The 288358-nt window shown below is 43.1% G+C and overlaps 8 protein-coding genes and 1 pseudogene across 14 annotated transcripts; 3 read left to right on the top strand and 6 right to left on the bottom strand.

Moving 5' to 3' along the window:
- Positions 1 to 2482: 2482 nt before the first annotated feature.
- Positions 2483 to 17334, top strand: ALDH5A1 (aldehyde dehydrogenase 5 family member A1). The gene is made up of 10 exons (XM_060244133.1): positions 2483 to 2835; positions 5031 to 5114; positions 5358 to 5528; positions 6066 to 6182; positions 7109 to 7252; positions 8912 to 9055; positions 9941 to 10099; positions 10641 to 10810; positions 13329 to 13387; positions 14141 to 17334. Exons 1-10 carry the CDS (start codon positions 2500 to 2502, stop codon positions 14347 to 14349), a joined length of 1593 nt encoding a protein of 530 aa, XP_060100116.1. The 5' UTR covers positions 2483 to 2499; the 3' UTR covers positions 14350 to 17334.
- Positions 17335 to 18560: 1226 nt separating this feature from the next.
- Positions 18561 to 50139, bottom strand: KIAA0319 (KIAA0319 ortholog). 3 transcript variants are annotated; one of them, XM_060244130.1, is made up of 20 exons: positions 50013 to 50139; positions 47385 to 48124; positions 46469 to 46661; positions 45087 to 45185; positions 42471 to 42568; positions 40262 to 40349; positions 39071 to 39163; positions 38840 to 38972; positions 37298 to 37526; positions 35781 to 35904; positions 33331 to 33460; positions 32535 to 32683; positions 28957 to 29108; positions 27995 to 28133; positions 25306 to 25465; positions 22743 to 22885; positions 21188 to 21310; positions 20733 to 20823; positions 20038 to 20129; positions 18561 to 19140 (listed from the first exon to the last, which is right to left on the bottom strand). In XM_060244130.1, exons 1-20 carry the CDS (start codon positions 50059 to 50061, stop codon positions 18974 to 18976), a joined length of 3192 nt encoding a protein of 1063 aa, XP_060100113.1. In that variant the 5' UTR covers positions 50062 to 50139; the 3' UTR covers positions 18561 to 18973. The 3 variants fall into 3 exon arrangements, with proteins under 3 accessions (XP_060100113.1, XP_060100114.1, XP_060100115.1); XM_060244131.1 differs by having other exon boundaries at positions 20038 to 20126; XM_060244132.1 differs by lacking the exons at positions 18561 to 19140; positions 20038 to 20129; positions 20733 to 20823 and having other exon boundaries at positions 22743 to 22880.
- Positions 50140 to 63667: 13528 nt separating this feature from the next.
- On the bottom strand, positions 63668 to 71454 carry TDP2 (tyrosyl-DNA phosphodiesterase 2). The gene is made up of 7 exons (XM_060244135.1): positions 70721 to 71454; positions 70544 to 70629; positions 69585 to 69758; positions 67852 to 67943; positions 67274 to 67392; positions 65670 to 65840; positions 63668 to 64303 (listed from the first exon to the last, which is right to left on the bottom strand). Exons 1-7 carry the CDS (start codon positions 70928 to 70930, stop codon positions 64022 to 64024), a joined length of 1134 nt encoding a protein of 377 aa, XP_060100118.1. The 5' UTR covers positions 70931 to 71454; the 3' UTR covers positions 63668 to 64021.
- On the top strand, positions 70837 to 76694 carry ACOT13 (acyl-CoA thioesterase 13). Its single transcript, XM_060244141.1, has 4 exons — positions 70837 to 71482; positions 74256 to 74440; positions 75573 to 75758; positions 76013 to 76694. Exons 1-3 carry the CDS (start codon positions 71399 to 71401, stop codon positions 75730 to 75732), a joined length of 429 nt encoding a protein of 142 aa, XP_060100124.1. The 5' UTR covers positions 70837 to 71398; the 3' UTR covers positions 75733 to 75758; positions 76013 to 76694.
- Positions 76695 to 82802: 6108 nt separating this feature from the next.
- Positions 82803 to 89538, bottom strand: C7H6orf62 (chromosome 7 C6orf62 homolog). Its single transcript, XM_060244129.1, has 5 exons — positions 87368 to 89538; positions 86670 to 86846; positions 85740 to 85865; positions 85088 to 85222; positions 82803 to 84067 (listed from the first exon to the last, which is right to left on the bottom strand). Exons 1-5 carry the CDS (start codon positions 87494 to 87496, stop codon positions 83942 to 83944), a joined length of 693 nt encoding a protein of 230 aa, XP_060100112.1. The 5' UTR covers positions 87497 to 89538; the 3' UTR covers positions 82803 to 83941.
- A 9763-nt stretch (positions 89539 to 99301) lies between these two features.
- On the top strand, positions 99302 to 113299 carry GMNN (geminin DNA replication inhibitor). 5 transcript variants are annotated; one of them, XM_060244139.1, is made up of 7 exons: positions 99302 to 99444; positions 104411 to 104501; positions 108690 to 108785; positions 109078 to 109210; positions 111732 to 111814; positions 111894 to 112004; positions 112829 to 113299. In XM_060244139.1, the coding sequence occupies exons 2-7, from the start codon at positions 104448 to 104450 to the stop codon at positions 113009 to 113011; spliced, it is 660 nt and encodes a 219-aa protein (XP_060100122.1). In that variant the 5' UTR covers positions 99302 to 99444; positions 104411 to 104447; the 3' UTR covers positions 113012 to 113299. The 5 variants fall into 5 exon arrangements, with proteins under 5 accessions (XP_060100122.1, XP_060100120.1, XP_060100121.1 ...); XM_060244137.1 differs by having other exon boundaries at positions 109075 to 109210; XM_060244138.1 differs by having other exon boundaries at positions 99327 to 99444; positions 109075 to 109210; positions 112832 to 113299.
- Positions 113300 to 116975: 3676 nt separating this feature from the next.
- Positions 116976 to 119401, bottom strand: ARMH2 (armadillo like helical domain containing 2). Its single transcript, XM_060244357.1, has 2 exons — positions 119191 to 119401; positions 116976 to 117427 (listed from the first exon to the last, which is right to left on the bottom strand). The coding sequence occupies exons 1-2, from the start codon at positions 119399 to 119401 to the stop codon at positions 116976 to 116978; spliced, it is 663 nt and encodes a 220-aa protein (XP_060100340.1).
- Positions 119402 to 123400: 3999 nt separating this feature from the next.
- RIPOR2 (RHO family interacting cell polarization regulator 2) lies at positions 123401 to 286170 on the bottom strand. Its single transcript, XM_060244128.1, has 22 exons — positions 285865 to 286170; positions 174415 to 174541; positions 171687 to 171842; positions 169874 to 169952; positions 168262 to 168285; positions 167474 to 167527; positions 162443 to 162592; positions 160586 to 160649; positions 153899 to 153942; positions 152264 to 152389; positions 149549 to 149697; positions 147156 to 147285; positions 144925 to 145608; positions 140857 to 141044; positions 138541 to 138709; positions 137221 to 137356; positions 135738 to 135902; positions 132975 to 133133; positions 131819 to 132024; positions 129365 to 129448; positions 127731 to 127821; positions 123401 to 124764 (listed from the first exon to the last, which is right to left on the bottom strand). Exons 1-22 carry the CDS (start codon positions 286097 to 286099, stop codon positions 124664 to 124666), a joined length of 3321 nt encoding a protein of 1106 aa, XP_060100111.1. The 5' UTR covers positions 286100 to 286170; the 3' UTR covers positions 123401 to 124663.
- Positions 129349 to 129567, bottom strand: LOC132575589 (U2 spliceosomal RNA; annotated as a pseudogene).
- Positions 286171 to 288358: the final 2188 nt, after the last annotated feature.

Genomic DNA, 288358 nt, shown 5'->3' with positions numbered 1-288358 from the left:
GGGGGAACACACCTGATGTGTGATATCATTGCACTCTCTGAATCACTTTACCTTGCAGCTGTGGTATCCCAGTCCAATGACATACTGTAATGCATGGTCCCTCCAGGTTGTGAAACAAATTATTATGGGCTACATGTCTAAATCAAAACATGCAAACATAAGCACCCACAAAAAAAGGAAACCAATCCTGTACAGGAAAGGTAACCAAAAAGGTTGAGACAAAAAGAATAATCAAATATGGCTAAACATGCAGTGCTTTTTAAAAAAAAAACTGTTTATTTAAATCATTCAATAAGTATAACATTACTATAACTAATTACTACAGAGTAAAAGAGTTACAACTGTTAAACAAAGTATAATTAACAAGTTCTAGGGGTCATATACTTATTTATGAATACATATAGATAGTAATTAATATAAGTATTAAATCTCTCCTTTCTAATCAATAAAACATAAAAATATTTTTCAATATATTTGAAGAAAGAAAACCAACGCTCTATAAAAGTGTTTTTGCATAGTGGAACTTCTTGTTGGATGATCTGAGAAGCTAATTTATCAATCACTAGTATATTCCAGATTTTCAGGAGCCATTGTGACTAAGTAGGTTTAGAAGGGGTTTTCCATTTTGAAGCTATCAATAATTTGGCAGCCATTATGAGTAAACAGGCCAGATTCCTTTTTATCCTGAGCAAACTTAAAATTTGAACAGTCATTTAGTAGAACAAACTCAGGGGTTTTTTGAATAGTAATTTCAAGTATCTCATCAATAACAGATAACACATTGTCCCAAAACTGTTGGATTACTGGGCAACTCCACCAGCAATGGTAAAAAAAAGCAATCTGCTTACATTCCTTCCAACAAAGAGGATCCAATTTGTGTTTAGAATGGAATAGTCTAAGAGGTGTAAGGTACCATCTAGTCCATAATTTAAATTGTAATAGCCTCAAATTATTGGCTGGGGTTCGAAAAAGAGTACCTGTCCATATACTGGCCCATTGTTCTTCTGAGATATCCCTCAGACAATTGTTCTTCCAAGCACTTTGTTGGGAAGAAGTTTGTTGCCAGTACTTAAAATTTAAGGTTTTATAAATAATAGATATTCCCCTTTTTGCTGTTGAATAATATTCAAAAGGGGAATAATATCCCCTTTATGAATAATATTTTCAAAAGCTATTAGGGGTCTGTCTAGCCGTGTGTTCAAAGAGTTGCTATATAGAAGATGGTTTAGTTGTTGCAACTGCATCCACTGGACTTGTGTGTTAAGTTTTTGGGAAAGGGTTTCTTTGGAACATAGTTCCCCTTTATCAGATATGTCAGACATGCAGTGCTAATATAAAAATATACACTATATTTTAATTATGCAACTATGGTTCCTATAAGTAGCTATACCTATTTATTTATTTATTTTTTATTTATCTGAGATTTATATCCCGCCCTTCCCACCAGGTGGGACAAATGTCAGAATATATAAATACAGGTTAAAAGGTACAAAAATGTATCCAAAGGTTCAAAAAATGTATCCAAATATAAGAACCAAACAGGTTTTGGCCAAAAAGTCTTCTTCGGTGGTAAAATACAAGCTAAGAACTCCATAAGCTAAACATCAATATATTTCAAACTCATCATATACAGAATGGTCCTAAAAATCAACAATGTAGACTGTAACTCACACAGAGATGTTCGGCCATGGAAGAAGTAAGAATAAATATTCTCAAGATGCAACATCACTGGTCCATATGTGCTTAATTTCATATGCCCATGGATCTGTTTACGCCCAATCTGCAATACTCAAAATCCAGATAAGAGTGTTCAGCTACAATGTTAAAAGGGCTCATCAATTATTTTATAATTGTCGATGTATAGGTCCATTCTGTAGATGACAAGCTTAAAACACATGGAGTTAACCATATGACAATGTGATCCCACCTTCTTTTGAAGTTTGATTATTACAGTTCCATAAATGCAAGCGTCATAAGGTGGAATCACACCGTCATAGAGATGAACAATGTTCTCTCTAAACTGTGGAGTTTTGTGTGCGAAAATTCTACTTTGTAAGCTACTGACATTAAAGTTGTGAGCTACTGCATTAAATTAGCTTGCTCTAAGATCATTTTTTCCTGAGCTGAGACAAAAATGTGTGAGTCAGAGACTAAAAAAAAATTGTGAGCTAGCTCACAGTAACTCAGCCTAGAGAGAACATTGGAGGTGACTCCATCAGTTCGTCAATAATAATAAAAAATTTACTTGATATTGCTGCTTCGATTAAACAGCAGTTATACACACGAGAAGACACACGCCCAGGATCGCTGCACATGACTTTGGAGAAGGAAGCATCGGCCCCTGAGCTCCGTCTCTCTGGTGTTGGAAAGTCACTCCCCCGCAATAATGCTGGCGACGCTGAGCGGGTTAAACAGCCCGGGAGGCTTCCTGGAGCGACTTGGCGGATCTTCCGTAACTACCCGCCCCGCGCTCCACCCCTGTCCCCCGGCAGCGCGGCCATGGCCGCTTGCCTCACATCGCGGAGCTTTGGAGCCTTGCAAAGCCTCTCCTGCCGCCGCCCTCCGTCGCTACTGCAGCCGCTTGTGGCCAGGCTTGGCGCGGCCCACATGAACTCCAGCGCAGGCCTCGGCCGCGCAATGTCAGCCGCGTCCCTGGTCCGCTCCGAAGGCTTCGTAGGAGGCCGCTGGGTGAAGGCGGCAACGGCTTTCCCCGTAAGGGACCCGGCCACCGGCGCAGAGCTGGCTCAGGTAGCTGACTGCGGGTTGGCGGAAGCTCAGGCCGCCGTGAGGGCCGCCTACGAAGCCGGCGCCGCCTGGAGCGCCGTCCCTGCTAAGGTGAGACACACGGCGGCCTCTTTCCTTCCGAGGACGGGAAATGAATGTGAACGGGGAGAGTCTTTGGGGGTCCGCCTCCGCTGTCCCTTGTGTCGTGTGAGAGGAGGAAGATAGGTTTTGGGCCACATCTATGGGAGGGAGGGAGAGAGACGCTACCGTCGTGCCTCAGAGCCCTTGGTTCATGAACATATGAAGCTGCCTTATACTGAATCAGACCCTTGGTCCATCAAAGTCAGTATTGTCTTCTCAGATTGGCAGCGGCTCTCCAGGGTCTCAAGCTGAGGTTTTCCACACCTATTTGCCTGGACCCTTTTTTTGGAGATGGCAGGGATTGAACCTGGGACCTTCTGCTTCCCAAGCAGATGCTCTACCACTGAGCCACCGTCCCTCCCTAAGGCTACTCTGAGAAAACTCGGCCAGAGATAACGTTTTCAACTGGTGAGGCAGTTAATGTAGCCACCCCTTGACTGCCGCAATTAGCAGCGTAGTGTGTTGTGTACAATAAAATGAAATGCGGCACTTGGCTGAGTTTTCCATGTCAGGAAACCTCAGGAACCTCTCAGGGAAGAAGTGTTCCAGTCATTTAACAGCCCGAAGTTAGTTGGAGGCATCTACTATTTGTGACAGGTGAGTAGACACCTGCATCCAAGGGAGACTAAGCTAGCCCACGGTTTAGCCCCAGTATCTGTTGCAAGGATGTAAACCAATTCTGGAACTCAATAAGAGTGTGTCTGTACATAAATTCCAGAGGGGCAGCTACATTTACCTGTAACAATAAGGTGAAACTAGTCCAGTAGCACATGGAAAGGAAAGGTCCCCTGTGCAAGCACCAGTCGTTTCTGACTCTGGGGTGACGCTGCTTTCACAACATTTTCACGGCAGACCTTTTTATGGGGTGGTTTGCCATTGCCTTCCCCAGTCATTACACTTTCCCCCCAGCAAGATGGGTACTCATTTTACCGACCTGGAAGGCTGAGTCAACCTTGAGCCGGCTACCTGAAGCAACTTCTGCTGGAATCGAACTCAGGTCGTGCTACAAGACCCTGTGTATGTACAGTGTGCTTTCTTCTAACTAGCAGATTATCACAGACTATTTTCAGATAACTGGGATTCGGAGGCAAACTTGGGGAGGGGGCGGTGATGGGAGTGTGTGTTCTAGGCAGAGTTGCATGTCAGCATATTTGAGAAATTACCTACTGGATGGTAGTCCAAGGAAGTCAGAGTCACTACACAGAGGCAGGCAATATCCAGTTCTCAACTTCCTGGCAAATATTTACAATCTAATCTGTGTATTGAAAATAAAGGAAATGCTCTACTGGCAAAAGAGGAGGGGGAGATTTTTTCATTGGCAGATAATCCCTCCTCCCCCCCCCCCCCAAGGTACAGAACTTGTGGGGTTTACCAAAGACAAGGAGGAGAAATATGTGTTGCTTATGAATTTCTATTATTAGGGCAAAAAGAGATTAGTTAGCCATGGCTCCATCACTAGCAATGCCTCCCCACCCCCTCGGTATATTCTTAGGCCTTGTGTTTTCTGCTGTGGGACTGCTATATTGAGTGATCTGTAGTTCCATGGATAATACTAGACTTGCATCTGGAAACTTAGGTCCATGTTAAGTTGCAACAATAGCTGAGAGCAAAAGAAATCTGGGGTTAAAGGCTATAACACATTTTGCATTAGTATTCTATAAGGAAATATTTATTCAACAAATAATTAAATTGAGGAATTCACTGCCAGTGGACATAGTGATAGCCACAAGTACAGATGACTTTAAAAGGAAGTTAGACAGATTCATGGAGAATATATTCATCAGTGACTAGTAGCCATGGTGAGTGAAGGGAGTCCTCATATTCAGAGGCAGTAAATTTCTGAAACCAAGAATTAGGAAGTAGCATCAAAAGGGGGTCTTGCTGTTTGTTGGCTTTCCAGGGCAACCGCTTGGCCACCGTGAAACAGAATACTGGACTCAGTGGACCACTGGTCGGATCCAGCAGGGCTCTTATTATTTAGGTTTTTGTGTTTATTTTACAAAATTTATATTTTGTGGCTCACAAGGGCCACAAAGGCAGCTAACAAATTAAAGCCTACATAATATAATCATAATAAAATGTTCTTGTGTTGAGATTTAAGTGATAGTGACATTAAATTGGGGACAGTTTTTATTAACCCTGCTGAAATATTGTTTCTTTTTCAGGAAAGAAGTGCTTTGCTTCGTAAATGGTACAATTTAATGATAGAGAATAAAGATGACCTTGCAAAGTTAATTACAGCAGAGAATGTAAGTATGCACAAGAGGAAACTTGTGGGGCTGTGATTGTTTCTTAAAAGGTGGGTTGAATCAGCCAGTGGGTACAGTTCAGTTGTTCTTGCATATTACTTTGTATCGTAATAGATATACTATAAAATCTTCCACATGCTTATTCAAACTTTTTTGTAGAATTGTTTCTTCCAATTCCAATATATATATTTTTAAAAATTAATGGTTTACTGTGTGTTTTTTTTCATTTTGAAACTATCACAGGGGAAACCACTCAAAGAAGCTCAAGGTGAAATTCTCTACTCTGCTTCCTTCTTGGAATGGTTTGCTGAGGAAGCTCGGCGGATTTACGGTGACATCATTCCATCTTCTGCAAAAGATAGAAGAATTGTAGTACTGAAGCAGCCAGTGGGAGTTGCTGCCATCATTACTCCTGTGAGTCCAGCTGGTTGCTCAAATTCAAACTTTGCTCTTTGTATTTTGAACCAGCTACAATGTTGTGTTCTGTAATATTAAAATGCAATGCAATGAAAACTCAGATTTTGATCATAAAATGTTCTGAATAGGTAAATACAACTTAATGTGCATAGTTGTGGTTAGACTCTTCTGCATCTCAAACTGCAATATTTGTTCCATGAGTCAGTTTTGAATGAAGAGGTAAACATTTCAGTAGTACAGAAGCACCACTTTAATGACCCCTGAAAGTCTTACTCAGAATTCTTTTTGGTGCCTGAGCTTACAGCTTGGCACAGGCTTCAATATGAAGTTGTACCTGTTCAGAATATTGACTGGATGACATTTTTAAGTGTGTTCTTGAGCTTCTCAGATGAACCCCTGAGATTGGTTGATCTCAATGCTGTTAAAACTTGCTGTATTGTTCTGCATATTAATTTCAACCAGGAATTTCTGAACTTGCCAGCTATTTGGCATGGACTCTATGGACTTTAATTGCATACATTCTTTTCAATGTAGTGGAATTTCCCGAGTGCTATGATTACACGGAAAGTGGGTGCTGCTCTGGCAGCTGGCTGTACAGTGGTAGTGAAACCAGCGGAAGATACACCCTTATCTGCTTTAGCACTTGCTGAGGTAAGATTTGAGTACTGATGAGTGAGGGAGAATCTTTTGCAATAGGATTCTAAAGGGTGGGCAGTTAAGTGGCCTTCACATATATAACTCTTTACCAACACTACCAAGTTAAATGCCCTGCTAGTTAAAGTATTAAAAACAAAATACTCAACTCATAATACTTTTGACCCTTATTAGAAGCATCCCTCAAAGTCAGTGGACACTAATAACCTTTCACAGTACAAATTGCTTCAGTGTTTCATCTGTTAATAACATCTGTTTGGAGAGGGCCACAATGGAGGAGCAGATGTTCTGCTTAAGGGAAAGTCCAGGTGCAGCCCCAGCCATTTCCATTTAAAATGCTATTGGGTATGATGGGAAAAGCCTCTAGTCAGACATTTGGCAAGTCACTAGCAGTTGGAGGAAACAGTACAAGGTTAGATGGACCGGTGGTCTGGTTTAGTATAAGGCATTGATGACTCCTGCTTTGACAAGGCTACTCTGATCTCACCAGATCTTGGAAGCTAAGCAGGGTTGACCCTGGTTAGTATTTGGGCAGGAGACCTTCAAGGAAGTCAGAGGAGCTATGCAGAGGCAGGCAATGGCAAACCACCTCTAAACGTCTCTTGCCTTGAAAACCTAATAGAGCTGCTATAAGTTGGCTGGAACTTGACAGCACTTGCCACCACCAGTTGTGACCCCCAACCCTACCACTAACAGAACATGTCTCATACTCATGAGCGTAGATAGGTCAGGCATTCACGGGTTTGTCCACTGTCATGACTCCTTTATTTATAGCTAGATAGTGGCTGACCTAACTGGTTTGTGTATTTAACTTCAATTCAGTCTCAGTCAGCAGGGAAGAACAAAACGAGTTAACTTTCATTCAGGATGTTTGAGTTAACTTCTGTTTTCTGATGTTACACATTTACTGTTTGTCACTGCAGCTTGCGAATCAGGCTGGGATTCCTGCAGGAGTATACAATGTTGTTCCATGTTCTAGGCAACAGGCACCAGCAGTTGGGGAACTTCTGTGCACTGATCCCTTAGTAGCCAAAATCTCTTTTACTGGATCAACAGCTACAGGAAAGGTACTCTTTTGTGTCTCAAGAACTGTACACTTGACTCTTAAATCTTCACTAAGTTATAGGTTTGATAGTTCTCCGAGGTATTTTGGAATAAAGGAAATAGTCTTTAACATATGGTTGGAAGGCACAGATGTGATACAGCAACCTGGCCAAAACTAAAACAATCTGGTTCAGGTCAGAGCCTGAATTGAAGACCTCCTAGGTACACCATCTGTGCTGTCTTGAGTAGGGATGGGAATGAACCGAGCCACAAATTGAAATTTCTCATGAATTTTGTTGTTTGTGGTCTATGAACTGAGGTTTATGATGAGTCTGGCATCACCAACATCCACAAACAAAAGGAGTTTGAGGTGGTTTGTGGATGGAGCAGAAAGCCGTGGTTGAAAGAGACAAAAAACCAACAACAAATAAAAATTCAAAGGGATTACAAAAGACAGCCCGAAACAACTGAACGGTGGGGACCAAGCTGCTCCCTGTCACTCAGCTATCTTTTGGGTTTTTTGCAGACCCTGTTGAAAGGGTCTAGAGATGGGGACAAACTAGGGCTGGGGACAAACCAGGAAAATACAGTTCATAGTTGAACCATGAACTGAAGCGAATCAGAATGTTTGCTTGCAAACCAAACCAGTTTGTGGCCCCACAGGGTTTCAACAGGGTTTGTGGGGCCACAAATTGGTTTGGTTTGTGAGCAAACATCCTGATTCGCTTCAGTTCATGGTTCAACCGTGAACTGTATTTTCCTGGTTTGTCCCCAGCCCTAGTTTGGAGTTCCATGGTGGAAAAAAAGCAGGATATAAACGCAGTTGAGAACTGCATAGTTGCTTTAACTTTTTGGACAAGAAAGAAAGGAAACGTGCAACGTTCTTATTATCACTACCATGTATTGAAATTATGCCTTTTCTCTAAGAACAGGTGTTTTTTTTCTGTTATTCTACTTGAAACAATTTTAGCCCATTGAAGTGTGCACAGTTTCACAAAAGATTACAGTGCTTTGAGACAGTAGACAATGACACTGTAGAAAAAAACTTGAACAAAATAATTATGGACTGAATGTCCTTGATCAAGGAACTCCACTGATTTCTGAAAGTGCTGTTAAGTGGATTGGTTCTCAATACATTTAAAGTTTGCTGCTAAAGATTGCAGCTACACTCATGTACTCTGCACTTGTTCCATTGAATTTAATGGAGCTGCCTGGAGAAAGCAGTTTGTAATTTGCAGTGTACATGGAAAATACAACGGGGGAGAGGCCTGAAAGGATTTCTGAATCTGTCTTACAGGTGGACTTTGCTTTCTTCTTGAATTACTGTCCAAAGCTCATTGAGATAGTATTTTTTTCCACTTACGTGGTATATTGGATCTTAACATGAGTGGTTATATGCATAGTTGTCCTGAAATAGATAGAATTAGTCCAAGTACTTTTAGGATTGCATTCAGTGTCCAAGAGAAACAAAGTAGTAAATATGTGAAAGTCAGAAATAATTGGATCAGTTCTGAAAAAGCTCGGAAGAAGCCCTGAAATGTTTGAGAGAGGGATTTGCTTATGAAGATTAGTGGATGGATTTGTAGAATACCTGTTAAGCTCCATCTGCAACAGATTTCTGGTTTTAGGAAGTAATTGATTATTTATCTTGGCAAATGCTCAGAAATCTTGTGTTCTTATAGATATTGCTGCGCCATGCTGCTGGCACTGTGAAGAGGGTCTCCATGGAGCTTGGAGGACATGCTCCCTTCATCGTGTTTGACAGCGCTGATGTAGACAAAGCAGTTGCAGGAGCTTTAGCTTCTAAATACAGAAACTCTGGCCAGGTGAGAGCAACTGTCTTATGTCATTTAATCTTAAAATATGTGTATTTTTTTCTATACTTGTTGATAAATTTGAGCATTTTCCTTTTATAATTCCGATCTGTGTCTTGCACTTAAAAAAATAAACTCAAACCATCATTCACAACATGGGGGTAAAGTGTAAATGACTGGGGAAGGCAATGGCAAACCACCCTGTAAAAAGTCTGCCATGAAAATGTTGCGAAAGCAACATCACCCCAAAGTCAGAAACAGCTGGTGCTTGCACAGGGGATTACCTTTACCTTTGTTGTTGGTTCATTTGCACAAATTAGTAATATTCAAGTGGAGTCCAGAACTTCTTTTATTTCAGTGGGGAAGTTAGCCTAATTCTATAAACTTGTCTAATAGAGTAAGCTTAGTTACTAATGTTTATATATCCATGAAAGCTAGATGGATGTTTCAGATGGAAGAAAGTACTATACAACCAGAGGATAAGTCTAGTCCAGGGGTGGCCAAACTGCAGCTTGGGAGCCACATGCGGCTCTTTCACAGATATTATGTGACTCTTGAAACCCCCACCACTCCGTCGGCTGGCTTGGAGAAGGCATTTCTCTCCTTAAATTATTTCTCCAAGTGCATTGGAGAATACATTTAAAGTTAAAGTTGCTTTCTTTCCACCTCTCCCCCCCATCTATCTTCCTGCCTGCCTGTCTTGCAACTTTCAAACATCTGATGTTTACTCTGTGTAGCTCTTATGTTAAGCAAGTTTGGCCACCCCTGGTCTAGTCTAACGAAGGCACAAAAGAGAAAGAGCAGCCTTATCACAGTTGAAATAGCAACAAGCTTTGCTGTGAATAGTGTACTATTAATAGAGCGTTAACAGAAAAAAGTTTTTGCTTTTGTCATCAGACCTGTGTATGTACAAACCGATTCTTGGTGCAAAAAGGGATCCATGATGCATTTGTGGAAAAGTTTGCACAAGCCATTAAGAAAGAGCTGTGTGTTGGCAATGGATTTGAAGAAGGGACTACCCAGGGACCCCTAATTAATGAAAAAGCTGTGGAAAAGGTAAACATTAGCTTTACTTTGTGTGTTATGGAGATGTATTAGCATATTCCGATCATGTTTTCATGACTATTTGCAAGCATGTACTGAGTTTGATTCTGTTACCTGTTAAGTGGAAAAATCTGGGATCTTTCCTGCTTTCCCTCTCCCAGCAGTCTCATCTGACCCCAGAAAAGTTGATGACTGGGTTTTCAGACCTGTGTGGATTAACAGTTACATCAGTGGAAGAGCCAGTCAAATGGTCCTCTCCTCCTTCTGTCATTGTAGCTCAGATGAAGGAAGAGGAAGGAAAAATGATTTTGCCTTTTCCCACTCCCCACTATACCCATGAAATATGTGTTTGTCAGGTGATGCAACCCCAGAATCAGTGTTTCCATTATTAAGGGGGAAAAGGAATGCAGGAAAGTTCCAAAACTGTCAGCACTTCCTGCTGATAAATCATAGGATCCAGCCTGTTGTCTGTGCCTGCTTAATGCCATGGAATTCAAAAGAAAAGTCATTCAACAGATGCTGTTTTAAGTCACATTTGCTGTGCTTCTCTTAGGTAGAGAGACACATTGATGACGCAGTTTCCCAAGGAGCATCCATAGTTATAGGAGGAAAAAGACACAGTTATGGAAAAAACTTTTTTGAGCCAACTCTACTCAGCAATGTCACAACAGACATGCTGTGTACACAAGAAGAGACTTTTGGTCCTTTGGCACCAGTTATCAAGTAAGATGTTTTTGACCGGTCAGATTTAATGTAATAATTGCAGTGTATTAAACTACTCTGAAGAATACAAAGAACTCAGGGTGGAATAAAAATCAAATCCATTTATGAACAGCATTTTTATTGTCTTTTCTTTTAAATATTGTTGGTTTGTATCCAGAGATGACCTTCTGCTCATGAAAGAATCTTCCTATTTATACAAGGACTGCTTCTTTGAGCAGAAGGTCTACTCATATTATTTTTAGTTAACTCAGAATACTTCTTGTCTTCCAGAAGGGTGGACAAATGATGCCTCTCATGCATTCTGTGTCAGCAGCTGCCTCTGGCACTGTCTTTTATAGGCAAGGACCGGAGATACACTGCATCCATTTGTCTTGGGAAAAGCAGAGGGCCAATACTCTGTCTCTTTGGGTTATGGAGTTATAAGGGGAAATGTGCATCATGACATCTGCTGTGAGTCGGGTCAGGTTCCCTAGCATTCTCCAGCACTCTGGGGCCTTTGGACTGCAGCATTTGGGAGGAGAGTATTCTGCTATTTTCCTGAAGTGAAATGGCCACTGGAAGGCCTGTTTGCCCCACTGTGGGGCTCCTCGTGGCTGCAGTGAGTGCATATGAAACCCCACAGTAGGGCACAGAGATGGAAAGATAATGCAGAGGAGGATCAGTCGAATCAGGCCCTGGAGCACTGGGGAGATGTCATATCTAGTTTGGTCCAGAGTTCTAGGCTGTTTTCACATGGAGATGATTCTCTGTGTAGCTCTTAATGCTGCTGCCAGTACAGGCGCATTCACTGTGGTAATGGAGCATCTACACATCAATGTCCTTTAAACTTTCCTTGCCCTTGTGGCTGCCATTGTTTACCAGTGTGGGTGTTTTTAAATCAGGATTTGCTAGATTGCTATAATGACAATGGTGAAGTGGTTAGAGCAGGGGTGGGGAACAGTGGCTCTCCAGATTTTTTTTGCTTACAACTCCCATCAGCCCCAGCCATAGGCTATGCTGGCTGGGGCTGATGGGAGTTGTAGGCAAAAAAACATCTGGAGAGCCACTGTTCCCCACCCCTGGGTTAGAGTATTAGTCTAGGATGTGGGAATCTAGGTTCAAATTCCCATTGTGCCATAGAAGTTCACTGTGGCATTGACCAAGCCACTTTCTCTCAGCCTGACCTGCCTCACAGAGTTGTTGCTACAATGATAAAATAGAGGAGGGGGAGACTGATATTATTAGCCACTTTGGGTCCCTGCTGGATAGAAAAGTAGGGTATAGCTTTCTAAATAGATAAAGATAAACAAGCATTATGGCATGCTAACAATCTATGACTGTAGTCTACTAATTCCTACTCCATTTCTCTGTCCCTTTGGGTTACGGAGTTATAAGGGGAAATGTGCATCATGAACCTTTCCCCTTCTCTATTTAAAAAGGTTAGATACTTTGTTTTTAAAAAACAAATACTGGAAACTGTTAGATCATAGATTGCTATAATGCAAAAATGTTATAACAGTCTTATTTTTTAGAGAAGCTCTCTGGGGAGGGAGATAGCAGCTATGGAGCCTGAGACACAAATGTTGCAACCTAGATAGAACCAGGAAGAATCCAGACTTTCCTGTCCACACAGAAGCCACCCTGGTTTCGCTATGATCTTTCTCAAAAGAAAAATTGCAGCAAAGCAAGAGAAAACATGGAAGTAGAATGAGTAGAGGACAATGACATGAATGTTCCTGAAAACACTGCAGTTGCAAGGAAGACAGGGTGGAGCAAAACATCTGTGTGGACACAACCCTGGAGAGCTGAAGTTTAATTTAATTTTTAGATTTATATCCTGCCCTATCCTGCAAGCGGGCTCAGGGTGGCTTACAACAATAAAACAACAAGAGTGAAAATAATATCATAAAAACAGACATTACGAAACAGGAGCAGCACAGTAAACAGTCTTACAGACATAGGTGGTAAACAGCATGTGGCTGATGGCTAACAGCATAACATAATACCATAATGGTGAAATGCTGGGGGAAATGATGACAAGTTTTGCAAATCTTTATTTGGAGAGATAACTTCTCTGGAAAATTCCCAAAGTGAAACTGGGGTGGGGAGAGAACTGGACACTCTCGAGCCTTCCATGATGTTTCACACTTGATGGAGTAATTGGGATTTAAATGTATCTGTATTGAAGCCAATTTTTTTCCTCTCTCCTCTATCCTGCCCTGCAGTATTTATTGGCCTTATGAGAAAGTCCTTAGCATTTACTAACGTTCCCTAGATGTGTGGGAAATGTGTGCTGCTTTAAAACTCATGCATGTTTTACTGATGCTTGAAAGCAGAGAGTGTGTGACTATTATACTGGATAAATTTACAGGAAGTTATGGAAATTTCTCTCACGAGAAAGCATATGCATAACATTATGCACATTCTGTTGATGAGTTCTCTAACTGCATCTTATTTGCACTAAAACCCTTTCAGTATCCAAAAAAGTCAGTAGTCATTTTTCTTGTACCCTGTTAATACAATTTCTCTTTATTTCCAGGTTTAATACAGAGGAAGAAGCTCTTGCCATAGCAAATTCAGTCAATGTGGGCTTAGCAGGTATGCATATCCTTCATGGTACCCATTTGAAGTAATAAGAGAAGTCTATACGTGACTAATTTGAGCTCTTAAGTTTTAAGCACTTACATGAGAACTGAACCAATCTCGCTTTTAACTCATGATTATTTTAAGAGGGATAAAAGTTTTTCTCTTAGAGCTTTAAAAAAATGTAGTCTATTCCCAAGAGATGAGACATTTGTTGGCACACTTTAACACAGCAGCTAGGATTCTTCTGGCACAAAGATGGAAGTCTCAGGAGACTCCCACAAAAATAGACGTAGTGGGAAAGGTTTTGGAAACAGCAGAGCTGGACTTTTTATCTCAGCTGTTAACTGGGAAATCTAAAGAAGAAGCAAGAAAATATTGGAATAAATGTTATGCCTGGCTAGATAATCAGGACTTCTAAGATTCTCTGATGTGAACTTATCTTTCTTTTTTCCTGTACTTTATAGTATAAAATTTTCAAATTTAGTAAAATTTAACAAAAAGAATATATTATAAAATGTAAAATGGAATTGGTGCAGTTGCGATAAAAATAACAGAGGATAAGCTATGATAAAAAGTTAATGTAGAATTACAAGTTTTGAAAGAATTTCTGTTTAAAATAACAACGGAATGTATGGTGTCTTTTATCTCCAAAATCCCAATCCCCTACTCCTATCTTGTCTTTCTTTCTGAAACTAATAAAACTTCTTGAAGACAAAAAATGTAGTCTAGTCTTAACTGTGTTCTGTTTAATGACCCAATTTGCAGGTTATTTCTACTCTCGGGACCCTGCTCAAATTTGGAGAGTAGCAGAGTGCTTGGAGGTTGGAATGGTTGGCATTAATGAAGGGATTGTGTCTTCTGTTGAGTGCCCTTTTGGCGGCGTAAAACAATCTGGACTTGGAAGAGAAGGATCAAAATATGGTATTGACGAATATTTGGAAATAAAGTATGTTTGCTTTGGAGGCTTACAATAGCCATTATGACTATGAAACCAAGGTACAACTAGAAAATATTTTGGAACGTTTACAAATAATACACATAAACGCTGAGTTTCCCCCACTAAAATGAAGGAATTTGGTTTTGTGGAGAGATGTTTATACTTAGAATTATGGCAGTATATCACAACACAAAGTATTTGTGTCTGGAAGTTTATAAAAATATAGACTTACTTTCAGAACTATCTTTATCAGTATGCAGGCAAGACTAGCAATTCTTTTACTGATCTTAACTCTGAAGAATGTGGAGATTTTTTACTAATGTAGGTAGGTTTTGGAGGAGTTAGAGAAGCAAAAAGATGCTTTTCTATCTTTCTCTTTATATGTGGAACAATTAGGAAGCTAGCAGTGCTTATATAAATAGTGCCAAAATCAGAATTTCTTTTTAAAAAATGCTAGACTTCTTTCTGATTGCCTGCCTTAAGAGGCTACTAGGAGAAAAATTGATGCTCACAGCAAAGGAAATCTCATCAGTATCATTGTGTGATGTCTGAAACTAAATGTCCTTGTAAATATAGAATCTTCCCGTTTATAACCATTCTTGTTCCTGAGCATTTTTAGGGAGAAACCTGTGATTTGTGTTTATTAGCCGAGCTTTGAGACCAAATGTTGTATTTTTATTACAATCGCACAAGGATATGAACCTCAACTGTTGTGTAAGAAGTTCCTGTTGCAATTTATTTGGCTTGGTGTCTTCCCAAAGAAGAAAGTTCCCTTAGATTCGCCAGAGATTTCCCACGTGGCACAAAAGGGGTCTTTGGAAGTTGACAGAGAGAATGGTTATGTAGATGAGCACAGAGTACCCATATGCACAAGTGATTTTTGTCCTGTGCCCACAAAAGAAGTTGGTATTCAGTTTGAATGCCAAAATACAAGGGCTCTTCCCTCCCTAAACCCCCTTCCTCTTGCATTACTGTACTGAATATTATTACTGCCCTTAAAGGTTTGACATAATTCACTGTCAAGTAATATTTGCTATTTGGAAGCTGTTCTGCCCTCTGGGATCTTGCTGCTCATTCTACAGATACCTTGAAGGCCAGGAACATGTACCTGAATCTCAGCAAGGCAAAAACTTCCAAAGAACAAGAGTAAAAGAGATGAAGGACTTCGTACAGATTATAAAAAGATTATAACTTCCTACAGATTATAAGAGTTGCACTGCAGTATATATTTAGAATCCTATTCAAGATGTTATGTGGTTCAAGCTCTTGATGCAACATCCACATTAGGCTAATTCTTGTGATCAAGTCCTCTTTGTATTAGTAGCTACTTCTTTAGATGGAAAAACTTAGTAGAAATGTGGCTTCTTACCACTGTTGCATTAAATTGAGCAGGTATTTCATTTACCTAGCAAAACTTCATTAGAAGTTCTTCCTTTTTTTGCTTTGTATCATATCTTGGGGTTCCTTTAATGAATCATGTTCACATCCTTTTTTTAAAAAAAATTCAGACATTTATCAATCTCCTTTTGAGACTTTCCTAGATTTCTAAAATAATTAATAATGCAGCATGTGGAGCTGTTCTTTGGAAGCACTTGTCTGAACCTAGGTTTGTTACTTTTTGGATCTTTTCTTGTCAAATTTGGAAAATTTTTATCTAAATCAGCCTGCACAACAACCTGGTATTTCTTCTGCTAGAGATAAAAAGCTAGCTTTTTCCTCATTTTCACTGTCTTCACTGATTCCCTTCAATACAGCCCTTCCTATATGGTTTTTTTTGTCCAGAGAGGTCCCATGATATTCAGCAGAATGTTTTTGGTGGTCAAAAGCAACACTTGTCTCCTCCCTTTTTAACCTGCTGAAAAGGTGGTTGGATCCAACCCTTACACTGTTGTATTCAACAGACTTCTGAAAAGCACTCATATCACTAATTGCTTTTTAGAGAAAAAAAATATGGCATATCTGAAGCTTGATCTAGTGCCAACAATATGAGGGGCTTATTGCGTTAAATAAGACTGAGTTGTGAATGTTTACGATTTCTTTTTCGTGTGTGGATCGGTGTGTTCTTGCAATCGTGCCAACAAGGACTGATGTAGCTGAAAATAAACATGGGCTAGCTTTGTCATCACAGCTTTTTTGTAGCAGGAACCCCTTTGCATATTAGGCCACGCCCCCCCCCCGATGTAGCCAATCCTGGAATCTACAGTAGGCTCTGTACTAAAAGCCCTGTAAGCTCTTGGAGGATTGACTACATCAGGGGTGTGTGGCCTAATATGCAAAGGAGTTTCTGCTACCAAAAACCCCCGTTTTGTTATCCAGATGCTGTATTATTAGAGTATGTCGAAGTCAGTGGTGCTCTTGATGCTATTTCCTGCCCATGTTTAGAGCAGTGCTTAAGGGAGACAGAAGAGAAGCCGACACAGCAACAAAATAAACTGTTTTCTTATGAGAGCAGAAAGCTACAAAATACAATTTGAAAGGTTAATTCAGAATACTTGCACTCTGGGCCCTGTTGGGCTGATCTATAAGTACTGTTGGGGAAAAAAACCTATAAATGGTGCCAGCTATTTCAAACCAGCATGTGAAGGTAAATTTAGATGGCCAGGTGATGTTCACATTTGCCATACATGTATGTGGTGTCGGTAAACCTCAGATTATTCTCCCCTTTGTGGCAACTGACATGTAAAAATACGATTTTCAAAAATTATGGATAGAATATGCTCGGATCTTGTCAATGGACTTTTTTGGGGGGGAAGAATGCAGTTAAATAACTGAGAAGCACAAATTGTTGACTTTGTGTAAATCCTAGTCATTCATTCTAAGTTTGTTTATGATTGGAAAAACCTGGTTTTAATATATTTCTGTATGTATGTCTACATAAAAATGTGTTACTATTTGAGTGTTGTACACTGTGATTCCTTAGCTGAAGGAGCTACTTGAATTCTGACACTTCCCCCCAGCAATGTTTAGTATGTATTGTAAATATAGAGAATTTAACAAACAATAAAATAAATATCTAACTTTCTTTGGCATCTGGACATCTGCATTTATTCAAGTTAACTAGTTGTGTTTTCAGTTAAAGTTATTAGGTTTGTATGAACTTTACTTATGCACAAAATGGACAAGGCATTGTCTTCTGTCAGCCTGAGTTCTCTTGGTGAAGGCAAATGGAATCATTCCTATCACACAGAATTTTTTAGCAGATTTGAGGCCAAGATAGCTAATACTGAAGTAAACTTCAAAAATTAGTTACCTTACAAAATATACCTTTGGTTACTTCATATTATAGAGGATGCTGTAATTGTTTTACTTTAAAGATTACATATGGATCAACAATTCAGATTATTGCAGTGCATGTTAGAGTTCTACAGCCTGTTATCTTACGTACAACAGCACATATCAGCACAGCATGTCTTTTACAGAAGTTATACAGATTTTTGTTCAGGCATGTGAATAAATATAGATGACCCCATCATATCTAATTCAGCCTTCATACTTTCACTGTAGAATAATGTGAAAAATGCTGCAACCAATTAACACATTGGATTTACTTTGACTTGAATTATACATACGTCCAGCCCAATAGGAGGGCAAACCCCACCCCCTCCCCGCACCCAAGCCATGTTGGGTTGGGAAAATGGCAGGAGGAAGGCTGAAGACCTTTCTACTCCTGTGCCCTGGTCCCAATCCAAATCAGTGCCCCACACACTTGGGAAATGAATTCCCTTGCTGCTGACATGTGACTATGAGTCAAAGGTCATGAAACCTAGACACTGCATTGAACAATATAATGTTGTTCAGACCTTAGTGGATGTAAACGTAAAAGAAACAAGCTGGAGACTCACAGAGGAAAGAAATTCTTTCTCCATCCAGTCTTACAGTGGCAATCTTCATAAAGAGAAGCTCCATGTAGCAAAGAGGTATGTGCCTTTAAAAAGGCTGGTTTCACACATATAATGGTCAGAAATGTTTGAACAAGCTAGAGGATAGCTGTCGGGGTTATATAAATAAAAAAATGGTTTGAACTGCAATGCCATACAAAAGCTGAGTTCAGCAGCACAAACTGTCTCAAACAAATGGACACACCCTCCCTGACAAGTGTATTTAAAATGTCTAGTTAAGGTTCATTTTAAGCAATTAAAGTTAAGCATCCCTGCTCCTCTTTAATAGAAGCTGTTACTAAATGTATATATTTCAAAAAAATGGAAAAAGGGACAAATAAAAACTGGATGGATGAAGACAACTGAGGCCATTAGCTACACATTGCTTTTAATAACTTAGGTTAATTTGCATACTGAGTTTAAAGTGAGATGCATGGTCACAGCTTGCTCTGGGAAATAAGCTCATAAGCAAACTTTCAAATGTGACCCTCATAATGCAACAGTCTTGGCTAGGACTTCAGTGATAGCTGTCCATGAGATATTACATGAATACCATTGGCAGTCATTTAGGCTTTAAAACCATTCCACATAACCCATGTGGCGAGTTAAAGTGCTTTTCTCTTTATTCTTTCAGCAAACATGCATGTCCGTTGAGTCCATTTTCCCTTCTTCCATTGAGGAAGTTTACTGCTCCATCAGCCACTTAGAGCGTTTTAGGGAAATACAGAGGGAGGATAAGCACTTCCTTAGCTGGCTAGGTCAACATGTCCTTTCATTGCATGGTTATTTATCTGCCCTTGAGCTGTAGCTGAAGGCAACGCCATTTTTAATGGAACCGTTTGTGAGATTCCTCGGGTTCTCTCTGCTGAAGATAGTGTCCTGGTCGCTGTCAAATTCAGACTCGGACACCATCAGGCTGGAATTGTGCTCTGTACTTCTGTGTTTTATACCTGAGATGAGAAGATCAGCAAAAGACCTGTTCACTGTTTGATTCAGCAACATCTCATTCACAACATCAAGTTCAGAAAGTCATGTCTTGTCCACCATCATAAATACCAAAGTGTCACAGGGCTTTGATCTGCCACAAAACTCTACCTGAAAGATAAATACACTCCCCTCCACGTAGGCATCTTGTCCATCAGACAAGGACAGTTCTAAAACTAGTCATTAAAAGGGAGCAAGAGAGGAAAGGGTGAGAGCCTGCCTGTCTCCCCACACTGAGTCTACCGTCAAGGAAAACCAACCACATAGAAACACCAACTCCTGAAGCCATTAATTTACATTTATAAGTGGATCTGGGCAAAATTCAGAGTGGGGGAGAGAGAGAGGCTCTATCGTACAGGTAGTGACAGCTGTATCAAGCTAGACCCTATTAACTTGCTCCATCCTGCATGGGAAATCAACATCATGATGCAAACGATATTCAGGCTTCATGTGAACCAGGACCAATTTTGGCCCAGGGAGTGTGTGTGGTTCATATGGTTACTGAGATTTTACCAGCCAAATCACAATAATTTCAGGCACAGCAGAATCCTATTAAAACTGAAATATAATATTTTAAATGGTTTTGTTTTCCTAAAGGAAACGCAAGAGGTTCTGTAGCACATTAGGAGCGAAGTGATTTATTTTTTTACTTTGGGATTTCCATCCCGCCCTACCCCACAAGCAGGAACCTTTGCTGACAGCTCAATCAGATCTTGTTCTCCTTTCAAGCGTTAAGTCACCAGATAGGAGCAAAGGGAAATCACATTAATTACAACAAAATAAACATACACATATGAGTTATAAATAGTTCCTTGATTATAGCCACTGAGCTTGGAATAATAATAATAATAAAAAAGCAATACCATATTTGGGCCTAAGCTCCATTCTCTCCTGGTCGTCAATGTTATCCAAAATTGTGTATTTTGTTTTCTTTCTTATTTTGGTCCTCTTTCTGCTGAGAAATTTTTTAAAAAAGAAATGTAAATAGTTGTCCATGCACAACTGGTAAATTGAATGTCCAGTTTAGATCTTGGATTTGTTTGCTTTTCTTTTTGGCATTTATATATTTATGCATGTGTGTGTGTTTGTGTGTATGCATGTGTGTGTGTGTGTGCACCTGGAAGTCATGATTGGTGCAGTGAGCCTCCCAGCTGACTGGAGATTTGAATATGAGCCTCCCAGATGTGAGAGTGGCACCCTAACCACCACACTACACTGACTGTTTTGCTGTGTGCTCCGTGGCACAGAGTGGTAAAGCTACAGCACTGCAGTCCGAACTTTCTGCTCACGACCTGAGTTCGATCCCAGTGGAAGCTGGGTTCAGGTAGCCGGCTCAAGGTTGACTCAGCCTTCCATCCTTCCGAGGCCGGTAAAATGAGTACCCAGCTTGCTGGGGGGAAAGTTTAGATGACTGGGGAGGGCAATGGCAAACCACCCCGTAAAAAGGCTGTGAAAACGTTGTGATGCAACGTCACCCCAGAGTCAGAAATGACTGGTGCTTGCACAGGGGACTACCTTTTTTTTTTTTACTTGTTATCCACATGGTTAGTATAATTACCTTTTGCAGCAACAGACACAGATCCAGACGGAAGCCACCATTATCACCATGAAAATGAAAGTAGACACCATTACATAGAGTATACTCCATTCTAGGGGAAATAAAACAATTTTGAAATAGGCTATTTTAGTTCACATACATTCAAGACAGCATGATGTACAGATCTGCTCTGTTCCACATCCATTCCCTGAGCAGAGGTCCATCAGTAGCTATTAGGCACAGCTTATCATTGGAACTCTCTGTCTGCAACAGTGATGCTCTGTATTCTTGGTGCTTGGGGGGGGGGTGCACTTGGAGGGCTTCTAGAGTCCTGGCCCCACTGATGGAGCTCCTGATGGCACCTGGTTTTTTTGGCCACTGTGTGACACAGAGTGTTGGACTGAATGGGCTATTGGCCTGATCCAACATGGCTTCTCTTATGCTCTTAAGGCTTCATCCACCCCCTACTAACTCACCACAATTACTTTCTCCATCATTCAGGTACCACTGTATCAGATTTTCCATCCAGAGTTGATAGCAAATGCAGCGCTTAGTGATGGGGTCACAGTGTCCATGTCCAGAGCATTTTAGAAGGCAAGCTGTAACAACAAAATGTGTAACTGTAAATACTGCATTGGTGTTTGGGATTCAGACAACAACATTCTGCTTTTGCACTTGCAAACTCAATGCCAAGGTAAACCTTTGCAATACAATGTGGATACTCCAACCAGTCATTCATAGGAAGCCTAAATCTAAGCTACTGTCAAGCATCTTGTTTCTTTATTGGTATGCCTGTATTGCTGACTGTATTTCTAATGTGTTGCACATCAAAGCCATGTAACCTCTTCCTTAGTTCTCACTAGTAGCAAATGCAGGAATGTCCTCTTTGAAGATAAGGCCTCCAGGAACACTTTCTCAGGCTCAGGTCTGAACCCAGGATGTTGCTAAACCGCAGTAATAGATAAAGTAGCAAGTGTGTGAATTTCACACGCCTGAGTAGAAATTCCTAAGGTATCTTTGATGTGCCCCCTTAAAGCTAGTATTCTTGAGTTACATTGTATCACTTCCAATCTGGTGCCTATCTGAGCACAATAGATTATCAAGAACTGGTTATTCAAAATCAAGAACTGGTTATTTTGAGATCTAATGCTTGACAGCTACTTTCTCATCTTGAATCCTTCATTTATTCATTCATAAACAGCTGCTTTAATAACCATCAAATCATTGGTTTGTTTAGGCGAATCCTATCTATTCTGGCAGGCACCGGCTCTCTGGGGTACTGAACCTTTCCCCCAACCTGTTGTTAGTCTGAAAAATACGTGCTCCTACCAGAGGTGGCCGAAGTTGTTTAACAGAGGAGCCACATAGAATAAATGTCAGAAGTTTGAGAACCTCAATACATGAATGTCAGATGTTTGAGAGCCGGAGCGGGGGAAGGAAGGAAGGAAAACAGATCAGGGTAGGAGAGGTGGAAAGAAATCAACTTTAAATGCATTTTCCAAGCCACTGGCTGGCTTGGCTTAGAGAAGTGATTTAAAGAGAGAAATATGGTGTGGGCTCTGAGAGCCACATAATTATGTGTGAAAGAGCCACATGTGGCTCCTGAGCCACAGTTTGGCCACCCCTGGCTCTACCACTGTACTACAGAAGTATTTTTTTTATTATTATAAACTAATGAGACTCATTGTGGGTGGAACTAGAGATGTCCTAGAGGTGATTCATTTTAACCAGGCTAGTCTGTAATTCAACCTCCAGGGTAGAATGTGTGACAACAATCCCATTGGCAATGGTCTACAATAAACTTTAATTAACTGGAACATTTGGCAGTGGCACACATGATTCCCGAGTTCCTTCTTGTATGGCTCAAACCATCCTATTAAACAGTAAAACTTAGGAACGTCACCACAAACCTTAAATTACAAGAGGAAATATATCTAAATACACAAGTAGCACCTAAATACACACACAAATATACACTGTGTCGCTGTCTTAGTACTAACACAGACCACTGGAAGTAGCACAAAGACATACCAGCCGTGTCAACACGAAGCACCTTAAAAAGCAGGAAGTCTGGCTTTTCTTTCGAGAGCTGCAAACGGAGCATCTGTGCCACATCTGAAGCCTTTATTACTCTGACAGGATACCCCTTCTGCACGTAGAACACAATAGCTGTGCTGGAGAGAGGAAGAGCGGGATAAAATTATGGAGCTGTGATGGCAGCTGTCATATAAGCCATGTAGTAAGACCAGGGTTCTATTCTCTATAAAATCCAGATACTTTGCCCCAATAGGCTAATGTCTGTACAACAAATCTACCTGATGAGTAAAAAGGCACAGTTACAACATATTATAAGGTTTCTCTTGTTCTAGAGCAGGGATGTCAAACATGTGGCCCAGGGGCCGAATCAGGCCCCTGGAGGGCTCCTATCAGGCCCCCGAGCAACTGGCTGTCATCTGCTTCCTTCTCCCTATCTCTTGTTTCCTTCTGCATCTCAGCTTGCTTTGCAAGGCTTGCTCAACTGCACAGGAGCTACAGAGCAAAACCTCTATTTTCTCCATTGGCTGAGGCTCCCCCTTGGGGAGGAAGGGAGGGAAGGCAGAGCTTGTTTTTCCAGGCTTTCTCAATCACACAGCACAGCTACTGAGCCAAGCCTCTCTTCCTCCTATTGGCTAAGGCTCCTCCCCCACCAGTCCCCTGGGGAAGAAAGGAAAGAGCCATATTTGCCCAGTTCCCTGGATCCCATGGGAGAAATACAAAGAAAGCATCTTTAAGACCAATTAGTGCTAATGTTTTAAGTATGGTTTTAAAAAATATTTAATGGTGTTTGTCTGTGTCCTGTATAGTTTTTATCTCTGCTACCTAATCTTAAATAGGTACACCCATGGCCTGACCCAATATGGCCCAGCTCAACCCAACATGGCATGGCCCAACAAGTTCTCATTTATGTCAGATCCAGCCCTCATAACAAATGAGTTCGACACCCCTGAGAAGCTGCAACACTGCATTTGCACACAGGAAAAAAAAAAACCTGGATTATTTTTACCTTTTGTTGGTTTAGGACAGCCTAAGCCCTGCTTCTGGTCGAGCACATTCATCTGGCATTGTCAGGCGCTGTTCAACTCATTGAAATACACTGGCTTTGTATGAGTGGAAGGCACCTCACATCATGAATACCCCTGATAGGTGAGAGAAAGACCACCTCTGCAAGCAGAAGCAAAACTTAGGGTCCAAACCATAATCTTGGTCAGAAAATGAAGCTTTCCCCAGTGACTAGGCCGCTCTCACATTTATAAAGCTGTGGGTATTCCAAGCATCCCTCTCACTGAAGTGCAGGCTGGCTGAAAAGTCATTCAAAAAAGTATTCTTAACAATCCCTCATAAACAACAGCTTCCACTTTAGCAGTGACTAGAAGAATTTTAAAAAAAAAAAAAAACAATTGCTACCTTCGTGTTTTGCACCTGTCAGGGGTACACACGAAGCCATTATGCCTGTCCACTACCACCACTTCTCGCACACATCACCAAACTGAATTTCATGGCTTCCAGGCCAAAGCCAAGAGGGGAGGGCACAGCTACACGCTTGAAAGCACTCGCTGCCACAAGCCTTCATCCAGCCAGTCTATGGGAGTATGGGAGTGTGCATGTATCATGCATTTATGTGCGTAACAGCGCTTGGCAGGGCAGGGAGGGAATTCTTGCCTCTGTGTGTGCATCCAGATGCTACCGCCTAAAAACAGGGAGTGGGGTGAAGTCCTGAAATTGTCACAGCACATTATGTAATGTGTAGTTCCACTCCTATGCAAACTGCCATGAGGAAGTTGTGAGCTGGTGACTTCAGCAAACACTCTGCTCTTCGCAAAGTTCTTCAACAAGCAAACCCCAATTAACAGAGTACAGTACTTGTAACCTTAACAATTTATGGCAAACTTTTCAAAATCATAGCTTGGTTTGTCATGTCAGGCCATGCTTTTACGTGCCTTATAAATGATACAATTCATTCTTGCACATGTGGGCAAACTGATATTCACCTAGTTCCCATAACCACAATACTCATCACAAGAGCTTGTTTTTGTAGAAAAAGCCCAGCAGGAACTCGTTTGCATATCAGGCCACACCCCCTGATGCCAAGTCAGCTAGAACTGCGTTCCTGTGTGTTCCAGCTCAAAAAAGCCCTGCTCATCACTAAAATGAAGCTTATTGGGTTGGAGCCAACCAACTTTTCCTCTCTGTCTCAGTCAACCCCCCTGTTTAAGTCAGGTCCTGTCACACATAGCTTTTGTCCATGGAGGTCCTATGATCCTCTGAGCAGCCTTTGGAGGTATAAGGGGACCCCTCCCTTCATTGTCACCAGCAATGGGATCCAACCCTCTAGTCTGTAGTAATTTGGGATATTTTTATCTATCACAATTTCTCTCCAAGGAGTTCAGGGCTCATGGGGCCCTCTTCCTCCATTTTATCCTCACAGAACCTAGTGAGGCAGGCCATGCTGAGAAGAATGCATGGCCCACAATCACCTAGAAAGAGTCAAACTCGGGTCTCAAAAGTCTGAGATTCTAGCCCCTACATTACATTGGCTCTCCATATGACTTTGTACCTGATATCAGAATAGGCATGTATCTTCTGAACTTTAATGTCTGACTCTAAGACATTCAGCAGCACTGCAAGCTGTCGCACAAGCGTGCCTTTCTGTTGCTCAGTCAGCTGGCCAGCTCCCACTTGCAATATCAGTTCCACCAGGCCATTTTTCTTAGGGTCTGAAAAAGCAGAAAATGGCAGACTTCTTTCAGATCATGGCAACATTCTCTTCATAACATTTCCTGTGACTGCCAGAAGCAGGAAATAATAATTTAAAAACAAGGAAAATGCACATTCTGTGCATAAATGCATCATGTATTGAATAATAATTGTACTCTCAGATACAGCATGTTCTGGCAAAGAGATCTTCCCCCAGAAACTCTACGGCTTCACTCCTCCTTGCAAATGTACATGGAAAATATTGGTTAAGCTACACTTAATGATCCAATTCATCAAGAAGAAAGGAACTAAAGGAGCAAGGAAGGGGAGAAACAGAGGATAGGGGAGCAAGAAACAGAGGATAATAAAATTCAAGGTCAGACTGGCAGACTATTCAAATGCATACTTTGTACTGGACAGAGAACATAGTCAACAAGGGACTCTTCATTCTGTTGCTTCTGCAAACCTGAGGCTAATTTATAAAGGCAGGCTGAGCAGGCACAACCAAAAACCTTCTGACGAAAGAGCTCAATGAGCTGCTGTTATGTTTAAATGGTGCTTCTGGTTTCTGCACATGTAGTGTTAGCATGTCAGGTATCAGCAGTCATGCTGGCCTTCTAATGATGCCAACCATGTGGAAACTCACACCAATAAAAGTGTGCTGCTTGTGTTTAAACACCCAACATCACTTTTAAATGAGGCCTACCGTTCAAAGGACTAAGATGGACAAAGTCCCGGTCATCACAGCTCACTAACGAACAGGAATGCTAATTGACCAACTAAGCAGCCCAGGGAAATACTGTTCACCACTTTGGGGTCAGGCAGCAATTTTTCTCCAGCCCAGTTTGGCCAGAGATGCCGGAGTGGGTTTTTTGCCATCTTCTGGGTGTGGAGCAAATGTCACTGGGGGTGTTGGGGGAAGATATTTGTGAATTTCCTGCATTGTGCAGGGGGTTGGACTAGATGGCCCAGGAGGTCCCTTCCAACTCTATAATTATAAGAAAACAGCATACAATGGAATAAAATAATAAAAAACAGAACAACTTCCAAACAAGCCACAATTTGAACATTTTCACATTGTTAGTAACATAAAGACAGGAAGCAGGCCTTGTTCCTATTCCTTTATGCTTATTAAGATGATGTGTACCCTCTGGGGCCCTTGGGTAGCAAGCCATTATTCTACCTACACCAGCTGCACCACAGCCATTCCCAATTCCTGCTATTCCCAGTGGCCACCATCTCCACAGTTTTATTCAACAATGTTATGACACAACTCATACAATTTGCCAAGAAAACATGGCAGCCAGAAAGCTTCTGCTACCAGCATAGTGTAGTGGTTATGAGTGGTAGACTCTAATCTGGAGAACCGGGTTTGACTCCTCACTCTTCCTCCCCATGAAGCCTGGGTGACCTGGGACCAGTCACAGTTCTCTCAGAACTCTCTCAGCCCCATCTAGTTCACAAGGTGCCTGTTGTGGGAAGAGGAAAGGAAGGCAATGTTAAGCTGCTTGGAGACTCCTTTGGGTGGAGAAGAGCAGGGTATAAAACCCAACTCATCTTTTTTTACCATGAGAGCATTGAAAAGCTCAACTTGTGGTAATTCCATTTTATCTATCGAACGCCTCCAAGAAGTTTAGGGGGATGTACAGGATTCTCCCTTCTCTTCCATTTTATCCTCAACCACCTGAGAGGCAAGCTCAGGTGAGAGAAAGCGACTGGTCCATCATGCTGGTAGCAGAAGCTTCACAACTAAATGAGGATCTGGACCCAGGTCTCCCCAGTACTAGATCACCACCAACTACTACACCACCACCACAATGCCAGGAGCATGTTAAGAGGAGAAAGCAGACTTTTAGCTGGGGAGTGAGAGAGAGGGTTTGACTTTTTCTGCAGGCTCCTGTTAGAGTCACCCCTTGCAAAGAGGTTTCATGCAGTATCATCACTCCCTCAGGGACCTGAAAATCCAGAGAAGACACCAAGGCTTCTGAGAGTACTACACATCTGCTCTTGATGCCTGCCTTGAGTAGTAATGGAGATTCAAACTTGAGTGAAACAATCATCAACTTTGGAATCAATGGGAAATCCCACCCCACCCCCAACACACACACATGCACAGAAGCATGGAGCTAAGACTGCACAGACAACAGCATCCTAGCCTAACAAGACCTTTGTCATATTGCCTATAAGAGAGAAGAAACTGGGTAGAATGCAGAGTGTAAGCTATAAATGCCCTTTTACAACAACAAACACAAGCCTTCATTGGCATACATCCGATTACGAACAAGGCAAAAAAGAGATACAAAAATAACAAAACAAACCAGTCATATGCAGCTATACATTAGACAATCGATCCTGGATTACCATACTAAAGAATAAAGCAATCTTTTCAGTTATTTCAGATGACAAATCATTCAGAAGATGGCATACCTTTGCAGCATCTGAGCAACATGTCATATTGAGCAGAATTGGGTCTAGAAACCTAAGACGTACAGTATCATATTGGGAACAGTAAAGAAGAATGAGACAAAATGCTCTTTTAAAGATCATACCAGGCTGCACTTCCACTACAGCGGTGTCAGTGTCTGAATCTCCTCTGCCATCGGTGACTTTCAAGTGAAACGTATAGATCCCTTCCACAAGATTGGTGACCTGCAATACTGCTTCGTGGTTTGAACCATGTATCACATCCTGCAAGAGTCAAGCTTCAAATTCATTTGAACTCAAGAGCAATCATTTTACAGCTGCCTCTAATCTTTTACGGTACTTTCCCACACCACAAAACAGCTGCTCATCTCTTCCTCAAATCCAATTGACCTTACTAGATTCAAACATGCGTATCAATGCAAATAAGGGGTAAAATATTTGAAAAGATTAATTTAATAAGTGGCAATATGAAAAGAAGGAGCCCCATGGCGCAGAGTGGTCAACTGCAGTCCAAGCTCTGCTCACGACCTGAATTCAATCCTGGCAAAAACTGGGTTTCAGGTAGCTGGCTGCAGGTTGACTCAGCCTTCTATCCTTCCGAGGTCACTGAAATGAGTACCCAGCTTGCTGGGGGTAAAGGCAATGGCAAACCACCCCTTTAAAAGTCTGCAGTGAAAATGTCATGATGCGATGTCACCTCAGAGTCGGAAATATCTGCTGCTTGCACAGGGAACTACCTTTACCTTTAATGTGAAAAGAAGGAGCCTTGTGGCGCAGAGTGGTAAGCTGCAGTACTGCAGTCCAAGCTCTGCTTACAACCTGAGTTCGATCCCAGCAGAAGCTGGGTTCGGGTAGCCGGCTAACGGCTGACTCAGTCTTCCATCCTTCCGAGGTCGGTAAAATGAATACCCAGCTTGCTGGGGGTAAAGTGCAGACGACTGGGAAAGGCAATGGCAAACCATCCCGTAAAAAGTCTGCCGTGAAAATGTCGTGATGCCACTTCACCCCAGAGTCAGAAACAACTAGTGCTTGTACAGTCTTTACCATGAAAATATCCCTTTAAGAGTTCAGCTCTAAATAGACTTACTCCTGCAGCTGGACTCTGACCATCCCGAGTCCAGAGATAGGAAACAATTCCTTGGTCATCCGTAGACTGTGAACCATCCAAAACAATAGTGTTATTGGGAAGAACAAGAACATGCTTGCCTCCTGCATAAGCTTGTGGTGGGCGGTTGCTTTCTAAACAACAAGACAGTAAGAAAGGGAGAGTTTCATTCTTTGAGAAAAAATAAAAACAAAATGAAAATTATAAATTACCCCCAAATGTTTTGCTCCGTATAACTCCAGATATAAAAAGCGTAAGGGAGACATCAAAACAAACACTGAAATAGTTTCTGTTGAAAACAGATGGCTATGGGCCACTGAGCAACATCCATCACAGGAAGCTAAACCATGACTCACAAGAGTCTCCTCTTAGGCCTGACCTAGTTAGCCCAGGCAAGCCCAATTGTGTCAGATCTTGGAATTTAAGTAGGGTCAACTCTGGCAAGTACATGGATGGCAGACCTCCATGGAATATCAGCAGTCAGGAGGACAGAGGCAGGCCTTATTCAGCTACATCTCTGAATATTCTCCAGGCCCACTGGTAGGAGTCAATAATCAGAAGTCGCCATGACTTCCAGGTGCAGACATGCACACACTATTTTTTTTAAAGTCTCCTCTTAGAACCAAGGCAGACAGAACACAGGCCATGATCCACCACCTGGCCAGTGATCAATTTCAGGCAGAACACATAGTGCTGGAATTCTTACAAAGAGGTCTGGGCCAGATGATATTTTCATGTTCTTAAACAAAAATGCATACACAAGATTGCTTACAGCCTATATACTTTAACTATGTTCTTGTGCACACGCTCTAGCTTTGTAAGTTTCAAAAATGTCTGCACAGGATTGCTTATTGCCTATACTTTAACTATGAAGAGTTATTGTGCACACACTCCAGCTTTGTAAGTTTTATGCATAATCGGGGGACTAAAGGAAATTGTATTTTTTTAAAGTAGACCACAGAAGACTCCAGGCAGCCCATTCCTCTACATATGCCCGCTGCTGACCCAGGAAGTTTCTATTCCAACTTTCACAGCCAAAGCTGGCAGAAATACAGAGACTCCTTATCACCTCATTATCTCTAGAGCAATCCACAATAGCTGTACAACAGATGATGTCAGACTAAAGAACTTGCTAATTGGAATCCTCTCTTTCTTGCCTTCTTGGTATGCTGCCAAAAAGATGGTAGAGCCAATGGACAAACTGACTCTGTTTAATCTGCCTTGAGTCCTAGTGAGAAAGGCAGACTACAAATAATGTAAATAAATACTGATACAAAGGAGCCTGGGACAGTGCTGCCATATAACGGTCAAATGAAGGCAACTGTGATATGTAATAACTGGGGCAAAAAAAAAAAAAGGAGACAAGCACAGCCAGGGTGGAAAGCAACACTGTAGGTCAAGGAGCAAAAAAATGTACTTCACAATGTAAGCATTCTTCCAGAGGGCGTAACAGAAGAAAACAAAGAGAACAAGAGGCTATACTCCAAGGAGAATAGAATGCTAATTCCTGAAAATGCTGCAGCACACAGGCTGGGAGGCAACGTACTATATCCCATGGATCTATTTTGCTAATGGTCAATCTTTTATGCTGTGTAAGGTGCCTTCCTCCACCACATTTGAGCCTCCTGATCAGGGAAGGATCCTTGAAAGGGGAGGAGGGCCACCACCACTAATGGAATGGAAATGCAGGTGGGAAAAAGAAATGCAACAAAAATAGAGATTCTGATAGCAAGAAAAACAGAAACTGGCATGGCACATAATTTTATTTTGAACCTGCATATTATACAATTTTAACACACAACTTAAAAAAAACATTAAGAACTACATTACACCAACAGCAGGAGGTTAAAATATTGTAATAGGATTGGGAAGACCTAGGTCCAAATCCCTACTCTTCCACAACCTGAAGCAAGTCACTATGTTGGATCCCAAAGATCTGTTCCACTAGCAATGGTGCTTTTCTCAGGCACAAGGCACTCATTTCCTTGACCCAAGGGGCAACTTGATAAGAAAAGCTTGTTGCATCAAGGAAAGGCTCTTTGTGCTGGGGAAAAGCACCACTAGTAGCAGCATGCAGCCCTGTGGCGCAGAGTGGTAAACTGCAGTACTGCAGTTGAAGCTCTCTGCTCATGACCTGAGTTCAATCCCGGAGGAAGCTGGGTTCAGGTAGCTGGCTCAAGGTTGACTTAGCCTTCCATCGTCAGTAAAATGAGTACCCAGCTGGCTGGAGGGAAACTGTGGATGACTGGGGAAGGCAATGGCAAACCACCCTGTAAAAAGTCTGCCGTGAAAACATCGTGATGCAACCGACGTCACCCCAGAGTCAGAAATGACTGGCGCTTGCACAGGGGACTACCTTTGCCTTTTACCTTTTTTAGTAGCGGAATGGATCTGGGGAATCCAGTCCATCATCTCTCAGATTAGCCTGCTTCACAAGCTGCTGTGAGAGCAGAATGGGATGGGGGAGAACACTCTGTATCAGGAGTCCCCAACCTTTTGACCCTGCGGGTACCTTTGAAATTCTCCCACATCGTGGTGGGCACAGCCACAAAATGGCTGCTGCAGCTTACTTCAGTCACACAGTGAAGGTCCTTGTGCCATGATGACAGCTGCTACCAAAGCAAACATTTAAAAATCTGCACAGCCCATCAGAAGCCTGGCTGAAGAAATGCCCCATCTGGCCCCAGCCACTTTCTAAAAGCACTTGGTGAGCATCATTATGCCCACAAGCACCACAGTGGGGACTCCTGTCTGTAGACTATCCTGAGCTCTTTGGAGAACAATTTATTATTCCATCCTAATAAATACATGACAAGATTAAAAACATGCAAACAAAAAATCAACATACTATAACATAGTGGGTTCAACGTATGGAAGAGACAAGGTAGCAGTGATCATAGCTCTTTATTCAGTTACAGCATGGTAACATCTGAACTATAAGACTGGTAAACTGGGGGCAACTATATACAGTCCTGGGTTCCTGCACTAGGATGCCATTGGATTGTTTGAACCAGCAGGGGGCTTATGGTTGGACGAGGGCAGCAGGGATTTGGATCCTGCTGCCCATTGTTCCAGAGTCCCCAAGCTTAGTCCTTAAGGTTCCAATGAGCCAGACAGGAACACTGGTAAAGAACATGACATCCACATCCACAACACATACCATCTAGCCTGAAAAACTTTGTTCAAAAGAAGACACTTCTGGCTAGCCTCTGAAAAGTACAAGGAAGTCCTAAGTTGACGAGTAAGACACTTATTAGCAGGGCGTTTTTTTGAGGAATGCAGTTCCGGCTGGCTTGGCAGCAGAAGGTGTGGCCTAATATGCAAATGAGTTCCTGCTGGGCTTTTCTCACAAAAAAGCCCTGTGAAACAATGGAGACATCAGGAGGTATAGCCTAATATGCAAATGAATTCCTGCTGGGCTTTTTCTACAAAAAAGCCCTGCTGATTAGTAATAGGAGCAGCAGAAGGGCAGATCAATGTCAATTACATGTATTTCATTCCTACATCAGGATTCAGCCACAAGCCCTAAATCCTTCACATGATGAGGTTACTGGGTTTACCTTCCTGTACAGTCACAAAAAGCGTCGTGCTGCTGCTGAGTCCTTGACTGTCTTTGACTGTCAGTCTGAAGCGATATGTTCCAGCCTGGAGACCTGAAATGGTTGCAACTGCGCTGTTGACATTCTCCATTTGCAAAGAGGTTGGCCCGCTTCAAGAGAGCAAAAAAAAGAAAAGAAAAAAAGCCATAAACCCAGATTCTGATTGAACTCATTCAGATTCTTATGCAAAGTTAAAACAGAATGTTTTAGCCTAATGCACCCTTGCATGCTCCTGAATGTCTCCTCCAAGGCTTTTTCTTCCAGAGCCCACAGGAGGGGAACTCCACCTGGGCTGGCCAGGGCTCCGGCTGGTCCAACCCACCATACGGCAGTCACATGCTCCCAGGCCAGGTGGTGTGGCCTAATATGCAAATGAGCTCCTGCTGGGCTTTTTCTACCAAAAAAACCCACTGGCCCCCTTCCTCCCAGGAACGGTGGAGGGGGGGAGGCAGATCTCAGGCTCCTGTGGACAAGGTCAATGGGAAAATCTCACTCCATGGGCAGAAGTTTTTCACCCATGGAAATGTTATTCTGGATTGAACCTATAGCCACTTTTTAAAAAGCAATCAATTAGTTTGAAAGATCTGTTAAAATCAAATTGTACTTGATTTGCTCTGTATGAACTCACTACAAACAGACCTCTCCTGATCCCATATGCAGGCTTTCAAGTTCCTTCCCTTGGGTTTAAGTTGCTAATCCATTACCATGTGCACACGCCGCTGAGTACATTCAGAGACAAAAGCCTCCAATTAAATACCTGATATTCTCCCAGTGATAATAAACAATGCCTAGATCATCAGTACTCTGGCTTCCATCAAGAATAGTGCTTTGGACAGGAAGTGTTAACTCTTTATCTGGACCAGCCACAGCTCTTGGAGGGCTATTTTCTGTAATGAAAAACATCCAAAAGAAAACGACATTCCCTAGTCAGTCAGTTGCTGGCAAAGGTAATCAATCACTAAGCAAGATGAGGTTTAGAGTTTAGCACTGTATGCTTACATGTTGCCACTGGTTTTTCACAGTGCAAAACATATATATATGACAAAGCAGAGATTGTCTGTTCAAATGCTGTATTAAGAGGACTGGGGAAAGAACTGGATATTTTAAAAGAGGATGCAATACAATCAACAGAGCACAATTTTCCTTTCAGCAGGACCAAAGCCATTTCACAGGGCAGTGGGTATACATGTGAGGAAGAGGTATTAAAAACATGTACTGTCTTTGACTATTGTGAAGACTTGGGGTGGAAGGAGCAGACACTAATATATTTTTGGCAGCAAAAGCCCCCATTCAGCCTAGAGCCATTGTTTTCATGACAGTAGCATGAATTGATTTTGGGATTAATAGAAGACCACTGGCCATACCACACTTCCTTGTCACACCACAAAAGCACAACTGTGAAAGAGGCCAAAGTAATATTTATTTACTGGTCTGTCAGTGCTTGGCACTATTGAAAACTAGCCACTACTGAGGTAAATTTTGATGGTGTTCCTCAGGGATCTTCACCCTTTCTTGGTAAAAGCCAGTATAACCTTTTCTGTCCTTAATACCAAGAATAGAAACTGAACGTAACAAAAGTAAAGCTTATTTTACAGCTGGATGCACAGGATCACTTTTAAAGAAATGTAACCTATTGTGAGATAGAGAAATGGAGATATGCTCTCTATTGTGTCAAAATGGAGATAATGCCAATAACTGCCAGACCTCGCAACAAGGAATCTCTCACAGAGAGAATGAGACATGTGCTGTGATAGCTCCATCCCACTGCTTACTCTGTCCTGTAGGAAACTCTGGATGTCCAGGCAAGCAAGCCTTTGAATATGAGTTCTTTCATAGTGAGAAGATGGGGATGGAGTACAGCAACTAATCAGTTAAACCCTTCTTACCTGCTATCACTGAATGCAACAGCACTATCAGCTGCTCTATGGCAACCAGGCTGCCTTGCAACCAGGAAAAGAAGCTACCAAAGACATCCATGCTAGGCAAAAACAAAGGGAGGAGAGGGTCTTTTTACAGTTATGACCCCTCTCATAGGGCTCCAAGATAGACTTAGGTACTGTGAGTATTACAAACTATTTCACAGCAAGGACAGAGATGAGCTTGGCACTAGGTTATCCCAGTGAGAGAGGAGACAGAAGATTGCCTTCTTGAGGTGGCTCAGAAAAGTGGTGATAATAGTCTGTGCCTACCACTATTTGTCCTGGTTGCTGAGAGAAAGCAGTTCAGACTCCTGCTCTAATTGCTGCAAGGAAATTTGGGCTGAAACCAGGACAGGTAGCAAATGGTAGGTCCACAAGGGGCCCCGGGGGGCAAGAGAACAGCTGCACATTGCCAGTCCTCCCTGACATACAGTCATCATCATTTTATTTATTTTTCTATTCATACGTTGCTTTTTTGGCCAGTCTCCTCAAGTGATTCTCAACGTTAATAAAGTACAACAATTTCATTAAAAAGCAGTACAAACCACAACAAAAATGTAACCACAGAGAGCAATGGGCAAGGTAAAAGAAAAACAGAATTTAGATCATGAATATCCAAAACAAATCCTCTCACACAGGAAGGCCAGCTTGGTTCCTCTTAGCAGTAGGGAAGGGGGGAACTGAAGGGGTGATCTAGGAAATGGACTTCTTCTGCCTTCCTTCCTTGGCTCTTGCATACAGGTCAGTAGGCAACAGAACCACTGCAGTGGCTGACAGGCCAGTCTGCATATCCAGGGTCCAGGTATATGTGGGTGACTTTGGTTCCCTCCCTTCTTTCCACAGCTCTCTCACACAAGATGATTCATTTAACTTGGCCACAGAAGTGGCACATGCAGTATGAGCAGGGGTCATTTTGTTGCAGGAGCTCCTTTGCATATTAGACCACACACCCCTGATGTAGCCAGTCCTCTATGAGCTTACAAAAAAGAGCCCTGTAAGCTCTTGGAGGATTGGCTACATCAGGGGTGTGTGGCCTAATATGCAAAGGAGCTCCTGCTACAAAATGACCCCTGAGTATACATCTTCAGACCATTAGGCTGGCCTCAGTGCTCAACAACAGCTGAATCCACTGAAGGTGTATGTCTGGCTGGTGGGTTACCTCTCCATTCTATCCTGCACCCCTGTCACCCAGGAGGATTAAAGGACCAATGAAACTTGTTAACTTATATACATAGCTCCTTAATGTATGGATTTTCTGTGAAGTCAAACAAGCTTCAGATTTGCCTACCTGGCCTCACAATCACCTTGACTTCAGCTGTGGACCGCTGTTCCGCAGAATCAGTAACAGTCAGCTGGAACATGTAATTTCCTTCTTGCATTGCAGACAACTGGAGGTACGGAGTCTGCATTCCCTATGTAATCATGGAGGGGAGGAGAGAGAAAAGGAAACCAAGAAATAAGAAAAGTGTTAAGAGTAAAACATTATCCTTAAACAGAAAACTGAAAACAAACACAACTTTTAAATCATCCTAATAAAGGACTATTGTGGACCATTTAGTTCTAACAAATGAATATCTAATCTAAAAATGGGTCTAAAAGAAAAGTCATAATTCCTATTTGTTGTTCCAAAACAATTTTAGAATAATAATGTGCACCAATATGCAACTCAACTTTAAGAGAGTTAATCAGTAAAACTCCTGCTAAGGCATGCCAAATCTCAGTCCTCTTGGAACATTCCCCAGTATTTCAGTGTGGTTCACTCTGCCATGACTGGTGAAAGACATGCATGGCACATACTGTTTTTCTGGGGGCACTTTGGGGACAGAGATATAGAAAATCAATTCAAGATAGGGGAACAAGGAGCCACATACTTCACTTAGCCTGAGATCTAGGAATAGGACACCTTTTTGTCTTTTGCCATAATTATTTCTCTGTGTACTAATTTTATAATTATTTCGCAATCACATTAATATGCCTGTAAATATTCAGCAAAACCACGAATGCTCTGGATTGGGGGTGTCAAACTCATTTGTTATGAGGGCTGGATCTGACATAAATGAGACTTTGATGGGCCGGGCCAGACCATGTTGGGTCAGGCCAGGCCAAGCCGTGTTGGGCCGGGCCATGTGTGTACCTATTTAAGATGAGGTAGCAGAGATATAAACTTTTTAAAGGACGAAGACAAACACAACTAAAGCTTTATTTAAAAAAAATAAAATAAAACATGCTTAAACCATTAGCACTTGTTGGTCTTAAAGATGCTTTCTTTGTATTTCTCCCATGGGATCCAGGGAACTGGGCAAAGGAAGCTCTGGCTCTTTCTCTCTCTCCCCAGGGGACCAGGAGGGGGAGGAGCCTCAACCAATGGAGAAAATCGAGCTTTTGCACTGTAGCTCTGCTATGCGATTGAGCGAGCCTTGCAGAGCAAGCTGAGATGCAGAAGGAAGGAGAGAGAGAGAGAAGGAAGCAGATAAGAGCTAGTTGTTCGAGAGCCTGATAGCAGCCTTCTGGGGGATTATTTGGCCCCTAGGACACATGTTCGACAGCCCTGCTCTGGATCAACATATAGGAAGCAAATGTGGTCAAAATGCTCAGATTTACTGGTTTCCTTTGGTAGGAAAAGAGTTTGCTTAAATACAAAGGGGTTTTTTTAAGTCATGATAAAAAGGTAAGCCCCTATAACCCCTCAAACACTTCTGATTTCAACACAAGGCTTTGGCCCACTGCCAGAAGACATCAGAAAATTCTGGCTGCAAAAAAAATCAGAAAAAATGGTCTGATATAAACAAGATCCTCCCCACTCACCTGCATTGCCACCTCTTTGCCTTTACTTTTAGGGCTCAGGGACCACTCGTAGCTCACAATCTCATGATCATCGTAGCTCTGGTTCCCACTTAGTATGACAGAGTTTTGAGGCAAACTGATTACTTGGTTGGGTCCTGCACTGGCAACAGGTGGGTGATCTACCGGCTTGCTGACTATCAAAGCAGCCGTAGTGGAGTTTGCCGCTCCATCAGAGTCTACGACTGTCAGCCTAAAGAAGGAAAAGGATATGGGGAATCTATATATTTTGATGTGGGTTTTCTCTCCTATGCCCAAAAGTTCAACAATACCAAATTCTTCTACCTTAAGCATGGTTCTGACATAGGATTGGTTTACTAGCAGTTGGGAGGGCATACTTGGCCATTAATAAGTTGGTCTGCGCTATCATATCTTAGTCACTTATAAAGAAGAAGTAGATTTGCCAGGGCTTTTTTTTGTAGCATATCCTTTGCATATTAAGCCACACCCCATGGATGTAGCCAATCCTCCAAGAAGTTCTTAGTACAGGGCCTACTGTAAGCTCCAGGAGGATAGGCTACATTAGGAGGGTGTGACCTAATATGCAAAGGAGTTCCTGCTACAAAAAAAGTCCTGGATTTGTCTCACTTACTGTGAATCTTCCTTCTTGATGGGCCCGGGGTGAGGCAGTCTCAGTTTCTGGAAGATGCTCATCCCTATAAGTAAGCAGGGTGGCCAATGATTATGTGATTCCTGGAGGGGAGGGGCTTCTTTCTCAGATCCCAGACTGGTCCTGAAGCAGTACAACTCCATTTCCCAAACATTTATACATAACCAAGAAAAGACCTCCAACCAACAGTCCAAAGAAGAGGCCAGGAATCACAGCACTCAATAAAAGCACAGCCAGTGACCTCTATCTGCTTTGACGGCAAAGCCAAAAACTGGAATCCAAGAGAGAAGCTTCTCCCCTCCAGAAACCATACAAAGATCTGCAACCCTGCCTGCTTATAGGGAGGATCTCTGCCCAGAAGTTGAGACCACCCGACCAGGGAACAAGCAATTATGCCATGGACTTTCCAGAAGAACAAAATGCTCCTGGCCAGTCCACCTCACAAAAAGAATTTTGGGATTCCCACTCATTCCTTTCTGTCTCTTCAGGAAGCTGAGGGCAGCATATATGGTTATCTCCACCATCATCTCTGTGAGATAGGTTAGGCTGAGAGGGAATGACTGGCTCAAAGTGACCAGTAAATTTTTCACAGTAAGCTGAAATTTGAACCTGGAAGTCTCTAGTCCTAGTCTAACAGTGCCATCCTAAGCAAAATTACACCCTTCAGTCTCCATGACTTCAATGTAACACTCTGTTTAGGACTGCAACTACTACAGCATACTATCTAAGCACTTGTGTTCTGTAAATGAAACCCTTATTGGGAAGCTATCTGGGAAGGAGGCAGATCCACATCCTGTACCAGTGTCTGCAGAACAGAGTAATTCTGGGGAAATGTGTAATCCCTCATTTGTTATGGCTTGCTGAGGCAAATGCAGAAAACAAGGTGGTTTGCTCACCTGAAGGTGTAATTGCCAGGAACAAGGTCAGACAGATGTAAAACTGCTGTATCAGCAGATACTTTCTGTTTTCTCAGAGGACCTTCAACTTCCTCCCAGTGATAACTTACTATTTTGGTGTCATCCACACTTTCTACATTCAAGGGAAACACCAGGTTGAGAAATTAATAAGCCAGTATCACTCTGAGCAATTTTATTTACATGGAAAACCAGCACTAATCTGGTACTTACGATTCCCATCAATAAAAGCAGACGTTGTGGGGAAAACAATTTCCTGCGCTCTGGGAGATACAACAGCAACAGGGGGCTGATTTATTTTGATGGCTGTGCAAAGATGAGAAACAGAACGTGGTGGTTCATGACACGAAGTTCTCTCATGAAACACAATCATATTGAGATGGCGGTGTGGTTCTCCTACAACCCCCCTCCCCACAACCCCCCACAACCCTTTAGCTATTGGACAAGATGATTAATCCTTAAGCGGTAAGTTTAAAAAGAAAGATTTGAATGAAATCACATAGAAAAACTGATACACTGCAGCCAGTAGATATACCCTTTCAACAGAATACAGTCCAAATGAGAACAACTGTACAGTAGAAAAGGGGCCAGAATGTAAACATTAAAATTGAAAGGACAGGAAAGGGAAGGACTTAGTTCTTTTTAAAACGGTGAGTATGCTCACACACACCGGTGCACATTCTCATTTTAGAAGGAGGTCCAAGATAGAAGGGATGGATGGGCCTTGTATGTTGTTATGTAAGGAAGAGCTTTTCCACCAATGCTTCCTCTGAACTGTGGAGTCTTGTGAGCAATAATTCTACTTCATGACCTGCTGGCATTAAAATTGTGAGTGAGTGATTTGGCTACTGCATAAATTAGTTTGCTCTGGGGCCATCCTTCCTGCGCTAAGACAAAAATGCGTGAATCAGAGGCTAAAAAACTGTGAGCTAGTTCAGACTAACTCAGCTTAAAGGGAACACTGCTTCCCGCCCTGCTTGCCTGTGTGGGTATTTTGAGGAGAACTCAAAATACCCACACAGCCAGTGTTTAACTCTGGTGAGAAGAGCGAGTAACCACCAAGTATGGCACTGTGAAGGCTGAGTGTGTAGAGAGAGAGAGAGCACAGAAGAGCAAGTTCTATGTGGGGATAACATAATGTGCAACTCAAGAGTTCACCTGCAGACAACTGCTCCACCTCCCCTGCAAGTAGCAAATTATACAGCTGGGTTCCCCTAGATTACATCCACTACCTCAGCTTTCCTCAAAACAAAACAGAAAAGGAATCTAAATACCTGCTACAAATATCTGATTGTCCCCCGTTATCCGATATCATTCAAGAATAATGAAAGTCTCATGTACTGAACTGGTGCACAGGTATGAAAAAGCAGGAGGTTAGTTCAATTGAATGGAATGTTGATTTACCTGGCTGGACGGTGACATTTACAAATCCTTCTCCAAATGCATTTTCAGAAGAAACGGTCACTTTGAAGACATAGACACCTACTGGCAGCTGAAACAGAGGGGTTGCTTTGTTCTAAATACCCAATTACATGCAGAATCTCATAACAGCAGAACATGAATTTTCCAAGATGTTGCATCTAGAATCACACTTGTCAAGATCGAAATATAGAATAAATGTATGAGCATCCTGGCAGTCAAAGAAGGAATGGCTGGAGGGTGGGAAAGGAGTGGGAATCAGAAAATTACAGCTATACAGAGCTCTTAGAAGAAAACTTAATATATCTAGGGAGCACTGGATGCACATAACAGAAAGACAGCAAGGAGTCTTGTCAAAAAAAGACCAAAAACACATTTGCAGCAATGATCTGTCTATTTCTTTCTTTTATTTTTTTTTTGCTGCCTGTAATATTCTTTTGGACATCTGGCTACATTTGCCTTCAGAGACAGAGCTAAGCTTAAAACCACCTTTAGTTTCTCCTATCATGGCAATTCTTCTTGTGTCCTAAGAAGGCCTGATATGTACAATTGAAATGAGATGAATGGCAGAAAAAGCTACTTTTGTCTCTAACAAAAGCCACCTTCTTTTAAATAAAGCCAAATGCATTTGTTCAGCTCTGTGACAAAAGAAGAAGAAGATGGAGAAGATGAAGATGATTATATTGGATTTATATCCCGCCCTATACTCTGAATCTCAGAGTGGTCACAATCTTCTTTACCTTCTCCCCCCTACCTTGTGAGGTAGGTGGGGCTGAGAGAGCTCTTACAGCAGCTGCCCTTTCAAGGACAACTCTTACGAGAGCCTATGGCTGACCCAAGGCCATTCCAGCAAGTGCAAGTGGAGAAGTGGGGAATCAAACCTGGTTCCCCCAGATAAGAGTCCATCCGCTTAACCACTACACCAAACTAGCTCTCACTACACTACCCCTACACTAAGGCCCAAACTACACATAACTTTTGACATGGGATCACCACGGGACTTGTAGCCATATTCAGCAGTTGTGCATTCCGACTCAAAACTCAATATGGAAACTCTGCAAGGAACAAATTTGGACTAAGACTGTAGCGAGGGGGAAGAGGGGCTCCTGCCTCCCAGCAATGTTAACCAAGTCACTATAGGCATGAAGTGTCCCTTTGTTAGCATGGAACAAACATGCATATTTCAGGGGATTAAATATATACTGGAGATCTTAGCCTGATGTATATCACGGTCCAGATTCAGACCAACTTTTTTTTTGTTGTTAAGGAGGAAATAAGCTTTCTTAAACAGAAAAAAAAAACTGTTTTCCCTAACCAAAACAGCCATGGGGGTTATTAGTCCCATGCACTGGATGCTTGCATGTGTGCCCTCCTCATGGGGCAATCATTGCCCTCTCAGGGCCATTACAAACCAGTAAAATGGCGCAGAGGAAAAATGCACACATGCACACACACACAACACACACTCAGGGTTACCAGCCTCCAGATGGGACCTGGAGATCTCCTGCTTTTACAACCGATCTCCAGCTGCCAGAGATCAGCTCCCCCCCCCCCCCGGAGAAAATGGCTGCTTCGAAGGGTGGGCTCTATGGCATTGGACCATGCTGAGGCCCCTCCCCTCCCCAAACCCCACCCTCTCCCAGCTCCACCCCCAAAGTCTCCAGGGTATTTTCCAACACAGACTTGTGGCAGCCCTATACTGCATGCTTCTACACTGAGTTGCCTTGGGAAATTTGTAGCTGGCACCCTGCTGCAAATCCTTGCTGGGACTACACAATAAAAATGTGTAGCTGGGTCCAGGAATGGCAGCCCTGAACCTCTGATACTGCAGCTGAATTGTGTTGACAGGCTCATAAATTATGGGTAAGTGCTAAATATGTAACATTTAAAAGAGCCTTTGGAAGCTTGTTCAATTGGCTTCAACTTGGCATTGAAATTGACTACATCAAGGTTGTAAGCAAATGCTGGAGTCATTTCAAGTTCTCAGGCTTCCAACAGCTATATTTTCAGGAGCCTGGCATTTTTCCAGACACTGCCCTGATTTTAACAGGGATGTGTCGGTGGACTCCAACATATACAACAGCCTTTCCAAAGAACAATTCTTAAAAATTCAAAGTGCATTATCCATAGCAGGCAGATATTTCCAAAGGCCTTGCTCTGATTAAGAGTCAAACGTGATGATGCACTCACTCACTTGAGAAATTTTCACGGTCTGTGTATGCCTGCCCTCCATTTCACCGTCATAGTCATCAGGATGACTGATCAAGCTCCACTCGTAACTGTAGGATGCTTCTGGAATGAGAGAAAATGGTACTAGATTAGTACCAGATTAATGCACTGTATTCTTGGTGCCTGGGGTGAAGGAGTGGGAAGGTTTCTGAAATTCTGGCACTGCTGGAGAATCTCCTGATGGAACCTGGTTTTTAGCCACTGTGTGACATAGAGTGTTGGACTGGATGGGTCATTGGCCTGATCCAACTTGGCTTCTCTTATGTTCTTATAGTTGGTTTTGTTGTTGTTCAGTCACACAGTCAAGTCTGACTCTTTGTGACCCCATGGACAAAGTCATGCCAGGCCCTTTTGTCTTCCACCATCCTCTGAAGTCTGCTCAAATGTGTGTTAGTTATATCAGTAATGCTGTCCAGCCATCTCATCTTTTGCTGTCCCCTTCTTCTTTTGCCTTCTGTCTTTTCCAGCATCAGGGTCTTCTCATTTGGTGGCCAAAGTATTTGAGCTTCAGCTTCAGCATCTGACCTTCCAGGGAACAGTCAGAGTTGATTTCCCTTAGGACTGACTGATTTGATCTTCTTACAGTCCAAGAGACTCTCAAGATTCTTCTCCAGCACCACAACTCAAAAGCATCTATTCTTCTGCACTCTGCCTTCCTTATGGTCCAGCTCTCACAGCCATACATTACTACTGGGAATACCATTGCTTTGACTACACGGACTTCTGTTGGCAGGGTGATGTCTCTACTTTTTATTATACCGCCTAGGTTCGCCATAGCTCCTCCCAAAATGGAACTTGCATCGCTCCCTCCTCCCACTATAGCCCACTGATCTCCATGCAATACTGCTTCTGGGGAACAGAGGACTCCAAGGAACATCATATGGGGAGTCTACAGTGGGAAGGGGGAACTGATGTAAATTAGCAATTTAGTCTAAATCCAACCCAGGATGTGCTACTCCTTCATTTGTGTTGGCCATGCAAATATCCCTAATGGAAATCAGTCAAATAGAATTATGGAACATGCACACATGGCTTACAAAGAACAGGGCAGGGCTAGTTTAATATGTTTTGCCATTCAGGCAAGGCAACCCACATTTCCTTGTCCAGCTGCTTGGGCTCAGCTGGGTCTCAGAGGTACCCTGCACCACCCAAAGACAGGAGCAATATGAATGCCTGCAGAGTGTTGGCACCTTTCTCAAGGTGCTTTCCCAAGCACTTGCTTGCAGCTTGGTTGGAAAACTGGCCCTGGAGAGGGGGAGGGGTAGCAACATAACAGTCCTTGTTTCTGAAAACTTTGCTTATTTCTACTGGATTCATCATGAATAAGAAAAAAATACTTCCATTAACAGATTGCATGGATGGTCAGACCTTGGGAATCAGCTCACACACGTTAAGTTATAAGGTGAACCATGTCTAGACTTTCTAATTCAAAATTTGCGTGATTATATATAAAAAACTTTATCCATACTAGTCCCAATTATTCCTCCAGAGTCTTTTTTATCCTTTCTTTTCTTGCAGGGAATGTGAATAAAGCAACGATCATTCATATTTATATTCAAAATAACCAAAACTTCTGTGCCAAAGAAATTCAAACGCTACATTCAAAAATAAGCTGTGCCAATCAACAATAGCTATGCAGATTTCCTTACTTTCTGTGAACTTTGTGACTATAAATACTCTAATTTAAATTTAAAATATGCATAACTTTGAATGTTCCAGAAAGGAACAGAGTGATAACAGGAAGTGAGATAGGGTTGCCAGGTCTGACTCAAGAAATATCTGGGGAATTCAGGGGTGGAGCCAGGAGACTTTGCAGTGGAGCCAGGAGCAAGGTTGTGACAAGCATGACCAAACTTCAAAGGGAGTTCTAGTTATCACATTTAAAGGGATTGTGCACCTTTTAAATGCCTTCCCTCCATTTGGAAATAATAAAGGATGGGGGCACTTTCTTATGGGACTCATAAAATTGGATCTTCTGGTCCAATCTTTTTGAAACTTGGGGGAGGTGTTTTCAGAAGAGGCACCAAATGCTATGCTGAAAATTTGGTACTTCTGCCTCAAAAAATAGCCCCACTCCCCAAGCCCCTTATACCCACAGATCAATTCTTCATTTCTCCATAGGGTATAATGGAGTGCCAAGCAGACATTCCCCCCTTCCACTTTCTGATGACCCTGAAGCAGGGTGAGGGCCTCCCAACTGGGGGATTCTTTGCCCCCAACAGGGAATTGGAAACCCAAAAGTGAGATATGAATAGTGGGGTGGATCCAACCATGGGATTACTTTGACTCTCCCCCATCCCAGTGAAGCTCCTTATGCTGTGCAAATCTGGAGGGGGGCTCAGTGGAGGGCAGTCCTGCTTCGTGAGGTTCTCAGATGGTCAGGTACACCCCACGGGCAGCAAGAAAGAATGAGCGACAGCAGAGTGGGAGACCATGAGAAATGCTGCCATGTCGGGTACAAGATCTTATCTACGAAAGGTGATGCCATTGCCAGATGCTTCTTCATTGCTTTCTAACATATCTGTGCAATCATGAAGGTTACAAACTTATTTTTGCCATCCCATTCCTATTAAGAACTCACCTGGAAGTGACGGTGTAACTACAGAGGCATGCAGTTCAACTTCCTTTTCTGGTAAAGTTACTTGTAGATTATCTCCAGCTGACACCACCAGTTCTTTTACTGAGCATAAATTAGGAGGGAAATTAAATTGTTTGAAAATCAGAGTAAAAACTGCATCCATGATACCTGGGAACCTGCACCTGTCAACTGACTGAATACAAGTCTGCCAGCCCCTTCTGTTGCTGAAAAGCTGTATGCATCACAGTGGTGAGGTACTGCTGTTTCTCACCAAAACTTGGAAAATCACCCCTCTGACAGTGCAAACTGTAAATAGGCAGCATGACTTTTCATCATGCTAGACACCTTAGTTTACAGTGCTATGCAGGCAGGTATTCCCTACAGGTACATGTCTATATCTCTTGCAGGTATTTGCATCCTGAGCTATGGATTCTATGAATTAAAAGTTAATGGTTTGGACCCACTGGAGAGTGTTCACATGTGGGAGAGATTCTGAACCATTTCCCTCTCTTCCCACTCCCTCCAGATGCTGTTCCTAGGGGATCCCCTGTTCAGCATTTTGGGTTGCAGTGGGAGGGAGAGAAGTTGTACTCCATGGATGGAAATCAATTCTGGAAGAAGAAGACTGCAGATTTATACCCCACCCTTCTCTCTGAATCAGAGACTCAGAACAGCTTACAATCTCCTATATCTTCTCCCCTCACATCCTGTGAGGTAGGTGGGGCTGAGAGGGCTCTCACAACAGCTGCCCTTTCAAGGACAACTTCTGAGATAGCTATGGCTAACCCAATGCCATTCCAGCAGCTGTAAGTGCAGGAGTGGGAAATCAAACCGGGTTCTTCCAGATAAGAGTCCGCACACTTATACCAAACTGGACTCAGAAACTTTCCAGCGGATCCAAGCCTGCGGTTTAAATTTAACATCTGTTCACTTTAGTACTAAAAAAAAGTTACCCACCATCAACAAATTTTAACCGTGCCCTCATGTAAAGTATAGCAGCCTTTTGTGGTCTTAAAAAATAAATACCAGCTGGGCATGATTTTTTCTTATCGCAGGTAACCAGCTGAGTGATTAATTACAAGTCTGATTTGAGCAACAGCTTAAAATGTAAAAGTGTTGGTCTTTTCAGGCCACAACAAAGCCTAATTTACTATATATATCTCAGTCAATCTACTGCATATTTCACACACCTTTGCTCCAGTTGCCCAGGAGAGTATACATGGTTCTTCCTTCCTCCATTTTATTTTCACAATTACAATGCAAATTAAGTTTAAAAGGAAAGTCATTGCAGAGCAGGGACTTGAACCCAGGCATACCCAAACCTAGACTGCTGTTCTAACACTATACATATTAGCAAAACATCAGCCATGAAGTATTTACATTACCTGCTTTTGCAGCAGTAGTGAGAATTGGTCCTTGACCTGTGGCAGAAGGCTCAGTGGTGAGAATGCTGGTGGGCAGTGATGAGATTTCGTCTTCTATGTGACTACTGATGTCTAATGTCTGTGTCTGTGTTGCAGGTGTGGAGACAGATCTGATGATGTCTGAAGGAGGAGGATTATGGGAAGGTGTTAGAACCTATAAGATGAATTTCAGGAATACATCATTACTATGAATACTTTTCTTACCATTTAGAATCACAATTAAAAACCCACACACAAAATTCCATCACAGACAGAATCAATGAGAGGTGGAAATCATGGTAGATTTCTGAGCTCTACTATTAAAAAATTGAGGTATCTGTGATTTTTCCCACTGTGCGGTATCTATGAAAAGTCATGCTGCTTATTCACAATTTGCACTGTCAAATGAAAGATTTTTTGTAAGAACTGCTGTTATTTCTTAGTTAAAACGTTTTATGTCAACTTTCCACAAAATCAATACTACAAGGCAGTGAAGATAAAAACATTTAAATAATTAAAAATACAGTTAAAATTATAATTATAAAATTCTATTAAAACATGAATGCATATTCCACTATTAGGAGTAGTAGGTGGAGAAGGAAAAAATTCCATTCCACAGTTCCCCAGCAGGATGCATAGGGTTGCCAGGTCCGGGCAAGGAAATACTGGGATATTTTGGGGGTGGAGCCTGAGGAGGGTGGGGTTTGAGCAGGGGAGGGACCAACAGGGAATAATACCATACAGTCCACCTTTCTAAGTGGCCATTTTCTCCAGGTGAACTGATCTCTGTTGCCTGGAGATCAGTTGTAATAGCGGGAGATTTCCAGCCACTATCTGGAGGTTGGCATCCCTAAACCCAGCCCCACCCACCTTGGTTCCACAACATGTTAACACTTACCTTTTCCTGCCAGGAGCTATTAGCTTCTTTAGGTGGCTGAAAATCCAAATCCAAAGCTGCTTTCTTCACTGGGTCCAACGTTACTTCAGGCAACTCTTGGGGATATTCAGTGACAGATTTCACCTCAGATATAACTTTATTTGTGGGACTTTTCAAATGAACTTTCTCCCCGTCATTTCCCCCCAGCGTTTCATGCTGGCCTCCTGAAGAATTGAAGCCATTTTCTGCTGTGACCATTAGACCCCAGTCAGCATAGTCAACATTCTCCTTCTTGATGTTCAGCCGAAAGGGATTCTGTTCCATATCCCCATATTCATCAGTGTAATCAGGTACCTCTTCAAGGCTATGCTCTTTGCTCAGGAAAGACAATTCCTTTAGGCTACGTACTTCCTCTGACGGGTCATCCTGCACTGACGTAGAGGGAAGCAAATCTGATGGTATCTGCTGAAACCCCAGCAACGCTGCTGGCCTCTGCAAAGGCCTCAACACAAAGGTCAAATAAGACTTCACCTTCTCCATTTTCTTGGGCTCACAGTTTCCTTTATGTTGACAATTGACAATATAGCAGTGCTGTTCAAACATCCAGGACAAGTCACAGTCGGAAAGATTGCAACAGGCTGCTGTGCAGTCTGCCATTGACACAGCATGGGGGACCCGCATGATTTTAGTTGTTTCTAAACTGGGAGATATTATTGCATCTGAGTACTTGGCCCCTTCCCTGCATTGTTGGCAGAAACACCCTGAAATGATAGGCACTCATGTCAGGAAGATACGATTAACATCCCACAGCTGCCCCCCAAAAATCATTATTTTAAGGAAACTGCCTCTATCAATTAACGTATTTGTTCAATTTAAAAATCGCTTGAATATGCACTGTATTTAAATGAAATAACTTAAATAATTTACAGAAATCACTAAAGTGAAACTAATACAAGGATCCCAAGTATATTTATGTATACTTAAAGCCACATGCTCACAAGATGGCCAGTCATGCCCACACACATACTCACTCCCCTCTCTATGCATGTTGATAAAAAATGTAGGTGGAATGTGTGTACCGGAATGCAGCTTCATGTGTTTGACAGATTACAGAGAAGTGCAGGGAACAGAAGTGAGAGTCAGTTATGCTTCTCCTTTCTCAGTCTGTGCTGTAATATTCAAAGCAGAATACATTAATCTCACCCACAGGGCAGTGAGTGGTCATCTGGAGATCTCATCAAGGGTGAGATTCACAAGCCTTTGCTTTGAATGGTCCAGACCAAAAGGAAAGCAGGAGTACGGGATATTATCCCCATTGCTCTGAAAGACCTAACTAGCACACTTAGCCTAGGGATTTTCCGCACTGGCACTAATTTCTCACTAGCAGTTGCTCTGCCCCCAGGCTTCTGCTTTCCCTGGCTCAAGTGATCAATTCCCCACCAGTTGCTGCGGGGGGGGGGAGCATTTTGACCCTTGGCTCCCTCCAATTTCAACCGCAGCTTCCTGCTCTTGTTTTTTAAAGATCCAAAAGCTGCGAGGGAAATGGGAGGAAGCTGCAGATCAAAATACACCCACACAGCAACTGGTGGGGAGTTGATCACTTGAGCTGGGGAAAGCAGAAGCCTAGGAGTGGAACAACTGCTAGTGAGGAATCAGTCTCCAGCTTAGTTGCAAAACTGCATCAGTTTTCCCCCTTTCTTACACACAGAATCATTTGCTGGTTATCCTATCCTGGTTCTTCGTTGAATTTTTCCTGTTTTCTTTTTTTCAGAACACTACTGCATAAAAAATAGAAGGGAGACACAGAAGGTCAACAAGTGGTGAACATGATACTGTATGTTAGGGAGGGAGAAAACTGATGCAGTTAAGAAGCCAATCTGGAGCAAAAACTCAGTGTGGAAAAGCCCCTCAAGAACATATCCAGTAATCCAAGAGTTTCTACTACAGAGAATGATCACAGATGTATACACTTCAGTGAGGTAAGTGGGGGGGATTTATAAACTAAATGCTGACAAAATCATACCTCCAACAATATTTGCTTGGTTTTGGGAACATCTTCAAACCAAAAATGACAGAAATGTATCAAAAATCTACAGAAATGTATCAGAAATCTTTTCAATCCTCTGTACACAATGGATATAGTTTCATTCTCTCTAAGAACTTCTTTCCTGTAATTAAGATTTTCATCCTCCCTGGAATACTGCAGACCTTTTAAAAACTTCTACTTCAGGAAGAGCAGAATGACTTTTTTTTTCAAAATTCAGATTGAACAGGTAGGTGTGGAGGAATTTGTAGTGCAAAAATACTGAGTGCAATGAAAATGTGTTTAGTGAAGGACTCAACCCAACTTTTATAGTACCTCAGGAAACATTAAATGCTTATAATGACTTTGATCTTACCTCCAGTGAGATACCCCAGTTAATTTTAGGATATTAGCTGGCTAAGTTCTATCACTGTGTTGATTTTGTAACCCATGTGGGTTTCTGTTTTGGGTAAGTTAAAAAAAAATATCAACTTCCAAAAGTTGTACTTTGTATTTTAAGGGTTTGGTGCACCATGAAGACTCATGGCCCTAAAGCCCCCTTTTTTTCTGCCTGATGTTAGAACGAAGTTAGTCATCTGTTATGAATCAACAATACAGGAGTGTACCTGTTAAAGTCTTCAAGAGCAAGCAGAGGAATCCTAATCCAAAGGCCATTCTTTCTTAATCAGGCAATGCCAACTTCACTTTCAATCAATCACTTCTGGAGACTCCACAACCTTCACTGCAAGTTTCTTCAGATACTCTCTGATATCCAATCAGCAGCCTCCTACAATCAGATGAAGGGGGGGTGGGACCAAGGAGATCTGGCATGAATGTTAACTAGAATGTCACAGAGCAAGCAACAGGAGAGAAGGAATATGTGATCATCCCTGATTGCAGTAAACAGGACACGAGAGAGGGGATAAAAATGAAAAATGGCAAAACTGGGCATTAGGTCTGTCATTCTTTAAGTGAAGGTGCTGTCCCTGTCTCAGCCTCCAGACTGCCTGGCAACAAGAGAGTAGATAGCTAGATAGTCACACTGACCTTCCCTTCCTGTGTTTACTCTTCTGCCACTATCCCCTTTGAAATGTAGACGTGCGTTCTCAGGGACATCTTCCTTCCATTCACTCTCTCAAACGAAGCTCTCCCTTCTGCCTGCACACACCAAGAGGGACAACATATTGTCCTCTCTTGACATTATGAGGCAAATGGTCCTCTTGACATCTGCTTCCATTCTTAGCTGGTAAATTAGTACTCTAACCTGTCTCTGCTCTTTCCTGTCAAAACTGTACTTCTCAAATAAAGAGAGAAGCATTTCTCTCTCAGACCTGCAATGTGGCTCTGTGTAGTTCCGTAAACTGAGTAACCTGGTAAAGTTACTCTCCTGTGTTTGTAGCTTTATTTAAGCACTCTGCTAAATAGTGGAAACTGGACTAACTATACCAGTTAATCCCAACATGTTAAAGCCCTGGTAGGGGAAAGTGTCATCAAGTCATAGCTGCCTTATCGTGACCCTTTTTCAAGGAAAGAGACATTCAGAGGTCTTTTGCCATTGACTGTCTCTTCTTGGTAACTTGGGACTTCCTCTCTAGTCTTCCATCTAAGAATTAACCAGGGTCAAGCCTGCTTAGCGTCCAAGATAGGGCTGGCCTGGGCCATTTCAGCCTCAGAAGAGTCCTATGCAATGTGACTTTTGTATGAAATCACCAGTATACAAAAAAATAACGAAAACATAAGAACATTTGCAGACAAAAATGAATAAAATATTCTCTCTTTGCAGAAAGGTTACCTTATTTGTGGTAATTTAAATTCACATCTGTCCATAGGCAGCTTAAACTTGGACTCTATCATTTATAAAATATAGCACTTTTAGCGCTGCAGGTACTATTGGAAACGCCCGTAACAGAGGGTCACATCTCCTCATTTTGTAATATTCCCTTTCAATCACTCTTATTAGGCATGAAATCATATGGGGGTACATTCATGAAACTGTTTCAGTTACCATGTACAAGTCCACATTCCAATACAAGAGTTGCTTAAGAAGCACAATTCCATATATCTTGAGGATCACTTTTAAATAAATGGCCTCTTTCAAATAAATGGTTCTCTGTTTACGTCTGACTAAAAGGGAAACCCTACGTTAATGTTGACAAATCTAGAAGACAGATCCACAGCTTTGAACTGCTACAGTCGGTTATACCTCATGTTCCTCTCTTACAGCCACTTTGCACATTCTGTGGGGAAGCTTTTTCTGGACTTCACCCTGAAATGGGGAATTAGGTGGCTGAATACCACTCCATAACCTTGCTCCACCATTCCTGCACAAAGAAAACTAACACAACAGGGAAAGGGTTCGCTAGCTAAAAATGTTATGTTTCTACAAGTAGAAAAACTTATTTTTTTAAACGAAGAAGCATTCAAATATACAGCAGCCTGCTTGCATCTAGAAATTGTACAGTATAAACAAAGCTTTGCCATTTTATCCTACTCTACTTATACTTTATTCAGGCTTAACGGCCCACAAGCCATATATCAAATATACATATATATTCCACTTGCAGGATGGAGGGTATAAGTGAAATAAAATAAATATAATAAAAAATGTTGACAACTATTTCCCATTTGATTCTACTAAATATCTGAGCTGGCCATAAACCTCCACTAACAATTACAGAAGATATATCTGACATATAAGGAGAATCCAGCATAAATGTGAAATAATGGTATATGAAGTTATTGCTAAAGCCAGCATTGTGTACTGAGTGGTGAGACAGTCGGCTGAGCTCTAACCCTGAACTAAGTCTTCAGACTGCCTTGAAGTTCACAGGGCAACCTCTCTCTCAGTTCACAGGTTTACTGTGAGTACACAACAGGGAGAAGTTATGTGATTATAGTTTTATTAACACCTGGAAGGAGGGGGGAGTGTAAATACTTCTATAACAGATTTACATTCTTCCACACATATAACTGTAGAATATTTCTATCCAAATACACTCAACACACAGAATCACACAGCACAATACTTATAGGACACTATGGCACTAACTGGGTGGGAAAGGAAAGCAGGAAAAACCCTTTGGCCTGGTGAGGCATGCATATAAATAATAGACCCCTGGCCCACACACAGGGTTGCCAGCTCTGGGTTGGGAAACACCTGGAGATTTTGGGGGTGGAGCCTCAAGAGGATGTGGCTTGGAGAGAAGCAGGACCTCCGCAATGTATAATGCCACAGAGCCCACTTTCTAAAGCAACCATTTTCTCCAGGGAAATTGATTTTGTCTGGAGATCTATTGTAATAGCAGATCTCCAGTTGCCACCTGGAAGTTGGCAACCCTACAGCCACACAGATTTTCTGTTCCAAGACACTTCAGAACCAGCTTCAATCTGTTTTACACAGGACTTACAATGCAATCCTAAAAATACCTTCCTGAGAGTAAACCCCATTGAATAGACTTGAGAGGAATTCTAAGTAGACCTGTTTGGCACTGCTATCTTATAGTGGAAACCCTAAACCAGGGGTGTCAAACATACTGCCTGAGGGTCAGATCAGGCCCCCAGAGGGCTCTTATCAGACTCGCAATCAACTCACTGTCATCTGCTTCCTTCTCCCTTTCTTGCTTCCTTCTGTATTACAGCTTGCTTTGCCAGGCGTTCTCAATTGCACAGGAGCTACAGAGCAAAGCCTCTATTTTCTCCATTGGCTGACCAGCACATGAGGCAAGTTATATACAAAAGCTTACAATGGCCAGCCATGTCACATTTTTCTCTGGGTCTTAGGCTCAGAGCATTGATCATGAGATTTCTGTAATGAATGTCAATAAATCAAAAATAGGTTTTGAAACTTACAGATGCACACCTGAACAACACCTGAACAGCATAACCAAGATTGCTATAGCACAGACATTGTCTAGAGTTTGATGCAATAATTCAGAGCAAGAGGTGTCAGTTATCAAAGACTGTTAACAGAACAAAGTTGGCATCCAGTAGCACCTTGAAGACCAACAAAGTTTTATTCAGAATGTAAGCTTTTGTGTGCATGCACGCATCATATTGCAAGAGTGCTAATCTTTTAAGCATATTTAATTCAAAATCTTCCATTGTGTTTGTCTGTGTCATTAAAAATATATATCCCCACTACCTGGCATTACATTTTATGACACACATGGCCCAGCCAGACAAAGTCGTATTTATCAGATCCAGCACTCATAACAAATGAGTTTGACACCCCTGTCCTAAACAGAGGAAAACTCTTCTAAGACAATTGGCTTCAATCATCTTGGAAGACTATATAACTTTGATTGCAAGCGGAACACTTTCCTGGAAGTAAGTCCCATTAAATAAATAAAATTGAAGTTACTTCTGAGTCAACCTGTTTAGGATTCCTCCCTTTGTTTAGGATTCTACTGCCAGACTTTGCTGCTGCCAAGAATACCTCTCGGCTATGATAGGAATGTTCTATAACTTTTCAGATTCTCAAATGTCCTATTGGGGAACACTGGATGTCTTTATCTCATGTTCGTGCTTAGTTTCAGTAAACGCCACCAGCGAAACAGAACAGATAGAAATAGTTCTTGGGCAAAAATAAAACCAAAGAAACAAACTACTCAACTAAAATGATTCTTAATTGTATTGTATTCTACATGGACTCCCAGTCATTCTCCATTGCCAGGTAATGCAAACAAACAAGAAAAGGGCACTTTGGGGCAGCAGATATGACAGCCATCTATACATAACAAATGAGGGGGTTAACACATGCTGAAGCTACCTTGAATATCATGGAAGATCTGTAGAAAGGTTCCAAAGGGGGTAGGCAGTACACTAAGAGCCAAGCACACTAAAAGCCAATGAACAACGTAATTGCTCAGCTGAGACATTAAAGGAAAGGAAAGGTCTCCTGTGCAAGCACCAGTCGTTTCCGACTCTGGGGTGACGTTGCTTTCACAATGTTTTCACGGCAGACTTTTTACAGGGTAGTTTGCCATTGCCTTCCCCAGTCTTTTACACTTTCCCCCCAGCAAGCTGGGTACTCATTTTACTGACCTCGGAAGGATGGAAGACTGAGTCAACCTTGGGCCAGCTACCCGAACCCAGCTTCCACCGGAATCAAAATCAGGTCGTGAGCAGAGAGTTCAGACCACAGTACTGCAGTACTGCTGCTTTGCCACGGGGCCACATTGAGACATTAAAATGCTGCTATTAAAAAGATTTATATTGTTTTTCATGGTAAGTGGAATCTAGACCCCGTTATTAAAAACAACCTGCTGCTTCAGAGGCAGCCCAACCTGAAATGTCTCAGAGTAATTTAACACAGGCAGCAACAGACAGCTGGTCACAGAACAAGGCCAAACATCAAAAACAATAACTCAAGTTCAGAAACTGCTAAAAACATTCTTGACATATGGTTTGCAGAAAGTCTTGGAAGTCGGAGAAAATCCCATTTTTATGTACTGGTGGGCAAACTCCTTTTAGCTTGGCTCAGAATTAAACTCAGGAACCAGAGCTTCTTTTTAAGGTAAATCAGAAAGCAGCTTTCCACCCCTCCCCTCCAGCCCTAATTTCAGAATTCGGAACATTGTCCAGATGACATCCTGATGACAAGGCCTGAATTGCTGCCTCCCCAACTCTCCCCCTGTGCAATTACGATATGGATTATGCTCTCAGCTAGAGAAAACCTGGGAGGAGGGTCGTTTTGGAAAACAATTAAGCATTACATGATACACAGATTCATATTCTGAACCAGCTAATGAGTAATTTGGGCAATATCACTCATCTTAATTGACAGATTATTTCTGAAAGCAGCAGGAATGTCAGCTTCTTACATTTTTATTTTCTCCTGGAGATAATAGATTACAACCCTTTTCAAACTGTATTCTGTTCTAGTAATTGGTTGAGCCAGTTTGGTGTAGTGGTTGAGTGCATGGACTCTTATCTGGGAGAACCGGGTTTGATTCCCCACTCCTCCACTTGCAGCTGCTGAAATGGCCTTGGGTCAGCCATAGCTCTCCTAGGAGTTGTCCTTGAAAGGGCAGCTGCTGTGAGAGCCCTCTTAGCTCCACCTACATCACAGGTGTTTGTTGTGGGGGAGGAAGATAGAGGAGATTGTGAGCCGCTCTGAGACTCTGATTCAGAGTGGAGGGCGGAATATAAATCCAATGTCGTTGTCATTGCTAATGGATTTTTTCTGTCATTTCAGCCAGACCCATTTTAGTAACCAGCTGTTAGTGGTTCATCTGTTCATACAAACCTGCTTGTATCAGGTTAGCAAAGCAGGGTTGAGCTGCTTTTGAGGGAAGCTGTGTGATTGGCCTAAGGTTACTCAGCCAACATCTGTGGAAGAGTGGGAGATTCATACCTGGGTCTCCCAGATCCTTGTCTAACACCCTAAGCACTATACCACACTGGATCTTGTATAAAGACCACTTGCCTTGACTCGCCACGTTCATTTGCCATCTTATAGTACAATAAAGGTAAAAGTAGTCCCCTGCACAAGCACTGAGTTATTACCAACCCATGGGGTGACATCACATCACGTTTTCTTGGCAAATTTTTTATTATGAGGTGGTTTCCCATTGCCTTCCCCAGTCCTCTACACTTTACCCCCAGCAAGCTGGGTACTCATCTTACTGACTTCAGAAGAATGGAAGGCTGAACCAATCTTGAGCCGGCTACCTGAACCCAGCTTCTGCCAGGATCAAACTCAGATTGTAAGCAGAACTTGGAGTACAGTTCTGCAGCTTACCACTCTGTGCCACAGGGCTCCTAATTATATCTATCTGCGGGACTGCCTTGTCCCACATGTTCCCCAGAAAGCACTTGGATCAAAACGATCACTTCTCAAAATCTTTTGGTTGTCCCTGGGCTAAAAGAGGCTAGGCTAAATTTCACCAAAGCAAGAGCCTTCTCAGTGGCAGCCCCAATAATCCAGAACATCCTCCCAGAAGCCATCAGGGCCCAGTGGGACTTATCGCAGTTCTGCAGGGCCTGCAAGACTGAATTGTTTTGGATGGCATATGACATCTAAGTGGGAGAGGGCTGCCACCTCATCTGGATGTATCGCACATTAGTACCAACTGCCTAGGATCTGACCGCTTTGGAGAAAGGAAAATACTATATGATCCTGCCTGAATAGATGAAGTAGCATCATTGCGATTTTATCTAATTGTTTTACTGTTTTAATATTGTTTATTTTATGTTGCTACCTGCCTTGAGTCTTCATAGAATGGGCGGGATATAAATCTAACATGATAAAAAAATAAATAGTACAATAGCATCATATGAACATATAAAGCTGCCTTATACTGAATCAGATCCTCGGTCCATCGAAGTCAGTACCGTCTACTCATACTGGCAGCGGCTCTCCAGGGTCTCAAGCTAAGGTTTTTTATGCCTATTTGCCTGGATCCTTTTTAGTTGAAGATGCCGGGGATTGAACCTGAGACTTTCTGCTTACCAAGCAGATGCTCTATCACTGAGCCACCATCCCTCCACATCATTTAAAAGAACCTTTAAACAATGAAACATTAACAGAAGCAGGTGAGAAATAGTATTCCAGTCCACTTCCAACTAAACAAACCTGTGCAAAACTCTAGGCACCTGAACTCTAGGCATCTGAAAGAATAATATACTTGAGCATATATAGATCTTGCAGACAGAAGTTGATCGCTGCTACTCTGCAATCTAATACACTGCAGGTGAATATGTCTATATATAATGTGAGCCAAGGGGCTGCCATAAGTCTTATTAAGCATATGTTTGAAACATGGCTAAGGTCACATTGTGTTCTTGATCACTGAGGCAGCTGCAGAGATAGTAAGGGTGGGACTTAATATGGAGCCATCCAATCAAAAGTAGGGCAAGGAAATAAAAAGCAGCTGAAAAGAACAGACTGAAATGCTAGAAAACGCCAACAACGGAGTACCAGCCCAGTCTGAGTTGCGGGCTGCAATACAAATTAAATTCACACCCATATAGTGTTTAGCCAGCTCAAGAAACCAGATCCACTGGAGGGAAAGCCAAGCCATTTTGAGTAATGACAGATTGCTGTTTTTTTATCACTCCAAGCAACAACAACATCAACAACAAAAATAACAACAGAAACCAAACTGTAAGGAGAGAAGAGTGCAATTATTTATGGTGACTAAAAATTATATCACCTTTGGTGTCCATAATTAGAAAAGTGCTTAATGCTCACCAAACCCAACATAGTAACATTAGAAACAGTAGTGTTAGAACTTCCGATCCACAGGTCATAATTAAATCTGATAATCCACATGGAGCTCTTGTTCACATTCACTTCAATGGAAGGAACAGTACTTTTGCATATCAAGGAGCTGACACCCCAAAGAGAAACCTCATAGGCAGATAAGCTCTAGGAGCCATCGGAATCCTACCACCAACAGAGAACTAATGGACTGGACTGAAAGCCTTACTTTTGCTTCAACACACACTTTTGATCTGCCATTGTTCACTTAAATATGAGGGACTCCTTTTATAGAATATGGGTCATTGTAATTCAATCCCCACCACCAGCGCCTTGTATATGTAGCAATGCTTCAAAAGTGATGCTCAAAATACTTTGTAGTGCAGATGTAATACAAACAGCCAGCCAGTTTGGTGTAGTAGTTAAGCGTGTGGACTCTTATCTGGAAGAACCGGATTTGATTCCCCACTCCTCCTTTTGCACCTGCTGGAATGGCCTTGGGTTAGCCATAGCTATTGCAGGAGTTGTCCTTGAAAGGGCAGCTGCTGTGAGAGCCCTCTCAGCCCCACCCACCTCACAGAGTGTCTGTTCTGGGGGGAAAAGATATAGGAGATTGTAAGTCACTCTGAGTCAGAGTCTCTGATTCAGAAAGAAGGGCAGAGTATAAATCTACGGTCTTCTTTTAATACAGTATGCAAACCTGAACAGAGCAGTTTTAAAAGCCAATATACATCACACCCAATAGAGGTTTTTCGTTCACATTTCAACTACAAAAAAAACAATTTAAGCATTCCTGCTATCCATTGCAAATCAGCACCTACACAAAACCACCTGAAGGAAATGCATACATGATATTCTAGAGTAGGGGTGGCCAAACTTGCTTAACGTAAGAGCCACACAGAATAAACATCAGATGTTTGAGAGCCACATGACATAAACGTCAGATGTTCAAGAGAAGGCAGGAAGGAAGGGGGGAGGGGGAAAGAAAGCAACTTTAACCTTAAATGCATTCTCCAAGCAGCCAGTTAGCTTGGTTTGGAGAAGTGATTTAAAAGAGAAATGTCTTCTCCAAGCCATCAGATGGGGCAGTAGGGGCTTTGAGAGCCACAGAATATGTGTGAAAGAGCCTCAGTTTGGCCACCCTTGGCTCTAGAGTATTTGTAGCATAATTCCATTCAATTTAATCTGTAACTGGAATGTTACCAATATTGGCAGGCTGGGATTCTAACCCAGTGCTGCCCACAAGTATCCTGAACCAAGTAAAAAATTGGGAGAGGAGGATGATCTGCAAACAAGAAATCCTTTGCTACTGAAAGAGCCCCTGAGCCAGCAGGCTGCAAAATACCCAGGGGAAATGACACTCACTGCTCCCATCCTTTCCAAAGACGTATTTTAATGAAACAAGCTGGCGACCAGCATTTCTAACCGATCTTTTTGTAACTTCTGGATCACGTCCTTAAGCGGGAGAGGGAACAAGGTAGAGGAGGGCTGCTTGTCACACTCTGGCAGGAGGAAAACACAACAGGCAATGACTCTTCGCTATTACACGCCCCCCCCCCCCATCGTCAACAGAGATGTCGGCGAGAGGGGAAGATACAGCACACATATAGGGGTTCTGTCGAGCCTCTCAGCGAAAGCGTTTTGCAAATTGCCCCTCCAGCTATGCATGCAAAGAAGAAATGCACCTGCCCCACCCCCACACACACCTAAAAAACAAACGCATTTTTTTTAAAAAGGCAGGGGGTAAAAGACTTGCTCGTTTCCAATTTTTTTTAAAAAAACAAACCGCTTCGAGGGTTGGTCTAACGTTTAAGCCGGATTTTACTCGCATTAACACAAGGCACAGGCTACAGCAGACGGATCCAGAACCAACAAAAAGAGAAATCAAACGCCTCTTCACCCAAATCGCCAGCGATTGCTGGATCCATCACAACCCCTCCCCCACCCCCTCCCTTTCTAGCATCAAGCATCAGCTCGCTTTCACCGCATGCATCAGAAAGTCGTCAGCAGCGCCGACGGGAGAGAGGGGACAGCCCCGGTTTTCCTTACCTGACGATTGCTGATGGGGGGGGGGGGGGAATAGAAATCAGGCGGCTTCAGAAGAAAGGACAGGTGACGTTTCCCCGGGGACGACACAGCCGCCTCCTTCCTAGCCCCATCTGCTTCCCCCCAACGACTTACAGGATGGAGGGAACCTTTTGTCAAGGCTCAAAAGTGGGTGTGGGCTGGCGAAGGCGAGCGGCGCCTGGCAATCTCGCTCTTGCTGCTTCCCAGAAAGGGGAGGGGGGGAAACAGAGCACGCGCTTTTTTTTTCCCGCCTTGTTTGCATCTAAGGACGGCCACCAGCCCGCATTCCCGGCTGTTAGATAGATGCCTCCCTGCGCTAAATCCAAACCCCGCCGCTAGGGGGCGATGGCCGAGCAGCAACCCACTCCCTTAGGGGAGGAATAATTGCAAAATACACAAAAGGGGAAATTGGGGACTGGGGGAGGAAGGATAGCTTTGAAGGACTGGCTTAATTAAAAATGGGAAAAGGATAGATCTGTGAGCTGGGAAATACCTGGAGATTTGTAGGGTGTAGAGCTTGGGGAGGGCAGGGTTTGGGGAGGGGAGGGACCTTAGCAGGTTATAATGCCATAGATGCCATCCTCCGAAGCAGTCATTTTCTCCAGGGGGAACTTTTGTTTGGAGAACAATGGTAATAGCAGGAGTTGGGAGACCTCCAGATACCACCTGAAGGTTGGCAACCGTAAGAGGTGGGATCTAGACAGTGTCAGATTGGTTCACTGAAATCAGAGGCTTAGGATGGCACTGTGAAATACAGGTGTCTTGAATGTTAAGATAATTGTGATACTTAAATCAGACTTCTATTGTTACCTAGAAGCACAGTAGAAATGCAGTAAGGCATAGTGCAAGTTATTTTTCTGTTATGGATAAGACTGGGATGTTAGTAACTCTTCTGTCTTTTCTTCTTCTCAGTCAGGCCTAGCTGTGTGTTAACACTTCAGGATGTTATTTGAGCATGTTTGTGGCCTTCCCAACTAAAGCTGTGTCCCACAACTCTACCTTATACTCAAGCCACCTAGCTCAGTATTGTCTATGCAAGTGGTCCTCAACATAGCACCCACTGACACCTTTTCTGGTGCCTATGTCCTCTGGCAGCCATTTTGTGCCTGCGTCCACCACCCCATGGCAGAATTCCAAATGTGCCCACAGGTTGGGGTTGCCAGCAGTGGGTTAGATCATTAGGAAATACTTGGGAGATTTGAGGGGGTAGAGCCTGAGAAGGACGGGGTTTGGGAAGGGAAGGGACTTTGATAAGGTGTAATGCCATATAGCAGGGGTGGCCAAACTGTGGCTCTTTCATACATATTGTGTGGCTCTCAAAGCCCCCACCGCCCCGTCAGCCGGCTTGGAAACGGCATTTGTCTCTTTAAGCCAAGCCAGCCAGCAGCTTGGGGAATACATTTAAAGTTGTTTTCTTTCAACCTCTCATCCCTCCTCCCTCCCCCCATCCTATTTGCCTGCTTGCCTTCCTTCCTTCTTGCAGCTCTCAAACATCTCACATTCATTCAATGTGGCTCTTATATTAAGCTAGTTCAGCCACCCCTGCCATATAGTCCATCTTCCAAAGCAGCCATTTTAGAATCACTTGGAATAGTGGAAGATCTCCAGCCACCATCTGGAGGTTGGCAACCCTACCTGAGGCTGAAAAACAAGACTCGTAAGGACATTTTCAATGGCCATTATTTAGCCTGCTTCGACATGGAAGGCAGGATATAAATCCAATAAATAAAGTAATAATGGCAAAAGCTGTGATGCAATAGCTGGCCTCACAGAGCCTTGAGATGGATGATGGGGACAGAGAGACTCTGCTTTGTAGAGTGGGGCAATTTCTAAGGCAGGTGGAGCTGGCCACTTTCATAGACGGGACCAGGGCTTTTTTTCTTTTTCTTTTTTAGCAGGAATGCACAGGAACACAGTTCTGGCTGGCTTGGTGCCAGGGGATATGGCCAGGGGATATACAAGTGAGTTCCTGCTGGGCTTTTCTACAAAAAAAGCCCTGGACAGGACATAATGCTAGAAGTAGATATTCCTTTCTGAGCCCATTGACTTCAGTTGATTTAAAAGGCTATATGTCTGGTTAGGATTGTACTTTTAAGTGAGCTGTTATATGACCAGACAAGTTGCTATCCAATGTTAATAAAAAAATTGTTTTTTTTAAAAAAAAAGATGTTGCCATCCAAAACATGGATGATAATAAACTACAACTGAACTATTGGCATTTACTGCTATGTAAAGAAGAAATGATGGGAGGTGCTGGGGGTTTTCTAAGGGGGAAAAAAAGATGCATTTTGATTCATATTTTGAACTTTTTCTCATTATTAGGAATAAACCGGTCTATGACTATATCAGAGTCGATGGTATTTACAAAGAAAACCAATTGAGGGGATGTAAAATAAATAACTACAGTATTTAACATTTTAATATATTTTAAACTGTGATAGATGACCCATGGTTTTCAGTTTGCAAGAATAACTAATTCACGGGGGTTTTATCTCCTCTATTCAGGACTAGTGATGAAACAACTACGGTTTCATTATATAATTAAATATTATGAAATGGGATTAAAATTCCATACAGAAACAAAATGCCCAACAGAAACTAACATACGTTTAGTCCTTCTCTAAATATTTTAGTTAATTTATATTCCACCCTTTCCCGAAACGGGCTCAGGGCAGATGACAACATAGATAAAACAATGATTAAAACTTATAATTAAAATCAAATCAATATGAGGCAGTACAGTAAAACAATAAGTAATTTATAGACCTTTCCTCTGACTGTTTTTATCACAGCCTCCATTCGTGCTCCTTTACCCAAGAGAACCTCCTCTACCAGGCCTGAGGCAGATCAGCTCCCAAACTTCTCCTCTCTTGCTTTGGTAGCAATTCCATCAATAAACCCCATCTCGCATATCTAATCCCTTAAATCCCAGCCAGTCCTACAACAGTACAAATCCTTCAAGGATTGTAAGGACTCTGTGAGGGTTGACTGGCTTGGACTCCAAGAATGTTCATACTTATGAAAATGTACTTTGGAAGAGATGGAGGGTGAGGTAGTTTTTATCCTGCCTTCTAATCATATCTTTGTTAGCATACATAATACTGGATAAATGAACAATGTGAAAATCCTGGGCTTGTGAGAGAGAAACTATTTGCACAGGCACAGTGAAACCTAAAGACCTTTCATTATCATGAAGGATACGGCTTATATTAACACAGGTTTGCTTGGAATACTACCAAGCCAGAGTCTGTGAGGCAGTATGCTATTCAGCAACAACCCCAAATATCCCAGTGTAGGGAGCAAGTGTTGAGTTTCACAAAATATATTGTGAAGTGCAAGTCTGCAAATTAAAATCTTATAATGGAGCTGATGCCTTCTCCGACCCCCTTATCACCCGACTGCCTCTGATGTTTCTGAGATACTCTAGTTAAGTTTTTATTACTGCTGGGCAAATCCTTTATAAGAATTAAAAGTTCTCAGGACTGAAAATGCTAGCACAAGTCATGTTGTTCAGAATCACTTCAACTTTCACAGGTCCTAGACCTCCACATAGCACAGGCAGTAACAAGTTCTTGTTGCCTTGCAGCCTCCCAAAATGCATAGTCAAACTATAAATATTTTTGCAGCCCCAGCCCATCATTCCATATTTTTTTGTTGTTTTGCTTAAAATATGAAGTAGGAAAAATTCTAGAGAACCCCCAAAACACAATGACCGCTTTGGCTGGTCCTAACTAAGACAGAACACAATATGACAGAATAGGGAGAAACTGAATGGTTTCCACTGCAGCAACTGTTTGGGAAAGCATTCTTAGCTACCTCCTCCATTTGAAAGTCCAGGAACAGCATAGGAGTAAATATCTCCAAGACTGCTAGCCAAAGAAACAAGAGGCGACCTATCACTGACCAGTGAATGTTCATGTCCCAGGGTCAGAACACACCCAGTAGTTCTACAACTACCAGCTTGTTTGAAGAATGAGTTGCAGTTTTTATATATCAGCTAAAGTCATTATAAAGAATCTTACAACCAGTATTTATTAAGCATTTTATACAATTATTTAAGACACAGAGATTCAGTGAACTATTCTGATTTTAGGAGAATTGTATAAAAATATTCTAAATGGCTTTTGCATTTCTACATTCACAGGCATTATTTTTTTTAAAAGTACATAAACAAAGTAAGAATATATAGTAGGGTGACTTTTTTCACCCTTTTAAACAGACACTCCAACAAATGTTCAAAGAGTATGTTAATGACTGCGCAAAATCAACAACAAAAAATCCCAATGCCAGTGTGGTTAAAATCAAGATGAGTCAGAGCAGTGTCCTTAAAAAGCAACTTTCAGTTGTCCTTCCAAAGGCTTTTTCTTATAGTACCACATCGAAATTGCAAAACAGACCCCAGTGGTCACTAGGAAATTTGCCACAATCTAGCTTCTCCAGCCCAATTAAATCCAAACTCTGGGGAATGATCTGCCCACCAGTAGAAGCAGCTCGAAGAAGCAGGCGATCAAACCGTAACTTGCACTTGTAGGGTGCATCCAAGTTAGTGTTTTGGCTTGTGTCCCATGTGTAGTGACAATGTTCTGGCTTGCCCAAGAATTCCCAGACATCCAGAATGTTGGTAGGTAGGCCACCTAGTTTGGCAACCTGATGAAGAGAGAAGCAGAAAGCATTAATAATGATTTTTTAAAAAAAATACATTGCCAACAGTAGTGATTAACAATAACAAATAGTCTGAAGACACATCACGTAGCAACCTCACTGAAGCAACGCAGGTCTGAATCTGAGCAGTGGTTCACTGGTAGACTGCCAAAGACTTCTTTGACAAACCAACGGAAGAAAGGGTGGCTATAAAAGTAAATGATATTCATTTTGCCACTTCTTTTATGGCTAGACTGCAAGGTGGTATTCAGGTGGTTCCCATGAGATGTCTTCTCCAAGCACCAACCAGAGCTGCTTAGCTGCAGTAAGCTGGGTGTGTCTGTCTCATGCCTTCCAATCATACACGGGTTACAAAATTCCTGCCACTCAACAAATCAGCCTGAATGTGAAAACTGTGAGGTAGAAGTTGGCCCTTTCTTTCAGCATGTCTACCCCATAAAACCATGTTACTTTTGCATTGAACTAAATGTGTCTGGCTTTAGTTTGCTAGTGCAAGAACACTGTTGATGTTATAAGTTTCAGTGGCATTATCTTAACTCTAAGGAGCCACCCCTCCACAGTGACCAGCTGCACAGCTAAAGACAGTTTTCTTTTCCTCCAAATGCTGCTCTCACATCCCTCCTGATTTCCAGCTACCCCATGCAAAGATAATTCTCTATGTTCTTAAAGAGGCTGCCAGTTCCACAGTTTAAATGCATCTGGAATGTATTAATTTTGGATCAGAGAAGCTTCTGCTGCAATTCATTATAAAAACAGTATTGGAAAATGAATGCCACAAGCCATGAATTGCTTTACCCAATTTGCCCACCTGATGACTCCAGTAAGGTACGGGGAGACATAAAAATATCACCATGTCATCTTGTACTGTTCATGCTCAGGGCTCAATAAGCTTGTTCCTGTTTATCTAGCCAAGAATCTCTGCTGTGCTCCTAGGCAGTTAAGCCTCCTGAGCACATAGGTATGTGAGCAGGAGGAAGCCAGAGTGGTGTGAAGGTAATAGTGTGAGGCCAGATCCAGGTGCAAATCCTCACTCCTAGTGAATAACTCATTGGGCCAGTCATTCTTTCTAACCTACTTCTCAGTGCTGTGAGAACAAAATGAACTAGATGCTACCTTGAGCTCCTGAGCTGAAGGGCAGGATAAAAATATGCTAAATAAGTATTATTTAGCCCTGGAACTCATAGTACTACAGGGAAGAGGCGTGAATTACCCCAACTGTTTACCACTCTCTCCATGATTATTTATGGGTTCTCAACTTCTTTATTCAATCAATTAAACAACTCATCACTTATATAGGAATAAAAACAAAATAATGTTTTATATATTAAAAAGGTAATTTGCTGCAGTTCACCTCTTTGTCTCTCAGATTTGTATCTCCTCCAAATATCACTGTAGTGGACGCTGGTGTCTCACTCATTTTCTTCAGAACCAGCTTCAACTGGTTTAAGCGCTCTTCAGCATGAGTCTTGGTGCTCTCCAGATGGGAAGTCATAAAGCAAATCTCATTGCCAGAAACAGTTGCCTATTATGCACAGAGTGAAGCTACATTACTTGGACAAAGCTGTGCCAGAGCACTCTCATCTCTCCCTCTGGTCTAACTGAATTATCTCTTCTTCATCAAGCTCTACCCTGCACCTTAACCTTTCTGCTATCCAAGTCCCTTAGACTGCAAACTCTTCAGTCCACACCAGGTTAGAGCTGGATCTTCCTTATCATGCTTAGCCCATCACAATTAATGTTAATGTTAAAATAAAAAGATATATTTGCAAAATGGAATTAGTTTAACAGGAGATTAATCAATGAACAGATCAGCTAACGAATTCAGGATCCATTTTTTAAATCTGTTTTGAAAAGCTATTTTGGTTTGTGAGAATTACTAAAATAGGGACCAAAAAGAAAATATTGGTAATGAGCTAATGTATCTTAAGCTAAATTGCTTTACAGGACAGTTGAGGAAATAAAACAGAAAACAGAAGAATGATATATGCTGCCTTGAGCTCCTTGGAAGGCAAAGATAAAAGTACATTAAAGAGACACATTTACTTAAATATGGAGCTCAGAGTTCTCATGTGATGGCGGGGGGTGTAGGGAAGGCCCGTGGCTCAGTGGTAGAACATCTGCTTGGCATGCAGAAGGTTCCAGGTTCAATACCAGGCATCTCCAGTTACAAGGATCAGTTAGTTAAGTGATGTTAAAGATCTCTGCCTGAAACCATGGAAAACTGCTGCTAGTCTGAGTAGACAATACTGATCTTGTTAGACGAATGGCTTGATTCAGTTTAAGGCATCTTCATGTGTTCATGTGTGTGTTCACCCAAAGGTTTTTTACCGTCCTAGCTATTTTTCAGGTTTGTAAAAAGATCTGTCTTGTCTATTCACAGCCGTAATCTCCAGTTTTAATTATCTACAGATTATGCCATGTTGATAATTAGATATACAAAGTCATAGAGTTGAAAGGGACCTCTGGGGCCATCTAGTCCAATCACCTGCACAATGCAGGAAATTCATAAATACCTCCCCCTAAGTTCACATTGAAGATTGCAAGTTCTCTCTTTCTTCAGCATCCCCCAAAATCCTACATTAGAGTTCTAACAGCATACAAATCTATCAGTTAAGAGCAGAACAAGCAATTGTTTAACACACTGGCAGATCTAATTAGAGATATTTATCCCCACCAGTGTTTCCAATAAGCCACTTTCCCCTTTCATACTAGTAGACAGGGCTTCTTTTGAGAAAGAATGCACAGGAACACAGTTCCAGCTAACTTGGCATCAGGGGGTGTGGCCTAATATGCAAATGAGTTCCTGCTGGGCTTTTTCTACAAAGTTCCTGCTGGGCTTGCTAGTAGACAAAGAAATGCATACTATTTCAAATTATGAGACATAAGTTATATAATTTTTAATAGCAAATTAATTTTTCTGTGAATTAGATAGACAACATTCAACAGCTCACTCACATGCACTGCTAATAAATTTCGCATCATAGAGGTTGTTGGAAAAGGTATTATTTCATGTTTTAGAACTCTTACTCTTGATTTTTTTAGCATTATGGCAGTAAAATACCCTTCAGTGTTACCTAGAGAGACACACATACATGGGGGAAAAATGTCAGCAATAGTTCCATTCAGAAATTACACATAATAGAAGGAAGCCTTATTTTATTTAATGTATTTTAAAACATTCAAATACTTTATTTTCTATCTACTTAAGACAGTTAGGGCCCAAGCCACCAGGCTTCTCTCAAAGCTCATCTTGTGGAGAGAGAGAAGGTTCCTCTTACCAACTAAAAAAATAAAAAGTTCAAGGTTTCCAAAGTGTTTGAATGATATTCAGTACAGGGATTAATAGTTAAGGCTGAGATAGAGAGTGATTGCCCAAGGTCCCCAAGTGAGTTTCCTCAGGTCTCCCAGGTCCTCCTCCAATTGCAACACCACACAGCGATGCAAGAAGGTAGTGTTTTAATTATTACAACTGTATCAGCACAGATATGGGACCCCCAGTGAGAACTTATAAAAATCAGTCTAACTTATTTTACCTGGAATAATTGTGTAACTAACAGCTCTCTTCTGTAGATAGTTGAGATATGGAGGAACAACTTCTTGTAAGAATACTACATCTGGCCTGTACCTAAATGAGAAGAAGTTTAGAAATGCAACCCAAGTAATATACTGTAACATTAAGCAGTGACTTTGACCACTTACAGTGAGATAGTCCCAAGGAGTGGGACCAACTGAACTAACAGTGCAAGAGTTAGGGCCTTCTAAGTGAAGTCAATGGACTTCAAAGATTGTAAATCCACTCAGGATTGTACTCCGAGGAATGTTTTAATAAAGCAACAGCAGATTTCTGCAGCTTTGAAATAATCAGTGGGCTATTCATGCACTCATAAATTACTAGCCACAGAAGTTCTCTTCTCGATTTGATTTTTGTAAAACAAAAATCCTTGTTTCAGCCATTCCAAACACAGTTGTGTCAGACATCTCAGACCAGCTGTCTCCCTTTAAAAATTACTAAAACATTTTAAACCTGCCCTTCCACCAAATTAAATCTTCAGGATACCTTAACGCATAAATCCCAAAGCAATAAGAAAACTGCAAGTAACAAAATACACAATGTAAACAGTAGCAACAAGCATCACAATAAAGAAACAAGACCCAATTTTTAAAAGTTTAATATATTTTTTAAATAAAGTTTAAATCAGCACTTTCAGAAAAGAAACAGTTGAAAGAGGTATTATAGATCAATGCATGGCTGGCCAGGTGAGTTAACTGGAGGTAAAGTGTGCAAGAATGTACTATAACCATGGGTGGAATTCTAGCAGAAGCTCCTCTGCATAGTAGGCCAGACCCCCTGATGTAGCCAATCCTCCAAGAGCTTACAAGGCTCCTTTTTGTAAGCTCTTGGAGGATTGGCTACATCAGGGGTGTGTGGCCTAATATGCAAAGGAGCTCCAGCTAGAATTCCACCCCTGAATAACCCTAAACAGCATTTCAGAGCTATTCAGTTTGAACAAGAGAAAGTGGGGCCACACCACATATATACACATTTTATCAATAATGTAAGCTGATCCTACTCCATTACTTTCAGTTTTGTTGCATTTTAAAAGTATCACAGCAAATTACTGACTGATGGTAAAATGATACAATATTCTCTAAGAAGGAAAAGGAGGAAGATCCTGCTGGTTTGTTGCAACACACAAGCAGCAGCTGCTAAGGCCCAACTAGGCTGACTTACCCTCTCCTATACCTACAAGTATTTAACCTGAACAAGGCCAGAGGAGGAAGGGCTTCTGACTCTTAGGCTGGGGCTTGCCACCTGGAATCTGTGAAGCTCAGTTGGCCAGACATAGATCACTTTTGTGTGTGTATGTTTTTGAAAATTTTTGTTTAAGCTGCTTTGAGACTCTCCATAAAGAAATCCAATCTAAAATGGCTCAAACCAAACAAATGAATATTATTTGTCTAACAAAATTGAACTACCAACAAAAATGTGGCAGAGGAACAAGGGTAATAACATCTAATTAGCATCTTGTTTCAGATTCAAATCTTAACAAGGTTACAATTTCTTTCTAGAGGTACTGCATAATTATTCTTGAAAAATCCTCATCTAACAATTACTTAGCACAAGATTTGGTAGTCATATCCTATGCTTGGTCTTTAAAGAAAGCACACAGCCTATTATGAAGCATGTTTATCATTAAGAATCTCAGTAATTTTTAACAGAAGCAGCCTAGTATGTCTTCATAGAACAGGTGGTGGAGGTACTTACAAGGCTATATAGGAGCAGACTCCTCGTGCCCTTTCTTGCAGATTGCTCAGCTGCAGGCCATCTATGTTCCAAGTAATTAAAGAAAGTGTGCTGTCATCCTCTTGCAGGCTAAGCCCTGCCTCTTTCACAGGGGCTGCTGCACTACTGCCACTCGGGCTCTCAGTCAGGTCAATGCTAGAAAACACATACAAGAAAAAGACTTTGAGAAAATTTGCTGGTCAAATAGATGTTCATCTTCTAATGAAAAAATGTATGATAAATGACAAAAAATGATGAGCCCAAGCCAATACAAGTCACTGTATCAGCACTCACTAAGCTGACACCATGGGAGGGGGTTGTTTTTGAAAGTCAAAGGAACAGGTCACAGCAGTTGCCCCATTCCCTGGAGACTTTGCCTCATTTGCTTCTTTGGATAATTCTGGGCAAGAAACAGAAAGTGCAAGCAATATGAGAACTCTGTGTGTCAGCATATAAGGAAAATTCACTGTAGGTTCAAGACAAAGGAAAGCAGACAACACTGATTGCAATCTACCAAAGAGAATGAACAAAAAGAGAGGATTAGGTGTATGAGGCTGCACTGCCTATGAAAATAATGGTTAAGATGACAGGCTGGCTATGATGATTCCCTTCTGTTAAGCCCATGAAAAGAAACATGGGAAATCCAAGAGAACATGGGGAGAAGACTACCAGGAAGAGGCAAATACTGGTATTTGGAAGACAAAGTATGGCATGTTTCCTTGAGAGTTTTACCACACATCCCCCTCCCCATATACTGAGAGTACAGAAAAAAACAAGGTATTAACCTAATATATCTTCGTTCCAATCAACAAACACTTGCATTTCTGCATACCTACACTGGTATCAAGGTAATGGATCTGTATACATCAACATCAGAACTGATTTTTTAACCATGTTCTTTTCCAGAGCTATAGACTAGGGACGACACAAAAACGACTTACACGGCCGCAGTTCCTGGAAGCACCTGGGGCACCGTGTCCACAGACTGCTCATCTAAGGGTGGTTCAAAATACGAATTCAGCGCCCTCTGAAAAGCAAAGGCAAAAACAAGATGGGATCGTGCTGAAGCCCCAGGGACCCTGCAATCATCTTCCACAATTCATCACGTCAGAACATACTTGCATATCCCACTCATTCTCTGCCAGGTAGCACTGAGCCACAGCCGCGTCACTGCTGGTGATAGAGGCAAACTCCGTGCAGAGGAGATGCCGGCGCTTTTCCAGCTTTTGTTCTTCTCCCTCCTCCTCTTCCTCCTCCTTCTGAGGTGAGCACTGCTGCTCCTTCAGGGGCTCCTGCTCTGCCCCCGAAGCGACGCCGCTCACTTCCATCTCTCTAGCAGGAAACAGGCGGATCGCAAGGACCAGCCCAGCTCCGCCGCCGAGGGGGAGGGAAGGGGCGGCGCCCTTGTTGGAAGGCGCCACCGCTGACAGCAAAATCACAGCACGGCGCACCTGGAACTGGCACGGCGCGATACAAGCCCGCAGCGTTCCCACGCGCGCAGCTTCGTTAGCACGCTATATTCCGCGCCAGCGCTTGATGTCATCACCTTCCGCCGCTACGGCTCTTCGTCCCTTAGTAACTTTGTGCGCCTGCGCAGTAGAGTAGCCGTGACCTCTCTGGATAGCCTCCTGAGTGTCCGGGCACGGCCCTCCGGCGCTGCCCAGCGGTGCTTGCTGGGACCTCTTGAAGGCGGCTGCTGTTTGGCTTTGTTGCTGCTAAGCGAAAAGGGGCTTCGCTGTTCGTGGGCGGTGCTCGGCAATTGTCTTGTCCTTGTCTAGCTGCCCAGAGCCACGGTCATGAGCCAGCTAACGATGCAGTCCCTCCGCCAGATGATGAAATTCCTTCTGGACTCGCCAGGCTTTGATCGGGTGCTAAACAAGGTAATAAAGACGGGGAACTAATTGGCATGCCAATATGACCTTGACCTGGCTTAAACATTAATGTTGTTAATTAACTCCCTGCTTGAGAGGAGATGAGTGGAGCGTAACTAAGGATGCTTTTACACATTCCTTTCCTATTTAAACATATCTATTGCTTGGCTGTCTCCTCAATTAAATCCAAACAAATGGTGACCCTAGGAACTTAGCTTGTTATTGCTGTTTGGCCTTTGCATAGGTCAAAACATCTTAAGTTGTGTGCTAATTTGCTGGTCACTTATGTAGAAGCATCTGTCTCTATAGATGCACTGTTAACCTCCATTCCAGTGTGTCTGAGGAAGTGTGTGTGCATATGGAAAGTCACACCTTGAATAAAACTTTGTTGGTCTTAAAGGTGCCACTGGACTCAAAATTTGTTCTACCAAGACTAAAGTGATGGTCTTTAGGAAAAGGCCTTGTAAGTTTAAGCGGACCATAGATGGAATCCCGTAAATCAATGCAGCACCTTCAGATATCTAGGGATAACCTTCAGCAAAACTTTATCCTGGAGAGTTCACTTGGCAATAACCAGATCTACAGTTTTAAGATCAATAGGTGCTATTCTGAAATTGTATTACACAAAAGGAGGTTTTCTAATAGATCCAGCTTTGAAACTGTATGAAAGTCAGGCTGCCCCTCAACTCCTATATGGTGTAGAGGGCAGAGCTTGAAAATATTGTCTCATAACAACATTGGAATCTATTTAAAAAAAAAAATTAAAGGAGAATTCTAGCTTTTCCTTGAGGTACCACTGCAACTTTGATGCAAACAGAACTTGGTTTGCTTTCAATAGGGCCTGTGTGCATGTAGCCTGGATAAGATTTTGGAGAAAGCAAAGCAATAACACCACCAGTTTACTTCACAGGCAGTGTTATGAAATGATGTTGCAAAATGATGCTGCCCAGGTAGCCTGCTGTAATAACAGCCTCCATTGTTACTCCATATCAGACGACACTCAGGGTGTATCAGGGTTACTCCATAACAGACGACACTCAGGGTGAACCCGTAGCTGGTTTCAGTATTTGTGACTCGATGTTTAAATGTGATGCTGCAACAGTCAGTTTCCAAGTCCAAAGTCTCTCAGTGGTTCAAACTGATTCAAAGAGACCATGTTTGAGCTTTATGCCTGGCTAATATTTCCACCCATAACCTCAGAATAGCCTTTACTTCAATTTGGTTTTAAACTATGTCAACAGCTTTGCGAGCTGGACGTTACTCCCAAATACTGCTGGCTTTACATCCTTGCATTTGTGGCGCTCCAGAGGAGCCATCATACTACATTTTATCCTGTCCTCTCTATAGAGAGCCCAGAACCAAATTTCTCACAGCACTTTTAATGGACTTAATTTTTTCTTCGGACTCAGAGAAGCTGCTTTTTCTTCTCTCAGATGCTGATTCATTGGTCTCCTATGTCACTCTTTTTTTCAGCAGCCAAAAAAATATGGGCTAAAGCAGCATCTAAAGAGGGGCAGTGCTTTTATTTAATTCTACTTTTTGGTTAGATTGTTTTAAAGCTGAAGTTTGTAATTATGTTATTATACGTGTCAGATTGTAATGACCTTTGGGCATAAATAAAATTTATCTTAGCTTATACTTTTACTGTGAATTGCTTTGTACATAGCAGGGAAGTGGCATATCATTTTTAAAAATAAAAATAGATACAAATAAATACCTTGACTAGAATGTATATCCTGCTGTTTTTTTCCCCTAAGTGTTAGAATCACTGCTGCTTTCAATGAAAATTTGTTTGGTTTTTGTTATGGGTTGTGTATAAGTATCAAAGCCATCAGTGCTATACTGTAGGTGTTCTGTTATATTAATGTATCATTACTGTACCCTTCTTCCAAGGAGCTCAGGTCAGTACACATACACTCCTCCTCCTCTACTTCCCAGTTTTATAATGCCAACAATTCTGTTAGTAAGGGTATCTTGCAAAAGAGCAATTGGTCCAAGATGATCTAGTGAGCATTGTGACTGAACAGGGATTTGAATTAGTGTGATGTAGTTGGTTAGGAGCACGATGATCCTGGTTCTGGTTTCCACTCTGTCAGGAAGTGCACTGAGTGACCTTGGACCAATCATTACCACTCAATTTAACAGAGTTACCCTGAGCTCCTTGGATAAAGGGTGGGATTAAAAAAAAGTAAATAGGTCCAACAGTATACTGGTATATTTCAGTGTCTTTTTGAGCATCTTTAGTGAGATGCAGGACCAAAGCACTTCCAAACACTTTAAAATACCTTTTTCTTTTTTTTCTTTTGGCTTTAGTATTCTAAAGAATTTGGGAATAAATTATTTTTTCTCCTTTCCTATATCCTTTAATCATTTGTTCTTTCAACTTTGTTGTTGTCGAAGGGCAGCCTTTTTACCAATTTACTGCAGCTTGGTATTTGCTTTCTTTACCAAAAGGGAATTCAAATTTATGTTAATAGCTGAAATTTGAAATATGCATGAAGCTCTGCTTCCCTAACTAATGTATTTCCAGTGCATATCTGTGAGCTCTACAGCATATTAACAATAAATGCTAAGTTTTACTACTGTTAAATGTTGTGTTTGTAAGTTTGTGTTTTTTTAAAAAAATCTTTGCTTCCTTGGAGTCCTGTTACAAGGCAGCAAAGAGGCAAATAAATATTTTGAATTAATAAGTGAGATTTGAAATTTCAGTCAGATGATATACAGAAAACCACCTTAGGCTTGACAGAGAGTAATTTCTGTTCTCTTCTGTCCTTGCTGCCAGATGACTGTTCTTTCTGCCAGCCCTGGGAAAGTTGTATGTGAAATGAAAGTTGAAGAAGAGCACACCAACCGAGCAGGAACTCTGCATGGAGGGTTGACAGCGACTCTTGTAGATGTTGTGTCAACAGCTGCTTTGATGTACACTGAAAGACAAGTACCTGGGGTCAGTGTGGATATGAACATTAGGTATGTATCTAAGAAGCAATATTGATTTCAGCACTGGCTTTCATGTAACAGAGCGCTGATTTTACAGTTTTGTTTCTGGAGTGTTGCCACATATAAAAAAGAAATATTTGTTTTTACTAGTGGCAACTATATTTTTGAAAAGATTGTTCCTGATCCTAAGGCGTCAAAGCTTGTGGTAAATCTACTTTTATACCTGTTGTCTGAGAACCGGTGACTGATCTGTTTGCCTTTTTGGTGCAATCCTATGCAAAGTTATTTCAGTTATAAAAATAATAGGCATAGGATGGTACTGCCATTGTTCCCTCTAAGCTGAGTTAGTTCTTTTGCCCCCAGCTCACACATTTTTGTCTTAGCACAGGAAAAATGGCCCCAGAGAAAACTAATTTATGCAGTAGCTCACAACTTTAATGCCAGTAGCTCACAAAGTAGAATTTTTGCTCACATGAATCCACAGCTTAGAGGAAACAATGGGTACTGCTGATAGTTTTTGGTTACATTCAAGCTTGAAGCATTTAATTTTTTTTTTTAAAGATAGAATTACTTCTCTTACTGCTGCTTTGTCTCAGTATCTTGGGATTTTGGTCATTATTATTATTCTCCATTGCAAGTCAGCAGCCAAGTCAAAAAGTGGTTTGCTCAAGACTGCCCTGTACAAACGGTGACCAGAATATTGTTTCCCACATCCTCCATTCCACCTGGCATAAGTTTTCATGAGGCGGCACCAACTGCAACATTCAGTTGGGAGGGAAATGTGTTTGCAGAAGCTTTGTTCGTATGACTATAGAGGCCTTATTTAGCTGCATCATACTAACATACCACTCTAGAATCTGTTATGGAAGGCACTTTCTATCAGTATTTATTGCAAGGAGATAAACTGCAAGGAGATTATTGATATTTATTGTAATGAGATATATTGCAAGAAGTTGGCATCTATGACTTGCTCCTCAAACTTAGGCTGAGAATAGCTGATCCAGCAGTTGCTCAGTGACCTGTGTGGCTGAATGGGGATTTGAACTCTGGTCTGCATGCTGTCCTCAGTCATATGTACCACGCTACCTCTTCTTTGTGAATTTAATGTGCAACATCTTTTTTTTTTTAATTCTTTCCTCCCCCACTCCCCTTGCACTTCAAGCTATATGTCAGCAGCTAAAATTGGAGATGAAATCCTGATCACTGCAGAGGTTCTAAAGCAAGGTAGAACCTTGTCATTTGCCAATGTGGATTTAATAAGCAAGACAACCGGAAAGTTGATAGCCCAAGGAAGGCATACAAAGTTCCTAGGACCCATCTAGAAGGAAGTGATCACTTTGAGAAAAAGGTATGGAGTAACATAAACACAGGGAAAAAAGAGGGGAAAGTGGTATAAAGTGTTACTGCCTGGCTCCTGTTTTATGTCTGATCCCAGTTTATTTATTTTATCAGATTTATATCCCGCCCTCCCCTAAACGGGCTCAGGGCAGCTAACAACAGTTCCAGTTTATCATTGTAATGTGTTTTGTTATAAACAAGGGTGGGCTTTTAGATGGTGTAGATGTAATCAAGCTGTTTTTATTTAAGAAATGTCTCTTACAGTTGACATGAATTTGAATCTTGAAGCACTTCAGGACAGAAGAGGAGTTGACAGCAAAGGGATGGAAGCATTCCTGCCTGGCCTGGAGACAATCCTCAGCTGTGGAAAAGGGCGAACTGGTGGTGGCTTTGAACTGTTCTTCTAGTAATTGCTCCTGGAAACATTGTGTGCATACAACTTCTTCATAGAGATTTTTTTCCTACTCTGAAACAAATGTTTAAAATGCAGCAGACTCTCTTCTCTGACTTGAAGCTTACTGAGTAGTATTGAACATTGTGGAGTTAATAGTTATTACGAGGGTATCGTCCTTTACTTCAAAATGGTGAGGATAGTTCATGGGTGTCTCAATAAATAGACCTGAGGCCCTGAGTAGGATGCTCTGGGGCTGTCCATTCATGTTTACACATAGGGCAAGTACTTGCCTCATCACTGGCTTATTCATATACGTAGAGGCTCAGAGACCAAGCCTCCTGGCTCCAAAGCCTCATAGAAGGCTCCCATTTCCTCATTGCAGCTTCCTCATTGGTGCCCCAGTGTCTCTTGCAGTCCACCCAGATTTACATAAACCATTGTCAGAAGTCCTGCAATAAGAGAGTGCGTCACATGTTGAATCTGTTGTGCTGAAGGAACTTCAGTGTGGAAAGAAAACCAGCCAATTTTCAATAAAATGTGGTATTTATAAGAGCTGCATTTACTGTGCATTATTTACTTTTCAGATATATTTTTATCCTTTTAATTAAGGTGGAAATAGGGGGAGGAGACATCTGTTTATTCACTTCCCTGTAAGTTTGTTTAAATTCATTTTTTTTAGGCCCTAGTATATAAAAAATACCCACATGGTTGCTTTGTAGCTCACTCATCTCCTGGAAGTATATCAAAGAATGTATTCCTTCTTTTATGGAGTATGGCTAAAATACCTTTTGGTCCTGTCTGCCAATTGAGATCGTTAGTCACATCGTTGGTCCAGATGCTATCAAAACAGGAAATGGGCTTTGTTCAGATGTGGAGCATGGTCCTATTAATGGTGGAATTCCATTGGAAGGGCGAGGCTGACTTAAGTATGCCACTGCAGACCTTCAGAACTGAATTGTTGGTATTCTGTTATGTTAGTGAGGGTACAGTCAAGAATCTGGGAGAACCAGGTTCATATCCTCATTCCACCATGGAAGCTTGCAGGGTGACCTTTGGTCAGTCACACTCTGTCTCATCCTCTCACACTACAAAGAGAAATTTTGAAATGTCTGTTAACTGTGTTCCAGCTGATTCTGCCTGGTCTTAAACTGGTTGCATAAATGTACATTTATTTTTAAGGATATGAATGAGCATGGTTTCTCTTAAGTGAGAGACAATTTGCAGCATAGTACATTAGGTGTCTTTACATACTTTTTCAGTTTCGGAATCCACAATATATATTTCATGCGGGGTGCATAAGGGGCAGCAATGAAATCCCACGTGACTGTGGCACTCCCCTATTAGGAACTTAAGCAGTCTAATAGCATAGAGCAATAAGAGTACTTTCTCCTCGTGATGTAGGGCAGCGGTCCCCAACCTTTTTGGCATCAGGGACTGGTTTTGTAGACTATTTTTCCACGGACCGGGTGGGGGAGCATGGTTTCGGGATGATACAATTGTCCACTTTATTTTGGTGTGGTGGTTCAGTGTATAGACTTTTATGTGGGAGAACCAGGTTTGATTCCCCACTCCTCCACTTGCAGCTGCTGGAATGGCCTTAGGTCAGCCATAGCTCTTGCAGAGTTGTCCTTGAAAGGGCAGCTTTTGTGAAAGTTCTTTCAGCCCCACCCACCTCACAGGGCTTCCGTTGTGGGAGAGAAAGATAAAGGAGATTGTTAGCCACTCTGAGATTCGGAGTGGAGGGCAGGATATAAATCCAACGTCGTCGTCTTATTATTATTACTACATTGTAATATATAATGAAATAATTATACAACGTTCGGCCTGGTTGCTAACAGACCATGGACCGGGGGTTGGAGGCCCCTGCTGTAGGGGACAGGTGGAAAGGGACTGAAGAATGCACACTTCATAGCACACATCTTCAAACTCAAATTGTAGAACTCCATTCTACCATGCTGTAAACTCCTAAGCATTCATCCCCTTCATGGGGAGGGGTCACAATAAATATTAAATAAAAGAGGAATGAGAAATTAAAACTTGAGCTGCTTTAGGGGACATACTATTTGTGGTTTAGAGAAGGCAGAGCTAATGTGACGTAGGGGCTAGGAAGTCAGATTAGGATCTGGGAGACCCAGGTTTAAATCCCTTCCCCACTCATGCCATGGAAGTTTTCAGTTTGTCCTTGGGCCAGTCACACACTCTCAGCCTAACCTACATCACAGGGTTGTTGTGAGAATAAATGGAAAACAACATTGTAAGCCATTTGCAGTCCTCATTGGGGAGAAAGGCGAGTTATAAATGAAGAAAATAAAAATATGTTACTTACCAAAGATGAATGCATTGGGGAAATTTTCCCAATATTAATTCTGTGTTCCTCTTAATGGGAATAGTAATAAGAATTTTGCACTAGAATGGTCAAACAGTCACTAGAAGAAGAATTGCAGATTTATACCCTGCCCTTCTCTTTGACTCAGAGCGGCTTACAATCTCCTATATCTTCTCCCCCCACAACAGACGCCCTATGAGGTGGGTGGGGCTGAGAGGGCTCTCACAGCAGCTACCCTTTCAAGAACAACTCCTGCGATAGCTATGGCTAACCCAAGGCCATTCCAGCAAGTGGAGGAGTGGGGAATCAAGCCCGGTTCTCCCAGATAAGAGTCCATGCACTTAACCACTACACCAAACTGGCTCTTAATCCAAACAATCCAAATTGACACTGCGGGGGGCAGTGTCTTGTTCTTTTTGTGATGAGCAGAGAAACTTTACCAATGCATAGATACAGAATTTTGGGGAAGTTTACATGACAGAACTTTTAGAATCACAAGGAGTCGTGGCAGGAATAAAATCTGGCACTTGTAGTTCTGCAATAAGTCAAAGACAGAGGTTGCCAGCTAAAGTGGTTTCAGTCTGATTGGACTGCATTTGCATCATCTCTGAAATGTAGCCTTCAAAAGTTTAGGCTTAGTGAATAGTTTCAGAATTAGACCATTTCAGTCTGTTGCATGAGATATGCTGAAGCTCATAAAAAAAAAGTAGCAATCTTAGGGTACATTAGCATTGGAAGCACAAACTTTTTAAAAAACCAGCATGGCATCCTGTCCTCACATTTGGCTGTTACATTGTTGGTATCAGTCCCAAATTCAGATCTCAGTAAAGGGCAAAGAGATTTAAGTAAGCTAAGAGGGAAGATTATCTTCAAGGTCTCTATATAGTCACGAACAGAGAAAAAGCAGGAAGATGATTTCATTTTCATAAATGTATTTAAGTACTTACACACTGCTTTTATTCCTGTAGAAACTCAAAGCAGCTTACAACAATGGAAATAGCCATTTATAAACAAACCTATAAACCAGAATTGTGTCTTGAGCTGGTCCTGGACCAACTGGCAGCTCATCCAAATGCATGGGCCAAGGGCCTTTTGACCCATGCTGACATAATCTGGAAAGCTTTAGGTATAGTCTGAGGGCAATTAATACATTTCTCTACTCAAGCAAATGGGCAGGAGCATTTTTCCTTCTCACCCACTGACTTGTCTCACTGCATAATGCCCAGCAGCCAATTGTATAAATAGTGAGCAAACTTATCTAGTAAAAAGTGTACTATTAAACCTTTTTTTAAAAAAAGCCTTATCAAGTGTTAGTTTCAGTGTGTTATGGAGGTTATTTTTCATGTTTATTTTGCACAGCCCTATGGGAGGTGTAGATCCTCTCCTTTAATTACCTGTCCCATCAATGACTCAGGAAGAATCAATTTCATCTGTTGTGTAGAAGCATCTGAAAAGGAAATGGACCTCACAATGAAACAAAATGCCACTGTCACAGCCACAAAGTTGTTGGACTCTTGACATCAACCAGGCAGATCCAAGGCTCAGGTCACAGGTGACTGCATTGTGGCATCTCTAGTACTATACCACCTGTCCCAAAACAGGGCACGAAAACAAGACAAAGTTTTGTCGCCTCAATGTCATATTTCTTTTATGATAGTATCAGTTATTATATATAAATAAAAGCCCAACCGTGGTGGCAATTCTGAGGATTTTCATTCATTAGATGTGGCTTGCACAGGATTGGCTCACACTGTCTCTGCTGTGCCAGTGGCTGATTCTGCTCTCCCTGACCCACCACCAGCCCCATCAGGCAAGAACCCCAGCAGAAGGCAACTAACCTTTGATGGAGACAGTTCTCTGCTGACAGGGAGCTTACTGAGGACTGCTCCTCAGGACTGTTGTAGGAACAGTCAGGACTGTTCCTACAACCTCAGGACTGTTGTAGGAAGTCCAACATAGTCTGTCTGAGAGCAGGCAAGGAGGTGAAAGGGGGTAAAATGGGAAATATTTGTGGTGCCTGGTCCCTCAGCCCACCCCCACCCCTGCTATGTGTTCATGAGAAAACAGTAGGGTTCCTTCTCTTCAACTGAGGCAAAAGGAATGTTCATTCACAGCAGGGAGGGGCGCTTTCTGCCTCCCAATACTCTTCACTCTTTCTATTCCAATTAGGCTACAGTGAGCTCATATGACAGAATGGACTCTGAGGGAGAGGCCTTTCCTTCTGGAGAACCACTGTTGCCAATCTCCAGGTGAGGGCTGTAGAAGCTGACTGGGTGATTTCAAACCAGCCTAAATTGCCTCACAGGGTTGTTGTTCAGATAAAAGGGGAGAGGGGAGGGGAGGGGAATGCTGGAAGCTGATGTAATGACTGACGACTCCTCCCTATTAAACAGTTTGTCAGAAATAGTCTGTTGGACTGAAAGGTCTCACTACGGGCCTCTGAGGCAGAACTCACTGGACCTAGTGCTGACTACGGCTGCCAGTTCCAGGCTGGTGAGAAATTCCTGGAGATTCTGTGGTGGACTTTTTTATTCCTGAATCTGATAAACATCTTCATTATGTTGCATGCTAATTTACTGCTCACCCTCTGCCAGTATGTATAGACTGGTATACTGTTTCGTTATATCTGAGGAAGTGTGCGCACGCACAAAAGCTAATACCTTGAATAAAAGGTTGTTTGTCTTAAAGGTGCTGTAGTACTCAAACTTTGTTCTGCTGCTTCAGAGCACTCGAATCCTAGAACACAACACAGCTTTTAGCAGCACAGAAGTACAATGTACAGTAGACTGGTTCAGCTCAAGAAGAGCAGGACTTCTGGAAAGAGGCAATGGTGCTGCTCAGAATTAAGAGCTTGTGAGAATAGATGGCTGCTCTTAATAGTGGAAGCTTGATGCTATTTGTATGAATTGCATGTATTGTCGATATGCAGTTGGATCACGATGTTTCCTGCTGGTATAAAGCACTTCCCCCACTGGAAAGAACAAACTTCATCAGTTGCCTCCTCTGCCTGCCAACTCCCACACTGCCTACCAGGGTTCCTCTGCCCCCAAGATGCAGCACTCTGGTTGGGGAAAGAAGGGAAGTTCTGTTCAGCTAGCAGAGCTAATAGTGTTGCAGATCAAAGCCATAGTTTCCATGTGTTTGACAATTTTATTAAAGCTTTTGATACCCCCAAAAAATCAATATATGTCATGTTTAGGATTTCTGCTCAGATGTATGCAAGAAAAGAGAGCTGACAATTTTACTGTACTTTAGCACTTGATGTGTCATAGAATTATCTGCCATTTGGCAGATTGACACATATGACCAAGCAGCCTCAGAATGACAATTCATCCATACGCAACCAGTCTTTAGTTTGTTATTTACCATTTTATGAATTCGGAGTAATTAGCTGCATCATAATTGCAAAGAAATACTGCTTCATACCTGATTCACTTTTGTGACATGGGCCTCAGTTGAAGGAACAGCTTGTAATTATAAGGTAAAGGTAGTCCTTTACCTGTGCCAGCACCAGTCATTTTCAACTCGGATGATGTTGCTTTCACGTTTTCACGGCAGACTTTTTACAGGGTGGTTTGCCATTGCCTTCCCCAGTCATCTACACTTTCCCCCCAGCAAGCTGGGTACTCATTTTACCGACCTCAGAAGGATGGAAGGCCGAGTCAACCGGGAACTGGCTACCTGAACCAACTTCCGCTGGGATTGAACTCAGGTAGTGCAGTACTGCAGCTTTACCACTCTGCGCCATGGGGCTCTTTATAAACAGGACCATTAAAGAGAACACAAAATCAAAAAGGGCAGGATCTTCAATTGCTTTCAAGACATATAATCTGATGTTAAGTGAACCTTAACCATCAGACTTTCAGTACATGGAATCAGGGCTGACCACATCGTAACTCCCATTTCTTGAGCACAAGGTTTGAAAGAAATAAAGAGCTTTAGATAGGTTGTTTCACTACACGTATACTTCTCTTATAAAGCCCAATTTAACAGGCAGTTGTGCTTGCAGGTGCTAATTAACCCTGTTTTTAAATCTTCCTGCTAAGATTCTCTGGTTTAACACATGTGTTTTATGACAGGCATTGTTATTTTGAATAGCTACTGTCACTACGCATGACAAAATAAATAAATGTAAGCATGTTCTGGTCACTTGCATGACTGAGAGTTTCCAGTTAAAAGAACACAATAAAATCATAGCCTTTACATTTCAATCAGTGGTTTATATTATGTATTTTCTCTCTTATTTTGACATTATTGCAAACCACTTCCTTTTTGTAGAATGAAATAAGCATTCTAAATAAAATGATCTTTATAAATAAGCATTGCAGTCGCTGTTCACCTAATTTGTTTATTTCCAATTTTCCCCAATTCCAAATAAAAGCTAAATACAAATTTTTAAACAGATAAGCACTAGTTTTACCCAAAGGGAGTAGGCTTATACAGATTTACTTCAGTAAATTACTCAATCCTTAAGCAAAGCATTCTTTGCCAAAACTATACAGTAGTCTTCCTTATGTTCATTGCACAATCTTTAACAAAATATGTTGTCAAAACCAATTTTTGACACTCCAAATAATATTTTACAATTAAATCCACAACTGCTTTAGAGCATCTTACTCCACCCCTCCCCCACCCCAAGAACCTCAGAGGGTTTTCCATAAGAAATGTTTTGGAAACCAGAATTTCCTACACCAGCAAGTTTACAAGTCAACTCTCAGGAAAAAAAATCCTCTGCCAACAGAGATTCTGCAGCTGCTATTTTAAATTTAGCTGCTTTAGGCTACTTCAGACTCCAGGTCTGTAAAAATGTATTCAACTCAACAGAACACTCTACACTTAGTTATAACAGCAAACTGGGGAAAGAGATCCAAAATGAGAATGCCGGTAAACTCAAACATGGCCAAGCAAAATAAAAGAGGCAGTTAATGCCGACATCAAATGAGATGCTTTTTTTTTCTTTGTAAGATTTCTCTCCCATGTTTAGCCTTCTACTGCAACAGCCATAGAACTATTATCAGAATGAATCTGACAGAGTTCCGAAACAATCATGTTAACAGCAAAGCTATAAGGCTTCTGCACCATTATGTTCACTTCTCACCCTATGAATACTGATACTGGGGGGCGTGACCAGCACAAATGGGAACACCACCATAAATGATCACTTTGTGCTCTCAGATACATTCCTTTCAGTGTATAACAGTCCCTTCATTTCACATTTTGGTAGGATGCCCATGCAATGCAGAAATATGCAGAGCATTCTCTTTCACAAAGTCCATGCAGAAAACATCTAAAAAAAATTTAAAGTTCTGAGATACAAATGATAAAAGAAAATAATCCAGGATGATCAAGTTCCACGATGGATAGTGTTCTGAACATGTGTCCATTTTCTTCTATTCCGAAAGAACAAATGGTGAGAAAGGTGAAAACTGCACTCCTGCATTCTGTGATCTTTCCCATTTTGCTGGCCAGTACCCTATTCTGGCATGTAAGGACGGAGGTGATCCTCTATGGTACCAACCGCCCAGTGGGTGAGCTGCTCCTGTGGCAGATACAGACAGATGCTGCATAACTTGAAGATTGTAGCTTTGTTTTTTGGAGTCTGGAAAGAAATGCATAAATCTATTTCAGAACCAAGGTGCTTTATGAACAACACTGTCCACTCATCTTTTCAGAAGTAAAGAAACATGCAACTAAAGGATGCAGCCAATAGTAAATCACAGCTGAGAGGCTGTACCTACTGCCTTTTCTGAATGCACACATAAGGACTTTTTATTTTAATTAAGATTTTCATATATAATAAAATTGAGGAGGGAAATACAGGAAAAATAGGAAGAAAAAGAAAAAAGAATCAGAGGAACATATCCATAATGAACTTACAAAATTTTCTCCATGACAAAGCCAAATACAATCTCTTAATATTGAATGTAAAATTTAAACATAACTGCATGCTCTAATAAGCAATACAGCAAATCATATATTCTTCTCTTTTAAAATTCTCCTTACTCATCCAAACCACAAATCATTTTTTTCATTTGCATGCAGAAAGTCAAAAAGAAGCTTCCAACTAACAAAAGCAGATAATGTGTTTTCTTTAATCAAAGAAGTAACCTTGGCCATTTCCACAAGTTCTGACATCTTTAACTACTATTCTTCTATTGTAGGTGTTTTTGTAGATTTCACGTTCTGTGCATAAAGTAACCTCACTGCTGTAATCATATACAAAAACAAAATTCCATAACTATTTTCAGGATGACTGTCCATCAATAAGGTCTTCCCTACTCTTTAATTATATACCAATCGGGGATAAATCTGATTGAAACATTTCACTGCACTCACAAAAACAGAGAAAGCAAAAACACCCATGTTACTTATCACCATATTCTACAACATTAACCGTTCCTGTTACATACTTCACATTATGTTATAAAAAGAACCCAAATATGCGAGCTATTTCAGTGTTCTGCCATGGCAAATGGCTTTATTCAGATTAATTTGTATCTGCTTTTTAAAAAGCCAAATGTCAAAGATAGTGATGTCAGCTTTAGCTAAAGTGACTGCTGTGAAAGCAAGACAAAAAAAAATTAAGAGAACAATTATTCATTGGAATAAGCCTTTTTACCTGCAAGTGCTGTCTGTCAATGAAGAGAAACACTGACTGGTTAGGGTTGTTGATAACAATTCCAGTCTTGTCCTTTCGGCTCAGTACATGCAGAAACTGTTTTTCATAGTCCCCATGATGAAATTCAAACCTGGCCTATAGGAAGAATATTAGTTTTTTAAAAAGAGATATAAGTTTAAGCATCTTCCAGATTAACTCCATTCACTTATAAAATAGATCAGCTCAAAATTATAGCTGTTAAAAGAAATGTCAAAATTCATGGGACATCATTGTAAATGCATCTCCCTCTCCCTCCAATTCTATCAGAACAGATTGGATCGAAAGAATCATAAACAGAAAGAAAGTAGTCACAAGCGTTCTGTGTGCTAGGGTCATGTTTCTGAATTACTGTGATAGTTTTTATGCTACCATTTGCACTTGGGTCAGCTATCACAAGTAATCTTTTCTTCTGTAACATTTTATCATATGAAGTAAAGCAGTCCTTCCATGAGCAGAATACACTTTATATTTATACTAACATTTAAACAGAAAAAAGGGGAAGGAGTCAGAATGGTTCAAAACTAACTTTAAGACCAATAAGGTAGGATTTTATGATGTGTTAGTTGCTTACTCAGGACTAATTGTGGTAGATCGTCCCACACATACATCATACCTGAACAGGCCTAAAGGGCTCATCATCAGATCCCTTCCACCTAGAAAAAAGAAGACAGACTATCTTCTCAATATCATTCCGAGGCCAAAGTATGAAGTCCATCTCCTGTGTACAGCCAATCACATCCTACATGGAAGGAAAAATTGCAGTTGCTGAAATAAAATCACTTTCAACAGTATGAGAACATACACTCAATGAATGCTGAGAAGTAGTAATAGCCACATTTCAAACTGCACGTATAATTTTCATAAAAGGGCAACAGTATATATTCTGCACGTCCCCTCCCGAAAGCCCACTTGCCCAGACCTAAGGATACAACTCCTAATTAGTACTTCCTATTCTGCTCCTTGAAAACTGCCATGAAACGTCATGATGTGACATCACCCCAGAGTCAGAAACGACTGGTGCTTGCCTTTACCTTTATTCTGCTCCTAAAATCCTCCCTCAAAATTTTATCCTCTTGATTTTTTACATGCTTTGCTACAGTCTTTCAAGGAGTATGTTGTTTGATCACATTTACCTAAATAACTAACCCCATGTTATGAGTCAGAACTGGTTTCTTTTAGAAAAGCAGAATGAAAACATGAATATATTTTAAGAGATCTTTTCCAACTTCTTTCAGTATTAAAATATCTATCCTCAATATTTTATCAAGTTGGCATACATTAGATGTCAGATGATAAATTTAAAAAGATTAAGGGCAATGATTTTCCCCTCTAGAGACATGACCCAAAATACATTTTCAAAAATGAGTTATCTTTTCTATGCTGCACTGCAAACCCTTTATAAATCAGATGAGTTGTCAGATCAGTTTGCAATAAACTGGAAGTCTAGTTCTTTGATATAGAAACCACAATTTAGAACAAGAATAAACACTGCCAAGATTTCTGACCAATGAGAGCAAATGAATAGTACAAGAATTTCTTTTACCCTGCGCATGGACTGATAGCGGGGTGCATGCAGCTGTACTACATCCTTTTGTAGAAGCTCTATGGAACTTTCCAAGGAATAGCTGGAATCCCGCACACCTTTCAGGATATTTTCTTCATAATTATTGGTCATGACTGGTATCACTTCAGACACTTCAAAGAGCGCTGACTTTTTCCTCTACCAAAAAAAGAAAGAAAAAAAGTCAAGTAAGCATATTGTGTTTCATAAATAGCTAAATGATCTGCAATTGCAATGCCCAACATTTTAAACAATGTAAGGTGGAATATAATCCATTTCCCACACAAAAAATGGAGAACTTAAAGAACTGAATTTAAATACAAATCAAGCCGTAGTTTCATTGACTTCAATGGGAGATGCTAAAGCAAGTGACTAAGTATCTCCCATTAAATCAACAAGAAAGAAAAAAAGGACTGCACTTCAGTTGCGATCTTCCTCTGAATTCCATTAAGGATATGTCTAGATTTGTGCTCAGCCACAGTACATTACATCGTGCTCTACATTAACTCTCACCATCTCAAAGTTTCTGTTGTTCAGAATTCATAAATATCAAAAAACCAAGTTAAACTAATTTTTCTTATGGGTTTTTTTTGAGGGGGGGGGTTAGCCCCAGATCCAGAGAGAATGCTAACAGACAGCTAAGCTGAAACACAAAGACTGTATAGAATGAGAAATGTTACCTTGTCTTTGAATACAAAGGCAATATACATCTTGAAATCAAACTGGTCAGCTAGAGATTCTTTTTTCTTTTTAAGCTGAGCACGAAGTCTGTTCAGAGCTTGCTTCTTCCGGGAGTTTGGGTCCCCCATTTTGTAATACAGATGGAACGAAAGCCTTTGGAAACCGTCACTAAACTATGGGCCCTTTTTCACAAGACTCAAGTACAACAGAAACAAGTCATTTTATTCCTGCTAATACCACTGAATCGATAAAACATGGGCATAACCCAAAAAATACACCTCAGGCAACTGTTTTATGAGACTGTCTTATTAGAGGGGTCATAAAACAAAATAAGTAGTCCAACCATGGTTGGACAAGGAGACCTTGCACAGTATTATCAAAAACCCAAACAAATCTGAAGAAAATGCACTGATATACACAGTTTAAACCACAGGAGAAAGTGGGCAAGAATGGCGAAAAAATCTTATCACAATTTGCGTGTATAACAAAAAACAATAATGGGCACAGACCCAATCCATTTGGGCATGTGTGTTTTTTGCCACAAAAAACCCAAACAGCAAAAACAAAAACAAATTAAAGACAGTGTCCTACCCCACCCAGATTCATGACTCTGCTGATTATTCTCAAGATTTTTTTTTTTTTTGCTATTGCTATACTGCCTGGCTTTTATTGTTAAGAATTATTACACTTGGTAGAAAACAAAGGAGGGAATGCAGAAGAGGAGTGGATGTCCCGGGAGGTAATAAGTTTCCCTACCAACAACAACATCATCAACCACAGACAACAGGGTGCTGGTTCGCAGAGAAGCAAGGAGTCTGGAAAACAGAGTCATTTCTAACTTCATCCTACTCATCATCAGGCACAAGGTCGCCCTGAGGCCGTGTCTGTTAGAGAGAAGAGGAATCATGATGGCCATTGATAAGAAAGGGGAGAGAAGCCAAGGGGCAGTCTGTGGCCTAAAGGCTCTGCACAAGAGGTGATCTCTAGATCTAGCGCTCCCCTAGCAAGGAGAGCGAGCTACATCCCCCAATAGCCTGCCTTTCTGTTCTCTATCCCACCGACAAGGGCCAAATTCGTTCTCCTCCTTCCGCCGCTGGGCCCCGGCCTCACAAGGAGCGCGGTTTAACTGGGGCTGGGCATGGCTGAGGCGCTCGGCTTCCGGGGAAGGGGTTTGTTCTCGGCCTTGCTCAATCCGCGGAAGAGGCGGGCCTGTGCTCAGCGCAGCGGGGGCTCGATCGACAGCGCGCAATTCACTACCTTGCATTCATGGTGAAGAAAAAGGTGTGCGTGGTAGGAGGGATTGTTTTCCCAATTAAATTTTTAAAAAAGCAAAACACTCCAACGAATTTTTGTTGGGGGGGGAAAAGTTGACAAGTTTGCAAAAGTTTTTTTTTTCCCTATTGCAAACTTGACTTTCTCAAATTTGATTAAAAAAAAAAACTAGATTTTTTTTTGTGGGGTGGGGGGGACAAGCCCTTCGGATTTTAAAAAAAAAATACGGTGAAGCCGCCTTTCCCCCCTGGAGCGGTGTCTGGCTACGGCGCAGTTGTTCCCACACGCACCCGCGCTCTCCCTTCAGCCTTCTCCAAGCAAAAAAGGCAGCGGCGGCTCTTCTTCCCCCCGTCCTTTCCGCTCAGGCGGCGAGAGCAACCCGGAGACCGTGTGGCGCGGAGACTGGCTCGCTACCCGCAGCCGGCGGGCGCGGGCGGAGCAGTGGAGGCTGCGGTGGCGGCGCTGCTAGCAGCACAGGCAGGAGCCATGTCAAGAGAAGGCCACCAAGAAGCCGCCGAGCTCCCCCATCCCCGCTGCGCTCTTCACGACGACCGGGCCGCCCGCTCTGCCGCTGCTCAGCCCCAGCAGCCTGGTCCCCATAGCCTAAGCTCGGCGCCCCGGAGCCGCCGGGGGTGGGCAAATGGCGGCGGCGGAAGAAGGAGGAGGAAGACAAGAGGCGGCGGCAGCGGCGAGGCCGGGCGGTCCCTGCGCTACGAGGCTCCTCTCGCGAAGGGCAGGAGGCAAGAGAGCGACCGCAGCCCCCCTCCCGTCCCCTCAGGCGAAGGGTGGCACAGCCGACGAGTCTCTCGGGCCGGACGACGCGGAAGGAAGCCGAACGACACCCGCGGCGAAAACCCCCCTCAAAATGGCAGCCGACGCCTCTCTTGCTCGCCTGAGTCACACACGACAGGCTCCGCCCGTGACCCGCTGCGCAAGCGCGTTGGGGTCGACAGTACTATCTCTGTCCTAGAAAGGGGGGGGGGACAAAATTCGAGTCCAATCTGGCGCCTTTAAGACCAACGGAGTTGCATTCAAGGTAGAAGCTTTCGCTTGCACGGACGCTTGTCCGTGAAACTGAAATTAAAGTTTATATATATATACAAAGAGAGAGAGAGAGGAGCAAATTAGAATAAGCATAATACTTGGAAATTAGAATAAACATAAACCAGAGTGAAATAACAAGCTTCGTTTACATAGTCACCATTTATTTGGGTTTAATTCCTGGGTAGGGGGGAAACAGAAGGAAATAAATATATAAGAATTGGAGATTTATGTGCAAATGTACCCTTCTTAAGTGTGGGATGCTGAGAGTTATTAATTGAGACCCTGTTGTTAAGCTCCATCCGTCTCTCCTTTCAAACATAGTTTCGTCCTTGCATCTATTAAACAACCTTTATTATGCTGCATGCTCCTCACCCTCTATATGTATGTATGTATGCAGTGGGAACGTCCGTTTCAGGGTATCCGAAGTGCGCGTGCACACGAAAGCTTTTAACCAGATCCCCTCGTCAGAAGAAATGTGTTTTTAGCACACGAAGGCTTGCGTTCTGAATAAAACTTAGTTGGCCTTAAAGGTACTACTTGACTCCTGCTTTGTTACCCTGATCTACCCACCGGGATCCATCTACAACGAAGGGAGGAAGGAATATAAAATGTAAAAGGGGTAAATAGTACTGATATAGCTCTATCGGGTCTGTGGCTCGTCGTGGATAAATTTGTTGTGCCGGACAGAATAAGCCACTGGTCAGGCTCCACCAAAACTCTTTTTTTCCCTTCTTTTTTGTCCCCCCCCCTTTTTTTTTTGCTGCCGGAAAAGTGCGCCATCAGGGACCGCCGCCTTGCAGCTCGAAGTTATGCAAGTTCTAAGCTTCCCCCGCCCGTCGTCATTCACTGCTGGTTTCATATGTCTGCTTTTTAAATTATTGTATTGAAGGGTTGTTGTTTTTTTTTAAGTATAGTGGTCCCTGATTGCATTGATGTTGCGTGAGTCACTCCCGAGTTTACATTGTTCGAAAGGCGGGGCGAGTGCTTTAAATAAACACAGGGCGGGAAGAAAGAATTTTGTTTTTAATGTTAAGAGATGGGACGGGAGGGAAACGAAGATCGATCTCTTCGTGCTCTTTATGGATCCCCGGAAGCTCCGGATCCCCGGAGCGCGTCTGCGCTCACTGCATTGTGGATGCTCACTATTTGTCTTGAGAGAAGTCGAAAACATTGCATGTGCCTTCCCTCGCTTCAAAACCTGTTTGCTGTAGCTTGGCGAAAACCAAACGCATCTATCGCCTGGCTCACAAGGCAGGAAAGCGCCACCCTCCTTCCCATCCAGTCCTGGGGAAACAGCCGAAGCTTTTCCTTTCTTGCTTCCTCACCTCTGCCCAGGTGTCAAATAGTTCCAAGCAACAACCCCCATGGTTTAGTCACAATACATTCATTCCAGAGTCAGAGGAGGCTTTGTGTTTGTTTCCTGCAGACAACAACAGTAACAGTTGGGGCACCTCCATGTATCTTAACGATGCGGGCACCCGCTTTCCAAAGCATAAGCCGGAACAGCGCCCTTAACCTTTCTAGGTGGCTGGAGCTCACACTAAAGAATGTGTTTTGCAGCTGTTTTTTTTACTGTGTAAGAATAACAAAAAAACCCAGTTGCAAAAGACATTCTTTAGTGGTTTGGCAGCAGCAGATTACCAGGCGCTCCCTCTCTCAGCATTTTGTACTACGTTATCCGTGTAGAAAAGAGCAAGAGTCCAGGAACACCTTAAAAGCCTAAGAAAATCTGCAAGAGGAGATGAGGTTCCGTGCTTCACCGCCCACTTCAAATATATATTATACATGGTGATTAATGTCACTTGCCCTAACCTACTTCCCCCATCATCCTGGCAGAAGTCCGTGCTTTTCTGAGGACTGTCCAAAACGCCGCCGCACCTGTTGAATTTCCATCCTGTAGGTGTCACATGGGGGAGAACGGGGGGGGGGGTGTGTGTGATACAACGCTGTGTGGTTTGGACAATCCCACGGGAAAAAGTTCACGCAGCTGGAACAACCCCGGGATCCTTCCTTCCACTGCCGGAGCGAATTTCCGGCCCCTCGCATAACTACGCACAAGCCACTGCTTATCTCGTCCCCTTTCTCCTCGCCTCTTTTTCCCTGCAAGAAAGCAGACGCGCTCGCAACACAAAGAACTGCGCATGCGTCTTTCTGAAACTTTGCCGGAAAGCCGCCGATTTCTGCCCAGAGACAGACTTGATTTCCCTAGTCCCGCATTCTCCACCTCACTCTGACGTCACTCTCTTAAGATCCCGGGAAAAGGATGAGCGTGCTCGGGGGTGTCGCGTGGGGTGAGAACAGCGTTTCCTTGTTATTGTCATTCCTGCTGAAACAAACCTACAAAGAGGGTGGCGATCTGACAACCCGACTTACATACTAAGATATAATAATAAAACAGCCAGTTCCAAGCGGGCAGCGTGTTGGTCTGAAGCAGTTGATCAAAGCAGGAGTCAAGTTGCACCTTTAAGACCAACCAATTTTTATTTAGAAGGTAAGCTTTCGTGTGCTCTTAAGCACACTTCATCAGACGAGGAATCCAGCACAGCGAGCAAAGCCATACCTAGCTGAGCAGAACCATACATAGCTGGTAGGCAGTGGCCCAGAATGCAACATGGTACAGATTTAAGAACCAATGACATGGTACAGATTTAAGAACCGCACATGTTCATGGTGATTTCCAAAATTTAAAATGACAAAACTAATAAAAAGCATGATATAAACAATAAATCTGTCAAAATTATGATGTGAACAATACTTGATTTTGCTAGGGTTACAGAATAGGAACATCCACTATAAGCAGAACGGATCCCCCCACAAGAACCTGTATGTATGTATGTATGTACGTACCTAGGTTAAAGCTAACAATATTTATACATTAATGTTATATTGCCATCTAGTGGAAATAGAAAGATTACCAGCCAGTGGTATAGGTAATTTCCTCATTTCAAAAATTCAACTTTCCAAACAAGCAGAGAAAGTCATTATACCTGCTGATTTCAGAGCCGGGGTGGAAGGTCCAAAATGAGCATGACCCAAAAGTTCCTCCCAACACTTCAGTGTAGCTAGTATATAATATCTTAAGGGAGCAACCTAAGTAGGTCTGCTTTACAAAATGACAGAAGGGCAGTTCTAATAAGGGTTTCCCTTGAATGTTCAAAGTTCAAATTCTGTGAACTATACGGTTGCCAATCCCCAGGTGCGGGCAGCGGATCCCCCGCTTTGGAGGTCCTCCCCCCGCTTCCTGGTCATCAGAAAGCCGGGGGGGGGGGGAATGGCTGCTGGGCACTCAATTATTCCCCATGGAGAACAATTCCCATAGGGTATAATGGAGAATTTGGTATCTGGGGCTCTTGGGGGGGCTGTTTTTTGAGGTAGAGGCACCAAATTTTCAATGTAGCATCCAGTGCCTCTCCCCAAAATACCTTGCAAGTTTCAAAAAGACTGGGCCAGGGGTCTAATTCTATGAGCCCCAAAATAAGGTGCCCCTATCCTTCATTATTTCCAATGGAAGGAAGGCATTTAAAAGCTGTGCAGTCCCTTTAAATGTGATGGCCAGAGCTCCCTTTGTAGTTAAACTATGCTTGTCACAACCTTGCTCCTGGCTCCACCCCCAAAGTCTCCTCGCTCAACCTCCAAAATCCCCAGATATTTCTTGAATTGGACCTGGCAACCCTAGTGAACTAACATCCAACATTAGCCACCATGCCAGTTAAACTGTGCTACCTCCACTTGCACACAAGCACACATAAACTAATTTTTGCCTTTGATTTAAACATAGGAAAAGAACATGTAAGCTCAGTTTATGGGTTCTGTGAGGCAGAACTTGTGATGAATCTTGCAATAATTAAAAGAGAATAAAACATTTTTATTTTTCACTTGACATCATTTCATGTACTAAAACACAACAGTAAGGCTCCAGGTTGACTCAGCCTTCCATCCTTCCGAGGTCGGTAAAATGAGTACCCAGCTTGCTGGGGGGAAAGTGTAATGACTGGGGAAGGCAGCGGCAAACCACCCTGTGAAAAGTCTGCCGTGAAAACGTTGTGAAAGCAACGTCACCTCAGAGTCGAAAACGACTGGTGCTTGCACAGGGGACTACCTTTACCTTTTTAACATAACAGAACTGCAATCTTTTAAAGTCCAAACCATTAACTTTTCCCTCCTCCACAGCTTGCCACTACCAAAGTCCATCTTTTCCCTCTTATTAGTGGGCCAAGAAGTCTCCTGCTAAACACTCTGTGCACCAGCTTCCAAAATGAGGGCCCCAAACGAACACCGCCCACCCCCCCAGATAACACAGCTCTGAAATAATAAAATCTCCCTCCCTCAAGTGGTTAAGAGCCTATGATTAAGATTTATGTTCCCCAGTAGGGCAGTCTTGCTTCCCTCATCTGATTTTCACTTATTCTGCACTCTTCTGCATCTAGAGGCTCCACTTTTTCCAGGCTCATGCAATTCCTAGTTAGGGGTTGCAGTCTGACACAGATATAGGGTTGCCAATCCCCCAGTTGGAGGAAGGGGAACCCGATTTGGAGGCTCTCTCCCCTTGTGTGTGGGGGGGTTTAAATGTCCGCTGAGCACTCCATTTTATCCTATGGAGAACAGCCCCCGTAGGGTATAATTCAGAATCGATCTGTGGGTATCTGGAGCGGGGGGAGGGCTGGTTCTTGAGGTAGAGGCACCAAATTTTCAGCATAGTAACTGGTGCCTCTCCTCAAACCCCCCCCTCCCGTTTCAAAAAGATTGCACCAGGGAGTCCAGTTCTATGATCCCCAAAATGTGCCCCCATCCTGCATTATTTCCAGTGAAGGGGAGGCATTTAAAAGGAGTGCAGTCCCTATGAATGTGATGGCCAGAACACTCTTCAAAGTTCAATTATGCTTGTCACAATCTTGCTCCTGGCTCCACCCCCAATGTTCCTGAGTCAGACCTGGCAGTGGCAACCCTATTCTGTTATCACAATAAGTATAATGCCTATAGACTCAGACTTTTGTTTTCACAATCCCAATGCAGAAGGTCATATGAACATACGAAGCTGCCTTATACTGAATCAGACCTTTGGTCCATCAAAGTCAGTATTGTCTTCTCGGACTGGCAGCGGCTCTCCAGGGTCTCAAGCTGAGGTTTTTCACACCTATTTGCCTGGACCCTTTTTTGGAGATGCCAGGGATTGAACCTGGGACCTTCTGCTTCCCTAGCAGATGCTCTACCACTGAGCCCCCGTCCCTCCCCTCTCCAGTCCCATGCATATGGCAAACCAGAGGAGGATATCTGCTTCATCATTGTTTAGCCACTCAGATTGTCATTGCACTTAAAGGAGAAAGACTGCACACTGGACAAGAAAGAAGGGGTAAGGGAGAGCAGATTCAGCTTTCATGGCTATGTTTGGTGCCAGTTTGGTGTAGTGGTTAAGTGTGTGGACTCTAATCTGGGAGAACCGGGTTTGATTCCACACTTCTCCACTTGCAGCTGCTGGAATGGCCTTGGGTCAGCCATAGCTCTCGCAGGAGTTGTCCTTGAAAGGGCAGCTTCTGGGAGAGCCCTCTCAGCCCCAGCCACCTCACAGGGTGTCTTTTGTGGGGGGAAAAGATATAAGAGATTGTAAGCCTCTGAGTCTCTGATTCAGAGAGAAGGGCGAGGTATAAATCTGCACTCTTCTTCTATGTCTGTTTCCCCCCTCCCCTTTTGCTGATTATAGGCAATAACATAATCCATCTTTCCTAGTTCAGGAAGTAGGACTCATATTTTGACTTTGACAATGCAAAGTCAAAGTTTGCAATAATTTACAATTCTGTCCTCATATCCTGGATTCCTCTCATTCTACCTCATACTGCTTCTTAACTGCTTAGTTTTAAGCCAATTACTAAAATGTAGAAAAAGCTAGACCCCATCTGAGTGGCTGTGAAAATCTATCACAGATGCATAAAATTTCACAACTAAAAGAGCTATTGGTCTGCTGTTATCTTCTAATAAAACCACTATCTCTGTATGATCTATATTTTGGAGCAAGGGAAGAATGAAAAGATTTCTAGGCTCAGAAAAATGATTGCATTTAGAGGTCACATGATACAGGGTGTCTACACTACATTTAGGGTGCAAGATTTGCCTGACCTAGCCACCCCCCATCTGGATTTAATGCTTGTAATCACACACGCACATCTCTCCCCTCCCCCCAGTCCTGCCTGTACTTACATCACCTTAGGACAGGCTGTGACTAGATTAAATAGCTACCTGGAACTTCCCAGTAGCAAACCTCTAAAATGTATGTAGGGTCTGCTTCCCAGCTATCTGAATGGCTGGGCACGCGCTGCACCCACCCTGCATGTGCATGAGCAGTCTGAATGCTCTTCTTGCGCATGCGTGGCCCATGCCTCTCCCACATTAGGGCAGAAGCTGTGTGAATGCTGCAGCACAGATCAAAGAGAACTGGCTTTTTTAGAGCCAGGATACTGCCGCACCAAGTCTCTTGTGTGATCCCACCCTTAGTAAACCTGGCTGAACTCAATGAGAAACCTAACTTTGTGTCCAAGTCTCTACTGAAGTGCAAACAGTCAGAACTCCAGATGTACAGATTTGTTTTGAAACGCACCAAGAATCTGAAACCCATCCCGATATACAGAACTAGAGAAAAAGCAATGCGGAGATTGGCAAAGTGTTTAAGAGAAGCCAAATGTCACAACATGTTTTTTTTTATACACATCAAACCTTTTGTGTTCAGCAGGGTGTAACGTGAAGCTTTTTCATTGGACTTCTGGTATTAATTATATGGCGGTTTTCATAAATGAGTTTCTAAATGACAGAAGGGAAATTATTTCGGATTAAAGTGAGGGATTCTTTACAATTCCTCCCAACCTGAAGAACTTAACAAGAACAGCTGAAGTATAATAGTGCACAACGGTAAACCCTTTCCATTAAGTTAAGGAGTGGTTCCATTATTAGGAACACCTGGCCAGACAGCAGCAGCTTAAAGGAAAACAGAAATTCAGGTTTATTACAAAACAGAACTTTACATTAAAGTGATCGTGTTACTTTAGTTCTAGAACAGAGCAACAGTCCAGTAGCACCATAAAGACTAACAAACTTTGTGGCAGGGTATGAGTCAATGCACACATCTTCAGATACTTCAGTTCTGAAAGCCTACTCTGCAGATTTCAGCTAAGTGACCCTGGAACTCACATGAATACAACCAGGCCTCAAATTCAGCAGGAGCTCACAGGAGCACAGCTCCTGAACCTTTCTGAGGGTTCCCCCTCTTCCTCCCCACCTACCTTTTCCATTGAATAGTAGGTGCAGCTGCATAACAATCCCTGGATCAGGAGAGCGGGCAGCCAGCCAGCCACCAGGGGCTTTGCCATTAACCCCTGAAGCCCTCACTACCCTTTCTCCACTTCTTATGTGATTTTGGGCAGTGAGTAGCTTGCTGGCCTTTTGACTGGGGGGGGGGGGAAGACTAGGAGAGCCCCAGGCGAGCAAGGCCTGCTTGGGCTGGCTGGATCTCTAGCCAGCCCAAGCAGACCTCGCCCACCCGGAGCTCTCCTTTCTTGCATCCAGTTGTTTTTGGTTGCGGGGTGGGGGGGCATATGCTAATGAGCTCTGCCACCTATTTTTCTACAAAATGACCCCTGAATACAATTGTTCCCAACAATGCACCTGAGGCAGCTTTTCTGTTCTGAGATCTGAAATGCAAATCTGTGTAGACTTCAGTCCTAGGCCTAGTTTTATTTATTCATTACAGGCTGTCTTTCTCCTATTACCAGCTTACGCCAAATGAAGAGGTGAAACACCACTCCCGGCCTGTACCATGTCAGTATTATTTATTTATTTATTACTTTAATTTATATCCCGCCCTCTTCGCAAGCGGACTCAGGGCGGCTAACAGTCAATTTCATGTGAAGGCTTGTTTGATTGAATGGCCCTTCATATAAAGAAACATAACTGTACAGAAACATAACTGTTCAGGACTCCAGCTTGCAGTTAGGATCTCGTGTGCGCCCTCCTTTTTATTATTATTATTTTGCTTATTTATATTTCGACCATTCCCCCATTTGGGGGCTCCGAGCCCTTCCTTTTCATGCAAAGGATGATTAAGGGACCCTCCTTAGAAACTGTCTCCAGCCATCCATGATGTACAAATGAAGATGGACAGGTCAACCACAGCTGGTTATTTCCCCCAACAAATCTGGATTAACTGCGGGTTTAGAATCCTGCTCTGTTGGCTGAAACCTACCTCTTAGTAATCCAGCCTCCAGGTGGGATCACCCCTGGTAATGTAGTATATCAGGAAATGATTTACTTTTAGAATACTTCAGATATGCTGTATTTCTTTTACTCTATTCATTCTACACACACTGTATATCTGTACTACTTTGAACTGTCTGTTTTTAAAAATTAATAAAAACTTTAAATTGGATAAAAAAAATCAACCCATATGCCCACTGCCTTTGTGCATTATAATACACATTTTTAAAAGGTAAAGGTAGTCCCCTGTGCAAGCACCAGTCGTTTCTGTCTCTGGGGTGATGTCACATCATGACATTTTCACAGCAGACTTTTTACGGGGTGGTTTGCCATTGCCTTCCCTGGTCATCTACATGTTACTCCCAGCAAGCTGGGTACTCATTTTACCAACCTTGGAATGATGGATGGCTGAGTCAACCTTGAGCCAGCTACCTGAACCCAGCTTCCACCGGGATCAAACTCAGGGCATGAGTAGGGAGCTTGGACTGCAGTACTGCAGCTTTACCACTCTGCACCACGGGGCTCCTGTTATAGATACACATAAAGACCATTTATTTCATTTATCCTTATAACAACTCTTTAAGGCAGGGCTGGCCAAACTGTGGCTCATGAGTCACATGTGGCTCTTTCACACATATTGTGTGGCTCTTGAAACCCTCATCACTCGGCTTGGAGAAGGCATTTGTCTCTAAATCACTTATCCAAGCCAAGCCAGCTGGCAGCTTGGAGAATGTATTTAGAGCTGCTTTATTTCTACCTCTCCTCCTTCCCTACAGCTTTCAAATATCTGACGTTTATTCTATGTGGCTCTTACCTTAAGCAAGTTTGGCCATCCCTACTTTAAGGTAACTTAGGTAAGTAAGGTTGCCAAGTCCACTCTGACTGCTAGCAGAGGATGAGAGGGGGATACGGTTGCCAGATCCTGGCTGGGAAACTCCTGGACATTCGGGAATGGAATAGTGCCGGGGGAGGACAGAGACTTCAGTGGGGTCCAGTGCAATAGAGTCCACCCGCCAAAGCATCCATTTTCTCCTGGGGAACTGATCTCTGTAGTCTGGAGGCGAGCTGTAATTCCGGGGGATCCCCAGGTCCCACCTGGAGGCTGGCATCCCAGGTAAGTGAGGCTGGACAGAAAGACCGCCCTGAAGTCACCCAGCAGGTTCCGGCAGCAGAGCGGGAATTCTAACGGAGGTCTCCGAGATCTCGCTCTCCCATCCCGCCCCTACTTTCCGCCAGCAACCAATCAAGAGTTATATTGCGGGAAGACGTCACTATGGAACGCGGAAAGGCGGAGCCGGGAGAACCTGGACGCGGCCTTCTCCATAGCGGTCTGCGATTGGCTGGATGTTTTTTGACTGGCGAATGGGTGGCTGCGGAGAGGGCGTTTCTGTCCGCGCCCCGCCCACTGACGCGTGTGGTATTTATGGCTGCGCGCGAAAGACTTCCTTGTTCAAGCGAGCGAGCGGGAACGGCGGGTGGTGTCGCGTGGAGAGGAATCCGCGGCTCGCTTCTTGTTGGCTTGGTGAGTTCGCGCGAGGAAGCGTTGCTGGGAGAACGGGCCGTGCTGCGGAGAGACCGGCGTTGATTTCCAGCGGGTCTTTATGGAAACACGCTGCTTGCTACCTTGAGGCTTTGCGGCTGGTTCGCGTTGCTTAAAGCCGTTTGCGGAAGATGGAGGTGGGAGTACAGGGGACATTCTTTGGGTGGCGGAGGCTTTTCTCCTTACCCCCTTCCATCGTGTTGTTTTATGCAGTTGGCACCGTTTGTGCATTCCTGTATTCTGGTTGTGCTGCTTGGCTCCATTGCGAAGCACTCGGCTTGAGAGGGTGAGGTCCGTTTGGGGGAGCCGGTTCAACTGAGCAACATACACGTGTTTATGGCGCAGTCCTGTGCAGAGTAGGCTAAACCTGTGGTCTTCAGTAGGCTTGGACTGCAGGAGCTCTGCAGCTGGCTGCACTGCTAGCATCTAAAGGAAGGGTGGCCAAACTTGCGTAACATAAGAGCCACATAGAATAAACAGATGTTTGAGAACCGCAAGACATGGACTTCAGATTTTTGAGAGCTGCAGAACAAAACCGGAGGAAAGTAGATGGAGGGAGAGGTGGAAAGAAAGCAATGTTAACTTTAAATGTTTTCTCCAAGCTGCTGGGCAGTGGGGGCTTGAGATCCACACAATACGTGTAAAAGATCCACATGTGGCTCCTGAACCACAGTTTGGCCACCCATTGTCCCAAGGAAGGGTCTTGAGGGCGCTGTGGAGTACTTAGAAGTGGCAAAACCATATCCCTGTGTGTCCGTGTGGGTGCCTTGCGAAGGCTTAAGTACATCTTGTTGCTTCCCTTATATCTGGTCTTGAAAAATGTATTTTGGAGCTGACTGTAGTGTGTGCTTAAGAGCCTGCTGGATGTAGTCATGGCAGTCTAGATAGGAGCATGTCTCACATTATCTCTGCCATTTTGGGTGGTTGAGGGCTGCTCTCATGGCAGGGTGTGGGAGAGGCAATTGTAAGAATTCCTCTCCATTTCATAAAACAATGTGGTTCTGGCCTTCTGTTTAAACTAACACACACACACAATGCATCTTTTTTGGGTCTCCAGAAATGTATATGTGTAGCTCTGAGAAATACCTGATTAGGAATATACCGTAGTAGAAACTTCTGTTTCTAGTATAGGGGTGGCCAGCTGTGTTACAAGGAGTTACTTCATTATCTAGATACATGTTTATTCTAGTTCCTGCAGCATTGAGATATGAACTCTGCCACGTGGGAGATAAGGCTCCAAAATAAAGCTAGTTTCATGATATGGAGTGATGTCAGTGTATGTGATGGTGGGTTCATATAGTTATTAAGCATAAGAACATAAGAGAAGCCATGCTGAATCAGGCCAATGGCCCATCTAATCCAACATTCTGTATTACACAGTGGCCAAACCCAGGTGCCATCAGGAGGATCACCAGCAGGGCAGAACTGCAAGAATCCTCCCACTGTTGCCTCCCAAGCTCTAAGAATACAGAGCATCATTGTCCCAGACAAAGTGTTCCATCTATACCTTGTGGCTAACAGCCTCTCATGGACTGTTGCTCCATATGTATATCCAGTCTCCTCTTGAAGCTGTCTGGTGGTAGCTGCCACCACTACATGTGACAATAAATTCCACATGTTAATTACTCTTTGGGTGCAGAAGGGCCTTTATCTGTTCTAAACCTACTATTCATTAATTTGAGTGCCTATGAGTTCTTGTATTGTGAGAAAGGGAGAAAAGTACTACTTTCTCTGCCTTCATACGAAAGCTTACATTCTGAATAAAACTTAGTTGGTCTTAAAGGTAGGCTTGTCTATTGCTTTGTTTGGTAAACCTATACCATATTACCCTTCAGTTGTTTTCCCAAACTCAAGAGCCCTAAACTCTTTAACCTTTCTTCATAAGAAAAGTGTTCCATCCCCTCAAAATATTTAGTTGTCCTTTCTGTACTTTTTCCAATGCTAGAATATATTTTTTCGATGCAGTTACCAATACTGTACACAGTATTTCAAATGAGGCCACACCATCAGTTTATACGAGGGCATTATGGTAATGTCTGATTTGTCTTTAGTCTCTTTTGTAATAATCCCCAGCGTACCTTTTCCCTTTTATTGCATCACACATTGAGTTGACATTTTCAAGGAGTTATCTACAACAACTCTTAAGATCTCTCTCTTGGTCAGCTCCACCAGTTCAGCCCCCACAAATGTAAACTTATACTTAGGATTTTTTTGCTACAATGTGCATTACTTCACGTTTTCTCACATTGGACCTCATTTGCCACATTAATGCCCATTTGCCCAGCCTTGGCCGATCCCTTTGGAGTACCTCACGGACCTCCCTGGTTTTCACCACCCTGAATAAATTAGTGCCTTTTGCAAATTTAGTCACTTCACTGCTTAATCCCAACACCAAATCATTAATGAACAAGTTGAAAAGCACCAAACCTAGAACTGAGCCCGGCAGTACTCCACTGCTTACAACCTTCCACTGTATACTCACCTTCCATTTATACTCACTCTCCATTTCTTGTTAAATAACCAGTTTTTAATCCACAAGAGGACTTGTCCTTTCATTCCATGATTGCTGAGCTTACTTAGGTGCTTTTAATGAGCAACTTTATGAAAAGCTTTCTGGAAGTCTAGGAGAACAACCATCTGCTGAGTTGCCCTAGTCCACATCTTTGTTCACTCCTTCGAAGAACTGTGAAGGTTAGTGAGACAAGATCTTCCCTTACAGAATCCATGCTGATTCTTCTTCAGTAGCTTTTGTTCATCAATGTGCCTACTAATCCTGTTTTTAATAACAGATTCTACCAATTTACCCAGCATCTGTGTTAGACTGACTAGCCTGTAATTTTCTGGATCTCCTGTGGAAGCTTTTTTTAAAAAAAAAATTGGTGTTAACATCAGCTACCTTCCATTCATCAGAAATGGTGACAGATTTTAGTGACAGATTGCAGATTTCTGTCAGGAGATCCGCAAGTTCGCACTTGAGTTCTTTCAGAACTCTTAGATATATGCCAGGGGTGGCCAACGGTAGCTCTCCAGATGTTTTTTTGCCTACAACTCCCATCAGCCCCAGCCAGCATGGTCAGTGGCTGGGGCTGATGGGAGTTGTAGGCAAAAAACATCTGGAGAGCTACCGTTGGCCACCCCTGATATGCCATTTGGGCCTGGTGATTTATTAACTTTTAATTTGTCATAGGATTTGTCAGCTTTTAATTTGTCATAGGACACCCTCTCTCTTCACCTCAATGCAACTTGGGTCTTTCAACACCCCTCCTGAAATTGGTGAATCGAGTGGGCAAGCATCTCCTATCTTCCATAGTAAAAGCAGAGGCAAAAATTGTATTTGGCTTCTCTGCCATTTCCCTGTCATCTTTTAGTAATCCTTTTACTTCTTGCTTATCCAGGGGCCCCACTGCTTCTCTGGATGGTTTTTCCTGCTTCTAATGTATTTGAAGACATTTTTATTGCTGGTCTTTGCTTTTTTGCAATATGTTCTTCATGCAATATGTTCTTTTTTGCTTGTCTGATCACTGACTTGCATTTTATTTGCCAAAGCCTGTGCTCCCTTTTATTTACCTCACTCGGACTAGCTTTCCATCACTTAAAGAACTCCTTCTTACCTTTTGTTACTTCTGTTACTTTGTTATGTCATGCAGGTCTTTTAAAAAATGCCTGTTTGCACCTTTCATAATCTGTGGTATACATTGTATCTGAGCTTCCAGGATTGTAGTTTTAAATAGTCTCCAAGTTTCCAGAAGAGATTTGGCCCTTCTTTCCTTTCATTTGAGAGATGTTTCTAAAGTTAAATGTGGTTGTGTTGTGTTTTTTTTAGCAAATCCTTTTTTACCTAAATCCTAAACTTAAGCATTATGGTCACTGTTCCCAGTTGGTGCTGTCGCATTTACATCTCTCACCAGGTCTTGAGCATTACTTAGGACCAAGTCCAAGTTCACTTTCATGACTCTTAAACAGTAGACAAAATACTCTTTTGGAATTAAAATGTGAAACCAGGGCTGCTTGGCAGGGTTAGATCTAGGATGCCAGTTCACCTTAAAGAATCAATGGGATATATTCAGTACCATTTATTGAAGACTTCTTGACCTTTGCTATACATCAGTCATTCAGGCAGATGCTAAAGATGATAACTTGGTTGTTTGCCCCCCCCCCCTGACTTTTACTGCATGCTCACAGGTGCAGTAGTAAAATCACACAAGTATAGTTGGTCGTTAGGTGACTTTGAGTGAAGAGGTGAGGAGAAAGCACAGGAGAAGAAAGAGTTGAACGAGGAACTTGACAATTGTGTGAATGGCTTATTCATGGCACTTGTAAAAAGTCCCCAATAGTCATTTGGGATTGATTAGAATCCAAGGACTACTCTGCTTCATATAGCAAAAGATTGTTCCCTGTGTTTCCATAATAGGCTGGATTTGCCTCTTAGGTGTTCAGAGGATGTTTGCATTAGTAAGTCATGCTTTTGTAAACATGTTTTTGTGAGTGTTTTTAGATGTTATTTATATCTTCTGAAAAAAGATCAGTCCATTTGGAATAGAAATGGAGGGGTCTGCTGTAATGTAAAAAGTAGCCTTAATTCTCTGTGACTTGTGACCCTGATCTAACTAGTTAGGAATAGAAGTGTGAGGCTGTGCTCTTAGAACTCATACAGATTTTGCCATCAAGTAACGGGCTACAAGATAATTCGTCAAACTGATCTAAGGAAAAAAGTGGTAAAAGGACAAAGGGGAGAGTCTTGCTGTTCTATATCAAAATTGTCAAAGAGCAGTCTAGAGGGGCTTCAAAAAGGTGTGTGGATTTCAAAGCATCTTACCTTAAATGTTCAGGGTCTTCCATCCCAGGGTGAGAAACTAATGTCTTGAGGAGAGGGATGAAGTTCTAGTATGTGAACTTTATTGCACTGTTGTGATTGTAGTTAAATAGAATAATTTTTTATGTATTCTAGAATATTTTGTGTAAATAAGACTGCTCAAAGTAGGCGAATGAATTCCAGGCTGAAGCAGAAGGCTGAAGCAGAGAAATCTTTGGCTGCAAAGGTAACAACCCTTCACTGCATAACTTACCTTCTCACTCTGTGTATGTATGTGCATCGGGAGTTGTCTGTTAAATCTTAGCAAATAAAATCAGACTTAATTTTCATATGAATTGGGCTCAGAGATACTAAGTATAATTTGATTAACTGCTGCTCACAACACTTTGCTAACTTCACATGTGTGTAGTTGCTTTGCAATGGGAAGCAACTTAATTACTGCATAGTAATTCTTAGCCTTCAGGGCATGTGAGTGCTTCAAGTTACCAAAGTAAGAAGCACTTTAAAAGTTTTAATAAGCGAATTGTTTAACTGCTGAAACATGAACTTGAGACAATTGATAGTACTCTGGCAGAAGGATTTGGAGAATCTTATAGCGATAGGAAATGTTGAAAAATTATCACTTCTACATGATGTACTTGTTCTACTGTTTTTAGTAGTGCTGTGCTTGAGCAGTACTATGAAGTTGGCAAAATGCCAGAGGGGCCATGTCAGTATTCCAAAAGAGGGTTGCATAGCAAAAGAGGGAGATTGGCAAAATTGTTTCCTTCCTTGGAGTCCTGGGCATTTTCTAGTAAAGTCTGCAGAAAGATGATTATAAAATCATATATTTTCTCTATAGAGTACAAGCTACTTCCTGACTGCTTAACCATATGCTAGTTTTGAGGATGCCTCAGGTAAGGCAAGCACCCCGTAGCGCAGAGTGGTAAAGCTGCAGTACTGCAGTCCTAAGCTCTGGTCACAACCTGAGCTCGATCCTGGCGGAAGCTGGGTTCAGGTAGCTGACTCAAAGTTGACTTAGCCTTCCATCTTTTCAAGGTTGATAAAATGAGTACCCAGCTTGCTGGGGGGAAAGTGTAGATGACTGGGGAAGGCAATGGCAAACCACTCTGTAAAAAGTCTGCCATGAAAACGTCGTGATACGACGTCACCCTAGAGTCAGAAACGACTGGTGTTTGCACAGGGGACTACCTTTACCAGGTAGGGGATATCTAGCTCCTTTCCTTATGAGCGTTCTTAGCTTTTTTTGTATAGACATTAATGAATGTATTCTTGAAGGGTTTCTTTCCTTCCAGGTCTGTGTATTGGTCCCTCTAGCTCTGTCATCTGCAATGGCTAGCAAGTAGTTCTGTGTCCCAATCTTGTTATAGATGTATCTGACGTATCTGACTTTGCAGTTTTGTACCACTAGTTTACAAGGCTCTTCCCTTATGCCTTTGTGGCCAAATGTATGCTAATCTTGGCCACAAGATGGCCTGGCTGCCGTTCTGTTGTAAAACTCTTGCTCTATCTAGTGTTCAGCTAGGGCAAGCCACCCCAGCCTCCTCTGGTTCACTTAGAAAGCACAAATTCATAGTCCTCATGTCTGCTGCAGAAAGTTAAAAGATTGGCAGGTTGCCACCTGAGCCATAACCATTGTCATGGGTTGACCAGATATTGGGTTGTCCAAGCAATGAAAAAATTGATGGTACCACTCAACCGCTTGGGCTGGTAGCATAAATCAGAGCCAGTATTGGAAGCAGGGAACATTTACTCCCTCCAAATGCTAGAATGCAAGGCTTAGAGTGCCTTGTTATGCTAGCTTTTATTGCCTAGCAAATGAGAAGGTGACATTCACTGTGGCTATTAAATTTATGGGCTCATGTCAGAGGACCATATCACTTTTAGAAGGACAAAAGCAGTTGGAGAGATGGTCTTAGAGCCCCATAAATGTTAAAATAAGGCTGTGAAATATCTTTGCTATCTGTTAATTCTCAGACCTGCTGGGCCTCCGATCTAGATTTCCAAATGACTAAATTTATACTTGCTGCCTAGGTGCTACTTGGTTGAACATAAAATATGAAGAGTAATAGATTAACTCAAGTAAGTAGTGGCCAGTGAATACCTCTAACAACTGTAGCCTAATTCAGCAGCAGTGAGTGTAATGTGAAATGTACTACAGTGCTGGTTCCCACAGAAGTTGGCATTTGTCCTGCAGTTCAATAGCACGTTAATTGGCAGCAGAAACTTTACCGTGGGAAAGGTGAGCTCTTGTCATGTGAATCGCCAACTTTCTCACGCTAGTATGACATTATGTTCCTGTTATCCCTATTTGATTATCTACCATTGTTTGCTATCTCATGGTGCAGTGTAATGATTTCTCCCCCCTGAAAGACTTAATGCAGGAAATAAGTGTTTACATATGACAAGGAAGGTAATAGATGTACCGTTCTTCCAAACACAATACTCTTGCTGGATCAGTGTGTTATGCCCCAAGCAGGGCAGCTAGATATCTGCCACAAATAAAAGGAAACTGGTACCCTGTAGAGTTACTTGAAAATTAAAATTAACTTACTGCCTTGTGTGCTGTCTTTGAAGTAGGTGCAACGGCATGAAGCAAAACAATTGAAATTCAGCCTCTACTTTTGGTACAATGCAAATATGCCCAAGTTGGTGATACAGGAGATGTTTAAACAACTAAACCTGGGGATCCAGTTACAGTGCAAAAATGACCTGATTTGTGTATTTCATCTGATTTGGACTCTAACTGTTCATGTGTGGCTATTAGTTTAGTTTAGTTTATTTGTGATTTATATCCCGCCCTTCCCACCAGGTGGCTCAGGGCGGCTTACAGCATATAAAATCTAACATAAGAATATAAAAATTTAAACATTTTACACAGTTAAAACATTAAAAACATACAGCAGTCTTATAAAAACTACACTCAGTTTCAAGTGCCGGTTAGTTGTAAGCCAGCCAGAAGAGGACTGTCTTACAGGCCCTGCGGAATTGAGCGAGATCCCGCAGGGCCCTTACCTCTTCCGGCAGCTGGTTCCACCAGGAAGGGGCCATTACGGAGAAGGCCCTATCCCTAGTAGATTTCAAACGGGCTTCCTTTGGCCCAGGGACAACGAGGAGGTTTTGAGTTCCCGATCTCAGTACTCTCTCAGTACTCTCTGGGGAACATGTGGGGAGAGACGGTCCCTCAGGTAGGCAGGTCCTAGGCCATATAGGGCTTTAAAGGTAATGACCAGCACCTTGTACCGAACTCGATAAAGTATTGGCAGCCAGTGCAGAACCCGAAGCCCTGGCTGAATGTGCTCCCGTCTTGGGAGCCCCAATAACAACCGGGCGGTGGCATTCTGCACTAACTGCAATTTCCGGGTTCGGCACAGGGGCAGCCCCATGTAGAGGGCATTGCAGTAGTCCAACCTCGAGGTGACCGTTGCATGGATCACCATTACTAGATCGTCACGCTCCAGGAAGGGAGCCAGCTGCCTTGCCCACCTAAGATGGAAAAATGCGGACTTGGCAGTGGCTGCTATCTGAGCCTCCATTATTAAGGAAGGCTCCAGTAGTACCCCCAAGCTCTTGACCCTATGCATCGCTATCAGCGGCGTACCGTCAAAAACTGGCAAGGGGATTTCCCTTCCCGGACCCCGACGACCCAAGCAAAGGACCTCTGTCTTCGCCGGATTTAGCCTCAGGTCAGATATGGAATAGCAAGCATGTCTGCGGCTTTAGAGGGATGTCTAATTCTGGCTGATCTCGCAAACACTGAGCTGGTTGTTGGCCTCATCCCATGGTGGTTTGCATTAAAGAGATCTTATCATAGTCTTTCTGATAAAGTTATTTTGCTGTACTTTTCTAAAGGTGATTAAAATACACAATACTCAAATATTGGTGGTTAAAATATACAACATTCAGAAATATTTATCTACACAGTACAACATTCCTTAAATATCTAATGTACAACTTACAAGGATTCATTTCCCTAATGAAAGAATATCAGATCTACTAGAAATTTTCTAGCATTGCCATGGCGTTTATTAAATTTTACATTTAGCCATTTTAACATTCCAACTTATTAACGGTCGCAGTACAGAAGAAATTATTGACTGATACAAATAATGGCCATTGTGGGGGAAGTTTTCAAGGAAGCCCACGTGATGTAGGAATACTCTGTGATCAAACAATATGAGAAAAGAGTTGCAGCAGGGCATGAGTGCATTGTTGACCAACTAAATATCATTTTTGGCCTGGCAGTGTATGTTACCTGATGAATACACTTTCCTGAGATCTAGAATCTTTTTGACAAAATACATATGCTACAGTGTACTTTAGCGTTCTGTAGCTTGCATTAATGCTAAATGTATTTCAGACTGTAGGAACATGATCTAAATCTAAGTGTATTATATTTTCTTTTTCAAAACAGGCTCCTGGAGGTAGTTCAAATGGCCCATTCCAGAGACAAACCCTTAAGATGATACAGCCATCTATTACAGGGTGTCTTGTTGGCAGGGCAGATAAGGTATGTACTGCTACTAAAAAACACTGATTGGAAGCTAATAATTTGCTGTATAAGCTGCAGTTTGCCTTCAGTGTTGAGTGTAAAACTGAATTGCTACCATATACAGCATATAGACTTAAGAAGGGGTGGAGTTGGTTGTTAACTGGAAAGCACATCAAATAATGCATATTCAGTTAATACTGTTCAAGGAAATAAAGTTTCAAGTTTTATCAAGCAGATTAGAGGGTGAGAGGAAAGGTTCATTGGAGAATGTACCCATTTCTGAGAGTTTTCCCATTAAAACTTATAGCAGGTCCAGCTGTCAATCAAGGGGAAAATCTGGAGTGAGCCATCTATGCCAAACGTGTCCAAACCTGTTTCTGCAACATCATCAGAACACAGAAATGCAAAAGGTGCCATCCAAGCTTCTGACCTCATGGTAAAAGGTATGTAGCCTTTTCAAAAGAAAAGCAGCTACCAAAATCTCATGTGAAGACATGCAGCTACTGGATCCAAGATCTGTATAAACTGGTATTCATCTTTTGTCTTCTCCTGCAGCCCCACATTGGGATTGTGTTTGTGCAGGCTGGCCACAGACATTTTGTTTCTAGTTTAAAAACTTCGAAGAGGGAGCACCCTGCCCCCTTTTGGAGCCAGCACATGCATGGGATTTCCGCCCCACGCATCACATACTCCAACGGCAGGTGCTCCCTTCCCTTAGTTCCTTTTTGCTGCCACTATTTCTCCTTGAAATAATTGTTTTTCATGCCTTTGGGAGAGTTTTTAAGCTAGAAAGAAAACGTCGGTGGCGAGTCTGCACAGGCAGAGTCCCATTGTGTGTCTGCATAGAAGACAACAGCTCATTCAGCTTCGGCTGAAAAATGGGTAAATAATGTAGGCATGACATACTGCAAAACACATGCTGCTGAAAGGGATAGTGTGTCCAAAGTTGCTTGTACTCTGCCAATTCAAGGAAAGGACTTAGTTTTGAATCATGTTGGCCTTTTTGCCCTCCCTCACAGGAATTTGCTTTATATTGTTCTTAGCTGAGCAGCCCATTTTCCTTTCTCTGGCTGCCCCTCCTTGTCGTTTGAATGCACATTGGCAAATTCTGAGCCAACCTAAGGAAATGAGGGGAGAGACTCAAATCCATCTTGTGCCTTGTTTTAAATTGGCACATGAAATAATGTACACTAAAAATCGAGTTTACAGTTTTAGAGGGTCCTTCCCATACCACTTACAGGTTGTGCTTTCTCCAAGGTTTCAAAACAAAGACTTGGGTCTCCTAGCTTAAAGATTCTCTCTGGCCTCGGCAGCGAACCAAGTCTTTTGTTTTTACTGAGCTTGGTGTACGTTTTCTGAGGCAGCAGCTCTCAGTTCCTGAAGATTCTTTTGTAGCTCCTAAAGATAGCTGACTACATCTTTGCTTTTGATGTTCTTTATTCCTGTCCATGCTTCCTTGAGGATGTCCATTAGTCCTCTCGTATGGCACCTGAACAGTAGTTCAAAGGGACTAAATCCAGAACTTTATTGTGGCATTTCTCAATATCCAAATAAAAGATGCTGAAATCTTTGATCCCAGCCATCAGGGTGCTTCACTAGATATATTCTCATGTGATTCAGAGTGGCATTGAATCTTTTATTCAGTCCATTTGCTTGTGGATTCTAAGCTGTGGTGGTGAGATGTTTAAGGTCACAAGCTCGCATCAGCTCCTTCATTACCTGGGACATGAATATGGTTCCCATATCTGTGAACATTTCTTGTGGAAAGCTTAGCCTAGGGAACACAGTCAACAAGGCATCTGCTGCTGCTGTTTTAGTTTCAGTGTCCTTTAAAGGGATGGCTTTTGGGAATGTGGTTGAATAATCCACAATTGTTGATATGTGTTTATTCCAATGACGGGTTTCTCTAGTGACTAGTCTTACAATATCCACACCTATCTTTAAGAGCTCTTCAGTCACAAGAGGAACAGGTTGTAAGTGTCCTTTTGTTCTGTCCTGAACTTTGCCCACCAGCTGATATGCTTGGCAAAGCTCCCATATTGGGCCAATAAAATCATGCTTGCAACCCGTCTCTAGTTTTGTTAATTTTTAAATGTCCATGCATGAGTGTTTCATGGGCATGATGTAGAAGCTGCAATCTATTTTCTTGGGATAACCAACTATTTATACCTCTTCCATATAGCAGCACATTTTTGCCTCATATAAACACTCTATAAAGTCTCTGGTCTGTGACCTTAAACAAAGATTCTCTGCCATTACTACTTGGGAAGATGTCTCAGCTTGTCGCCAGAATTTCTGTAAAGAATCATCTTGCCTTTGCTCAGTCAGAAATTGTACAGCCTGGATGCTCTGTGCCAGAGCTGCAGGTTCACTCACCATTACTTTGCCTGGGTCTCTTCTGCTGAGTTGGTACATTCTGTTTCTAGCAACCACTAGCTTCTGGCCTAATAGGCAATTTGAAGCCTGACTTTGAGGCCTTATTCCTGGTCACTACATTAACTGATCTGGCTTGTGAGGCTGTGTCATTCCTCAGGAATATAGGGACTTCCAGTTTCCCCCACACTCCCACTATCCACTTACCCTGGAATCCCTTTGTATTCAATTGTAATTTCTGCCAAGTCCACATCTAATTCTGGGCCACTGATTTCCTTGATTTTATGTTTTTCAAGGTAGGTATTGGTCTTTCTTTACCCAGTGTGGAGCTAATGTAATTTCTATCCATTAAATCATAACAAATGGCATAAATACAATCCTTAGATTGATGTCGGATTTTTGATAACTTGATGGTATCATAAACATTAGGTCTCACCCAGTGGTGCTCTTACCTTCCTCAGCATTCTAGTTGTGTAATTAGAACCATTTTTATACATAGTATTTCCATTTAGTTATCAAAGTAAATGTGCTTAATCAAAATCAAGGCAACATCTGCTCTTGAATATTTTAATAGTCTTCACTCTTTTGCAGGCAATCCTTCATCTGTGTACTGGAAAGAGCTGGCTGAAGAGAGGAGGAAAGCTCTATATGAGGTGTTACAAGAAAATGAAAAGGTAACGGTGGTATTTAATGGGGGGGAAAGTAAGTGTTTTTGATGAATGCCCTTGTTTAATGTCTGTCTACTTTTTCCAGCTGCACAAAGAAATTGAATTCAAAGATGCTGAAATCGCTTGTCTAAAGAAAGAGAATGAAGAGCTTGCAGAGCTGGCAAGCCATGTACAATATATGGCAAACATGATTGAGGTAAATAGTACTTCAGACTCTTATCAGATCCTAGATGTCCCTCTTAAGGTTGCCATGGAGGGAGCTTCATAATTGCTTCGTAATTGCAGAAGAGGTCTTACTAGCATCCTCAAACAGCTTCTGAAATGCTAAATGGAAGATCCAAGCTTACACATTCTGAACTCGGTCTCTTGTTTTATGTGAAGAAAAGGGTTCTTCCTCTTGACAATCTCAATGGCCCTTCTTGCCTGTTTGTATTAGAAGGCAGGAGGAATGGATATGTGGGAGAAGATGTTAATTTTTCTGATCCATTTCAGAAAATAAGGGATATAAAAACTGATATTCAGGGACATATTTGACCTGTCTGCACCAGCTGTACTTCTCACTGCTCGATATTAAGTGATATTTTATCAGCATATTACAGTAAAGTTGATGCAAAGGCCTTGTTTTCAGTTCTGAAACTTTTAATGTACAACCTTTGCTAATTATAACAATCTGCCATTTGTTTGCATGAAAAGTAGAACTCCAGGTGCAAATCCTGTTGTGTTCTACCTACTACTTAATACAAGCACCAGGTTTCCAAGATAAATCCGATTTTTTTTTGGCTTGTTTTTGTATTCAGCAAACTTTTCTGAGTTGTGTAGATTTTAGTACCTCAAACATTTCACACGCCAGCTACTTGAATCAAAATATGTTAGCTGTGAATCTGGGAACAAAGTAACTTGATTGACACTGACTGCACTATATTACCTCTAAAAAAGACCAAGCTGTTAATTACTGGTGTAAGAGTTTAATATTTATCTGCAAATATTAACATCTAGTGGTACTTTGTAATGTCTCTCTAGCAGCTAACTGAACAAGCACCAGAAAGCTTTGAGACACTGAAAAATCTAGACCTGGAGGAAAGTGTACATGAAGATTCTTCTGCAGAAGAGAATTTGGATGATGACTCTGAGCCAGAATGCACACAGATCTCTTCTACAGAGAATGTTACAGATCTACATACACGTGAAACCAGTAATCCTTAATACTGAGGCTGCTCATATCCGATCAGTGCTTTAGGGGAGAATAAACTACCAGAGATGACTTGGGTAGGGCAGGAATGAAATCTTCTGGAAACTGGTAATATAAGAGCAAAAGTATAAATTGTGGCAAATAATTTGTACAAATGCTAGTAAGTGTATCTATAAACTATTAACTGCATCTGGCTGCTTGTGTAAGATGGAAATACTGTGTATTTCACCATGTAAATAGTTTTATCCATGTATAGTATGTTTCATATAACTGCCAAATAAACTTAATTATGTCACTTGTAACACCCTTCCAACTCTACGATCTGGTGAATTAGTATCTTTAATGAGAGTGCTACCTGCTTTAGGTCTGATTGGAAAGTGAAAGATAGTAGATGCATGTGAAAGTCACCTTGAAGACAGGTGGACAGTGTTCCTTCTAAGCTGAGTTAGCGTGAGTTAGCTCAGTTTTTTAGCCTCCAGCTCACACATTTTTGTCTTAACTCAGGAAGGATGGCCCCAGAGCAAACTATATTAGGCAGGAGCCAAGTTGCTCACTCACAACTTTAATGCCAATACCTCACAAAGTAGAATTTTTGCTGACAAGACTCCACAGCTTAGAGGAAGCATTGCAGGTAGGTAGCTTAGATTCTGAGTGGAGAATTGGACAGTGGCAGAGCCTAATCTCTTGGATAGGTCAGCGCAATGCCAGTTGTGAACTACATGTGGAAGCCTTTAAATCTTGATTGTGTTCAACTTCATGTTCCTGATGTAGCTTCTTTATATATGTGCAGAATGGAATTCTGAAACGTAAATAGAAGTGCATTTTATCAGTGAACCAGGCTGAGGTATATAGCCATTAGTAAGGCTTCTGTTAAACCTTGAGCAGTTTCTGGACAATTCAGACTAGCATCTAGTACTTCTCCCTTACGCTGGATGTTGCCTAATTAGACATGTGTAACAGAAATGCAACTGGCACACATCTAATGTTTTAATTGATGCAGTTTGACCAGTAGGGGAAGTAACTGGTGGCAGAAACTTAATTTACTACTAGGTTGGAAGTGAGATTTGGTTAACAGTTGATGTTGAACAAGCAGGGATGGAATTGTATGTTATCCCTCTGAAAAATATTGGGACTATCCTCACTACTGGTTTTGCAGGGCTGCCATCTGAGAAGTGTATGTGTTATCAAAGCCAATTATCTCAGTGACTCTGGGGGAATTGTTCCTTTAGAATGCTGGTTGTTTCCTTCTTTCCCCACCCCCAAGAAAAACCCCAAGATGTAATACCCCACCCCACCCCAAAAAACCCAGGGAAAGATAGCTGAAACTTCATTCTGTATTCTAAAGTGACTTCAGTCCTCTTCAGGTTTCTCTGCTGGAAACTGAGGGGAGATTCATCCATTCTGAATAGTTGCAGCTGACCCACATGTGCAATGTAGGCCAGTATCTTACTTCTGAACAGGCACTAGTCTGATACCAGAATCAGGCAAAAGCATAAGTTTAAGTGTAGATACATCACCCTGCCAACAAAAGTCTGTGTAGTCAAAGTGATGGTATTCCCAGTAGTAATGTATGGCTGTGAAAGCTGGACCATAAGAAAGGCCGAGCATAGAAGAATAGATACTTTCGAGCTGGGATGCTGGAGAAGACTCTTGAGAGTCCCTTGGACTGCAAGAAGATCAAATCAGTCAGTCCTAAGGGAAATCAACCCAGACTGTTCCCTGGAAGGTCAGAAGCTGAAGCCGAAATCCTGTGGCCACCAAATGAAAAGTGATCACTCCCTGGAGAAGATCCTGATGCTAGGAAAGACAGAAGGCAAAAGAAGAAGGGGATGGCAAAAGATGAGATGGCTGGACAGTGTTACTGATGTAACAAACATGAATTTGAGCAGACTTCGGAGGATGGTGGAAGAAAGGAGTGCCTGGCATGACTTTGTCCATGGCGTCACAAGGAGTCTGACTGGACTGTGCAACTGAACAATAAAAAGTGTTACATAGGTGTAGAACATAACCAGTTGGGGGTGGGGGGAGAGAAAGTATCTTGCACTATCACACAGGGGTATGATCTGTGTGTGCCAACTCTTTTTTCCCAAGCAGAGGACCATTTGTTAGCCAATATCTAGAGCAGGGGTGTCAAATGTGGCCCAGGGGCCAAATCAGACCCTTGGAGGACTCCTATCAGGCCCCCAAGCAACTGGCTGTCATCTGCTTCCTTCTCCCGCTTGCTTCCTTCTGCATAACAGCCTACTTTGCAAGACTTGCTCGATCACACAGGAACTACAGAGTAAAACCTCTATTTTCTCCATTGGCTGAGGCTCCTCATTTGGGGAGGAAGGGGAAGACATGCTTTGCCAAGCTCTCAATTGCACAGGAGAGCTACTAAGCCAAGCCCCTCTTCCTTCTATTGGGTGAGGCCCCTCCCCTGGGGAAGGAAGGAAAGAGCCAGAGCTTTCTTTGCCCAGTTCCCTTGATCCCATGGAAAAGCTACAAAGAAAGCACCTTTAAGACCAATGAGTGCTAATGGGTTTTTTTTAAAACCTTTGTGTTTGTGTTCTTTATAAACTTTGTCTCTGCTACTTAATCTTAAAAAGGTACACACATGGCCCAGCAAGGTCTAATTTATGTCAGATTTGGCCCTCATAACAATTGAGTTTGACACCCCTGATCTAGAGTCCAGTGTTGCCCCCAGACTCACTCTACAGCAATATACTACAGCTACATTATTATGGCAGCTTTGTCAGGCCTGTTATCTGTACAGATTAAAGACCTAAGACAGGCTGGAGAAAATGAATGCTCTTTATACATATGAGTTTCAGCTGTACAAGTATGAAGTTAAACTATTACTGGAGAGGGAGGCCACCATCTCCTAAAAGTCAATCGGTCAACATACAATTCACAGTAATTTATAAGCATATTCAAGTTAGACTAAACTGCTCTGATGCATGGGATTCTGAAGCTTCCAACAGAAGATGGAAGTTGAGAACAGTATTGTGTAATATAATACACTTGGGAGGCATTTGGGAAAGGAAAGGTCCCCTGTGCAAGCACCAGTCGTTTCCAACTCTGGGGTGACGTTGCTTTCACGACGTTTTCACGGCAGACTTTTTACGGGGTGGTTTGCCATTGTGGAAGGCATTTGGGGGACTATATTTGCTTTTTAAAAGAATTGACAATATTGGACAATTAAGTGTTTTACATATAGGCAGAGGCATATATATAAACTCCGATATATCACTTTAAAAAAACGTATTTCTATAAAACGTTTTCCTGTTTTGAGCATGCTGACTTGAAGTTAGTTTTACTTCTTGTTGGAATAGACAATGTCTGATGTACAAAGACGACAACCCTGAAGAGGGCAGCAAGAAGACAGGATAGTGAGGTCAGAATCTTCTCTCCTTTTAAATGTCATTCCTTGCCTCTTCAAATTTCCACTCGAGGCAATATCCTGCTTCTTCTCAGAAGTTCCACTCTTATTCTCTCCCCACTAGAGCTATAGTTAGGAACCTATCTCTGTCTCTCCTCTTTACTATCAAGTATGTTAATTCCTAAATAAATCTTTATCAACTGTTTAATCAGGTTGTGCACAGTTGCTATGTTAATCATTCTGCCAATACTTTCAAGAACTCTTCTAGGAGGAAATTAAAACAGGACTTAATGCTAACTAGATTGCTTAGGGTTTCCCCTTTAGTGAATTCTGTGGTATGTAATACCTGGAGGACTTAGTAATAAGGTTGAAAGGTATATGAATTAGGACAAAGGTAGGTGGATAGCTGTGTTTGTCGTAGCTAAAATAAATCGAGAGGAGATGAACAACTGCTTTTTTGCATTATTGGACTTTTATTTAGGAAATATTTAATACTAATAGTAAAGGACAAGAAAGGTATATATGCAATGGTTAGTTAATTTCATATAGGTAGTGTATTTACGGAATTTGAGACCCGTTTGAGGCAGCTGACTTGTTAAAATGCCATAAAAACAGGTCTAGTCTAGATGTACATGCTGATATCCCAGGAGTGAAAGCATTACTTCTGCATAGTTTGCCGGCCAGCCAAACCATTCCATGCTGGAGAGGGATTCCAGCCTGTTCTCTAGCATTTCCCCACCTGTTTCCTGAAATAATTTAAGATAAGGGATGTTGTTACAGCAGACAACAGTCATAAGATAGCAGACCCAGAACTTCACAATGATTATATCCTGGTCATCACCACTGGAATCTTCATCATCTTCGTCCTCGTCCTCATCCAAAAAGGCAAGAAGAATGTCAGGGAGATGGAGCTCTTTGGCATGGGTTTGGTTGTTGTAGTTTAAGTAGCATAAGCCACATAACCCTTTCAGCAAGGCAATCTTCACCTTCCTGGAAGTATCTGCCATGATCAACATATCAGTCATGTCCTGAATATATTCTGATGCAGGCGCTCTGCTGACGACACCACCTGCAAAGAGAAGCATTTGTCTTCAGCCCGAAGAAGCAGTTTACTATTATGTGGAAACTCTGAATGCTCCCTTCTGCTTGAAGAGAAGCTGTTGGTTTTAACAGTCTAGCCCAGGAGTGTCAAATGTGTGGCCCGCGGGCTGTTAAGGCCCTCTGAGCAACTGGTTGTTGTCTGCTTCCTTCTCCCTCTCTTGCTTCCTTCTGTATCACAGCTTGTTTTGCCAGGCTTGCTCAATCGCACAGGAGCTACAGAGCAAAGCCTCTGTTTTCTCCATTGGTGAGGAAACGGGGGGGGGTGGGGGGGAATAACCTGCTTCGCCAGGCTCTCTCAATTACACAGCAGAGCTACTAAGCCAAGCCTCTCTTTCTTCTATTGGCTGAGGTTCCTCCCCCTCCTGGTCCCCTGGGGAAGAAAGAAAAGAGCCAGAGCTTCCTTTGGCCAGTTCTCTTGATCACATTGGAGAGATACAAAGAAAGCACCTTTAAGAATGCTGATTTTTAAAGCATGTTTTAAGTTTTTAAAAATCTTTTGTGTTTGTCTGTGCCCTTTAGTTGACATCTCTGCTATCTGACATTACATTTTATGGCACACATGGCCCGGCCCGACAGCCTCATTTATGTCACATCCTGCCCTTCATAACAAATAGTTCATTTATACCCTGCCTTTCTCCCCAGTGGGAACCCAAAGCAGTTTACATCATTCTCTCTTCTTCCATTTTATCCACCCAAAAACCCTGTGAGTAGGTCAGGCTGAGAGACTGTGACTGACCCAAGGTCACCCAGTAAACTTCCATGACATAGGATTTGAACCTGGGTCTTCTAGATTCTAGCCTAGATTCTAGAGCCAGTTTGGTGTAGTGGTTAAGTGTGCGGACTCTTATCTGGGAGAGCCAGGTTTGATTCCCCACTCCTCCACTTGCACCTGCTAGCATGGCCTTGGGTCAGCCATAGCTCTGGTAGGGGTTGTCCTTGAAAGGGCAGCTGCTGTGAGAGCCCTCTCCAGCCCCACCCACCTCACAGGGTGTCTGTTGTGGGGGAGGAAGGTAAAGGAGATTGTGAGCCGCTCTGAGACTCTTCGGAGTGGAGGGCGGGATATAAATCCAGTATCATCTTCTTCTAGCCTGAGTATATCTTATCTTAACAGCTAATTTAATTGCTGTGTGTCAGTTATATGAAGAATTTTAGATAACTAGATTACGTTGGCCTGTGTCTGACCACACATTTGGAAGGTTTATGGCACTTCAGAAAACAATGGGGATGGAGACTTCCTCCCGCCTGTTGCAGCTTCTTGAGCTCTCTGAAATTTTGTTCCGGGAGGGGGGCGGGTTAGCCAACTCAGGAAGAGCAAAGGGGCGGGGTTATTCCTATAAATCACTGTCTCTTAAGTACCCATATTTAACCACACATTCTGAAGACATAAGAGTCCGTAAGAGAACTTGAGTCCTTCATCTTGCTGATTACTTGAACTGCCACAGAATGGGGGAAGCCTCCTTTTTAATCAATCACATTTTTAAGACTGATGATATCTTAGTGACATTCAAATTTCTTATCAGTGAGTGCTAGAATCACACAGCCCCAATCTCAGGTTTCTTTTTCAGTACAACCTTTCTTTAAAAAGCTTTTCAAGGGAGGCCTTTCAGTGAGTCCTGAACTATAGATCTTTAAAATACTTTAAAGTTTTATGTTGATGTGATTAAACAGGCTGCCCTACTTCTGCCTCAGACCTCACTCGTACCTGTTCTATCCCATTCTCTCAATGCCTACCTGTATAAGCCAGCAGTCCGATATAGTGTGCAGCTTTGGCCCTTTCATCTATGGGTAGCTCTGTATTTCTCAGGATATCTCCATATCTTCTTATTTTGTCAACATGAAAGTTTGTGTCTATTGGCACAACAGGTTCTTCCTCCTCTTGAGGAAAATGGAACTTCATATATTTTTCATACCAGTTGTGTAGCTTATTTAATACGTTTCCCATATTTCTTCAAGGGGTCTTCCGGGATGGGGGTGGGGGGTGGGGAATCTTTTGCATTTCTTTATAAAGCTGCTACTTTCCCTGATACAAATAGGAAACTACTCCAAATCCAACTAGTAGGTAGCTAGGCAACAGTTTGGAACATTGTAAATGGAATGGAAAATGGAATTGAGTGGAATATTGAGTCATGCCAGCACTGGCTCAAGGATTATGGTAAACTAAAGTATTTACATTTGAAAAATAGTAAAATTAATCTTTCTGTCTTTTGGATCTACATATTCTACATTACCTTTATGAAATTCATTCCTTCCCTGCCTAATTCCAAATCCTCGTTTTCCCATTCAAGGGATTCTTCACTTTTCCAAATCCCATACTAATTATTAGAGAGTGAAGTGAAAATGAACCAACCATTATGATCATGCCTTTGCATTAATCTAATATGTGGATACTTTTGCATTACTGGGAGCAGTCCCCATCTCAATAATACAACTGCAGAAAGTGGATCAAAGGGCAACCAAAATGATTAGGGGTGTTGAAGCTCCTCCCTTAGCAGAAAGAGCAAAATGATTAGGGAAGCTTTTTTTGTTTAGAAAGTAAGATGACTGAAGGAAGGGATACAAGGTCTGAGCCTAATAGACCAAAAAGATTTTTAGGGTATAGAATCATAGAGCTGGAAGGGACCTCAAGGGTCATCTAGTCCATCCCCCTGCACAATGCAGGAAACTCACAAACACTTCCCCCTAAATTTACAGGATCTTCATTGTTGTCAGATGGCCATCTAGCCTCTGTTTAAAAACCTCCAAGGAAGGAGAGCGCACCACCTCCCGAGGAAACCTGTTCCACTGAGGAATCACTCTAACAGTCAGGAAGTTCTTCCTAATATTGAGCTGGAAACTCTTTTGATTTAATTTCAACCCATTGGTTCTGGTCCTACCTTCCGGGACCACAGAAAACAATTCCACACCATCCTCTATATGACAGCCCTTCAAGCACTTGAAGATGGTGATCATATCACCTCTCAGCCTTCTCCTCTCCAGGCTAGGACTTGGTCTCCAGACCCCTCACCATCTTTGTCACCCTCCACTGGACCCGTTCCAGCTTATCTACATCTTTCTTAAATTGTGGTGCCCAAAACTTAACACAATACTCCAGGTGAGGTCTTGCCAGAGCAAAGCGATACCATCACATCATGTGATCTGGACACTATACTTCTGTTGAAACAGCCCAAAATTGCATTTGCCTTTTTAGCCACCGCATCACATTGTTGACTCATGTTCAGCATATGATCTACTAAGACCCCTAGATCCTTTTCGCACAGACTACTGCTAAGACAAGTCTCCCCCATCCTATAACCATGCATTAGATTTTTCCTACCTAAATGCAGAACTTTACATTTATCCCTGTTAAAATTCATTTTATTGATTTTAACCCAGTTTTCCAGCCTGTCAAGGTCATCCTGTATCCTGTTTCTGTCTTCTTCTGTGTTTGCAACCCCTCCCAATTTAGTATCATCTGCAAATTTAATAAGCATTCCTTCTATTCCTTCATCCAAATCATTTATAAAGATGTTTAACAATACAGGTCCCAGAACAGATCCTTGAGGCACTCCACTTATCACTCCTCTCCAAGAGGATGAGGAACCATTCACAAAGCACTCTTTGGGGTGCAATCTGTCAACCAGTTACAGATCCACCTAACGGTAACAGGATCCAAACCACATTTTACCAACTTGTCAACAAGGATAGTATGTGGAACTTTATCAAAAGCCTTACTGAAATCAAGATAAACAATGTCTACAGCATTCCCCTGATCCAGCAAGGTATCACTTTTTCAAAAAAAGAGATCAGATTAGTCTGACATGACTTGTTCTTGAGAAAACCATGCTGGCTCTTAGTAATCACATCCATTCTTAGTAATCACATCCATTTCTAAATGTTCCAGGACCGACTGATGATTTGTTCTAAAACTTTTCCAGGTATAGACGTCAAGCTGATGGGTCAGTAGTTACCCGGATCATCTTTTTTCCCCTTCTTGAAGATGGTGACAACATTCGTCCGCCTCCAATCTTACAGCACCTCTCCTGTTCTCCAAGAATTCTCAAAAATAATAGCTAGAGGCTCAGAAATTACATCCGCAAGCTCTTTTAGAACCCTTGGATACAATTCATCTGGTCATGAGGACTTAGTTTTATTTAAAGAAACTAGGTGTTTATGTACTACCCCTATGCTGATCCTAGGTTGGAACTTCATACCCTCCTTATATGTTCTGTTTTTGCCATGTTGAGCATCGTTTCTCTCAGAAGACAAGACTGAGGAAAAGTAGGAACTGAGCAGTTCTGCCCTCTCTTCATTACCTGTTACAATTTCACTTTCTTGCCCTCACAATGGACCTACCATGTCCTTATTCTTTTTCTTACTCTGAACATAAGAAAAGAACTTTTTGTTGTTTTTAGCATCCTTTTAGCATCATACTGAGCGTTAGCTTTCCTAACTTTTTCTCTACAAGCACTGATGATCTGTTTATATTCATCCTTGGTTATAAGGCCCTCCTTCCAATTCCTAAAGGAGTCTTTTTTATTTCTCAAGTCTTTAGAGAGCTGTTTATGGAGCCACTTCGGCTTCTTTAGACTTCTTCCATTTTTTCTTCTCATAGGAATAGTCTGTGATTGCGCTTTCAGTATTTCGCTTTTAAGAAACTCCCACCCCTCCTGAACCCCCTTCCTCCTAAGTATCTCTGGCCATGGGATTTTACCCAGCATAGTTCTAAGTTTATCATAGTTTGTCTTTCTGAAGTCCAACCTATAAGTCTGACTATGTATAGCTTTTCCCTTCCCTAAGACTGTAAATTCCAAAATCACATGGTCACTACTGCCCAGGGTGCCCACTATTTCCACTTCTTCAATCAATTCTTTCTTGTTGGTGAGCCTCAAATCCAAGATAGCAGATCCCCTTGTTTCCGTCTTCACTTTCTGGAAAAGGAAGTTGTCAGCAAGACGAGTCAGGAATCTATTTGACTTTTCATTTTTGGCAGAGTTAGACTTCCAATAGATGTCTGGGTAATTGAAATCTCCCATGATCACTGTATCCCTTCTCTTGGAGAACTTTGCAATCTGCTGTAGAAGTATCTCATCCAAGTCCTCTGACTGACTTGGTGGTCTATAGCAGACCCCCACAATAATATCACTCTTATTTCTTACTCCTTTTATTTTTATCCAGAGACTCTCAACTGAGCTGTCATGCTCTGATTCACATATTTCCTCACAAGTATATACCTCCTTCACATATACTGCTATGCCTCCACCCTTTCTCATCTGCCTGTCCCTTTTAAATAAGTTGTACCCCTGAATCCTAATATTCCATAGGTTGTGTATACATAGGTTGTGTGTGTGTGTGTGTGTGTGTGTATTAAAAAACCTTCCTCATCTATTGAGGCTGATAAATGCAAGCAACCATCTTCCTGTCACCACCTCCCCAACCAAAGGCAGAAGCCGGCAGTTCTTCAGAATGACCCCTTGTGGCCCCTCTAGGCACTACCCTTTGGCAACTGGATACAGGTAGCTGCTCGCTTTTTGCCAGATACTGTCTGGCCCTTTTCAAATGGCCATTCAGCGAGACGCCAGTGGTGCTGATTTCCTACCACCAAAAGGGCCCATTTGCCATCCTCTTCTTTTTATGGACAAACAGAATGTTTATGTACTGGTGTGAGTAATGTCATTATCTCCCTGCAACTAGCAAAAATGGCAATGAAGACTCTGTCAGACGACAGCTGAAGTCCAGTCCGCTGTACTTTCGACAAAACGCATTACAGGCAGCCTTTGAGACTGGAGGGGGGGGAGGGGGCATTTGCCAATTAAGCAAGCAAACCAAAACAAACCCTGGCATACTTAACACTATTTTAGTCACTTAACTGTCACAGTGAATATGAGAAGTACAAATATCACAAAAGCTAGAAGGCAAAAAAGCCAGTACAAAAAAAGACAATGAAAGGCTCTTGGGAGACATATGCTGTAAAAACCAAATTATAATTATTCCATGTGTTGTCAAGAGACTGTTTCCTTCAGTAAAATGCTTAAGTTTAGCTGTACAAACGTAGCTTTTAATCAGAGAATATATATAACTTATAAATATACAGGAATATATATACACAAGTTTTTCACATTCATAATCAAAAATACTGTTTTGCCAATGTATTTGGCAAAGGGGGTGGTGGCTCTATTGGACATTTTAAAAAGAGTCTTCAATATCTGCATTTTTCAAATGATGACTAACCGCCCCCCCCCCCATGGTTGTACAGAAACTACCAGCATTTAGGCTGTATCATCAACAATGCAAAGGGCTTCAGTGAAAATATTGTCACATAACACAGATCCTTAATGTTGCAAGGAAGAAGGATTCTGCAGATCCTATTTCTAAACAGTCCCCAAGAACTCTGCAACCTTTCTCGGTTACGCTGAAATCAATATAACAGACTAACATATTTATGCATAATGCTTTTCTCTGTTTTTGGAATCTTGGAGGTGGGAAAAGGAGCCAGGGATTTTAATGCTTAAAAAAAAAAAGATACTGCATATATTTGCTCTTTTTTGGGGAAAAGTAATACTTCCATTTGTGGTTTCCAGCCCACACACGCATGCTTGACAACAAAAGAAAATCTCTGGCTTAATGAGAGTTCATTATCGGAGGGTGGGGAAAAGCACAGAAGGAAATCTAAAATGAGTCAGTGAACTGACAGCTCCCAGCGTTTGCATCCAACTGTTTCCAGAGGCAGACACATCCTCTGATGTTTGTTTCTCTTAAACTTTTCTTCTGTAATAAATCCAGGTGAGCGATACTGAAAGGGAACAGAGGCTCTTCGCAGGTGACAATAAGAGCTGCCTACTTCGCTCCTCTCTGCTCACTGTTTCAGGAGGGGAATCAAATGTTTCAAGCAGATGCAATAACACCCACAAAGCAAACACCAAATTCTGTAAAAATGCCTCAAAAGCTGTTTTCATCTCATGTTTGCTGAGACTGATGCACAGCAATCACACAGTTTCACTCAGAAGCAATTAAAATAATCACTAGCTTGGACAGATCCACTGTTTCATAATAGACATCAAAGACAATGGGAACCCAAATCAAGATTCTTCATACACTAGTAATCTTCAAAAGTCCGTGAGTTTCAGAACATCCCATCAAAAGGTTTTCTTTTTGCAGTTGAGCTTCAGCACCATTGAGGTTAATACAAGCAGCCACTGAGACTCTTGCTAGATGTCTATTAGGCAGATTAGAAGGCTGTGGCTACCTCAGTCCCACGACGTCCACCAACTTTAATGAAGTCACGGGGGAATTTATCTAGTTGCTCATATGCCAGCCGTCCGTCCTCTCCTGAAAACAAAAACAAGAGCAAATGTTTCATTCTTGGGGCCTGTGGCTCTCAGATAAGAGAGTCTTTTTCACGCCAGCCACAAAGGACAAGGCAGGAGTTCTTCCCTGCTTTCTCTCTCCCTACTCCCAACTTCCTCCTGTAAACAGTAGTCATGTGTGTCCACTACAGGAAAATTACAAGGTTTTAGCTGTTGGTTTCTAAAAAGTCAACTGCTGTCCAATGTTCCCCCTAAGCTGCAGAGTTTTGTGAACAACAATTCTACTTTGTGAGCTACTGGTATTAATGTTGTAAGCCACTGGCATTAAAGTTGTGAGCTACTGAATAAATTATTGTGCTCTGGGGTCATCCTTCCTGAACTAAGACAAAAATGTGTGAGCTGGAGGCTAAAAATCGGTGAGCTAGCTCATGCTAACTCAGCTTAGAGGGAATGCTGCTGCTGTCCACAAACCAGGTTGTCTGTGCTGGTGTGAGCAACTCAGCATGCCTGGACATTGAGGGATGCTACAGTGAGAAGAATAGATGCTTTTGAGATGTGGTGCTGGAGAAGACTCTTGAGAGTCCCTTGGACTGCAAGAAGATCAAATCAAGTCAGTCAGTTACTGATGTAACAAACACAAATTTGAGCAGACTTCGGAGGATGGTGGAAGACAGGAGGGCCTGGCATGACTTTGTCCATGGAGTCGCAAAGAGTCGGACTCGACTGTGTGACTGAACAACAACAAAAACATCACTCTAAGCGCGTATAAGTGTTATTTTCTTGAATGGGATGTCTCTCATTGCCTTAACCTGGGAGCTGCCCTTTGACCCCTCCTCTCTCTGCGTGTCCTTTGTTCTTCCCCATTCTCCAGTCTGATGTCTCTAAAGGTTTCTCTGGTAGAAAACAATGCCCACATACTTCCACATACACAATGTCAGATTTGGCTGGCCACTTGTGATAAGGAAAGTAGTCTTTTGATTCGGCTTCTCTGTCTCCTTTTTACTGCAACCTGAATATGAACAGAATCGGCTTGAATAAATACAAGTTTTGCTTCTGCAATATACTTCTTGGGAGATCTATTTTCTGGTGAAAGAAAACATATCCATCCTAAGATTAAGGGGCTCAGCCAGGGGCATTCAAAAGCATTCCTGGGGCCAACCCTGGGCCCCCCAACTCAGGCCCACCCAGGAGAGAGAGAAGTGGTAGTTCTTCCTGCTCTCACAGCTGGCTGGTTGCGAAAGCTGGAAGGTCCAGCCTGCTGGCCCTGCCCTCCTCTCCCCTCCTGCTCAGCCAAGCAGGACGGGAGACCAAGATGTGGCAGCTCTTTTTCCAGAAGCCAGCTTTGAAGCTGGCTGTAAAAGCAGGAAGACCCAGCCTGGAGAGGCCACCTCTCAGGGGAGTAAGGCAGGATTTTTTTAGGTTGGGGGGCTTTTACAAAATTTAAGTGTCCCCTGGATTTTTAGAAAGCCCCCCAACTTAACAAAATCCTGGCATTTTTCCTGGCCACATCTGCTATTTGAGTCACAGGCAGCCATGACTGAGAGATGAGAACAGACAACAATTAAGGAAGATGGCTTTCCTGTTTTCCTTGCTGAAGTGAGAGAATTGTTCTTCCTTGGAAATCCCACTAGCCACCCTTCCTGCTGTCAGCCTTGGGACCCATCCCTATATTACCAGAGCAGCCTGTTCCATGGGGTTGGCTCCCCTGCTACTCTGGTATCATTTGGATCTGTGAAATCATGTGAGAAGTGCTCCAGTGGGCCACAAGGGAAGAGCAGAGTTGTCATCAAGCTTTCCATTTAATTCCAGATGTCCAACATTACTTTCAGCCATGGGAGAGGGATGCTCTAGATTTAAAAGCAAGTCTTTTATTATCCTTGAACACATTAAAAACTTCCATGCCCTTTGCCCAAAGCGATGCTTTCTTTCTGTATATTGTACTTAGAAGAATGCATTTTGGATTTGTATGCATATTTCCAGAGAATTCTGACAGTGTCAGTGAAAGAAGACTCAGAGTCTTCCTTTACAATGATATGCTCAATGTTAACACACCACTTCATATGTTCATGCGTATGCATCTAATATTGGCACGGACATTCAAGTCAGGAAGGTTAAGCTGTTCTTCCTGAATAGTTTCAAATGCAGAACAAAACTGGAATCCAGTGACACCTGTAAGGCCAACAAAGTTTTATTCAAAGTATGACCTATTGTGTGCACGCACACCTTCAAATACCAATGAAATGGACATTATCAGCTTCAAATGCAGTTTTGCTGCTTTGCTTGCCTTCTTAAATATGCAGGACCAGGTGATACATCTCCATCTTTGCTTATTAGGGTGCAGAAATATATCTAGCTTCCCTAGTTACTTGCCCCAGCGCTGACACCACAGAATGCCCACATGGAAATCTAAAATTTAAAGTCATGTAAAATCCAACACCCAGATCACATGGCTGATTCCTGGATTTTGTCTGGGAAATCAACCACGCATGCTTTATCTATTTATGTTATTTGTAATTCTCCATTCTCATTGAGACGAAAGGCAGATTACAAAATTAGAAAATGGAATTTAAAATGGTATGAAACTGAATTACTAGATACAGAACGCAGCAAAAACAATAAACTACAACCCATTCCCTTCATAAAAGTACCTTCCTGAGCAATGCCATTTCACTATAATCCTATTTCTTTTATGAAAATGCCCTCCTGAACAATTTTGTTTTACAAATTCTGTGCATACACATATTCAATGGCATGCACATAGCACTGTCTTAAGACCTCTGCATGGATGGGAAGGCACACTGGGTGCACAAAGAAGTATGATCTCACTCTAGCTCCCCCCCTCCAGATGGGGGAGTGATTGGGGACTGTATCATCTGATCCAGACCATGGCATGTCCATCAGTGTTCCTCATTTTTCACCAATGTTTCCATTAGCCCCGGGCGATAAAAGATAATTTATAGAGATATAGAAATAGGGCAGTCAACTTACCAAGAGAGAGCAGGGTTTCAGAGGCCACATTTCTGATTTCTTCATTATCAGACTGGCAAAGCGTGACAAGCATTTTAATACTTTCTGTTGCCTGTGTATACATAAAAAACCATTGCTAATTAATTATATATTTCAAATTTCCCATTATGTACTGACTTATTCTCAGCTTCTTGCCCAGTTTATCAACATATGCTTTATGGTGCACTAGCAGAGCTTCCATTTATTTGGTTTGTTGCGTTAATTCCAGTGGCTATGCCAGAGTCACATGGATGAAGGATGTGTACATCCAACAACAGCCCCTAGAGCACTTTGCTTGTGTTTGTGAGGTAAAGCTGTTTGTGTGAAAAAGAAAAGGAACTGCTCTCTTTTGAATATTTTGCGATATTAGCCTTTGAAATTCAAGCCTTGGTGACATTCAAATTTGACTGCTCTTAATACATTCTGACTGTTTTCACACTAACCTTACTCCGATGTTGCTCCACGCCAGGCTTCTGTTTCTCTCCGGAGCAAGCTAGTGATTTTGCATCAGCTGCTCCACGGCGCCATTTTGCGCTGGGGCAACCTGCGATTTGCCATGCAGCAATGTAAACCTGTTTTTTCAGGTTTACACTGCCACATGGCAAATCACAGGTTGCCTTGGTGCAAAATGGTGGCATGGAGCAGCTGGTGTAAAATCACTAGCTTGCTCTGGAGAGAAACAGAAGCCTGGCGTGGAGCAACGTCGGAGTAAGGTTAGTGCGAAGACAGTCATTTTGTGTATTACGGGACTGTTTTTAAGAGTTCTGGGAACTACAAATAGTTCAGCCACAAGGGTTGGATGCGTGGAATTCAAGACGCCATTTTTAATAACTTTACCGGCTCCCAGTCGCTGGGCCCAGTTCAAATATCTGGTTTTGTCTAAACTTTATTATGCATCAAGAGTGTTGCGGATGGACACACAATTCTATAGTGTCATTCGGAGCTTAGTTTGGAGTAGAAATATATATTAATATGTGAAAACTCTATGTTATTGGTGTTTTCATTCTAATTATTATCTTTCTAGTACAGGCCTGGAAAGCATGTGCTACATTCCAATGCATTTTAACTGCAGATACAACTATATTTATGGTACTTAGTCATATAGACTGAAATGGTGTTAGACCTTACAAGTGACTGCATCAGCAACAGAGTCTGTATTTTTCCTCTGTACATGTAAAGCCACAAATTACTGCAGTAATTGAAGATCCCTGTCTGAGGGGGAATACAAAAGCAGCCACTATTGTTACTATTGCTACACTGTCAGACCCTCCTGACCCTCCCCCCTCAAAGTTTTTGCAATCTAGAAGACCTGTTTTTGCCTTGCTTTGCTATACAAACATTAATTTTAAAACTAAAAATTAGTCATACCACATCTCTCAATATCACAATCTTAATATTGCAGTCTAAAGTGAGAGAGGCCTCATGGACAGTTGATCCTCATATTGGAGCTATTTCAAGGTCCTAAATTACTCATTTAAAGAACAAACACCCACATAGTAGTGGTGGCAAATGCAAAAGAACAAGGCCCTTGTTGTTACTCTGGAAGCGCTACTGAAATCCTTGTTGCTGCCAGACCTTCTGTTGTGCGTGTGAACACAAAGATGGTAGAGTTTTACCTGGAGGCATTTGAGAGCCAGGCAAGCTGCTTTCTGAAGGTGGAGGTTGGATTGTGCAAGCGTTTCACAGTAATAAATTAAAGCCTGGAGCAAAAAACAGAGAAGGACCATGAGGAACAATCTGCCATGCTATATCACAAAAAAGATGTTCCAGCACCTGGTGAATACTACACTTGATCTTAGCCAAAAGGCAGAGAAGTGATATCTGATGAATAATGAATTGATGCAGTAATTTGGAAGATGTGCTCTATGGGCCATTCCAAACGATCAGTTTATAATACCGAGAACAGACATCTGTTACTCATTTGCTGCAGAGACTCTGGAGGCCTTTCATTATAGCAACAACTCTTCTGCCAACTGTACTGCATTTCCTGAGCTCTGCAATGATAATATTTTATCACTGGGGAGAGGAGAAAGAGATTTGGGGTTTGCTTTTTGTTTTGTTTTGTTTTAACTGAAAGATTGTAAACTGGCTTGAACCACAAGCAAAGGCAGGGTGTGTTTTAATAAAGTAACAAAATAAATTTTAAAAATGCAGTGCCCCTCTCCTGCCAGCTAGTTTATGCTAAATGAAATGTAAGTTGCATGAGTGTTATAGTCATTTATGGAACAGCACTTGTGATATCAGCAGTGTGTGTGATACAATCCTAACTTGTTTCCACTGTTTTATGATTATTTCAGAATTTTAAATATTTGATTATTTCTGAGGCTGTGCGCATCCCTTGTGCAAGTATAGAAATGTTCACAAAACAATGGTGATGTCAGGGGGTGTGGCCTAATATACAAATGAGTTCCTGCTGGGCTTTTTCTACCAAAAAAGCCCTGGTTCCTACAAAAAACACATGCAAATGCCAGTTAAGACTAACTGGATAATTCCAACAAATGTTATGCTAATTGTCTGGTCTTCTCCCATCTCCCTGTGGCATTCTTCTATGAGATATTCAATGTGCTATCCTGGACAGCTACTTTCACATCTAGTGGGGATGCTGTCACTATCTCTCCCCATTAGTTTGTTTAATTTTTAAAAATATACTGTATTCCATGTGTCAGCAATATAATTATAATGCCTAACAGGATTGCATGAGTCAGCACATTTCAAGTGGCAAATTTTTGGACATCACTAAAGTCCAGTTATTTTACTATTAGTATTATTTATCACTATGTTTAGGGTGTGTTTGTCTGTGTGCTGTAGTGGCGGGGGAGTGTGCCTTTTGGGTTTTCTCTTTGCCAGCAAAACGAGTTAGTCTCTGGTGCTTGATATAACTCCCTCCACTGTTTGAATCTGTGACTCTCTTCTGCTAAATCTTCATTCAGTAGGTAGATCCAGGTGGGTAGCCATGTGGGTCTGAAACAATAGAATAAAATTAGAGTCCAGGGGCACCTTTGAGACCAACAACGTTTTATTCAAGGTATGAGCTTTTGCGTGCAAGTACACTTCTTCAGATAAAATGCAATGGAAGAAAACCATTCAAATTTATAGACAGGACTGAAAAGCAGATTAGTATATAATACGATGAGGACATTTTGAGATGAAACAGGATCAACAAGTCAAGTGTACAGGGTCAACCGCTGTATGGATCCAATTAAAGGGGAACAATGGTTAAAGCAATAAATATGTCAAAGCAAGAAATAAGTGTATAAGATAATCTTTTCGAATTGTGGGAAGTTAACTGAGATTCCTTAACGATGCCCCTTTCATCTCCCCTCATTGCTGCTTGTTACCATCACGCTTCAGAGGAGACAAATGGGGCGTTGTAAAGGAATCTCAGTTAACTTCCCACAATTCGAAAAAATTATTTTACACACTTATCTCCTGTTTTGACATTTATTGCTTTAACCATTGTTCCCCCTTAACTGGATCCATACAGCTGGTTGTTCCTGCTTTGTCTCAAAATGTCCTCATTGTATTAGATGCTAATTTGCTTTTCATCCTGTCTATAAATTTGAACGGTTTTCTCCCATTGCATTTTGTCTGAAGAAGTGTGCTTGAACACAAAAGCTCATACCTTGAAGAAAACTTTGTTGGCCTAAAAGGTGCCCCTGGACTCTAACTTTATTCATTCAATAGGGAAAGACTTTTTTGTGATGGAAGAAACTCTTCCTTTGTTGAAGCCCTTTTGTTGTTGTTGTTGAAAGAAGACCTTGCAGAAGAAATCCAACCCATAGTAACCAATTAAATACGCTCTTGAGATTGCACTAAGTAACATAGCTGTGATGATTGTCCTAAGCTGCTAAAAAAAACTCTTCTGAAAAGGAAAGAAAAGCTGGCAATACTTTCAGCTCTGGTAAGCCTTCTTAGGGAAAGTGCTCTATAATTCTCCATCTACTGGAGCTTGGAACTGGAGCTGCATACACTGCAGGGTTCCTCCTCATCAAGAAATAATAATACTGTAGAAGTGTCCTAGCTGAAATCTAGCACTCCTAGTTGTGGCTGCAATGTCACACCTTACTTGCCTTTTCCCTGAAGTGCTTGTCTTCTGCAGCTGCTAACAAGATTGATGCGACAGCTTCGCATGTTTCTTTTTTATTCTCATTTAGAAGAAGGACAGCCAAAGATTTCAGTACTTCTTGCTGAGGTGGAAGGCTGATGGCAGTTAATGGGATCACATTCTGCAAGCACTTTTCATCTCTCAAGGACTGCAGAGTCTGAACTGTTGAAGCTGAAATGAAAAGGAGTGTCAGTGATGTGTATGGGAAGCCTACTTACTTATAAAGGGAAGTCTACTTGAAGGCCCTTTGAAATAGGCTTTGAAATAGCATGCAGCCTTTTGTAGAGTGGTATGGTCTCTGTGTTGATTGCCCCCCGGGTACACGGTTTCCATACCACCACCCATTGCCATCAGGTATGTCTGGCAGTATCTCATCAATGTTGTGATACACTTTTGGGAATTAAAGCCATCACATGAAGGAGCCAATCTGGAAGGGAGGGCACATGCCACCAGGCCTTGAATTTAGCAGGAGCTCACAGGAGCATAGCTCCTGAACCTTTCTGAGGGTTCCCCCTCCTCCTCCCCACCTACCTACCTTGTCCCTTGAATAGTAGGAACAGCTGCATAACAATCCCTGGATTAGGAAAGGAGGCAGTCAGCCAGCCAGCCACCAGGAGCTTTGCCATGCCCCCAGCAGCCCTCATTAACCCCTGGAGAAGCCTGCACCACCCTTTCTCCACTTCTTATGTGATTTTGGGCAGCGAGTGGCTTGCTGGCCTTTTGACTATGAAGGGGGCAGCCCAGGTGAGCCCCAGGTGAGCAAGGCCTGCTTGGCCTGGCTGGATCTCTAGCCAGCCCAAGCAGGCCTCTCTCGCGCGGGGATCTCCTTTCTTGCATTGGGTTGCTTTTGGCTGGTGGAGGCGGTGGCATATGCTAAAAAATTATGCTAATGAGCTCCAACACCTATTTTTCTACAAAATGACCCCTGTGTGTCACATACAAAATTGCCCCATGGCCCCTTATCACAGGGCTGATCAGACCCCTAAGGAAGGGGCTCTGGGCTTGATAGTTCCTGGACATAGAACATTCTCCTGCCTTCTTTGTGCAAAATGAATTCTTTCATACTCTCCTCTGAAATGGTGTGATATTTCCCTCCTCAAGAATAAGGTTATCATCCTTACCTTCTTTTGCAAGCTGAAGCAAGTAGCTTCCCAGGTCAGTAACACTTTTGCTCGCCAAATAGTTGTAGTACTGAAAGACTGTTACGATTTCCAAAGATAGGTTAGAAGAGAGGATAGGCTCTTCTCGGTCCAAGATATGAGACACCAAAGTTTTGAATACTGTAAGTGAGAAGACAAAATAATTTTGTTGAATATAAATTAATAAAACAAACTGAAATTACTGGAACACCTGCATTCGGATCTTTTAACAATTTGCTTCCATGTATTAACTTTTAGAAATGTCTTCCCCATCCTATAACCATGCATTGAATTTTTCTTACCTAAATGCAGAAATTTACATTTGTCCCTGTTAAAATTTACTTTATTGGTTTTAGCCTAGTTTTCCAGCCTGTCAAGATCATCCTGTATCCTGTTCCTGTCTTCTACTGTATTTGTGACCCCTCCCAATTTAATATCATCTGCAAATTTAATAATAATAAAAAGAAAACTGCAGATTTTTACCCCGCTCTTCTCTCTGAATCAGAGTCTCAGAGTGGCTTACAATCTCCTATATCTTCTCCCCCCACAACATACACCCTGTGAGGCCTCTCACAGCAGCTGCCCTTTCAAGAACATCTCCTATAATAGCTATGGCTAACCCAAGGCCATTCCAGCAGCTATAAGTGGAGGAGTGGGGAAACAAACCCGGTTCTCTCAGATAAGAGTCCGCACACTTAACCACTACACCAAACTGGCATTCCCTCTATTCAAGCTGAAATCCAAATCATTTATAAAGATGTTGAACAAAACAAGCCCCAGAACAGATCCTTGAGGCTCAGCTGTACACATATTACACTAAGATGGTACCAGGGAGAAGCCTGGTCTACCAGTATAAACAGACATCAATGGAACTTATGCAAGATGCTTAGGTTTGGATGCACTGAACCCAGGGTTACCAGCTCCTGTGATACAGCATAGGTATCTAGGAGAACACTCCGTGAGAGCTTCAACTAATATATATTGAAAACAATATTTTAAACAATATTTTAAATCACAATATTTCCACATTAATTTGAAATTACTTCACAGTTCATTTTGCAATATACAATGTTTTTCTTCACTTGTAGGACTTCCTGAAATCCAGTTCACCAATGCAGGTGCGATTGTAGTTCCCAAACTGGTGTGGCTGCAACTGGGCTGCTGCTTCTGCCCACTTTCAGAGAATCCTCCTTCAGGCAGCTCACTAAGGGATACAGTTTCAATTTGGCTCTGCTTATCTCCAGGGATCAAGCACGGCTCCACATTTATCTTTGTCCTTAGCTTCCTTTGAAAGGGCAGCTTCTTCCTCATGGTCCTTCAGCGCTGGTGGAGGGCGGCAGCTTCCAGTTAAACCCTTGCCTGGCTCATGTGGTGGTGGGGGGAAGTACTGGGTGAGAGGGGGACTTTCTATGGATGCTAGTGCTACCTCCTAGCCCAGACATCCCTGGCACTGAGTGCCCTTTGTTTCTAGCCTCCCTCTTCTTTCCTTCCTGGCAGCTAGGAGAAGGAAGAGATGGAAGAAGGGGATGAAGGCAGTGGTGGCAGGACTTACTCAATACCCTGGTTTCCATCCTCTTTCCCTCTTAGTAGTGAGGAGGTCGGAGGGGAGGCTATGCATTCAGTACGTGGCTTCCACTGCCTTCATTCCCTTCTTCCATGCCTTCCTTCTCCAGACTGGTTAAGTAGACAAGCAAAGAGTGGGAAAGCAGTGGGGAGAGACAGAAACAGTCACCGACTCTGGACACCGCGAGAGTCACAAACAAAGGTGGCAGCGCTGCAAGTGAGCGGATTAGCTGGTGAGTGGTCGGCTGGCCAGGTGAAGGGGACGGATGGGGTTCTCCACCCCTGTGAGTATCATGAGTCCCCCGTGTTAATCATAGACCAATGCTCAAAGAAAATTTTGGGTTTCAAATACAACACATTTTTATTGGTATTTAGAATGTAGGGCAACATATTTCAACATGATAATGTTCACGAACATTTCAGGGGTGTCAAACATGTGGCCCGGGGGCCAAATCAAGCCTCAGAGGGCTCCTATCAGGCCCTCGAGCAACTGGCTGTCATCTGTTGCCTTCTCCCTCTTACTTCCTTCTGCATAACAGCTTGCTTTGCAAAGCTTGCTCAACTGCACAAAGCCTCTATTTTCTCCATTGGCTGAGGTTCCTCCCTTGGGGAGGAAGGAGGAGAGGGATAGCTTGCTTTGCCAGGCTCTCTCAATTGCACAGCAGAGCTACTGAGCCAAGCCTCTCTTCCTTCTATAGGCTGAGGTTCCTCCCCCTCCTGGGGAAGGAAGGAAAGAGCCAGAGCTTCCTTTGCCCAGTTCCCTGGATCCCATGGGAGAGATACAAAAAAAGCACCTTTAAGACCAATGAGTGCTAACGTTTTAAGTATGTTTTATTTTAAGGTGTTGTTTTTTAAAAAAAAATTAATTGTGTTTGTCTGTGTCCTTTATAAAGTTTTTATGTAAAAATGTAAAAAAAAAAAATAAAAAAATGTTTATGTCCCTGCTACCTAATCTTAAATAGGTACACACACGGCCCGGCCCGACATGGCTCAGTCCAACAAGGTCTCATTATGTCAGATCCGGCCCTCATAGCAAATGAGTTCAACACCCCTGATCTGTTTCCCAGGTGATTTCAGTCAAGATGTAAGTGATCTAACAGACGATGGCTGCAATTACAGAACCCATCCATCAAAGAGGTGCCTCCTGCATTGCTAATTCAAAAACACATTCAAGAACTGCACCTGTTTCTGCAAGCCCCGGATATTCCTCATTCACGGCCGCAGCAAATGTGATGTCCAGTTGTTTGATCAGCCTGTCTGCGGAGATGTGGTACATCCCAGAAGAATGGGATGTACATTTATTCCAGAAGGACAGGAGGGAGATCCTTTTTTGAAATTCTGGGATTGCTGATAGGGAAAGAAAACCAAGAAAGGAGTTTATTTATTGAAAGCATTTATTAGCTGCCTTGCTTCCTTCCTCAACACAGCTTACAATATACATAAAATACATAGAGTACATAAATTACATAAAACAGAAATTTAAAATCACAAATTAGGACAGATTGAATCATATGCAGTCCTAAATAAAACCATTTTCAACTGCCATCTAAAGATCAAAAATATGGAAGCCAAGTGCACCTCCCTGGGGAGGTAATTCCACAATCAAGGGGCTGCCACAAAAAGGCCCCCTCTTGTGCACCCACCAAACAAATTTCTTTGATTGACTGGATAGTTAGGATGCCCTCTCCCTGTGATCTGAATTCCTGGGCAGGACCATATAAGAGAAGACAGCCCTGGTCCCAAGCTATGGAGAGCTTTAAAGGTCAAAATCAATACCTTTAACACGGCTTGAGTAGACTGGTAGCCAGTAGATATCCTATAGTACAGGAGTCACGTACTCTCAATAACTGGGCCTGGCCAGCAGTCCAGCCGCAGGGTTCTGCAGCATCTGTACAATAGCTGTAGCATCTGGATAGTCTTCAAGGATAGCCCCAAGCAGCACATGTTGCAGTAGTCTAGTCTAGATGATCCAGGAATGGGTGCAGCAGACACACCAGCAGAAGCTGGGTGAAAGCACTATGGACCACTGCAGCCACCTGGTTTCTAGGGTGACTGCTGTGTCAAATAGCAGGCTCAAGCTGCAAATCGCATGCCCAAGCTGCAAAACCTGGCATCTAGGACTGGAGAGATCTGAAGTCCCTGGTCTCCCTAGACAGAGGGTAACCCAGACCCTTGGTCTAATCAGGATCAAGTTGATGCTGCCAGAAATCCAGATTCATAGTATTCTAACTATTGCTGAGCCACATGCTTTACACCAACTTCCTTTGAGAGTTTTAAGGAGTTACATTTGCTTTTAAAAATAAAAATGACAAAAGGCATGAAATCCATGGGACATAACCTACTTATAAATTTGGTGTGCTTATGTCCTATAAATGCTTGTAATGGACGTCTACACAACACTATTTCTGCATGTCCATGTTATACAGTCTATGATTTGGATTCTTGAGAATTTCATGTTTTAAAAAACAAAATAATCTTCTAGCCCTCAGTGTTGCAGAGAAATTGATAGATTTAAAATGCATAGGACATGTTAGTTAAATGCTGTCTTTCATTTTCAAAATGTATGCTTTAAGAGCATATTTTAATACAGCATTTAACAGGGAAATGGTTAAGGAACATTTAAATATAGAACCATATTTTCCATGGAAATTATGCCATTTCTTACCTTCAGTTATAGGTCTGATGTTCCCCATGTTCTCATCACTGATCTCTGCAAGACACTCAATCACTAGAATCTGTTGGGATAGTTTATCTAGGAGGTTTCTTGTTACAAACTGAGTTTTGCTGGAAAACACAATTTGCTAAAAAAAAAAAAAATAGTTGAGAAAATTAAATTACATATACACATGCAACATACGCAAACAAACATATGGGGAGAGCATAGGTGATATAATAACATTATCAATAAATCTGCTAAAAAGCATGAATATGGGGAAAAAACAAAATTTAAGCAAATAAGAGCTGGTTTACTGGTTAGAAGTGATGGACTAGGATCAAACAGACCAGGTTCAAATCCTCAATCTTCCCTGGAGCTTACTGGTTAGCCTTGGTCACTTCTTTTTCTCAGCCTAATTCACCTCACAGGATTGCTGTGGGGATTAAATAGGGGGGGACATAACTATGTATGCTACCCTACTGGCCTGGAGCAAGGATGGGATAAGAACAGAGGTGTGTGTCCAACCACACAGTTCCAAGGATTTAAGGGCCCAAGTCTTCAGAAGATGGGTTGGTGATTTCCACTGATTCTTCTCCCACTGCCTATTTATTTATTTATTGCTTTTCTGCCCAGTCAGGGCTACCAAGACAGGTTTCCCCTCTGTGCTGTTCCAGACAGTCTACTGACCTCTAGGACTAAAATTCCAGGGGCTCAGGGCACTGCAAAGAGAGGGAGAAGTAGGAAAACCCTGCTCCGTGAGGTTTATGGATCATTAGATGTATGCCAATATATTTTATAATGAGTAACTTGAGAGTTCTCTCCATTTGCACAAATCCACTTTCCATTAAGTGGATTAAAGTAGAGTACGTAGATTTAAGAAAACTTAATCCCTTTGGATTTAGTGTGGTTTATACTCAGCTTGCTGGGGGTAAAGTGTAGATGACTAGGGAAGGCAATGGCAAACCACCCCATAAAAAGTCTGCCATGAAAACATAGTGATGCGACATCACCCCAGAGTCGGAAATGACTGGTGCTTGCACAGGGGACTACCTTTACCTTTTTATGGCTCAAACCCACCTAGATAGTGTAAAGGCTTTTCTATATTTGTTTACATCAAGGCGTGTTAGATATGCAATTGGGACTGAACAATATCTAATTTGATTAGGCACTCTGAATTTGGGATATCTACCAAGATCTGCTTGTCTCACTATGCAGAACAAATAAGGATAATTTAAATGTGATAAAAAGAAAAGACAAAATCCCTTGTTTTGGATACAAACATGTGTTCAGTAGCAATCTGTTAAATACAAATCTAGACAAGGGCATTACCTGAATAAGCTGTGTGCAATACTGCAAGTGCTTGACTATAGAAAGATCAAGGCTTTCATTCCCTGTGGTCAATGGAAGAGGGCTTCCAGCTACGCTGGTCCCAACTCCTGTGTCTTCTGTCAACGCTTCACTGAGATGCCCTCTGGCTTCTGGGTGTTCTGACCTGTAACTGTTCATGCCGGGAGGTAAGTGAGCAACTTGATTTTCTTTTCATGTAGGCTCAACATGACTAACATCATGCAAAAGAGGAACTGTTGAAAGCACCGATTTGTAACCAAACAGCCCTTGGTAGGCTAGAAACCTTTTAATGAATGCATCATATCTCAAATTGGCAGTGGGCTAAAGGAGCAGAAGCCAAAGAAGTGTCTGCATTTAAAGAATATATTGCTTCCACAGTGGCCTACTTGTTTCTCTGAAACAATACCTCTTTTGTGTAGAGTTCTCACTAAGAAGTCTTTGAAAATCAGACTTCATTAGAACTCGTTTTCTAACTCACCCCCCCCACCTCCCAAGGAAATCTTGGCCTGTTGACAAAATGCTTTGCCAAACTGTTTTGGATTTAACTGAATTATAGATCTGTGGTTTCAGAAGTTATACAATTAAGACCTAATCTGTCAGTGCTTTACCAGCCCTTGATTAATAACCAGCCAAGGAATCAAAAGGGGAAGCTGTGGGAGCAGAAGAGATGATGATTTCTTTGAATGTTTAAGACATACCAAGAACACAAACACAAGTTTAATTTTTCTTTTTTTTATATACAACAATGCAAATCTCACTGTTTAAATAAATTAGTTCAATGTTTACAGTGAAATACGGGTTGCAGAACATTTGAGAAGAGCATCTGTGCTTGTAACTAACAGATGTTACAATGTAATAGTTTTGAACACTTCAAATCAGCAGCAGGGATTTTATTAAACTCTCAGGATCTTTATTATCAGAACAAAACCAAGTTGCTTAATCATTAGACGCCAGGTCTCTTACTGTTTCTGCTAAGGGGTTTTCACCAGGCTTGACTGCGTTGATCAGAATAAATGCTGATAAGTTTTCTAGATGCAAGATCACACCTCTATTAGTAACTTCAGGAGCAATAATTACACAAAAAAGCTGGGACGTTGTGTTGATATAATAGTACTTATATTATACTTGGTATTAAGATGCAGGGCAGGGGTCTTTAGTGTTCTTTACCCTGCAGGCACCTTTGGAGTTCTTCTGACATACCACGATGGGGGCAAAGCCACAAAATGCCTGCCCCACGAGGTAGAGCCGGTCACAAAACAGCTTTAACAGCCTATTTTCAGTCACACAGAGATGATTCCTGTGCTGAGGTGGCAGCTGCTGTGAAAGCAATGTTTTTAAATATCTGCACAGCCAATCAATTCTTGATTGGTCAATCGGAAGTGTTACTGGGCAGAGACCCCACTTGGCTCCACCTGCTTTCTAAAAACCCCTGGCGTGCACCAAGAAAGGTGTTGGCAGGTGCCATAAGGCTCATGGGCACTACATTGTAGAGGCAGTAGCTCCTATATACGAACAACTGGAGTGTTACCCCCATCAGTAACCTGCCTTTGCAATCCAGGGCTTGAGTGAGATGTTCAGACTTTTATTCCATCCCTCCTATAAGGGAGTCAGGACAGTTCTCCCTTTCACCATTTTGACCTCACAACAACCCTGTGAGGGAAATTAGACTGAGAAAGAATGGCTGTCCCACGGTCATGCAGTGAGATTCATGGCACAGTGGGGATTTCAGCCTGAGCCTCCCTGTCCAGCATTCTCATCATGGCATCCAGGGCTTTTTTTGTAGCATAACTCCTTTGCATATTAGGCCACACACCCCTAATGTAACCAATCCTCCAAGAGCTTACAGGGCTCTTCTTACAGGGTCTACTGTAAGCTCCAGGAGGATTGGCTACATCAGGGGTGTGTGGCCTAATATGCAAAGGAGTTCCTGCTATAAAGAGAGCCCTGACGGCATCACAAGGCTCCTCTCACCATCTCAAGAGTTTTAAAGAGAGAGGCACTTTCTCCAGTTCATGACCGAGAAATCACACCTGGTGGCAGTTCACTTTTTTATTTTGAAGCCTGACTGAGAGATTTCTTGGCAATGCAGCAGAGAATATTCAGGCAGTGTCAATTAATTCTCAGTCTCCAGTATGAAAACCTGTCCCAAACCCTGAGATTCCAGTAAAATATACGTCCCGCTCCTGGTCCTGATACCTAATTATATCATTATTCTTTGAGCAATGAGTGTTTATCTGGATTTCTGATGACTAGTTCAGGAGCCTGCCCTAAAGAGTGGAAAATATTAGACCTTCTTACCTGTTTTTCTCAATCTCCGAGTCTGAGAAGACAGAGTCATTCCTTTGACCATTGCCACTGCAGAGCTCATCTGTGCCCCCCTCATCCTCATCGAAATCAGAGGTGTTCAGGAAGTCAAAGCTTTCCAAAGCACTTTCAACAGTTAGGCTTAAACTGGAGGACCTGCTGTGGTTCACTGCTGGTCTGCACTGTAATACCAAAAACAAAATGAATGGGAAACCAAGAACAGGGGTAACCATTAAGTGTTTTTGGGGTAAGTAAAAACTTCTCAACTTAACTTTTTTTCCAGAACTTCATATTAATCAATCAATCAATATTTATTATAGTCAAAGACCAGTACAGCAATAAAGGAAGACAATAAAGTACAGCAATCAAGACTCTCTCAAATATTTCCTCTTACAAATTACAATGTAACAAAACTTTGCTACCGCCTGAGTTACTGAGCTTCTGTGTATCTTCCAATAAAAATTTCTGAAGTACCTCAGTTCTAAAATTTATATAAAACTCCAAGGGTTTGAATTTAGATAAAAGTGGGGTAATTAGTCGCAATTTTACCACTTGATAAAGCTCACAGTGCAGGAGGATATGCGAGACCATTTCAACTACTCTTTCTGAGCAAAGACAACATCGTTTCTGCATTGGTAGATGGGAGAACCTACCAGCTAATAATGCAGATCTTCCAATTAATAAGAAATAGGTGGACAACTAGAATTAATTAGCTGTGTTTGCCTGAATTGCTGAGGTTCACATGCAAGTTTATTTTCAAGATTTTAGGGATTCCTCCATCAGCGATTAGAATTCTTATTGCCATCCTTTTATTGTACTAAATTATGTATTTGTTTTAATTTTATGTATTTTTTTTATGTGCATCGCCCAGAGCCTGGCCTGGCCAGGATAGGGTGATTAATCAAATCAAAATGTATGATGATGATGATTTTACTTTAGATGCTGTGACTTATGTGGCATTATTTGTGGAGAGCAATAGGTAAGAGCTGCAGTGAAACTTCAGAGATATTATCTAATATAAATTAGTTAGGAATGACGCCTCACTACTGAAAGACTTGCCCAGCTCTATCTGTTTTTTAAAGCATCAAAGACAAGACTTTTGAGCTTAGTTCTGACCAGTTTTTGATAGCAGCTTTCAGACATGAGCTCAGATAAGCAGTGAGAGAGGAGAACTAGTGAAAAACATCTCCGATTTTGCTGGGGAAAATGACCTTTAGATTTAACCTACTGCTCTTTGGGGTATGGGGGGGGGGAGGAATCTTAATTTTTTAAACAGTCATGCCATGAGCATAAAACACTTTCATAGGGAAAAGCTCCAAATAAACCCCAGTTTAAAATTTCATGTTTTAAATCTGCGATTAATATTACCAATTTATTGTCTTTGCAAGCAAATATGGTGAGGGAAGGTAAGAAGGTCAAAGCCAGTAAGTGAAATATATATAAAAATAACAATCATTCAAACCACTCATTTTCTGTTCAAATTAAAGCACACATTTAACTGTACACTGCAGAGTTACTGAAACATCCAATTGTCACTCATTCTCGGTTTGACAGTAATTTGCAGGTAAATTTCAGAGCCATTATTACAAACATCAAGTTCTAACAAATGTATCTCTAAATGTTGCTCTAATGAGTTACTATACAGCCCGCAAGTACCTTACAGCAGGGGTCCCCAACCCCCGGGCTTCAGACCAGTACCACTTCATGGCCTGTTAGCAACCAGGCTGTGGAGCAAGGCAGAGGTGCTGCACCATCTCTTTCCCGCCCCCCGGGACCCAGGCAGGTGAAAGAGGCAGCACAGCCTCACTCTGAAGCACCACCTCTTTCATCCACTCAGGTCCCAGGTGGGTGGAAGGGGTAGCGTGGCAGTGACCTTCTCCTACCCTTCATTTAAAGACCCCCATGGGGTCAGGGACAGGGTGTGAGGGGGGGGGCAGCCTGGAGCAGCAAATACCCCAGCACCATACATCAGTCCATGGAAAAACTGTCTTCCACGAAACTGGTCCCTGGTGCCAGAAAGGTTGGGAGCCACTGCCTCACTGCACTATTCCAAGAAGAGTTACACCCTGGTAAGTCCATTGACTTCAATCAAGTTAGAAGGGTATAACTCTGCTTAAGATGACTCTATCGGTGTCAACAAGCTAACAGTCGAACTTGGGACAGCTGGTGGATTAAAAACTGCCCTGTGCCAGTTCTCAAAGCAATAAAGCCCAGAGCCTACTGAATTTGTTAATGATAACTCAAACATATAACAATCAAAGATATATCTTCCAAGTTTTTAAAAAACACATCAGACTATTTTATTTTTTAAAACTAGCAGATACCTTAACATTCAGGAATCGTGAGTCTATCAATACTTGCCCCTACGGTGCAATTGACTAAAGAAATACACAAGATCACATTTTGAACCCCAGAGTAACATGCCTGGAGTAATTACCACCTTATGATCCGCAGCCATTGATCCAGTGCTCTATGCACATCCTAACCTGCATACAGAGCCTCCAGCATGAGCAGGTTTATGCGTTCATTTTAGTGGAGGAAACCGTTCTGTATACATGTCTCTTACTGGTGTATGATCAAACTAGAGTACTGTGATCACATATGAATGGTTACCATGCAAAGCAGATTTGAATTGCTTCATGTGAGCTGTGTGCAAGCCTATTTTTGTCTGCGGTGCCACTGAGAAATGGCCCTTGGTACAGCAAGCTGCTGCACATGATTAACTTGTCCCTGTTACCATGTAAAGTTACTGACGGAACTTTTTACTGATATACCTCTACATACACTCCAGGAACTAAAGCATGGGTAAAGTACAGTGTCATGAATGCAGATGGTGTGAGCTTCTGCCAGTCTTCAGGGGTTAGGTAGTACCGAAGAAGGGAGGAAAAACAGTGATATAGATCTGGTCTCAACTAGGTGCAACACTCCCACTGGTAACCTTGCTCCCAATGAGTTCATCTTATGATGTTGTTGAGGCAGAACCAAACAGAGCAGGAGGTGTCATCTTTCTGTGACGTGCCTCCTCCGTTCCTGGCATGTCATTTCCTCAAATGGAGGTTGAAGGATCCAGACCAACCCTCTCAGCTTCTGGATGTCTCCCATTTTCTTATTTGGGCCTACACCAAGAGTTTTCCATCGTATATTTGTAGCTATAACCAGAGACAATCAATATTTTGCCAGGGTTTCCATACTGGTTTTTTTAAATCCCCGTAACATTTATTCCAATTTAACACTTTGTTGCTTTGTAGTTCATCTGTGTCACAAATGAGAAAACGATGCACTGAGCAAGGGGGATTCTATTCCCTTTCCTCACAAGCATGGCAACATTGAAAAGGCTCGATGGCCTGAATGAACAGCCAGCATCAGTTTTACATGTTGGTTTTACAAACAGGATTGCCAGGTCCAACTCAGGAAATATATGGGGACTTTGAGGGTAGAGCCAGGAGACTTTGGGGGTGGAGCCAGTAGTAAGATTGTGACAAGCATGATTGAACTCTGAAGGGAGTTCTGGCCATCACATTTAAAAGGACCATGTGCATTTTAAACGCCTTTCCTTAACTGGAAATAATGGAGAATGGGGGCACCTTCTGTTGTGGCTCATAGAATTGGACCCCCTGGTCCAATCTTTCTGAATCTTTTTTGGGGGTGAGGATTTGAGATGCTATGCTGAAAATTTTCTACTTGTACCTCCAAAAACAGACACCCCCACACACACAGAGTCCCTGATACCCACAGATCAATTCTCCATTATACCCTATGGGGGACCAGTCTCCATAGGGTATAATGGAGTGCCCAGTGGACATTCAAATCCAGCCTCCCTCCTGCTTTCTGATAACCCTAAAGTGGGGGAGGGTCTCCAAATCTGTGGATCCCCTGCTTCCAACTGGGAATTGGCAACTGTGGTGTAGACTGTATTCACCCAGTGTTGGTGTATTGTGTACATATTTTCCCCCTTCTGTAAGTAACCATAAATAACTTTGGTTTGGATAAGAATGTTTACTCCATTGTTTATAGTGCATGAGATTAAACTTTCATGTGTTTTTAACCTGAACCTGAACTTACTTTTAGAATTTCATCCAGGTGTGTTACTTCTTGGTCCAGATCCTGAAATTCTTTAAATTGTTCTTTATGTGGCTCAAGTGCTAGAAGCAGCCCTTGAAATGCTTCTTCTAGGCTTCCATCTACGCAGGATTTATAGCCTTCAGATTCGCCACTTATTGATCCTTCGCAATGCAGCTTTTCGGGTGTTGCAGGACCTTCTCCTGAAGTGAGTCTTTTTACAAGCTGCTTAGTGATATTGCCTTCAAAAGTATCCAGTTCCACAGGTTTGAGCTCTGATAATTCATCCGTGTCCTGCAAGAGAGATACTGGGGCACTGCTATGTAAGAAAAGATTGTTGCTTCTGGAAACTGGAGAGGTTTGGCAAACTTCAGAATCTATATGAGAAATCTTTTTCCCCTCACTAAGTGGCATAGGTTCTTGTGACTTTAAGTCCTTATATTCAGGTGTGGAGTCCACTGATGAGCTGGTGCTGATATTGTCCAATGCATGAGTTTTTGATAACTTCTGCCCATTATGTTCTGGAGGCGTGACAGTAATTTCAGGATTAAAATTATCCGTGGCAGAAGAGGAACCAACAGAACTGGAAGATTGACTGCAATTGGAAATATCATTGAAACTGAAAGACATTGGCCGCTGCTCAACTTCTGTTGTCCCATTTTCAAAGACGTCGTCATGCAAGTTTGACTGCAAATACAACAAAAACTGTTAGGAGATAAAAAGCAAAGTATCTTTCCACAAAATATTAAAGCCAATTCTCAACATAACTTTAAGTTGCTACTGAAAGAAAATGGAAGTGAAAGACAGATCTCTCCAGAGTCGCAAAAAACCCTGCCTTTTATTACACTGCTTTTAAAAGACATGGAATAACAAAAAGGAAATAGCATAGAATAAGAAAAAGGAAATAAAGCCAGCATCGGTATAGGAAAAACAAGTCTGGGGCTGAAAAGGTACTACAACTTTACTTAACACTTCATGCACATAAGAGAAGGCAGAAAGAGCTTGTATTTTGCTGACCAAATTTCATCTACTAGAAAACAAATGTGCGAAAAACACTGTATGTCATATATTCATGGGTACCACCATATGTTGACAAACACTCCAGGGCAAATACTTAAGATGAAAAGCAGATTTAGTTCCTTGTATCCAAATTTAGTGTGTGAGTTGCTGAGCACACTATTAAAGTTTTCAACATGATAATGCAAGATAATTAGCTTTTATATGCCATTAATATCAAGGGGGACTAAGGTGTGAAATGTATTTATTTTATTTTTATACTGCCTATGAACCAAATTTTTATACTGCCTATGAACCAGTATAAAGTTCCAGTTGTTGTTTTTTAAAAAATATTTTAATTTTTTTTAAAAATCTGGAAGTTTATATCTTGAAAACAATATCCAGCCAACAGAACTTAGTACTGATAAAGAGCTTAGTATTTTGCCTTCATTACAATAATGCCCAACTGGACCTATAGCAATAACACAACAAATTGCCTCAACACTCAGTCAGCAAACTAGAGATCTCTACTGAGGTCTGTGACATGCAAGAAAACTGAGGACTGCTTGAATAGTGAAAAAGAAGACCATTCCGTGCAAAGAGAGCTCCCATGATCCAGACTCACATATTGTTTTAGCCCTGCTCTAGGCCTCAGCCTGAGAGATGGAAGGTCACTAAAGGAGCGACTGCGACGCAGCTTGTCAAAGAAAGTGTCCTGGAGAGCATCTACAATGGAAAACTGGAACCTGTCTTGTGGAGGATGTAGCCATTTCTTCAACAGTTAAGGCAAAAAGGGGGCAGTTAGTTGACTAGTCGTATAATCCCAAAAATACCTGTCTAGGAGTAGATCCTTTGAACAGACCCTGAGTAGGATTCTTAGTAGACCTGCTTATGAACATGCCCTAGATCACTTTGTATAACTGTACAATACATAGCTTAAAATGGCATCAAGATTTTGAAATCTTACGGTAAAATTTACAAAGATACTACAGTAATCCAGGCAATAAGGAATCCAGGAGCGCATTAACTGACATATGTGTAGTTTAGAGGAAAAGAGACTTTAACAAAAATTATTAGTAAGCAATGTTAGAAACGTGTTTGCTATTCCCCTCAAAATTGGAAGGACATCAAAATTTAACCACTATACTTTAAAAAATGGTGCAACCCACCCCCACACCTAAGTCCATTAAATGTATTTGCTAAGGTAAATATATATGAAATGGTCACATTGAACTTACAAAGAATGAATGGTCCTTGAAAGTTGGAGTTTCTGGGGTACCTTGACTATACATGGACACCCTTCTCTGGAGAGCAGATGCTCTGTTTGTGTTGTTTGTAGACGGGGTCATGTCCTCAACATCAAATGGGCTGCAAAAGCACAATCTTCTCATTAAACAGAATTACCATTACAAGGACCGTTTGTTTTCTTTTCATTTTAGGTTATTAGAGCAGGGGGGGCATCCAGACTCTTCTTACTGAGATTTCATAGCCTCTAGCAACACATTCTCAGGACTGTTCAGATGGTTAGCATGGCTTATAGTTAGCAATTGCATATGGATTTATTTTCAGATACTTGGAAACTCAGAGAGACTTATGCGTGTAGATCCACCAACACTGTTGTTACATTTTTGTCTTGTCTCTATGAATATCTTTTTTTCTTTATTAGGAAAAAATCTTATTTAGTTGTTGGATTTTAAGTCTTCTCCCCTTTGTTCTTTTTTTCTGTGTTTAAAAATAAATAAATAGATGAGTAGCTGTGTTGTTGGTGCCTGATGAAGGGAGTTTTGGCTCTCAAAAGCTTGTACACTGGAAGCCTTGGTGGTTTTTAAGGTGCTACTACTTAAATCTTGCTCATTCACATTACTGTATCTTTGCACCCTGACTTCAAATTGTTGCAGACCTCCAGACATCTTGAGCATACAATAGTGTGATTAAACGGCCAGAAATGCATGGTGGGACAATTTGAGCAGTAAATGCTGGACTTTGTCAAGGGAGCCCAGGGTGAGGACACGGGGGTGATGACTGGGGAATGGAACAGTATAGAGTACAGATGTTAATGTCTGGACATGCATGTTAAATGCGGTAGGGAGAAGGGGTTACATCAGACCAAACAGCCTGTCTGATCACAGTCTCTAGCTATCAAACACAAAATGGCTTTATTTTAAAGCACGGCCAGCCTTAGCAACAAACAGAGAACTAGTGAAGACAGTAGTAGTAAGAGCTCTTCTCTACTTTTGCCAAATCTAGGGCTGTTCTTCTGAGCTGGGAAGGGGGAGTTCTGTTATATCAATTATTCAACCATTTAGGAAATTCACCACAGAGCCTCAAATGGAAAACATCCTGTTTTGGATGAGACTGTTGCACAGCAGCACTGGAAGCCATCTTCTGACACTCAAGAGTTCCTGCAAATAGCCTGGCATTTGCAACCCAATCTTTTTTTATTATTTCAAAACCATTTTAGGGATATGAAAAGGATATTCTCTCTATCACATACATAATATGGCAGAACAAAGCAGGAGTCAAGTAGCACTTTAAGGCCAACTAAGTTTTATTCAGAATGTAAGCTTTTGTGTGCTAGAAGCGCACTTCATCAGACAACAGGATGGAATGGAAAGAAGTCCTACATATAGAGAGAGTGGGTAGTGAATTAGTATGCAAAATCAGGGAAATGTATTTTAGCAGATTAAAAGAATCACAAGTTGGAGTCTGGTGATTGTTAGTTTGTGTTGACTGGGCAGAAACAACAGCAAAGGCAATAAATGTCAGAATAGCAGATTGATGTCTATGTCATTAGGTATCCTAAGTGTGAAGTGCAATAAATAAGTCTGGGTTAAAATGAGGACATTTCTTTTACAGAGGTTTTTCCTGTCCACCTAATTTAAACATGCAACACACATATAAACATCATTCTAGTTTGCCATTAGAAAAAAAATACATTAAAATATAGTGGAAGATGGGTTAGTATATGAAATGAGATAAACAGCCAATATCCCTTATTTGAGTATGTCAATACAAAAAACATTATTTTGATACAGTCTTCTAAAAGAGAAATACATTGGAATATTGTGGATATATAGCTATACTTGGTGAAAGTGGGTTTAGCACCTGGATCTATAATATAGCAGAGTTCAACAGAAGAGGATCTTATTAAATCTTCTGGTTTAATATATACATTTGAGCCCTGAACAGTGTGTGTACTACACTGCCTTTTGACTCCATTGTTAATCATTTTTTCCTCTCTGTGCCCAACTAAAGACAATATTTTGTGCATTTTAGGAGAGGGGCAGCAGTTCAGTGGCAGAGCACCTGCTTTAACATGCAGGAGGACTCAGTTTGATCTCCAGCACCACCAGTTAAAAGGTTCAGTAAACAGATGATGTGAAAGACCTTTTCATGAGAATTTAGCCAGAGCAGACAATACATGATAGACCGACAGTCTGATTCAGTGGAAGGCAGCTTAAGATGTTCACCTCATGAAGTTGCCACTAGTCCACAAAAGCTGATACCATGATAAATTCATTAGGCACCAAATACCTACGTCATTTTTTTAAAAAAATTATAATAACCTAACACAACAAGCTCTCTTTGATTTGAAATAACAGTGACACACCAAAGGAATAACTTTACTTACTGCCAAGTTATTTCCAGGTTCAGCTTTATCGTACCAAGGTCATTAATGTCCACAGCGACAACCTGAGGCTGAGCAGCAAACAAATCTTTCGTTTCACAGGTGACACTTCCCACCAGAATGTGGGTAGCAAGGCCTTTAACTTCTGTGACCTGGGGGAAAAAAATGAGTGTTAATAACTAGGAATAGAATTATTACATTTTAACAGTATGTTGGTTCAGAAATACTGCTCAGAGGCAGTCGTTCTTGCTACATGGCAACATCACACCTTTCCGAAGTGGAAGAATAAATCAGCACTTGCACTTGAAGCTCTTGTATAAATGCAAGAAAAATGCAGGAAAGAGAATGCTTCCCCCATTTCTACTATTCCACAGAATGTGCAAAACAGAATTATTCACAATGGCATTTTTAGAAAGACAATAGTTTTGTAGTGTTAATGTCTGTGCAAAAATTTTGGTCAGTTTACTACATCCTTTATTGTATGCATTATACTGTTTTAATGCATTGTTTTCTAAAATTCTGTAATCCGTCTTGAATGTCAGTGGGAAAGGAATAGAAGTATACAAGAAGAAAATAAATAAAATTGTCATGTCTATTATGTTGACTGAGAAGAAGCCAGTTTGGATTGGAACGCTGCTCCTTTGGGACAGAAGCAGAGCTGATTTTGGTATGTCTTTTTTTTTTGGTTAAGGTATGTACCTATTTTTCAGCCCCCAGGGTAATCTTGCTTTCCAGAGCCAGATTAACAATTAGGCCAAGTAGGCACTAGCCTATGGGCCTCCGTGTTTTAGGGGCCCCGGCCAGTTCCACCCTGGTTTCCCCCAGCTTGCAGCCCTCCGAGCCTGCATGAGTAGCCAGCAACACAGCTGCTCTCTGCCGCCTGGTGCAGCTGCTGCTGGCACTGTCGCCAAGTTTGCCTTTCTCTGCCTCTCCCCTACAGCTTAGTAAAAGGGGCTTTTAAGAAGGTGCCTGCAGGCTGCAGTGAGGGCTGTGGGTGGTGGGGCAGGTGCTCAGACTCTGAGATAATTTGCAAGGGGGCCCTCAAGATTTCAACTGCCTAGAGGTCTCCACAGGGTTTAATCCAGCACTGTTGCTTTCCTCCTTCTCTCAGCTAGAGGGAAAGTTTAATCTCCTTTCCCTCCCCTCTTCAATACATTGGAAATACATGTATGATGACAATTCTTGTGTGTTTGTACATGAACTGTGCCTTTGTGTTCTCATTTAGCATTTGGCTATAAAACAGCTTAAGACTTGGCTCCAAGCTAGACAAGACACCACAGATTCACCATCGGCTTGCCAGACATTCCAGTTTCTTATTCACTGATGAACTTGCAAATTAAACAGACCATTATCATTCTGAGTGCACCAGGGCAAGGAAATGTATGCATTATAAAGATGTGGAAGAAATTAATTGCATATTGGAACTTAAGCAGGGAAAAAAATGTAAGACAAGCTCTCAGCATAGTCCTGTAACTCAGAAATTCTATGATCAGCCAGCTTGTTCTGCTTTGTAGCTGGCATTTTCTGCAAATCTGACAAGTCTAAATCACTACCTCCACCTAAGAATCATTCGCTTGGTATTAATTTTAAATCACTAATACCACTGCTTAACATCTCTTTAGAAATGCCAGTTTGGATCTTAAGAAGCATGTGCATCAGGTCTTACTGGTATTCTGCTCTCCACACTAAGTCTCTCTACTGCCACTGTATTTCATACATTCCTCAACTACAGCATCTAACACACTGTTGACACTGCAACTAGAGGCAGAAACTGGAACATCCTATGAGTATGTGAATATGATCTAACTCTCCAGAGCCAGTTTGGCGTAGTGGTTAAGTGTGTGGACTCTTATCTGGGAGAACTGGGTTTGATTCCCCACTCCTCCACTTGCAGCTGATGGAATGGCCCTGGCTCAGCCATAGCTCTTGCAGAGCTGTCCTTGAAAAGGCAGCTTCTGTGAGAGCTCTCTCAGCACCATCTACCTCATAGGGTGTCTGTTGTGGGGGAGGAAGGTTAAAGGAGATTGTAAGCCATTCAGAGTGAAGGGCAAGGTATAAATCTAACATCATCTTCTTCTTCTACATGAGGTTCTCTGGATTCTCACCATAATAAATAGCCCAAAGAATCAAGCAGTGAGGTTGAAACTGATGTTGTGCTGCATTTGAGGCATTCATAAAGTTGGACATCTCACTGGAATTGCCTTATACTCCAGGTGCTAGCTTCATAAGAATGCCAAGTGACCATCTGAACTGCCATAATTTGATTTACTCAAAAGTTGATGAGGACTTTGTTGTTGATTCGCTCAAATGAAAAAGAAAGTCTGAGATGGTGTGAAAGTTCTGTTGTTACATCTGCGACACCCTCAGTTTACATTTGCTTGCGCTAGACTCCTTGTTGCAGCCTACAGAATTCACAAGGAATTATTATAGAAGGTATTCAATGCATGAATTGTGTTTCCCAATAGTCCATGCTCTATTTGCCAACCTCGCTTCTTGCTTTTAAATTAATAACATTTTCACATTTATTTTTGTAAATTTTACCATTATTTTTAAAAGTCTTATGATTTTGGTATAATTAAAATATGTGCTGGTTGTGAACTGTAATAATAAAATTGATTGATATTTTGGGAAATCTGGGCAGCATTGCCTATCACCTATCGTTTAACATTATGTTCACATTTTACTAATGTACAGCTAGAAAAACTTAAGTATTGCTACCTTAATGGAGATCAGCCCAACAATAAGAGGAAGGAAGATCATTTCTTCTCCATCCCAGCTTTGCTTGCCGTTGACTTCTATTTTGCCTTTCAGCTTCCACCTCTGTCGGCCGTACCGCATGAAAATCTGTGTGTGGGGGGGGGGGGGGGGAGAAGTTGTCTTGCATTTATCAAATTACTTCATTTATAGCCTGCCTTTCTTGCTGAGACTCATGGCAGATTGCAAAATATGGAAAACAATTAGATTCGACATTGTAAGGCATAGAATATACAATGCAAAAAGGATGAAGATGACAAAATCATAAAACAAAACAAGCAAAAACTTTCTGTGTTCTCACAGTTCACATATTTGTCCTGTTCCCTCCCCCTCCCCCACATACATTCATTCTCTAAATAAGAATGAGCAATCTGACAGATGACAATTGGTACCGTATATATACATGAGATACTATAAATGCTGATAAGGTGCCCTGTTTTCTTAGTTGCCTTCTTTGTAAGCCCCATTACTTGAAAACTTTTGCAGAACTAGTAGAATAGCTTTGCATCGCATTGTACCAGTGTACTAGTTAGACTCATGCTCACTGCTCATATGTAAGCTAGGTGGCAGTTTCATGCATATCTCTTCAAAGGAAAGCAGTAGGAATCCTGCAATGGCTAGTGGGCAAGCCGTGCTGTGGAAGGCCAGCCAATCAGGTGAGGCAATTGTTCAATATAATCAGGGCTTTCTTTGTAGCAGGAATTCCTTTGCATATTAGGCTACACCCCCCTGATGTAGCCAGTCCTCCAAGAGCTTACAGTAGGCCCTGTAAGAAGAGCCCTGTAAGCTCTTGGAGGATTGGCTACATCAGGGGGGTGTAGTCTAATATGCAAAGGAGTTCCTGCTACAAAAAAAGTCCTGAATATAATGTATAATACAGTCCCAGGTCTGAGCTGCAGGATATCACCAGTGTAACACAAAACAAACTGACAAAGAAACATATCTGATATAAGATAGTGTGAGATTATCGTTAGATTTGCTATTAATACAGCTGACCCTGGTTTTATCCAATAGCGGGATTTCATGTCTTCATTTTGGAGCTCTGTGGGCAAAGAAGGGAATGTCTGCTTTTAAGAGAGTTTACTTTCTTTTTTAGGGATGTGGGGCAAGTGTATAACATTGGGGTTTTAGTATAAATCACGTTTCCAAGCAACACCCCCACATGATCGTAGATTCACATTGTAATTGAGCCAAGGAGTGATTCTATACTGGATTTCAGCCATTCTAGTTGATGAAGTTATGCCTCTGGTTTTGAAAGCAAAAGGCTGAACTTGCCCTGTTCTAAATGATCTGCTCTAGTCAGCCTGCCCTGGCTGGGTACAGGAACCACAAGAGGAAGAAAATGTATGCCAAATATTGAGGGACAGGCTGACACCCTTCCAAAGCAAAAGTTAAAGAAAGATTTGTTGTTATCTTGCTAGCCATCGATCAGCTCTCTGGGACCAATCTTTACGTGGGAAAGACTCTGAGTGCATTCATCCATAAATAGAGAATAGTGGGAATCTTTCTTGCTGTGCAGGAGATGAGTACAAGAAGAAACACATGTAAGCCTTTGAACATAATGGAAAGTGACTTTAAAAAAAAACCAGGGTTACTCACCTCATACTGGTCTCCAGGACAAAGTCGAGCAAAGCCAGCTAAACCTAAAAGCCAATAGCATTCAAGATCAATTTCAGAAGAACTGGTTATACCTTTTACCCTTTGTTTTAGTGACTATATATAACTTGATTGCTAACATTACACAACACTTTAGTACATGGACATCAATCTGCTATTCCAACTTAATTGTTGTTGTTTCAGCCCAGTTAACATAAACTAACAAACACCAGACCCCAACATTTCCATGACTCTGCATACTAACTCACTGCCCACTTGCTCTATATTTAGGACTGCTTGCCATTCCATACTATTGTCTGATGAAGCGTGCTTCTAGCACACGAAAGCTTACATTCTGAATAAAACTTTGTTGGTCTTAAAGGTGCAACTTGACTCTTGCTTTGTATTACACAACACTGCCAAAGAATTTACGCTACTAAGAGAATTATCTGGATACCACCCTGCACCTTTTTCTCATCCCTGGGATCAATTATTCCATCTGCTTTGTCTCCAAAAATTACAAGGGTGGATACTTGATTTATGTTTTGGTACCTAGAGCCGGTGGGATGCATAGGAAGACTAGGATAGGATAGTCAAGGGATTAAATTATTTTGGATTCTAGCTGCCTGATCTTTCATCCCCTGGCAGGATTTGACTTCTTACCAGAACTCGAAGCCTCTCACTGCAGCTCTCCATGACAAATAAACTCCCGACTCCAACCTTTAAATAGGACAATGGCATTACATATAGAATTACGGAGTTGGAAGGGAGCTCCCAATATGGAGTCCAATATGGAGTCTCATTTATGAAAACTCCCTTTCTTTTTTTCAGGGGCTTCATTGTTCCAATGAGTCACAGGTCTCCTTATGAGAAGAACCACTCTATACCTCTCTGCAGCACCCCTCACCACGTTGAAGGGGAATTCTCCCTCATGGGTGCCAGAGCACACCTGCAGCTTGAGACTGGAGTACATACATTTTAGATGTTAATGAGACTGAATAAGCAGAGCACAGAAAATTCCAGATTAATATGAAAATGAGTGAGAGTTCCATCTGAAACACCAGTGTCACTACATACACTGGGAACCCCCATCCCCGTACACGAATAGCTCCTTATCAAGCAAAGAATTTTATCTTAATCTGTAGGCAGATACCTTTGGTCAAAGAACATGGTCCCAAACAACAAGATCTCGCCTCTCACTGAATATTTTCACATGATTATGGTTTACACTATCATAGTGACAGCATGAACTAGGGTTGCCAATCTCCAGGCCAGGCTTGGAAATCTGGAATTACTAATGTTCTCCAGGTGACAGAGATCAGTCACTCTGGAGAAAAAGGCTGCTTTGGAAGATGGACTCTATTGCACTGTACTCTGCTGAGGTTTCTCCCCAAATGTTGCCTTCCCCTGTTTTCACCCCCCAGGTATTTCCTCACCTGGAGCCAGCAACCCTAACATACTGGTGAGTTACAACCCATTTGTATTGCTAGTCAATCTCAGCAATAGTACATGTAGCTTTTCACCCTGATACACCCCTCAAGTACTATATTGTGGTTACTGAATTAACACGGTAGACTCTGTAAAAATGGCAGTGTCTCACTCATATGGGTGCAGCAAGAAAAGGCGAACGGGTGAATTGGGGGAATGAGCTCCTGCACAGCATTGCTACTTTCTACCTGTAGGTGGCAGCAGTCCCTCAGCACCATTAACTAAAGCTTTTCATAATGAAGTTTGAAGAATGAATTCACCTTCACAGACCATGTAATAATTACTCTAATCTCACTAAGCACCTTTGAAGAGTCCATGAAATTAGTCTGAAATCATTGAACAGGTGATTTTAACATGCTGAAAGCATATACTCGCAAGAATCCAGGCTTTAGTTAGCGTGTTCCATCTTTTTAAAGCTTTTTCTTCTGTTCTGCATTTTTAAAATTTATTTATTAGGTTTGGATCACCCTTCCAAGAAATTGGGCTCAGGGTGATTTACAGTGGCATAAAAGCAGCAAAAACAACTAAAACCAAGGTAATGACAATGAACATTAAATTCTGAGGGAAAACAAAATGGCATCTGAGTCTTGGTAGTGTCGCTATCTCGTGGTGGGGGGGGGCGGTGCAAAAAAGTGGGAGTGCCAAGACGGAGCCGTTGCTGCCCTCAGCCAAATAAATAATTGTTTTGTGGATATCATGCTTAATGCTGTTTTTAGATTTATGCTTGTTTTTAATATTTGGCTGCCCTCAGTCAAATAAATAATTGTTTGTGGATATCATGCTTAATGCTGTTTTTAGATTTATGCTTGTTTTTAATATTTGGCTGCCCTCAGTCAAATAAATAATTGTTTGTGGATATCATGCTTAATGCTGTTTTTAGATTTATGCTTGTTTTTAATATTTGGCTGCCCTCAGTCAAATAAATAATTGTTTGTGTATATCATGCTTAATGCTGTTTTTAGATTTATGCTTGTTTTTAATATTTTATTGCACTGTTTTATTTTGTGGGATGCCACAAGTCTATGGAGAGGCGGCATAAATTTTTAAAAATAAAACATGTTTTATTAATTATTATTTATTCCTGCAAACTGGAACTTCACAATTTCAGCTATTAGCATGCAACACCCAGCCAATTCCATGTTTCCAACTGAGGCATAATCACTCTTTCCTTTTTCTGCACTGCAGCCTGCCACTTCCCCAAGGACCTCAGAGCAGCCTTTCATTCTCCCAACAATCTTTTTGAGGTCTGTGCTTCTGAGAAGCGGTGACTTGCTCACAGCTACATAGTGAACTTCATAGTTGGGCAGGGATTTCAACTGCAATTCATCTGTGCTTAAAAATGAATGCTAGCTAGAGGGGACAGAGGTCTCTCGTCTCATAAGCTTTCTAAGAAGGCAGCAGAGAACACTTTTTCACAGTATACAATACATATGGGAGTAAGCCCCACTGAAGAGACACAAGTGGTATTCAAATTAGACGTGCTTTAGATCGCTCTTTAAAGTAACTCTCATACTGTGAGCAAAAAAGATGCAGTGCTAACATTTAACATGGAAATTACCATAGGGGCAAACTGGATTTCAGTGCAAACACAGCCCATTATTTAGATTTTAACTAACAATAGCGGCAAAGTGGTACAGCAACACAATTTCGACCTATACTGTATAGAACAGCCCTGTATCCACACCGTGGTCCTGAGCATCAGAGATTCCATTTTTTTTTAGTGTAGTGGTTAAGTGTGCGGACTCTTATCTGGGAGAACTGGGTTTGATTCCTCACTCCTCCATTTGCACCTGCTGGAATGGCCTTGGGTCAGCCATAGCTTTCATAGGAATTGTCCTTGAAAGGGCAGCTGCTGTAAGAGCTCTCTCAGCCCCACCTACCTCACAGGGTGTCTGTTGTGGCGGGGGGGAAGGTAAAGGAGATTGTGACCACTCTGAGACTCTGGGATTCAGAGTACAGGGCGGGATATAAATCCAATATCATCTTCTTCTTTAGTCAAGAAGTATTTGTCACAGGAATTCTGTGTCACTTCCAGAAACAGAGCTCACATCTCCCAAGCCCTGATATTTTTAATTCACAGGAACTGATTTCCTTTCCACTGTCATATAATATTTGTTAAAGCCACCAGTGTACTCAGGGAGGGTCTAATATAGTTTGACATGGCTGTGGCTGGGAGCTCTGTTGCTGTTGCTAAGAGGAACTCTTGCTTTGCCGACGAAAGTAAGCCACCGATCCTGCCATTCTCCCACTCTGCTCCTAAGGTAGAAGAACAAAGCAGCCCTCTGCAGGGCTCAGCTTACCTCCCACGCTCTAATTTATTTATTATTTATAAATAATTTACGTTTACTAGCACTCTGCTGCTGGCTCCATCTCTCTTTTGATGCCTTAGCATGCCAACTTGTTCTCTGCTGCCCACACAGCTGACATCTACTGTAAATATGTGCGCCTCCAAGCAAACAGAAGTAGGAGTGAGAAAATGTGAACCAGTGAAAACAGAGACTTCTGGATACACCCCCATGGGCCAAAATTGTCCTTACTTCATCCTAGTGCGGAGTGGCTCCAGGGAGTCTTTTAGCCCAATGAAAGCATAATTGTACGGCTAGAGTTCCATCACTTTGACACTTCTTACCATATGCTGCTATGAGTAAAGCTCCAGCTCCAGAGAGCCAGTTTGGTGTAGTGGTTAAGTGTGCTATGTAAAGGTTAAGTGTGCTATGATTAAAGCACCAAAGAGCCACTTTGGTATAGTGGTTAAGCGCGCAGACTCTTATCTGGGAGAACCGGGTTTGATTCCCCACTCCTCCACTTGCAACTGCTGGAATGGCCTTGGGTCAGCCATCGCTCTTGCAAAGATGTCCTTGAAAGGGCAGCTTCTGTGAGTGCTCTCTCAGCTCTACCTATCCCACAAGGTGACTGTTGTGGGGGAGGAAGGTAAAGGAGATTGTAATCCGCTCTGAGATTCAGAACAAAGGGTGGGGTATAAATCCAATATCTTCTTCTTCTTCTCAAATTATTGGATGGCACAAGGACCCTACATCAGTTATTTTGTATGTGCATGTGCAAGGTGCTATCAAGCTGCAGCTCACTTATGGTGACTCGGTAGGGTTTTCAAGGCAAGAGACTTAACAGAAGTGGTTTGCCATCGCCTGCCTCTGCATAGCAACCCTGTTATTCCTTGGTGTTCTTCCACCCAAATACTAGCCAGGGCTGACCCTGCTTAGCTTCTGAGATCTGACGAGACCAGAGCTAGCCTGGTGCATCCAGGTCAGGGCATGAAAACCATATTTTTCCTTTGATGCAAGGAGTGATTCCGGTTCTTGTGGCCAGAAGGACCAGATCCTTGCAACATCAATATATTCGTAACAGTTTTTACCAGGGGTGGAATTCTAGCAGGAGTTCCTTTGCATATTAGGCCACACACCCCTGATGTAGCCAATCCTCCAAGAGCTTACAAAAAAGAGCCTTGTAAGCTCTTGGAGGATTGGTGACATCAGGGGTGTGTGGCCTGATATGCAAAGGAGCTCCTGCTAGAATTCTACCCCTGTTTTTTTACAATCCTAAGGATATTTTCTCTGGAGTAAGCCCCAGTTCCATGGGACTCACTCCTGAGTAGACATGTTTAGTATTGCTACAAACACAGTCTATTTGCGTTCAGTCTACCGTCATGTCAAAATCAGCAAATATTAATTTAATGGGTCAGATCAAGAGCGACTAAAACAGTAAAGTTTTATGTTGAAAACTATGTTATGTTTTGATTGACTTCTAGGTACATTTTTAAAGACAGCTGTCTCTTACTTTTGACTTTGATAAAGTTTGGGAAATAATTCAGCATTCAGAATCCTGGGCAATGGCAGAGGAGAAAACTTGAGAAAGAACCTCAATTGGCTTGCTGCGGCAGGTTAGCATCCAAGCTGACCTTTTCTCTATTCTTTCTGCAGGCATTTCGCCTGAGTGGGGCCATGAAGCCTCAGGCATAGGACAGAAATAAGAACTAAAGGCTCTTAGCCCAAGGTTCACAGCATAGCATCTGTGAAAATCAGCTTCTGGACTGGACTGCCTAGATTTTATAGAATCACAGAGTTGGAAGGGACCTCCAGGGTCATCTAGTCCAACCCCCTGCACAAGGCAGGAAATTCACAAGTACCTCCCCCCCACACTCACATGTCCCCAGTGACCCTTGCTCCATGCCCAGAAGATGGCAAAACCCTCCAGGATCCCTTGCCAAACTGGCCTGGAGAAAAATTGCTGACTTTCCCCTACATGGCAATCAGCATGTAAAAAAGGGCCATGAGAACTAAGCACTGATGCAACCCTTCCTGCCCTCCTTCTCATGATCTGCCTAATTCACAGAATCAGTACTGCTGTCGGATGGCCATCTAGCCTCTGTTTAAAAACCTCCAAAGAAGGAGGTTTGCTTAAAATTTAGAAGCTTTCCCCCCGTTTGTAAGCTGCTTTGGATCTCTCTGGGACAGAGGTGGCCAAACTTGCTTAATGTAAGAGCCACATAAAATAAACATCAGATGTCTGATACCTGCAAGACATGAACATCATCTGTTTGAGAGAAGGAAGGAAGGAAGGCAACAGATGGGGAGGGAGAGGTGGAAAGAAAGCAACTTTAACTGTAAATGTATTCTCCAAGCCACCAGCTGGCTTGCCTTGGATGAGTGATTTAAAGAGAGAAAAGCCATTTCCAAGTTGGCTGACGGGGGAGGGGGGGGCTTAGAGAGCCACACAATATGTGTGGAAGAGCCACATGTGGCTCCCGAGCCACTGTTTGGCCACTCCTGCCCTGGGATAAAAATGTTCTAAAGCTGCTCAAATAAATAAATAAATAAATAACAGAAAATCGATCTGTTATAGATGTACGAAATTAAGAGAAAAATTGCAGCATCCACTCATTGCATCAGTGCTTTTGCTTTCAGGATGCAAGTGTGATACAAACCAAGTATCCCATATCCCTTCAAAGCAAGAGGATGGGCCTCTGGAGAGTACACTGCCAGTGCTTGATATTCCCCAATATACAACTGGTTCTGCTCGTTCTGGGTGTAAGACAGAGAGAGATTCTGAAACTTTAATAACAAAAGGGGCAGGAGAGAGAAAACAAACCTCTTATCTAAATTGGTTCATGCTTTCGAGTCTTTCCAGAGCTCTCGCTCTGCTTGCTTGTGCGGAAAAAGGAAAGGGGAAAGACAAGCCAATTACCTTTCATCTTGATACAGAACTCCCCCATTAGACTCTCCAGCTCTCCTTCAATAGTACACATGTTCTGTGTGGGGAAACAGAAGATTGACATATCCAAAGACTTTTATATAAAAGATGAATTATACCTGTTTCTGAGGCAACCTCAAATAGGTGCTCAAACAGTACCCCACGGGAGAGGAAAAGGAAGGAATTATTGTTCATGTGGCAATGGATGATTGGGCTAGATGGACCCCTGAAACTTGGCATTCAATGTCCAGGGAGTCAGCAGTTCAACCGTCTCTCCTAATGTTCACAGTGCTAGGTTTACGTCTTCATGGAGACATGAAATACTGGAGCAAGCAACTATTTTTCTGCATTTGGGATTCAGCCTGAAAATCTTTCCTTAGAAATCTCTTGCAAGACTTCTGGAAAACCATTGTCAATGATGGCTTCTCAGTGCATTTGTGCACTGTGAAATATTCAGTAATGCCCATGTCATATATGCTGATGTGCTCGCCATGTAGGCTTCAGCAGTGGGCTGAGACCACAGCAAGCTTTGGCTCTTTTAGTACTCCTGCTTGTGGGTCTCACTCATCCAGCTGCTTCTCTCCAGGGGTGGAATTCTAGCAGGAGCTCCTTTGCATATTAGGCCACACCCCCAATATAGCCAATCCTCCAAAAGTTTACAAAAAGGAGCCTTGGAAGATCTTGGAAGATTGACTACACCAGGGGTGTGTGGCCTAATAAGCAAAGGAGCTCCTGCTAGAATGCCACCCCTGCTTCTCTCTACAATAACTTTCCAGCCAGCAGATCAACTCTCCTGCTCTTATTCTACTTTAGACCCCTCAGAAAAGATTCCTGCACTTCATCACTCTGAAGTGCTGACTGAAAAAAAAAGTAAGTGGAACCCGCAGGAAAGTCTTTCAGACACAATGAGCATCACAGAAATTTCTGTGACACTAATGGCTGGGACTAAAAATTGTTAGGCTAGTCCTGGGTCCCCGACAAGATACCCATGGGCACCTCAGCACCAGCCAACATGTTTCTTTGTGTCTGCCAAGTATTTTTAGAAAGTGGGTGGGGCTTTTGCCCAGCAAGGCTTCTGATTGGCTATACAGATTTTTATAAATGCTGCATGGCCAGCAGCTGCCATCACAGCACAAAGATCTTTACCATGTGATTGAAGGTAAGCTGCAGCAGCCATTTTGTGACTGACTCTGACTCCTGCAGCAGCCATTTTCTGGCAGCCATTTTGTGGCAGTGCTCACCATACTATGTCAGACTTCCAAAGGTGCCCAGAAGGTCAAAAAGGTTGGAGATCCTTGAGCCAGTCAACTGTAATTAGTGTGATAAGAAATAAGACACTGTGTCTTCAGCATAGTTTAACTAGATTTACTTGAAGCCTAATGTTCACAAGAGGATGGCCACATTATAGGCAGTGGACTGCACAAAAGGTGCACACTGTAGTATGTAGTTATTATCAGTGATTATTAATTGAAGGGTTTGGAATGCTGTCCTTTAAAAATCCCATAATCTGTTTTCAGTCAATGACCCATTCCCCACTAGCCTTGTCCCAGTCTCACGCTCCTCTTCTCTGCGGCACTTCTGTCTGATTTTGCACAAGCTGCCATGGGGCTGCAATATGCCCCACCTCCTTCCCATGGAAAGCAAGATCCTCTGAAAACCAGTTTCTGCTTACCACAGGAAAGAGGCAAGGCGAGTTGCAGCCCTGCGGCACTGTGCGCAAAATTGGATGGGAGAGCTGTGGAGAAGAGCGTGAGACCGGGACAAAGCTAGTGGGGAATTGGTAAATGTTTCCACAATAACCAGTGGCAAAGTCAACCTTGCGAAGAGTATGTGAAATAGACTGCTGCGTACCTCTGTGTACTCTTTGTAACTTTTGCTGATTTCTGACAAACTCTCTCGAGCTGCTTTGCTGGCTGGGGACAGCCCAAAGGCTTGCTTCATTTTGCTGGCACCATCACGGAGTCGTCTTTGGATACAGTAGGCTTCAAAGAGTTCATCTACCTGGTAGAAGAAACAGGGGCTCAGTTAAAATAAAAAATTAAAGATGGCTCAAAGGAAGTTAAAATGTGGCAATACTGAATGTGTTCTTTAGACAGATCTATGTGTAAACTACTTTTGTACTGATGCCATGTCTTTATTCAGGAAACAATTCATTGTGGCAACAGCATCTTCTTCATTGCAAGCTCACTATGACAACAAAGGATTTGCCAGGCACTTCAGCCCGTCAGATTTCTAACTACTGTTGTCTGTAGTTACCTGGGTATTTACAACCTTCTTTTCTCTCGTTAAGCTTTCTTTTAAAAACTGTTGCTGTTAATAAGGGGTCCATGGTTGTCTGTTTTGAAGCCTTGAATTATTTCTCAGGACAAGACACAGCATTAGTGTGCCATTGTGTTATTCTGAAGAGGCTACTTCAGAGGATAGCAAAGGAAAATACTTAGGTTTCAAAGTCAAGGCTTACCTGTCAGCGCTAGAAATATCGATGCAAAGTTTTGCAGAATGGTGCACTCCACAGGCAGTGATCATGGCTAAGCCAACCAGCTGAATAAAACCTAGACATCAAAGCCCAAACCTTTTCCACTCCTACTGTCACAAACTTCCACAAACTTTTGAAGCAGTTCATGGTGGTTCGATAGAGCAGAAAGCATTTAAAGGGACTTCCTGTTCCCCACCAAAGCCTCAAAAACAGCTTGCTCCTCCCCCTGCTCAGCTTTTTCAGGCTGTCTTGTGCAGTTCTGTTTTAAAGGGACTGCACAAGTCAGCCCCTTAAACAGATGAGCAGTGGGGAGCTCCCCAACCACTCAGCTGTTTCCCAGGCTTTCTTGTGCAATCCAAAATGAGGATACCCTAAAAGCCAATTTTTCTTGTTACTGATCACCTCAACCGAAATAATGGAAGTATGGACAAGGCATCCAGTGAAAGTCTTCATCCCTGGCAAGCTACGTTTGGGAGTAGAGAGTGCTTTTCAATACCCGGCCCAAGGCTGTTTAGTGACTAGCACTGTTGCTTGGTATGGAATGCATGTAGACAACTGGTGCAGCTGCGCAGGCAGGTAAAATTATGGTCTCTAATTAAACCCAGGGCTTTTTTTGTAGCAGGAACTCCTTTGCATATTAGGCCACACACCCCTGATATAGCCAATACTCCAAGAGCTCACAGGGCTCTTTGTACAGGGCCTACTGTAAGTTCCAGGAGGATTGGCCATATTAGGGGTGTGTGGCCTAATATGCAAAACAGTTCCTGCTACAAAAAAAGCCGATTAAACCTAGTAGCAGTTTGATTGCTGTATTTTGCACTAACTGAAACTTTAAGGCTGTTTATAGCCTGTAATCTAACTTGGCTGCGATCAGAACACAGTGGTCAAATAATGATGTTCAAGAAACAGGGATTGTAAAGCACTTTGTACAGTAAACACGGCATGTATAGATCATATCCCATTGTTTCATGAGCTGGCTGAGTTCATGGAAGCAACTTCTATTGGCTTCCCATTCCACCAGAACAATTTGCTATACAGTGGCAGTTCCCAACCTTGTTGGTATGGTGACCCATAAGACCAAATTTACATAGTGTGACCCATGCAGGGCTGGCCCAAGATTTTTTGGTGCCCTAGGCAAACAAACACCTTGGCACCCATCGAGTTTAGCATTCTGTTTTCTGCAATGGCTAACCATTTATATATATATATATATTGGGGGGGGGGGGTGGAACGGGGGGACCAACAAAGGGCACAATTTTCCCCACTATAGACCCCAGGCAAGTGGCATTCTGATATATGCAGCCTATGATCCCCTTCATTTTCTCTTTTTATCCCCCCTAAGATTCTAAGAATCTCACTCTAGTAACCATCAGGACACAATTTACTTGGTCAACATGTATATGCAGTAAAGAAGAAAAAACCCAACTAATGTAGAGCATGGAAGATACTGTTTCCAGGGCCAGATCTTGCTTTCTGAAATACAAAGAGAGCAATGGAAAGGGGTAGGGTAGCCATTAGGATGAGCTGGCCTATGTTCAGAGGCTTTGCAACCAATACTCCCTCTAAAGCTGTGGCGTCTTGTGAGCAAAAATTCTACTTTGTGAGCTCCTGGTATTAAAATTGTGAGCTGCTGCATATATTAGTTTGTTCTGCAGCCATTTTTCCTGAGCTAAGACAAAAATGTGTGAGCTGGAGGCTAAAAAACTGTGAGCTAGCTCATGCTAACTCAGCTCAGAGGATATGCTGTTTGCAACCCACAGGTTGAGAGACTCTGCTATGCAGCAAAGGGAGCAGCAGCTAGAAGGGGCACACAACATGCATTTCTTTGTGTGGGGCTCTTTCTTTGTGTGGGGCTCAAGTTTTGTTCACTCATGCAATGGAAAGGAGGATGATACTGGCTGTAGTCCTGAGTGTCACATGACACAGGTCCCCTAAACAGGGCTTTTTTTGAGCAGGAACGCAGTTCCAGCTGGCTTGGTATCAGGGTGTGTGACCTAGCATGCAAATGAGTTCCTGCTGAGGTTTTCCTACAAAAAAAGCCCTGTGTGAAACAATGGTGATGTCAGGGGGTGTAGCCTAATATGCAACGAGTTCCTGCTGGGCTTTTTCTACAACCAACCCCCCAACCCTGCCCCTGAACAAGAGCAGTGACTTTTGGAAGGAATACAGAAGGTTGCTGGGGGAATTAGAAGCCTAACAACACTTCTAACAACTCACTCAGTTCAAAGTATTATTGGATCCCAGTCCACCCAGTGTGGTTAAAATGATAGGACTGTATATGTAAACATTTTTAACAGCACAATGACATTTCACTTTTTAAAAAATCCTTCTCAAGATACAAATATCTGTTTACATTCTTTTTACTGTTAAACCAGTTCTCAGTGCTCAGCACTAGTGGCGGATTCACAAGTCAATTTAACAAGGCTTTAAGTGGCACGAGACCTGAAGATCAGGCTGTCTGTCTCCATTCTAAAGAGCTACTATAAATAGTTGTCATTTGCTGTTTACTTCTGTTAACAAGGGTGGTGAACAACATTCTCTCTCTCTCTCTCTCCTCTCTCTGCTTGCCTGAGCATAGATACCACAAATGCATCTGCTACGGTACCGACCTGTCATCTGTAACTATATTTCCTGTTTCCCTTGGCTTTGCTTCCTGTTCAAAATTCAGCTTCAGATTCAGCTATTGTAGGAAGACAGCATAAATATAATCTAAATCTGTTACTTTCCAATTAAAAAAAAAATCTAAAGTGGCTGTTTTTGCCTTATAAAACCATGCCTCACATGAAGCTATGTGCTACAGAACAGAAAGTGGATATATTGAACACTTTTAAGTAAGGATTTAGCTCTGTACCAACTCACTCTTTAGAACACTGAAATCATTTTGTTCTGTGTAGGAGGGACTTGAACACAAAGTACACTACTGCACAAAATGCTGCTGGCAGGGAACATGTTTGAAATCTGTTCTCTTGGTGAGTATTTGACATGTGGGTTTGGGAATAATGAAGAAATGTCATGCCCTACTATAAATGTAGGCAAAAACCTGCACACCTTTACTAACGTAGGGCCTTTTCTTCTCTGTGCACAAAGACTCCATCCATAGAATGACTGTATCGTTATTCAAACCAGGGGTCTGCAACATTTTTGAGCCTGTGGGCACCTGCAGAATTCTGACATGGCAATGGTGGGCGCAGCAACAAAATGGCTGGCACAAAATGGGTGCTGCAAGAGGCAAAGCCAGCCACACAATGAGTGTACAGCTTAACTTCAGTCACACACATGAGGATTCTTATGGTATGGTGGCAGCTGCTGCCAAAGCAACATTGTAAAAAATATGTGCAAACGATCAGCTGTCCAAAAGCCGGTCAGAAGCCTTGCTAGGTGAAGCCTTATCTGGCCCCACCAACTTCCAAAGCCACTTGATGGGCGCCTGGAAAGGTGTTGGCAGGCACTACAGCAGCCATGGGCACCACATTGTGGACCCTTGATATAAACAACTCATTTAATTAACATTGGGAAAGATATAAAAAATGGCGGAGTCTTTTTATGACTAAAGTAGACGTTATTAGTCTGATAAGACCATGGATTGAATAGGTCTTGCCACATACTTAGGATTTTAATGATACAATGCTTCAGGTCAAGAAGACGCTCACACTCACACGCATAACCACAGATACAAAACACAAAAATACAAAAGAAGGCACTCCTCTCCTTCAAGTCAGATGGGCTAGCTCCACAGTCAGATTACTGCCCAGAAACAGAACAAATGACAGGGCAGAGTGTGTCATTTTTTGTAACCTCTGCCACACAGAGATTAGTGATGCATGCATGATTTTAGATGGGCTGTCTCTCCAGCATATCTATAAAGGAGGGGGTATTTATTTATTAATTTTGCTCCATTTATAGTCCACCTGTCTCACTTAGATTCAAGGTGGATTATACTGTGTAAATCAATACAATTAATAGGATGAGAAAACTAATAACCAACATAAAAGGACTAGGACTCATATTCTAAACAGAGGGAAGATGTGCTAAGTGTGCTTTCCCCAGATTGCATTTCCCTACTTCTCTGTAAACACACAAAGCTGCCCCCAGTTACTGTGTGGTGGCAATATTGAGTATTTCCCTCAAAGGCTGAACTTTATCCTCATTTTATGCCCCCCCACAACAATGCCTGTATATCTTAACCTAAATCTATTTCAAGAGACACTTTATATATTGAGTCCGCTTGCGGAGAGGGCGGGATATAAATCAAATGTAATAAATAAATAAATATTATTTATTTATTGGATTTATATCCTGCCCTCCCCACCAGAATGTTTCTGTAGAATACTGAATAACACTAAACAAGCTTTTGATAAACAGTTTAAGAACCAAGTGGGAAACAGGATGAAAGGATAGTTGATTACCTTGCTGATGTGGAATTCCAACTTTCTCATATATCTCTCAATAGCTTTCATTTGCTATAAAATAAATTAAAACGAGAGTGAGAAGAATGACAAGATAACCAAAATCAGCACCACTGATTTGCACATTCATAGAACTTGCTAACTAAACCAGTTCATCTTTCTTTCCTTACATGCACTTTGAATTTCATTGGATGTGCTTTTTTTTTGTTTTGGACACAAGGACAGAATAATAATAATTGTCAAATGTCATTCTACTGCCTAACATAAATAAAAACATTTGTGTTTTTTTTTAAAAACAAACAAACAGACAAGGTCTTTAGGTTAATGCAAGCAATTCCAGACTTTTGAGTGCTTTCACGTGGCAACTGTTTGCAAGTGTATTTTGCTATTCTTACACAGTAAAAATGCAGTTGCAAAGTGCATTCTTTAGTATGTGTGAATGCACCCTTTGTTCAGTTCTCTCTAAACTAAAGTGATACTGTGTTCAAAATACTGTGTAACACATTTGTGTATTTACTGAGAGCAATACTGAGTTGCAGTACATGGCAAAAGCCAGAGACCACAGTCTTCAAGCCACTTTTTGAAATCATTCTTAAGGCTGGAAAGTGGCTGTTGGAATGATTTAAAGACTCCAGATGAACAGCCTGATCCCATCCTCTTCTTTAACTCTGGCACAATTTCAGATGAGCTGCCTAAATTCACTGCATCTTAGCTATATGTTCTACTGCCAGAAGGGATTAAGCTCTTATCTGTTTATTGTGGTACAATGGACCAATAGGGCAACTTACCTTGCCTAGATCGTACATCACCCCCTGTTGAATGAATGTAAAAGATTAGTTACTACAGAAGACATTATTCCAAGGAAAGAAACATTATGTGGCTAGACACAGCAGCATAATCAAACTGGGCCAAAATGAAGCACAAATTAAGGTCCTGCTGAATAAGCGCACATGAAATTATTATGCAAACCAGAAAAGTAAATTATTATGCAAAACTGAAAACCCATTTGGCCTGGATAGAGAATAAAAGACTTCTTAATTTGCTTTGATGACTCATGTTAGGTGAAAGAGGAACACACAAAACTGCCTTAAACTGAGTCAGACCACTGGCCTATCAATGTCACTATTGTCTACTCAGGCTGGCAGCAGCTCTCCAAGGCCTCAGGTTACAGTATTTCACATCACATACAAGCTGCTCCTTTTAACTGGAGACGTTAGGGACTGAACCTGGAATCCTCTGCTTAGAAAGTAGATGCAAGATATGCTAATTCAGAGGCTGCTTTCAAAACTTTGTTCTGTCTGCCTATAACATAATGCCCCAACCTAGACAGCCCAGGCTAGCCTGATCTTGTCAGAGTTCGGAAGCTAATCAGGGTCAGCTCTGGTCAGCATTTGGATGGGAGACCACCAAGGAAGCCTAGGGTTGCTATGCAGAGGCAGATAATAGCAAACCACCTCTGAACATCTCTTGCCTTGAAAGCCCTGTAGGGTTGCCATAAATTAGCTGCAACTTGACAGCAAATGTGTGTGTGTGTGTGCATGCATAAAAACAGACACTACTTTCATTACATGTTATTTTCATAGTGGGTTTTAAACCCACGTTATGGTGATCAGTGAGCAATTTGAAAAGTACTTCATTTTCTTTTTGATATTTATTTAGTAGGGTTGGACGGTAAAAGTTTAAAAAGCGAATGATCTCTCCTGTTTCATGTTCACCAGCTTTCCCTCCATGTAGCAAAAACGATGATAGATTCCCAAAGTCACTTTCTCTCCATTGTTCATTGCCGTTTTTGCAATATGTATTGAAATGGGCTTGATAGATCACGGAGGAAGACTAGAGAAAAGGATGAGCAAGTTTTTGGTTCTTTCATCGTCATATGCCTGGCATAATTCGGCTTCCTATGAATATTGTTGTGGAAGAACTGCTCAGGTAGCCACACAAGATGATTACTGTCAGAGATAGTGGGAAACTGTCAGGGTGGATTTGCCTTGAGCAGACACATGAGAAAACTGAAGAATACAAGATTAGTGAGATGGGTGCTCCAATATTTGTCAGGTCTATTTCATTGTAATTCAAATGTTCCTAAGGCAGCACAATTTTTATGTGCTGACTATTATAATCCCACATTTCAGGGAAGAGGGACTGACTGAAAAGACCCACATATGAATATTCTTACCACATCAAAAATTTGCCACACAAGAGGGAAGATTTCTATCAGTCAGTAAATTCTTTACACAAGCACTCTTTTGAAGAAAACGTATGAAATTTGAGACAGTGTAATTTGTTTTCAATAGCCTGATTCCAGCGTCTCAAAAGTCCTGCTTTACATTCTGTCCATGATCTACCAGCTTAGTAAGAGAAACTCCAGTCCCTGTTCATGAGCTCTAGGATGAGACATACCAGGCGTGAGTTTCTTTTCATGTCCTTTAACTGAGCAGTCAACTTATCCAGCTCTGTCTGATGCACTTCCAGATATTCACTGTAAACATAAACCAAAAAACAGAAGCATCAGCTCTGTTACATTTCAGTATTTAAGTGCTGATTCCTGATCTCTGTGAAAGGAAAAATCTGTTTCCCAAAATATTGTACTTGCCGCAAATTATGTGAACAAGTAAATGAGTTTAATGAAACCATGGTTAGAACCAAACTCTCCCCAATGTACAATTAAATCAGATAATAAAAGTGCCAATTATAGTACATTATGAAATTGAAAACAAAATAATGAATATAGATACTGGTAAGGTGTACAAAAAAGGATACAGCTTCAGGATGCATGAATTGAAGCATCGTTTTGTTAACATTCAAATAGCCGATTAATTTATTTGAACTAAACATCTGACTTAAATTTCCTTTAATTTTTCTGTAACTGGTTAGAAATTAAAAATGTAACTATAAATCACTTTCAAAAATTGTTGATTGTGTAATTAATGCAACTGATACTAAGCTCATCACAACCTCGCATGCAGAGAGCATTGAACAAATTTACAAGCAATAAACTGAACTGAATGCTGCTCACACAGTGAAACTTACTTGTCCTCCCTTTCTACTGCAGCATCCCCCCACGCCCAATCGGAGGACCTCATTGGAACAATGTTGGGCACAATGTCATCCAATCACTCCATCTTCTCTGCCAGTGGAACTGTCCTTCCACCAGCAGAAAATAAGGTTTGGCTCCAGCCTGGTGAGTGGGATCCTATAACTCTATTCCAGGGGTGGCCAACGGTAGCTCTCCAGATGTTTTTTGCCTACAACTCCCATCAGCCCCAGCCATTGGCCATGCTGGCTGGGGCTGATGGAAGTTGTAGGCAAAAAACATCTGGAAAGCTACCGTTGGCCACCCCTGCTCTATTCTGCTAGCAGTGGAGCCTTTCTCTGGTGCAGAGCTGTACTCCTACATGTAGTACATGCCTCTTCTACCAGAGGAAGGTTCTTCTAAAAGTTGAAGAACAGATCAAACAAAGCAGCTTAAACAAACAAAAAAATTAAGGCACAGTCCACCAGGAAATGTCCTCGTACAAGTCCCCACTGAAATTAATGCGAATTACACAGGAGCATGACCATGCAATTTCAGTGGGATCTGACCACTGCATTTATAAATAGGGCTAATCAACAGGATTATTGCATGTGGCAACAACTCCAGTCTGTTCCAGACCAGTTGTGTAGATGTACTGCCGCCTGTTACAATAGGCTTATGGCATCCCAATGCACAGGAAATAACAATAGCATCTCAAAAGCTACATTACAGCCACACATACACACAACCATCTTGGCATGGAATAAAATAAAGCACCTGAGAGTTAGCAGAGACTAGCCATTTTCTGCAGCAGCAACATACCCAAATGGTGGTAGGTTAGCAGACAACCTCGGCAGACAGCAAAACAGAAACTACTTTTCCTTCCATTTCTCTTACAGGGCCACTCTAAACAGAGTTTCTAAGCCCTCTGACACAGTCTCCCCTAGTAGCATTAGCACTTATACATCTAAACACCCATGACACAACCTGGACTGGAAAGATGCAATGGGTCACAGAACTAAGAGTGGCATGAATCAGCCACAAGCTGTTAGATAAGCATGAGCTCCTTTCTGCTTGAAAGCTAGTAAACTTCATATTTTCATTGATAATCAGACTCTAAACTCGTATTTCTCTCAGGGAATCAATTTTTTCCATCACAGAGATAACTTGCAGTGCTCCAGGAACAATCGCAGCTCTTACTTGAGTCCATTCTTTAATGCCTTGTAAACCTCTTCCATCCTTTCAGGCTGAGGCTCTTTAGGATTGCTGTTGCCCTTGTGTCCCAAATGGTGCGTCTTCTTCACTTTTGCCTGGGGTTTCTTGAGGCCGGAGGAATTTTCAATAAAGGAGTTGCACCTACAAGAAGAACATTAAGAGTGTGGGGAAAGAAGGGGAGGGGGGGAGAGCTGTAAACCACAAGGATCTCTTCATCTTACAAAGCATCACTTAAGGAGCTTTCCTTAACTTAACCTTTCCTGGTAAAAGCAGTTTGCTTATTGTGGCGCCTGCCACAGGACTATTTTATGGGTTAATTGATCTGAGTCAACAGTGACAACAAGCTGTCAGCATTTGACATTCCACTTGCTGAGACCTCCAGTACCTTTACAATTCCATCCCATTTGTGTTATTTAGACACAACTCAAAAACAGCTTGCCCACTGCAAATATGCACTGTGGATAATGGTAGATTTTAAACAAATTTTTCATATACGATAATTTTTTAAAAAGAAAATGAAAAAGAAGATATTGGATTTATATCCCGCCCTTTACTCTGAATCTCAGAGTGATCACAATCTCCTTTACATCCCCCCCCCAACAGCAGACACCCTGTGAGGTGGGTGGGGCTGAGGGAGCTCTCTCAGAAGCTGCTCTTTCAAGGACAACTGCTACAAGAACTATGGCTGACCCAAGGCCATTCCAGCAGCTGCAAGTGAAGGCATGGGGAATCAAACCCGGTTCGTCCACACACTTAACCACAATTAACCCCTGCACCAAACTGGTACACCAAACCACTACAAAAAAAGTTAATGGGAAAATGTTGATATTAGTTTAATTATTTGCTGTGTAGTGGTGTTTATAATTGAATTGTACGTAATGGTTGTTGCACTGTGGATCTTGTTGGCTGTTAAGCTTCCTTAATTAAGGCAGAATGTTGATTTATCACAAATGAATGAGGGTATAATCAAAATGAGGCACTCTGTCCATAGCTCCTATTTATTTAAACGGGGCTTATGAAGGCTGGGGTGTGTTTGTGGTAGTTTGTGCCTTAAACTGCCACAGCCTGGAATGAGCTTAACTCTGGCCACCAAAGCTAGCCTAAGTTTCACGACAATAATGAGCACTAGCTTCTTACTAAGGGTAATTTAAATTAAGCCATTATTGTATGTTTGACAAATTAGAAATAACAGATGCAGCACCAGAGAGGTACATTCTAGGGGCAGACAACTGGATATTGTTGCTCCAATGTGTCGTATTTCTTGTATCAGATTGGATCAACAATTCCAGATTTTAGGCAAGGCCACCCCAATTATTCCTAATCCCAGTATTTCCACTTCCCATAGTACTGGTATTGGGAATTGTATCAGGAAGACATCAGAGGGAGGAAGGGAGATGAAGGAAGGCCCATCTCATAGTTGATCCTCGGTGAACTGGCCCCTCATAGTGTAAAAAGCTATACTACCACCCAGAGAAAATTAAAGCACAATGGGCTTGTGTGTCATGGACCAACTGGGAGCTCCCTCCCTTCTCCTGCTGCCTCTGAGGGGAGGCACTTCAAAAACTGTCATTTTAATTTCCTCCAGGAAGGGCACAAAACTGGAAACAGTGTTCCAATATTTATTAGAATGGAAATTCTTCCACACATGGCTTACTAAAATGATAACAATATTTCTTGATATACAATGAAAACAATAATCATGTCCTTCCTGACTTTCTGCTATTGAATTAAAAAAATAATGTTTGAATTACATTCCCTTAAGAACATAAGAGAAGCCATGTTGGATCAGGTCAATGGCCCATTCAGTCCAACACTCTGTATCACACAGTGGCCAAACAAAACAAAACCCACAGGAGGTCCGTCAGTGGGGCCAAGGCACTAGAAACTCTCCCACTGCCCCCCATCCCAGCACCAAGAATACAGAGAATCACTGCCCCAGATAGAGAGTTCCATCAATATGCTGTGGCTAACAGCCACTGACGGACCTCTGCTCCATATATTTATCCAATCCCCTCTTGAAGCTGTGTATGTTTATAGCTGCCACCACCTCCTCTGGCAGTGAATTCCCTTAGTAGAATCTCTCTCTGAGGTAAAGACAAGAAAGACATGGGCAATATCTTTTTTAAAAATGGGATGAGCCTAAATGGGCTATTGCTATCTATTAACAATAATTTTAAAATCCATATTCTAAGAAAGGCCTCATTTATTTATGATTGTTTCTATGCTTGCTATCCAAGTCTTGAAAACTGGCTGTAAATGATATGTGATGTCCTTGCCCATATCAAAGACAATACATCAATCTATTTAAACCAAATTGGACCTGAAGAAAACTGGGCTATTTAATTTGGATCAGAGGTAATGGGACAAAGTCAAACTGTGAAGGGAAAGATGGATAAATCCTTTTAATTGCCACCTGTGTACACACTCAAAAATAATGGAACAGAAGAAGAATCTTCTTAAGGTCAAAGGACAGGAAAAGTCAAGGAGATATACTTTGGTTTAAAATAGGATTGCTTCTTCCCTTTTCCTTTGTTTGAGGTGATGTGTCACTAGAGAGGTTTTGTCCATTTTCAGATCAATACTGGGATATCCTTTGCTGTATAGATGACAGTCGAATAGAAAGGGCAGATTCCCTAAGCGCTTTTTCTTTGTGTGTGTGTGTGTTGTTTGTTTATTTACAAAATGAAAGCTAAGCTTTGGAGATAGTACTTGCCTGGATCGTCTTTCTTGAAGACCGCTGAAGCCAGCAAAGGACTGGCTTCTAATAATTCCATTAGGGCCCCCTGGGGAGAATGAATGTGATCCTACTGACATGATTTCTGGGAATCTGGAAGATAATCCTGCAAGATAATGGTAAAAAGATAAATTACGATGGCGGATAGGTATTAAGTCACAGCCGTCCTGATTTTGTTTTGAGCAATTAAAGGGAAATAACTTATAACTGAATTAAAACAGCTGAAACAATCACAAAATATAACTATTTCAGATGGCATTTAAAATTAGTTCTAATACATCTCTCCATGAGGAGAGAGGAATAGATGGAGGAAGCCAGGCTCAATGATACACTATTGCGAGATAGGGCCTATCCTTTTACTACCTTTCTACATTAGACTTTAATCCTGGTTCAACCCTACCCCAAACTGACATTCGACACTACATTTGAGTTCACCCCTGTTTTTATCTCAGGGTTTTTTTCCCCATTTCTACATTACACTGAGTTCACCCCAGTTTCACCCCACAATTGTCCCAGGATATATGGATGTTATTTTGCCCAGGGTTTTTCTGTGAGGTAAATGAATGCAAGTCAAGCTCAGAGAAAACCCGGATGGAGGTCCAAGTATAGAAAGGGCCTTAGAGCCCTTAGAGTAAAACTTAACTTGCAGTATGTAATTTCTCTATTAACTACCAATGAAATAACTTATCAGTACTCCAACCTTTAAAGATACACAACATAAACTAATGTAAAAGGACACAGTCAGGATCTAGTTTAATTATGTTCCCTGTACCAGTTTGATCTTCTAAATATTGAAAGCTGTTAAGATAGAAGATTACTGAAGACACAACCACATTCTGTGGAAGGCAAACAAAGCACGACTGTGTTGGCTACATCTTAGATTGCCTGTGACATTGGTGTAACACTGCAATTTGTGATGGTCCTTTGATGCAGAAGTCCTTGAGTCTTGTCCTACCCATCAGTTTCCTAGTGCAACAGATAATAGCACTTAATCTTTGGTGTTACAGCTGAGAGCTACACTACATGCATTCTTTAAACACACAGAGCAACCTTCATTTTATAACTTCCTTCATAGCCCACTAACCCTGCCATAGTAGAGAGGACAGAATATTGCAGATAACAGATAATGTCCCTGCCCTGGGGAAAAGAAGAAGACCATGGCTTCTTTCCTTCTGGAGATGGAAGAACAGTGTGTGTGTGTGTGTGTGTGTGTGTGTGTGGCAAGGGGTTCATTAGAAGGGAAGTTGAGTCAACTCAACTGTGCATTCCCTTAAGAGGAACAATAGTCTTCCACTCATCACCTCTCCTTTTTTAAATTCCTACTTCAAATTTCATTTGTTTGGTAATGTTTTTCCTGTGTCATTCCAGAAGGCCTCTCCATGTATCACTTTTTAAAGATATATCCTCAAGAGTCTATCAAAAAATGTAAAATGTGAATATTGGAAATTTGTCTAGAAAATTTTGAGGCACCTTAAAAGACTTGTAATGTCCCCCTTTGACTGTGGATTCTCAGGTTAGAGTACTCACTCAGGCACCTGTCCTCAGGTCCATTCAGCAGAGACAAAGTGGCTCAAAACATCAACCATTTATTTGCAAGGGGACAATTCTCACAACCAGGCCTCGGATTCAGTGGGAGCTCACAGGAGCACAGCTCCTGAACCTTTCTGAGAGTTCCACCTCCTTGTCCATTGAATAGTAGGTTCAGCTGCATAACAATCTCTGGATGAGCTCCACCACCTATTTTTCTAGAAAACAACCCCTGCTCACAACCAACAACTACAGCTAACATACAAAACTGGAAACGGAAACAAGAGCTTAACCCACTAGGACCAAACTAAATCACACAGATATTGGGAGGGGCGGGGAAGCAGACTCTTCCATTACCTATATACATATATATAATAATATACCACAACTATCAGGTTTATTAACACATACGTTTTATTGAGCTAGAATGCTCTGTCAGAAGCTTCAGTCAGTCGAATAATACATCCAGCATGGGAGGGGTAAGGGGTGGGCAGATTGTGAAGAAAGGTTGAGAAACTATGAAATACAAGAGGTATAGCTTGTGATGCTGCTATGAAAAACACAAAAGTATGCTAGACAAGAACAGTGACACAAAATAATAAAAGAGACAAATTTGACATATTCAACGAGAACTTCAGCAGACACCAATGAGAAACTGTTGCACTAGAATTTCTCAATCACTCTGATTGTTTTAACCTGGAATCCAACAGGTCACATAACAAAGTCATATCTGTGTTATCATTTACAGCTGTTGTGACTAGTTTCAGTAGGGTAGCTTTGTTGGTCTGCAGTCTGCTGTAGGAGAACCAGATTCCAGTCTAGTAGCACCTAAAAGACCAACAAGATTTTCAGGGTATAAGCTTTCGAGAGTCAAAGCCTCCTCCATCATACGCTGTTGGGAATACTGACGGCATTTATCTTGCATACTTTTTGTTTTGCATAGAAATGTCTCAAGGTATACCTCATGCATTTCATAGCCCTTTGTAACTGTTCTTCACAACCACGCCCTCTCTGCTGTAGATACAATTTTGCTGACGGAAGCATCACCTCATGCATCTGATGAAAGCCCATGAAAGCTTATGCTGCAGTAAGTCTGCCAGTCTTTCAGTGTCACGAGTCTCCCTTTGTGTATGGGGGTGGGGGTGGTTGTGAATTTGCCACAGCAGGTCTAATATGGTTACCCAAGTGGAATTTGGTCAGGAAGCCAGATGCAGCTCTAGCCCTTTTCAGATGACACATCCCACACAGGAATAACCCATGCAAATGGGGAGTGGGAATCAGCATGTTCCCCTTCCCCTGCCTACATGTAATTGCTGGAATGTTTGCATGGTGTCCACACAGGTGCAACCTAGACTCTGTTCCCAGTCACACCTGTAGATGCTGTTTCCACCCAGGATGCTGAATCTGAAGAGGGCTTCTCTGATAGTCCCTAAAAGTGAAATATGTTAATTGCAAGTTCTGAAATGAAGAAACTACAATTTCTACACAACTACTTTTATTTAACAGAAAGCCTGAGAAAAGCATTTGTTTCATAAATGGATTGACATCCTTTTCCCCTGGCGTTTTAATGTGATGAATCTAAGAGGCTTTGCCATATCATCACTTACACAGATGTTTATATTCCAGGGGTGGCCAACGGTAGCTCTCCAGATGCTTTTTGCCTACAACTCCTATCAGCCCCAGCCAGCATGGCCAATGGCTCGGGCTGATGGGAGTTGTAGGGGGAAAAAATCTAGAGAGCTACCGTTGGCCACCCATTATATTCCATTGATTACAGGCTAATTAGCAAAATTGCAGGTGTGAAAGTCATTGCAACAAACTGATTCTCAGGAATCTGAAGAGATGACAATACTAGTCCCACTTCAGCACAAATACAATGTGTATACAGCAGCAGGGCTTTTTTTGTAGAAAAAGCCCTGCAGGAACTCATTTGCATATTAGGCCACACCCCCTGGCATCGCCATCGTTTAACACACTTTTCTTTCTACAAAAAAGCCTGGCAGGAAGTCATTTGCATGTTAGGCCACACCCCCTGATACCAAGCCAGTCAGAACTGCTTTCCTGTGCATTCCTGCTTTTAAAAAGCCCTGGACCATTAAAGAACATAAACAAGAGCAACGATCAGGTCATCAGGTCATGAATCAATCCAGAAACCTGTTCTTCAGCCAGCCAGCCCCTCTGTTTTCCCCTCCTGGCACTTATAAAGTAGCAGTAAGTAGGGCTTTTTTGTAGCAAAAGCTCAGCATGAACTCATTTGCATATTAGGCCACACTCCCTGATGCAAAGTCAGCCAGAATTGCATTCCTGTGTGTTCCTGCTAAAAAAAAAAAAAGCCCCATACAGAGGTATTCTCCTATCAAACAGCATGCTTTTGAAGTGCACCAAAATTTGAACCTAGCTATATTTTGATCCAATCCAGCATTACTTTATAGCCAAAAAATATAATAATCTCAAGAGTTCCCCAGTCTGCAGCATCTTTCCAATCCACTTGAACAGCAAGGGCAATTCCATTGTGCAAAGGGGCGTGTGTGCAGAGCGGCTGACTTGTGAATACAAGAGTTTGAAATGCACACTGCAGCACACACAGAAGTCTGGATTAAGGAATTAAAACATAATTACTAAGAAGCCATTGGACTGAACCCACTTACCTATCAAGCCATCCCAAACAATACAGAAAGTTGCCAAACAGCAGAATCATGACAATATTTTCAGGCAAAAAAGAATAAACATAACTGAATCAGAGGTAATCTTGTGCACGTTATCAGGCAGCATCTGTGTCCTTTCCAGTAAATCTTTAATAAGAGGTAGAACAGATTTGAAAGAATATCTTTCATGCTTTTGAACTTTTGCACCACAGCCATTTATGTGTCAGGAATGTTATTCCTGCAATTTTACAGGAGCCTTGAGCTTATGCCTGAGGCTGTGCCTTTTGAAATGTTTCAGTACATGGCAGTTGTAGTTCTCTAAATCAATTGTAGAATGTTATTATGGGGGTCAGCTATAGTTTCAGGACAAACTGGTCAGGTATACCATTGGACTACACCAATCATTGTACTGTACTTTCACTATTATTTTGCTCTTTTTCTCACAACACAGCAGCTAACATAAAATCAGGACTGCAGTCCCAATTGCCGGGTGATATTTGCACATAGCTTTCCATGCAATAGTGAGTATTGCTGAACGTATTCTTCCAGTGCATTCCTAAACACATTTTCCTAGGAGGAAGCTTCACTGAATAATCTGGAGTAACTATGCTTAGAATTCCTTTCTTACACACCAGCTACTCTACTAATGTACAAATGCTAAAGGTATTTAAGTCTGATTTTCTATTCAATTGTAGTGAGAGAAGGACAACCTATTCCATAACCCTTTGCAAGTTGCTTTCTCCAGTTGTACTCTGGTCATGAACTGCAGATCAAGGTTACATTTGGCTACCCATGTAGCACAGGGACGTTAGATCAGCTCTGTACCAGCTTAGAATGTTTGCAATGTGGATTTAGCAACAGGGATGTGTAAACCCTGTCATACTAGTAGTTCAGTTCTAAATAAAAGAACAGGGAAGAAGCTTCATGTGAATATACTTTTACTTTCGGTGACGTCATCCACTCCCTTATTCTCTCTTATCATACGACTAAATGCACGTATAGCTTCGTTGGCTTTTCTTCAACATGCACTGACATTTCCCTCCCTGCTTTCTTTGCTCTCAAAATCAGTGTTCTCTCTATGCTGAGTTAGCATGAGCTAGCTCACAGATTTTTAGCCTCCAGCTCACACATTTTTGTCTTAGCTCAGGAAGGATGTCCCCAGAGCACAATAATTCATGAGGTAGCTCACAACTTTAGTATCAGTAGCTCGCAAAGCAGAATTTTTGCTCACAAGACTCTGCAGCTTAGAGGGAACATTGCTCAAAATGTGTTAATGTCACTGTCTGGTTTGCAGGATTTGGTTCGCAGCTTGCAAGCCCAAAGATACCTTTCCAGGATTAAGCTCCATTGAATGACATGGGGTATACTTCTGAATAGTTTAGGATTGCTCGTGTAACAAACTGCAGCCACCACATGATTCCCCCCCTACCACTTACCTACAATCACATTATGATAGAGGCAAGCAGGACCAACTTATATCAATACAACTCATTCGGATTCCATTCAAATTATTTTCACAAATTGTGAGCTTGTAAATTTGAATATCAGACAGCGGGTATAAGATGGTGTTTAAATTCACCACCCTCAGTTCTATCGCTTCTGTGCCACATTACTGTCCACTTGAACACTGCAACAGCTTCAACGATCCTGCAACTTCTCATCAAAGGAAAGCTATTGAATAGTAATGCTGAACCGATCATATACAAGTTGACCAAAAACTTAGCAATGAGAGGAATTAGGGTAAATAAATCCTTTATGTTTTGAGTATTTATTTTACATAGTTAGATGGAATACAAATATCCTAAATAAGTAAAATAAATGGAAGGAATGACTTCTTGAACAGCAAAAAGCTTGGGTTGCCAGTCTCCAGGCTCTGCCTGGAGATCTCCTGCTTTTACAACTGATCTCCAGCTGGTAGAGATTAGCTGAAAAAAAATGGCTGCTGTCTGTGAATTCTGCGGAACTGTACCATGCCGAGGTCCCTCCCCTCCCCAAACCTCACCCTCTCCTGGATCCACCTCCAAACTCTCCAGGTATTTTCCAACACAGATCTGGCAACCTTACAGAAAGCAGTGGATGAGGTATTTCAAGGACCAGTTCATACAGTGCATTTTTCAATGCACAAACAAGCCGAATATTCCTCACTATCAGGGGTGGAATTCTAGCAGGAGCTCCTTTGCATATTAGGCCACACACCCCTGACGTAGCCAATCCTCCAAGAGCTTACAAGGCTCTTTTTTGTAACCTCTTCAAGGATTGGCTACATCAGGGGTGTGTGGCCTAATATGCAAGGGAGCTCCTGCTAGAATTTCACCCCTGCTCAATATACATTCATGTAGACAAACTTAACATATGAAAAATGTAATCATAGATACAGATAACAACAAGAAGACTATACAGCTTCCAAAAAACCATGGTCTTCAATCATGGGAGCTGCTGCCAGAACACCTTATGTTAACCTCCACTGGATTCCTGTTTTATTTTGGTTACAGATAGAATTATTTTGCTGATCAGGACTCATTCAACAGAGAATGAAAAAATTCCATGTGAGAACAACAGATGAAGGTTTCAACTGTGATAGTAGAAAAGAGGTGCAACTATAAAAACAGTGGAAGTCTATACCATATCCTCTCAGTGAGGAAAACTGCACCTTGAGTGTTAAATGTTAATGCATGTGAATTTAACGTATCTTGCAGCAAGTGCATATGTAAAACAAAGGTGGTGGGTGACATTCAGAATAAGTAGGGGGGAAAACAGGGTGGGAGTAGATCAGCAGTTGACAAAAAGAGAAACCAAGATAAGGCATTCTTTAGAACTGCAGCATTAGCTCCTTCTGTTTTTGTTGTCTAAAGACAAAGAGATCCTGACAATCAAACACTGAGCTACACTCAAGACTAATACAAGTTTCAAGAAAGGCACATTCCCTTCTGCTTCTCAGCCTTTTGACTAAGATCAAGTGTGCAGTGAAAAAAATACATTTGCATCAAGAAAATATATTGGATTCTGCATGTGTGGCTACCTATCTGCACAATCCTAAACGGAACTGCACCTTTCTGAGCTAACTCACTTTAAATAACTTAGAAGGCTGTAACTCTGTTTAGGATTGCACTATAGCTCTCTGACATTCAGTCTGATTTAATAGCAGTGGTACAAGTGGAAATAAAGGTACACTCTTTTGTATTTATCAGGAAAACTAAACCAAAACACTGATGGCACAGGAAGAAGTTCCTGTTGGCATATCCAGCCTTACACTGTCAAATTCACAAACTCTGGATAATTATTCTTTTTTAAAAAATCATTGCATTTTATTGCAACCATTTTATTGCTTATTATTCTGTTTCTTTAGGTCATACTTTTTCTTTACAGGGTTTAGTGCAAAGAGAAGCATAAAAATTAAATTATTATAGATACTGCTGCTACTCCATGCACATCACTGGATCCTGTGCTAATAGACTATGCAAAAGTAAAAGTGAAACTTGGAGACATAGGGTTGCCAGGTCCAACTCAAGAAATCTCTGGGGACTTTGGGGGTGGAGCCAGGAGACTCTGGAGGTAGAGTCAGGTCCAAGGTCGTGACAAGCATATTTGAACTCCAAAGGGAGTTTTGGTCCTCACATTTAAAGGGGTCATGCACCTTTTAAATGCCAACCCTCCATTTGGAAGTAATGAAGGATAGGGGCACCTTCTTTTGGGGCTCACAGAATTGGACCCCCGGTGCAAACTTTCTGAAACTTGGAAGACACCAGATGCTACACTGAAAATTTGGTGACTGTACCTCAAAAAGCAGCCTAGATACTCACAGATCTCCATAGGGTATAATGGAGTTCTCAGCAGACATCCCCCCCCCCCCGCCTGCTTTCTGATTATCTTGATGTGGGGGGAAGGCCTCCAAACCAGGAAATCCCCTGCCCCCAACTGGGGACTGGCAACCCTATGAGACACCTAATTTTCATTAAAAGTTACTGAGAATTAGGATACAAAAGCCATATCATGGCTTCCTTTTAGAATATAATCACCCACGTTTGCCATTTTAATTTCTCTTGAATGCAGCATTTGGGCATGTGTCTCTGTGGACATGATCAAGGCCTTGATTCCATAATTATGTTCAAGCCTGTTAAATCAAAACAACAGATTCCATTTGAAATGCAGATGCAGAAAACCCAAGTTTAAGATGCTGGAGGCATACTATGCATGTGATACAGGATTTGTTACCACTTAAATGTTATCCGTACAGGGACATCAGGATAAATAAAGACCGAATTAACCAGATCTGACAGCATTCATCTTTACTGAACGGCAAGGTAATTCTCCTTTTTCTCTCTTCCTTGCTTACATTATGTGTCTAGGAATTTATTACAACTAATCCTGTTTTCTACAGTTCTCTCTCCTCCCCGTATATGTTAAAATACCTACTGTTTGGATGCTGCTAAGTAGGGCAGATAAGAAATGCTTTAGTGTTTCAACTGAAAAATAAATCACAAAAAAGATTTCACATGAAAGCATTTCAATTGAAGACCGCTTTGCACCATCCCCCTTATACTCTCAATTGTAGGCCATATTCTCTCCCCCCCACCCTTATCCTACCTCAAAGAACTGTAGTGAAGCTAAAAGGGGGAAGGAAGAACCATGTACATCATTCTGAGCTAACCTGGAATCCTTCTATCTGACAGGCTAGTTCTGTCCATGCAGGGATGCAATCAAACATTTGAACCCTAACTTGTAGTCTGAACAGCTGAGCGAACAGAAACATCATGTGAGTCTTCTGATCATGTGGCTTGGCTCTGAGTTACTCCCACTTTTACTCATGTACAGTCTAGAATGTAATACAATTTGTGCACAGTGTACACTTCATTATTTGTTTGTGTCAGGGTTGGCAGGTCCCACACGGCCATTGGCAGGGAATGGGTGAATAGGTTCCCAGTCTTGAGAGGACAGGGACTTCAGTGGGGTACAGTGCCATAGAATCCACCCTCCAAAGAATCCATTTTCTCTAGGAGAGCTGATCTCTATAGTCCGGAGATGGAGATTTTAGGGGAGCAGATCTCCGTAGTCTAGAGAGGGAGATCTTCAGGTCCCACCTGGAGTGTGGCGTCCCTATTTTACATTGAGCAATTGTCATGTTACATTTAATGCCTGTACAGCTGAAAGCGTGATTGAAATTTCACATTTATCTACTGGTCCTGGTTTCTTGTGAAGGGAACGTGTGCTGGCTTTTTCTTACAAACAGGCAAGCACACATATAGGCAGGATGTACATGAGTTCACTGGAACATGAGAACAGGACTACTGTTTAATTAAAGAGGCTTTCAAGTAACTACATGGGTTTGCTTTTATGATTATTATTTTATTACTTTTCCATGTGTGCCCTCACCTATAATTGAGGAAAAGAAAGACCATGTGCCAGGTGCTCCAGCATCAGCAAAATTTCACTTAAGCAGTAGCTCCCTTTAGCAGTCTGATACTAGAATAAAAATTCATCCTATAACTGCAAATGAAGCATATACTCGAAGAACAGGACAGATTTATAACCTTTGCTGGACAGTGCATTAGTTCAGAATTGCTTTGCAAGCTTTCAAGCCATCCACAATTTTTAAAAAATACAGATACAAAAGAAACTTGATTTCTTTTTTTCCTTGCACGTCCAGGGTTGGTGCCTTGTCACCTGTTTGCTGAATAACAGCCTTGCTGAGTGAACTGAACATATGAGTCTTAGAAAAAGACTGCCAAGAACATATAACAGCTCATCAATCAGGAGCATTCCTGGATTCAGTTCCATTTAAATTGCATGGAACATGCTGGCAGGGGCTCAAAAAAGCAAAGCCCAACAAAACCTGGCACCCTGTTGACTAAGTTGGCACCTGATGATTAGGGCAATGCCTGCACAATCACATTCCTACTTCATCTAAAACGGGAGGAACCACAGAAAGGCTCTGTAGTGATGCCTACTGAAAATCCTGTGCTGACACTAATTCCACAGAACCAGCAGTAACCCTGGCTACACTTCTTTTATTGATCTCTATTGTAATTCAAACAGATGAGGGCATGGCAAACGGTAGGGCCCATAGGATGGAACACACTGGACTGCATCCAACCCATAGGAAATATATATCCAACCTAAGGAAAACAAACTGTATAAATGACCTAACTGCAGAACACACTAGAAAGACAATTAAACTCTACTACATTTCAGCCAATACCCCATGCTGAGAGCAGGGCTTTTTTTCTGAGCAGAAATGCACAGGAACACAGTTCCAGCTGGCTTGGCATCAGGGGGTGTGGCCTAATATGCCAATGAGTTTCTGCTAGGCTTTTTCTAAAAAAAAAAAGCCCTGGCTGAGAGTACATGATCAGGGCGATACACATTCCTAGGCAGGGAGAGAGGGGGGGGGGGTCTTGGTAGTTGGTGATTCGATCCTTAGGCAAGTAGACAGCTGGGTGGCAAAACCGCATATTGACCGTATGGTGACTTGCCTGCCTGGTGCGAAGGTAGCAAACATTATGCATGTTGTAGATAGGCTGATAGACAGTGCTGGGGAGGAGCCAGTGGTCGTGGTGCATGTTGGCACCAACGATGTATGGAAATGCATTTGTGAGGTCCTGGAGGAAAAAATTAGGTTGCTAGGCAGGAGACTTAAGGCCAGGACCTCCAAGGTAGCCTTCTCAGAAGTGCTACCTGTTCCACGTGTAGGGCTGGAGAGACAGGCACAAATTAGAAGTCTCAATGTGTGGATGAGATGATGGTGTAGGGAGGAAGGGTTTAAGTTTGTTAGGCACTGGGATGCTTTCTGGAACAAGTGGGAGCTGTGACAAGCATAACTGAACTCCTGGCTCCACCCCCAAAGTCTCCTGGCTCCACCCCCAAAGTCCCCAGATATTTGAATTGGACTTGGCAACCCAAGCTCGGAGCCCAGCCCAGCCCAGACACCCCCTCCTCCCCGTGGGAGCCGCCGAAGGGAAGGAAGCAGCGCAAGCGATGCCGAACCTTCCCGGGCCTCTCACCAGCTCGAAGAGGTTGGCGACGTGCCCTGCCACCTCTTGCTGGGGCTGGGGCTTCCTCCGCCTGCCGCTCGCTCCAGACCGCACCTGCCCAGACCACGCCGGGAGCTGCTGCTGCTGCTCCTCCTCCTCTTCTTCCTCCTCCTCGGTCTCCGGCAGCGCCTGCCTGCGCAGCTCCCCCCGCAACCGCCTCAAGGCCCGCCGCGACATCCCCAGGCCGCGGACCTGAAGCCAAGCCGGAAGAGGACACCGCGGACCGGAAGCCAAGCCGGAAGAGGACCCGAAGGAGACAACTGGTTCTCCTTCACCGAGGGAGCAAGGCCAATAGCGGCCAGAGGGCGGTCAGCCCAGGACAAACGCCTCTGGAGCGTGGTCCCTGCCACTCACCGGGCCACGCTCCTTGGCGCCGTTTCCCCCCTCCCCCCGCTTCCGTTTTTGGGGGGAGCGGGGGAAGAGGCTGGAATTCCTGGGGTCCCCCGCCAGGGCGGGAGGGTTGGGAAACCTAGGGAGGGAAGGGTTGGAGGTGGGGTGGCTCTGTATGTCAGAGAGGGTATACAGTCCAGTAAGACTGAGGTCAGAGAATTAGATTCCATTCTAGAAATGGTTTGGGTCAAAATAGAGGGCCCAAAAGGAAATTTAACTATGGAAGTTTATTATCGCCCACCAAATCAAAAGATCGAGGACGATTATAATATGATGGAAGGATTAAAAACAGTGGCTAAATGTAAAAACTGTGTCGTAATAGGTGATTTTAACTACCCACAGATTGATTGGGTCAATATGTGTTCAGGTCGAGAGAAAGAGATTGCGTTTCTAGATGCTCTCAATGAGTGTGCTATGGAGCAGATGGTCACAGAACTTTTCAGGAGTGGGGCGATCCTGGATTTGGTCCTAAGTAATGCCCAATACTTGGTGAGAGATGTAAAAGTGATTGCACCGCTTGGGAGCAGTGACCATGACGTTATTGATTTTACCATTTGTATAAATAGGGAGTTGTCCCAAAAGACCAGCACAACCACGTTTAACTTTAAAAGGGGTAAATTCTCTGAGAAGAGGAGGCATGTGAAGAGGAAACTGAAAGGAAAGGTAAATACAATCAAAACCTTTGGGGAAGCTTGGAGGCTATTTAAAACTACAATCCTAGAAGCTCAAATAAAATACATACCACAAGTTAGGAGAGGCACAAACAGGTATAAGAAAAGGCCTGCATGGCTAACAAACAAAGTAATGGAAGCTGTAAAAAGTAAGAAGGACTCCTTTAAGTGGTGGAAAGCTAGTCCAAGTGAGATTAATAAAAAGGAACACAGGCCGGGCAAATCAAATGCAAGACTATGATCAGGCAGGCAAAAAGGGACTATGAGGAGCAACAATAAAGACCAACAATAAAAATTTCTTCAAATATATTAGAAGCAGGAAACCAGTCAGGGAGGCAGTGGGCCCCTTGGATGACCAAGGGGTCAAAGGATTACTGAAGAAGGATAGGGAAATGGCTGAGAAGCTGAATGCATTTTTTGCCTCCGTCTTCACTGTGGAAGATGAGAAGTGCTTGCCCGCTCCAGAACCACTAATTTTGAAAGGGGTGTTGAAAGACCTGAGTCAGATTGAGAGGAGGTCCTACAACTGATTGACGAATTGAAAACTAGTAAGTCACCAGGTCCGGATGGCATACAAAGAACTCAAAGTTGAACTTATGGATCTCCTGACAAAAATATGTAATCTTTCATTGAAATCTGCCTCCATTCCTGAGGCCTGGAAGGTAGCAAATGTCACCCTCATCTTTAAAAAGGGTTCCAGAGGAGATCCGGGAAATTACAGTCCAGTCAATCTGACTTCAATACCGGGAAAGTTGGTAGAAACCATTATCAAGGACAGAATGAGTAGGCACATTGATGAACACAAGTTATTGAGGAAGACTCAGCATGGGTTCTGTAAGGGAAGATCTTGCCTCACTAACCTGTTACAGTTCTTTGAAAGGGTGAACAAACATGTGGACAAAAGGGACCCAATAGATGTTATTTACCTTGACTTCCAGAAAGCTTTTGATAAAGTTCCTCATCAAAGGCTCCTTAGTAAGCTCGAGAGTCATGGAGTAAAAGGACAGATCCTCTTGTGGATCAAAAACTGGCTAATTAATAGGAAGCAGGGAGCGAGTATAAATGGGCAATCTTCGCAGTGGAGGACGGTAAGCAGTGTGGTGCCGCAGGGCTCAGTACTGGGTCCCATGCTCTTTAACTTATTCATTAAGGATTTGAAGTTGGGAGGAAGCACTGAAGTGGTCAAGTTTGCAGATGACACTAAATTGTTCAAGGTGGTGAGAACCAGAGAGGATTGTGAGGCACTCCAAAGGGATCTGTTGAGGCTGAGTGAGTGGGTGTCAACATGGCAGATAAGGTTCAGTGTGGCCAAGTGCAAAGTAATGCACATTGGGGCCAAAAATCCCAGCTACAAATACAAGTTGATGGCAGAGACTGACCAAGAGAGAGATCTTGGGGTTGTGGTAGATAACTCATTGAAAATGTCAAGACAGTGTGCGATTGCAATAAAAAAGGCCAACACCATGCTGGGAATTATTAGGAAGGGAACTGAAAACAAATCAGCCAGTATCATAATGCCCCTGTATAAATCGATGGTGCGGTCTCATTTGGAATACTGTGTACAAGTCTGGTCATCGCACCTCAAAAAGAATATTATAGCATTGGAAAAAGTCCAGAAAAGGGCAACTAGAATGATTAAAGGGCTGGAACACTTTCCCTATGAAGAAAGGTTAAAACGCTTGGGGCTCTTTAGCTTGGAGAAACGTCGACTGCGGGGTGACATGATAGAGGTTTACAAGATTATGCATAGAATGGAGAAAGTAGAGAAAGAAGTACTTTTCTCCCGTTCTTACAATACAAGAACTCGTGGGCATTCGATGAAATTGCTGAGCAGTCAGGTTAAAACGGATAAAAGGAAGTACTTCTTCACCTAAAGGGTGATTAACATGTGGAATTCACTGCCACAGGAGGTGGTGGCGGCTACAAGCATAGCCAAGAGGGGATTGGATAAAAATATGGAGCAGAGGTCCATCAGTGGCTATTAGCCACAGTGTGTGTGTGTGTGTGTGTGTGTGTGTGTATTGGCCACTGTGTGACACAGAGTGTTGGACTAGATGGGCCATTGTCCTGATCCAACATGGCTTCTCTTATGTTCTTATGTATGCCTCATAATGGCTTAGTGGTAGGTATAGCAGGCCTTTGACTATTCTGTCAGGCAGCACATGGTCTGGGGCAGAAATAAGGAGTGACAGTAACTTGTTATTAAACATCCACTCATTTTAAACATCAGGGACTCCAGTACAGCAAAAGTTTCAAGAACTTTGAATGCTTAACAATCTCCACTGGTTTCATAAACCATTTACTTAAATTGCTACTTCTTTTAAAATAAGAAGCAGTCTTTTACACAAAACATTTGAACTTACAGTTCAGCAAAACTGGAATGCAACACTTGTGGCAAAACTGAAATGCCATCAAAAGTTTCAAAATAGCAAATGAATCTTCGCTTGCCCTTTTGTTTTGGAAAAAAAATTAAAGACAGTACAGTTCTAACAATTGTGGGAATACATACTTTTTAAAATTATCAGGGCAAATCCAGAAAATGTACCACATTTTTAAAGCAGTTTGTATTTCCGGACTTTCCTTATACATTAATGAAGGGTTGAACAGTGGACATTAATGAATACTGTACAATATAACTTTTTCTTGGTATTTCAAAGCCTTGCATTGCTTGCAACATTTGTATGTGATCATTCGCTGGCTCTGTTCAATGTTAGGAGAACATTCTATGTTTACATATATCAGGATTAATGAACGGCCATATACATTAAGTGCTAGACCATATGTTGGTATGTGGCAGCTGCTTGTAGATGCTACAGCCAAGTGCCTTGCAGATGAAGTACAGTAACACAACCCTGCAAAAAAGTTGGTGTGATGAAAATTCACTGATCTATGTAGCTAAATATTGCATATGAAAACTTTCTTCCATGGAGACAATCATCATAATAAGGAACACAAAAATCAACATAACATACATAGTCAAATTTAAAAAAAATTCAATGTCTTTATTGAAAAAAGGTTTAAAATTAAATCTGATTGCAATACATACACAAAAAATGTCCTTGAACACAATCCATAACTGTTAGCCATGCTGTTTCATAGCAGACTACAAGCCCTTTGAACATGAAAAGGCACGCTAGGGCTGACAGCTCCTGATTGGTTTTGGGGATGAAGCAGGAAGGGGGTGGGGTTTGGATAGGGAAGGACTTCAATGGAGTATAATGCCACAGAGTGCACCTGTCAAAGCAACCATTTTCTCCAGGTGAACTGATCTCTGTTGCCTAGAAATCAGGCGTAATCCCAGGAGTTCTCCAGCCACCACCTGGAGGTTGGCAACCCTAGAGTGTGGTTCGCAACCCTAGGGTATTCCAGACCTAGAAGAAGAATTGCAGATTTATACCCCGCCCTTCTCTCTGAATCAGAGACTCAGAGCAGCTTACAATCTCCTATATCTTCTCTCCCCCACATCAGACACCCTGTGAGGTGGGTGGGGCTGAGAGGGCTCTCACAGCAGCTGCCCTTTCAAGGACAACCTCTGCCAGAGCTATGGCTAACCCAAGACCATTCCAGCAGGTGCAAGTGGAGGAGTGGGGAATCAAACCCGGTTCTCCCAGATAAGAGTCCGCACACTTAACCACTACACCAAACTGGCTCTCTAGGAGTAAGGAGTGCTTAAGCTTTGCCCTACCAGGTTTTCCTGCTCCAACTGTCTCCTTAAATGCCCAGTTCTCCTGCCATACTTCTGCTTTTTCTCTCCCCCAATCTGCCCAACCTGTGCCACTCTCACTTCCCATTTTACTATTTTGCCCTAGAGCTCAGGATTTGGTCTCTTCTCTTGGGGTCCATTTATTATAGGCTAACTTAAAAGCTGCAGTCCATAGTAGTGCTGGTACTAGAAATGCAAAACTTCCCGCTCTCCATTTGCTGCTATTCAAGGTATGATTTATTTACAAGATGTGAGATGAGTAGAGAATAATGACACTGAGTGAATGTGACAGGAAAAACCTCGAGTTCCTTGAATTCCTTTAAATATAAGTACCCAGAATGCCCTGCACTTCACTAAAAGAATCATCTAGTGAACATAGCTTGTGGCTGTCCTTGTAACTGCTGCTTCAATGGACCTAGTGCACTTCTTACTAGTCTACTTCAAGGAATGTCATGCCTGCGCATGCTTGGAGTGTAGTACTACACTGAGTTCCTTCATTGTCTATTTTCAGCCGGTTGAATGCCCACAAACACAAGCGAGTCTATCTTCCAAAGCTAGCAACTTAGCCTAGCAAATGAAAAATAAACCCAATAAGTGAACTGTGTTTCCTACCTCTACTACATGTAAATCATAGTGGATCTTTTAATCCATCCTTTTTAGAAGAAACAGAAGGCTACACAAAATAATGTCCATTTCCTTTTTGTATTCCAGCCACCAACACTTCTCAGATGCAGGCAGGTACTCATGATAGTTGCTGATTCTGGTTAACACACATCGTGTGAAAATTATCTTGCTTCTTATTAACGTTTCCATGTAAGCCATGAAGAAAGGCTGCAAGAGCAGATATACAACTATAGTGCTGGCTGCTACACCCAATTTAATGCAATAAGAAGGCAAGTCAACATGTATAAATGGTTACTACCAAGATTGCGTTTCTACAGCTGCCACATTGAGGTTTTTGTCCTTGATACAAAAGAAAATAGAACATACATTACAATGCCTGCAAAGCTATGTGAATACTATAAACTGGGTTAAAACTGCTTCAGGACCCATTTATATGTGTACGTACAGAATATGCCACAAGTTGCTGATCAAGTACAGAAATGCTGTGATGGAATATATGAGCAGTTCTGACAGTACAACACCTCAAAATGTTAGTTTATTATGTAATTGCTATGATGTATGTACACTCTGTAGGAAGTTATGCCATCTATGCACACTGTTTCCCTCTCCCTGGTCCCCTGTCCTGAGACCTACTCCTTCTATCCTGTATCCAGGGGTGAATTAGGCATTAAAGCCACCAGGAAGAGTTCGGAGGCAGGGCAACCTCCACTGGGGCCACCTGAACACGGGAGTCATCCCCAGCTAGAACCACCCCACCCCACCCCAACTCAAAGAGAAGAGTGAGTCTGCAAGCCAGAGGTCAGGAAAAGAGGGTTCATGGCAGGAAAGAAGGCATCCTCGCAGCCTACCATCACCCACCCTAATCTCACTGTGGCAAGGGATGGGAGACACCCAGCCAGCCTCAATTCCTTTGGCCACCCAGCTCAGCCAGGTACCTCCTGCTCAGGGCTGGCTGGGCAGGCTCTCCCTCCCTTTTTTTTTGGGGGGGGGGAAGCTGAGCTGGATCAGGGCTCCTTTCCAGGGCTATTTCTCTCCCCCAATCTGCCCACCTGTGCCACTCTCACTTCCCACTTTACTATTTTGTCAAGCATGTTATAATGCTTCTGCTAGAAATTAGGCTGAAGGTAGATATAACGTTTTAAGAGCGGGGTAGATGGCTTTATAGTTACCTGCAATCTAAAGTCTTCTAGACCTTATGAGAAAGAAGAAGTGGCCTGCTACCTCCTTGTCTCCCCCCTTAACCTTCTTCCTTATAACGTCTCAACGAAGACAACATGTCAACTTCTGTCAGCTCACCCTCTGTTGTCCTACTCCTACCGAGCACCAGTGATATTGGCCTGGGGCAGGAAAATGCAAATCCTAATGATGTCACATTGCACACTATGGTTAAGAGTGGCTGACTCTAATTTGGAGAACCACGTTTGACTCCCCACTCTTCCCCATGAAGCCTGTTGGGTGACCTTGAGCCAGTCGCAGTTCTCTCAGAACTCTCTCAGACCCACTTGCCTCACAAAGTGCCTGCTCCGGGGAGGGGAAAGGGAGGTGACTGTAAGCTGCTTTGAGACTCCTTAAGGTAGAGAAGAGTGAGGTATAAACACCTACTCTTTTTCTTCAATCAAACATTAGGGGGGAAAGATATATAGAATGCCAGCACCTCATCCCTCTAGGGTTGCCAGTGTTGCAAGTAGCAATGCCAACCTCAAGGAAGGGCCTGGGGATCTTCTGGAATTACTGCTCATCTCCAGACTACAGAGATCAGTTCCCTGAAGAAAATGGATGTGTTGGAGGGTGGACTCTACAGCATTGTGCTCCACTGTGGTCCCTGTTTTCCCCAGGCTCCAGTCCCAAATCTCCAGGAATATCACAACGTGGAGCTGACAATTCTATTCTCCCTACCCCACCTTGCAACTCTAGCTGGGAGACTGGGGTGGGGCCCGGGGCGCAAGTTCCAACAAATGATGATGTAGTGATGTCACTGATGGTGTCATTGTGTCATCGCAATGCTCTAAGATTCAGCCAAAACTCTGTAAGAATTTTCAGCGCATTCTAGAGCATCATGCTGATGTCACTTCCAGGTTTGCAGCAGAAGTCGGGACAACATCAACTCTCCCCCCTCCGCATTTTACTCCCACTGCTCCGCTGAATAGCAGCGAGAGCCTGGAGGCAACAAAATAGGCAGTTTATTGTTGCAGCAAAATAAACAAGAGTCTTGAAGAATAACAAAAATGTATTCCAGCATCAGCTACTAGCTTCATGCTATTTATTTCACTCCCTGCCCCTAGGATGTACCAGGGCTTTGGATTTTCATTTCAATAAAAGTATAAAGTAACTTAGCAAGATCTAGAGCTCAACACCTATTGAAGGCGGAAAGTGTTGTCACGTCACAGCTGACTTTTGGCCTTTTCAAGGCAAGAGACATTCAGAGGTGGTTTACCATTACCTGCTTCTGCATCACAATCCTGGTATTCCTTGGTAGTCTCCCATCCAAATACTAGCGAAGGCCAACCCTGTTTAGCTTTCAAGATTTGACAAGCCTGGACTATCCATGTAAGGGCTACCACCTATTACAGGTGTTAATTCATGTAGCTGGACAAGTACATGTATTTTTAAAAAACTTTCTTGATTCAGGTTAAATTTCAGAAGAAGATGGTGGTGGTGGTGGTGGTGGTATTGGATTTATATCCTGCCCTACACTCTGAATCTCAGAGTCTCAGAGATGTCACAATCTCCTTTACCTCCCCCCCCCCCCACACACACAGCAGACACTGTGTGAGGTAGGTGGGACTGAGAGAGCTCTAACAGAAGCTGTTCTTTCAAGAACAACTCCTACCAGAGATATGCCTGACCCAAGGCCATTCCAGCAGCTGAAAGTGGAGGAGTTGGGAATCAAACTCCCAGATAAGAGTCCACACACTTAACCACTATACCAAACTGGCTCCCATATTTCAGCTATACTTCTTGCATTTCATGGACCTTTGACCCTGCCTCATATTATTTATAGTTCCTACATAATGTGGCAGCATGAGAAAGATGCACTCATCTTTGCATCAGAAGAAGTGGCCCCTTGTTCACAGCAGCTGAATTTGTTCTGAGCTGAATGCTCCTTAGTTTAGTGTTTGTTATTGTTTCCCAATGCTTCAAAACTTTTAAGGTGACAAATAGCCTTTCCTCACAGCAAAGAAAGCCTTCACCTCCCCTGTTGTGTGGTTCACCTCCTCTGTTGTGTGGTTATCTGGCTTTCAATATTGACTTTAAACTACAGCCAGGACAGGAAGAGATCTGGGGAAATCGCTCAGAAAATGTTTTTGTAGTTTTACAATTGAATGATTGGTGCTGGAGGGAGAGCCAGTTCTCCTCCCCAGTCTGGCCAGAGAGTAATCCCCTCCACAACCCATTCCCTCCAGGCTACTTGAAACCAACATGGGGATGAATGTGAAGAACATGTGCTATTCAGTAAGCAAAAGAGGATCCTTCCTGTACCTGGCACACTCCCGCCTGCCTCTTTATCATGTCTGGAGACTAATTCACATCCAAAAGGAAGGAGACAAGCAGCACAGGAAGAAAAGGAGGGACTTTCATTGGTGTGCTTTGGTCCCGTTTTTCCCCTCTCAGTCAGAAATGCATAATTACAGAGAAGGAAAGAGGGCAAGCGGTCACTGCATCACTTCGGGCCAACAGTTGCCAACCTCTAGTTTATTGCCAGGCCTCCATATAAATCAGGGAGATGCAGCACAGGACTCTCTAACACAGTGCTGGGTTTCTGCTAGGGCTGGCATTTGGCATAGCAGGGTTTCCCTAAGTGGAAAGGAACTTCCTCCTTCCCATGCCACCCTCACTGAGCATTTCACCACCTTTGTTTATTCAGATAGGAAGATTTGCTTCTGAATCTTAAGCAGCTACACACGAATACAGATGATAATGTTTCCAACTGGGAGTGTTCCTTGCTAAATTCTCCTGGTGTCTGGCAGCAGTGCAAAACATGACCACTGAAACTTGTGAGGCCAAATGTACAGTCAGATCACATAATGGGAAAGTAGAGTTTAAAGGTACATGGCTTGCAAGTAAGTTGTCTCCTGGCATTTGAAATGATGCAAAGATAATAAGTAGTTCAATATATGACAAAAACAAACAAACAAAAATCCCACAAATTAGAAGAATGCTCAGTCATAGAAAAGCATATTTTAGGGAAAGAATGTCATGACTCTACAGTGTAGAACATTTTCTTTGGCTTTACTCTGATACTGACATCCTCAAGGATCCAAGGAAGGGTGGTTATGTGATAACTTTATAACATTGAGTGGGATGAAACCTAAGGAAATTCTGAAATGGTTCCAGCATGGATGACAAAGAAGCGCCATTCAGAAATACAGGATACTGTGACTTCTCCCTAAAAAAAATACATCCTGACTTTCAGACAGTTCTTCAGTGATCTGGCAAAATCCATAGGGAAGTTTTCACAAACAAGCTCTGAGGCGATGACTGGGGGAACTTGAATAGGATAACTTCCCATTAAACTACCCTCCAAATTTGTAATTACAAGAGATTGCTGTAAGCTCTTAATTCCATCAGTGCCGCACAAATAATGAGAGTGTGTGCAGTGATGTCTATCTTGTCTATAGAGTTGTAGGATTCAAAGACACAAGAGGGCATCAGTTCTATAGCATTAAATAAAGGATTTAGCCTTTACTCCAAAGAGGCACCAACAACCCCTCTATCAGGCTAAAAGAACAATAACCAGTTTTTATCCATGTACCCACAAACAGACTTATTATTGACAACAAAAAGCCCTAAATGGAAATACAATCTTGATTACTATCTTTCCCAAGGATTTCAAATCTCTGTAACTGTAACATGGTATCTATTGCTTCCAGGCAAAACGGCTTGTGGAGGTATACCAGAGGTCAACAGGAAAAGACAGCTAAATAGAATCATTTATGTTCAAAGTCAATTATCAGTGCTACATGTCAGCCCCCTCCCCATTAAGAAAGATGTCTGTGTTCCCTTGTACATCTGTTCTTACCTGGTACATTCATTAAGATGAAGATCAAGCTACATTTAAAACAGAGTATCCTTTTCATAAAACCTTGTGACAATTCATTCAACGGTGTTATATTAAACAGCTCACAACTCATATTGAAATGCCATGCCCGACTGCCAACGTTAACAAGTGATTTCACCCTTTTAAAAACAATTTCCATATTACAGCATACAAGACTGCAAAGAATCAACGAATACATTCTGAAATAACTTAGGAGACAGCTGACACAGAGAACAACCACAGTACAGGACAACATCCAACACCACCACATTTTGAAGGGAAGAACAACAATGTCAAGAGTCCTTGTGAGTCAGGAGATTAAAGGGGGGGGGGGGTTGCTAAAAAAAGGCACCCACCTAGATGCACAGACTCAGACTCATTGCCGGAAAGTTGAATATTCTGCTTTGCAATCTCAAACTTCCTCTTCTACAGTCAATCCTCATAACAGCAGCAATAGGATCTTAACAGAAAGGCGGCTGTGTGCCGCTGTCTGTGCAGCCAGCGCTGGCTTAGTTAGTCTTTCTGATTTAAAGGCAAAAAAGACTGGGGAGGGGAGAGAGTAAGCCGTTACCAGCTTGTGTTCAGTCATTAGCTGGTCTGACTCACTCCTCTGCCAGCAGAAGCATCAGTGATTCTGTTACCCTGGTAAAGTTACAGAAGAGAGGAGAGGGAATGTGTGTGAGAGAGAGAGGAGGGAGGAGGCCAAGGGAGGGTTGCTGTGTCTGACTCCAGCGTCCATCTGTGTTCTGACTACAGGGATCAAGGAAAAGAGCGGCTTGTCAGAGACTTAACTAGCTGCTGTAGGTGAGAAAGACTCTCTCTTTTCCCTTCACTAGATCCCTCTGGCATTCCTGTTTGCTCTATAAATATTTATGAAATGCAGTCTCCCAGACCTCAGTGGAGCCTGGAGCTTTGTTTTGGTTTTTTTACACTGGAGTAATAGGGATACCACAGTAAGGCTTGGTATCTAATGTGGAAATGGTTCTGCTGCTTCACTTCAGACAATTATTTCAAACCTTCCTGGTGTCCCGTTCTACCCAATTTACTTCCCGTCAGGGAAAAGAAATAATCAGAAGGCAGACACGTGAACTGTTGCACAAGACAGGCGGAGAAAACGACAAGCAGAGGTTGCACACCCATCAGACACACAACAGAACATGTGTATCTTGTTCATTCAGCCCCCTTTAAGCAGGAGGCCTCTATTTTTACAGGTTCTTATCACCCCAGTGGGGTACGAGACTGTCAGAAGGAAGATGCAGACTCCAAGGTTTTACTGATAGGAACTAAATCGTTTACCAGAAGGCATTAGTGCACTTACAAAAGCAATTGGACAGAGCTTCTCTCTTTAAGGCAACCAAATCTGTCTCATCTGTCCATTAACCAAGCCTGTGTTCATTGATTTGTGCTCACAAGCGGGACCCAAAGTCCTTCAGTGTCAGGCATATGTGGTCCCAGTAAGTTTCGTTTTGGGTCAAATCAAAACTCTGGCCAAAAGATCCCATTCTCAGTCTGATAATAACATGTAAGGGTCAGATTGCCAGCTCTGGGCTGGGAAATTCCTGGAGATTTGGGGGGTGGAGCCTGAGGAGGGCAGGGTTCGGTGGGGGACTTCAATGTGGTACTGAGACTTTGGAACTTTATCAAATATTCAAAGAGTAGGAAATGACTGCTGTAGATTATGTATTATTGAATGAAAACACACAAATGGGTTATAAATATTCATTGAATTTGTAGATATTAGTTGTGGTAGTTATTAATGCATGGTGTTACTCTGTATGTCTTCCTTTCTGGGAATCTCTTTGTGGTTGTACGACCTGGAGGTTGGCAGCCCTATGCAACACCCATGCCCTGTATCCCATATCCCCACATCAGGGACCGAATTAATATACCTGAATGAGGAAGCTTGTCATTTCAGCATTACTACAAGAGATATGTGCAGTCTAATGAACATTTGAACAAACATTCTAATATACAAGTAGTAAAATGACACATAAGTCAGTTAGATGTGACTACAGCTGGACTGGGGTATATATGGGCAAAGCTTATTGTTAAACAAGCAAAATTTGAGGGGAAGGGTCTATAGCTGACACTTTCTTGAGTGATCTATATGCATGCATTTGCAGATCCAGCGTTACCCTTTTCTACCTCTCAAAAAGTGCATTTGCTCACTCCTCAAGGCAAGGCAGCAAAATGGAATGGAAATTATCATGTAACCAGCAATGCTAGACATGTAGCTGAACATCTAAAATGCTGCCACTTGTACGCTAGCCTGCTATTAGGATATACATTCGTTTGCTGTTTTCTCCCCCCCCCACCCCAGGAAAATCAATAAGCACAGGGAAATCAATAAGCACAGGAATTGTTTATAGCTAATCAAGTGCATGGGAAGATAAAGGAGAAAACTAAGAAGAAATTAATAAAAAATAAAAGGGCAGTTTTCCCACATCCCTAAAAGGTGATCGACAGTGCCATCCTTAGCAGAGTTACCTTAGGATAGTTTAAGGTGGGTAGCCATCATTGTCTGTGGTAGAAGAGCAAGTTCTGAGTCCTGTAGAACCTTAGGTATCAACAACAAGACTTCCACAGTAGAAGCTTTTGGGAGTCAAAACTCCCTTTGTCTGTTATATTCTAGAGAACATGTTGGTCTTTAAGGTATTACCGCACTTGCAACTGAGTAGGGTTACCACCAGATGTCTTCTTTTTAGAGGACCTGTTCTCTTTTTTGGTGTCTGTCCACTTTGGGGCTTTAAAAAAAAAACTGATGTAAATGGCTTCTTTTTGTGTTGGAAGGTTAGGAATATTCCTAGTTAGCAGCACTTATCAGAGCTTAAATAGTAGGGGTATTCAGGGGTGGAATTCTAGCAGGAGCTCCTTTGCATATTAGGCCACACCCGCTTGATGTCGCCAATCCTCCAAGAGCTTACGAAAAAGAGCCTTGTAAGCTCTTGGAGGATTGGCTACATCAGGGGGTGTATACAATATACAAAGGAGCTCCTGCTAGAATTCCACCCCTGGGGACATTTAAAAAGCGTTTTGCCATAGCGATCAATTGTTTGAAGTAGTCAGTCAGGAAATATGTCCCTTTTTTTGCTTTTCAAAATATGATAATTCTACCACTGAGTAAAAAGAGTCTCAAAGATGTTTCCATCACTATTGATTATTGGCCAACACACACTTTAACGGTTTCTTGAGTGCAAGTTGCTTTGCTTAGACACATAAGGAAAACACAATAGCCCAAAATTATGCAAGAACTTTGGAGGGAAAGACTGTGATTTGGGACATTTTCTCCCACTTTTTTTTTTTTAATTTGCAGTCTGACTACTAGGAAAATACAGCCTCTCCTACAAGAGAAGCACAGCTTTTAGGGAAAATAAATTTGTGAAGGAGCCATGCATATCTTACTCTTGTTCTTATAAACGACGTGGATATTGTGGCCAGAAAAATACTGTTTGTTTCAATGTATTTTAAGAGAGAAAAGGGTATGCATGCTTTTCACAAGTTAAATGGTTTATAGGGTATTTATTTTGATGTTTACACAGGTTGGTGATAAATAACAGAAATATTCTCCATAAGTAAACAAATGCAAAGCTAATCTTCATTTTTCTAGAGCAATGCACAGCATTCTTTTTGATTTATTGTATGTTTTAACAATGGAAGTTGCATGCAACATGCATCTCTTCTCCAATCTCAATACAAACAGGTCTCAATACAAACAGGTCTTCTTTTCAGCGCCTTCATTCTTTCTGAAAATTGCTTGTGCAGTCCAACTCTTTAAATCAAGTTTTTTCAAGATCCAATATGAAAAGTGTCTTGGCAGTTTCTCAAAGAAGTATATACATGGATCCATGGTAACAAGCTTCTGACGGTATTGTTGACTAAATCACCGTTTCCCAAATGTCTTTATCAAAGAGGCGCCATCAACAAGGAAGATCTTGAAAGAACTTTATTTAAAGAGTGAGACTGAGATTGGAGGAGTGATACTTGTTGCAATTATTTATGAACTTTCATGGGACTGTGTGTTTGCATCTTCTATATTGAATTTGTGATTATTGCATTAAGAGTTCTTATATTTTGTATACTGTTGTATTGGAGTTATTTTAATGGCTTTCCTTTTGTTGTTTAACCTCCATGTGTGGCCTGGAGTTCTTCCAGAATTACAAATGATCCCCAGACTAAATAATCAGTTACCCTGGAGAAAATGGCTGCTTTGGAGGGTTCTCTGTATCACATTATACCATACTGAGGTCTCTCCCCTACACAAACCTTGCCTTCCATCAGCTCCACCCTCTAAATTTCCAGTAATTTCTCACCCTGATGTTGGCAGCCCGAGGATGAGCACATTTCCAGTTTGAGAGCTCTTGCCTGATTCTTGTCAGAGCTTTGGGGTTCGAGAGCTGGAGATACTTTTTAAAAAGTTTACAAAATGGCTGCCTCACATAGGGCAAGAACTAGTATACATTACCTGCTGCTGCACGACATAAACCAACTGCCTTTTTATTTTCTCTTTTAGAACAACTTTGTTCAATATTTATTTATGACTTTACTAGGAAGGAGCAGCTGCAGTGCAACAACACTGTTTATACAGCAATAGGAGTAATCCCTCAAGGGGGTGGGAACTTTCTGGAATTCAGGGTGAGGGAGAAAGCCAGGCTCATCCAGACATCCAGGAGACTCCAGCCTCCAAGAAATAATATTCTGTTCTGGTAAAGGGGCTGTTAACTGTTTCTGTTACTGAATGACAAGAGATGGGTTTCCTACCAGGAAATAACCATTTGCTGAACCACTACTAAGGGGCAAAATGGATGGCTATTTGCATAATCTGTGTAGGGCCATAATGGATTGAGACATGGACTCTGAGATGACTGAAGAGGAGGCAGAGTGATCCAAGTGGGATTGCACCCCAATATCACAATAGAGTGAGGGAAGACTCACCCTGCTAGGGCAGAAAGGATTAAAAGATCTGAACACTATTTGCAGTGCTCATGCCAAACTGATTTTGCACCAGGCTTGTTCCGGGTGGAGAGCCCTTTTGCTCCCAGCACTTCTCTCCATTTTTGCACAAGCTGCCACAGAGCTGCGAGTTGGCGCACCACTTTCCCGCAGGAAGCAAGATCCTCTTACAAGCGGTTTCTGCTTGCCACGGAAAAGTGGCACACCAACTCACAGCTCTGCGGCAGCTTGTGTGAAAACGGAGAGAAGCAGCGGGGGCAAAAGGGCTCTCCACCTGGAAGAAGCCCTAGTGCAAAATCGGTCCCAGTATCAGGGACATGGAAGGGAAATGGAGTTGCATCTACCTTGACCAGCTTCTATTTCATATGTTCCAGTAGGCTTCTACCCATCCTAGCAAGGGGATGCTAAGGTAACATCTATCTAAAGTTCAAATTTGTGTATGCGTGTACACATGCCATTAAGTCACAGCTGACATGGCAATCCTGTATAGTTTTCAAGGCAAGAGACAATCAGAGGTGGTTTGCCATTATCTGCCTCTATGTCAGGATCCTTGGCTTCCTTGGTGGTCTCCCATCCAAATACTAACCAGGGCTGGTCCTGCTTAGCTTCTGAGATCTGACGAGAAGGGTAGACTTATCCAGGTCACGGCAAGCTAGGGTGGCCAGACCGTCCCGGTCACCCGGGAATGTCCCACTTCTGGGTCCTAATTCCCGCCTCCCGACCTGCCTATACCGGGACCATTACAAGTCCCGGTTTAGCCAGCGAGAGGAGCCGGGCATGGGCGGGGCCAGGAAGCGGGGGGAGGCTGCGCTGCTGCTGCCTCTTCTCCGTAGCTGCTCCTCTGAGATGGGCTCAGCCTGAGCCCATCTCGGAGGAGCAGCTGCGGAGAAGCGTGGCAAGCCCCGAATCTGGGTCCTTCTAGGACCCTGAGCAGCAATGCTGGAGGAGCAGGAGCAGGCCGGACTTGCGCCCCGCCCCTCCACTCCCTGCAGGGGCAAAGGCGGCATGCGTGGGCCTGCTTCACTTCTCCGCCCGGCCCCTCTGCTGTGCGGGCGGCAAGGGACATGCTGGGCCGGCCTCGGAGGAGAAGGAGGCGGCCGGAGGAGGAGGAGGCGGCATGGCTGCGGCGGAGGCGCGCTGGCCTTCCGAGCCAAGGACTTGGTAAGTCCGGGGGTGATGCGGAAGGTGGGAGGGGAGCTGTGCTGCGCTGGTAGCCGAGGGAGAGGCCCTCCTCGCCTTCCCTGCTGGCCCTAGGCTTCCCAACCCCCCCTTCATCCCCCGGTGGGTCTCCAGAAATCAGGAAGCGGGGTGGGGGTGGGGGCTGGAGGGGGGGAGAACATACCTGTAGGTGTAGCAGTTTGTAAAATGCCTGCCCCTTTAAGGCTGGCCTGGGCAGGAAGGAGGAAACAGGAAGGGCTTCGGAGAACGGCCCCTCCCTTTCTTTGCTTTCGTTTTCACAGCAGGCAGAGGGAAGAAGACCAAGTGCGGTAGGTGTTTGTGTGTGTGTGTGTGAGAGGGAGGGGGCCCGGGGCAAGGAGGGGTGATTCCTTGGTATGGAGGCCCTTCCCCCCCTTTAGAAAGCGTGTGTGTGTGTGGGGGGGAGGGAAATGTCTACTAGGCACTCTATTATTCCCTATGGAGAACAATTCCCATAGGGAATAATGGGGGATTGATCCGTGGGTATTGGGGGCTCTGGGGGGGCTATTTTTTGAGGTAGAGGCACCAAATTTTTAGTATAGCATCTAGTGCCTCTCCCCAAAATACCCCCCAAGTTTCAAAACGATTGGACCAGAGGGTCCAATTCTATGAGCCCCAAAAATGGTGCCCCTATCCTTAATTATTTCCTATGGAAGAAAGGCATTTTAAAAGGTGAGCTGTCCCTTTAAATGTGATGGCCAGAACTCCCTTGGAGTTCAATTATGCTTGTCACATCCTTGTTCTTGGCTCCACCCCCAATGTCTCCTGGTTCCACCCCCAAAGTCTCCTGGCTCTGCCCCCAAAGTCCCCAGATTTTTCTTCAATTGGACTTGGCAACCCTAGCTGGCCCGGCCTCCACAGGGTTTAAACTGGCACTGATATGAACTTTGGAACTGTACTCAGATCAGCTCTGATGCCTAGAAACTACCTCTGTGTGCTTGCTGTGTAATAGCACTCAGGATAGTCCTCTTCAAGCTTCAACATCCAAATTTCCAGGAATTTCCAACCCAGAGTTGGTAACCCTAGCTCTATCACAGATTTAGGAGGTCTTTGATTGCTGATTTAGGAGGTCTTTGATTGCTGGGGAGGGGGTCAGTAGTAGGAAGTACCCATACAGGGAGCACATACATTGAAGGTGGAGGTATTGTGACTCAATTCACACCCTACATTTTTTATAAACATGGCACTTAGGTATGCATTTTGCAGGGACAAATGTAGTCATATTCTAATATGTTAAATGTGCCTATTTGCAGTGTTTGGTTTAGCATTCCTTGTTAACTGAACTTTCCAGCACTTATGGTAGATGCATTTCTCTGATGCATAAAATACATATATGTTAGACAATAATTTACATGGAATTTCCATCTCATTATAAAACATTGGGTGTAATTTTGCATAACTAAAGGTAATGGATTGGGCATGCAATAAAAATCCCAGTTTTATTTGATCATTACTTAAGTCCTTTCTTTCATATTTGCATAGTGGCATGATAAGAGTTATAATTTGCTTTGTTTTAATTTAGTGTCAATAAAATTGATTCAGACATCTGTTTCCAAAACAGAAAAAAGTGTTGTTTTTCCAACATGAATTTTTAAAGTAAAAGATTGCCTGCTTCTTTTAAATTTTGCCCCAGAGGTTTTACTTTAAGAGCATATTCCTACAGCTGCAAACCTGGTAGAAATTTGCAAAGTCCCATCCACTCCAATTATCTAATTAACATTGACCAGAGTTTTAATATTGCTGCTTGGTAATTCCATTGGCCATTCCATCTAAGAATTGTACACAAATTTTAAGTCAGCAGCCAATATGGTATTCCTGCAGCACAGATTAGTAAAGCTGCAGTACTACAGTCCAAGCCCTCTGTTCACGACCTGAGTTTGATCCTGGCGGAAGCTGGGTTCAAGTAGCCAGCTCAAGGTTGGCTCAGCCTTCCATCCTTCCGAGGTCGGTAAAATGAGTACTTTCTGGGGGGAAAGTGTAGATGACTGGGGAAGGCAGTGGCAAACCACCCCGTAAAAAGTCTGCCATGAAAAACATTGTGATGTGATGTCACCACAGAGTCAGAAATTACTGTTTTGGAGAATTTGTACCAGTATACCATTAACGTACTACAGTAGCAATTTCTGAAGGTGTGTAAAGCGGAACTAAATTTATTGTGCTTGGAGCATGAGTAGATGGAAAAATTCAGTTGAAAAAAGGAGGCAAATAACAAGGAACATGTTCAGATACTTGATAGCTCACTATAGGAGCAAGGGAAGACATGTACTGAAAGTATATATAATACTGAAATCTGTTGGTTATCTTACAGAATGCAACTAATGGACATGTAGTTTTACTACTTGTGATTGTGGCTTTGGAATTACTGTCTAGAAAGCTCCATTAAGTTCTGTATGGTCAGTAACAATAATAAAGTTAAGCACTTTAAAATTAAGCATTGATGCATGCCATTTAAGACCATGCTTAACTATTTAATTGAAGTTAATAGGACTGAAGTGTTTAGCTCTGGCTAGATTGTGCAAATATATCAGTGTCTTTGCAAATGTTAAAATGCTTCCCAGCTATGGATCTCTTGATTAAGGGTATGCAAACCCCCTCCCCCCATATTTCTTGGTTCAGGTCTATAGGATTAAAAAAAATCCAGTATTTCTGAAAAATCCCAGATCCCAGTATCGGTATGGTATTTGGATCCTAGATTCTTCAGAAATCCCAATTTTTTCTGGGTCCAATAGACCCAAGAAGAAAAATATCTGTAGTTTTAAAAAAACCCGCCCTGACTCTGGGGCTTCTCCTTGCAGCATGGTTTAAATTGTGCTTAAAGAAAAACTGGCCCCAGGATCTGCTTGTGGCAAGGAAGGAGATCACTCCTTGCTGCACACTGACTTGGCTGGGAGTGCTTCTCCTGGAGAAGCTATCCCCAGGATCCATCCATCCTTCCTTTCTTCCTTCCTTCCTTCCTTCCTTCCTTCCTTCCTTCCTTCCTTCCTTCCTTCCTTCCTTCCTTCCGTGGCTCTCAAATATCTGATGTTCATGTCTTGCGGCTCTCAAACATCTGACCTTTATTCTGTGTTGCTCTTTTGTTAAGCAACTCTGGCCACCCCTGGAGTAGACAATACTGACTTTGGTGGACCCAAGCACTGATTCAGTGTAAGGGAGCTTTGTGTTTGTGTCTTCTGGTGCTTTCAGACATACCACCCAAATCCTTTCAGCAAAGGCCAGATAGGAGTTATGGGCAGTGTTTGCCTGCAGTGCAATTTTGTTCTCAAATCCTGTATTTACTTCATCAGTATATGGGATAAGGCACGCTGAAGCAGCCTGTCGGTCACTTCCGGGTTCCTGTCCTGCATCTCGACCTGTGTTATTAGTGACAGGCTGCTTCGGCGTGCTGCTGCGCCGGCCCCCTGGGTCCCACAACGATGGGACCGATGCCACAGGGACGGGCTCGAAACACTCTATGACCCCTCAAAAGAACAGCAGTCTAGCTCGCTTCCCCCGAGCCCTGCCGCCATAAGCCTCAAGGGGGCTCATTTTGCGGCATCTCCCGGCGGGAGGGTGGCACCCGCACGGGACACATATCAAATGAAAGAGGGGCGCAGGGCTATCAGAAACAGCCGGCGGAGGGAGTCGGGAGCCCACCCCACTGGGGGATCCACACCCCGAAAGTGATGAAGGTGGCGCAGATAGAGCCAACAGAGCAAACAGGACAAAATAAATAGGCTGCATTATGCAGCACAGTTGAGAAAGTGCCTTATCCCATATACTGATGAAGTATATACAGGATTTGAGAGCAAAATTGTTTCCGGCGGTGATATTTGGGGGATTTTTGGGGACGTCACAGGAAGTGCTGTGAAGTCACTTCCTGTTTCCGGCAGTGGCATTTGGGGGAAATGATGTCATTTGGGGGAAGTGATGTCACAGGAAGTGATGTCACTTCCTGCTTCCGGCAGGTGGCGCAGGGGGGAAATGATGTCACAGGAAGTGATGTCACTTCCTGTTTCCGGCAGGTGGCGCGGGGGGGGGATGATGTCACAGGAAGTGATGCCACTTCCTTTTCCCGGCAGTGGCATGACGTCACCGGAAGTGACGTCACTTCCTGTTTCCCCTACCTTCCCCCTCCCCAAGGTGTCCCTGGCTGGCCTTCAGACATTATGGCCACCCTACGGCAAGCTTAGATTAGCCTCATACATTTTATTTCCTTTCTTAGTTCTGCAGTACTTTTTTAGTGCTGTGATTGTGATAGGCTTGCTCCTATGTACATGTGCTCTAGAGTTCAGCATTGTGTTATTCTTTCAAGAGCTCCGGCTGTATTCAAAGACTCTCACCTCTGCATTTGGCTGCTATCTACCACAATCCAGTCCACAATCTACCTGTAGATTGCCATCTACCATCTGCCAACCCCTGATTTAGATTGATGACATTTTCTCCATTAGCACAAGAAACTCATTTCAACGTCTTCTTATGTGACTGCAGGCATTCAGTGAAATTGGAAACTAGGTTGACTTGCTATACAAAAGCATATTTTAAAAAACCTCAGCTGCTGCTTGTGTAACAAACATGCCTTGGTATGCTACTAAACATTTACAGCGTGGATCAACACATTAAAACTTTCTCTGGGCTTTCAAGAAGCTTTGGAATCCAGTGCTCTTTTCCCTCTTTCCCCCTTCTCATATCCTACTTGTAGACACACAAGCTATTTCTGGAGAAACCTTTAATATAATTTTTCAGTAGCAATGCAAACAACCATTGCATTCCTTTTCTTCCTCTCCTTTATTTAATGTTATATCCTGCCAAAGCCCCATGAAATCACAACAGTTCTTTAACAAAAACCTGGATGCAATATGCCTGCCTCCACACCCTTTGCACATTGTTCAATGCTCTTGCTGTTGCTGCATGTGAAAGAATTGGTCAGTTCATGTGTATGTTGTTTTGCTAAATCAGTAGAAAATGCCAGAGAATGCTGCTACCCTCCACAATCAGATGAACATAAAAGCTTCTATTGTATTAATACCATGACTGTGCTACCTATGAATTATTCACTCATTGAAGTGTAATTTGCTACTGTATTAAAATAGGTCATCTAGGAGCAGCCAAGTGCAAATCACAAAATGAGAATCCCAAAAGCAAGGGTTACATTGGACAATGGCAAGCAACCTTGCTCAAATTTATCTGTATTGCAAGTCACTCTAGGTTGCATTAGATTTACATTAACACAAATGGGCAGTTCGTTAATATAGCAAAATATAGTATTTGAGCATCAATCATCTTCTCAATTGTCTGTGCTAGAATCACACAGCTCTTTAAGAGTCCTACTCTCTATCCTTGCAGTCTGTGCTGATAGCTCCTCCTGCAATTTTGTGAACATTCAGGAATAATTTGTCACTGTGGGAACAATTAGTGATAATCCTTATGAAAATTTGAGATGGGGATGATACTATGGGGGAACAATGGGAAATGTGCAATGGGGACAAATATAACATGTCCCCAAATAATACCAATAATATGCCAATAAACTGGAAATAAAACAGGAAACCATTCTAGTGTTTGGTAATAACATTAATTGTGTGCTTAATACATTATTCGGTTGATACATCATACTCATCAATTGGTACTTCCCATAGTAAAAAAAGATGCAACTAGCAAATCTTGAGTTGCCAACCTTCAGTGCTGGACCAGGGTTACAAGCTCAGAGTTGGAAAATATGTGAAGGTTTTTTTTGGGGGGGGGGGTCGGGAAGCCTGGGATAGCAGGGTTTGGAGAGGTGAGCGACTTCAGTAGGGTATAATGCCATGGAGTCTACCCTCCAAAGTAGCCATTTTATCTCTTGGTCATCTGGAGATCTCCAGGTGCCACCTGGAGGTTAGCAACAGTGCTCCCAGAATTACAATGGATCACCAGATGATTCCTTCCTTCCTTCCTTCCTTCCTTCCTTCCTTCCTTCCTTCCTTCCTTCCTTCCTTCCTTCCTTCCTTCCTTCCTCTCACCTTGGAGAAAATGGCTGCTGTGGAAGGTGGAGTGCATGGCATTATACTCTATCGAGGCTCCTCCCCTCCCTAAACTCCAGTCTCCCCAGATCCACCGTCAAATCTCCAGGGATTTCCAATCCTGTAGTTGGCAAACATATGACCTACTCCTGGCTGGCCCTTCCATTATGAAGTTTTTGAACTGCATAGGGCAGCCATTTCTATTATATCTGTGATTTGCTAGTTGTATTTATATAAATATAAAAGAAAATGAATGGGTAGATACATCAAAGGGTGAACCCATTCTACACCCCCCAAAACCATTCTCATAACTCATTTTCAGAAGGATGCCATACCAACAATTCATCTGAGATATATCATAATGAATGTCATATTTATATTTTTATTAACTTAAGAGAAAAACAGGAAGGAGCCACATTTCTGAAGTGATATCAGAACTGCCCTCTAGAACTATTCTACATACTATATGGAACGAGGTGTACTAAACCAGCATATCTGGAAAGAAGTCTCTCCAACGATATTTGCTACATGCAGGCAACTTTTTACATAGACACCACTCTAAAATATACCCCCAACCAGTCCAACAATCTAGAATTCTAACACTTCAAGTTATTGGCTCATTCTGCTAATGTGTACACTGCATGTGCACATTAGCGGCTCACTAGCAAGAATGACTTGGACAGGCAATAGCCCCTTAAAGAGGTTGTGAAGGAATGCTTCCCCCCACCACCAGGAGATCTGAGATGAGCAAAGCCTCCACTTTGCATTTTAACAGTTTTTTTCCTCAGGGCAGACAACAGGTTGGGAAGGAGGGAGTTTGTCAATGGTTTTCCAGTCGTACCTTTTAAGAAATGCTAATAGAGCCAATGGGATGGCCAAGCTTCCCCCTTCTCCCCCCTTCAAGCAAGGAACAGTTTGGGGAAAATAAATTGCTACAAAGTCTCCAGGAAAGAGAGTCCTGGAGATTTCCAGGAAACGCCTCTTTGACCTGGTGTAACCTGGTCAGTTGGTGGGGTAAGAGAGATGATTAAACCTCCTTGCAAAAGGAAGGGAGCTCTTTTCCTTGAGTGCTGTGTCCATAAGTGCACACAGACCTCTCCACTGGGAAGGAAGCCATTGATCATGTGCTCACCCCAAGAGCTGGAGCAAGCTTCAAGGTAAAGGTAACTTCATAGGGATCTGTACAGGGCTTTTTATTTTTAGCAGGAGCTCCTTTGCATATTAGGCCTGATGTACCCAATCCTCCAAGAGCTGACAGGGCTCTTCTTACAGGGCCTACTGTAAGCTCTTGGAGGATTGGCTACATCAGGAGTGTGTGGACTAATATGCAAAGGAGCTCCTGCTACCAAAAAAAAGCCCAGGATCTGTAACATCCAAAGCAAAAGGAGGCTGTCTTCTTTTTACATCTAATAGCGCATGTATAGAGAAAGGGACAGAGGATTTGCATTTTACCTTTCTCTTTTGTATTCCTTACTCAATCTGGTGCTGTGCTAATAGTATGGTTATGAACACTTTCTTTTTAATAAATACTTAATAACTTTGGATGCTGGTGGTTCTCTGACACAGTATTTTAAAAGAAGAGTTGGGGAAAGGCAGGTAGTTGGCAAGTGGCCATTCCTCCAGGGGGATGCAAAGTAGTCAACTGTCCCTGTGGTGACCAGGTGTTGGGCAGTGGGACACAGAGCCAAGGGCTCAGAACTTGGAAGGGTAGCTGGGAGTTCTGACACCCCCCACCCAGGTGGTAGTTCCATACAGAGGACAGGCAGTGGCAGCAAGCTACCCGGGAGTGGAAGAAATGCCTCTCCAGGTGTTGAGATAAACCTTGGAAGGCAGGGCAGAATAGGCCTCTAGGCCTGAGCAGGCATGTTCCACCACAGAGGGTGCTGTTCCCTGCATGTAGACCTCTGCTGTTGTTGCTGCTTTGTGGCTCAGCACACTGCAGAATGTCATGTTTGCAAAACCTTGTCAACCCTGGCTTCTCTCACTGGCTATCAGGCTCAGAGGTCTTTAAAGTATATATGGAAATGAAGAGATAATCTGGAAGGAAAGTGGTTTTCTCTCTCAAAAATCTAAAGACATTAAAATAATGTATTTTGTGCAGCCAGTCCTTCCTGTGTACCATTCGCCACCAACCCCCATGGCAAAAGAAAAGAGCTTATAAGCAGGCTTGACAGAACTGTACATTCCAGTTTCTCACAATGCTTAGCAACCAGAACAGGCTGAGCAATCCTTAAGTGCATGCCTTCTGTGTGTGAGCATCTGAAGGGTTTTGTGTTCTCTAATTAATATGCCTGAAAAGCACCTAGGAACCTGTTATGTGTTACTGCAACTGTATAAACCCATGTATGTGAAAAGGCATTTAATGCAATTGCAATAATGGGAACTAATGTAATAGACACTACATATTCCTAGGTTCTAGACAGTCTTCTAATAGGAACAGATGGTCTATTCAATTGTTTATAAATAATTAGCTTTCAGGAGGACATGTGCTGTCAGGATTATAAACCATGGCAGGCCTTCTTCAAGTCTAAAATCCCTTTGACACTTTAATTGGAGGGACAGTCTTTAAACTTGAGGAAAACTTCAGATATTGTAGCAAGAAGTGGTAGGATGCAAAGCCTCAAGTCCTGACATTCTTAGCTTAGGGGGGAAAACAACCCCAAGAGCAGAAAGAACAAAATTACAAAGTGCTAGCCCACATATTTATAAAAAAGACTTGAAAACAGAGACATTATAACTGCTTAGAGGCTGGAAGTTCTCTGGAAGTCCTCTGAGGCCCCTAAAAAGCTGGTGCTGGGTGGGGGGATGCCCTGTGGAAAAATGCCACAGAGCAACAGGTAGTGGGCGTCAGGAGACATCACACATCCTTAGTCTTCTCTTGGTGGAATTTCTATCGATCTAAGAAGCTCCACTGGGACGACATGATGATGTCACATAGTCACGCAATTCCTCTTCTTCATAGTAGCCCTTTAAATTCCAGGGCAATTTGTCCATCAACTTTTTGGAGGTCTCATGGGGGACACTGGGGGAAGGCGGAGCTGGAAAAGATCCACCTTTTATTTGTGGTTTGCAGAATACATTGCAATACCATTATTATATGAAAACTATAATTTGAAGACAGCACAAAATGTCTTCTATGTGACCATGCCGGTGTGGTAGCACTTCACATGATTCTGATGACGCATTTCCGTCCAAGCTCCATGATGAATACCACCATGTGCAGTGATGTTCCGCAGGAGAGGGTTTTTTTAAAAAATTAAAAGAGAAATAAAAGAGTAAAACACACACAAAAACACACATAAGCTATCTAAGAGGAAATCAGGGAGGAGAGAGAAGAAAGAAATTTCGGGGAAGGCTATAGTTAACAGTCTCAAAGAAAGATGTCCATGGAAGCAGTAGCAAAATGACCAGTGTTTCAAGAAGAAGAGAAGGCCCACACTCAAGTAGGGGGTGTGCATGTGTGGAGAATCCAAGGACACAAACTGCTATGGAGCAGGATGCCGTAATTTTTAAAGGACAAAACGTACCCTCTGACAAGTATGATGTGTTTGCCAGAAAAACAATAACTTAATGAGCTTTTCAGAGGTGAACAATGATTTGGGAGAAGCTTTATGAGTTTACCTGAGATAGATTGTAGGTGCCAATGGTGCCTGATGACCCTCTAAGTACCAGATGGGAAAAGCTACCAGGTTTTGTGAATAGTGTTAAGTGTTGCTTAATTAGGGCAAATGGGCAAGGGGAAGGGAGGCTGAGTGTGGATGAGGTTAATCTAATTTTTAGGAGACCCATTGTTCTAGATTATGCATCTCTCTAGGGTGGGGAGGAGGTTATTAGTTGGCCAACTGCGCTTTCCCACACTTGTCCAGATTTGTCCCTAGTTGGCATCCATTTTGTGTTATTTTAGGCCAGGCAGTGCATTGCAACTTATGATACTAGAGCTGATAGATATATATTAGGAATGGTGTTTATGAGTTTTCCGTCTATAAACTGCCCTTCAGTGAGAGGAAGGATCTGACTGCTAACAACATGGCCTAGTTTTAGTTGGCTTAGTCCTTGACCAAGGATTGAACACCTCTAGAAAAGGGGGAAGCTAATCACATATTTCTTTAAAATATTCACTGTTCCATTTTTTTTTTAAAAAAATTGAAAATACAGGCACTTTGTAACGCACTGTACTAGCAAAGCTTTCAATGCAGTCAGATTTTATCTACCTGATACAGCGTTTACAGTCACCGATGAAGGTGGACCAAGACAATTTACTAGAATTCAGTTTAGGACTAACATAATTTCACAATTTTTTTCACTTTAATTGTTACTTCCTCTGAGTTGCAGTAAGAGAAAAGGAAGGAAGGAAACGACCAATGGAGCAACTGCGTATTTGCAATACCACTGCAGTTTATCTAAACTATGGATTACTCAGAAGAAACTCCTCAACAAGCCTGAATCTTGGGGGAGGCAGAATCCATTCTTGACCTTGACACAAGAGATTTTGTTTTTCCATGTATTGTTCATTTTTTAAAAATGCATCTGTTTACAACAAGTTATTTGTTTTATTTATTTATTTTATTCGATTTTTAGCCCACCCTTCCCGTAAGACAGGCTCAGGGCGGGTTACATCATAAAAATGGCCATGTATTTCCAATGTCAAGTGGCATGTTTCCATATCAACAGCAAATATATGGTAAATATTTTAATAAGTGCTAGTCTGAGGTATTGGCACCAATAAAACATCTTCTGCTGCCATCACTTCTGGGATCCTGCCCTGCCATGCTAGCCTGATCTCATCAGATCACGTAAGCTAAACAGGGTCAGCCCTGGCTAATATTTGGATGCGAGACCAACAAGAAATACCAGGGCTGTGACATAGAGGCAGGCAATGGCGAACCACATCTGAACAACTCTTGCCTTGAAAACCCTATAGGGTTGCCGTAAGTTGCGGCACTTTCCACCACTAACTGGGCTCTAGCCACACATGTCTGCAGGGTGACTACTAGCACCACCTGAACATCTTCCAGATCCTACTTCCCTTCTTGGTGCTCCTTACTATATATATATATATATATATATATATATACACACCAACCAGGAAGTTAATGGGGTATGGCTCCAGCCTGAAGGAAGATAGGTCGATGCCTGGCCAGTCATTATGAGAGGGAGTGGCATCCACTACTGATTCTTTCTATAAATGGAAGATTCCTCTATGCATAGACAGATGTCTTTGGATCCAATCTATTGATCGTAATTAATAAAGATGGGGAAAACACATGTCATTTTGTTGTGATGCAGTGGTTAAAATCAGACTAGGTCTTGGAAGACGCTGGTTCAGAGTTCCACTCAGCCATGAAAAAGACTGAAATACTCTGAACCAATGTGTGCATGTGTCCCATCCCCCCTCTGAAACAATCTCTGAAACAGAGTGTCCTGTTGGGATGGTATCTGAGATGAGCTCCTCAGGTGAGGCATCTAGATCTTGAGGTTCAGGGTCTTGACAGGGTTCCTAGTTATTCACTTGAAACAGTGACTAGAGTCTCTGCTCTCCCTCAAGTGAGGAATGTGTTCCTCAGGTTATCCCCCAGAAGGGCCCTGATTTAGCTCAACCTAACTGTTGTTCTAAGAATAAGACAGAGAAGGAAAGAATAATGTATACTTCCCTGAGTTTGCTCCAGTCTCTTTGGAGGACAGGTGAAATAAAAATACTACAGCAAAAATAGGACCACGAGATACAAAACAGAGTTGCATTTAATCTATGCTAAAAATGGATGGCAGGAACAACATCTGTTCTGTACCTTCAGTCCTTACAAATGGATAAAGATTGTTACTTATTCTACTATCATTTACCATTATTATTACTGTTACTATTATATATACCATTATGTAATCTTCCTCTCTGGTGACAGGAAGGAAATGGTTGCTTTGTGGGTAGAACCAGGGAAATCTGAACTCACCCATCCACAAGGCAGTCACCTGCATACGGGAGGGGAGGGAACCAAGGGTACCAAATAATGTATGAATCAGGACTAGGGCTTTTTTTGGAGCAGGACACCCCCCCCCCCCCCGATGTAGCCAATCCTCCAAGAGCTTACAGGGCTGTTAGTGCAGGGCCTACTGTAAGCTCCAGGAGGATTGACTACATCAGGAGGGTATGGTCTAATATGCAAAGGAGTTCCTGCTACAAAAAAGCTCTGATCAGGACTCTAATCTTGTTTTTTTAATGTAACCCATTTCTAAAAGCCACATTCATTCCCAATGTGTGTAAGGGTAAAGAAGAAACGAAGAGCCTGACACATCCCCTGCAGGTGGGAATGTTGTGACAATGGGAAGATGCTGCTCTCAAACTGTTGTTAGAAGAGGAATATGAGATGAACATTTCTCTTCTCCAGAGTTCTAACTTCCTCTGAAGGGATCTGTGTTCAGCAGGGACTTCAAGAAACCTGTTATGAAATGTATATTCCACGGGAGTTTTTGGTTGCCATGGTGATTAACAACAGGACATTTTCCCTTTCTTTTCACTGGAATCCAGGATGTTCTGTATGCATTCATAGTTCTCTGGGAATGTGAGATAAACTTAAGAGACAGACAGAGTGGTGATGAGCTGTGAAAGCTTTCAGGACAAATTGATCTCAGGCTCCCAACAAGTGGAATAATTTACACATTAAGCTGCATGGCAGCATCAATGCAAAAGAATACCTAAGACAAGGAGTTTCATAGAAATAAGAAATATTTTTTAAATGAAAGATATATAAATATGCATCTTTTTAAAAAATGACATTTCTCACAAAGGAATGCATCTTGAAATATGTATACATTTTATTTTAAAATGACACAGGCTAAGCCTTAGTGATAGATTTATGGTTAAGAGCAGTATTTAAAGAAGATACATTATTCCAGGCCTAGGGACTAGTTCGTCATGGTCACAATTGTTTCATTGTTGGGTGGAGAGATTTTGTGATCTGTGGAGTTTTGCTGTTTGGGTAAATATCACCATTATAATCAGGGCTTTTCTTCTGGAAAAAGAGGTGCCAAAACTCTCAAGAGGGAAATGAAGGAGAATCACATGGGTACCCCTCATGAACTTTTAAAACATTTTTTGAGAATTTTGTTTCTACAAAGAGGTTCCAGAACTCCATTCTGCCACATTCCTCCAGAAAGAAAGCCCTCATTATAATGACTAATTTTTAAGTGGCAGTGAGAATTTCTAGTGGCACTGAAAACAAGCAACTATTAAGAATTGAATGTATGTCCAAATCAGAATCCTTCATCTAAATGCTTCCCGGCATGTTCTTTTCAGTTAGGGTTCCCATTCCCTTGCCCCCAGTGGGTTTTCCCCCAGTTTTGGGGTCTCAAACCCACCACCACAGAGATGGTGCCATAGAGTTTTTTTACACAAATGCTAGAGCTTCCTTCCAGGTGACGTCATCACACTGCATGCACTATTCACACATGAAAAAAGTCCCCCACCAGCAACCACATTTTCAGTGCTTAAACTACCATTATAGCTTTCTGTTTAAACCAAGGGATCTTTTAGTTTAAAAATTAACATCCAGACTGGGAAGCAAATCACTTAATTCAACCAAAAAAATCTTTAGTTTCCCTAGAAACTTCGCAGGCACCTATGGATGCCGGATGATGATTCTGAGAAAGGTCTGTATGGACTCAGTGTGCCAACTCCCCCAGTCGCCTTCCCATGTTTTAGCCTTCCCGAAAATCCCTATGCCATAGTTGCCAGTTGTTAACAGACAGCTGGGGAGGGCAGATGACAGGCCTTAGGATGTCCAATGTGTTTTTAGTGGGATTCGATTTCCATTTACTCTCAGATACCTGACCAGAGCAGGCAAGCGTGGCCAAGAATGCAGACAGTAGCATCTGGAAGCCTCTTTAACGAGACATATAGCTTATTGTGTGCGTGGTATACTGATGCCACCAATCTCATTAAAAGACCTTGTTAAATAGCAACTTCTGGCACTCCCCATAACAAATCCCACACTGCTGATTCTTTATTCCCTTCAGAGTACATCTGCTTTAAAAAAACAAACTAACCCTAAAGGCCAAACCTACAATTCCCAAATCACCACTCTATACAGCAGTGAGTAATCATTCCTATCAGAGGTGGCAGACAAGTCAGGAAAATAATGTTCTTGCTATAGTTACATAGAGCTTGTCTATCAGAGGTAACAAAACTGCGTCCATCCCCAAATCAGCCCCAAAGTGACTGAAAAGAGTCAAGGGAAAGACAGGTCATCCAAGTATTGCTGGAGGTTCTCTGCCACAACCCGCTCACTGCTCTCTTACCTAAGAACAGTTAATCAAAGGCAGCTCTATAATTAACCTGGAAGCCTTAACAGCAGCCTCCTTCAACGATTTAGAAAATGTTTTCCTCAGCTCTGGAGTTGCTAACAGCCCTCAAAAATGCACTGGCTATTTGAAAGACTTTAATAATAAGTCAAAAAAGGTCCAGATTGCAGAGCCACCTTGGTGGGAAGGGCGGGATATAAATCAAAATAATGTCAGTCACAATGCAAACCAGAGTGGTGTAATGGTTAGAACAGGGGTGGCCAAACTTGCTTAACATAAGAGAAGGGAGGGAGGGAGGGAGGAAGATGGGGGAGGGAGTGGGAGGGAGAAGGGGGAAAGAAAGCAACTTTAACTTTACATGCGTTCTCCAAACCGCCGGCAGGCTTGGCTTAGAGAAGTGATTTAAAGAGACAAATGCCTTCTCCAGGGCGCTGGGGGCTTTGAGAACCACAAAATGTGTGTGAAAGAGCCACATATGGCTCCTGAACCGCAGCAGTTTGGCCACTCCTGGGTTAGAGAGTCCGACTAGGATCTGCAAGACTCAGGTTCAAATTCCCACTCTGCCATGGAAGCTGGCAGGATGACCTTGGGCCAGTCACTGTTTCTCAGCCTAATCTACATTTCAGGGTTGCTGTAGAGATACTGGAAGAGGAGTGAATGATCCTGTAAGTTGTTCTGGGTTCCTACTAGGGACACTCAGACTTCTGTTGACCTAACTCAGAGAGATCAAACGGAAAGGATCCATACAACAAGGACCAGCCTATGCTACAGCCATCCCAACTTCATGATACAGTGATAAGCTGGCATCCAGACTTGAGCAGATGAGATTTTATCTGCAAGGAAAGGAAAGGTCCCCTGTGCAAGCACCAGTCGTTTCTGACTCTGGGGTGACACTGCTTTCACAACGTTTTCATGGCAGACCTTTTTACGGGGTGGTTTGCCATTGCCTTCCCCGGTCATTACACTTTCCCCCCAGCAAGCTCGGTACTCATTTTATCGACCCCGGAAGGATGGAAGGCTGAGTCAAAGAAGCACCCAAAAACCTCCCAGCTAATGACCAAATCTTTTTTTGCAGCTCCTATTTATTGTCATCAGTCGCTGATACTTGAAGGGAAGGGCAAGGGATAAATCCAATTTCTTCTTCCCCTTCTTCTGAATTGCCCTAAACAACTGAGCAGGATGCAATTCAGCTGATGCAGTGGTAGCGGAGAAGTAAACTTTCTTTGTTGCTACCATGTTAGAAGCTTTCAAATGAGCTCAAAGGCACGTTTTGTCAGATTCAGCCCTAAATTTCTACCAACAGCTCTCTAGCCATCTCCCCACTCTCTTTAGTTCCCTCAGATCTAGTCAAAGCCATAAAGTTTGGCTCCTACTGTAAGAGGGGGGACACACCAGTGAACAATTTTATCAGCAGCCTGCTAGAGCCGATCATTCCAGGTTCAATCCATGACTTCTACAGGCCCATCATTCAGAGTGGTTTGCATCTTAAAAGTGTAATCTTAAACTGGTCTTGTTTATTCACTGGGGCTAACTCCAAGGAATCTTTTTTCTCAGCCTGTTTTTAAAACTGTAATTACCATTTCTCAAAGAAAGAGTTCACAGAAGACGAGAAATACAATGTATACATTTTTACACTATAACAAAGTTCGAGTCCGGTGGCACTTTTAAGACCAACCAAGTTTTTTTCAAAGTATAAGCTTTCATGTGCACATATACACCTTTTCAGTTACCAGCCCATACATGAAGGTAGAGGCCCTAAAGAGCTTATACCTTGAATAAAACTTGGTTGGTCTTAAAGGTGCCACTGGACTCGAACTTTGTTCTGCTACTTCAGACCAACACAGCTACCCATCTGAATCTATTTTTAGACTATGCCATCCAAATTCAGTGCAATTACAATCCAGCAGGAAACTTCTCAACAGAAAGGAAAGAACATGGCTGCATGACTCAATAAGCAAATCAGCTCTAGGCAATGGATCACCTGTGGGAACAGGGAACATGGGACTTCTCTTTATGGCCCTGGTCCTTTGGGACTCCCTCCCCAGGGCAGACCAACATTTTTGGTTTTTAGAAGCTATGTAAAAACTTTCCAAGGTTGTTTTAGTGCACTTCATGTCGCACTATTAGTTTTGCTCCAATCTAAAGCTCCTGGTCATGGTTGAGACACAAATTATGGAGTATACGGATTGTGTTTGTGGTCCCCAGCCTGTGTAACAGTCAGCTCTGAGTTACAGGTTCTTCTCAGTTCCCATCTGCATAGCACTCAATTCAACCACTAGGGTTGTCAGGTCTGTGCTGAAAAATACCTGGAGACTTCAGGGATGGATCTGGGAGTGGGCAAGGTTTGGAGAGGGGAGGGGCCTCAGCCAGGTACAAGGCCATAAAGTCCACCCTTCAAAGCAGCCATTTTCTCCAGGGGAGCTGATCTCTGCCAGATGGGAGATCAGTTCTGCTAGATGGAGATCAGTTGTAAAAGCAGGAGATTCCCCAGACCCCACCTGGAGAATGGCAACCCTACCAACCACTCTGAGGCAGGCAGAGATTTGAGTAGAGAGATTAGTCACACCACAACCATCACAAAATGTCTTGATGAATGAAAAACTCCTTCCATAATCAGATGATTCCCCATAAATCAAAGAATACTGCTGGATCCAGTCTCTCCTTTGCTCATGGTTACCTAATGTAATTTGATGTAATATACATGCACAGTATTATGGAATGCTTGAGAAATTGTGTCATCTTCACGGAAACTGCAGAAACTGGGTCACGTAGCATAAGAGCACCCAGACAAGTTACTCAGCTGGAAAACAGAAAGAATGGGAACGCTAAAGGCCCTACAGGCAAGTATAAACATAGTGATGAGTAGCCATCTAATTGGCGTTGCAATCATTGTAGAAATACATGGGCAAATATTAACTTATTAATACATTCAATTAGGTGCAATAATGCTGACCAAAGTGCATTCCTTTAAAGAACCATCCCACTGGATAGATAATAAGAATCCCTGTTGTTCCCTTTTTATTTGCAACAAGCCAAGATACAGGATTCTGGTGTATAGCCTCATTGTGTCATGTGAAATCACAGAAGTTTCCTACCCACAGCACGATCTCCTGAGAAATCTTCAACAGAACCAGAAAATGTAACAGCTTGATACATTCAAGGAGAATAGAAAAGAGTACTGAATGCATTTGTATGTATGTAGAGGTTTGACTGAACAGGAGATGCTTAAATTGCTTCCTGAACAAGTAACAGTAGATACAGATGTACAGAGAAGTTTATAATCTCTTCTTACAATACTAACTTGCTCTTTGGTCACTTGACTGTCAAAAGGCTATTGTGATAAGGGCAAGAAAAAACCACCACCACCACCACCACTATGCAGCCATCGCGCCTAGCATTCTTTTAGTTGCTATAAAGGTAAAGGTAGTCCCCTGTGCAAGGAACAGTCATTTTCGACTCTGGGGTGATGTTGCTTTCGCAACATTTTCACTGCAGACTTTTTATGAGATAGTTTGCCATTGCCTTCCCCAGTAATCTACACTTTCCCCCCAGCAAGCTGGGTACTCATTTTACCGATCTCGGAAGGATGGAAGGCTGAGTCAACCTGGAGCCGACTACCTGAACCAGCTTCTGCTGGGATTGAACTCAGGTCGTGAGTAGAGGGCTCCGACTGCAGTGCTCAAACTGCTTTTTCCTTTGTAACAGTTGCTCTGTTTAAAACCACAACTGAGCTCACTCTGTTGATGAGTGAAGTAATTCAGAGTAAGAGATTAGAAACCAACTTCTCCTACCCAGCTGCGTAAGGAGTTATTTTTGTGGGCTAAAATTGTATATTATCTATCATACAAGCAACATCACCAGCTGCTCAAAAGGAAGTACAAATAAATTGTTAGTTTAATTTGAATGTTTGCGGAATAAGCACATGTGTTTTTTTAAAAAAAAGAATAAAGAGATACAAAGTCCTTGAGGAAAGTAAGCGGTACAAGAAGCCATTAGCTAAAACTGTATGCTTCCTCCTGTGAATTTTATCTACCGTTGTAAGCAGCTTCACAAAACTGCAGAGATATGTAAACTTGCTGCATGATGGATGTGGTGTCTTATGGGTTTCTATACTGTTTCCAGCAAGGGGTGAGCAAAAGCTGAGACAGGGCAGAGTTTTGTGTCTTTTCCATGTTTAAAACAACCTGAGGGTGGAAAGACAGGTAGGGCATTTATCTCCCACCCCTTCCCATCTGTTTGGGAAACCTGGCAGATGCAGGCAGAAGGGGATTTCCTGGTCCTTTCTCTTCACAGCATTTCCCACTAAAAATTCCTTCTCCACCACTACTCAGGTGATTTTACCCCTTCTGCTGAAAAGATATGGGTATCTGACTCTTTTACATAATGCAGGTAATAGCAGCTTGAGGTGGATGCTGATTTTTAGCAAGAAAACAGTGCAAAAAGGATTTGATTAAGAAACCCTGTCCATCCTTCACCACTTTTCCTCTTTTAGAATTCATCTGCAATTGTTTAATAGTATAAACGGTTGGAAAACTCTCTAAAAAGTATTCTGAAGCTACCCATAATTCTGCCTTTAACTTGAAATATAGGGAAAGGTGATATACAGGAATGCAAATTTGAAAATGGGGTAAGGCACACAGGTGTGGCATTTCCCCTTTCACATGGTTTAACAATCCACATACTCAGTGAAGGAATGACACCCAGGGATGCATCCAATCTGTGTTCACTAGTTTTTGTTCAAAGATGTATGCATAGATGCTCTGACCCCATTACTCACCCATCTGCAAACACACTACATCTCATGGGCAGATTTATCACAGCCATTGCTTCCGTAGCATACCCTCTTCTACATTTCAGGAGACAAACACACTCATAACCCATTTACTGGAGTGAGCTCTCTACACGAATTCGCTCAGGTCTTCTGCTTTCCCTCTCTAAGTATTCAGGAGTACTACCATCTACATTGTTCGCAACAACACTGTAAAGCAAAACAGTATCACTGACACAGGAGTAAGACATTGTGGCTTGCTTGTCTAAGCATCACAGAACAGAGAACTGAACTCAGGACTTAACAGCTCATAAACTTAACTATTACAAACCCACCTGCAGTTTACGCCGAGGTTCTATACAAGGTTCCTTATTCACGCAAGGAAACTGTAGTTGGACAACAAAATATTATAGCCATCACTATATTTAATATCACACTGGCTTTCCACCATGCAGTTGGTGAACAAAGCAAAACCAGGTTTCCTATAAATAAGGCAAGGCTCTCAAGCTTCTTTGAAGGCTCCACACATAAGCACAAATATGGGACTTCGTAAATTACCAAAAGAAAAGGGGGGGGGACCCTCCAAAGCAACCTAATGAGGACTGAAAATGCTCTGCAGAAAGAGAACATTGAGAGCTGCTGAGCATTAGTTGAAAGAGAAAAAAGGAACAAGGGGAAATCAGCACACAAAAGTGTATGAGAACTTAGATGGAAAACCTTGACAGGTGAAGGGTTTCCAAATTGTTCAGCTCCTCCTTACAGGCCCCCAGCTTATAAATACTATTCTTCTTTGAGTTAATCCTCTCTACCAGTTCCAAAGGCATGCCAAATGTTAAATCATCCCATGCTGGTACAAGATCTTCCAAATTCTTAAACCATCACAGTTGCACATGTACCCTTTGTAGTTGTAACCCGGAAAGGAAACCACTAGAACTTGCTGTGTTAAGCATTACAGTAAAAGAATAATGCTTTATAGCTTCTGTTGTTGCACTACTGTACTGTGTTACAGTGTCATATGGTATGCTTTTTTAAGGCTACCCTCTTAAGCATACTAAGGAATAAGTCCTTCTGGACATAAGGTGCCTTCCTCCTGAGTAAATACACTGGAACATAAGATTTCCTAACAGCCTTTTACTCTCTTTTGAAATGCTCTCTGCTAATAGGAATCTCACTCATTATTATAAATGTATTCTACCTCCAGTCTCCAGGGCACTCTAAGAAACAGGGTTGTGCTGACTCCTCATCCTTCTCATGTCAGCCTGGCTAGAGGAATAGCTTTGTCCGATAGGGTTGCCAAGTGTGACTCAGGGAGTATCTGCGGACTTTGGGGATGGAGCCAGGAGCAAGGGTGTGACAAGCACGATTGAACTCTGAAAGGAGTTCTGGCCAGCACATTAAAAGGGACCATACTTTTTAAATGCCTTCCCTTCATAGGAAAAATGGAAGGTGGGGGCATCTTCTTTTGGGGGGTAACAGAATTCGACCGCTTGGTCTAATATTTTTGAAACTTGGGGTGGGTGAGTTTGACGATAGGCACCAGATGCTATGCTGAAAATTTGGTGCCTCTACTTAAACCACCCCCCCCCCAAGTCCCCAGATACCCATGGATTGATTCTCCATTATACCCTATGGGAACCAATCTCCATAGGGTATAATGGAGTGCCCACCAGATATTCAACCCCTCCCCCCGCTGTCTAATAGCCCTGAAGCAGGAGGAGGCTCTTGAAACCAGAGGATCCCCTGCCTGCAACTGAGGATTGGCAACCCTAGCAGATAACTTACCTTCACAGAAGCTATCCCCTGCTTCGTCAACTTCAGCCAAATCTTCCCCTTCCAGATGTAGCATGGCCAAAGCAGCAGCCACTAAACTAAAGCTGCTTTCAGGGCTATTGGCAGATCTGTTTCCTTTCATATGTTTCCTAAATATTTTGGTGGTGCTGACAGTAGCTTCCGCATCTGCACTCAGGGGGGAAAAAAACTAACCCTCATTTGCATAAACATGACAGCTCGCTTTTTTAACCTGTAGATTTTGCAATCGAAAGTTAAGTATTTCTAATTATTCAGAAGGACAATGCAGACACTCAAAGAGTTTAGGGTCATAATACTCAGCCCTACTTCATTTTAAAGAGGGTCCCAGGTAAAAGAATTCAGTAACTTTAGAAGAAGATACTGTCATTATGTTAGATCTGCTTTTGGAAAGCAGAATCATGTTTCATCCTTCACAGTACAATCCTAAGTAGAGTTACATCATTCTAAGTTCACCAAAGTCAGTGGTTCAGTAAGTGTAATTTTGTTTAGGATTTTCCACACAAAAGTTGCCTGCATACAGTAAATGGTTTCTAGCCCACATGCAAACCATCAAACCTGACAACCATGTATAGGGTTGGAGGGGAGGCTGCTTGTGTTCGAATATAAGTCATGTTTACATACAATAAACAATGGGGGGGGGAAACCTCTTCACTTATGAATGTGGGTTTCAGTGGCTTGAGTCCAAATTTATCATAGAGTTTTGCCCTAAAACTAGAGTGTCACTATGTGACATCTGTGATATGAGGACATCACTTTGTTGTGATGTCATGACATCCCGTTTGGTGGAATTTGCAGGCAGGGTTTTCTCCTGCCAGACAGCTTTTAAATTGCTTTATAGAGTCAGACAGGATGAGGAACTTTTTCGATTCCTCTCATTGAATCAAGAGAAATACCGTAACAGTTGAAGAAGAACTAGGCACATTATCATTGGAAAATAGCCTTTGAAATGGTTTTCCCACAGCGAGGGGGCAATACAGCAGGAGATTTTGAAATGTGGATTAATAGTAGTGTTAATAATGGACCAGAGGGCCTTATTATTATCACTGGTGTTAATAGCTGTAGTGGGACATCCCCATTCTTTACTCAAGTCCATCCATTTCCTCATCTTAATCAGCTCTCTAAACACTTTCTTCAGTTCTATCAACTCTTCAAGAACTCCTTGGAGTTAATGATATTGTACACTTTTAAACTCACAAAGTTCCCATTGCACACACCTCTTCATAATCACTGTTAAACCAGCTATTCCTCTTGGCTTCAAAAGATGTCCTGTCAAGGTTCTTTTTCACATAGAGAGGTCTAGATCATCTCTGGGGATATGCCCTGAGACCTTGATTTGAAACCAAATGTCTGGAGTGATGACAAACAGGATAGAGAAAATGGAGATTTCAGCTGAACTCACATTTCATTTTAAACACCAAAGCATTTTACTATTCTTATCCTGTTTGTGTGCACAACAGCACTCCTGAAGAGACCCTTTTATTTCCTTGTTCTTGATATATTGACTGAAGAATAAGAATTTGTCTAAGTCCACTCTGTTGGCTGCTTCAAATATAACGCCAAACTAAAAAGTTACATGAATAAGCTTCTGTTTCATTACCTCCATCCTCCTTGCCTCCTTTCCCCATGTGTCACAATTTACTCTGTTATTTAAAATTTTCATTGTACTTGTTCTCCAAACCAGGATTCTGGCTTAAAGAGAATGCATGAACCATACTTTGCTTGTTCAGATATAAAGGCAACTATGGTTTCTCGCACAAAAAAGAGAGATTTGAAACCTATGAAGATAGAAGGTGGGGTGTTACAGAAGTTCATCAACTGCTCACTCATGTAATAACAAACCATAGTTTATTCCTACACGTGAACCAAGTGAGTGACTGAACTCAAGGTATCAAGTTAAACCATGGTTTGTACTAACCAGGGCTTTCTTTGTAGAAAAAGCCCAGCAGGAACTCATTTGTATATTAGGCCACACCCCCTGACATCATTATTGTTTCACATAGGGCTTTTTGAAGAAAAAGCTCAGTAGGACCTAATTTGCATATTAGGCCACACTCCTGGCACCAAGCCAGTCAGAACTGCGTTCCTGTGCATTCTTGCTAAAAAAAAAATACCTGGTACTAACCACAGCTAGAAACCAAACCATTTGAGCTTTCAAACATACAAACAAACTATGGTTTAGGCCTCCTTGCATGCTTAAATTTTCCATATACTTGGCAGTCTTTTTTTTTTTAATGCAATGGTCTCTGGAAGCAGAGCAACAGGAGTTAATTATGCTTTGTCAGTTTAGACAGCATGATGAACTACAGCTAAGACAAAATTTCTGCTTCTGTTTTTTGTCAGCTGACTAAAAGTCATGGTTCTTCAATGTAGAGTTCCAATAAATTATAGCTAAGCTTCCTTTGGTGCGATATCTGGATTGAGCCACTAAGTCATTGACACCAATTTTCCAAGTCCAAGACCAATATGCTATCCATTCATACTAACTTCTAAAAGGCATGCTTAGGAAGAAAAATTAAGAACTTCAAAATTAGAAGTTCAGTAACAGAACATCCATTGTCCAACCTGTGATATAAAGCAAGACAAATCCTTGCCTTTGTCTTTCTGATAAATGCTGTAATCATTGTACTCTAATGATACTGCAGTAAGACACAAAGTCACAGCAAGTATTTATCTTCTCCATTTTGTGTAATGCAATGCACAATCAGTGCATATCATTTAAAAATGTGGCACAGAAGTGTTTAGTTATTTAACTTGGTTCCTGGAGCATTAAAGAATGAGTAAACTTTGTTCTTGTCGGTGCTCTCCTTCTTGCAGCATTCAGTTTTTCTCTTGGATTTAGATCTGTTTCCCTCGTGCACTGCTTTCAGAGCTCCACATCCGGATGCCTGTTCCCTTGACAGCTCTTGTTTCTTTTATTTACAGGAATTAAAAAGCATCAAAAGGCTGTTTTCTTTTGAGAAAACAACTGTCACTTAAATGAGCACACAAACTAGCTTGGTGGTGAATAATAATGACTCACTCAACCTCCACTTCAAAGGCCTCTAAGAGAACTCTCACTTTCACCACTTAAATAGTAGCTCACCTGCAAAGCATAACTAGCCGGTGAAGTATATTGCAAACTATGGGGGGAGGGGGGATGCAATGTGATGTCTTTGCTACACGATTTACCATTTTAAATGGATTGTTGTATTGATAACGCTTAATACTGGTTCTTTTTTTAGTTAATTTAATAAATCACTGTAATTTAGGGCCTATTAAGTTTCCATTTAGTATGCCACCTGAAATGCTTTCTGTTCACTAGCTGCTAGGATTAAACTTAAAAAGAGTTTGCCTCTTCCCTATCTCTATTCCCTCTGAGATTCATGATTTAGGGTGGGATATAAATCCAACATCATCTTCTTTCTTCTTCTTTTAGGGACTCCCCCTCCTTTACTTCAAGAATCATATGAAGCTGCCTCACACCAAGTACTTGGTTTCATGTTAGCCCAGTACAGTAGTCTCTGACTGGGGGCAGCTATCCATGGTCTGAGGCAAAGGGGGGGTTGTTTGTTTGAGAACCTTGAGGCACATCAGAGATCAAGGGACACAGGTCTGCATGGTAACTTTAAAGTCAAATGGTCAGTGATTGCAGCATATCATGTCAACACACCGCAAGAGGGTTAAGCCTTGCCTTCTTGTCTGATAGGATTTAATTGTCTATCTTGTTGACACAAACAAAGCAACAAATTCCAGCCTGGCTGATACCAAGCAGGGGCCAGAAAAATCAACGCAGGCTCTAATCTACCCCTACCCTTAGCAACTCTCCTTTCCCCTTTCCAAGATTGCCACTGACCTGCTGGCATTGTGAAAGGTTATGTCCTCAGTACCTGCAAAAAGTACCTTTTCTTGGGTAAAGAGCTGCAGGTGAACCATGAAAAGCCTACATCAATAACACATGGATGCTCTTGTACATGTGAAACTTGCCCTTCCTTCAAGTAATTACATATGTCCTGTAAAGGGGGATGGGGGTGGCTGGTGGGGTGAGCTCCTGGTTTGGGGTGGCACAGGCCACCCTGTCCCCCCCTCTGATTCCACAACTGCTGAGATCTTCTACATACAAACCATGTACAGCGGCAACATCTCAAAGGTCAGAAAACACATTCTCTCCTTCATTCTTTATAGCGAACCGTATAGTCACTGTATCTTGTTTACAAGCGTGGCACAGAAATGCCTGTGTCCTTGAAACCTAACAAAGTCTGTGAGTTCTTAGCTTTCCATTTTTCAGCTTCAATTTTAAAAAATCAGATCAACATTCTGAACAATATACAGTCTGATGCTTTGGCATGGCTAAGTTATTGTTGCACACTGACTTTGCAGTACAGAAGACAGAAAAGCAGCTGAGATCCTAAGCACACTTACCTGGGAGTATGTTCTTATAAAATGTGTGGGACTACAAAGCCCCTTGCAATGATCACTTTAAATAAGGTCAGAGAATTTAGCACAGGGCAGGGCAGGCCCCTTCACCCTCTTTGCCTCTTCCTCTGCACAAGTACAATTTATACTGGCATAAGAGCCCTGTTTAGAGACAGCATACTAACAGTGCAGTCCTAATCACAGGTAGACCCTTCTATGCCCAATGAAGTCACTGAGTTTAGAAGAACGTAACTCTACTTAAGGTTGTACTACATGCAGGGCAGGCTCGCCCCCTAGGCAAACTAGGCCAAATTCAACCTTCCTCCCTGCCCGGCCCCCTAGGCAAATGCCTATTTGCCTCCCCAGCATCCTCTTCCCTTCCTCCCTCTCTCTTGATTTTAATGCCCGGGAACTGGCGGTGAAGCACATTCCTGGGGCTCTTTAAAGCAATTGGCAGGCAAAACCGGGGGCTGGCGGCTCCTATGCCACCCCTCCAGTGTGCTCACGATCAGCGTGGGGGCAGTAGCAGCAGGAAGGATGAATGAGTGAGGGGGGCGGGGGCACCATGGAGGGGGGGGGCGGGCACCCAAGGCCAGCCCTGACCACATGTATCATAAAATAGCACCACAAGAGAGCCAGGTTATACTATGATGCTCAGCACATGAGAACAGTATGACTGCCAGCTTTCTCCTAGCCTACAGGCTGAGAAGGCTGCAGAGGATTACAACCACATACGCAGGGAGAAGATGCTGGCCTCCCTTCTCTATCCATGCTTTATCCACTTCCCCCCTAGAAGTCGGGAGAGACAGGTTTACAGAAAGTTAGCCATGGAGATATAGAAGAGAAGGAGACAAAGTGGCTAGCAGGCCAGGAATGCAACAGCCTCTTCCAGTTTTCTCTGTCACTCAATATGGCAGCTTTCATTTTTCTCAACTGGGAGCACAGAATTTCTCTAGCTTGGGCTGTGTAACATGCAGCCTGCTTTAAGAGACTGACGCCATCATGGGTTTTTTTGTTTAAAACAGTGAGAAAACTCCCACGGCTCACATCAATTTGCTTGGGTAGCTTACTGGAACAAAATTTTCTCTTTCAATGCGCTCTGCATATGAGCATGCTGCATACTAAGAGGAACATAACAATACGTGCAATTACATTCCCTGTGGCATGCTACACAAAAAAGCACAATGCCTCAAGGGAGAGAGAACAGATTAGGTTTTTTTTTTAATCTACAACAAAAACACTTAAGATACCTCAAATTAGGACAAATGAGCCCCCAAAATGTGCATTTGACAAAATGCCAACATTTAACCCAATATCTCAATATTTTGTCACAGTATCTCCTATGTCTCCAGCATCCATCTTCACATTGTTTGATATTTATTTAGAAAGTGTACAATCTGCTTTTTATTTCACAAACATCCTCAAACCAGAGAACAACATTTTAAAATGTTCATATAAACAATACTCAACAGGCCAGATTTGTAGACACGCTGGTAATGGTAACACGCCACGGATATGAGGCACCAACTGAAAGCGCTCTATAGTTGTTGGAGAAATCCTACAGTGAAGGAGGCACCCATAATAGAGAATTAGTACTGGACAGTCACAAATGGAAAAGTTAATTTGGGAATACACATTCCATTAGGTATCTGGAAGCTGGACTGTAGTAAAACACAAAAGACAACACATTGAATTTAATAATGTCGCAGCTCCATCTTGACAGAATTACATTTCAGTCTGTTCACCCTAATCTACCCCATTACTTTCTTGAGATGACATTACTATGCCTGGTACAGAAGGAAGGGAGAAACATCAACATATATACAACCTGCCAGTGATGTAAAAGGTAAAGGTAGTCCCCTGTGCAAGGAACAGTCATTTCTGACTCTGGGGTGACGTTGCTTTCACACCGTTTTCACGGCAGTCTTTTTACAGGGTGGTTTGCCATTGCCTTCCCCAGTCATCTACACTTCCCCCCCAGCAAGTTGGGTACTCATTTTACTGACCTCGAAAGGATGGAAGGCTGAGTCAACCTGGAGCCAGGTACTTGAACCTAGCTTCCGCCAGGATCGAACTCGTGAGGAGAGCTTAGGATTGCAGTACTGCAGCTTTACCACGCTGTGCCACAGGGCTCTTTTTGCCAGCGGTGTACCTAACCTATTTGGCACCTGGGGAAGATAATTTTTTTACATTTGCTCTATCCATCCATCCATCCATCTGCCATCAAGTCACAGCTGACTTATGGCAACCCTATAGGGCTTTCGGGGCAAGAGATATTCAGAGGTGGTTTGCCATTGCCTGCCTCTGAGTTGGCACTGCTTAGCTTCTGTGATCTGACAAGGTCATGCTATCCTGGCATGATCCAGAACACGGCTCCTCCTCTATAGGGCAACATTATTTTCAGGAAGAATCTTGAAATAAAATGAATAATAGTCTGCATCACTGCAATGTGTCTTAGGAAGCCGGCATCATTCAGACGCACTTGGAGCGGTTCAGTCCTATTTCAAATCTAGTACATTAACCGGTAGTAAATTTAATTTAAAAATTAAAACCTGATGAGGAAAGGTGTATGCTGGGCTCAACATTGCTCACTTCTACAGGTCCATATGCATTTTGACCCTTTTGTTTCCAAACCTATTAAGAATGGAAGACACACCCCCCCCTCTTCTTTAGTGGCAGATGTGTTAACTGATGTGGAAGCAAATAAGACTAAGATAAGAGTGGGAGAACTGAATGACAGATGTTAATATAACAAAAGCCATTTCCTAAAACAGGGGAGAGCAATGCTATTTCCCTGTGCAGTTCTTAGTGGAAGGTGCATTTGGGGATTTCTTTCCCATGAGAAAAGTGGCAGGTTCCCAAACTACAGTGTATTGTCTTCCTGTCCTCAGCTTTCATTCTCTCCCCCTCTCTCTGGTAAGCAGTTCAAGAGGAGAAAGTGTACAGACATTATCTTTAGAAATGTGGGACAATTATAGACTAATATTAATTTTTAATGAAAGTATACAGCATTCTCAATGAAGAACAATTTATGGATTGAAATGATTATACAGACATGACCAATTATAGTTTCCATGCAAGGTAGAGAAGTCCAGCTCAACTTTGCATTCACCCTGGGAGAATTTCCTCTTTTTTGTGGGAAGGAAATCTCCTTTTGGGCTACCCTAACCACAGCCCTGCCCCAACCAGTTGCTCAAGGCTTCAGGACACTTTCCATGCACTGAGTGTCCTTTTCCTCCCGGTACCAAAAACAATCCAGAAGATGCTTCCTCTCTGGTCTCTCTCTGTCATTGCCTACTTCTACTTCAACTCTTCTCTGTGCAAGGATCTCACTTGCTAGTAGGTCCTTGCTTATGTGCAGGTCTTTGCTCACAAGCAGGGGTCATTTCGTAGAAAAAGAGATGCAGGAGGTCATAAGCAGAACTCATTTGCATAACTCATCCACATATGCCACACACCCCTGACATCACCAGAAGGTGCACTAAATTCTATCATCTCAGCATTTAAATGCTTCTTGAATTATAATTGTCATAATAAAACCCAGTGCTGGATTAAACCCTGTGGAGGCCCCTAGGAAACCGAAATCTCGGGCGGGTGGGGGGCTTGCAAATTATCTCAGAGTCAGAGTGCCTGCCCTGCCTCCTGTGGCCCCCACTGCAGCCTGCAGGCACCTTCTCTAAAGCCCCTTTGACAAAGCTGCAGGAGAGAGGCAGAGAGAGGTAAACTTGGCAACGACTCCAGCAGCAGCTGCACCAGGCAAGTTGGGCAAACAGCAGCTCAGTTGCTGGCTTCACGTGCAGGCTGGGAGAGCTGCAAGCAGGGGGAAAACCGGTCCGGAGCCCCTAAAGGCATGGGGGGCCATAGGCCAGTGTCTACTTGGCCTAATTGTTAATCCAGCCCTGATAAAAACCTGACTTCCATCATACTTTTTAAATTACTTCCTCCTATGTGGCCACAGTGGCATAATGAAGATTTCCATCTGTCTGCTTGATATGTTTCGGTTATTTTCCCATTTTTTCAGCAAACGAGTTCAGCAAAGTTCTCACAGGGGGTTTGAACAACAAATTTCAGAAGCAAGGGGTTTTTTTTTGCAGGGGGTAGAAAAGAAAGAGCAGAATAAAATTTAGAGGTTCCAGAGCTCCACTCCTGTGAGCTCTTGCCCAAAATGAGGCCTGCTCACAAGTAGAATTACTCCTAAGCAAGTTTGCAGCTCTTCGCTAGTCATGGCGGGTGCAAAGCCAGCAGTGACAGTTTGACATCTTAAAGAACATGATGTGTCATGAATGATATTGCACGATTGCATTTCCTAAATTTCCAAGTATTCTCATTCATTTTACTGAAACTATATTTGGGGGTAAATGGCTTGAGGACTGCAGGTAACATTTGTACTTGACTTCCAGGAGGGTTTTTTTTAAAAAAAATGCAAAGTGCCATTTCCATATGCTCAACAAGGATTGCTACATTCATTGCTGGCTGTGCCCAGAATTCTCTGAACCATTTCGACAGCAACGTTTGCTTCTGTTTTTCTGAAACCACAAGATAAAAAGGCCACATGAGAACGGAAGCTGCGGTGAGGAAAACCTGACCACAAGCTATGCCCACCCTACTTGTCTCCTGTTCTGGTAACATGGAGTATATTGCAGTAAATATACAGGATGGGAGGTAATTTCCAGGGTCTCGGCATAGTTCCTATTCCCAAAGCTAAATCACTTGACCCTGAATGCTTCAGCAGTGAAAATGATTCTTAAATAAATGCTGCAAGACTCTTTTGAAATGTGGTGAAGCAAAGGGCAATTAAGAAAAGCTAAGGCCCCTACTGTATACCAAAAGGTAAAAACAGGAAAATGCTATTTGGTGGTTCCTCTTACTCTTCACCCCTCTTCACCCCCATAAAATGCTATTTGGTGGTTCCTCTTACTCTTCACCCCTCTTCACCCCCATAAAGGGAGAAATCAAATTTAAATAATGCATTGGATGCGTGACTATAAAAAGGAAATGGATACATATTTAAATAAGAACATCATCTATCAAGAAAACAAAATAAAGGCCGAGGTCAGACACACATAAACTGACGAGATGGGCATGGATGAAAGCCAGATGCATGTCGGATTTTATGCGGTTGTCCAAACATCAGCATCTGGCAATGGTCGTTGGCTCATTCGTGCCCTGAACTGCCACGACTGAGACGCGGACTTTTTTAATAGTACATTAAATCCGGAATAAGAATGCTTCCGACGACTCCCGTGCATACTTTCAATGTTTGAACGCTCCATTGTAGCCGACTCATCGCAAGCGCACATCCGCTTCCCTGCGAGAGCCCACTCCAAATGATATCATTGCGCCAGCAATTGTTGACTCAGCCTTCCAACCTTCTGAGGTCAGTAAAATATGTACCCAGCTTGCTGTGGGGGGGAAGTGTAATGACTGGGGAAGGCAATGGCAAACCACCCTGTAAAAGGTCCGCCGTGAAAACTTTGTGAAAGCAGCATCACCCCAGAGTCGAAAACGACTGGTGCTTGCACAGGGGACCTTTCCTAAATGGGGGGGGGGGAGGCAGATCACCCACCTTTGCTGTCTCCCTGCCAGGGGAGGAAGATGACCCACCTTTGCCATCTCCCTGCCAGGTGGAGAGACAGCAAAGAGAGTTGCCGTGCTCCCCCCCCCCATTTTAACACCACAGTGGGGTGTTTAAATGGGGGGGAGGAAGATGACCCACCTTTGCTGTCTCCCCGCCAGGCGGAGAGACAGCAAAGAGAGTTGCCGTGCTCCCTCCCAAATAAACACCACAGCGGGGTGTTTAAATGGGGGGGGGAGGAGGACCCACCTTTGCTGTCTCCCCACCAGGCCAAGAGACAGCAAAGAGAACTCCTGGGCTTCCCCTTCCTTTCCAGGTGTTTAAATGGGGGGGGGGCAAATCACCCACCTTTTCTGGCACCTTTAAAAAAAAAAGCCAAGCACGATATCCCACGGTACTGCGCTTGCGCGAGTGTGGAATGCCATCTCAAAAAATGAGGTCCGATTGAGACCTCTGATCAACCAGCGACGGGACCAACGCTGCTTAGAACTGAAGGATGGAGGGATGTCTGATCAGGAAATTCGTTGTAAAAAAGCTGCGGGGTATAATAGCGACGGGTTAGGGATGGATTTAATGGTGAGTGTGACCGCAGCCAAAGCTATGATTTCCAGATGTCATCATGTCATGTACAGCCTTTTAGAAGAGATGAAGATTGTTAGGGCCCTATGCAAAACTGGGCATCTTCTGCACGGGGTCCTTGCTTCTAGCAACCTGTGCCTCTTCAGAAGGAGCCCCAATTCAGGGCAGATATATCAAATACAATTTACTTGTTCCTGCAGACTGTATTTAAACTTACTAAAGATACTGCAGGAATGGTTTTTATTTTATTTTATATTTTATTTGATTTTTTTTTAAAAAACACATTCTCTTTGTGCTTCTCATTCTTTTAGGGTTTTAAAAAAACAGGAGCCAGCAAAATGATAGTTTCAGGGCTTTTCTTGTAGAAAAAGCTCAGCAGGAACTAATTTGCATATTAGGGAACAGAGTTAGAATGGTATAGTGGTTGGACTAGGGGTTCCCAATGTGGTATCCATGGCAGCCATTTTGTGGTTGCACCCACCATGTTGTATCAGGATTCCAAAGGCAGCTGCAGGCTTTAAGAGGTTGGAAACTGCTGGGTTTAGCTGTCAGACTAGGATCTGGGAGACATGTTCAAATTCCTGCTCTGCCATGGAGGCTCGCTGGGTGACTCTGGGCTAGTTTAACCTGGACCAAACCATTGTTGTGATGATAAAATGAGAGGACAATGTTGCTAGCCACCTTGAATCTCCACTGGGAAGAAAAGCAGGGCAAGTAATAAAACAAATGACGCCCACAAAGCATCAGAAGTAGATATGACTTTATAGAATCCTGGTGATAATTCAGCTTGTCCTTTAAAACTTTCAGGTTGTGGATGCGGAAATCTACAAGACAGTTTGTGAGACTATTACCATTAACCATAGCATAGCAGCAGCAAGACCTCCAAAAGTATATGCTGCAATTGCTTCATTCCCTGTTCACATCTACTTCAGCACTATTATATCCCTGAAAATTTCCAACTAAGATGTTGTTGATCCCTCAGAGGCCTATTAGCAAAGGAAGTATTCTCAAATGACATGTCCATCAGCAACATGTATAGTATGAAAAATGTGAGCCAAAGATCTTACAGCCCATTAATTCACAAATAATTAACAAGTTGTTATAGTTGCAAGAGCAGAAGATGGGGATTTCTAAACTGACATGTAACTGGAGCCTGTCTACATTGCAAGGATTTCCCAGTGGGAGCCAAAGTGATTAAGACTTTTACCTCCCTCCCCCTACCTTCTTTTCCACTGAGAATCACACAAACAACTTTCCTGGTAGCAGTTTAAAATCAGCTGGTTTTAACAGGTTGTCATATAATATTATAAAGCAGGGGTGGCCAAACTTGCTTAATGTAAGAGACACATAAAATAATGTGTCTCTTACATTATAAAATACATAATAAAAAGATGTTTGAGAGCCACAAGACATGAAGAAATATTACACACACATCTTTATTAAAACTCTTTATACATTCTTTGCACAGAAAGATATTACACATGTATGCACTTTACAACATGACCATGCTAGAAGGAGATTTTTTAAAAAAACAAAAGCTGGAAATAACAGTCCCCAAAAAACCAGCATAGAGAAAGGTTAGGGAATTTTTTTTTTGCACCAGTGGGAGAAAGAAACAATCATATACTCTATAATCAGGGGTGGCCAATGGTAGCTCTCCAGATGTTTTTTGCCTACAACTCCCATCAGCCCCAGTCAGCATGGCCAATGGCTGGAGCTGATAGGATTTGTAGGCAAAAAATATCTGGAGAGCTATCGTTGGTCACCCCTGCTATAAATCACTGATCACCATTTGCATCATTACATATCTCTCTTTTGCCCTGACACCAAGATTAGTAAATACAGCTCCTACAAGTGCTGTGAAACTAAGGGGGAGCCCTGCGTCACTCACTTTAATCCTATCCCTCCTTCCAGTGGCTCTCTCAGCTCTTGCACTCTCCCCACCTAGGTCTCCAGGGCCACCTCTGTGGAGGAGGAAAAGAGCTGGCAATCCTGCCTATTTCCCCCCTCCTTCCCTGCCTCACACAAGGTGGAAATAGTTGCCTACCTATGGGTCAATGCTCAGAGACTGACTGAGGTTCCAATGCTAAGCATGCTTACAATGAGAGTAAGTTCCTCCTCAGCCTCTGGGAGCCGCACAATATGTGTGAAAGAGCTGCATGTGGTTACCGAGCCACAGTTTGGCCACCCCACTATACAGTGATTCACATAATTTGACTTGAAGCACAGATTATGTAAGGCACCAAAAAGAATCTCAAACTGGGGCCAAGCTCTGGTACTTGATCTCTTTCACCATCAGTACTTTGCACACATTACAATCCTGGCAGACTGAGATCTTGGCTTCAAAGTAGCCATCTAGGCTGACGTACCAGCTCTGCCTAAACATCCAGTCAGCTGGTCCACATAGATTCAATTCCTGTTTGCCAGTCACTATAGAGTTCTAGGGTCAGAACTTGATCTACAGTCCAAACAACCTGTCTCTGGAATGAGCATGTTGCTTAACTCAGCTCCCTCTCTGGATCCTCCTTGCTGCCTTGAGTTTGTCCCTTGTCTGGTTTGACAGCACCTCTTGTTCCTGTATCCTTGTTGCCTAACACTCCTTCCCCTCTTATTCCCCCCCCCCAAAGACCATTCATGCTGTGATTCAAGACTCCAGGAGAACCAGGAGGGAAGGCGTGTTAGCTGCTCATATGCTGGTGGTATAGGCAAAGGCAAGACAGCAGAAGTAGGGCGGGAGGTGGAGGCTACCAACCCACATCATCAACCACCCAAGACTACCACCTCATCTTGCTTCATTATAGAGCTGGGACAGACAGAGAAGGAAGTTAGCAGGCTCAGATGTTAAGAATGTTATGGACTGAGAGAGAATCACAGGAATAGAATAAGCAATATATGGTGAGAGAGGGGTTGGCTGGAGAACTAAATTCTGTTGGGAAAATGAAGACTGCAGGAACCTTTTATGGACTCCCATCCCCACTTGCATTCCTCTGCATCAGTTTAGTAGTTTATTATCAGGCCTATCTGGATGAAAGCCGTCTTACTAAATACCTCTCCCTCAAGTTTGAATGTTTAATACACACAAACATTATGTTGTTCTAAAATAAATCCTTTATCTGATGGGCATTTATGCATGGATGAATAACATATCCTGTGCTGAGGCAAGAGCCGTTTGTAAGGTTTTGCCCAAGTTCAATCACAAGGCTAGTTCAAAAGAAGCTTCTAATGATGAGGCTTGAAGCTAACACTAATAGCATGTATTCCATACCATACCATACCAAACCTTTAATGGCATAATAGATTCAGATAAAAATACACAGAATATAAAAATTTAAACATTGGAGATAAAATCAAAATAAAACCGAGCTTACAGATACATTCAAACATGGTCAGAATTAAATTTAAGGATGTCAGCCAGAAATTTTGCCACAGCCTCACTAACCACCCCCTCAGTATCACTCAATAAATAATAACAGGGTGGCAGAATAGACAAATCTGGAGAAAAAGAAAGCTTGCCAAATAAATCTTTACGGAGGTTATGGTAAAAAGAACAATCAAGCAATATATGCTGGATTGAGTCAGGGGTATTCGCTCCACAGGAGCAAAGTCTGTCGGCTAAAGGGACTCGCTGATATCTCCCTTGTAAAACTTTGGAGGGAAACGCGTTTAGTCTGGCCAACATAAATGCCCTGCGATGACTTGGAGTGGTTAGGTCTGATAGATAATTGGGCATTTTGCCACAAAAAGCATAAAGACCTAAGGAAGCTGGAGAGCAAGTATAAGGGAGAGTTGGCCGTAATTTCGTTTCCTCCAATTCCCACAGTCTCAGTTTAATACATCTGAAGATATATGACTCTTCAGAGGTAGAAAAATCATCTACCTCTAACCCCAATTGATTGAGTTTAGACAGAAGCACTGCTGTCCAGGACGAAATATATGGGTCTCTTTTCATACAATCAAGAAGGCTGTTGGGATCTGTTCTAAAATGAATTTTGAGCCAGAATTTAAACACTGCAATCCAGGCTTTTGTCTCCACCAAAGACTGACCCACTTCAGAGCAGAGAGCAAAGTAGGACACGCATTTTGGCAAACCAAGAATTTGTCTAAAGAATGAGGCTTGAATGCCCTCCACTTTCCTGGTAAAAGCTGAGATCCATATAGGGATACCATAGAGGATTTGGGCAAGCGTTTTGGCTTTGAATACTTTAATAGCTGCTGGAACTAATTGGTTGCCCCTTGCAAAGAAAAACTGTTTAATTTGAGCAGCTGAACACTTAGCCAAGTTGATGGTGTTGTTACGATGTGAAACCCAGCTTAACTTGTGGTTAAAAGTGATCCCCAAGTATTTAAAAATTTTTGTTTGCTCGATTGTTGAATTGCCAATAAACCATCTCTGTGGGCCCCAGCAATTTGAAAAGACAACTACTTTAGATTTGGTATAATTGATAGTAAGTGAATTACAATTACAGTAGTCATAAAAGGCATTCAAATACCTTTGCAGGCCCACTCTTGTACAAGAGAGGATGGTAGTGTCATCGGCATAAAGTAATAAGGGGACCGCTCGGCCTGCAAGTTTAGGCGGATGACCATTGATAGGGGTCAAAAATTGTGCCAGGTCAGTTAAAAATAAATTAAAAAGATGTGGGGCCAGCACACAACCTTGTTTTACCCCCTTTAACACTGGGATTTTACTAGTCAAGTCACCGCTAGAAGAAAATTTCACTTGGCAAAAGGTATTAGAATGAAGTTTCCTCAAGAGAAACAGCAAACGAGGGTCCATTCCCAGGTAACCTAGCTTGATCCATAGTTGGGCTCTATCTATTGAATCAAAAGCACCCTTCAAATCGATGAAGGCAGCATATAATTTTTTTGACCCGGTATGCATATATTTTTCAGCAAGGAAGGCCAGAGTGCAGCAGTGATCCATAGCAGATTTGCCTTTGGAGAAGCCAATCTGTTCAGGACCTATGATGTTGCCTAGGCGCATCCAGTCAGTTAATCGGAGTTCTAAATGTTTTGCATACAATTTGCCCACTATAGATAATAAACTAATGGGGCGGAAGTTTTCTGGTAACTCCAACCCCCCCTTTTTGTATATTGGGATAATTATAGAGTCAAGCCAAAAGTCAGGGATGGAGCCATGCAGATCGATAAAAGAGAACAATTTTGCAAGGGGCAAGAGCCACCAATCGGCAAACTTTGTGAATACCTCAGCGGGAAGGCCATCAGGGCCAGGTGCTTTACCCGCTTTTAAATCCTTCAATAACTCACTGATTTCCTCTAGAGTTACTGGAGGCCAGACCGGCATATCAGTAACTGAGGGGTTTGCTAAGATAGGAGGGGATACACATGGGGCAGCAAAAATGTTAGAGAAGTAATCAACCCATGTTTGCTCAGAGATATTTGGGTCAGTAACAGAATTGTTTTTTAGATTACCTGAAATGATTCTCCAGAAGGCCTTATTATCGTTAGATTTTATCGAGTGGTAAAGTTGGTCCCATTTATTCTGAAAGAAAGCTTTCTTTTTGGATGTAGTAAGCTCCAGGTAGGCTGTCTTGTAAGCAATGTAGGCCTTAATTTTTGATTGGTCTTTGGAGTGACAAGCCTCTTTAAAATGACCTCTCAGTTCTTGTTTCCAAGCTAAACAATCTGTATCGAACCAGCTGGAGAAACTAGACCTAGACAAGATCACCGGTTTAGCTTTGGCACTACAATAATCAATTAATAATGAAAATCCTGAAAGGATTGAATCATCTGAATTGGAATTTATGATTGAATCCCTTAATCTGCATAGCGCTTCAGAGCCAAAGAGGGAAGAAAACTCCCTTTCTAGGGCCGGGGACCACTTGATTTTTTTTAGAACATTCTCAGGGGCCTTCATGGATTGGGAAGGTGATACCATATTAACCTCCAGATCCAATCGTAGGGATAGAGTTAGGGGCAGGTGGTCACTTTCTGTGCGCGGATCGATGTAAAAGTTATCGATAGATGACAGAAGGTTGGGTGAGCCCACACAAAAATCTATCACACTGCAACCCCTTGTGGAAAAAAAAGTAAAGTCATTTGCAGCTGGAAATTTGGAGAGACCATTAAATATTATAACATTGTGCGCTATGCAGAATTCAATTAATCTAAGACCCGCCTTATTGGTTAAAGTATCTTTAGAACAACGGGGTAAACATAGTTGTAGTGGAGGGGATTCAACCGCTTCAAAGCCAAAATGAGAGATCCATTTCTGATTGTTACTGCCTATCCGAGCATTAAAATCACCAAAAATCATGAGCTGAGCAGTATGGAATTTCCTAGACAAAGACGTCACATAGTCAGAAAATTTCTCCCAGACAGCATCAAACTCCAGCTCACCATTAGAAGGGGCTAAATAAACATTAATCATGATTAGGGTCAGTGCTGGGGAGGACAGCAATAAAGCCTGGGCAATTGGCGGGCAAGGATCCAAGAGGATCACCTTAAATGGTAAGCTGGATTTCACCAAAGCAGCCATGCCTGCTTTACTGCGACCTTTAGAGTGAGATCTATAAGCGGGGAGATTAAAAACTTTAAAATCCGTCAGTCTAAAACTGTCTTCTGCCCATGTTTCCTGAAGGAAGACACAATCAAAGGATTTCAAAAAGTCCAAAAAATCTGAGTCATTCGCTTTACTCTTCCACCCAGCAATGTTCCAGGAGATGATGTGGATCTTCCTTGTGGCTTCCCTAGCTGGTAGTCAATCGATAATGGATATCCTTTCTAGAACCCTGGAGTCATCAGTGAAAATACAACCATTATGTTGGGGTGCCCTTGAGCCAGTTAGAGAGAGTTCCATAGACAGATCAATTAAGTCAGCTGATGGGGGACAAGGGGGCAGGGGGTTGCTTGCAGGATCTAGGTTGATTGAAGGAACTGATTTCCCCGGCTCTAAAGACCTTTGCAGCTGCAGCTTAGTACCTTCAAGTCTTATGAGTATCGCCTGTTGATCTTTTGCTGGAAGACTCCCAAATGACTGCAAAAGGTCATCTTCTAATGAAACATTAAGGGGACTATGCGTCACATCCATAGAGGGCTGCACTGATGACTCATTATGCAACTCAGGGTTTGCTTGGGACTGACCAGATCTGGATACCTTAAGACACATTGCAGCCTTATATTTTGCCGCTGAAGCTGATGCGTTCTTCAAGAGATGGGGATTACTTCGTGTCCTGACCCCTGCGGACAGGGCTCAGCGTGTGTCTGGTCGGCGTCCAACTTCTTAGAGGGACAAGTGGCGTTCAGCCACCCGAGATTGAGCAATAGCATGTATTCGCAAGACCAGGTCTTGCCAGACTGAAAGTTATCAAACAATTACAGGTTACAAAATAACAGTTCCCCACTTTCCCACACATGCCAAAAGTCTTCTGAATTAATATAAAGTTCTTTCTCAGGCCTCAGTGTTACCTACTGTCAAGGTCACATTCTAAATACTCTTCCTTTTTCAGTTGGTCCATATCAGCGTTGCCCGGTGAGACCAGATTAGAGCTGTCTCCCCACGGCCCTCTTCCACCAGCAGGCCCAGAACATTCCATGACTACACATAAAATACTAAATAACTAAAGAAAATCAATGGGTGTTAATACTCATGATTAAAATTACAATATGTGGTTAGTAAATCATGAGGGCTAAGTTACAATGAAATAATAGCGAACCATTAATGAGCAATGTTATAATAATAATAATAATACCAGCAATACAAGCAGCTGTGAGACACTGACTTGTCAGGAACTCATTCCTGACACCTTTAAGGGAAGGCTATATTGTATCCACAGAAAATTCTTGTTAGATATCTATAGAGGAGCAGGTTTAAGCAGAAGGGTGACTCGGGTTACCAGTTTTGAGTTTGGAAATGCCTGGAGATTTTGGAGGCGGAGCCTGGGGTGGGACCTCAGCAGGGTACAACGCCATACAGCCCATTCTCCAAAGCAGTCATTTTCTCCAGAGGAACTGATCCTGGTTGGCTGGAGGTCTATTGTAATAACGGGAGACAACTAGATGGCACCTGGAGGATGGCAACCCTTATATGACCATGTCATTGTTGCAAATTGGGTACACTTTACCCAAGAATCCTCCATCCAATATAGCACAGCATGCAACTTTATACCTTTAAAATGATAAGAGTAAATGGAAAAAAGCTGAAGTAAGCTTTACAGATAGGCTGTTCCTCTTTTCAAGTTGAAACTAGCCCCAATTCTGGAAACAGAAATATAACTTCATGAAATGTCAAATAACACCTTCTCACTGTAGCAAAGACTGATGAGTTGAAGAGGTTAATGAAAATGTTAATTCAGTGTGCAGCATCAGCAAAAAGGCAAATTCTATATTAAGACATTATTAGAAAAGAGACCAAAGAGAGAACGATTAGTTATACTGCCTATATATAAACTTACAGGGCAGTGGCACTGGGAACACTGTTCTTGTTACCCCATCTCAAACAAGGATATTATGTAAGTGAAAAAGGTTTGAAAAGGGCAACCAAAATTAACAAGAGATTGGAGCATCCACTCTAAGAAGAAAGGCATCTGGTTGTGATTAGTAAAGAAAAAAGACACTTGAGTGAAAACATTATAGTTTTCTAAACATTTTGTGGCTTCTGGAAAAGGAATAAAGAGAAAATTTCCCCCCTCTTTGAGTATTAGAACTCAGGGTCTCCTAATGAATTGGTGGGCAGTGGAGTCTGAGCTTACAAAAGAAGTACTTCTTCACACTATGAAAACCACAGAATTTGCTGCCCCAAATGTGGAGATACCAACTAGCTTAAAGAGTCACCTGTCTATATTTTAAATTTATTTTACATCCATGAATGTAACCTTGACAGCTGAATAGAACATCCAGAGATAGTATCCTGTATCCAGTTCTAAACTTGCCTTCTGTGTGGATTGAAAGGCTCAGAGAACAGAGGCAGGTAAAGATAGAGGGTATTTTTAAAGACCTGGGACCCCTCAAGTTTGTAAGAAAGATAAAAGTTTTTTAAAAAACCACCAAAATGAATATTTTAATGAAAACACATAGTTCTCAGGGTGTGATATTGCGAGCCACCATTTTTTTTCCAAAGGGAGGAGCCACATAAGCCAGAAAGCCGGGCAGGTGAGCAGCAGCGGCCAGCTGCTGTGCCAGTCAGTCAGGTAACCAAAGTGAGCAATGTGGGTGTCATGGGTGATGAGGATGAGCCTGCACCCCAGAGTATGACAGTGGAGCAGCATCAACTGCATGGTCCAGGTAGGTGGGCAGAGCACGGGGGGGGGGGGGGGGGCAGAGCAGCAGAAGGGAGGGGATGGTCAAGCAAAGCAAATGGTCAGGGCAGGTCAACTGACTGAGTGAACAAGGTGACAGTGGGTCATTGTTGCCACTGGGCTTCCCTGTCCCTCACAAATTTCTCATGAGTCCCTGCTTGTATTTCTGATTGTCAGTTGCTGTGGGAGAAGCAATGGGAAAGGGAATGTGAAATGCTGTCTTGATTTCCATGTTTGTGGGTTTACTGAGCCTCATGGAAAACCAGAAGTTAAAGATGGACCCTGGATCTTTCCTAGTCAATCTCTTCTCAAGTTCTTGTCTAAAATGTGCATACCAAAAACTTGCTTCATCGAGAGACTAATCCTAAATTCACTTACCAGTGAGAAAGTCCCCTCAAACTCAGTGCAAATTTCTTCTGAGTACACATGCTTAGAATTGCACTGTACATTTTTTGATATGAAATTGTTTTGTGGATAATTATCTTTATCCAGTTCCTTCAGAGCTATGAGATAGCACAAGAGGAATCACTCTGTGAAATAAGTGAGTAAGAGTTGTCCCAGAAGATCAGTTCACTGCAACAAAACATTTTTGTGTCACCTGTTACATATTCCTCTACATCTCTTTTTCTCCACAACCTGGACAAAAAGTTTTAAAATGCTTTGCAATGGTTCTTATTTTGTCTTCCTCTTAACCATGTGAAATACATGTGCACATTGGACGGATATTGCAAAAGACAGAATGCAGAATTACAGAATTAACTGAAAATATGACTCATTGTGCAGGGTCACACATATCTGTGAACAGTACTGATACATAGCTTCGAAGTGCCATGGTGCTGAGGAATAAGCTACTTGTTGGATTTGGTGCTCTGTGCCTAGCAGCCCTGTACCATGGAGGCTGTACTCTGTATGTCAGCAGCCCTGTACTCTGTACGTCAGCAGCAGTGAGGTAGAGCTCACTGCTGCTGACGTACAGAGCTAGGAGTCCAAGCAGCTCTTGGCCATACATGCTCATATTGACCTTTCAGCCATGCCAAACAATAGCCAGATGAACATGGACACAATATTGGTTGAGGCTGAACTCAGTCTGGAAGACATCACAACATGGTATCTGAAATACCCACATGACTGAAGTTCTTCATGATCTAATACTAGAGAAGCAAAGTGAAGCTACCTTCACCAGTTCAAACTCTAAAGGTTATGTTGGAAATAATCTGTAATAATTTTTTTAAGCAGACTTTTAAGGTCATTACATTCAATATTTTCTCAAGGCAAGACTGCCTTGGCATCACAGAGCAAAACTTCAGAAGAGAATTAACAGAAATAGGCATTACGATTTTAGTTGGATTCTACAGCACTGTAATTTTAATTGACTGGACTCAAAATAGCATAACACTCTTTTTTATCTAATACATATATATGCTTTTTTAGGTATAAATTTCTTCATCATAGGCACCCAGCAAATGTACTAAAGCTCAGTTATTTGAATTATTAATTATTCTGTTTGGAGGAAGTCTCATTTTATTCAAGGGGGCTTACTCCCAGGAAAATACTCTTATTTACACAGTGAGTTGCATTCAGTGAACAGACACCTCCCTCTCCCTCACCCATTTAATCTCAGTCTCTGAAAGATTTAAATATACAATGGAGTCAATATGACACCATTTATCTATCAGACAGGAAAGGAAAGAGTGAAAAATATGAGTGAATGACTTCTCGCTGGGGTCTTAACTTTCACTGACAGGAAGATTAGTTAAATACAAAAGGATTCAAGAGAAATTAATTCAGAGCCGGTCTCACAGGAATTTATGGGTAAAGGCATGGCCTTTCATGCCTTTCAAAAAGTGTTTGGAACTTTAGAAAGGAGATTAATAGAGGCAGTGTGGTGTAGTGCTTAGAGTATAGGAACAAGGATCTGAGAGACCCAGGTTCATATCTGTACTCTGTCTTGGAAGCTCACTAGGTAACCTCGAGAAAATCACACACTCAGCCTAACCTACCTAACATGGTGGTTGGGAGGATAAAGTGGAGGAAAGGAAATTATGTAAATAGCTCTGAGTGTTTACTGCAGAGAAAGATCAAGTATGAATAATCCTTCAAAACTGAATGTGTTGCAAATCTACCCTCTCAATTCTGGTCTGAATATATAGATGAATGGAAGGTCCACATATTCCTTTCGTGAATATTCAATGAACGATTATTCTTACCAACCAGCATCGTTTAAATGTACCAGGGGGAAATGAAAAAGGTTGCATCCCTGCATAAATGGAGCAACCTCACACAAGGAGCAAGTCTAGCATATTCCCCCAGTACACACGCCTGGTGTATCCCATCTCAGTGCACCATTACTGTGTCAAGTGGCTGTCTTCTCAATGCCAGGAAACATAAGTAACCACTACATTTCTGCACAGCCTGAGGACACAAAGCAGAAAAGAAAGCAGTAGTTTACTCAACAGTGAAATGCAGTTCAAACTGTACAGAAGAAAAACACTTTACTGCTCAAATCATTGTGGGAGTAAACTATGGCTGTTTGGGAAAACGAGTTAAATGCACCTCTAAAAACCCTTGTTCACAAATCTGTTGAGCTTGATGCCACTTTTTTTTTAATTTGGTCTCTTGGCTTCTGTGATAAAAAAATAAATTTTCTCACTGATTAGAGAAGCTCCAGAGTCAACGTAGAACTATTTTATAAAATGAAGATAGCAGATCAGTAGATATTAAAATTCTCAAAATGCAATGAAACAATAAAAAGTTGTACATGTTGGGATATTTGGTTAATATAGCAGAGTTGATATAGCAGAAGTGTGATATTGAGTGCAGTAAATAAATCTCCCAATAAGAAAATTGCAAAAAAAAGGTAAACTTAACATTTATTCAAGTAGATCCAGTTCACATTCACGTTGCAATCCAAAAGAAGAGAAAGAAGCCTAATCTAAAAAGTACTTTCCCTATCACAAACGGCCTGCTGGTCCAGCATCATGTGTGTGGAAGTATAAGGGCAATGTCTCTACAGGAGAGATCTGCAGAAACAAAGACAGAGAGTGAGGAGGGATCAGAGGGCAGGTCCTAGGTTAAGGCAAAGAGAGGCATCCCATTCAAGGAGAAAACACCTCTGCACACAGAGTGACGTAGTGCCCCCCAACGTCCAGGCATGCTGAGTCACTTACTCCAACAGTACAGCCATACTGGTCCATGCATAATCCAAAAACAAGAGCAAAATCAGTATAAAAATCAGTATATATTAGGACCAACCAGTATTTCACCAACAAGCCTTTGAGCTCAACAGAACTGCTCATCAAGCTGGATGTAAAATAAATTTAAAATGTAGACAGGTGACCCTTCTTTTAATATTTTGTAGCATCCAGTCTGGTGAAGAGTTCTGGAAGGTCAAAAGCTTGCACAGGGTTGTGAGGCTCTCTCCCCTCCTCAGCTCCTTCAGCCAGCCTTCTGCCATTATGCCGGGTTCCACAGGGAGGTTCACCAAGGCCTCAGGATTGGAAGAGATGAGGGTTGCTTCACCTGATTCCTTCTCTATCCCAGGACAGCCGCTCCTCTCAGGCTCCCTCCCGCTTGGCCTCTTGCAGAGGCTCTTTTAAAAGAGGCTATCTAGCCCCACCCTTCACTATCGCTTGCTAATCCCCACCTCTCCAGCCACACCTGGTGTATTCATAGGGTGTGGTGATTTCCCCTATTGCAGCAGGTCTATTTCTTGGGAATGCTGATTGCTCTCTCCCCACCCCCCCCACACACACCAAGGCTCCCAGCTTTCCCTCTTCCTCTGGCAGCATTGTCAGGTTCCCACAGCAGAGGGTGGGGGCTCCAGCCACTCCTCTCATTGGCTGTGTTCTGGGGCTAGCTGGGATAGGCCATAGACCCTCTGGATCGCCATTGTTTTCCTCAGGCCCAGTCCTCCCAGGCCTCAGTGTCTGGGCTGTTGCTGGGTCTGGATAGCTCTTCCAGGCCTGTTCCAGCCCTCCTTTGTGGCTTCTGGAAGTGATACCTTGTCGGGACCCCCCCCCCCCCCCCGGAGGCTAGGCCCCAGTGGGTTGTGGAGGCAGCCTCCCTGATAAGGGCAGCTTGGAGTTTGAAGTCATCCCTGGACAAACGTTTTGTGGAAATCCGGTATAAATGGACTTTGGTCTTGTTAATGAGGCAATATATGTTATGGCTATATATTCTATCCTGTCAACTCTACAATGCCCCCAGAATTAAATATCTGTTTGGAGTACTAACCTCCTTAAAAGCACATTCAGAAACTGAAAATATTATATTTCTGTTATCTGACAATGATGCTCATGTTTCCTATAGAGTCTCTTTCTTTGCCCTTGCAGCTAAGAAGATAAGAGCAAGAGTAATATCAAATGCTGTAACTTCTTGAGGTTGGCCTTTCTGGGGAATTTTTAAGATGTTATTTGGAAACTTTGTTGTTAGTGTTCTGTTTTGTTATGTAATGACGAATGGCTATACACAATAAATTTTTGACTGGCTGGCTGCAATGCTAACTGGGTGGCAAAAAGGTGTTTTGTCCCTTTACCAGAGACACAGTGTGTGGAAAGAGGCCATTGAAACTTTACATGGCCTAATGTTAAATAGCATCAGCTGGTAAACAACACCCCCTTAAACCTCTATTAAGGTGCAGGACATTTTTCTCCAGGGCAGTTGGCAATCCTATATGGATCACTGTGCAACAGGAATATTAAAACCACAATGTAGAGACACAAGCCATGTTTTTCTAATCTTGAATTAATAAACCAAGATAAAATGCAAATGTTACAAGATGTTCTGAGCATGATCTCATGTTTTATAAACTATTATTATTAATTATTATTATTCAGATCCTTTAAAACACCCCATATCTAAAGCTGTGAAAACCAGCACTTCCTTTGGGGGGATTATGAATTTGATGACAGGTTGAGATTCCTGTAAGATAGAAATGAATTACTCTATAGAAGTGCAGGTCTTCCTGATGGCACTTTTTTATCCACTAAGGAAGCAGATACACTACTAGATGACATATGAACAAATAATAATTGGCAGCTATTTAGCTTTTAGATAAATTAAAGTAGCAAATCCAGACCAACCTCAGGTAAGACAGGGGTTTCTACAGACTTGGGAACTGCCCAAGCATAGAGCTGGAAGAGACCTCAAGGATCATGTAATTCAACCCCCTGCACAAAGCAAGACATTCACTGCCACCTCTTCACCCCCACCCCCCATTCTATGCCCAGAGAAGGGCAAAAAACCTCCATGATTCCTGACCAATTAGGCTTGGAGGAAAATGCTTTCCTGACCGCAAAGTGGCAAACAGCATTACCCTGGGCATATCAGAAAGGGCAACAAGAGCCAATCACTAGGGTTACCAACCTCCGGGTGGTGGCTGGAGACCTTCTAGTATTATACCTTATCTCCACGCAACAGAAATCAGTTCACCTGGAGAAAAAGGCCACTTAGTAAGGTGAACCCTACAGCAGAGGTGTTGAATTCGTTTATTATGAAGGCCAGATATGACATAAATTTCACTTTGTCATAGTGTTGCCAGCCCTAGGTTGGAAAATACCTGGATTCTTTGGTGTGGATTCAGGAAAAAGCAGGGTTTGGGGAGGGACCTCAGCATGGCACAATTTCTCACATTTCCCACAGAAGCAATGAAGCTGAGGGGAAGACTGTTTCTGAAACCTCCAGGGGGCGCTTTTTGTCCCTTGCACAACCCCTTTTCCCTCAGAGGCTGAGAAAAGGTGGAAGAGAGAAGAGAGGTTGCCATCCCCCACCCAGCCCAACACTCACTCTGTTCTCTGGCTCTGTGGCTGTTTGGACATGCAGTGATGACATTGGCACCTGTAACGTACTCGAAGCGGAGACGCGAGTAGGGCAACATAGTTTATTAGGAGCACGTTGCAAGAGAGAGAACACGCGGGCCGGGCCCCGCTTATGTACAATTACCCGGTTCAGCCTCCTGTACAGGTCAGGCCAATCCAGACCTGTTAAACTTCCCGCCGCAGATGTGGTAGGCGGGGATTCCGCGCCCCGCGCTAGAGATGCCTGGGATACCCAGCCGCCTCTGCGCGTGGGCGCGTATTTCAGTCGATACATTACACTCCTCCCCCCCTAGTTAACGAATATAGTCTTTGAGATACGCGGGCGGTCTGCTCTCCCTGGTGGACCGTCTGGGAAGGTCCGGAGGGGGAAGCGCTGCTTCCCCGGCGGGCCCGTCGGGGGGTTGTGGAGCCGCCAGAGGCTGCGGGGCCGGTGCCTCGGGCTGGTCCGACTCGGTGGCCCCCTGCACTTCGGGCGTCGGCAATGCCGTGGTTGGGGGCGCGTTGTCTGGTCGGCCTCTGGTGGGCTCCGCCTCCTCGATGTCCGCCGGTTCCTCGGGCAGCGTCCGGCGGCGTAGCTGATCGATGTGCCGTCGTAAGACCTGGCCCCCCTCGGTCGATATGTCGTAGTGGCGGGACCCTGTTACTCGTAACACTCTGCCCGCCACCCATTCGGGTCCCCTGGCGTAGTTCCGGGCCCACACCGGGTCGCCTGCGAAGAATCCCCTCGCCGCGTCCCGGACCTCGGGACTTCCGCTGGGGTCAGAGGTCCGGTCGGGGTGTAGTCTGTCCAGCCGTGTTATGAGTTTGCGCCCCATGAGGAGCTCGGCCGGACTAACCCCGGTGGCCGGGTTGGGGGTGACCCGGTTATCGAAAAGGAATGCAGCAAGCCTGTGGTCCCAGTCTCCCTGAACGATGCGGCTTAGGGCTTCCTTGGTTGTGCGGACCATCCGCTCCGCCTGGCCGTTGGTGGCTGGGTGAAAGGGGGCGGAGCGAATGTGTTTAATCAGGTATCTATTGAGGAACACCTGGAAATCCGCCGATGTGAATGCTGCCCCGTTATCGGAGACTATGGTGTCCGGAATACCGTGTGTGCACAAGACCCTGCGCAGCGCTTTGATGGCGGCTGCCGCTGAGGCGGACCCTACCGGAATGACCTCTAGCCATTTGGAGTAGGCGTCCACAATGATCATGAAGTTTTGACCCTGGAATGGCCCCGCGAAATCGATGTGGAGCCTCGCCCAGGGCTTCCGGGTGGACTCCCACCGCGTGGCGGGGGCGCTGGGCGGCTCCGGCCTTGACTCCTGACACGTTTGACACCTGCGCACCCACGTCTCTATTTCCCCGTCCATCCCCGGCCACCAGACGTAGCTCCTGGCTAGCGCCTTCATTCGGACTATGCCGGGATGGGTCTCGTGTAGGGATTCCAGGACTCGCTTTTGCAGCGGAGGCGGGACCACCACCCTGCTTCCCCATAACAGGCACCCCTTGTGTGCTGCTAGTTCTTCCCTCCTGGTTGTGTATGGTTTGAATTCCTCCCCCATTTTCCCCTCGGGCCAGCCCCTCATCACCCAGTCGAGCACCCTCGCCATTGTCTTGTGTTTCTGTGTTGCCTTGGCGACCTCTGCCGCGTGTAGGGGCTGCTCAGGGAGGCTTTCCATCATCATGACCTGGTGTGCGGGGGCGGGGTCTGGGCCTACTTCCGGAAGCGGCAAGCGGCTGAGCGCGTCCGCGTGGCCCATGGCCTTGCCCGCCCTGTGCACCAGTGTGTACGTGTAGGAGTTGAGGAATTGGTTCCACCTCAACACACGCTGTGAGAGAATTTGGGGGGTTTGCCGATCTGGGGCCAATAGGCCTAGGAGAGGCTTGTGGTCGGTGGCAATGGTGAACCTCCGCCCATACAGGTATTCGTGGAACTTGCGGACCCCCGCCACGATTGCCAGTGCCTCTTTGTCTATCTGCGCGTAGTTGCGCTCGGCTGGAGTCAGTGTGCGGGAGTAGTATGCCACCGGAACCTCTCTCCCGTCCGGGAGTTGGTGCCCCAGGACTGCCCCCACTCCGTAGGGCGACGCATCGCACGCCAAGATGACGGGGAGACCCTCGTCAAAATGGTGGAGCACCGCATTAGAGACTAGGATGTCCTTGACCGCCTGAAATGCGGCGGCTTGCCTTTTTCCCCACACCCACGGGGCCCCTTTGTCCAGTAACCTGTGTAGGGGCTCAGCGAGGGCTGCTTTGTGGGGGAGGAACGAATGATAAAAGTTCAGCACCCCCAAGAAGCTTTGGAGCTCCGCCTTGCAGGTGGGGGCCGGGGCCTGCAGGATGGCTCGAGTTTTTTCTTCGGTTGGGTGGATTCCCGCTGAGTCTACGGCGAAACCCAGGAACTCCACCCGTGGGACCCCCAGCAAGCATTTCTCCCGTTTGACCTTGAGCCCCGCTGTCTGGAACCGGCGGAGCACCTCTCTCAAGCGATTTCCGAATTCTTCGGGGCCGGGGGCGGCGATTAAAACGTCGTCGAAAAACGGCTGCACTCCGGGGATCCCTTTAAGGAGAGCGTCCATTATACTCTGGAAAATCCCCGGGGCGACGCTTACCCCGAACTGAAGCCTCTTCACTCGGAAGGCCCCCCGGTGTGTCACTATGGTTTGGGCTTCCGCCGTCTTGGTGTCTACTGGGAGCTGTTGGTAGGCCTGGGCCAGGTCCAGCTTCCCAAAGACTTTAGACCCCGCTAGAGCGGCCAGGACATGGCTCACCACCGGCACTGGGTAGGGGTTGTCCTGTAGTGCCTTGTTTATCGTGCACTTATAATCGGCACATATTCGCACGTCCCCGTTTGGCTTGATAGGGGTTACAATGGGGGTCTCCCAGGGGGCGTAGTCCACCGGCTCCAGGACGCCCTGGGCCGTGAGGCGGTCTAGTTCCGCTTCTATTTTCGGTTTTAAGGCAAACGGGACCCTCCTCGCCTTGAGCCGAATTGGTCTGACCGTGGGGTCTAGTGGAAGGGAAATTGCCGGCCCTTTGTAGCTCCCCAGGGACCCATCGAACACATCCGGGAACTCTTGGCAAATCTCCCCGAACCCCTTGGGCGCTAGGGTTTGCTCCACCCCCTCCACGCGGATTCCCAGGGGCTTGAACCATGCTAGTCCCAACAGGGTAGTCAGCTGGCGCTTCACCACCAGGATGTCCAGCGGGCCACAGAAGGGCCCCCGCTCGACTTGCACCCGGGCCCACCCCGCGATTTGTACTGGGTTTCTCTGGAAGTCCCTGAGTATTAAGTCCGCGGCTGGCCGGAGTCGCAGCCGCCGGCCGGGGCACAACCTCCTCAGGGTGTCCTCGGCTATTATGGAAAGGGAGGAACCTGAGTCCACTTCCATTTGGCAGGGGCTTCCCTCTATGAGGACCGCCAGTTTGATTTTGCCGGGGCTGTTGAGGGGCAAGTTCAGTACCTGGGGGTTTGTCGAGTCCACCGTGTGGAAGTCCGCCGACTCGTGGTGTGTTGTCGGCCTCCGGCGGTTGTCCTTGGCTCGGCAAGCCCGTGCAATGTGGCCGGTCTTCCCGCAGCTACGGCAGTCCCAGGTCCGATACTGGCAGTTTCTTCTGTCGTGGGGGTCGCCACAGCTGGCGCACTTGGTTGCCGGGGCTCTCTCTGCCGCTGGGGGTCGCTCGGGCGCTCGGTGCCGTGGGGTCGCTCTGCTAGGTGGTCCCGCTGGGCGGCGCAGCTGGTGGGCCTCCCCCTCCTCCTGGCGGTCGTCGTCCAGCTCCTCGTGGTGGATGGCGTCCGTCCGGCCCTTGGGGAAGGTCCGGGCCGTCCGCTCGAACGCCACCGCTTCGCTAAAGGCGCTCTGGAGGGTGAGCTCCTCCTTGGCGAAGAGCTTCTGTTGGAGCCTCTCGTCGCGGAGGCCCCACGTAAATCGGTCGGCCAGGGTTTCTTCCAGTTGGGGAAAGTTGCAGTTCCCGGCGATTTTGCGGAGGGCTGCCAGATAGTCGGCGGCCGATTCTCCTGCAGCCTGGTCCCTCCTGTGGAACAGGAACCGGCGGGCCACCCGTGACGGCTGAGGCGAGAAGTGGCCGGTGAGGAGCCTGATCATCTCCTCGTAGGACTTCTCCGTGAGGCGGGCGGGCGCCGAGAGACCCTTGGCGATCTCGAACGTGGCTGCCCCGCAAACGCTGAGGAGAACGTCCCTCTTTGTGCCGGCGTCGGTGATCTTGTTGGCCCTGAGGTAGAACTCAACCCTTTCCGAGTAGGACTCCCAGCCCTCTGGATTCGCTGGGTCGAAGGTCTCGATGGACCCGGTGGTTCCGCTCTGGCTGGCCATGGCGGCGTCAGCGGTCGTGGCCGGTGGTTGCCCTAGATCTCCGTTGTAGCCGATGCGGCTAGCATCCCATCCTCGTCGCCACTGTAACGTACTCGAAGCGGAGACGCGAGTAGGGCAACATAGTTTATTAGGAGCACGTTGCAAGAGAGAGAACACGCGGGCCGGGCCCCGCTTATGTACAATTACCCGGTTCAGCCTCCTGTACAGGTCAGGCCAATCCAGACCTGTTAAACTTCCCGCCGCAGATGTGGTAGGCGGGGATTCCGCGCCCCGCGCTAGAGATGCCTGGGATACCCAGCCGCCTCTGCGCGTGGGCGCGTATTTCAGTCGATACATTACAGCACCCTTTTCCCCTCCACTGACTTCTAAGGCCAACAGCCCAGCTCATCCCTTCCTCCCCTCCCTCTCATGATCTGCATAGGTTTTGCCTCAGCATAGAGAAAAATAACTTTGAATACAAATCAAAGAATCCCCCCCTCCAAAAAATACCCCTCTTCTTGATGAGGACTGTAGGCTTCATGTAGCAGGAAATATTGAGAGTCAGTTAAAGGGAAAGGGAGAAGGAGGGAAAGTTTGTCAGCTCAAGTCTGTGAGAACTTACAGATATCTGCAGCAGGAGATGGAGCGGGTGGGGTGCAGTAGTATTTTAAAATAGTTTCCTTCTCACACCATTCCTCCTGAGTCCCCAGCTTGTAAAGACATAATAAATCAAGAAGATATCTAAAACAATAGTCTAATGATCTAAAACAACCAGCAACTGCCTAAAAATAGACAAGAACAATATAAAACTGTGGTAAAAGCACAGTAAACAAATGACAAAGCAAGAGTCCTCACAGGACTGACCAACCATAAAAGGGAGACTCTGAGGGACTCAACAAAGCTTCCCCCCCCCCCCCAAAGTATACAATACAGCTCCTGTGACATTTTGGGAGGGAACGATTGAGCACAGTGTTGAGAAGGGGTTGTGGGAGAGGGTACTAAAAATTCCACTGTTTCCAAATTTTAAATTGGCCTAATGGGTTTGCTGCCCTTTGGGATTTCAAATTTGCACATTTTAAAAAGATATTAACATTGCAAAAAGTTATTTTTAGCAACTATGACCCTGAGTAGTAGTAATTTTTGATAAAGTGATTAGTTTCGTGTTATAAATAATGTTAATTAGTAGTTCAGGGTCTCAGAAAGAACATTTATTTAAAAAAAAAACATGCCAGCTGTACGCTTATTTTGCAGGCTGTAGGGTATAGTACATTTTCCAGATAGCCTAGATGTTGCCAGACTGGTCCATGTACTACAAGGCATTCTGGAATGCAGGTTTCAGTTCTAGAAGCGCTGACTCATTACTTCATCCTTCCAAAGGAAATAAACAGAATTCAGTGTAGCTTATTGGATATAATGTTTCTGACCAAGATGTTAATAGAGGCCTAAATTCCTATGCACGCTGTGCTTTTGAAACCCAAGTATTTTTTGACCATCCATCTGTTGCTAGGCTTCACTACTGATGAAGCTGTGAGTCAGAAAGTATATGGATGGTGGCACCACTCAGATGTAACAATAAACCATCAACAAACCTGAGAGATGCTGAGACTCACACCCTCTTTCTTCACCCTTCCCTCATTCATGGTCAGGTAAAGAAAGATTTAAAGTGAGTAGCACCTTTCAGCTGGTTCTCCAGTGTCAAGTTTTCTTGAGAGACAGGATTTGGCACAGTCATCTGTGTTCTCATCACATCCAGCTTATATTACTGTAATGCAATGGAGTTGCCTCTGAAGACCACTCCCAAATTTCAGTTGATATAAAATGCAGTAGTCGGATGGCCAACTCACACAAACTATAAGAGAATTATGCCTTGTCAGTTTTAAATCAAATGCACTGGCTGAATATTAACAACATTTGTGGCAGGGTATGAGCTTTCGTGAGTCACTGCTCACTTCTTTCAGATACAGCTAGAATGTGAGTTCAACTGTCCTTATATCTTTGCGAGACTGATTTCAGATGCCGAATGACAATAGTATGTAAATGACAATAGCAGACTTGATTGGAACTGATGTGATATTGTAGTCTTATAATTTTCTATATAAACTACATCTAGAACTGAATTTGCTGTCTGAGACTGTGGGATATAAGCATCCAAAATAAATAAATATATTTTTGCTGTGGTGGGTACCATAAAATTTGTTCCCTACAAATATGAATTCCAATTCTAGTTTTGTCCTGGCTCAATCAGAGAGACACAGCATTCTGCCTGAAAAAACTGGGGAGAGGGGAAAAACAGCAACTTGTAAAAAGTAATGACTTGGGTTCATACAATTTGCTGCCTGAGCCAGAGAAACTATATTCATACGTTCCTCTTAACTACTCATACAAGTCTATTTTTGCAGGTCCTAGGAGCATGCACACAGAACACAGAATATTCAGTGTTCCTTCCTGCACCCATGATGAGTGAACTGATGGGTGCTCTTTAAATTGGATCTTATTTTAAAATTTCCTCTTTTGTAATATTCCTATCCCACTTTTCTACTGTATATAATTTGCTGGATGTATTTATACTCCAGTTCATTTTATAAACTGAGCTTTGATTTTCAAAAACCTATGCTGGAATAAATGTTGTTAGTCTTTAAGACATCATTGGACTTCAGTTTCGTGCTGTTCATAGATGCAGCTGCATGATGTCCTGTAAATATCCTCCTCAAGCATTACTTTACTGACACATGTGGCTCACTTCTGCAGAACAGCTAAACAAAAATAATGCATGAATTGACTTCAAGAACTGAGTCCATGATACACACATTGAGTCCATGACATAGTAAACACAAAGTATTTTGGCAAAACATAACCAGTCTTCAATTAAATTAAATTGTAGAATTGTGCTAGCTTTCCTCCCTTTCAACAAAGTAAAGAAAAGAAAGTGAATCATATCTGTGAAGAACAAAGACAGTCGGTGAAGTTACACCACCACATCTTTAGTTTCTTCAGGCATTTAAAACTCCTAGGCTGCTGAACAGATGCTGTTTATAGCACAGCTGAAAATTGCTGAAAGTTTATATGAATGGAAGTTGAGATGGCAGACTTCCAATTTGGAATCTAAGCTATTCCACAACTGGAGAAAGCAGCCATGCTAACAATCTCAGATACCCATTGTACTCACATATATTCCAGAAAAGGCAACTGAAACAAACACAACTGGTTTCCTAAGCAATTGTGAACAGTTATAAAAAATGCAAAAGTTTTGTTAACAACACTAACCAATAATTTCCTTTTCAAGTAGAGAGAAGGCAATTAGCTTTATATTCATAAGGATTCTGAAATTTGAATATTCCATTTACAACCTATCGGCAAAAGTAAAAATAAACTTTTAGCATGAAAATAGTTGGTGAAACAGTTTTAGATCATACTTCTTTTTCTGATAAATAATGGCAAGTGATTAGATGAACCTCTGGGTGATGATGGAGGCTTACTTAAGGAGGCTTACTTATGGTACAACCGAAGAAAACAATGACAAAGATCCTCCACCCAGATTACTGTAGCATATCAGTTCAGCTTCTGTATTGGTTATAAGGCCTTACCATAGAAGTGGACTGGCCAGAAGATCTGCCCAGGGCCACAAAAACTGGCATGGAGCCTGCCCACCACTACATGTTCTAGAGGTGTCAAATTTCCAGCAATTTTGAACAAACACAGCAGGGCCAGATTAAACCCTGTGGAGGCCCCTAGACAGACAAAATCTTGGGGGGGGGGGCCTCGCAAATTATCTCAGAGTTGGAGTACCTGCCCCACCACCTGCGGTCCCTGCTGCAGCCTGCAGGCACCTTCTCAAAAGCCCCTTTGACAAAGCTGTGGGGGAGAGGCCAAGAGAAGCAAACTTGGTGACGACGCCAGCAGCAGCTGCACCAGGCTACCTTGGCAAAGAGTGGCTTAGTTGCTGGCTGCTCGTGAAGGCTGGGAAGGCTGCACATGGGGAAAACTGGGGGGGGAGCCAGCCCAGGGCCCCTAAACGCATGGAGGCCCATAGGCCAGTGCCTACTTAGCCTAATTGTTAATCCAGCCCTGGAAAGCGGGGGTGGGGGGGTGTTATTTTTTTCTTTTTCCAGAGTGTTTTTCCTCAACCCTGGGGGAAATTGAAATATATGCAAAAGTTTCTTATCAAATCTAAACTTGTTTTACTGATTTAACAATATAAAATGCATCACAGGTAATGTAGCATATATTATTTTACTTATGGCATATTATGCAATTTAAAAGTATAAAAGAACACTCCTAAGCAGGTCTACTCAGAGTCCTACTCAGGTCTACTCCATGGGACTTACATAGGCTTGCCAATCCCCAGGTCCTGGGGGGGGGGGAGTTCTTCTGCTTTTCCAGGCTACTTCCCACCTCCAGTCAGCTGGCCAGTGGGGGGAGGCCCCACCCCCAGAGGGCCATGTGCTTTCTAGCTCCGGAGGCTTCAGTCTCCGATTGAAAGGCTTCCTCTTGGGATGGTGTGTCTGTCTTACTTGGAGAAGCTGGCAGCAACTTGTGAGTAGAGAGGCCAATCCCTCGCTTCAGTCGCCAGAAACAGGGGGAGGGGGGAGAGGGAGGGAAACGTCTGCTGAGCACTTCATTATTCCCTATGTGGAGATCGATTCTCATAGGGTATAATGGGGAATTAATCTGGAGGTTTCAGTGGCTCTGGGGGAGCTGTTTTTTGAGGTAGAGGCACCAAATTTTTAGTATAGTATCTAGTGCCTCTCCCCAAAGTACCCCCCCCAAGTTTCAAAACGATTGGACCAGGGGGTCCAAATCTATGAGCCCCGAAAGAAGGTGCCCCTATCCTTCATTATTTCCTATGGAAGGAAGACATTTTAAAAAGTGTGCTGTTCCTTTAAATGTGATGGCCAGAACTCCCTTGGAGTTCTATTATGCTTGTCACACCCTTGTTCCTGGCTCCGCCAATGTCTCCTGGCTCCACCCCCAAAGTCCCCAGATATTTCTTGAATTGGACTTGGCAACCCTAGACTTACACCCAGGGGGGTGTTCATAGGATTGCAATGCACATGTCTTAGTTTTTTTACAAGCAAAACTGTCAATATATTACAAGGACAGAGTGAGTGAAACAGAAGGGGGGAGAGCAAACAGCTATAGCCTATGGTCCCTTAGCACACACAGTTTTTGCCATCAGGAAGGTAAGGAGGGGGGAGCCAAAACCACAGATTTATGATAAACAAACAGAAGTACATTATTTGCACAGAAACAGTATCATACAGTCACAAGGGAGGTACAAACATAACAAGTTCAACTTTATAATACAGTAAACATAGAACTCACTAATGTATCATCATCAGACTAATTAATTGTGGACAAAATTAGTCACATTTAAAAGTAAACATATCTGTATATTAATGAATGCTTTCAAAAGATCTTTATTATGAGAAAGTAAAACCTTGTGTTCAAACGCGTTTTACTCTTTATAAAAAAACATATATTCTGATTTTTTTTTTCACTGGTTCCTAAAATGTACAATTTTTCCATCGGGAAACTGAGAAAGTTTCTAGGAAAAATGTTTCCTTCACCCCATTTCCCCAGTTTGCATCTCTGCTGCATACTATAAGATACCTCCTAAAATCTGTTTGTGGACAAATACTCATTAAGTACTTCAGCAAAAAAAAAAAAAGTCATTGGTCTTACTGTCAATGAGATAAGATGCTCAAGATAGGTAGCCATGTTATTCTGTCTGTAGCAGTAGAAAGGAAGACGAAAAGAAGACCTTAAGAACTAACAAAATTTGTGGCAGGGTTTTGGATTGGACCCCTCTTACTTTAAAAACTGGAATCCATTTACACCATCCCAGAATCTCACTTGGCATGGAGCTACCTCTCTTCACCAGCATAACTTCACTATAGATTCTGTTTCTTGCTCACCAAATGTTTCAGGATTTAAGAACTGTCTTCTACATGTATAGCGCTGTAACCTGCCCTGAGCCCACTTTGTGGGAGGGGTGGGCTAGAAATTAAATAAATAAAAATATCCAACTGCCCCACGCTGCCATTTTTATGCAACTGACATAAAAAAAAATTAACTGATAGAAAAAAAATAAATTGAAACAAGGCTTAAAATAAGACTATTGTGCATTTTTTAAAAAAATCTGAACTTGATCCGAGACTCCTTCACTGATTTTAGCAGGAATAAGACATGTTAAGGACAAGTAATTAATCTCAGAGGCTTATAAAATGTATCTTCCTTATATATACTTTATGAACTGGTATCCAAGTCTTTTGTTGGAATCCCCTATCTGCCATAGTAATTCAAAATCTTAGAGCATTACCCAGCATGCCTAAAACCATGTGACATAAATAGGAGATGGTGCCCGGGGGACAATTTATGACTAATGTTATATATTGTGTTCTGTTGTCTGAGCTTGAGGCAGGCATTTATTGCAACCCAGAATCCTGAAGCCTGCATCCTGATTGGACGTTCTATTGGAACAGGCCAATCGGGATGCTAGGCATGTAACAACTCAATTAAAATGAAGGCTCCTGCAGTGCAGCACTGCATTGGAGAGTGCCTACCGGGGGGGGGCATGGTTTTCCCTGTTCCAAATGTATATAGTTCGTCATTGTTGCCTATTTGCTTGTGACTGTTTTTGCTAATAAATGAGTTGTGTTGAGATGAGAGCTGTCTGGACTTACTATTTAACAACTGATTTTGAACTACCATGACAGCAATTTTCCTTCAAGAGTATATTAATACTGAAGGTTTCATAAAACTGCTAACACAAACAAGTAGATAAAATACAGGACTGATTGCATTAAATATTAGAGTTGCCCACCTCCAGGTGGAGCCCGGATGTAACGTACTCGAGGCGGAGACGAGAGTAGGGCAACATTCTTTAATGGGAGCACGTTGCAAGAGAGAGAACACGCGGGCCGGGCCCCGCTTATGTACATTTACCCGGTTCAGCCTCCTGTACAGGACAGGCCAATCCTGACCTGTTAAACTTCCCGCCGCAGAAGTGGTAGGCGGGGATTCCGCGCCCGCGCTAGAGGTGCCTGGGATACCCAGCCACCTCTGCGCGTGGGCGCGTATTTCAGCCGATACATTACACTCCTCCCCCCCCTAGTCAACGAATATAGTCTTTGAGGTACGCGGGCGGTCGGCTCTCCCTGGTGGACCGTCTGGGAAGGTCCTGGGGGGGCGCGGCTTCCCCGGCGGGCACGTCTGGGGGTTGTGGTGCCGCCAGAGGCTGCGGGGCTGGTACCTCGGGTTGGTTAGGCTCGATGGGCCCCGGCACTTCGGGCGTTGGGGCCGCGTGGTCTGGTCGGCCTCTGGTTGGCTCCGCCTCCTCTATGTCCGCCGGCTCCTCGGGCAGCGTCCGGCGGCGCAGCTGATCGATGTGCCGCCGTATGACCTGGCCCCCCTCTGTCGATATGTCATAGTGGCGGGACCCCGTTACTCGTAACACTCGGCCCGCCACCCATTCCGGTCCCCTAGCGTAGTTCCGGGCATACACTGGGTCGCCTGCGAAGAACCCCCTTGCCGCGTCCCGGACCTCGGGACTTCCGCTGGAGTCCGAGGTCCTGTCGGGGTGTAGCCTGTCCAGCCGTGTTATGAGTTTGCGCCCCATGAGGAGCTCGGCCGGACTAACCCCGGTGGCCGGGTTGGGGGTGACCCGGTTATCAAAAAGGAACGCAGCTAGTCTGTGGTCCCAGTCTCCCTGAACGATGCGGCTTAGGGCTTCCTTGGTTGTGCGGACCATCCGCTCCGCCTGGCCGTTGGTGGCTGGGTGAAAGGGGGCGGAGCGTATGTGTTTAATCAGGTATCTATTGAGGAATGCTTGGAAGTCCGCCGATGTGAACGCTGTCCCGTTATCGGAGACTATGGTATCCGGAATACCGTGTGTGCACAAGACCCTGCGCAGCGCTCTGATGGCGGCGGCCGCTGAGGTGGACCCTACTGGAATGACCTCTAGCCATTTGGAGTAGGCGTCCACGATGATCATGAAGATTTGACCCTGGAATGGCCCCGCGAAATCGATGTGGAGCCTCGACCAGGGCTTCCGGGTGGACTCCCACCGTGTGGCGGGGGCGCTGGGAGGCTCGGGCCTTGACTCCTGACACATTCGGCACCTGCGAACCCACGTCTCAATCTCCCCGTCCATCCCGGGCCACCAGACGTAGCTCCTGGCTAACGCCTTCATTCGGACTATGCCGGGGTGGGTCTCGTGTAGGGATTCCAGGACTCGCTTTTGCAGCGGAGGCGGGACCACCACCCTGCTCCCCCATAGTAGGCACCCCTTGTGTGCGGCTAGTTCCTCCCTCCTGATCGTGTATGGTTTGAATTCTTCCCCCATGTTCCCCTCGGGCCAACCCCTCATCACCCAGTCGAGCACGCTCGCCAGTGTCTTGTTTTTCTGTGTGGCCTTGGCGACCTCCGCAGCATGGAGGGGCTGCTCCGGGAGGCTCTCCATCAGCATGACCTGGTGTGCGGGGGCGGGGTCAGGGCCTACTTCTGGGAGCGGCAAGCGGCTGAGTGCGCGTGGCCCATGGCCTTGCCTGCCCTGTGCACCAGTGTATACGTGTAGGAGTTGAGGAATTGGTTCCACCTCAACACACGCTGTGAGAGAATTTGGGGGGTTTGCCGGTCTGGGGCCAATAGGCCTAGGAGAGGCTTGTGGTCGGTGGCAATGGTGAACCTCCGCCCATACAGATATTCGTGGAACTTGCGGACCCCTGCCACGATTGCCAGTGCCTCTTTGTCAATCTGCGCGTAGTTGCGCTCGGCTGGCGTAAGCGTGCGGGAGTAATATGCCACCGGGACCTCTCTCCCGTCCGGGAGTTGGTGCCCCAGGACCGCCCCCACCCCGTAGGGCAACGCATCGCACGCCAAGATGACGGGGAGAGCCTCGTCAAAATGGTGGAGCACCGCATTAGATACTAGGATGTCCTTGACCGCCTGGAATGCGGCGGCTTGCCTTTTTCCCCACACCCACGGGGCCTTTTTGTCCAGCAACCTGTGGAGGGGCTCAGCGAGGGCAGCCTTGTGGGGGAGGAACGAATGATAAAAGTTCAGCACCCCCAAGAAGCTTTGGAGCTCCGCCTTGCAGGTGGGAGCTGGGGCCTGCAGGATGGCTCGAGTTTTTTCTTCTGTTGGGTGGATTCCCGCGGAGTCTACGGCGAAACCCAGGAACTCCACCCGTGGGACCCCCAGCAAGCATTTCTCCCGTTTGACCTTGAGCCCCGCTGTCTGGAACCGGCGGAGCACCTCTCTCAAACGATTTCCGAACTCTTCGGGGCCGGGGGCAGCGATTAAAACGTCGTCGAAAAACGGCTGCACTCCGGGGATCCCTTTAAGGAGAGCGTCCATTATACTCTGAAAAATCCCCGGAGCGACGCTTACCCCGAACTGTAGCCTCTTCACCCGGAAGGCCCCCCTGTGTGTCACTATGGTTTGGGCTTCCGCCGTCTTGGCGTCTACTGGGAGCTGTTGGTAGGCCTGGGCCAGGTCCAGCTTCCCAAAGACCTTAGACCCCGCTAGAGCAGCCAGGACATGGCTCACCACCGGCACTGGGTAGGGGTTATCCTGTAGTTGTTTGTTTATCGTGCACTTATAGTCGGCACAGATTCGCACGTCCCCGTTTGGCTTGATTGGGGTTACTATGGGGGTCTCCCAGGGGGCGTAGTCCACCGGCTCCAGGACGCCCTGGGCCGTGAGGCGGTCTAGTTCCGCCTCTATTTTCGGTTTTAAGGCAAAAGGGACCCTCCTCGCTTTGAGCCGAATCGGCCTGACCGTGGGGGTCTAGTGGTAGGGAAATTGCCGGCCCTTTGTAGCTCCCCAGGGACCCATCGAACACGTCCGGGAACTCTTGGCAAATCTCCCCGAACCCCTTGGGCGCTAGGGTTTGCTCCACCCCCTCCACGCGGATTCCCAGGGGCTTGAACCATGCTAGTCCCAACAGGGTAGTTAGCTGGCGCTTCACCACCAGGATGTCCAACGGCCCGCGGAAGGGGCCCCGCTCGACTTGCACCCGGGCCCACCCCGCGATCTGAACTGGGTTTCTCTGGAAGTCCCTGAGTATTAAGTCCGCCGGCCTGAGGTGCAGCCGCCGGCCGGAGCACAGCCCCCTCAGGGTGTCCTCGGCTATTATGGAAAGGGAGGACCCTGAGTCCACTTCCATTTGGCAGGGGCTTCCCTCTATGAGGACCGCCAGTTTGATTTTGCCAGGGCTGTTGAGGGGCAAGTTCAGTACCTGGGGGGTTGTCGAGTCCGCCGTGTGGAAGTCCGCCGACTCACGGTGCATGGTCGGCCTCCGGCGGTTGTCCTTGGCTCGGCAAGCCCGTGCAATGTGGCCGGTCTTCCCGCAGCTCCGGCAGTCCCAGGTCCGATACTGGCAGTTTCTTCTGTCGTGGGGGTCGCCGCAGCTGGCGCACTTGGTTGCCGGGGCTCCCTCCGCCGCTGGGGGTCGCTCGGGCGCTCGGTGCCGTGGTGCCGCTCTGCTAGGTGGCCCCGCTGGGCGGCGCAGCTGGTGGGCCTCCCCCTCCTCCTGGCGGTCGTAGTCCGGCTCCTCGTGGTGGACGGCATCTGTCCGGCCCTTGGGGAAGGTCCGAGCCGTCCGCTCGAACGCCACCGCTTCGCTAAAGGCGCTCTGGAGGGTGAGCTCCTCCTTGGCGAAGAGCTTCTGTTGGAGCCTCTCGTCGTGGAGGCCCCACGTGAACCGGTCGGCCAGGGTTTCTTCCAGTTGGGGAAAGCTGCAGTTCCCGGCGATTTTGCGGAGGGCTGCCAGATAGTCGGCGGCCGATTCTCCGGCGGCCTGGTCCCTCCTGTGGAACAGGAACCGGCGGGCCACCCGTGAAGGCTGAGGCGAGAAGTGGCCGGTGAGGAGCCTGATGATCTCCTCGTAGGACTTCTCCGCGAGGCGGGCGGGCGCCGAGAGACCCTTGGCGATCTCGAACGTGGCTGCCCCGCAAACGCTCAGGAGAACGTCCCTCTTTGTGCCGGCGTCGGTGATCTTGTTGGCCCTGAGGTAGAACTCGACCCTTTCCGAGTAGGACTCCCAGCCCTCTGGATTCGCTGGGTCGAAGGTCTCGATGGACCCGGTGGTTCCGCTCTGGCTTGCCACGGCGGCGTCAGCTGTCGTGGCCGATGGTTGCCCTAGATCTCCGTTGTAGCCGATGAGGCTAGAATCCCATCCTCGTCGCCACTGTAACGTACTCGAGGCGGAGACGAGAGTAGGGCAACATTCTTTAATGGGAGCACGTTGCAAGAGAGAGAACACGCGGGCCGGGCCCCGCTTATGTACATTTACCCGGTTCAGCCTCCTGTACAGGACAGGCCAATCCTGACCTGTTAAACTTCCCGCCGCAGAAGTGGTAGGCGGGGATTCCGCGCCCGCGCTAGAGGTGCCTGGGATACCCAGCCACCTCTGCGCGTGGGCGCGTATTTCAGCCGATACATTACACTGGAGATCTCCTACTTTAACAATTGATTTTCAATTGACAGTGATCAGCTCCCCTGGAGAAGATGGCTTCTTTGAAGGGTAGACTCCATGGCACTGTACCATGCTGAGGCCTCTCCCTCTCTCCAAACTCCTTCTGGATCCACCTCCAAAGTCTCCAGGTATTTTCCAACCCAGACCTGGAAACCCTATTAAATATGGATACCCAGAACATTATTCCACATAGGGCTCACAATACTGGCTACAACACAACACTTCAGATCTAGGACTTAACCCCAATAGGCAACATGGAACCCACTTTTAACTATTTACCATGTGTACATGTATTTTTTTCTATCCATCTCTGGTTTCCTTTCTCCCCTAGCTTTTCTACTTTGCTTCTCTATCTATCTCTTGACTTTCCCTACTTCATCTTTCTTCTCCTTTTTAAAAAAGAAAAGAAAATGATGCTAACGGAATTAGTGCAACCCACTTCTGAATGCAGCGTGACCCACTTATGGGCCCTAAACCACCAGCTGAATATAAATGCTTTAATGCATTGCTGTTCTCCCAGAAGCACAAGTTGCATAGCAAAGGATTGGGAAACTAATTAAAGGGCTTTACTGACTTCACTTTTTGTTCTGTAACCCTTGCTCTTGGCTTCTGACTTCTGACATGATTTGTCAAATATGAGGAGGCAATCATTTTCAGAGTCTTGTCACACTGCCACTTAGTGGGCAATGTGGATCAAAGACACAGTTTTGTTTTTAAATCTCATTTTCCTTTCTCTTCAGTGCATACTTATCATTTCTTGTTCTGGGGAATTAAATGAACAAAAAGGTTGACAGCAATGTTCCCTCTAAGCTGCAAAGTCTTGTGAGCAAAAATTCTACTTTGTGAGCTACTGGCATTAAAGTTGTGAGCTACTCCATAAATTAGTGTGCTCTGGAGTCATCCTTCCTGAGCTAAGACAAAAATGTGTGAGCTGGCCGAGGCTTCCAAAAGTTCCTGCCTAATCTGGTGACTTTTATAATCCTTGCATGAGAAATATGAATCACACCAGTTTCTAAATATAGAAAAGACTTGATGGCTGAATTGAACTGATTTGTTTTAAACTTCTTTCTGGAGAAAGACTTGGCTTTGGGAAAGTTGCTTGCAAGTATATATGGATGAGAAGGACAGCTGGGACAAGAAGCAATTTGAAGGTTTTGTTGAAGAGCTTTGAACAAATATATGTGAGCTTCAAATAGACATTTAAATCTTTGTGGGCTCTGTATACTGGACTATAAAATATAACTAGATTGTTGGCTGAAGGAAGAATACCTCTGCAAACCTTTAAAGTGGATTATAAACTCCTGATGGTGGATATTATGGATATAACCCTTTAATTTTGGTCCTATTTTTCATATGGTTTGAATATTTTTGGCTTTTTATTTTTATATATTCATTTTTCCCACTTTTTCCTTTTTTCCATAGCATACTTGGAGGGTTTTTTTACTTTTGTTATTTTTATTTTGGGAATATCTGGATCAATTTGTTCTGGTTTATTCTATTTTTTCTCTCTTCTTTTGAGCTGTTTGTTTAATTTTTAATTTTTTATTTCACCTGTGGATTATAAATGGGGCATCCAGCCCTGGATTACAATTCATAACCTGGAGCAGTTGGATGAGTTTGTTAGGACTTGGATTTTATTGAGCTATCATCGTTAGAAGAGACGTCACAGTGAACGGTTTCTGTTTCAGTGAGTTGAACCGTTTTGGCTAGGTGGCACTAAGGATGTTGTACTAAAAAGATTTCGTTTACTATAAATTTTATCATTGTTCTGGGTTTGGTAAATTGTTGATAGAAGCTAGAAGGCTGTTTCCCTAAAATCACTGTATAATACTGGTACTGTCTGGCAGATACTAGCTTATCTAATACAAACAGGAATATTGAGTTCCAAAACAAATTTTCAAGAGGTAGTATACGGATCTTGTGGTTGTGAGCGCAAATATATTAATAAGGATGGAAAATAAAGCTGCGACTGGCTTTAAAGAAACAATTTTTAAAAAGACAGTTGAGAAGGTAAACCACCAATCCCTTCACCTAGCTCTTTGTCTGGCCCAGGGAAATTTATGACCATGCAGGGAGATATGAAAGAGATGTAAAATACTCTACTAACTGCCATAGCGCAGCTAATTGGTAAAGTAGATAATATAAGAGAGCAGATGGCAGAGATCATACAAGAGCTTCTAGAGAACAGAAAACAGACAGCAGAGACCATCAATGCCCAGGTGACAGATAATACACAAAAGGTGGAACAACTGGGAAAAGAACAGAATATACATGATACCAGACTCTTACAGCTGGAAATAGATAGAGCTGCCTATATGCTGAGGTTTCAAAATGTACCAGAAGAGAAAACTGAAGATTTACAGAAAATATTAAGTGAGGCCTTGGCAGAAATTCTACAGGTGACTCCTCAAAGGATGGAAGAAGAGTTTGATCAAGTTAAGTGAGTACCATCAAGCTTTACGAGACGGAATAAACTGCCCAGCGAAATTCATTTGAAACTTACAAGAAAGAGGACCAGAGATCATATTTTGAAGCAAGCAAGAGACAAACCAATGATGATAGCAGGAAATATGGTGAAAATCTTGAGAGAGGTACCATGGTCAGTGAGACAAAAGAAGAGAGAACATCAAACCTTGACAAGCTTCCTGAAAGAAAGAGAAATACCCTACACATGGCTAATGCCAGAAGGTCTGCTTTTTACTTATGCAGAGAACAGATATAGGATAAATTCTATTTTTAAACCTCAGAATTTTCTGGATAGAGTGAAGGAAAAAGAGGGGAAGGAAAAGAAGGATGATGAAGAGGAAGCTCTGGTGAAGAGGATCCGAATGAACCACAGAAATATCCAACAAGATTAGACTAAAAAAAGATAGTGATAAGAAAAATCCATAATGGCATCAATAATCTCTATTAAAGTGAATGGTCTCAATTCTCCTGTTAAAAGGAGGAAGACCTTTCGATACTGACAAAATTGGAAATGGACATAATTTGTTTACAAGAAACCCATATTTTAGCTAAAGATCAACACCTTTTGAAAAATAAGAAACTTGGCAGTTTGTTTACAGCAACAGACATGAACAAAAAGAAAAGGGGAGTTGCAATTTATGTCAAGGATAAATTTAACCCACAATTAGAGTATGCTTCTGAAGATGGAAGAATTCTTCTAGTAAAAGTCATGGTGGACAATAAAAAAATCCTACTGGCAAATATTTATGCCCTGAATGATCACCAAGAGAATTTTTTTCAAGATTTACATTTTAAGTTGTCAAATTTGGAATATGTAGAATACTGCATAGTAGGAGATTTTAATGCAGTTTCTGACAGACAATTGGACAAAAAAATACATAAACATACTAAAAGCAAAAGTCTTCAACTACCAACAAGCTTTTGGAAGCTAGTAGAAGAACTGGACCTGGTTGATGTATGAAGAACAAGATATCCAAGTTCGAAAGATTTTACCTACTATTCTGCCAGTCATCAAACGTGGTCAAGAACTGATGTGTGTTGGCTCTCTACAAATTTGGTTAAAGATTTAGTTGAGACAGAAATCCAAACAAGAGTCGTATCAGATCATAGTCCTGTAACGGTAAAACTCAAAGGCACATGATGAGAAGATTGTGGAGGTTAAAAATTTCTATCTTGAAAGATAAAGATTTTCTTAAAGAATCTAAGGCTGAAATGGAATCCTTTTTTAAACAGAACATAACTCAAGATGTAAAGATGCAAGTAGTTTGGGATACTGCTAAAGCATATTTCAGGGGCTTTGCAATCAGATATAGTACAAAGAAGAAAGAACTGAAAATTTTCAGAAATTAATGTTGCAAGCAGGAGAAGCTGAAAAGAATTTAAAAGTGCAACCGACAAAGACAGGAGTTCCAAAAATAAGGTTAAAGAAACACAACATCAACTTCATCTACTACTCATAGAGGAGATGGAGATAAAATTGAGATTTGCTAGACAAAACTTTTTTGAACATGCTAATAAACCTGGAAGGCGGTTGGTCTATAGAATTTGAAAAGAGAATGCCAAAAGAATAATATCGTTTTTGAAAGACGAGAATACCTGTGGCCATCACTACATATTCTGGCAGCACATTCCACATTTTAATCACTTTCTGTGTAAAGAAGTATTTACTTGACCAGGTCTGGAGCCACAAGCAGGGAAAAGACAACAGAAGAAGCAGCCCTCAGCAAAGTCCCAATTCCAAGTCTTGTGGTAGGGCAGTGCAGTGTCCATTCACCTGGCTAATGACCAACAAAATTGTGGGAGATGCTCAGGTGAGACCTGGTAGTGAGTGAAGATGACTGATGGAGCCAACAGCTCTCTCAAGAAGTGCGGGAGGCGGGGGCTTGGTTCCAGGACTGAGTGTCAACTCCTGGTGCTCATGAAATACCAACAGGAGGTATTAACAACTTCCCATGATCACCCACTGGGTCCAGAATACCCTGCTCCAGGCATAGGTATGGTTCTTCTTGCCAACCGTGGCCTGGAATATACAAGAGCTTTGAAAGACCAGTGAGGGGAGCCCGGTCCCCTGTGCCTCACTCTTCCGCACCCCTCTCTCCCCCTTGCTGGTCATCCAAGTCACCTTTGACAGGATTGCTATAGACTTTCTAGGGCCTTTACCTTGGACACCTCAGGGTGCCTGCTATCTGTTGGTTCTGATGGACTATGCCACCTGCTACTCCAAAACCAATCCCTTGCAGAATATGAAGAGCACTGGGACAGCACTATTTTGACCATGTCAGGTTACACCAAGAGAACCAGAAAGATCAGGAGACCCCATTCACAGTGGCCTTAATGTGGCAGGTGTGCCTCCAGATAAAGCAGATCTTCAAATCAGTGCACCATCCCCAGACAGACAGTTTAGCTGAATGGCTCAACAGGACAGTGAAGACCATGCTCTGCAGGTTGGCCCAGGACCAGCCCCAAACCTGGGACCTATATAAGAACCCTCAAGATGTTCACTCTCAGGGAAGCCCCAGAGGCCTTAACTGGATTCACTCCCTTTGAATTCCTCTATGGATGGATCCCCTGGGGCATCCTCAGTCTAGTGGGTGTGGCCAAGCCAACCACCATGGGATCAGCCCTCGGTGAGAACGTCCAAAAGCTAAGGGAGCAGCATGAGAAAGCCTGAGCCAACTTTTCACCCTTTTCACCCATTCCCAGACTATTAAGGCTTTTCTCATAGGGAAGGTACTCCAATCCCCCAAATGATCTTTGTGGCCCTCCTCTGCACTTTTTCCAGTTCCACAATGTCTTTTCTGAGATAGAGTGACCAGAACTGTACACAGTATTTAAATGAAGCTGTACCATGAAACCTATCAGCCACTGTATTTTCAATCACTTTCCTAAAAATCCCTAACATACAATTTACCCTTTTCACTGCTGCAGCACACTGAAACCGATATCCCACTAGGCTTGTTCTCACGTTGGAGCTCTTTTTCCCCTGATGGTTACATCCAATTTCACACAAGCTGCTGCGGGCTGCAACCTGCCCCACCTCTTTTCCGCGGCAAGTAAGATCCTCTGAAAATCGGTTTCTGCTTGCCATGGGAAAGGGGCAGAGCAAGTCATAGCCCCATGGTAGCTTGTGGAAAATCAGATGGAAGCATTGGGGGGGGGAGCTCCAACGCTGGAACAAGCCTAGTGGGGAATTGGTCTGGGTTGACACTTTCTTTGAGCTATGCACTATGACCCCAAGATCTTTCTCCCTGTCAGTCTCAGCAAGTTCAGGCCCCATTAGCCTATACTTGAAGTTGGGGGGTGTTTGGCCCAATGTGCGTCATCACCCTGCAAGCTAGAAAAAATATAAATGATAATTTCTATATCACATGATTCTGAACAGTATTTTTAAAATAACAATAAAAATGTTAAATTATTTGGAAATTAAAACTGATTAATGGATATTTAATATCAAAATGTATCACTACAGATGCTTCCTTCCAAGCCAAGCTTAATTCCACCTCATGTTCAGCTGAGTCATTCACTAACTTAAGTCCCCCTAGACCCAACTTCAAATAACATATTTCTGGTTAATTTCCTGTTTGTTGGAAACTGACATTTAATGCTCTTTTTGGTTCTCTGGCATATTAAATCTGACTGTGCTAAAATATAATCTCAGTCATAACCTCCCCTGTGGAGCTCCTTGAATTATAAAACTTGCTAATGACGATGTGGAATGGTATAGTACAGCCCAATTTTGTCAGATTTTGGAAGCTAAGCAAGGTGGGTACTTAGATTGGAAAAGAAAGACTTGCAAAGGAAGGCAATGGTAAACCATCTCTGCTTGTCACTTGCCTTGAGAATTCTATGAGGCTGCCATAAATCAGCTGCAATTTGACAGCGCTTTCCACATACACAATGAATGAGGAAGGAAAAGCTTTCTTTGCTGGCCTGTGACAACATTGCAACTATTACCTTTATACATTTGTGCTGGGGTCTACATTTATACACAAGTGCAATCACACACCTGCTTGTTTATAGAAAGGAGAAATTGCCTGCAGGAAAATGGCAGAATGTCACCTGACTGCTGCAGCCATCAATCCCAGAGCAAAAAACATTGTCCAGGCTGGCAGGAGGAGAGGATCTCCTTCTCCTAGCTCTTTAAGAATATACCAAAAGGACAGTTTTTCCCCAATGAATCTTGAAGAGATGGTTGGTAACAGCACCACCTCCGAGGCAGAGAATGAACACTGCTACCCCACCAAATATCTACATTTTCCAGTCTTACAGACTTCTGTGTGGGGGTGGGGGTGTTCCTATAAAAATTATTGTCTTGAGGCATTTTGAAGACTGACAATTTTATTGCAGTATAAGCTTTTGTGAGCTAGACAGTCACAGGTACTGGCTCTGGTTTATGAAAAAATTGGGCTAGAAAGTATCGGTCTTCAAGGTCCTGCAAGATTCTCTGTTGCTTCGGTTGCATTTTAAAGAATGAAATAATCTGTTTCCCCCAACCCTGCCCATATGCCGTAGCACTACAAGCACACAAAAAATGCTGGGGGTGGGTGGGTGGGAAACCAAGGCTGCTTCATTCTCCACCGTAAGTGGTATGAGCTGGAAGAAAGCAAAGGCAATTTGAGGGAGGAAGAAAAGGCAGGCAAGCCAGCTGACTAGCTGTTTTAGAGTAGTGTAAATGTATTAAAAAGTGAAACAGAAGCATGTATGGAAAGGAAAAGGATGAGAAGAAATTATAATAACATCATTTAGATGAGCTGAGATTTAGCTAAATACTAAAATTTCCCCCTACTGTGTAGAAAATATTTCTTCAAGGACGATTGCACCATGTTGCTGAAACATAAGAGAGAAAGTTAGTGAGCTACTGTTCCTGTAAATGAGTTTCTCTTCACATTCATCCTGCTAGAAACACAAGAGGTGGCGAGAGAGCGTTAGTCTGTGCTGTCATAGCAACCTGTGCATGCACTACTTACAGGATTCAAGAGAATCCAAAGTAAGAAAGCCTATTCAACAGAAGCCGAATGCAGCACGAACAGCTTTGTTAGCAAAAGGAATAGAAGAGAACTCTAAATGCGCTGTCTGGTAAGTCAAAGGTCCACTTTAAAGGAGCCCAGTACAACTTGCAGTTTACCTAGCTGCAGACTGCCCACCAATGCATGGGCATTTGAAAATCCAGTTTTGGTAATTCTATGCAAGGCAATGCCCTAGTAAGTTATTGCCCCCCAAGTCGGAATAAAGAGTCAGACGCAAGGTACTGGGTACAACTAAGGGCCACTTTATTAAAGTATAAGTAACAAATGGCAAGGGCTAACCGAAACTGTCTTGGTCAGGGTCACGGGTCTCAACAGACACCTCCCCTGCCATTCCACAGTCGAGGGATCCAGCCCACAGCCAAAGCTGTACACCACAGCTCCCGCCAGGTCAGCTCAGCAAGAAGGCAATCCCCAGAGGGTCCATCCACTAGACACACATCTCAATGGAAGGCACCCTCCAGTACTGAAACTGCGGCCTGGTCACAGCCAGGGGTCTCAACAGACCCCTCCCCTGCCATTCAACAAGCGAGGGACCCGGCCCCCAGCCGGAGTTGTGTGGCACATCTCCCGCCAGGCCAACCCAGCAAGAAGGCAAGCCCCAGAGGGTCCAACCACCAGACGCATGTCTCAGTGGAAGGCCCCCTCCAGTCGAGCCTTAAAGGATGGTCTGCATTCTCCCACCCCGGGTCATCAAACCCCAAGGTTGATCCTGCCAGACCCCTAACCCCCCAAGAGGGAATGCTTTCTGGTCCTCCCCTAGCCGCACACTAACATAAGCGCAGTAAAACCTGCCACCACTAAGGCCAAGCCTCTGCTTAGGCCTTAGCACCCACCAGAAGGCCCAATGCCACCCACAGCCCTTGCTGAATGTCTCTCAAGAAAAGCATATTACCCTTTTCAGAGAGATGCCCCCATCCCCTCTGTAGAGGTAAGGGAATTTAAGAGAAATATCCAGATGGAGCAGGGAGTGGTCCAACCCCCCGTCGAAGGCTTTCCTAATCTCCTTGCTAGCCTTGTGACAGGCCCTCTTGATGCCTGCAGGGACCCAAACACTACGGCAAACAGGCGGGGAGTCATATCTGGCCATATTATAATAGTCCCAGGCCATCTCACCTTAATGGTCCTAAAATCGTCCCTGGCCTGCAAGGCCAACACCTTGCCTTTTACTAGCCCGAGATCATTCCCACACAGGTGAATAACTAGGATCTGGGGAGGAGGGCCAGCATTCCCGTAGAATAACAATGGCAGCAGGCCAGACCAATTAAGACCCTGGCACCCATGCCATTCAATAGTGACCCATTGGCTGAGTCTCAGCTAAGAGCCGACCAAAGTTCTCGAGCCTGATGTGCAGCCCAAAACACATAACTGTGTACACAGACGAGAACTCAGCTCCTCTGGCCAGGAACAACAGCATCTAAAAAGAAAAAGCAATCAAACTAGAAACAATAACCATAAAATTCATGTTACAAACCACACAAAGTTCGGGATTAAGTTAGGGAGTTAAAACAGTTTAGCTAAAGCCCGAGAAATTACAACCCAAAACTGATGTTTTGTCAGCGGACTGCTGTTGAGGTGACAAAACAAAAATCCATCCCTAGGACTGCGTACTGCCAAATAGGCAGCCAAAGCAGAAACAGGACACAAGTCCTGCTCAGAGCATGTGCCCAGCTCCAAAATGGTTCCCTTGCAACGCCGGTCAGTCTTAGAGTGTCGAACAGTAATGACCACCTTACTCTCCACCAACCTCAGGACCTGTGGCAACAAAGCACTACCAGAAACATCATTTCAGGAACGTGTCACAAAGAAGGCAACCAAGGAAGCAACATGAAAGAGGGTGGATTCAAAATAGAATGCACACACTGTGCCCCAAACCCCCTTCCAGCCCCTAAGAAACAAAGGGGAAATAGACCTCCTAGCATCAGGATTAGGCCCGGCCTCTCTAGCCCAGCCCTCCAGCACCTTCCGCAGATGAAAGTCTGCAGTTCCTCTTTATACCCCAACGTCTTACTAGCAAAAGCCAGAGCAGACAGGCATCCCCTAATGGATCACACAGCCAATCCCTTACCTTTTAAAGAAACACAGTAGTGGAGCAACTGCTCCACTGGGAGGGGCCAAACAATGCAATACCCTACCCCTAACCTAAGACTTCTTGGTACTGTGTGCTATGGCTAGGCCTATCACTCTGCATGCCTCGGCTCTCCAATCAGCCACAGCTCCGGGGGCATTTGCACTGGCTCTCGATTGGCTTCTGGGGCCAGCTGACGACATCTCTCCATCTGTTCATGAGAAAGAGTGTCAGCCACTTCATTATTCACCCTAGGAACATGCTTGGCTAAAAACAGTATGTTAAGCCGCAGACAACGTAGAGTGAAGGCCCACACCTATTTCATAACCCGTTGAGATTTGGATGAAAAGGAATTAATGACATCTACCACTGCCATGTTATCACACCAAAAATGAATTGTGTGATTGGCCATAGAACTCCCCCACAACCAAACAGAAACAAGAATGGGAAAGAACTCAAGAAACATAAGATCTCGGTTCACACCCGCCTGAACCCACGAATCTGGCCATATATCAGTGCACCAATGTCCGCGAAAATAAACATCAAAACCTAAAGACCCAGCAGCATCAGACATGACCTGAAGCTCTGCTTCAAGTTTCATGTCTGCCCTCCAAAATGAAATCCCATTAAAGGACTCCAAAAACTCCTGCAGCCAGATGGACAGGGAGAAAGAGGTCCCAACTTTATCGGACAGGGCCCCTATTCCAGCTTGGTAATTACCTCCACCCTCTGTCCTCCCTCTTTTGGCCCTTATGTGGCCGGGCTCTGGGGCAGTTACTAAAGGAGTGAGAGCCACCCCACCTGGGGCCTTCACACCTGTACTGGCAAGCCTTCCTACTGGGACCCAAGCTTCCGGCAAAGCAAGCGCAGCTGAACCACCTGCCCCGCTGAACTGCAGAAAGAAGATGAAGAAGTCACAGATGTCCTGGCAACCAAATGGCTGCTATCAGAGCAGTCGCCCAAGTTTGATCATGCAGGGAACAAGATCTGGAGCCAAAGCTGCTGGTGGATGCGGTTCCACTGCAGGGAAGGGTATAAGGCAGCTCACTTTCGGAACTCCTAGTCATATTGGAGCCAAGTGGGCCCATTAAACATTGTATACTCCTTGTAAATAATATCCATATACTGGATCAGTGAAGCACCCCTCCAAGGCTGAGAGCATGCTATCAACCAGCATATATGAAAAACCCAGGAAGCCAATTGGCCAAGGTCCTGTCTACTCTCCGCTTCTTCAACTTCTCTTTCTCCTTATCATCTAAATCCTCCTTGTCTTTCTTCTCCAGCTCACAGAACAGGAGGGAGAAAATATCCACATATTCACCCTTTAAAATCTTATCTTTTGTTGCAGGCAACAGATGATCACCTAAGGGTAAAGCTAAGTCCCCAGAAGGCAATGCAGTAAAAGGGGGCAGACCCATAAGAAGCACTCAAAGGAGAAGGAAAGCCCCATCCCCCCATCATGGGCCCTGGCATACCTTGCTGCCTAGCTACTGGCCAAGCCCCGTAGGAGCCAAACTGCCCAGTTGGCCAAGACCAAGCTTGCTATGTACCCATGCCAGGAGAGGGGAAGGTACCAGAAGCCCCTGTGGCAACACAGGGCGCCGCCACAGCGGCAGGGCCCAATGGGCCCCCACAGCCAAGCCAGTCCAGAGTATGAATGCATAGTGTTTCCAGCCTTACCCTCAGATCCAACCAATACCAGTGCTGACCCTGTTCCAGCATCCATATGAAGTGGACCAGCACTCCAGTCTGAGTCATCGGACCCCCTGGCTCCTCCAGCGACATTTCCAGCAGACCTGTCCTCAAGGATAGACAACCTGGTTAAAATATCCACTTGAAACATAGCCTTAGGATTTTCCGCATCATCTGAACCCTGTGGGTGAGGAATGCCAGATGCCTGCTCCAGCGCCCTAAGCCGCTGCAAAATGGCCCTATTTACTACCTCATCACCTTCGCCAGCTGGACAATAAAGGGGGGAGAGGGCCTTTTAGGTGGGGCCTTAGGTGCGGGATTGTTTTCCCTTGGATCTCCCTGTGCCTTTTTTTAAAAACCAGGTATTTTAATAATACCCGCAAACCCAACTAAGAGCAACGCCACTCAAAAATTGGCACTAAAATGGCTGCTGCTACACAGCACTCAAAATGGCTTTCCCCTTTGTTCCTGAAATAAAGCCAACAGAGAAGCTGATAATGCCTGCTGCTCTACTGCCTCTAAAATGGCTGTCCTCTTACCCAAGAAAGAAAAACCATTAGGGGAGTCTAAAATGGCCAACACAGCCCCAACACAGCTTCAAAAGGCCAAAGATGCCTATCCAGCAAGGCAGCTAAGGTCCTCTGCAAACCAAGAAGAAGAAAACGACACTGGATTTATATCCCGCCCTCCACTTTGAATCTCAGAGTCTCAGAATGGCTCACAATCTCCATTATCTTCCTCCCCCACAACAGATACCCTGTGAGGTGGGTGGGGCTGAGAGAGCTCAAGTGGAGGAGTGGGGAATCAAACCTGGTTCTCCCAGGTAAGAGTCTGCACACTTAACCACTACAACAAACTGGTGTTTGGCTTTTCACAGCACACACTATCCAATCCTTTAACAACAGAAAGGAGAGTGAAAAAATGGCAATGACCCAGATCCAAAGGGGTGGGGGGATGATAACCCACAAGCAATGAGATAGCAAAGGAAGCTGCCAAAAATCCAGCCTCCCCACCCCTTTAAGAAGAGTTCCAATTCCACCAGCACAATGCCAAATCCTCTTCTTAAGAAGAAAAAGGGGGGGGGGCACCGATCGTCTGTCAAAGACTGAGGTAGGGGGCGGATGGTGCTGCCGTTACAGCACAAGCTCCGCCCTCTCCGAATTGCACCTAAACGGGCAGCAGAAGTCCTCCCTTTTCCTTCCAGGGAGGCAAAGTCATCCCTGCAGCCAAGCAGCAATGCTGCTGGCTGCTAGAGATGAAATGTACACAGCCAGTGGGCTGCATTTCGCTTAGTGGGGCAGAAATTCTTTGCACTCAATTTAAAAGCCTCACTATTGTTTTGTCTTGATTTCTCTCTACTATTACCCAATCTGGACCCAGAGAAGGAGAAATTAGCTTTAGAAGGGTCCCAGAAAGGAACAATGTGAGACCATTGGTCTATGTATACCAGGATGGATCTCAGTAGGGGTACCCCACAGTAAAATTACGAAGAAAGAGAGTGAGACAGTGATTTTAAACAAAAAACCAAAACACTTGATTGTATACAAAATAAAAAATTAAAACTGTAAAGAACCTACACTCAGCACTTGGAGAACTACTTCCCTAAGTAACCACACACACACACCAACAAGAGGGCACACTTATAAAATACAGGCGAGAGGAAATTGGGAAGACTTTGGGAAGGCAGCCTGAAATCCTGGGCTTGAGGTCTGGAGCTGTCAAGGGAGCAAAGTGAGGAGCTGGCTAAGCAAGGAGAAAAATCCTGCAACACAGTTGTAGGGGTGTTCAGGTAGTGGGAAACCTGGGCTGCAGTCAGATGACCACTTTGATCCAAAGATAGATCCAGGTGGGCAGCCATGTTGGTCTGAAGCAATAGAACAAAACTGGAGTCCAGTAGTACCTTTAAGACCAACAAAGTTTTATTCACAACGTAAGTTTTTGTGCGCTAAAAGCACACTTCATCAGACAATGAAATGGGGTACATCTCTATTTTGCATGCTTAACCACTACCCACAGGCTATATGTAGCACTGCTAAGTGTACCCCATATCATTGTCTGATGAAGTGTGCTTTTAGCACACGAAAGCTTAAATTCTCAATAAAACTTCATTGGTCTTAAAGGTGCTACTGGACTCCAGCTTTGTTCTACTTTGATCCAAAGCTGTTGCTGTTCCTTTCTGGATTTAAAGCTCTTGACAGCAACATCTGACTCTTGCTCCCCAGTTGTTGGCACCCTGTTCCGTCCCATCTTTGAAGCAAAGTTATTAGCCACCAGGGAAATTTGGTCCTTAGGGATGTCAATGCTTTCATCTTGCATTTCTGGATGTCTGAACTCCCCCATTGCAAACTGAAGCTGGTTGGGAAGCGTGAACCTTCCTGTCCATCCCCCCTCCCCTTTTTAACCAGTTAGAGATGTGTGCATAATCACCTCCGGGCTGTCAATCACTGCTTGTGTGTTTATTATTTAAAGTTTACAGACATCTCTCTCTCTCATGGGAGCTTCTCAGGTCTGTGTTTTTCTTAAGAAAACCTCCAAGGCAGTTTCAAAACCACTTCCCCCACCCTGAACTACATATCCCAGCAGTAGATCAATCAACCACAGAGTGAGTATGTTATGAAGCAGGTTTACAGTGGGATGTCTCATCAAAGCTCTGTTATAAAAATTAAATAAAAATGAATTAGAGCCACAGAATTGGAAGGGACCTCCAAGGTCATCTAGTACAACCCACTGCACAATGCAAGAAATTCAGAAACACTTCTCACACACACACACATCCCAGTGACCACAGCTCCATGCCCAGAAGATGGCAAACAAAACCCTCCAGGATCCCTGGCCAAACTGGCCTAGAGAAAAATTGCCGCCTGACCCCAAGGTGGCAATCAGCATTTCCCTGGATGTGTAAGAAAGAGAACTAAGCACTGATGCCCTCCTTCTCATGATCTGTCTAATTCACAGAATCAGCATTACTGTCAGATGGTCATCTAGCCTCTGATTAAAAACTTCCAAAGAAGGGGAGTCCACCATCTCCCAAGGAAACTTGTTCCACTGCGGAACCACTCTGTCAGGAAGTTCTTCCTAATGTTTAGCTGAAAACTCTTTTGAGTTCATTTCAACCCATTGGTTCTGGGCCAACCTTCTGGAGCAAGAGAAAACAACTCCACATCATCCTCTATATGACAGCCCTTCAAGTACTTGAAGGATTAATTGGAGGTGGGGCCGGATCACACTAAATCTGTTGTTTGACTGCAACTCTGGCACACTTTTCACAGACCTGGGATGTTCTCTTTATGGGCATCCCATAGCTGGACATGGGAGCTCACTTTCCCAGGAGCTTGATTAGTCCAAGATGTAAAATTTGAACCTCACTGGCTGGTTTAAAGTTAATTGCTGTCAAACATTGGTGGAGGAAAGTGGGGAAAATACCTTGATCAGGCTATTGCGAGCCCTATCTGCATGGGCACAAAGAGCTGAGCTGAGGCAACAACATACTTTACTGAGGCTGAAGTGAGCCAGATCTGCATTGACACAAGTGTTTGGGGTAGTCAAGATGACTCCTGAAACAGGATGGAGAGTAAATTGACCTGAGTGCCCTTCTTGATTGAGCAAAAAAAAGGAAAAGATGAACCAGGCATTGATTAATGTAACAGCAACTTACTTGAGCTGGGCAGATACCTCTGGGATATGCCAGGATATTCCAGAGTTGAAAAGTCTTCTGTTACTGAGAATGAAGTCTTATTGTTATTGAGAACCTTGAGCTGGGGAAGATGGCACTTAATCAGCTGGTAATGCCAATACTCTCTACCTCTTTCCTAGGCCTTCATGGCCGTACCCAGGTGCCTTCATGAGACTTTCCAGTCCACTGGTACTTGGCTCTTTAAACAACTACGTCCAAAATAAGATGGAGACCCCACTAACCAAGGAGGTCTTGGTTGAAGAAGGGGGTGGGGTCTTTACACTGCCTTTCCTTAATCTATTTTATAGACATTGGCACACCAATGAAACTTGGAAACACATGTGGGACATACACCCACACAAGCATATCTGCCTTGTCATCCCCCTCAACTCTGCACAATGTAGATTGGTACACAGTTAAAATGAATTCAACTATAACCTCAATAATCTCCTTTTCTTCTTGGAGCCCTGAGATCCTCATTTAGGCAGTGGTGAGAACATATTATGTTCTCAGAATCAATCACTATCAGTTAGGCTGTTTTTAAATAAATAACACACGGCTTGATCTGCATTCTAAGAACAAAACCATAGCAGACCTCTAAGTAAAAATGACACTAGCATATCAAACAGGGATCAGTGATACAAACTCCTAGACACACGTACCCCTGTGCTCTGTATGGGGCTACTCTGGAAACTGCCACTGGTTGAGAATGTGACTGCTAGGCTGTTGATGAGTGCAGACCATCCAGATCATATATACCGGGGGGGGGCAGACTGTGGCTCTTTCACACATATTGTGTGACTCCCAAAGCTCCCATCACCCATGGAGCGAATTTGGAGAAGGCATTTATCTCTAAAAATCACTTGGAGAATTGCATTTAAATTAAAGTTGCTTTCTTCCCACCTCTCCCTCCCCATCTATTTGCCTGCCTGCCTTCGTGTCTTGTGGTTCTCAAACATCTGATGTTTATTCTGTATAGCTCTTATGTTAAACAAGTTTGGCCACCCCTGATCTATACAACTTTGTTTCTGTGCTATCTGTTTTAGTTTTTAGTCACTTTCTGGATTCAATTGAAAGTGCTGTTTCTTACCTTTAAAGCTGTAACCACTTGGGACTGAGATACTTTAAGAAATGCTTTCTCTCACATGAACCTGTCCATATACTTATCTCACATTTATATTCTCCCATTATCTATAGCCCAGCATGTGCTAATGAAAGAGGCTCTTCTCTGTAGTGGCTCCTATACTCTCAGACCCATACCGTGCCCCCTCTGCTCATTTAATGACATAAATTTAAAAGTTTTGCTTCAGTGGACTTTTAATGTGTGAAATCATGTTGGTGATATTTAAGGACCAGGCATTTTGCATTCCTTTAGTGGCTGGCTGGTTCCGAGTTTGGTTTTGTTTTGGATCATTTATTTTAAACAATGAATGTGTTTATTTTATTTCAAGTTCTTTTCATAAAGGAGAATATTTGTAGACAGAGAAGCTTGTAAATGTCAGGGGCCCTGAATCAGTACACCACACTCACATTAAACAGTGAGAGTGCCCAGATCAGAAAATTAGCAGTACTGCTATAGTTGCAACACTGGCTAATCATCCAGTTGTGGTTAGGAGTCCAAAAATATCCCACAGACTCCCATACCTCTCCTTCTCTCTTATTCCCACCCTCTTCGCATGGGAATTCTCTGGTTTGCTTTCATTTTCTGATCACAAAATGGGTTTCATTCCATCTGCTACAGCATTTTTGCTCCACATGGGCTGCTTCCACATGGGGAACTTGTCCCGGATAACCAGCTGGATTTCCCCATTTGTGGGATGCTAACACAGAACATCTCCTGGGAAGTTCCCCTTTATGTTGGAGCAAAGGAAGTTTTTCCACTGCTGTGGCTCAAAGAAGCAAGTGAAGGATAGTTATAAACAGAGCCTTGGTGAGAATGAATGATCTGCCTGCAGCTAATCTAGGCCAATCCAGGGAAGCCCTTTAACAGGCTTCCCCACAGCTGAGTGGCAGTGTTCCTGCTTATCTGTGAAGGAAAAGGGGGTTGTTCCTGCTTTAAGCCCTTTACAAGACTTCCCTTCCCTCTCCCCCCCCGCCCCCCAGCCTGAAGGAGAAAGGTGTGTTTGCCTGCCCAGGGGGAAGATTTGTGACTATGGTCACCTCAGCATTTCAGTGTTAATGTGATGTACTGCATACAGGACAGAAGAGAGAGCAGCCAAGTGTTATGGGGATGGAGTAGTTCAGAGGTTGTCCCTGCCTACCTCCACCTCCCCCCCACCCGGCTGCTTTCATAGCAGAGGTGCCTTTTCCTGACCATGTATGAGTTGCCATGATAATCTTTTGAAGGAACCTGCCCTGAGCCTGCTTTGCGGGAAGGACGGGATATAAATTGAATAAAATAAATAAATAAGAGCAAATCAAACTTTGCAACTCCATTTCTAACTATAAATTTAAGCTATCTATAAAGGTAAAGGTAGTCTCCTGTGCAAGCAGTCGTTTCCGACTCTGGGGTGATGTTGCTTTCACAATGTTTTCACGGCAGACTTTTTACGGGGTGGTTTCCCATTGCCTTATTTTTTAAAAAAATGGCTAGAATGCTAACAAGTGGAAAATCCAATAGGGGGGGCACCTGACAGAGAATGCCAAAGGGCCTAGCCAGAAAGTACTCGGGGCCTCCCTTCCCTGCCTGCACTACCACCCCCTTTGCATATACCCACCTAGTTCCATGTCCTTCCAGCACTGCCTGCCCATGACCCCTTCCCCACCAACTCATTCACAAGCTCTTCCACAGACTGTGTTTCCAGCCACACACATGCCCTCTCCCAAAATGCTGTCCAGAATGTGTGCAGCTAGAAGCGTGGATGCAAGTGAGTGGGTGGGTGGGGGAAGGGCACACAGATGGGAGGATGGCAGCATGCCCTTCCCCAAAATCCCTGGGCCCCATCAAATGCCCCACCTCTATGTATGCATGCACCAGTCCAGATACCAACAATTAATTTTGAAACTGAAAGGGGGCGGAAGAGAGTTCAAACTTCACACACAGTTGGTAAGAAAAGGTATTGAGGTTAGCAGAGCAGCCTTATGTCCGCATTAGGCCATAAGCACATTTTGGAATAAGTGTACAAATCCGATGTTTCCAAACCAACCCAAGAATCATCAGCAAGAGCAGACAGCGTAGCGTACTATGCTGTTAACAACAAGCCAGATCAAGGGTCTGCTTTATGATCTCAAGTGTAAAATAGAAGTATATACTTTTTAAAAGCTAGTGCTGATTATAAGGAAATGCTAAAAAAACCACAACAACAATGCCTGAAAAGCAATAAGCAGTGAACTGATAATACAAATCATACAGACTTATAAGAAAGACCTATAAAACAAACATGTACAGATTAAATACGACTGTTAAAGAGTAAATTCATGGAGTTTAGTTTCTCCTGTGTAACATTTTCCCCTGCAGCAGAAGAAAAACAAGCAATTACAGAGAAAGTAAGTGAAGCACTTCTGTATTCTTCTGAGAAGTCTTTTACTACAGACTTGTCTGACATTTTTGGGTTACATGTTTCGAAATCAACACAGTTTACTCTGTACTGCGTTTCTAAACAATTGCTGCTATCTTTATAAAACAAGCAATTCACACGCATCTATCCCACCCTATTACTTTTCCATCACAAGCCTTGCAAGACCGTACCATCTTTCCTGCAAGTTTAACCATGGATAATCAGGCTGCTGCTGGCACTGGCAATTATTTTCTGTTTCATAGTATCATCTCTAATGATAGCTTCAGGCATAAGTCAAGCTGTCATGCCAAATAACCTGCTTTCATCCATCAGCTGCTGCCTCATTAACAATCCCCCTGTGCTCTTTGGATCAACCGAATCCACATGTCAAAGGTGAAGGTACTGCTTTTCCACAAATCATCTCTCTGTAAATCCTTTCCCTAATATTACAATTTTTTTTACAAAAATGTTTGTCTGTTTCTCCTTTCAAAAACTTAGCTTTAGCCTCAAGATCGCCATGCTATAACGACAGAAACTGGATTTAAGTGAGTCCTTGATATTAAAATGTAATTTCAGCTTACCTGACTATTGTCAGCAAGTGTTTTTTTCCCTGCTATTTCTTTTTTCCAAACGAATCTGATGACCTGGCAATAGTGCCCACGTTAAGACAAAACTAAAAGATTACTTATTGTCTGTGTTTTGAATGACTGGGTTGACCATTAAAAGTACTTCAGAACTCTGACATCAACTTTACTGGGATATAGGTCGCTCATTTCCAGCTCAAGCATATTGATATGTAAGTAGATGAACCCCCACCCAGACTTAGATGGCCCAAACCAGACTGATCTCCTCAGATCTCAGAAGCTAAGCAGGGTCAGCCCTGGTTACTACATAGATGGGAGACCACCAAGAAAGTCCAGGGTTGCCATGCAGAGGCAGGCAATGCCAAACTGCCTCTGTTGTGTCTTGCCTTGAAAACCCAACAGGGTTGCCATAACTCAAGCTAACCATTCAATTGTTTTATCATAATATACATATCCTGCCTTTCCCATCATCAACTCAAGAGGCTTCAAAACCAAAAAACCATGTACACCAACACCCTAACAACAAGCAGATAAACAATTCATTTAGACTTCAGAGTAAAGTACTGATGCGAGAGACCACCTGCACTTTCTCTCCACATCAGCATCCTAGCAAAACTTCGCTGTCCACAATGACTGCTGATTAGGGATCATGTAAAAACTTACGCACCTTCCAATCCAAATGCACTACAAATTCACGAAGTTCACAGGAGAGAGAAATATCCTTTTCAGACATTTGTTATGTTCAACATTCATACTGAATTCTCTAGTGGCGTTTTTTCATTTGTCTTAATTTTACTATGACATTAATCACAGTGGCTGATCATCATCATCATCCTTTAAAAATGATTTTGTCCTTTGGATTTCTTGATCATTCACTTGTATAAATGCTCGGCCTGTGCAAATGGTCATTTAACCCAGAAACACCTTGAATATCTGGTCAATCTCTATCACTTTAGCAGATATGTTTTACAGTAACACATTTCTTCTGTTATATAGCTATAATCCAGAAATAAATCTGAATAAGAAATTCAGAAGAAATCTGAATAAAGCTGAAGTATGCTATTAAAAATGAATAATTTTAATCAGATAGTACTAGACAGCTTCTTATACAATCTAAGCAGTAACGGAGACAAGAAGGATGTTGAGAAGAACTTGAGGTCCCAGGCATATAATTTGACAGGCCACTGTGTATTGCCAAGACAAAACAATGTTCTAGCTCAGTTTGGTTCCTTCTAACAATGAATTCAGACAACAGTATTTTCCCCTTGACTGGGGAGTTTAAAAAAGAACAAACAGTGGGAGTTGTGTAGAATTCAGTTATCTGAAAAGAAGCAACATCATGGCAATCATTCTTTGGCATGCCACATTTCCTTAGCCTCATCCACACAACCTAACACCAGAGGATGCCACCAAAAGAAATGGACGGGGGGGAACACCGAGTATCAGGTTCATGTTTACTTACTGTGAGAATGTCCAACATTTGTTTATTTTATTACATTTATATCCCATTTTTCTGACAATCTCCCAAAAGCTTGTTTTCACTTAGTGAAGCAGTGATTGACTTTGTCCATGGGATCGCAAAGAGTCGGACTTGACTGTGCGACTGAACAACAACAACAAAAATGGGTCGAGTCATGAATGGCTAAGTAGCATTGTCATACTAGCAACTGGAGGAAAATGGCAAAACCCTTGATCTTGAAACTAGGGTTGCCAGCTCTGGGTTGGCCAATACCCGGAGAATTTTGGGAGTGCAGCCTAGGGAGAGCAGGGGCCTCAGTGTGGTATGATACCCAATACCATACAGTCTACCCACCAATGCAGCCATTTTCTTCAGGGGAACTGATCTTTGTCATCTGGAGGTAAAAGCAGATCTCTAGGCCCCACCTGGAGGCTGGCAACCCTACTTGTTATCACTCATTTTGCAGAACAGCACAAAAATCCATACATTCAGCTCCTTTAGATCGGCGCACCTTCCTTTCTCAGTACACGACAATAGTCAGAGAAGGCTGTTTGGATACACAAGATGAAAAACGACATGCATTGGGTTTCTTTTGTGTACAGGGACCAGGTCAGGTGTCTTAGTTTGCTCTTACTTTCCTTCGAGAGTTTTGCCTACATTGCTTCAAAAAGCAGCCATGATCAGCCTGTTTAATGCGTACGCCTCAGCAATGCTTATGCGGCGACTTTAAACACTTCCTTGAAAGCCCTTTTTCCTTACTATTAATTTGATCAATACCTCCTTGTTGAAGTGTGAGTGCCTCTCCTCTTACAAAAAGCGATCACTTTAGGAAAACTCCTTTTAGAATCAAGAGAGACAGAAAATGATAAAGGGGGGTAGGGGGAGAGAAAGACAGGAAGCGCCCAAGAGCAGCAAACGGGGTGGTCCTTGGCGGCTCGCCTCTCAGGGGCACTTACTACTGAAGGGCCTGCGTCTCGTTCGGCGCCTCCAGGGCCGGTGGCGCGCCGGCCGGCAGGAGGGGCGCGGAGAAAGGTCCATGGTCAGAAGCGTCGGCAGGTTGAAGTGGCGGCGGCAGCGGCCCCAGACTAGCTGAGTAAATCCACGTGCCGAGGCAGGCGGCCAGCGGGGAGCTTCCGCGCCTCGGCCCGCGAAGCCCCCGCCAGCCACTTCTCTGGCTGCCTGGTGGGGCATGCGGCCCCCTGGTAGCAACGGGCCTGGGAGAGCCCGGCCGTGAGGGGAGGCGGCTGCTGAACTCGGCACAAGGGCCCTGCCGCTGCCTCCCGCGCCATGTTTTATGCATGAAGGCCGGAGGCGCGTAATTTCATCCCGCTGCGAGGCTGCCCGGGTGTGCTGGGGGTGTCGTTTCCAGGTTCTCGGCGGCGGCCTTCCGAGGGCTCCCCTGTGTTTTGCTGGCAGGGCAGCCGCCGAAGAAGGCGGGCTTCTTCCCGCGCCCGCTTTCTTCAGACTAGCCGCAAAAGCAATATTAAAAACGAGCGGACAGAAGGGTTTTGCCATCAGTGGGAGATGCTTGAAGGGAGACCTGTTGGTTATAAAAGAAAGCAAGGGATGGCAACTGGCTGGCTGTTTTAGGAACAGTCATTCCACTCTTGAGGTATTTTATTCTGGCGCCGGCACAAGTATGTAACTCCCAGGGACCCACCTGGCAATCCCAGAGAACTGGTTCCAATTGTATTGCCCCTCCGTTCAGGGGGTTGTCATTCCACTCCCAGAGCACAGGGACTGTCATACTCTGGCAGTTGTCATTCCAGGCCATTTTAGGGTTGCCAAGTCCAATTCAAGAAATATCTGGGGACTTTGGGGGTGGAGCCAGGAGACATTAGGGGTGGATCTAAGATCAAGGCTGTGACAAGCATAATTGAACTCCAAAGGGAGTTTTGGCCATCACATTTAAAGGGACAGCACACCTTTTCAATTCCTTTCTTCCATTGGAAATAATGAAGGATAGGGGCACCTTCTTTTGGGGCTCATAATCCTGGTCCAATCCTTTTGAAAATTGGGGGTATTTTGGGGAGAGGCACTAGATGTTATACTGAAAATTTGGTGCCTCTACCCCAAAAAACAGCCTCTCCCCCAGAGCCCCAGATACCCGCAGATCAATTCTCCATTATTTTCTATGGGAATAAATCTCTATAGGGAATAACAGAGTTCCCAGCAGACATTTCCCTCCCCTCCACCCGCTTTCTGACAACCCTGAAGCGGGGGGAGGGCCTCCAAACCGAGGGATCCCCTGCCCCCACCTGGGGATTGGCAACCCTAGGCCATTTCCATGCTCCAGGATCATCATTCCACACCATTCCAGCATTGATTCCACTCCAAGCAGGCCCTCATTTTGGGCAGGACTGCATAGGAGCACAGCTCTGGAACCGCTAAATTTTATTATGCTCTTTCTTGTTTTACCCCTTTCCCCCAAAAATACTTCTGGGCTCCATTGTTCAAATCCCCTGTAAGAATTTTGCTGAACTCTTAAGATTGGACAAACTTTCTAATATTTCCCCCACCAAAAAAAGGGAAAACAACCAAAACATATAAAGCAGGCAGATGGAAATCTTTATCATGCCACTGTGGCTGCATAAAAAGGTAAAGGTAGTCCCCTGTGCAAGCACCAGTCGTTTCCAGCTCTGGGGTGACGTCACATCATGACATTTTCATGGCAGACTTTAATGGGGTGGTTTGCCATTGCCTTCCCTAGTCATCTACACTCCCCTGCCAGCAAGCTGGGTACTCATTTTACTGAACTCGGAAGGATGGAAGGCTGAGTCAACCTTGAGTCAGCTACCTAAACCCAGCTTCTGCCGGGATCGAACTCAGGTCGTGAGCAGAGAGCTTGGACTGCACAACTCTGCACCATGAGGAGTTGATACGGACTAATAAACTGAAGCTTAGCCTGACAAGGCAGAAGTATTGCTGTTGAGCAACCTGGCCAAGGATTTAAGGCTTCTCTTGTTCTGGATGGGTTTACACCTCCCTTGAAGAAACGAGTCCATAATTTGGGGGAGCTCTGGAGCCAGACTTACTGCTGGATAAGCAGATAGTAGCTGGAGCCAGGAGTGTCCTTTATCTGCTTCAATTGGTTAGCCAGCTGCCACTTTTCTTGGGCAGAAAAGATCTGGCCACTGTGCTGCATATCCTGATTATATCTAGATTAGATTACTGCAATGCATTCTACATGGGCTGCTCTTCCAAAGTGTTTAAAGATTTCAATTTATGCAGAATGCTGCAGTCGTTATGTTGACTGGACTGAGCTGTAGGGACAATATTCTTCCAGCCTTGGCCTATCTGCACTGGCTCCCAAACATTTTCAGGGTGCTGATGTTGACATTTAATACTTGGGACCATGGACCAGCATACTTGCAGGATTGCCTACTCCCTTACGAACCTGTCCAACTGCTGTAATAATCTTCTGAGGCCCTACAGCTGGTCTTTCCCATC

Source organism: Heteronotia binoei, chromosome 7 (genome assembly GCF_032191835.1).
Source record: "Heteronotia binoei isolate CCM8104 ecotype False Entrance Well chromosome 7, APGP_CSIRO_Hbin_v1, whole genome shotgun sequence".
NCBI classification, from domain to species: Eukaryota; Metazoa; Chordata; class Lepidosauria; order Squamata; family Gekkonidae; genus Heteronotia; species Heteronotia binoei.
This window is presented reverse-complemented; position numbering and strand designations above follow the sequence as displayed.

Excerpts from the sequence above, each read along its gene's own strand:
- ALDH5A1 (XM_060244133.1), top strand. The coding sequence starts at position 2,500 with ATGGCCGCTTGCCTCACATCGCGGAGCTTTGGAGCCTTGCAAAGCCTC. Across the intron at positions 2,836-5,030 it reads GGAGCGCCGTCCCTGCTAAG|GAAAGAAGTGCTTTGCTTCG; the intron begins GTGAGACACACG and ends TTTCTTTTTCAG. Across the intron at positions 5,115-5,357 it reads AGTTAATTACAGCAGAGAAT|GGGAAACCACTCAAAGAAGC; the intron begins GTAAGTATGCAC and ends AAACTATCACAG.
- KIAA0319 (XM_060244130.1), bottom strand. The coding sequence starts at position 50,061 with ATGGCCTTTGGATTAGGATTCCTCTGCTTGCTCTTGAAGACTTTAACA. Across the intron at positions 40,350-42,470 it reads AGACCGTGAAAATTTCTCAA|CTGCCAGTAGGTGTCTATGT; the intron begins GTGAGTGAGTGC and ends CCTCTGTTTCAG. Across the intron at positions 20,130-20,732 it reads TGTGTCTGTTGCTGCAAAAG|CAGAAAGAGGACCAAAATAA; the intron begins GTAATTATACTA and ends AAAATTTCTCAG.
- TDP2 (XM_060244135.1), bottom strand. The coding sequence starts at position 70,930 with ATGGAAGTGAGCGGCGTCGCTTCGGGGGCAGAGCAGGAGCCCCTGAAG. Across the intron at positions 69,759-70,543 it reads CTTCCAGGAACTGCGGCCGT|CATTGACCTGACTGAGAGCC; the intron begins GTAAGTCGTTTT and ends TGTGTTTTCTAG. Across the intron at positions 67,393-67,851 it reads TAGTTACACAATTATTCCAG|GTAACACTGAAGGGTATTTT; the intron begins GTAAAATAAGTT and ends GTGTCTCTCTAG.
- ACOT13 (XM_060244141.1), top strand. The coding sequence starts at position 71,399 with ATGAGCCAGCTAACGATGCAGTCCCTCCGCCAGATGATGAAATTCCTT. Across the intron at positions 71,483-74,255 it reads TTGATCGGGTGCTAAACAAG|ATGACTGTTCTTTCTGCCAG; the intron begins GTAATAAAGACG and ends CCTTGCTGCCAG. Across the intron at positions 74,441-75,572 it reads AGTGTGGATATGAACATTAG|CTATATGTCAGCAGCTAAAA; the intron begins GTATGTATCTAA and ends TTGCACTTCAAG.
- C7H6orf62 (XM_060244129.1), bottom strand. The coding sequence starts at position 87,496 with ATGGGGGACCCAAACTCCCGGAAGAAGCAAGCTCTGAACAGACTTCGT. Across the intron at positions 86,847-87,367 it reads CCTTTGTATTCAAAGACAAG|AGGAAAAAGTCAGCGCTCTT; the intron begins GTAACATTTCTC and ends TTTTTTTGGTAG. Across the intron at positions 85,866-86,669 it reads GCTATCAGTCCATGCGCAGG|GATGTGATTGGCTGTACACA; the intron begins GTAAAAGAAATT and ends CCTTCCATGTAG.
- GMNN (XM_060244136.1), top strand. The coding sequence starts at position 104,400 with ATGTATTCTAGAATATTTTGTGTAAATAAGACTGCTCAAAGTAGGCGA. Across the intron at positions 108,786-109,074 it reads TTGTTGGCAGGGCAGATAAG|CAGGTCCAGCTGTCAATCAA; the intron begins GTATGTACTGCT and ends TAAAACTTATAG. Across the intron at positions 109,211-111,731 it reads TTCTGACCTCATGGTAAAAG|GCAATCCTTCATCTGTGTAC; the intron begins GTATGTAGCCTT and ends ACTCTTTTGCAG.
- ARMH2 (XM_060244357.1), bottom strand. The coding sequence starts at position 119,401 with ATGGGAAACGTATTAAATAAGCTACACAACTGGTATGAAAAATATATG. Across the intron at positions 117,428-119,190 it reads CGGACTGCTGGCTTATACAG|GTGGTGTCGTCAGCAGAGCG; the intron begins GTAGGCATTGAG and ends TTCTCTTTGCAG.
- RIPOR2 (XM_060244128.1), bottom strand. The coding sequence starts at position 286,099 with ATGCCCCACCAGGCAGCCAGAGAAGTGGCTGGCGGGGGCTTCGCGGGC. Across the intron at positions 133,134-135,737 it reads TCCGGGGCTTGCAGAAACAG|TATTCAAAACTTTGGTGTCT; the intron begins GTGCAGTTCTTG and ends TCTCACTTACAG. Across the intron at positions 132,025-132,974 it reads GCTTCAGCTTGCAAAAGAAG|CTTCAACAGTTCAGACTCTG; the intron begins GTAAGGATGATA and ends TTTTCATTTCAG.